The sequence below is a fragment of the Anabrus simplex genome, chromosome 1 (assembly GCF_040414725.1).
Source record: "Anabrus simplex isolate iqAnaSimp1 chromosome 1, ASM4041472v1, whole genome shotgun sequence".
NCBI classification, from domain to species: domain Eukaryota; kingdom Metazoa; phylum Arthropoda; class Insecta; order Orthoptera; family Tettigoniidae; genus Anabrus; species Anabrus simplex.
Window position 1 is genome coordinate 500164686 of NC_090265.1, and position 243793 is coordinate 500408478.

A 243793-nucleotide genomic window follows, 5' to 3' on the forward strand; every position below is an offset into this window, starting at 1 on the left:
ATGACCTGCAGTGCGTTGGATTTTGAAGTTTTACTACCTTGTAGATCCACTAACTCCTGAGGGGGGAACTTTGTTGAGGTTATCTCCAAGTCTTTGTCTAACTTAGTATCGTGTGATAACGTGTCACCTTGCATGTTGCTTGTTGTTTCAAAAGGTGTTAACGTTTCATTTTGAAAAATTGAATTATCAACAAATTCGTTCATTACTTCTCGAACTAACTCAGCACCTTCAGCAGCTCGTAATACTCCTTCATTGGATGATTCTTGAACTTTAGTAAGCCCTGATGTCCTATTAAGTGAGGTACTGCGATCGTTCTCTGATTCAGAGGAGTCCATTTTTATTAATGACTTGTCCAATGTACTTAAATTCGAAGTTAATCCGTCAATAATAGGTTCCGAGCTGGTTGGGACATCATTATTAAGCTGAAGACCATCCAAATGGGGAGCTGAAACATTTTTTGAATTAAGTGGGCTTTCTAAAATAATAAGTTTGTCACAACAGTTGGCAGTACCTCCCTCTTGACAAACAGCACTTCCACACGTCTCCACATTCCAGGTATCCGTTTCGTCTGTTATTCCAGAGGAATATATGGGATCACACAAGCGCTCGCTTCCACTGGAACACATTTCTGATTCGTTCTTTTTCACATTATCAGTTTTCTCGACGTTTCCAAAGGGGTATTCCACATTGAGTGCCATTGAACCATTGCAGCACGTTACACTGCGATTATTGATTGGATCCACTGTTTGTTCAGCTGTAGTTGTAGCCGTTTGTTCATGATATGTTGTTACCTCACTCATTCCAGTAGCTTTATCTTATGAATACCCTGACTGTTTTAAATGCCGTTTTCTGTAGAAGGTGACCTCGGAGCCATCAGGTAAACATCTGGAAAAGTTAGCGTTCATATTATTATCAGTACAAATATTCCAGAAAAGTATTAATTTTGAACTACTGTTATCGTAAATGCAATCAACATTGCTGTTTTATTTTAGTGCTTCGGGCATAACTGAGGACTACCTAACCGAGACGGTAAAGTCGTATTCGGATCACCAGTAAGGACGTAGGGTCTATTCTCTCTTAAGAAGCCGAGAAATTTAAACACGAAACTTCCACTTCTGGGGGCATATGGCCCTGGAGTAGCATGTTATTGTCTGAGACCAAAGACGGCTGGGCCGAGATCCAACAACTCAATCCCAGTTGTGTCGCGTTTACACGATGCCAATTGATGAGACAATTGTCAGAAGACAGCTGACTCGCTTTACTGGCTACGTGTGAACATATCGGTCCAGTTGTCTAGGTAATTCCCCTCACAATTGCCCAAGCATTCGATTGTCTCCAGGAGTAGACTGAGGACTACCAACTGCGCCCAGCTATGCCCCCTACCACCCGGAACTCAGTATTGCCACCACAATTGGCGCCGTGTGAACATGACAGACCAGTAGCTTATATTTATTTTGTACCAGTTCCCTTGTGTCAACTGGTCTTTATAATAAGTACTTTAATTTTCATATTATTTGTAAGCTGTTCGCGTAATTATGGCTCCAAAGTGGGTTGACGATACTATCGTAAAATTCGTTGAGCTGTATAGGGAACGACGGTGAACATCAACATCAATCAGTCAATCAATCAATCAATCAATCAATCAATCAATCAATCAATACTAATCTGCATTTAGGGCAGTCGCCCATGTGGCAGATTCCCTATCTGTTGTTTTCCTAGCCTTTTCTTAAATGATTTCAAAGAAATTGGAAATTTATTGAACATCTCCCTTGGTAAGTTATTCCAATCCCTAACTCCCCTTCCTATAAATGAATATTTGCCCCAATTTGTCCTCTTGAATTCCAACTTTATCTTCATATTGTGATCTTTCCTACTTTTAAAGACGCCACTCAAACGTATTCGTCTACTAATGTCATTCCACGCCATCTCTCCGCTGACAGCTCGGAACATACCACTTAGTCGAGCAGCTCTTCTTCTTTCTCCCAATTCTTCCCAGCCCAATCTTTGCAACATTTTTGTAACGCTACTCTTTTGTCGGAAATCACCCAGAACAAATCGAGCTGCTTTTCTTTGGATTTTTTCCACTTCTTGAATCAAGTAATCCTGGTGAGGGTGCCATACACTGGAACTATACTCTAGTTGGGGTCTTACCAGAGACTTACATGCCCTCTCCCTTACATCCTTACTACAACCCCTAAATACCCTCATAACCATGTGCAGAGATCTGTACCCATTATTTACAATCCCATTTATATTACTCCAATAGAGATCTTTCCTTATATTAATACCTAGATACTTACAATGATCCCCAAAAGGAACTTTCACCCCATCAACGCAGTAATTAAAACTGTGAGGACTTTTCCTATTTGTGAAACTCACAACCTAGCTTTTAACCCCGTTTATCATCATACCATTGCCTGCTGTCCATCTCACTACATTATCGAGGTCACGTTGCAGTTGCTCACAAACTATTACTCTATACAGACCTAGCACGACGACCTGTACAAAGTCAAAAATGCTCGTCACGCGGCACTTTCTGAGATTACCGATAAAATTAACAATCAGGGATACGGTGTGGCTGAGGTCAAAACTCTTCGGGACTCAGCAATGAATTCCCGGCACATATCATTACAAAATAAATGTAATTCCTCACGGGACATGTTATATATTGATGTTCTGTGCGGGACACTACAGACGATGCGCACTCAGCCATTTCTTATCATCTTCTGCTGTGGCAATAGCTTCGTTGTGTGAGCGGATTCTTGTTCTTGTTCAACTGGACTGGCCAGTGATTGTCCCGCAATAATATTAGAGAATAACTGTCACCAACAATTGTTTCATCAAGTGGCATTGTGTAAACGCGGCATTAGTGTCGAGGTTATGAATAGTGAACCTCTATCATCTACAGCAGGGCCTCTCAGGGTGCATGCACTGTGCACGGTGCAAAAGACGGCTTCGCTTGGTTGACCAGAGTGCAGACGCCCACTCCTCGATTTGGAGCAATAGCGCTGTCTCTCTCTTTCCCCACGCCTGTCTCGCTCGTTCCCCCTGTCTCCCTCTTCCTCACTTCTTCCGTAGCGCTCCAAATCCGAGCCGAGTTGAGCCGAATTTAGCCGAGTAGGCCAGAGACGAAGCGTTGGTCCGAGCCGAGCAGAGCCGAGCGGGACCGATGCACAGTGCACGGAGCTCTTGCGCCTCGATTTGCACGCGTGAGATTTTGGGCGTTTGAGAGACCCTGATCTGCAGCCTATGTCTCCTTTGGGGGCGAGGGGAGAACACAGTAGCTGTAAATACTGTTTTAAGAGGAAGTACAACCGAGCAACCATCTCCTCTTAACATTCATCAGAGAGAAAAAAGGAAGTGTCCCATCTACTCGAAGAATAAGTGTGTGGACAAAGCAAAGGGCGTGAAAATGAGAGACTCTCTAGGCCTCGTAAACCTTACTCCGTCGGGGTCGAAAGAGAACAGTGAAGGTCCGATAGGAAAGTTGACTGTGAGGAATTTTATTTTAAGGGGAAATCTAGGTAACCATGCTTTGTTAACACTAATCTCAGGAAGAAATGGAAGAACGAGGGCATCGGCAGAAGGAGGGGAAGGACGGACGACGAAGGATATGAAGATGGAAGACTCCCTAGGCCTCACAAACCTAATAGGAAGAGAACGAGAGATAATCAATGGAGGTTGGATAGAAACGACGAGAGCTAGGAGGCTGGCACTAGTAAGTGGAGGTAATGCTAGACTCAGCTAGGGGGCCAATGGTCACCAACCAACACTCCTATTCTCTGGACCTATTTTTGAGCAGACTAAAGCGGAAGTGAGTGTATGGACCAGGATACGGCGCGGGCGACAGGGACAGTCCCTACGGTGTTGTCACGTGGTAGGTGAGGGGTCAAGGGGGGCGCGCTGCTCATGCGAGTTTTGGCAATGGTGCCGTCAATGCGGAGCTGCCATACTTACCTACTTACTTACTTACTTACTCACTCAGTAGATGTCTTGAACACGTGGGTGCAATTCCAATCATAGCCTCTTTAACTAAGGAACTTCAAAGTTCTCTAAAACAACCATGCGGAGGCTACTTTTAGAACCATTGTTAACTGATAGAAAAGACATTGTTGCTAGGCGTCATAGGTATTTACGCAGTATTCGCGAAGTAAGGGCCAAGGGAAAAGCCGTAGTGTACACAGATGAGACATGGGCAAATGCCGGCCACACCAAGTCCAGTGTTTGTGTTTATCACTGATCTCTACACATGGATGGCTGGTAGCTTGGGTAGCAGTAAGCCGAATAGAAGATGACTGGCGTAGTAAGATGGCAGCGAGCGCACGGTGCAGTAGAGCACGAGGAGCTCGTTGCTTTGTTTATGCTTAGCTCCTTCGAGTCTACAAACAGATAGAGAGGTCGCTCCCTATGATTCTACCGGCCAAGCGTGGCACCAACATCAAGCTCTGAGCGATCAGCTGATGTAGAGCAAAACGAGGCTGTCTGCCATAAGAAGAGCATTACGGAGTGATTTTAAATCCCGATTTAAGCGTGCTCCTTATGATTAATTGATTTAAACTATTCAAGATGGTGACAAAAGCTATTGCCTTGGAATATTTCCTTTTTGTATGAAAAGTGTTAAGTATCACTATATATGTGTAATATTTGAATGTGTTTACATTTCAGTTAAGCGTTACGGTGGCGTGATTAGGCCTTACGTGGTTAACACTATCATTACCACTTTTCTATATACTAAAACGACGTACTATGAACTCTACGATATAAATCACACATTTACAAAGGAATTAAGATGAAACACATCAATGAAAAATCACTCATTTAGATATTTCACTAGCTGAATCGAAACCACATTACTTCTGCATGTTAGTAAAATATAAACAAACAAGGGAGCCATGCTTGTACTACTACGATTAACACAAATACGAATTCCTAAATGTAAATAAATAATACAAATACGGTACATAATATAATTATTTAAACTATCAAAGTATACATGTGTGGCAGATATAAATTGAGTACTATTTGGAAGAGGTACAACGTTCTCTCCGTCAGTTCCAGTTAAAATAGGTTAAGAGCGCGCAGCTGTGAGCTCGCATCCGGGAGATAGAGGGTTCGAACACCACTGTCGCAGCCCTGAAGATGGTTTTCCGTGGTTTCCCAATTTCACACCACGCAAATGCTGGGCCTGTACCTTAATTAAGGCCACGGCCGCGTCCTTCCCACTCCTAGGCCTTTCCTATCCCATCGTCGTCATGGGATATATCTGCGTCGGTTCGGAGCGAAGTGAAGGGATACATTGCGGCTAACAACAAACGTTACAAGTTCCCAGAAGTAGAACAATTAATGCGAGAGGGAATACGTAAAGTGACTTTCGAACAATAGCGAAATTATGTGGTACACGTGAAACATACGGAGAATCGCATGTGGGAAGCTGATGGCCTCATAGAAAGTATTCACGGCAAGATTGTGATCAATCTCAATGATGACAGCTCCAGCTCAAGTGATGATACCTCGTGTGCTGACCCCGACTCTGATTCCGACTTGGGTGTGCAGCCACTCAATAGGGATACAGATTAATTACTGCGGCACAAGGTAAGCTGACGCTGAAACCTCCTGCATGATAATAATAATATTAATAATAATAATAATAATAATAATAATAATAATAATAATATGTAATAATAATTTTTATAAAAATATATTTGTAATAATTAATTTATTGGAATTGTGCTGGACAAAGCGGATGTGGGACAGGTTTTTGCCTGGATCTCCAACTTCCCCTGTCAGTTTCAATTTAATTCCAGTACAAGTACATAATCATTATTTCTCTCGCTTATTCATTAATCGCCCGTGAGTAGCGTGACTGACCTCTCCGGCAGGCTCATTTCAAATACTTGAAGCTAGATAAGGCATCATTCCATTCCTGGTCCTGTCTTCGAATGGAATCAGGCCATATATTTAGATAATAATAGTGAATGATAAATAATAAAATAATGTTTTATATATAAGAACAATCCACAGCCTGTTTCCAGTAATTTGACCAGGTCAGGAATGGAATGAATGAAGCCCCCATCTAGCGGCGAGGATAGGAATTGCGCCGGATGCCGAAACCTGTCGCACTCCTCTGGGGTAATGATTAATGACTGACAGATGAAATGAAATGATATTGGAGAGTGTTACTGGACCCACGCCATCTTTCCACTGACAGTCTTCCCAGCCCAAACTTTGCAACATTTTTGTAACGCTACGCTTTTGTCGGAAATCGCCCAGAAAAAATCGAGCTGCTTTTCTTTGGATTTTTTCCAGTTCCTGAATCAAGTAATCCTGGTAAGGGTCCCATACACTGGAACCATACTCTAGTTGGGGTCTCACCAGAGACAAATATGCTCTCTCCTTTACATCCTTACTACAACCCCTAAATACTCTCATTACCATGTGCAGAGATCTGTACCCTTTATTTACAATCATATTTATGTGATTACCCCAATAAAGATCTTTCCTTATATTAATACCTAGGTATTATTTATTTATTTATCGTATGGTTTACAATTACATCACAATAAAAGTATTTTAAAATTATTTTCACGTCTGAACACATTAAGTCAAAATGTCAGATTGGTATCTCTAATATAATTAACACCGTTTTGAGTAGCCATCAGGAACTCGGCTGAATCTCCTGAGAAGGCTGATAGAGGGCATTCTTGGATAATATGCTGAACAGTTTGTCTTTCTGCACCACAACTACACTCGGGAGATGGAATTTTCTTCCATTTATAAAGGGAGTCTGCACATCTCCCACAATTAGTTCTGATTCGGTTTAGAGTACACCAAATTTTTTGGCGAGCTCAAAACCTAGTGGCTTAGATGTGATGCATGGCATAGCTTGTTGTTCTGGTGTTGCAGAGGTCTTCCATAATTGCCTCCAGCTGACAATCATGTTGAAATTACTTTCAGCAAGCTTCCTTGCAGTATTCAATGGAGGGTGGCGAGAGCGAAGTATCTTCCTGTTAATAACAGGGAGGTCAAGATGTACAGGAAAAGAAGAACTGTTGCACATATTATTGTACACCTTGATAAGTGCTTGTTCTCTTCTCACGGATGGAGGTGGTATGTGACTTAATGATGGCAGCCAGTATGTTGGAGTACATCTGATTGTCCCTGATATTAAACGCATGGTTTGGTTGAGCTGAGTATCAACAAGCTTAACATGAGCGCTGTTTATCCAGATTGGAGCACAATATTCAGCCACGGGATAAACTAGTCCAAGGGCAGAAGTCCGAAGTGTAGAAGCTGTTGACCCCCACGTAGTGCCGCACAGTTTCTGCAGGATATTATATCTGGTTCTGAGTTTGGCGGCAGTTCTGCTGTTCTTTGAAACTAAGAGTCCTATCTAGAATGACTCCCAGAAATTTTGGATACTTGGTATGTGAGAGTAATCTGCCATCAAAGTGAACTTTCAGTTCTGTATTCGCTTGTTTATTGTTGAGATGGAACGAAGCAACTACTGTCTTTGCTGCGCTTAGCTGTAACCTCCAGTCACGAAAGTATAGCCCCATAGTAGATAGGTCTCTGGTTAGAATATCCTCGGTAACTTAGAAGTCTATATGGCTAACAGCAAGGGCCCAGTCATCTGCGTACCCAAACTTCCTAGATGTAGTTTCTGGCATATATGCTATATATAAACAGAACAAAAGGGGAGCCAGCACAGAACCTTGTGGGAGACCATTATTAAGATTCCTCAGTGAGCTCATACTATTGCCAATTTGAACCCGGAAGTTTCTGTTACTGAGCATGTTGTTAAAAAGATTTCCAATGTGCAGGCATGGAATGATTCGTAGAAGTTTGAGAATCAATCCTTGTCTCCACACAGTAGCATATGCTGCTGTTAGATCAACGAAGGCAATTGAAGTTTTCTGGTGTTTCTGAAAATTAGCCTCTATGAATGTTGTCATAGAAAGGACCTGATCTGAACAGCTTCGGTGTGGGCGGAAGCCAGCTTGTTCAACAGGTAAGTTTTTGAAAATGATATGGCAAGTACGGTTATAAATAATTCTTTCCAGAAGTTTATAGATCATGCTAAGCAGAGCAATGGGTCTATAGCTTTGAGGTTCGTTGTTAGGTTTGCCAGGTTTAAGAATAGCAATGATTTCTGCCCTTTTTAATTCATGGGGTATATTGCCTGATAGATGAATGTTTGTGAAAAATTTAGCTAACCATATTTTTACCACAGTTGAGAAGGAACTCTGGATGAATAGCATCGAAACCTGGAGCCTTTCCTGCTTTCATATCTTTCAGTGCTATTGTAACTTCTTCTGGAGTGAATGGAGTGGCATATTCAGAATTCGAGGTGCATATTTTCTTGAGCTCTCTTAATTCCTTCTTAACTTTGATCGTGTGTTGTTTATTTTGAGGAGCTCTTGAAGTGTTGACTATGTTGGACGCAATTTGATTTGGTGTAACAGCTCCGTTAGTACGGTGTGATGGTTTGCCTCCACCAAGCTTCCTAAGGAGAGACCAGGCCTTTCTACTTGATTTTTGGAAGTCCATGGATTCAACGGTCTCTGTCCATTTAGCACATCTTGCAGCGTCAAGTTGGCATAGCAGTTCATCAGCTATTTCTCGGTCGTTACTTTCACAGAATTCCTCATAAAGTTTCTCACATTTCTCAGTACAGCCAGGGACATATTTCCTACGGTAGCCTCTTGGGACACATTTCTTTGCTGTACTTATGATAGCACCAATAATCACTTGTAATTGGACCTTATGGGAGGAATCCAACCGACGCATATATCAAGATTTTCCGAGAACAGAGTCCAGTTAGCTTTCTTGAAATTCCATCTAGGGTGTGGAAATGACCTTATTATTGGGATACTATGGCCCATTTCCAGAAGAACCGGTCGATGTTGGCTGTGTGGAAAGTCTGCCATAACCTGTCTCGACATTGGCAAGGGTTGGAGATTATTATCGGAAGAGACAAAACACAGGTCGGGATTATGGTCTGTCTTCCAGGCTGCGGACCGAAATGTACATAGATCTTTGGCATCAAAAACAAGGTTGAGGTTGTGTTGTTCATTCCAATCAACCAAAGCTATTCCATTATCATCATTGCGAGAATATTTCCACATTTCATGATGGCTATCGAAATCTCCCACATATGTCGTAGGATGACTGTGAGTATGGAGTACATGCGCAGGCCAAGTTATCCCCGGAGGTTGATAAATATTAACCACAGTAACTTCTCCTATCTTGGAAACAATCTCATGGATACCAAAATCAGAACTAATAGAAATAATATATGCATTTTCTATATTGGTATATGTTGCAATACCATAAACCTTGTCGTAGGTGGCACCTAATAATTCAAATCCAGGTATGGAGCCTCTTCAAAGAAGTTCGGTTACATCTCCTGCATATGTTTCCTGAATTAGGGCTATGTCAACGTTGTTATCGACTAAGATCTTGTGTAATACTTGGCATTTAGATCGACTAATACCTTCTATATTCAACTGAAAAATCGTCAGGCAATGACCTAACTTTCTAGACAGTGGGACCTCAGACTTACATTCCATCGTATGATGTGATTTATGCCAGGAGATCCAAAGGATTATCTGGCAACCAGTGTTGTTGCTCAGTTAGCACCACCCGGAGGACACGAGTAGGGAAATTTCAGCTAAAACCTACGGACGTTGAGCAACGTTGTCCCCGCAATCAGAAGAGTATACTCTTGCCCGAGTGCACCAAGCTCGGTAATTATCAGCCTTTACGAAACCGTGGTAAAACCTTTACAGTGGTATTGTCGTAAAAGCAGTGCACCATTACTACCGCCCGGTTTCGTTACCGTGGTTTCTTGACGCTTGATTTTCTCGCTATTATTCCCCTCGGAAGAAATTCGAAGTAGTATTCAGGAAGCAGTGATCATTTCGATAGTCACTTGTCTTTAGTTTATCCAGCCGGCAGTGATCATTTCGACAGTCACTTGTCCCTCGTGTTTACATTTTGTGACGGCGCAAGCAAGTTATCGACTCCTTAAAATGGAAAATAATGTTCGACATGTTTTGAATGTTACATCGAAGTCCTAAAGACATGGAAGGGGACCTCCTTTTCCACACACAATATTGTCTCTCGACAACATTCCTTGTGGCAATATGGGCTCTGTTATATCGTTGTTCTGCTGGGGAGGTAGGATTCTGAACAGGTGTAAGGAGGAAGGATTTACATGGGTAACCTCCATCACCCAAAAGATGCGCTCTCAGCCGAGAATTGTGAAATATTGTGCTATCATGAGACGACCTTGGCCATCTTGCTGCAATATCTCGTATCGTGAGGTTCGAATCGCTCACAGTTTGAACGTTTAGCGAGAAATAACCTTTCCTATTTCTAAATACCTTCCCATTTTCACCTCCGGGAGACTATTCGCACATGAGTGCAGTCCAGCGCACCCAATACACCAAGGAACCCAGCTATTGTATGAAACCCTTCCATAACCTCTCTTTGTTCCCGCTGCGTAAGTGGAAGTTGAATGAACTGTGGCAATAAGGACTCAAGTAGATCAGAAACCTTGTGTATTATGCGGCATACAGTTGTTCTGTCAACATCACAGACGTCACCGATCACTCCTTGAATATTCCAGTTGCATAGAACCACAGCGCTATTAAAAGACGATTTCTAGGCGATATAGGACAGTTTCTCCCAGTCGGGCATTCCAATTGTTCACTATTGAAATCTAAAATGTAATTCACCGTTTCCTTACGCAATCTAAATCTTCTCTGGAAGAAAACATCGCTTAATTCTTCAAATAAATCGCGTCTCTCTTCTATAATTCTCCCTTCATTTCTTTCAAACTGATTAAGATACTGGAGATATAACCTATAGTTGTTAAGCTCCATCTTGGAATATTTAATCACAGAGCACAAATACAACTACCGCGGTTTTCTTAGTTAACCGCTCGCTCACGGGCGGTAAACATTATACCGCGGTAAAATGTCGGTAAACTCGAAACCGAGCTTGGTGCAACAGAAATGCGACTTTATCCTGGTAAAACTGTGAAGTTTACCGCGGTATTCTCTTTACCGAGGTTGGTGCACTCGGGCATCTGATTCTTAAGAATATCGGGAAGGCCATACATAGCGTCTATCTTCTCCATGACTACACTGGTATTGGTGGCAAGTCAATCAAAATGGCTGACACTTAAGACAAAGAATGTAAACCTATACCGGTATATCAAGTTTCTCTCTTCGTAGTGTTATCTATGGATCGAATGCACGCAAAAACGATATGGCTGATACTTAGGGCACGACAGTAAGAAATATTTATGCCTAAAATAGGTGATAAACGATCATAAACTCTCTAAATAACACTAACACACACTAAACACTTAATGCAGTGTCCAAAATACTGCCTAAAAACCAGAAACGGAGCATAGTTCTAACGTATAGATGGAGATAATACGCACAGAAACTACACTTGATCTTAAGTCATGGCCTACGACATTGTGAATACCTACGTATTTACAATGATCCCCAAAGAAAACTTCAACCCATCAACGCAGTAATTAAAACTGAGAGGACTTTTCCTATTTGTGAAACTCACAACCTGACTTTTATCCCCGTTTATCATCATACCATTGGGGGACGAGCGTTGCTTCACGTCCGTAGGTGAAACCTTAAATTACCCTACACGTGTCCCCCGGGTGGTGCTAAGAAAGCAACGGCGAAGAGATGCGATCGAACTGTCTGAAAAGACCTCTCGGTCATAATGCACAGAGTAATAAAGAAACCGGTCCTTATCAGGACCCGGAAGTCTATAGCCGAAAAATCGGACCTTCAATTCGAATATGCCATCTTAACATCGAAGGCATCAGTAGAGCAAAATGTGAATGTCTAGCTAAAATTCTGAAAGATCAACAGATTGATGTCATTGCGCTACAAGAAACTCATACAGCCAATGAAATGCAGCTAAGAACAAGAGGCAAGATCCCAGGCTTCAAGTTAGTGGCTCACAATAATCACGAGATGTATGGCTTAGCTACCTATGTGAGAAACAATATTACCAACTACGCAGTAGTCGACTGTAGCTCAAGTGATGACATTTTCACTGTCACAATTAAAATTAATAATCTAACAATAATGAACGTATATAAGCCACCAAACACAAAGTGGCCCACTCCTCCCCTACCATCCTTACAACACCCAACCGTAATCATAGGAGACTTCAACAGTCATCACACATGTTGGGGCTATCAACAAAGTGATCTAAATGGGGAGGCAATTGTTGACTGGATGGATATGGAAAATCTTAAACTAATCTACGATGCTAAAGAAAAAGGAACCTTCTTCTCTGCCCGATGGGGTAAGGAATATACTCCAGATCTTTCCTTCATAACCCAATCCCAAAACTCTCCAAACCAGATACTTCGCTCAGTTCTCAACAATTTCCCTCATAGTCAACACCGGCCTGTCATACTCCGAATTGGCATGTATATTCCTGTCATTCGATCTTATCCGAAACCTAGATGGAACTTTAAAAAAGCTAATTGGAAAAAATTTACAGAACAAACTGATGCAAATATAAGATGGATTAAGCCAACCTTTAATAATTATGACAGATTTGTTGGAGTTATAAAAGGTGCTGCTCGGCGCTGCATTCCAAGAGGATGCCGTAAAGAATATATTCCTGGATGGACTGCAGAGAGCGAGAGCCTTCTTAAAGAATTTGAGGAAAATGGCAACAATGAAACAGCCACAAAACTTATTCAATCACTGAATGACAATAGAAAACAAATCTGGATCGACACTGTGTCATCTCTTGATTTTACCCACTCAAGTAGAAAGGCCTGGTCTCTCATTAGAAAGCTTGACTCATCAAAGCCAGCTGGTGGACAGAAGCTGAGTGTTAACATAAACGATCTAGGCAAACACATGATCTCTATCTCAAAGATCAATAGAGATAAACAAGTTGTAAGGGAAATCCGGTCAGCACTGAAACATAAAAAGCAATTAGCAAAACAACAATCATCCCAATTCTCTTGCCCTTTCTCAAGAGAGGAAACCCTAGAAGGCATAAAGAACATAAAATCCGGGAAAGCAGCCGGTATAGACGGCATCTACCCAGAATTCCTACAACATCTTGGACCTGCAACAATCTCTTGGCTCACCAAATTCTTCTCCAATATTTTGGAGACAGGTAACCTTCCTTCATTATTCAAGAAGACCAAAGTAATATCGATCTTGAAACCCAACAAGGACCCTCTGAGAGTGGAAAGCTACAGACCCATTGCACTGCTAAGTGTTACTCTAAAGCTCCTGGAAAGACTAATATACAATAGGATTTCAGAAACCATCAATAATCTCCTTCCCACAGAACAAGCTGGCTTCAGACCTGGAAGAAATTGCGATGACCAAATTTTTGCTTTGACTTCTCATATTGAAAATGGATTTGAGAATCGGAAGATTAGTATGGCTGTCTTCTTAGACTTATCAGCAGCCTATGATACTGTTTGGCGAGAAGGGCTTCTGCTAAAACTTATCTCTGCCATCCCCTGTGTCAAGCTTACAAATCTCATTGGCAATATGATTAGCAACAGAAACTTTCAGATCTTCTCGGATGATGCAGTAAGCAAAATTTACAAACTGAATGATGGACTTCCACAAGGATCTGTTCTGGCACCCTTACTTTTCAACCTCTATACTGCTGACTTACCAGCAACTAAGTCCAGGAAATTTATTTACGCAGATGATATACTACTGGTTAGTCAAACACCAAGCTTTCCAGAAGCTGAACAAATACTTACAGCAGATCTAAAAAAGCTAGACACATATTTCCAAAAATGGTGTCTTCGTCCAAACCTCCAAAAGACTGTTGTATCTGTGTTCCATCTCAGAAATAAATTTGCCAACTACAAGCCTTCAATAACAATCAGAAATCAATCCTTACAGCATTGTCCCTTCCCAAAATATTTAGGAGTCACATTAGACAGATCCCTAACATATAAGCATCATATTAACAACACAGCCGCCAAGATTAAAAGTCGGAATAATATCCTTCAAAAATTAGCCGGCACCTCTTGGGGCGCAAACAACCAAGTGTTGAGATCTACTGCTCTAGCCCTTTGCTATTCAGTTGCCGAATACTGTGCTTCAACTTGGCTGAACAGTGCTCATACTGCGAAGATAGATGCTCAACTAAATCAAGCAATGCGCATTATAACTGGTTGCATTCGCTCTACAAACGTGGCCTGGCTGCCTACACTCAGCAATATTCCACCGCCTTGCTTAAGAAGGTCTGAAGCTCTTCTAAAATTGTGGAAGAAGATCAACCAGGACTCCAACCTCCCCGTTCATCAAGATATTAATCAATTTGCCCCTCCACGACTTAAGTCTAGATCTCCATCCTGGCGTGCTGCACTTACACTGGAAGAATCTGGGTTCTCCATCACGAACGCCTGGTTACATCAATGGCAACAGTCTTCTGTTCCCAATCAACATCTTGTGACCCTACCTCATGTTCAACCTCCCGGATTCCATCTACCCAGACGTCAATGGAGGACTATAAACAGGATTAGAGTCAATCAAGGAAGATGCGGCTATACTCTTTATAAATGGGGCTGGCAGAAGTCTCCTGGGTGTGATTGTGGAGCTACCTCACAGACCATCTACCATGTAATTGTCGAGTGTCCACAGAGAGCATTTCAAGGTCCTTTGGAGGACATTCATAACGCAACTGAGGAGGCCTCAAAATGGATCAATGGACTTGATTTGGAACTATAGGCTTCTGTTTGTATACATTGTGTACTTATTTGCATACTTATTTATATAATCTTTCTGTGTACATCATACGATAAATAAATAATAAATAATCATACCATTGCCTACTGTCCATCTCACAACATTATCGAGGTCATTTAGCAGTTGCTCACAATCTTGTAACTTATTTATTACTCTATACAGAATAACATCATCTGCGAAAAGCCTTATCTCTGATTCCACTCCGTTACACATATCATTGATATATATAGGAAAACATAAAGGTCCAATAATACTGCCTTGAGGAATTCCCCTCTTGATGATGACAGGGTAAGCTAAAGCTTCGCCTACTCCAATTCTCTGAGTTCTATTTTCTAGAAATATAGCCACCGATTCAGTCACTCTTTTTTCTAGTCCAATAGCACTCATTTTTGCCAGTAGTCTCCCATGATCTACCCTATCAAAGGCCTTAGATAGGTCAATCGCAATACAGTCCATTTGGCCTCCTGAATCCAGAATATCTGCTATATCTTGCTGAAATCCTGCAAGCTGAGCTTCAGTGGAATAACCTTTCCTCAACCCAAACTGCTTTCTGTCAAAACAGTTATTAATTTCGCAAACATGTCTAATATAATCAGAAAGAATGCTTTCCCAAAGCTTACATACAATGCATGTCAAACTGACTGGCCTGTAGTTTTCAGCTTTATGTCTATCACCCTTTCCTTTATACACAGGGGCTACTGTAGCAACTCTCCATTCATTTGGTATAGCTCCTTCAACCAAACAATAATATAAGTATTTCAGATATGGTACTATATCCCAACCCATTGCCATTAGTATATCCCCAGAAATCTTATCAATTCCAGCTGCTTTTCTAGTTTTCAACTTTTGTATCTTACTGTAAATGACATTGTTATCATAGATAAATTTTAATACTTCTTTAGTAGTACTCACCTCCCATATCTGGGCATTATCTTTGTAACCAACAATCTTTACATACTGCTGACTGAATTCTTCTGCCTTTTGAAGATCCTCACATACACACTCCCCTTGTTCATGAATGATTCCTAGAATGTCCTTCTTTGAACCTGTTTCTGCCTTAATGTACCTACTGTATACATACCCTTCCATTTTTCACTAAAATTTGTATGACCACCAATTATGCTTGCCATCATGTTATCCTTAGCTGACTTCTTTGCTAGATTCAATTTTCTAGTAAGTTCATTCAATTTCTCCTTACTTCCATAACCATTTCTAACTCTATTTCGTTCCAACCTGCACCTCCTTCTTAGTCTCTTTACTTCTCTGTTATAATATAGTGGATCTTTACCATTCCTTACCACCTTTAAAGGTACAAACCTATTTTCACATTCCTCAACAATTGCTTTAAACCCATCCCAGAGTCTGTTTACATTTTTATTTACCGTACCATTTGCCAGCGATCATAGTTACTTTTTTTAAACTCCTTCATGCCTGTTTTATCAGCCATATGGTACTGCCTAATAGTCCTAATTTTAATACTTTCCTTTCTTTCACATTTATTTTTAACTACGACAAAAACAGCTTCGTGATCACTAATACCATCTATTACTTCGGTTTCTCTATAGAGCTCATCTGGTTTTATCAACACCACATCCAAAATATTCTTCCCTCTAGTTGGTTCCATCACTTTCTGAATCAGCTGCCCTTCCCATATTAACTTATTTGCCATTTGTTGTTCATGCTTCCTGTCGTTCGCATTACCTTCCCAATTGACATTTGGTAAATTGAGATCACCTGCTGCTATCACATTCATTTCCATATCATTTCCAACATAGCTGATTATCTTATCAAATAATTCTGAATCAGCGTCAGCGCTACCCTTTCCCGGTCTGTACACTCCAAAGACATCAAGTTGCCTATTATCTTTAGAGATGAGCCTTACACACAAAATTTCCAGTTTTTCATCTTTAACTTTTTCGTAGCTTACAAATTCTTCTTTCACCAGAATGAATACTCCCCCTCCTGCCATTCCTATCCTATCTCTACGATACACACTCCAGTTCCGTGAGAATATTTCGTCATACATTATATCATTTCTCAGCCATGATTCAACTCCTATTACAATATCTGGTAAGTATATATCCATTAAATTACTTAATTCGATTCCTTTGTTTACAATGCTTCTACAGTTGAGCACTAACATTTTTATGTCATCCCTACTTGATTTCTAGGTCCCTATCCGCTTAACACCGCTCCCTAGGCCACCCCGTTTCCCAGAATGTACCTGTCTATAATCGTTCTAAACAAGTTTCATAACTCATATGTATTTGGAAAATACAAATTGTTGTCAGAATATTTATTTATTTTATTTTATTTATTTATTTATTTATTTATTTATTTATTTATTTATTTATTTATTTATTTTATTTATTTATTTATTTATTTATTTATTTGTAATTATTTTTGAGGGGTAAATCATTTATGCAATAAGGATGCTTAATATCACAGTTTCTGCGTAATCCCATTATGTGAAATATGTCCGACTCGTTGGCTGAATGGTCAGCGTACTGGCCTTCGGTTCAGAGGGTCCCGGTTTCGATTCGATTAACCTTCATTGGTTAATTCCAGTGACCCGGGGGCTGGGTGTTTGGTAGGGTGGGCCGAAATAACTCTAATTCTTTTTTCCAAGTCGTATTACCGCGGAAAAGTTGCGAATTGGGGAGAATAAAACGGGGTAAAAAAAAGAAACAAAATAGGTTCATTTCTTCTGGTCGCGCACGTACTCTAAAATTTGCCGAAATTCGGAAAAATGTATATTTTTACGATAATTTTCTACCTTGCTTAAACTTGTCAATATTTAAATGTAATAGCTCTAGTCGACTCTTACTCGAACCAATAACGATTTAGAAAAAAATGGTTCAGATTGGTTAAGGTCTTCCGCTCGCGCAACAACATTCAAAAATCTGACAAATTCTCGCGCTCGTCGTAACTCGCTGCGGTCAAAGACTCTGACGATCAGCCCATCTACCACTCTCGCCACCACGCCGTGCCATTGTTGTTCAGTCTGCACTTATCCCTCGTCTTTGATGTGTGTTTCATTCGCTCTTCCAGTTACTATTGTGGCATTTGCATCTACTGCATTTCGATGTTTGTTTTGTGTTATGACATTTTTGTGTAACATTGTGACTTAACAGTGGTATACTATGGCTGTACCTCAGAAACTCATCACAAGACAGGTATTTGATTGCCCTATATTTGCTGCACCTAAAGACTTTTCATCAAACAAGCTAAAGTTAAAGTTGTTATCCTTCTAGTAAAGGTGGCGATAGCGACCAAGATATTGTTCTTCATCATCAGTTTCAACAATATTTACATTTGAATACGAGCACGAGGGTTCCAGATGAGATTCAGATTCATCATCCAGAGTTAAATGGCTGTCACGCGATCTCCTTTCCAATGATTTAATACGTTTCTTTGTTTCAGACATGTCCAACCCTCCAATATTTCCTATTCCGTGTGCTCGTAATAAGTAAACAAATCTTAGCTCAATAGCAGGTATTTTGTTTGATTTTGCACACAGTTGACAGTTATATCGCATTTACATAAATCAGGGATTCTGTTAAAATGCAATTAACAACAATGGGTCATTTGCAAGCCGCTACGTCAAAAAGCAATGAGCATTTTCGCTTAAACTCGTCAATTTTCTGCTTAAATGAATCTTTATTCTTATCCCGAGTATATGATTTTCGAATGCTGTAATATTTATCATGCATCGCTTTTATAAGTTGTACAATTCCCTTATCTGTAACCGTTGGGGTGGATGCTTTCTGATACAAACCAATTATTTTGTTAGCTACTGTACTGGCAACGTGTGAAAAACTGACGCTTTTATTATTTAAGTGCCAAGTGGTATATCTCCTGTGAACAACACCGAATCACGTCCTCACCAGTAGGAAGCTTGTTTGATGAAAAGTCTTTAGGTGCAGCAAATATAGGGCAATCAAATACCTGTCTTGTGATGAGTTTCTGAGGTACAGCCATAGTATACCATCGTTAAGTCACAATGTTACACAAAAATGTCATAACACAAAACAAACATCGAAATGCAGTAGATGCAAATGCCACAATAGTAATTGGAAGAGCGAATGAAACACACTTCAAACACGAGGGATAAGTGCAGACTGACACAACAATGGCACGGCGTGGTGGCGAGAGTAGTAGGTGGGCGGAGTGTCAGGATCTTTGACCCGAGCGAGTTACGACGAGCGCGAGAATTTGTTAGATTTTTGACGGTTGTTGCGCGAGCGGAAGACCTTAACCAATCTGAACCATTTTTTTCTAAATCGTTATTGGTTCGAGTAAGAGTCAACTAGAGCTATTACATTTAAATATTGACAAGTTTAAGCAAGGTAGAAAATTATCGTAAAAATATACAAACCAAACCAAACCCCATGGCACTACAGCCCTTGAAGGGCTTTGGCCTACCAAGCGACCGCTGCTCAGCCCGAAGGCCTGCAGATTACGAGGTGTCGTGGGGTCAGCACGACGAATCCTCTCGGCCGTTATTCTTGGTTTTCTAGACCGGGACCGCTATCTCACCGTCAGATAGCTCCTCAATTCTAATCACGTAGGCTGAGTGGACCTCGAACCAGCCCTCAGGTCCAGGTAAAAATCCCTGACCTGGCCGAGAATCGAACCCAGGGCCTCCGGGTGTGAGGCAGGCACGCTACCCCTACACCACGGGGCCGGCGTAAAAATATACATTTTTCCGAATTTCGGCAAATTTTAGAGTACGCGCGCGACCGGAAGAAATGAACCTATTTTGTTTCTTTTTTTTACCCCGTTTTATTCTCCCCAATTAGCAACTTTTTCGTGGTATTACGACTTGGAAAAAGGAATTCGAGTTTTTTCGGCCCACCCTACTGTTTGTGCTGTCCCCAACATCCCTGCAACTCGCACACCACACATAACACTATCCTCCACCGCAATTACACGCAGTTACCTACACATGACAGATGCCGCCCACCCTCATGGAGGGTCTGCCTTACAAGGGCTGCACTCGGCTAGAAATAGCCACACAAAATTTAAAAAAATAAATGTGAAATATATTTTACACAAAATGTAAATTGAATGTATAATGTATCCCAAGATTACAATCTTCCGTTTGTTCTGTAGAGACGTCTGTAAGCACAGCACACTGACCCAGGGCAGCCACTTACCATGACTGCCACGCTTGACGCAACCCTCTCGTAGTAACCAGCAACCTTGACAGGCCTGCTTTACGAGAAATGTGTGTGTGTGTATGTACCTTCCATGACGAATCCTTAAACTGCATAAAAATATTAAGTTCTTGGGTGAGAACTGGAAAGAATACCACCTCATCGCATTTCTTGTTTCAATTGCCCTTATTTTACGAATTAAACTGTTTGTCTACTACAGTGTGTTACTACTACATAATTAAATTAATTATTATGACTGACAAAGAGAATATTGTACACAGACCGAAAAGTCTAGAAACGATGAAATGGAACACTGTGCACTTCATATTTGTTTGGTGCGATGCTGGGGTGTTAGTACCCTTATGGCAATGGTCCCGTAAACAACCGTGAATCGATAGATGCACTCGGTGTTATTGCCACCATTGTGAATAGTGGATCTTATTAATTAATTAATTTCGTGTGGCTATTTCTAGCCGAGTGCAGCCCTTGTAAGGCAGACCCTCCGATGAGGGTGGGTGACATCTGCCATGTGTAGGTAACTGCGTGTTATTGTGGCGGAGGATAGTGTTATGTGTGGTGTGTGAGTTGCACCCAGTCCCCGAGCCATTGGAATTAACCAATGAAGGTTAAAATCCCCGACCCGGCCGGAAATCGAACCCGGGACTCTCTGAACCGAAGGCCAGTACGCTGTCGATTCAGCCAACGAGTCGGACTGAATAGTGGATATCGGCTAGCAAGTGACATACAGCGGCCATAAATTCGAGACAATTCAGAAGGACGTTCGTAGAGAGTCTGAGAGGCCACATCTTTTGTCTATTTAGCCATTAATTCAAGTATTATCTGGACACAGCTGATCGTCGTATACTGGATAACACACAGCATATTTGCAGACATGGTTCGCCTGGAAGGACGTGGGTTCGTATCCCCGTCAAGAAGTGGTAAAATTTAAGAAACGAGATTTTCACTTCCGGAGGTGCACATGGCCCTGAGGTTCACTCAGCCTACACCAAAAATGAGTACCAGGTTAATTCCTGGGGGCAAAGGCGGCCGGCCGTAGAGCTAACAACTCTACCCCATCAAGTGCCGAGGTTACGGATAGTGGAAGCCTTTACCTTCCACCCCTCCAAGGGCCTTCAAAGCCCTTCATGGCATGTACAGGGACGACTTTGCTTTGCTTTTTATATTTGCAGACATAAGTTACTCACCACTAGGATTTGTAGAATAATAATGTGAAGAAATAACACCTATGATTGAGGAGCGCCGGTTCACTTCATTTTTGTGTGTGTGTTTCGTCCACATGCATTGAAGTAGTTGAATACCATCGAATGCCATGACCAGAAAGATGTAATTCTTTAGAAGTAATACAATATACTCGATCTTGGGTATGTTGCATCTACCTTGTATTATAGGACTATGTTTCCTTGCGTTTTTCCACAACTTTCTTACGGTGGAAATAGCGCCTTTTGAACATGTACTCCTCAATGCCAAACCCTCACCGGTAGCCGTCCATAGGGTCATCCATGCAACAGTAGTATGCAAAGTATACGTGCAGTATTTCTGAAGCGGTCCGTATTCTAGCAAGCAAATCCTTACCGATGTATGATTTAGATTATTCACAAGTACCTCCGCACTGTTGGCTTGCTTTCTTGGGCGATTACATCTCCAAACTTTTCTTTATTCCCAAGACATTCCTGCGTGATGTTAACCTGAATTAAACTAAGGTTACATTGGCTTTTCCGCCTATATGGTCCAGTTTATGTTAATCCATTCACGCCATAAATATAGCAAATCAAAGCTATTGTTACGAATAAAACTCCATTTGTTTCATTACTCTAATTTATTTCAGTATGTCCTAATAAATGCACATACACACACACACACACACACACCACACACAATTCTAACCAGCTCTGAATGGCCACACTTACTGATTACTGTCTATGTACAAATCTCTCTTCTGTACACACATCAGGAGTCCCGGCCGGCTGGAATTACCTGGGGACGGCTAAAATCCTTACTTTTACTTTCCCAAATCCAGTTAACTCATACAGCAGCTGTGTGTAGACAGCTGGATTTGAACACAGTGCCACTGGCTACACAACACACTATGACTGTTCGTTGGTTCGATTCCACAGACAGTCCAGTAATTCACAGTCACATGCAGTGAACAACTAAACAACTCAACAGCATTCAACAGCAGGACGATACTCACAACAGCAAACATTAACACAGGTCCATTTACTTTCACACTCGCGATAGAGGCTTTGCTCGCTGGCTCACGGCGATCCTCAATCCACAGAAATACACAAGCACACTGTTCTCGCAGATAGTGCACAGCTTCCATTCTGTCATCCCCATCTACATTCTCTCCGACAGCACGACAACAGCTCCTGGTTCAGACCTCGGTGGGACACTAGCGACAGCCAACACCTCTGTCGCCCTCAGCCCAGCCACCGAACCCCAACACACTGAGTGTCACACGGACTCCATCACGGAGTCCAACTCTGACTCCGAGTCGAACACTGACTGACTGTCCGCGGCTAGCCTCCCTTTTTATAGCTCGCGTGATTTGGGCCAGAAATAACGCGATGTCACTAGAGGCAGAACATTCCCGTTGAATCTCCAACAAACTCACAGGTAAGCCGGTCGACGAGAACAATACACGGAAAGGCCGGCCCCACCCAATAAGCCGGCTGGGAGATCCCAGGTAGTCTGAGTCGCTCGCCCCTTCCTGAAAGTACCGAAAGGGGATACCACGGGGGTGGCACATAACACTATCTTTGTACCTTTATACCTTGGAGGTGTGTAAAGTTAACATTTCCATTATTTATAACTACAGCAATTGGAGTCTTTGCCGCTATACCTAGCTGTCTTGGCTCCTAGAAATTAACCTAGTACTAATTTCTGGTGTAGGATGAGTGAACCCCTGGTTCGTGTGCCTGTCCAGAAGTAGGAATCTCAATTTTAAATTTCTTGACATCCTGACAGGGAATCAAAACCTTTAAATACTTGTATGTCAGAAAAATAAATAAATAAATAAATAAATAAATAAATAAATAAATAAATAAATAAATAAATAAATAAATAAATAAATAAATAAATAAATAAATAAATAAATAAATCAGAATTGAGTTTCTAATGAATAGGCCTATCCAGTATCTTCTTCTTGGTCTTTTCTTCAGATTATTGGGATCGTTATTCGATATGGACTTGGTTCAATTTTACAGCCAGATGCTCTTCCTGACGCCAACCCTATGTGCGTGTTACTGTGATGGTTAGTAGTGTGATGTTTTGTGTGTGTATGAGGAGAAGTGTATTAAGACTAACACAAAAACACCCAGTCCCCAAACCAGAGGAATTAACCATACCCGGTGCGGCCAGTAATCGAACCCGGGGCCCTCTGAACCGAAGACCAGTACACTGATCATTCAGCCAAGGAGGCGACAGTGAATATCCAGTATAAAATTTAAATTCATTTTTCTACGGACATATAAAATAATAATAATAATAATAATAATAATAATAATAGCCGGGATGAATGGCTCAGACTATTGAGGCGCTGGCCTTCTGACCCCAACTTGGCAGGTTCGATCCTGGATCAGTCCGGTGATATCTGAAGGTGCTCAAATACGGCACCCTCGTGTCGGTAGATTTACTGGGACGTAAAATCTAATATGAAATGAAAATCCACAGCCTGTTTCCAGTCATTCGACCGGGTTAGGAATCGAATGAATGTAGCCCCCATGTAGCGGCGAGGATAGGAATTGTGCCGGCTGTTGTCGCACTCCTCTGGGGCAATGATTAATGAATGACAGATGAAATGAAATGATACTGGAGAGTGTTGCTGGAATGAAATATGACAGAGAAAACCGAAGTACCCGGAGAAAACCCTGTCCCGCCTCCGCTTTGTCCAGCACAAATCTCACATGGAGTGACTGGGATTTGAACCACTGAACCCAGCGGTGACAGGCCAGCGCGCTGCCGCCTATGCCACGGAGGCTTAAAATCGAATAACATTAGTTAATTTTATTAATTATAATGATGATGATGTTTTAAGGGAACTAACATGAATGTCATCGGCCTCAGCTGTCACCTGAAGTCAGCTGTTTCAGTTATGTAGCGCATTCCTATCTACGAAATGTCACTGTAATATGTGTCCCAAATGGAACATAATAATTCGTTTTACACAAATGGAGTGAAAAATCTGCGGTAAATTAAGAAATACCGTCCTTACTAGAGAAATAATTATGTATACGTATTATCGGCACACTTTTTCTGGATACATTTACACCCTAGTGCTGAAACGGTAGACCTCGGCAATCTTCGAGATTTGTACTGGCAACCTTTGAAACACAAACTAAGAAATGCATATGCATCGCTGTGTGACATCTGGCGTACACTTTACTTACTAGTACTGTTGTTGTTTACACAGCATAGTCAAACAATAGAATCCATGCTAGGAACAAGATTCCGATCGAGAAATGCTATATAATGTGTGTGTGACACAGTTGTTGGCTTAAGATTATAACGGTTTAGAAACTTCATATCGATCGATCAGATTATCGATTCAATTCAGGTTTCATTTCCATTCAGTTGGCAGCGCTACCGGAACCGGGAGAACTCCCTCCTTACTCCTCATCCCCCTACACAAATCTATCCAGAAAAAGTGTGCCGATGATACTTACGAGCTGCAGACAGGACTCCCTTACATTGTATTCCGCTGCTCGTGCCGTCTTTTGTTCCTTTTTTTTAGGTCCAGGGCTAGCACCGACGAATGGGAGTGCTATGTCATTGAATTCTAATTATCTTTGTCCATCTAGCGCCGGCAGTTCAAACAGCAAAGTAGCATGATCCCTGGACAAATAAACATATTACTTTTTTTTTTGTTGAAAGGAAAATAGCATGATCCGTGGACCAATAAACGTATCGTTTAATGAATGAGTTAGGGCACAAAACGAATGAGCAACATGAAGGAAACGACACCTAATTAATGCAAACAACTTCAGTGAGCAGAAACATCACACACGAAAATGTTAGACAAACAAAACACAAACGGAAGCGCTGCGACGTAATAGAACAAAAAAATAGTTGTAAGGTAGTAAAGTATGTATCCATATCATTCTCTGCAAGTAAAATATTTCGTACTATTCGTACTAGCGCTGCGACGTAGCAGAACAAAAAAATAGTTGTAAGGTAGTAAAGTATGTATCCATATCATTCTCTGCAAGTAAAATATTTCGTACTATTTCTTAATTCACCGCAGATTTTCGACTTTATTTGTGTAAAAGCAACTATTAGGTTCCATTTGGGACAAATATTACAGTGACATTTCGTAGATAGGTATGCGCTACGTAACCGCTGTTTCTATAGTCTCATTATAGTATGGGTAAGACAGGGCGGATTGATACAACGATACAACAAGCAAACTACTCAACCATGTGTCATGATTGCTACATGCCACAAAAAGGTTATGAATATACACTGCATATACTCACATTACGGAAATACTCGAACTTTGTTATAAATCCTAAATGATTTGCTTGAGAACTCCATGTCCAAATGTTTCAGTGCCGCGGTGGAGAATTTCATCGTGAAATGTTGAAATTAATTCAAAACGATCGAGTGGATGAAATATAATCAACCAAGTCAAACATGTGTTAAAATTTATTACTTCCCAACATGCTAATGTCAGTCAGAGAGTTTCTATTGTCTGCGCCAACTGTACTTTCCTAGACGATGATATTTCTCACCACTGCCTTCGTGACGTACAGGCCGTACTACAGAAAACGCGCCAAGCCCGTCAGCTGATCGATTAGGGCGGCATAAACGAATGTTATGAACTGTACTTGTGAATGTAATACATAGTAATTTAGTGAATTCTTTTGATAATTGTGGCTATTGAAGTAGACCTCTGTTTTTAAATATATTTCATTATTGTTCTCCAAATGTTTTCACATTTATCACATGGACAGCTCTTACTGAGATAATGATAAGGTACCTCATAGTTTAGGTTAGGTATGTTTTCATGTGAGTAATGTAACTTCAAGGGACATAATGCTTCTCGTGAAATTTATTCATTAAATTGTTACAGTATAGCACACAATTGTGGAAATATAACGTGTTGCGAATTTTAAATAAATTGCAGCAATATCAAAAGGTTGAACACACAACGACGAATTTCCAACTACACAAGTGGATATACACCAATATTCTCATTACCTTCGAATGAGTGCAATAGAAATTTATGGAAGACGAAAATCCTAATAGAAAGTGTAACTATTACGAAGAATACGGGAGTACCGGTGCGTTCCACTCGTTTTCCCGAGCTAACGGTGAGTTCTGATTTTGATTTTCTTCTTGTTACAGCAGTACGTTTTATAGTTCATGCAGAACAAGCCTAAAATTAACACAGATGATCAGTAAGTAGTGGTGCTGCTGATTATTGTCTTAAGAGGAACTAAGTGACCAAGTGAACCTACATTTGTGTTATTTCTTGGGTTAAGTGGCAGTGAGAACGTGCGATGTAAAAGCGAAATCCAGTCTAAAATGTAGAACTTAATGCAGTTTATAAAAGCCAACCTTCTATTAAATAATTTTGACAGTTTTATACAAACACTTTAAACAAGTTAAATTAAACTATTGCTAGTAGACCTAGCAAGACCTTGTGTTTACACTGCACTATGTCTTCTGGTGTTGGCAAGAACAAATTTGTTACTTTAATTTTTTCGTGTCTGTTTCATCCTTGGCTTTGACAGCATGAAAGTGACTGAGGAATAAGTGATGCTAGTAATGCCATTCCGTATGCAGCCAGTCCCTGTTATGAATGGTGTGAAAATGTCACTCATAGAGTCAGTTGGTGCGGGCATTTTAGTGGGTTTGGCGTCCGGCTCCATGTCTAAATGGTTAGCGTGCTGGCTTTTAGTCACAGGGGTCCTGGGTTCGATTCCTGGCAGGGTCGGGAATTTTAACCATAATTGGTTAATTTCGCTGGCACGGGGGCTGGGTATATGTGTCGTCTTCATCATCAGTTCATCCTCATAACGACGCGCAGGTCGCCTACGGGTGTCAAATCAAAAGACCTTCATCTGGCGAGCCGAACTTGTCCTCGGGCACTCCCGGCACTAAAGCCATGCGCCATTTCATTTCAGTGAGCTTGGCAGACTGAGATGTGATAGCAACTGCTAGCTCAGTGAGGAAAGCAACGGGAAACTGCCTCACTCCTCATTTCCCTAGTACGCCTCTTCAGCAAAACCTGGGCCACCTATCACTTCTGTTGACGGAGCTGTTGAGGCCCAAACCAGCCTCCGGGCTGAGCACTCAACATACATACAGTAGATCATACTTAGGTGTTACAAACAACGCAACTTAGTTCCTTGAAGGACACTTAGTGATAGAAGTTCCAAGAAAAGAAACCCACGAAAGCTGCGCTGTATTTATGATCGTCTAGAGGTGTGGTGGCAAAGTCTACTTTTTGTATGTTCGGTCTCTCCATATATTTTCATTAATACACAGTAATTATGATTTGTTGGGTACATGGACGAGTAAAACAGTCATTATAGCTGCAGTCGCTTTAAGTGCGGCCAGTATCCAGTATTCAGGAAATAGTAGGTTCGAACCCCACTGTCGGCAGCCCTGAAAATGGTTTTCCGTGGTTTCCCATTTTCACACCAGGCAAATGCTGGGGCTGTACCTTAATTAAGGACATGTCCGCTTCCTTCCCACTTCTATCCCTTCCCTGTCCCATCGTCGCCATAAGACCTATCTGTGTCGGTACGACGTAAAGCAAGTAGCAAAAAAAAAAAACAATCATTATGCTTTGATCACATTTTAAGCCTTCTTCTCCAAAAAATGTTTACCTATCTTACGAGATATCAAACGATTATATTATGTGTTAATGATCTCACCTGTTAAAACATCATTTGAGAATATTTCTTAACTACTAGGCAGAGTCATACGTGCTTGCATTGCGCGGGTCTGACGAAGGAAACTGTTCGCCCCTTTGTGTTATCAGAGCTACAGTATGGCCTGTGCAATACGAAGACAGTGTTTCTCACATTCGCAGAACTTTCTTGCAATGGCATATGGATACCAATAGATGGCACTACTACAGTTTTCTGTGGGTCTGGTATTACTGTGTAGTGGAAGTCGACTGTTTAGTGTACCTACTCTACAGGGCTTGTTCTCTGAACGTAAGTTTATCAAAACTCTACCATCTCGTTTAACAACATAAGATAAGAGAAATATCCCAGACATTTAACATGAATTCAAAGGTGAAGAAAGTTTTAAAATGCCTTAATTTTCATGTAGCTTCCAAATTGAGCTCATCACATGGGTATTGCCATATTCATGACTTCGCTCCTTACTCTTCGTGTTTGTTGCTGTCTTTCAGGAACCAGGAATTGACATGGTAAGGTTGAAAAGTACGCAAAGGAGACCCTACCAACTTGATGAATATCAGTGTGCTCTCGGTAGAAAGCCCATGTTGGTGTAATAATTAGGTTCTTATGGCAAAGGCCACGCTCACATTCAGCAGTAGACACGAGAATGCTGTTTATAAAACTCTACACTTCAGTCTCACCGAATATAACTTTCCTTTCAACGCCGTCTGGCTAGCGTTCTGGATAAAACACTTCTACTTGTCCATTCTGGAATTCGCTATATTTTGCAGGTAGAAGACGATTTTATATTCGTTGTTTCAAGAAATCATACAATTTTGTTGGATTAAAAGAGCGATTCAAATTTTTACCACGGCTTCTCCAAGGCAGTGGCGTCGTGTGCTTAAAATCTTCGGGTGTGTGCGCATAACAGAAAGTAGATTAAAAACTTCTTATGTATAAGTTGCTCCTCAGTTACTTAGTACGTTAACGAGAGTCAGTTAGAATATACTGTGTTTTCAAAAATATTATAGAATCAACCGACATGAATATACTGTGTTTTCAAAAATATTATAGAATCAACCGACATGAATACAACTATGAAGTTAACACCCGAAATTTAAAACCAGCTTACATACCGGTAATATTGCTGTATAACAAACCCTCCCCTGCACTTCAATTCAGGGAATATATACTCCCAACTTGCTGAAGAGCTGTCAACATAGTTGTTGCAATTGTAATTAATAAAATCTATTTTTTAAACAAGTAGTTAACTGAAAGTCTCTTTCGTTCATTAAACAATATTATGCTACGCCTGCGACTGACAAGAACAGCGCCATATGGTTGATCAGTTAACCAAGCCATGGTAGCAGCCCTGTGCCGTACCCACTGCCACGGACTACGCGATACATGCTGCCATTTTGGGGATTTGAGAAGAACTTCAGGACAAGGTATTGGAAGCGGGCTAGCGGACCGTGATCACACGGGACTTGTGCTCATATTCGCCATACCCACAGCATTGCCCTTCAAGCTCTAGTTATGCAATGCGCCCAACTTTGTAGTTCACAACGGGGTTGTGATCAGCTGGCGTGGCGCGTATTCAAATAAAATCGGGAAGTGAATCGGCACTTACAGCTCTGTAAATACGTTCTTAACATACAAAAATCGTGTTCTCATCACACAATTTCGTCTATATCTCGATTGGTTGGTATTAGTAGGGTGTTCACGTGCTCGCGTGATGCTTAAGACGAGACGCCCCTGTTCCAAAGTCACTCCTTCAACTGCTTGTACAGCTTCACGACAAAAGTGCCCGGCATTGACTTTCCGCTCTTCACACAGCCGAATCTGCCTTCATATACTCCTGTGAGCTCTGTAGAGTATGATATATGTTGACCGCAGACCATTAAATTCCTAAAAAGTATACCGAACTCGTTCCAGGGCGATCCTAGTAATAAAAAGCCCTGGTACTGTATATTGGGTGAGTAGTGAACATTCATCTTCTTGCAAAATATACGAACTGACTACCGAATATCGAAAAAATCTCCTGGTAAAAGAACCAAACAGAGGAAAACATGCTATCCGTACATCACAGTGTGGTTGATTGAAACCAACTAACAATATCGCATTATAGCTTAATGTAGGTATCAATGAGTCGAAATACCCCAGCAGTCACATGCCTTGGATGACCAGTACGTGATTGTAAGAATATAGTCGGTGTCACTACATGGTGATCCCTAAGAAAGATCCCATTACTACTTAAGCTAGTGATGTTTTAGTTATTTTCTAACCGTCACCCAAACAGTAGAATATTCTGTAGTTTCGGAACTGGTAAGCGTAACAAAACCATAAAAGTTTTAAAATCGAAAAAATTGTTGAAAACATGTGTGACGACAGGGTTCAATACCTCATTGCAAAGAGGGAAACCCAATGTACCTAGAAACCTGACCTCTATGACATCAGGAGATGCAATGGCGTCGCAATCTTAAGGTACTAAAATCGTCATATCACGTGGCTACAATTAGTGTAGCTCTGGACTAGGGTGGGGCAGCACGTAAGTCTTGAAGTTAAAAAAAAGGAACACTATCGTATTTCACAAAAAAAATTGAATGGGCTAACATTTTTCTTCATTTCTGTCATGAAAAACTGAAAATTACCTAAATTTCTTCCTTCTTTACACCGACGTTGAAACGCTTCTTCGTCTGCCTCGCAATTGCCGTTCATACTATTTTCGGCACTTTCTTCCTCGAGGTAAATATATATTTTATATGAAAGCTGATTGTCGAATATAGTTGTATAGGTCTAATTTAAAATGTTTCCTAGCAATGCAAATTGGTTCACTATTCTCACAGAGAAAATTATCCTTGCGCATAATAAATTTAGGATCGAAATGCTTGATGCACAGGGCAGTTTTATCATTAATTTACAGTAACATCCTCGCGGTGAGTGCACCGAATCTATTTTTCTAAGACTTTCCTTGGATGAAGGAAGAAAAACCCGAAAAAAATGTCGTAATTTTGACTTGCAGAGAGATACACAACACGGTCGGTCCTTGTTGACCTTATGTGTGCACTACATTCTAAAACAACACCAATAATAATACCACCACTACTCAAACACAGTGGTAAACAAACACTTCGCCTATACGGCACCACGTGCAATCATGAAATAATTAACATGTCCCTACAGACATTTTAAGCTTCCATGTAAAAGCAGCCAGTGACTCAAACACTTCTTTTATCGGAATTGAAAATCACGAAATGCAGTTACAAGCAGACTCGAAAATACTTATTTCACAATTTCACAATTATTACTTTAAACTCACATACGAGATCACATTAAACTCTCACGGCCATATTGCCACTCATTGCCGCTAATCGAAACCTGCATTGAGATCTGAGTATTGTAGTTGGTCTTGGACCTCGACACGGCCCCTTTCTAAGTTTTATGACATTTTTCTTTGTATGCCCATTTGGCTGCACTAGACTTCATCCAAGACCGACTACAATATCTCAGACCTTAATGCTACTATCGATCGGCGGGAAAATGGTGGAATTCGCGGTGGTCGTAAGGGATGTGTGATTCGCACGTGGTTATGTTTGTTTACATTGTGTTTAGGGGATAAGGAGCACTATTTCAATCGCGTTATTGAAGTATAAAGCATATACGAAGTCTTTAACGAGTAATTCATACTGTCCAGTGTTAAGAAGTGTTCATAATTGTGCATAATAGTCTATTGTTGCGTTGTAACGGCTGTAGCATTTTTCAAAATAGGTTTTTCGTGCTGCGTACTAGGTTATGGGGTTACGTAAATGATGTTGATCCACAAAATATCACTAATATTTGTCACAAATGGAAGATATTCAGATTTACTCAAATAAAGTCTCAAATCGGAGTTTGGTTAAGAAATAATACGAAATATCTATCTTAGATAATACATACTTTACTGCCTTACAACTACTATTTCTGCTACGTCGCAGCGCTTCCGTATGTGTTTTGTTTGTCTAACACTGTCGTGTATGATGTCTTTGCTCACTGAATATCTTTGGTGTCGTTTTATTGATTTTTCTCATTCGCTGTAATTTGAAGGGCTGTCACTTCATGAGCCCTAACTGATTCATCTATATAAATAAAATTGTATCTGTTTGTCTGTTTGTCTGTTTGTCTGTTCCACCATCACGTCGAAACGGCTGGATAGATCTCAACCAAACTTCATATTTAGAGTATACTCATCCCGGGGAAGGTTTAGATACGCATATCATTTTAAAATCTGTGAATACACGGGGGGTTTATAAGAAAACCAGAATGGTTTTTCCACCATCACGTCGAAACGGCTGGATAGATCTCAACCAAACTTCATATTTAGAGTATACTCCTCCCGGGGAAGGTTTCGATATGCATATCATTTTAAAATCTTTGAATACACGGGGGGTTTATAGGAAAACCAGAATGGTTTTTCCACCATCACGTCGAAACGGCTGGATAGATCTCAACCAAACTTCATATTTAGAGTATACTCCTCCCGGGGAAGGTTTAGATATGCATATAATTTTAAAATCTTTGAATACACGGGGGTTTCTAGGAAAACCAGAATGGTTTTTCCACCATCACGTCGAAACGGCTGGATAGATCTCAACCAATTTTCATATTTAGAGTATACTCACCCCGGGGAAGGTTTCGATATGCATATCATTTTAAAATCTTTGAATACACGGGCGGTTTGTAGGAAAACCAGAATGGTTTTTTCCACCATCACGTCGAAACGGCTGGATAGATCTCAACCAAACTATATATTTAGAGTATACTCCTCCCGAGGAAGCTTTCGATATGCATATCATTTTAAAATCTTTGAATACACGGGGGGTTTATAGGAAAACCAGAATGGTTCTTCCACCATCACGTCGAAACGGCTGGATAGATCTCAACCAAACTTCATATTTAGAGTATACTCCTCCCGGGGAAGGTTTCGATATGCATATCATTCTGGAATCTTTGAATACACCGGGGTTTATTGGAAAACCAGAATGGTTTTTCCAGCATCACGTCGAAACGGCTGGATAGATCTCAACCAAACTTCATATTTAGAGTATACTCCTCGCGGGGAAGGTTTCGATATGCATATCATTTTAAAATATTTGAATACACGGGGGGTTTATAGGAAAACCAGAATGGTTTTTCCACCATCACGTCGAAACGGCTGGATAGATCTCAACCAAACTTCATATTTAGAGTATACTCATCCCGGGGAAGGTTTCGATATGCATATCAATTTAAAATGTTTGAATGCAAGGGGGGTTTATAGGAAAACCAGAATGGTTTTTCCACCATCACGTCGAAACGGCTGGATAGATCTCAACTAAATTTCATATTTAGGAGTATACTCGTCCCGGGGAAGGTTTTGATATGCATATCATTTTAAAATCTTTGAATAGACGGGGGTTTATAGGAAGACAAGAATGGTTTTTCCACCATCACGTCGAAACGGCTCGATAGATCTCAACTAAACTTCGTATTTAGAGTATACTCCTCCCGGGGAAGGTTGTGATATGCATATCATTTTAAAATCTTTGAATACACGGGGGGGTTATAGGGAAACCAGAATGGTTTTTCCACCATCACGTCGAAACGGCTGGATAGATCTCAACCAAACTTCATATTTAGAGTATACTCCTCCCGGGGAAGGTTTCGATATGCATATAATTTTAAAATCTTTGAATACACGGGGGGTTTCTAGGAAAACCAGAATGGTTTTTCCACCATCACGTCGAAACGGCTGGATAGATCTCAACCAATTTTCATATTTAGAGTATACTCATCCCGGGGAAGGTTTCGATATGCATATCATTTTAAAATCTTTGAATACACGGGCTGTTTGTAGGGAAACCAGAATGGTTTTTTCCACCATCACGTCGAAACGGCTGGATAGATCTCAACCAAACTATATATTTAGAGTATACTCCTCCCGAGGAAGCTTTCGATATGCATATCATTTTAAAATCTTTGAATACACGGGCGGTTTGTAGGAAAACCAGAATGGTTTTTTCCACCATCACGTCGAAACGGCTGGATAGATCTCAACCAAACTATATATTTAGAGTATACTCCTCCCGAGGAAGCTTTCGATATGCATATCATTTTAAAATCTTTGAATACACGGGGGGTTTATAGGAAAACCAGAATGGTTCTTCCACCATCACGTCGAAACGGCTGGATAGATCTCAACCAAACTTCATATTTAGAGTATACTCCTCCCGGGGAAGGTTTCGATATGCATATCATTCTGGAATCTTTGAATACACCGGGGTTTATTGGAAAACCAGAATGGTTTTTCCAGCATCACGTCGAAACGGCTGGATAGATCTCAACCAAACTTCATATTTAGAGTATACTCCTCCCGGGGAAGGTTGTGATATGCATATCATTTTAAAATCTTTGAATACACGGGGGGGTTATAGGGAAACCAGAATGGTTTTTCCACCATCACGTCGAAACGGCTGGATAGATCTCAACCAAACTTCATATTTAGAGTATACTCCTCCCGGGGAAGGTTTCGATATGCATATAATTTTAAAATCTTTGAATACACGGGGGGTTTCTAGGAAAACCAGAATGGTTTTTCCACCATCACGTCGAAACGGCTGGATAGATCTCAACCAATTTTCATATTTAGAGTATACTCATCCCGGGGAAGGTTTCGATATGCATATCATTTTAAAATCTTTGAATACACGGGCTGTTTGTAGGGAAACCAGAATGGTTTTTTCCACCATCACGTCGAAACGGCTGGATAGATCTCAACCAAACTATATATTTAGAGTATACTCCTCCCGAGGAAGCTTTCGATATGCATATCATTTTAAAATCTTTGAATACACGGGGGCTTTATAGGAAAACCAGAATGGTTCTTCCACCATCACGTCGAAACGGCTGGATAGATCTCAACCAAACTTTATATTTAGAGTATACTCCTCCCGGGGAAGGTTTCGATATGCATATCATTCTGGAATCTTTGAATACACCGGGGTTTATAGGAAAACCAGAATGGTTTTTCCAGCATCACGTCGAAACGGCTGGATAGATCTCAACCAAACTTCATATTTAGAGTATACTCCTCCCGGGGAAGGTTTCGATATGCATATCATTTTAAAATATTTGAATACACGGGGGGTTTATAGGAAAACCAGAATGGTTTTTCCACCATCACGTCGAAACGGCTGGATAGATCTCAACCAAATTTCATATTTAGAGTATACTCATCCCGGGGAAGGTTTCGATATGCATATCATTTTAAAATGTTTGAATACAAGGGGGGTTTATAGGAAAACCAGAATGGTTTTTCCACCATCACGTCGAAACGGCTGGATAGATCTCAACCAAATTTCATATTTAGAGTATACTCGTCCCGGGGAAGGTTTCGATATGCATATCATTTTAAAATCTTTGAATAGACGGGGGTTTATAGGAAGACAAGAATGGTTTTTCCACTATCACGTCGAAACGGCTGGATAGATCTCAACTAAACTTCGTATTTAGAGTATACTCCTCCCGGGGAAGGTTTTGATATGCATATCATTTTAAAATCTTTGAATACACGGGGGTTATAGGGAAACCAGAATGGTTTTTCCACCATCACGTCGAAACGGCTGGATATATCTCAACCAAACTTCATATTTAGAGTATACTCCTCCCGGGGAAGGTTTCGATATGCATATCATTTTAAAATCTTTCAATACACGGGGGGTTTATAGGAAAACCGGAATGGTTTTTCCACCATCACGTCGAAACGGCTGGATAGATCACAACCAAACTTCATATTTAGAGTATACTCCTCCCGGGGAAGGTTTCGATATGCACATCATTTTAAAATCTTTGAATACACGGGGGGTTTATAGGAAAACCAGAATTGTTTTTTCCACCATCACGTCGAAACGGCTCGATAGATCACAACCAAACTTCATATTTAGAGTTTACTCCTCCCGGGGAAGGTTTCGATATGCATATCATTTTAGAAACTTTGAATACACGGGGGGTTTATAGGAAAACCAGAATGGTTTTTCCACCATCACGTCGAAACGGCTGGATACATCTCAACCAAATTTCATATTTAGAGTATACTCATCCCGGGGACGGTTTCGATATGCATATCATTTTAAAATCTTTGAATAGACGGGGGTTTATACGAAAAGCAGAATGGTTTTTCCACCATCACGTCGAAACGGCTCGATAGATCTCAACTAAACTTCATATTTAGAGTATACTCATCCCGGGGAAGGTTTCAATATGCATATCATTTTAAAATCTTTGAATAGACGGGGGTTTATAAGAACATCAGAATGGTTTTCCTCCATTTTCTCTTATGCTATTGATTTTCTGTAAACTTCGTTTACCGTACGTGAAACGTCTCTTAATTATAAACAACTTTCGTTATGTTCATAATTTACCTTACTCTTTACATGACGGAGAAATTTACAATTTTCTGCTGGTACCATGCTCTGCATTGAGTGACCGACAGACCGACAACGAACCTACAGGTTACCATGGCAACGTCTCTGACTTCATGTCAGCAGGGAAGTAACGTATTGCCATTTTCCTCATCATGCTTTTAAATTCGTGGTTGTTCCTTAGGTAGAAGGCAAGAGAGGCGTCAATCGGCCTATCTGCGGGATATTGGCGGAATATCGTTGGATGTTATAACCGCCTTCGAATAGATTAAGTAATAACACCATTAGTTATCTTCTTATTATTTGTTTACCTAGGAATCAATGGACCTAAATTTCTCCTCTGTTACCGCTTTATTATATCCATAACTCACACTAGCATAATTTATTGAGGGGCATTTGATTTTCCAATACATTAACTTGGCATTTACATATTTGTCGTTTTCCGGCTGCCCTCAATTATAATCCATTTTCTATTACTTTCAACTTTCTTAACTGTATTATTTCTTCCTTAATTACGCCGTATGTACGCGAGTGCTACAAACTACTGGATGTATTTCCACCAATACTCATATTTAGAATACACCTGTCCTTGATAGGTTTTAGGGCAAATATTGTTTCTAAATCCCTGAACTGACTGGGGGTTTATACGAAACCGAAACAGTGATTTTGCACTTCCACAAAATATACACAACCAACGTTAATTTAAATCTACCTGCCTCGGTAGAAATTAATTTCTAAACCTTTTTTCTCATGTGCATCATTTCGATACGAGGATTAATAAGGGAGATATCATTAACGGACCGTTTTTTGTACAAGTCCCATCGGACTTAACTCACGAGCGGGTGCGTGTAAAGCGTATTCCTTACAACTTGAAAACTACTGAAGATATTCGAACCAAAATTCATATTTAGCATCCACCTGTCCAAAGGTAGGTTTTAAACGTAAATAACATTTCATGTTCCGGAATGGACTGGTGGTTTATAGGGAACCGAAATGGTGATTTTACTCTTCCACAATATATAGAGAACAAGACCAACCTGACTGGAAATCGACCAAACGTGATGGAATTCCACCTCTAAACCTTTTTTTCATGTGCATTTTTTCGTCAGGAGGATTAATAAGGGAGATATCATGAATGGTCAGTTATGCAGGTTAAGTCCAGCGGACATAGCCAAAAAGGTGTTTTACATGGAGCAGATTCCTTATCTACATAAATCAAATCGTAACGACTGTGTGCCTCTACACTGACTATTTTGGCGAAATTTTCGTACAGCTTTCCGTTTAAGGGGTAATAATGACCATCTGCATAATTTTTGGTTTAGTTTCCTGAAAGTCCTAATTTTTACCCGCCTCGCCGAAAATCCAGATTGCGGCATAATCTGCCAGAAGAAAAAGAAGGTAATTGAAATTTGACAAAATTATACGTTATAGACTGTAACGAACGGAAAACATCCAAGATCATTAAATTTTTCACTTTTTATCCCCGAAGAATATCGAAATATGCAGGCAATTTTTATGATGGTGCAGACCTTCGGAAATTCCTATCACATAACAGATTGCACAATCTCCGTTCAATTTGGAATGATCTACAACCTTGGTCTTATGACTTTTTGCCGTATCTGTATCACTTTTACGTTTGATTTTTCTCTATTAATGGATGTTAAGTCAATTTGGAATTTTCACATGCATAATTCATACCTTCGATTACTTCTATGAAATACAGAATCATCAAACTCTTCACGAAAATTGGCCCACCCAGTAGCCATACATGAGCCAAATGCTATGTATGTAGCCGTCACATAATTATTCGAAAATTAATGTAATGTGAGATAATCTTACAAGAACGTTACCCTGTTCCACGTTTCTAACTCAATCTGACCCAAGAATAGATTACATATCATAGGACCAGCCATTTAGGCCACTAAATCCGGCGTGTCTTATGGTATAATCCTTTGTCGATATGACGTACGTTTAGCAGCAGTTAATCTGTAAATGAAGGTCTTCAATATTGTAAACACGCATATACTTTCGTATGTCGATCTATATATATTCACTGATGTCGATTTTTAGCGATCGAGAAAGGGTGGGTCTGCTATTGTAATCAGTACTCCCCACACCGACTTTGACTGGCAGTATGAAAGGGTTCCTTCTCCAACTCCTGTGTAACTGTCATTAGTAAGGAAGGTCTACAATTGTAATGAATAGTTCACTTCTCGATTTGACTTGCAGAAGGCAAGTGAGCATGCAGTTTTGTTTAAAACTCCCCTACCCGATTGTGTTTGGCAGTAGGCAAGGGTGCCCGCCATTATAAAGAAATGTCCTCATCTAAAATGTGACTGGCATTAGGCATAGTGGCCTGCTATTTTGATGGAAACTCACCAACTTGGTGTGACTGGCAGTAAGCTGGCTGAAAGTAGGAAAATGGGCCTGGCATTATAATGATAACTGCACAACTCAATTTCGAGTGATAGTAGGATAATTGCCTGTCATTATAATAAAAACTGTAATCTGTCTGGAAGTAGGAAAGGGGGGCTGCCATTTTAACGAAAACTCTCCAAATCGATTCTGTCCGCATAGTAGGCAATGGGGCCTGAAATTATAATGTAAACTTCCCAACTCGATTGTGAATGGCAGTAGGCCAGTGAGCCTGCCGTTATATCACAAATCCATAACAAACACTTTACATTGGAAACAACGTACGGGGACCTCCCCATGCTCTTCCTCGGATAACGCTAAGAGACATGCAATTTTAAAACAATCTTATTGACTGCATGCACACTATTTACTTCGATATTCGAATACAATGTAGAATACCGTAGCGAAGCACGGATACATTCACTAGTTAATAATAAGAATTTTATTGCAGCCAATGGCTATATACTGTAAGAAATAAATAAAATATCTTTCCACTTGTTGTCACCAAGTTTGTTTGCACTTTTAATTGTCATGTCCATTATTCATTGGCAAGCGGGTGATCGTTTGTTGCCTACGCTTGTACTGTAAGGCATGATATTTCTCGCAGAGTCTGCACACGCAATCCGGGCCTGGTTCATGGCAATTCAATGTCTGGCATACTTTATGATGAAACCCATGTATGGCAAACCTCGTAACTGTATGCCGTAAGTCATATCCTGTGCGTATCAATTTACGGTTGATCATGGCGTCTGTCCCGTAGAAATCCATCCCAATATCTACTCTTTTTTCTTTTAGTTCTTGTAAGAGTTCCCGATAACTTGTTGTGGATGGTAGCAGTAGGTCAAGTCTTACATCCTCCACTAAAAACATTTCCCTCGCCAATACATAGACTAGTCGAGATGGAGTGTATTTCGAGACGCTTAGAACTCGCTTGAGGAACCTCGCTTTCAGACTTTCCAATTCTTGCAGTTGTTTCTTCGAGAGGAGCTCCCATATTAACTCCAGACCATATGTGGCTATAGGCATAACCTCTATTACGAAAAGTCGCATGGCTGCCTCCAGGGACAGGCGTGGTAGCTGCTTGATGTCGTTGATATTCCCAACTGCTGCGGCTATTCTTTCCCTCAGATGTATCGAGAAAGACGTTCCAGTTACTTGAATTGTGATTCCGAGGTATTTGTAGGCGTTGCTATTCCTGAGCCTCTGTCCTTTGCACCGTATAAAGTCCTGTTTTGCTAATTTACCACCTTTGCTGAATACTACTAACTCAGTTTTGTTTATATATAGCGCCATTTCATTCTCATCTGCCCATTCTGTGATGAGATCCCTCGCAGTCTGCAATTCATCTCTATTCTCCGAGGCCAATGCCATGTCATCGGCATATATGTATGCGTTTACACTCTTAGTGCATCTCTTGATCTTGGCTGTCACATCATGCGTTAGGACATTGAATAGTAATAGACTCAGTGGGTCGCCCTGAAGCACTCCAATAGTTTGGCTAATCCATTTGGATGTGCAAAGGTTGTCACTTATTTGTACGAAATTTTCTGTTAATATATTTACTGCTAGTCTTGTCAGCCATGTTCTGCCAATTAAAGCTTCCAGCTTCTTCAACATCTTAGTCCTGTTTAATCTGTCAAATGCCTTGGTATAGTCAATGAAAACTACATACATCTTCCCTCGTTGTTCGGCAATTGCTCGGTGGCTGTCTTGAAGTACATTTCCAGCTGCCATCAAAGTTAATCTGCCTGATCTAAAGCCATACTGTTCTTGCGGTAAAAGCGAAGCTACTGCTGTGCCTTTGCGTTGGGTCAGCAATCTTGTAAGCAGTTTGAAACCTACTTGTTCCAGTGCAATTCCTCTGTAGGACTCAGGTCTATTCACCTCTCCTTTTTCTTTATAGAGAATCTTTATGGTTGACTTCCTCCAAGATGATGGAATCTTCCCTTTCTCTAGACATTTGTTCAGCAGCTCTGTCCATACTAGCAATAGGTATGGTGCTGAGGCTTTCAGATGTTCATTAAAAATTCCATCCGAACCTGCAGCTCTATGGTTCTTCATGGCCTCAAAAACCTTCTTTACTTCAGCTATTGAGAAGGGCGTGCACTGTTCCATTTCATCATCAGTAATGGTTGTAAGTGTTGTGTTATTGTAGCAGAGTGTTTGTTCTAAGTGTGCTTCCCAAATCTCCATCGGTATGTCCGTTGGAAAATGCGATTGTCTTGTGCGAAGTGCTTTATACGGATCTTCTTCAATTTGCTTTATTAGTTTAAGATTTTGCCTTTCCTCGTATTCAACTCTTTTTTGTGTTATTAGAAATTTATATTTCTTTCTAGCATTCTGATAGTCTGCTAGGTCAGTTATCTCCCTAGTCTGCCTTGCTTTTAGTTTCTCCAAAGTTAGCTGTCATGTTTGGTAACAGTCTCTATCAAACCATTTTTTCGCACTACCTGTGATTGTTGCATTCACTATCGCTCCTTTGATGTACTTCTCTATTAGGGATAATGCCGCATCTATTACTCCTCTGATTTCCGTATTTCTTGTATTACTCCTATATTATCCTCCCCTTGTTCTCTTAGCCCCTTTTTTGTTCATTCTGTATCATCTTTAAGTTTTTACATCTTAATTCTGTAATCACTGGTATATGTTTCCGCATTACCGAACCGTCTGTATACGTTAGTAAGTTTTGTGTCTTTGCTTCAAATCCTCGTATTAGCACTTCCACCATTGTGTCATAGGTATGTCTGCATATTTCGATCATTCACTAGGATCATACCCTCTTCATTTAGGTAGTTCAGTATTAATTCCGTTTTCCTACTCGCTCTATCAATTGGGCAGTTTAGATCTCCTGCAAGGATAATGCTTTCCCCTTGCGGGATTATGTTGAAGGCACTTTGTAGGCTGTCGAGTATGTCTATTGGACTGCAGTCATGGCGGAAATATACACATATGATTAAACCAATATTTGCACGGCCCACTAATAAGTCTTCTGATTCATTAAACGATTTATTGGTCCAGTGTTCATTCTATTTTCCTTTTAAAATATATATACATATATGTATTGGTCCAGGGATCATGCTATTTTTCTTTCAACAAAATACCCGCGCTGGACATATGGAAAAAATGAGAATTCACAGACATAGCACTCCCATTCATTGCTGCCAGCCCTGGACCTCTAGAAAGAAATAAAAGACGGCGCGAGCAGCGGAATGCAAGACATATGGACAAATATAATGAGAATTCACATACATAGCACTCCCATTCATCGTTGCCAGCCTTGGACCTCAAGAAACAAAAGACATCGCGAGCAGCGGAATGCAACACAGTCCGTAAATACGTATACATATTTCTCGCCAGTAACGACGGTATTTCTTAATCAACCTCCGATTTGAGACTTTATTTGAGTAAATCAATGATTACCTTTCATTTGTGACAAATATTACAGTGATATTTCGTGGATCAGCATCATTGGATCAACATCATTCATGTAACCGGTTATGGATTAAATTATACGGTTGCAGATACTTCAGTTTTTTAATTCCTTGAATATAAAGCTTTAAGGGAGAAATAGATAAGGAATATATCCCGGGAAAATTAAGTCAAAGGCCAAACTGTTTAACGTATCGAACCAAGATTTGTGGTTAAGGAATACCTCTTTCCAGCAGAAAGTAGTGAGTATTCTAGGAAGACGAGTTAAATTTAGCCAAGTGCTGAGAACAAGATTTGATCTATGTCTGATGATCTCAGAACAAACTCCTGGCTCCACTTAACATAATAATGAAGGATGATAGTGTTATGATTATTAAGGTATACGATGACGGTAGATTTGACAATATCTATCAAGGAATGTCTGTTTCGAGTATCGAGTGCCTTGAATGTGAAGGTGTCGTATATTAAGAAAATAGGCGTGTGGCAACCGAGACCTTCTGTATAACGCCTGGGATAAGCTGTACAGTTTGGTGAGTCGGTTTACAATAATTGAACAGGTGACGTGAACGCTACTGATCCACGAAATATCACTGTAATATTTGTCACAATGTGAAAGGTTATCATTGATTTACTCAAATAAAGTCTCAAATCCCAGGTAGATTAAGAAATACCGTCGTTACTAGCAAGAAATATGAATACGTAATTACGAGCTGTAAACAGAGAGTCCATCATGTTGCATATCGCTGCTCGCGCTGTCTTTTGTTTGTTTCTTGAGGTCCAGGGCTGGCACCGATGAATGGAAGTGCCATGTCTGTGAATTCTTATTATCTTTAGTTCAAAAAGCAAAATGGAGGTGAACAACATTAAGAATGTTATCGCTTTTTTTACGACGAAAATCACCATGTAATAAGGAAATTACAAGACCTAAATCTCGTGCCGAAGCAACCGGAAAATAGCATGATCCCTGGACCAACAGATATATTACTTTATTAAAGGAACAGCACTATTAGACAATTGACAGTTGAAGTGACGACACCAAAGCATTACCGTGAGCAAAGACATGACACACGAAAGTGTTGTGTTACACATAAACAAAACACGGAAGCCCTGCGACGCAGAAAAAATTGTATATAGCTGTAAGGCAGTAAAGTATGTATTCTGTAAAATTAAATATTTCCATAATTTCTTAATCTACCTGGGATTTTAGACTTTATTTGAGTAAAAACAAGTACTCTCTTCAATTTGTGACAAATATTACAGTGATATTTCGTGGATCAGTAGCGTTCACGTCACCAATTGAACATCTTTCCACCTCCCATAGGATTTACATCCTAGTGAATATTTTAAAAGATGCCTTGATTCCTCATAGTGATATGGATCTAGTTAGATGTAGGAAAATAACATCTTTGGTATGATATTTGAATCATTAATTTCAGCTTAGGGTACATTATCCGCCAGAGCTTCTGATAGGGGCTGCTACAATTTCTTATACATATCTAAGAGCTTATCAGTTAATACAACGAACTAACATCATGACTATACCATCATATATATCTTTGATAGAATAGGTTCGTAAGAATACTACTAAAGCTTGCTCTACATTATTGACCAGGAACTCCTTGTATCCCACAGCTATAGAGAGGCAGAAAGTTGCTTTAGCTATGAGCATTTATCATAACATTATTGTTGCATAAAACATGTTACATAATTAGTGTACCGGTACTGTTATTTCTGATATAATATCTAAATAGTGGATCAACAACGATGTACCAAGCCTATATACTCAAATTAACTCATTGAATTTTCTACCATAGAAATTCTGTCTTAATATATCTGCAACTGCTCAGTTAGGACTCCATTAATGATTATCGTCAGATCTACCACCATCGTGTACCTTAATAAAAGGAACGCTATCATCCTTTATTACTAATTATATTAAGTGGAACCTGTTGGTTGATATATAAAATTTTTGCATGTCATATTTGTTTACTTGCATGTTTCATTATTTCAGTGATGTGTTATTCATATTTTAAACTAGCTGATATACCCGTGCTTCGCTACGGGATTCTCAGAAAGACTGTCTTTGTGGTTTTTCTAACTACAGTTAACTTAGGCCATTAAAAAAGTCAGTAGGAATGTAGGGATTAAAAGCAATGTTATCATATAAAATACTCGCTCAAATCAAAAACCGCACAATTTCTCACATTTAACGAACAGTACTACGGTGTCAATCTAACAGTCCAAAGTTCCAGTGCTGGAATGACCAGCCCGCAGACAGCCGTGAGCACTCCTCAGCCATAATTTCGTTAAATATACACACTGCTCATTCCAATGAGTGCCTCAGAGTAGGGATTGAACAGCTCGAATGCTATGATGAACCAGTTTGTTGCATACCAGTAGTATCAGAAAATGAACCAGAGGAATGGCATGGTTAAGAAGAAAGTTATCTAACTCCCCAGCTACTTCCCGCCAATATTCAGGCAGGCTGTTATACTCGGTACGACCGGGCGAGTTGGCCGTCCAGTTAGGGGCGCGCAGCTGTCACCTTCCATCCAGGAGGTAGTCGGTTCGAAACCCACTGTGGACATCCCTAAAGATGCTTTTCCGTGATCTCCCATTTTCACACCAGGTAAATGCTGGGGCTGTACCGTAATTAACGCCAGGGCCGCTTCCTTTCCACTCCTAGCCCTTTCCTATCCCATCGTCGCCACAATACCTACCTGTGTCGGTGCGACGTAAAGCACATAAAAACAATACTCGGTAAACAGCAGTAATCCCATCTATCGGACATACTGGCAACAGAAGACACAAAGCACATCACAACAAACAATAGTCAATGTAATGTTATTGTTGTTGAATGTTATGAGCTTTCTGTATTGTAGGTCTTCACATTTAGTTTTCTTTCGATTCCGTGATATTAGGACGTCTTACGAAATCATTTATAGCGTACACTGTAGTCCCTTATTCCCTGACTTTACATACTGATTTTCATTAAATTCTGTTTACCTATTTTCTCGTGACTTGGCGCTGATATGAACTTAGCAACAAAAATCCAAATTCATTAATATCTCTGTTATCATAGCCAGTACGGTAAAAATGTATAATACATAAATGGCCGAAAATTTAATACTGTATAACTTTAGTAATGTAGTATTAATCGGTAGGACCACTCATAACACAAATATTTGAGAATTACATTTTAGGCGTTCCCCTAAACTACCATTCTACTCCGCGTGAATAAAATTATTTATCGCCTAGATTGTAGCGACTTATTTCCCGACTTTGTATACCGATTTCCATTAGGATAGGACCGCTAATAATATAAAAATTGTAGAATTAAAGTTTAGGCTTCCCTTATACTACTATTTCTTTTAGCGTGAATAAGATTTTATGGCCTAAATTGTAGTGACTTATTTTTCGACTTTGCATACCAATTTTCATTAAGATAGGACTGCTAATAACATAAATATTTCAGAATTAAATTTTAGGCCTTTCTCTAAACTACCATTTTTTCCAGTGTAAATAATATTAGTTATGGCCTAGATTATAGCGACTTATTCCCTGACTTTACATACCAATTTTCATTAAATTCTCTTGAGCCGTTTCCTCGTGATGCGTGTACATACAGACAGACAGACAGACAGACAGACAGACAGACAGACAGACAGACAGAAATTACGGAAAATTGAAAAGTGCATTTCTTTGCCACTATGGACACGACCGATACAGAAATACCATCCTTTTTAAATTCTGAGCAATGTACAGACAAAACTGTTATTTTAGATAGATAGATAGATAGATAGATAGATAGATAGATAGATAGATAGATAGATAGATGATGCTAAGGTAATGCATTAACCTAATTAATGCATTCGTTCGTAATCCTTTTCTTCTTTATTGTGCACCATTTCAATTATTGTCTACTGCGTACATAATTTTTTTACATTTATCTTTTGAGTTCTTGGAGGAAAGTAATCTAATACGCGAAGCTTTCGCGTGGAAATAAAATTATTTAGATGACTCCCTTATATTGAACAGTCGGCAGTTGATCCCTCTCTGATGTCCACCGTTTTGGTTTTGATATTACGGTCTTTTTTTTTTTTTTTTTGCTACTTGCTTTACGTCGCACCGACACAGATAGGTCTTATGGCGACGATGAGACAGGAAAGGGCTAGGAGTGGGAAGGAAGCGGCCGTGGCCTTAATTAAGGTACAGCCCCGGCATTTGCCTAGTGTGAAAATGGGAAACCACGGAGAACCATTTTCAGGGCTGCCGACAGTGGGGTTCGAACCTACTATCTCCCGAATACTGGATACTGGCCGCACTTAAGCGACTGCAGCTATCGAGCTCGGTGATATTACGGTCTGAGGTATTGTAGTTGGTCTTGCTTCTTCCATACAGTTGATCTTCGGTTGTCACTAGAGTGATTGATAATCATGGATAACTAACTGACTGTAAGACCATCGATGTAGGATATGTACGGTACGCAATGAACAATGTCGCCATCTGTCATAGCAATGCGTTTTTAGCATACACTTACGTTCCTCAACAACTGGTACCGGTACAAGGGAAAAATTCTAAGACGCTTTTAGTTTTTTAGGTAGAACGCGTATATCACTGAGAGTACTTAACTTACAATTATGTTTAATGTCTCAATTGACAGTTAAAAGAGGAGGCTTGCCTGTTGAAAAGAAGATTGAAAATCTGAAACGCAGTTTTCATGAAATAGCGCTTCAATATAAGGCAGAATTTTTGCTAAATATGTGACGTCAGACGCATACGTTTTTTTTGCTATTTGCTTTACGTCACACCGACACTGATAGGTCTAACGGCGACGATGGGATAGGAAAGGGTTAGGAGTGGGAAGGAAGCGACCGTGGCGTTAATTAAGGTACAGCCCCAGCATTTGCCTGGTGTGAAAATGGGAAGCCACGGAAAACCATCAGGGCTGCCGACAGTGGGGTTCGAACCCACTATCTCCCGGATACACGCTCACAGCTGCGCGACTCTAACCACACGGCCAACTTGCCCGGTCATACTCTGTTATAAGATGGCGTTGTGTTGACTCGCGTGCTCAAGGGGACGAGCTTGGCAGTCACAGCGAAAGGACGTAGGTGCTTCCCGCTGACTCATCTCTCCTCGCCAGGCGATTTGTACTTTCCAAGTACTAGTTAGGAAGCTGCACTGGTTGGTACACTTTAGAAAGAGCTTTTGTCTAAGCTGAAGCACTTCTCAGTGTTCGCTTTCTCTTTCAGGAGGACCAGGATGACTACAGCGGACAACGGGACGGAATTCGACGCCTACAGGGACGGGCGTGACCCAGCTGATGCCTTCCAGTTCCGGGGGACCGGAACGACCTCGAAAAACCAAGCTCTCCTCGTGTACTACAGGGAGAGGTACCCCGCAAACATAGAAAGGGACATAGTTCTCTATATGATGAGCAACCCCTCTACCTGGGTTTCAAGGGTATCCTCTTCTCATTACATCTGGAGCTTTCCCTCGGGAGGCCTGATCGTCCGGCACCACGGTCAGGAGCACCTGTAAAGCTTGGCGAAGAAGGTTTCCGCCCGGTACGAGGTCGTCCGACTACCAGGGAGGGACGGCGCAGCAGGGGTGAACGCCGGCGCCCCCAGGACGGAGACCAGGTCAGCTATCACCCAGACGGCCAGGAAGGGCAGATGGACGAGAAATACGGCGGTTAAGGACTTAGTCCTTCCATCCACGTCGGAGACCAGCGACGCCACCACGAAGGTGGAGCACGCCGTCCCCTGGCACCGCGATTGTGCGACCCAGGCCGAGCAGCTCGGCACTGCCAAGTGGACGCAGACCAAGGCCTACCAGGAAGGGCCTACCACCAGGGCACAATCCAGGTAGGCACTCCAGACGGCAGACGGCAGCATTGCAGTAGAGGAGGACGCCCCCTGGCGTTCGGAGGCTGCCACACAGGCCTGGCTAGCCAGCGAGTCTGTCATCCACAGGACAGGGAATGCAATCAGGTGTCGACAACGACCAACGCCGCCGCCGCCAGCCAGCAAGAGGGAGAAGCCAGTGCTGCAGCGAGGCTACCCGCAACCCCAGGGTCGCCAGACCGGGAAGAGGGCCACCAGGATGAGGCTTCTTCCCCTGCTGAGAAGAGACAGCCCCAGCCAGAAAGCAGGTGCCTCCCCCGACCAGGATGAAGGCCAGGAGAGGGCCACCAAGCCGCAGCCCGGGACTGCTCCCAGGACAGCAGTCGACCGAGGAGCCAATCAGGAGAGGACCTCCGCGGGTAGCGGCAATCAAGTGGGACAGAAACGTCTCCCTCGACAGCTCTTGCAGTGTTTCCGCTGCCTGGGGTGGGGCCACCGTCAGGAGAGGTGTGGGCTCTTAGTGAGGTGCAACCGATGTGGGGGTGATCACCACTACACGGTCTGCGCGACACGTAAACAGGTGCCGGTGTGCACCAACTACGCAGGGTGTCACCCGGCCTCTCATCGCAGTTGCCCTGCCTTCCGGGCCATGGCACGGCCATAGAGGAAGGAGGCCCGGCGTCATTACCCACCCCCATCCAGGAGGCCCCCGCCCAGGTGGGCTTGGCCTCTTTCTCTGCGATCGGAGACTGTGAACGAGGGACCCCAAGGAAGTGGCGCTGTGCGGCGGGCCCTAGTGGCACTTGACGGATGGCTCCGCAACCGGCAAGGCCCGCGCTAGTCACGGCAGTGCCCAGACGGACTGATCCCTTGATAACTGGACAGGCGAGAATATGGATCATGGCTGGTGCATGGTACCTTTTCTCTACTAACACAAACACCCGGACCTATCCAGAAACCACATCCTTGCATGTGCTATCACACTTTGTCAGGTTTTACATGTAGGCTCTTTCTTTTTCCGCCTATGTGGTTTTCCCTGACCCTTAATACCACGCCTTAACACCACATACCTAACACAAACTCTGGCCTTGGTAGCGGATCTGATTCGGAAACGGGTAGATACTCCTTGTATCACTTCCCATTATTCCCTGCTATCTCATTTCTTCTTAAAAATAATAGCATGTCGGAGGAAATGTAAATTGATTCGATTGCCACGCGGGGGGAGCGGGCTTCGGGCTTTTTGTTTTTTAATACAATTACTTTGTTTCCTGCGTGTCATGAAAACGAACTGTCATCTGTTTCTATCCGGCATCTTGCTGGGCATGTTCCCAAATATCACACCATGGGCACCAACGTATTATGAACATCTCGAAGTTAATTACTGTGTGACCAATATTTGTCCCGTTTCTCTACTGTGGTTGGGTATGAAGTGAGATGTGATTACTCTTCGTAGCATTTTTTTCCGACCGGATGCCCTTCCTGACGTCAGCCTCATCAGAGGTGTCAATGAAATGAAATGAATGCCGTGATATACGATAGCTGGAAGGGAGAGGGTGAAATCCGATACAGGTACATAGCCTACTCCTGTCGACTAGCACCAAGGGGGTCTGCTCAAGGCTTAACATCTCCATCCGACGGACGAATCACCGTGAACAGCCCTCACTCCATATAAATTTTGGAACTGATTCCGAGGTTTTGGCACACAATCTAGTGATTAGAAATTATTTACCACCACATCTTCTACCCTGCCGGCCAACTTTGTGTTGGTGAAAATTTTTCCCTCAACGGGACTCGAAGCAGCTAACTATATCAAGACTACAATATTATAGTTGGTGTCGAATATATTACACAGAGCTCGAAAATTTACAAATCATTCCATCTAGATTAATTAACAGTAGCCATATTACTGGACGTGTCTGTCACGGCTAACATGGCAGCATGTTCTGTCATGGAAGTAACACATTTAACACTATCTCCAGTACCAGGCCATTCATATGACTCACTACACTCCCTTCTTCTAAGCTCAGGAAGTTCCAGAGAAATTTCCAGGTTACCTGTGTTTCTTCAGATGCCCATATAAGCCACTAGCAATCAGTTATTTAATGTTTAACGTTGCAATTGCAAATGAATCTTCTACTCGTACAAACAGATTCCATGACATATCAAAATATTTTATAATCTGACAACTTATCAGTCACAGGTATTAATTGTACCAAGCGAATCGACAGCACGGTATGGGCCGTGTAGTTGTAAGCTTGCATTCGGAAGACGGTGTTGTTCGAAACCCTATATCGGTACTTTATACGCTGAAGTATTTGGCTTTCCCTAGAACAAACAAGAATTTTATTTCTATCTCTAATTAACTAGACATGTTCTATCGTTACATCTTTTCATGAACCAAATATCCTTCCACAATCACAGAAATAGAAATACCTCTGCTTTGTACACCATTATTTCGCAAAACATAAAAAAAATTAAAGTAGGCAGACTTAAACTTTCTTTCTTGTTTAGGTACTTTTAAATGATCAGGGAGCAGCAAAACCGAGCCCTTTATAACTTACTCTACTCCACAACGAATTTTGTAGGCGTAACTATTCGTAGAGTTTCCAACTGATCTCAATAAATAAGGTGTCAATTGAAAGTCTCAGTCGTGGTTTTTAAGCAAAAACTATTGTTTTAGTGAGCAATGACGTTACTTCTCTCCTGTGGACTGCAACAGATGACAAACAATAGTGTACGAATTGTACAAGAGAATAACCGACAATAATTAATTGGTTGGTAATTGCCTCATATGACAGGTAGAGAATTAATTTCTATCTTTTCCGGCGGTCGACGCCGTAATAACTTTACTACGTGTCGCTAGGTGACGTTACCATGACTGTCATCATTCAGTTGCTAGGCGTAAGAGCTAGTTTGGTGTGGTTTGGTGTTGTGGTTAATACTGAATGAAGAACTGGGGTTGCCATGAGAGTCGACACAGCTTGCAACGCCTCGAAAACACAGATTACCGTAAAAATCACCTAACTTCGATGAATACGGCACAGAAAGTAATGGATACACTAGATTAAAAAAGTGTACTGTTCCATCAAAAAATTGAAACTCGAAACTTTCGGCCATGTGAAGCGGAGCATAATAAACAGGATCTGACAATTAGTGACATCATCATCTATCTGCCCACACCTGATCTCAGCCTATTCAGGGACTTCGAAGTTACCCAATCCCTGTCATGACCAGGGGGGCTAAGATTCAGAAACTCGTTTCCATCCAGGAAGGAGGGAGGTCTTAGCAACCATAATTGCAACCTGGCTTTTTCAGTAGAGGATCTAACCCACCTTCGATGTTCGATGGAAACTCTTCCTTGACTCCAGTCGTTGCGGGTGCGGTTCTTGCCCCTTCAGGGGTGTGTTCCTTCCTGCTCCACTTTCTGCCTTTCCTTATTCGAGGTTGCCGGACAATTGCGGTCACTGAGATAAACTTGTGCCCACCCACAGAAATTCCCCAGTTACCACAGGACATTCGCGGTCACTGCAGCAGGGGGTGGACCTCATTAGCTTAATCTCGGGATATCCTTGCTAATCAGCCTGAGCACCTGCTCACTCCTTGCAGATCAACATTTTTCTCCCGCGGGCATTATTTAGAGATTGATAACTTCAGCCACAAACACCATTCTATACCGAAACTTCCTGTGTGAGGAATGAATTTACTATTATGTGCTGCAATGGAGTTGACAGTTACTAATCAGGGAAAACGTTGTGCACTTTACAAAGGTTATATGTACAGAAAGTATAGAAAGAGTCAACCTGGTATCGTCACCTGGGTGTGTCTGAAGGGGAAGAACAAAGTAAAGGACGGCTGAGGGCGAGAGGCGAAGAAATACTTCAAACCGTCGTTCATCAGTGTGGGCCACCTGAAGAAGTGGTCTTCACAGTGAAAAAACAGATTCAAGAGTCAAAGGAGAGAGCAAGAGAAGAAGCGACTCCACTATCACAGTTTTACGTGCAGGAGTTGGTTGATCTGTATAACACGGGCTACAACTTTGTCACTGATAAGCCAGTTCAAGAAACCTTAAAAAGAACAATGCGTCGGCAACGAAATCATGCACGCGGACTTCAAGTAGAGCCAAAAACAAGTGCTCAGATATTTCTTAATGAAGAGGCGTTAAGGATGAATAATGGCAGCCCGTTTCTTTTAGCTAACGACAGGATGGGAGAAAGAATTATAATTTTTAGTGCCGAAAAATGCAGAGAAAATCTTACGCATTGTGCGCACTTTTTTGTGGATGGCATCTTCAAGAGTTGCAGCAAACAGTTCGCCAAGATATACATCATTCACGCAGACCTCGGAGGCCGGAGTGATGAAAGCAACGTTAATCCAGTCGTCTTTGCGTTCCTGCCTAACAACAAGACAGAAACTTATATTCGTTTCTTTCACCTTATCTTGGAAGCGGTTCCCCAATGGAATCCTATGAAAAACACCGCTGACTTCGAAGCAGCTACGAAATCAGCCCTACGAGAAGTATTTCCGCCAGCAGAGTTAAGTGGCTTTTTTCTTTTTCTTTTTTTTCTTCACATGAAGCAATGTCTGTGGAGAAAAATGCAGGAAGTTCACCTGACGAGCGACTACAAAGAGAACGAAGATATACATCTCCACATCCAAATGTGCGCTGGTCTGGCATTTTTTAAGCCAGATTACGTCAGTGATTAATGGCTTGTGATACAATCTCAGGCTCCTTCTACAGAAAAACTTACTGGCTTCTTTGACTATTTTGTAGACGTGTGGCTTGAAAACAGCGAGATACCAATCACTATGTGGAACTGTTACAAAAAGCGACATCGAACGATAAATGCTGTAGAGGGATGGCATCACAAAATCAATTCTTTAGTTGGAAATTCACATCCTCGATTCGACGATTTGGTGGTTTGTTTAAAGAAGGAAGCAGAAGCGACAAACTGCATGTACCTGAAACTGGAGCTCAGTCTTGAAGGTAAGAGAAGGAAGACGAAATATGTGAAGAAAGATGACAGGACTGAAAGAACCCTTAAGAAATATGAAGAAACCAGCGACATCAGGTCCTGCTTAAAGGCAATTTCTTACATAGAAAAACTAGCGTAATCTTCTTGCTGCTTCAGGTATTTCTAATGTAAACAGGTATGTACTAAGGAACAAAATTATAACGACGCTTACCTAAAGACGACAAAAATAATTGACGAAGCTTAGTTACAGCTGATTTTAAACACGCCAAAATGATTTTAATACAATTATTACGCAAATCTAAAGCCTGTATAAAGTGTGATGAGAATCAGCATTTTAAAACATATAATTTACTGTCGACCAAATTATAGTATGTACTTGAGTTTGGATGTTGTGACCTCCAGTGGGTGGGGGACGCAGACGAAGAATACATCCACTGTATCCCCTGCCAGTCGTAAAAGGCGACTAAATGGGGCCCCGGGGGTTCACAACTTGGGAGCGTGGGTTGGCAGGATCAAACCTGCCAAGTTGGGGCCAGAAGGCCAGCGCCTCAACCGTGTGAGCCACTGAGTCCGGCATTTCTAATTCTTTCCCACCCCATTTTCTCCGAAAAATATGTTAGCGTGACGTTAGACTACTAGAAATTAATTAATTAATTAATTAATTTTTCGACTCGTTGGCTGAATGGTCGGCGTACTGGCCTTCCGTTTAGAGGGTCCCGGGTTCGATTCCCGGCTGGGTTGGGGATTTTAACTTTCATTGGTTAATTCCAATGCTCGGGGACTGGGTATTTGTGAAGTCCCTGAAACTCACACACCACACATAACACTACACTCCGCCACAATAACACGCAGTTACCTGCATGGCAGATGCCACCCACCCTCATCGGAAGGTCTGCCATAAAAGGGCTGCACTCGGCTAGAAATAGCCACACGAAATTATTATTATTATTATTATTATTATTATTATTATTATTATTATTATTATTATTATTAAATTAACGATGGATTAACTTTAGTTTTTCTAAAAATGAAGGACTGGTGCGGAATAAAACATTCTTTTACCTTGGCCTACCTTTAATTATTCCACGATAAACAAACAGGAAACTTATTTTTTGAATTAGACTCTGATGTTTGTATATGAAAATTCACTTTGTGATCTATTAAGAGTTTAAATATCAAATATACGAGCTTGTATATCTGCGTGACTATTCATATCGTTGTAGCCACGGGACCTTTTCGTGATGGTGGTGCTACTGTTTTTGTGAGAAAGTAAAACGGTGCCACCATCCTTCCTTAAAACTAACTAGAAAATAGTCGAATAGGTCCGACTCTCTTTTAGGAAAAAATAAGGGAAAGGCCACTAAGGACGTGAAAATATAAGACTGCCTGGCATTGGCAAACATCGTGCCGTGGGGGTCGGAAGGGAACAAGAGTTGACCAAGAGAGGCCGGATAGGAAATATAATAGAATATATTTGTCATCTACAGAATTGTATGTTGCCAAAAACATGACATTACATGTTCTGCTCCTTCAGACACACCCAGGTGACGATTTCATGTTGACTTACCCTATACTTTCAGTACATATAACCATTTGCCTTATTAGTAACTGTCAAATCCATTACAGCACACAACAGTAAATTTCGATATAGAACTGTGTTTGTGTCTGAAGGTATCAGTTTCTAAATAATGCCCTCGAGAGAAAAATGTTGATCTGCAAGGAGCGAGCAGGTGTTTAGGCAGGTTGGCGCAGATACCCCGAGATTAAGCTAATGAGGCCCACCCTCTGCTGCAGTGACCACAAATGTCCTGTGACAACTGGAGAATTTCTGTGAGTGGGCACAAGTTTATCTCAGTGACCACAAATGCCCGGACACCTTATTCGCAGCGATTTCTCTACGAACAGGGGGTGGTGCTATTCCTGCAAGGTGATAAAGCCATTCAACTGGAGTAGATTTCAGACAACCTGTAATAATTGCGCACGTGTCCTTTAGAGCTACATCCACCTGATTGGCATGTGTCGAATTATACCAGACAGGCCAGGCGTACTCTGCCGATACCTTCATCTACATACAACACACTATACTGCAAACCATCACAGAAACACGCAATCGTTTTGTTTTCTTTGTTTTTGTTTTTTTGTTTACGAGTTGCTTTACGTCGCACCGACACAGATAGGTCTTATGGCGACGGACACCCAATAGTAAATTTACCACTACACTAAGTGTCGGCGTCAGGAAGGGCATCTGCTCGTAAAACTAGACAAAATATACTTCGCTTGACAAACCCAATAAATTGGGAGAAAGGCCAGGAAGAAGAAGAAGAAGAAGAAGAAGAAGAAGAAGAAGAAGAAGTTCAGTTCAGGGCCATCCATGAAAGAATCGATACCATAGTCGTTAGATGACTTACACGCCCACATGACGCAGTGTAGCTAACTGGTAAGTATCTAAGTATTATCGGCACACTTTCTATCGATAGATTTGTGTACGGGGGTGAGGAGTAAGGAGGGAGCTCTCCCGGTTCCTGTAGTACTGCCAATAGAATTATCTTTAGTCAACAACTGTGTCACACACACGTTATATAACATTTCTCGATGCGAATCTTGTTCCTAGCATGAATTCTATAGTTTGGCTTTGCGTGTAAACAACAACAGTACTAGTACGTAAAGTGTACGTCAGATGTCGCACAGCGATGCATAAGCAAATCATAGTTCGTGTTTCAAAGGTTGCCAGTAGGAATCTCGAAGATTGCCGAGGTCGACCGATTCAGCACTAAGGTGTAAATCTATCCAGAAAAAGTGTGCCGATAATACAGTAACTGTTTTACATGCATTGAAACAGGTTTCTGATGGTAATTTTTTTTAAATGTTAATATACATTTAATGCCGTAAGTACGTAAATATATGAAATTCAACATAGAGCAGGCCTGTAAGATAAGATTAAGTTTACAAATACCGCTAGTAAAAAAAAATGAAATGGCGTGTGGTGTGGCTTTTAGTGCCTGGAGTGTCCGAGGACATGTTCGGCTCACCAGGTGCAGTTCTTTGGATTTGACACCCGCAGGCGACCTGCGCGTCGTGATGAGGATGAAATGATGATGAAGACGACACATACACCCAGCCCCCGTGCCAGTGAAATTAACCAATGATGGTTAAAATTTCCGACCCTGTCGGGAATCGAATAGATCTAGTGCATCTTACGGATATTATTATTATTATCATCCGAAGGTCATTTCTTAAATGTATACGTTGGTACTATAAAATAAGCCAGTTTGATCACAGAAAATTCATTTTTGGATCTTCGATCCTTAAATTGCATCACGATGTTGGTGAATAAAATAATAATAATAATAATAATAATAATAATAATAATAATAATAATAATAGAGATGGCTCGTCATTGCAAGAAAAAATTTCTTATTGATAGTCTAGAAGATCGCGTCTTAGAAGCGTTTGAAAACGCACTGACCAAATTGAAGCAGCACTACAGGCTACAGGGTGTTTTTCCTTCGTGGGACCGCTCCACGCGCAGTTGGTCGAGCTCTGCAACTCTCGTCTCGTACCCACTATTAAAAACGGCCGGAGTGGAGGTCAGTACAAGTTTAACTGTAGGAACGTACGCACGTGTTCTTGTGTGTTAATTATTTAATAGGTGACAGTGTGTTAAGTGTATTGAGAATTCATTAGGCGTAATACAGATGTCAATTTGCATATAATTCATGAAAGTTTCGACGATAGTCATCACTGACAACATACGCCCTCTGAGCGAATTTCGACAGAGAAGTAATGGTTGACAGTTTACCAACTTAAGTACGTCAATAATAGTTTCTGAGATTTTGATTCAATACTATACAATAAAACTTTCACCACAGGAACAATATTACACATGTATTACAATTAAATAGAACTACGGCGTGATTATACAATTAAAAATCATTTAATATTTGACTGCACACCAAGAAACTAACAGACACTAAAGACTGCCAGACTGACGAATGCGCGTGACAAGCGGGTCAATCATACCTCAGTGTTCATTTAACCTTGGTAAAAACTATACCAGACCGCCTCTGTGGTGTAGTGGTTAGCGTGATTAGCTGCCACCCCCGGAGGTCCGGGTTCGATTCCCGGCTCTGCCACGAAATTTGAAAAGTGGTACGAGGGCTGGAACGGGGTCCACTCAGCCTCGGGAGGTCAACTGAGTAGAGGTGGGTTCGATTCCCACCTCAGCCATCCTGGAAGTGGTTTTCCGTGGTTTCCCACTTCTCCTCCAGGCGAATGCCGGGATGGTACCTAACTTAAGGCCACGGCCGCTTCCTTCCCTCTTCCTTGCCTATCCCTTCCAATCTTCCCATCCCTCCACAAGGCCCCTGTTCAGCATAGCAGGTGAGGCCGCCTGGGCGAGGTACTGGTCATACTCCCCAGTTGTATCCCCCGACCAAGAGTCTGAAGCTCCAGGACACTGCCCCTGAGGCGGTAGAGGTGGGATCCCTCGCTAAGTCCGAGGGAAAAACCGAACCTGGAGGGTAAACAGATGATGATGATGATGATGATGAAAAACTATACCCCTCCTTCCCTTCGTCCGCTAAACATTTTGTTAGCGTAATTAAAGAAAATAAAGGAAAGAATTAGCTTAAAAGACAACAGCGCTAGTACAAATTGCTTTTTTTTTTATAATTCCTATAATTCCCAGTTTCAGCCGGCTGAAAAGGGATATAATTACTGGCAATGACGATACATCTCTATTATTATTATTATTATTATTATTACCGGGCGAGTTAGCCGTGCGCGTAGAGGCGCGCGGCTGTGAGCTTGCATCCGGGAGATAGTGGGTTCGAATCCCACTGTCGGCAGCCCTGAAAATGGTTTTCCGTGGTTTCCCATTTTCACACCTGGCAAATGCTGGGCTGTACCTTAATTAAGGCCACTGCCGCTTCCTTCCAACTCCTAGCCCATCGTCGCCATAAGACCTATCTGTGTCGGTGTGACGTAAAACCTATGCTGAACAAGGACCCTGTGGGAGGATGGCAAGGTTGGAAGGGATAGACAAGGAAGAAGGAAGGAAGCAGCCGTGGCCTTAATTTAGGGGAAACCGCGGAAAACAACTTCGAGTTTGGCTGAGATGGAAATCGAACCCCCCTCTACTCAGTTAACCTCCAGAGGCTGAGTGGACACCATTCCAGCCCTCGTACCACTTTTCAAATTTCGTGGTAGAGCCAGGAATCGAATCCGGGCCTCCGGGGGTGACAGTTAATCACACTAACCATTACACCACAGGGGCGGACATTATTATTATTACCTCTTATAATTTACTACCCCAGCTTCAGTAATACAGACAACATATGTTATTGTAACTTATATAGGCCTAATTCTAACTTCTTTGTAGAGATGTCGCCTCAGAACAAGGATAACCCGATAAAAAGTTCAAGCGGAAGCTCTGGCAAACTGTCCCAAGTATCATCGCCTGCTCCACAGATAAGAGAATGAGATTGAGAAATGCTGTATGCCTGTATGCCAATGTGTCAGTTTAGGAAAGTGAATCAGCTGGATGACGTCCGGACTAAACTCCGCCCTCTATGACCTAGCAAGACATCCTCGTCAGATCGAAAACTTCTTGGAGAGTGACATTTTAACATAGTGATATGTATGGTTTGCTTAAGAAGAAAAATATTTTCTCTCTTCTCGAGAGCTTAAATTTGGTGTATTTTTTTAACCTTCTAGTGGAAGGTATTAAAATTTGCCGAAATGAAACGATCTCGCCGTAGGATTAGCTTAGCCCGTTAACATGGTGACAAAAGCAACAATCTGGATCGTCACGTTCCTGCTGCCATTCGCTTGGTGTCTCGAGCCCGGAACATGGTGCACCACTACAACCAAGTGAGTAATGTACCCTCACAGACAGCATGTTTCACACATTTCCTTTTCTTGTCCATATTCGTTAGTCTGTTTTTAACAACTTTTGAAAAGCTTCTCCATGCCACACTCCCTTACCTCTCAGTGACATTATCGATTTGATAACAGTTTAAAATATCTCACTCCAGATATGTATCATTTGAAAATGTAGTAAACAAGATACAAGTTACATAGGACGTCGTGTGGATGACTCAGTCGAAAACACAAGAGGCAGCCGTGATACCTATCTTTAATAATTACTGTAGTGTTGTCAACATGCCAACCCAATAAACATTTTCAGCCATCATCAAATTCTGATTATCTAATTTGTTTCACTGTCCATTTATTACTTTGAAATCAAAATGAGTAACATATAGCAATTCGCATTGTCGTTTTACACATATTTTGCTTATAAAAGTAATTATAAGTAAACAGTTTATTTCTTATATTTATAAGCTTAAGCAGCAGAGTGTGCAGGTCCCTACGAGGAAGACGGGGTATGCGTCCCTGCTCACCAATTCTGCTAGTCTTCCATACAAAATAATTCAGTTTTCTTTCTTTTTTTCTTTTTCTAAAGAGTGGCTTAAAGTTTTTGTCGTTAACCATCATCAGTTTGTAAAAAAATATAAAAGTAATTCTAAAAAATCCAAAGTATATTTGAAATGTGAGTGCTAAAATTCTAAGACATGAATTCCCTGTAGAGTTCATTAATGCTCTAACTGTAGTTTAGGTTTGTACAATATTTGGTTTGCCAGTGTACTAGAAGTAAACTCGTGTCCTCATCCCGAGATAGTGCAGCTCTTTTCAGGCACCCCCCCCCCCACCCCATTGGAGGTGAGCTGCCTGTACCATTGTAACCACATACCATCCCCCCTGACATTCTTAAATTTCTGGCAGTACCAGGAATCGAACCCGGGCCCCCGAGGACAGCAGCTACTAACACTAACCGTTACGCTACGGAGGCGGACTGCCAGTGTACTTATGTAGATATAATAATTATACGAAAGAAATAATAATTCGTAATTAGCACAATGTCTGCCTTTGTGGTGTAGTGGTTAGTGTGACTTGCAGTCACCCCCGGAGGCCCGGGTTCGAATCCCAGCTCTGCCACGAAATTTGAAAAGTGGTACGAGGGCTGGAACGGAGTCCACTCAGCCTCGGGAGGTCAAATGAGTAGATTCCCACCTCAGCCATCCTGGAAGTGGTTTTCCGGGGTTTCCCACTCCTCCAGGCAAATGCCGGGATGGTACCTAACTTAAGGCCACGGCCGCTTCCTTCCCTCTTCCTTGTATATCCCTTCCAATCTTCCCATCCCCCCGCAAGGCCTCTGTTCAGCATAGCAGGTGAGGCCGCCTGGGCGAAGTACTGGCCATCTTCCCTAATTGTATCCCCCGACCCAGAGTCTGAAGCTCCAGGACACTGCCCTTGAGGCGGTAGAGGTGGGATCCTTCGCTGAGTCCGAGGGAAAAACCGAAGAAGCAGAAGAAGAAGAAGTATTTTATGACAAAATGAAGCAAGATCCATGCCAGTGACAAATATGAATGGTTTCAGTCACACTCAGACAACTAGGTTTCTGTAGTAAGTTCGTTTCTCGTGTGTCGGGCTGTGTGGCTCAGGCGCTGGCCTTCTGACCCCAACTTGGCAGGTTCGATCCTGGCTCAGTCCGGTGGTATTTGAAGGTGCGCAAGTAAGTCAGCCCCGTGTCGCTAGATTTAGTCCTAAAGGACTAAATTCCGGCACCTTGGCGTCTCCGAAAAACCGTAAAAGTAGTTAGTGAGTCGTAAAACCAATATTATTATTATTATTATTATTATTATTATTATTATTATTATTATTATTATTATTATTATTATTTGTGTAGTAAAATACACGGCAAAACAAACAGCACTGAAATCATTGCTTCTCTGCTGTCCTAGCAACGATGTATTTATTGTAGGCCTATATCACAGTTGGCCATATTTTGAATTCAGTGTCGTGTTGATTTCTGCAAGTATGGTAGCTTCACGTTAAAGAACACAGCGAGGAGCGATTAAATTTTGCTTTCTTGCTTTTTGCTATTTGTTTTACGTCACACCGACACGGATAGGTCTTATGGCGACGATGGGATAGGAAAGACCTAGGAGTTGGAAGAAAGCGGCCGTGGCCATTTGCCTGGTGTGAAAATGGGGAAACCACGGAAAACCATCTTCAGGGCTGCCGACAGTGGGATTCGAACCCACTATCTCCCGGATGCAAGCTTATAGCCGCGTAACCCTGACCGCACGGCAACTCTTTTTTGCTAGTTGCTTTACGTCGCACCGACACAGATAGGTCTTATGGCGACGATCGGACAGGAAAGGGCTATGAGTGGGAAGGAAGCGGCCGTGCCTTAATTAAGGTACAGCCCCAGCATTTGCCTGGTGTGAAAATGGGAAACCACGGAAAACCATTTTCAGGGCTGCCGACAGTGGGGTTCGAACCTACTATCTCCCGAATACTGGATACTGGCCGCACTTAAGCGACTGCAGCTATCGAGCTCGGTGCACGGCAACTTGCCCGGTGAGCGATTAAATAAGGAAGCACCTAAGAGAGTAACATTAGCTGTCGTTGACAAGGTCCATCATACGGGATTAGTCTTATATCAACGAAATGGGATAACAGGGCGCCCAAGAACCGTCACAAAAAACGAGAATCGTGGACGAGTTCTCCAACAAGTGTTACAATCCCCCCACGAGGGGAAGTCACTTACCCTTCTGCAACGACACTTTGGAGGTCGCCTGATTTACCTTTCCTGCTCCCTGGATCTCACGGCCCCAGAACCTACATATGGAGCATGTTGAAAGGATCAGTTGCGAAGACTGATGTGTCCACTGTAAATATGCAAAACTTACGCGAGAATATCACGTCATTTTTGAGTCCTTGCAAAACATCTGTTCATCAATATGTTCAATAATCTTCACACACGCTATGAACAATGTGTGGCACGTGATGGTACCCACTTTGAACACATACCGTAACACCGCAATTAAATAAGGGTACAGAGATCTGGAAGTCAAGTAGGGATGACATTAAAATGTTAGTGTTGAACTGTAGAAGTATTGTAAAGAAAGGAATAGAATTAAGTAAATTAATAGATATATACTTACCAGATATTGTAATAGGAGTTGAATCATGGCTGAGAAATGATATAATGGATGCAGAAATTTTCTCACGGAACGGGAGTATGTATCGTAGAGATAGGATAGGAATGGTCGGAGGGGGAGTATTCATTCTGGTGAAAGAAGAATTTGTAAGCTACGAAAAAGTTAAAAATGACAAATATGAACTTGTAGGTGTAAGGCTCATTTCTAAAGATAATAGGCAACTTGGTGTCTTTGGAGTGTACAGATCGGGAAAGGGTAGCGCTGACACAGATTTGATAAGATAATCAGCTATGTGGGAAACGACGTGGAAAGGAATGTGATTGTAGCGGGTGATCTCAATTTACCAGATGTCAATTGGGATGGAAATGCGAACGACAGGAAGCATGACCAACAAATGGCAAATAAGCTAATATGGGAAGGACAGCTGATTCAGAAAGTGAAGGAACCAACTAGAGAGAATATCCTGGACGTGGTGCTGGTACAACCAGATGAGCTCTATAGAGAAACCGAAGTAACAGATGGTATTAGTGATCATGAAGCTGTGTTTGTCGTAGTTAAAAATAAATGTGATAGAAAGGAAGGTCTTAAAAGTAGGACTATTAGGCAGTACCATATGGCTGATAAAGCAGGCATGAGGCAGTTCTTAAAAAGTAACTATGATCGGTGGAAAACGGCAAAAAATGACAGACTCTGGGATGCGTTTAAAGCAATTGTTGAGGAATGTGAAAACAGGTTTGTACCTTTAAAGGTGGTAAGGAATGGTACAGATCAACCTTATTATAATAGAGAAATAAAGAGACTAAGAAGGAGGTGCAGATTGGAAAGAAATGGAGTTAGAAATGGCTGTGGAAGTCAGGAGAAATTGAAGGAACTTACTAGCAAATTGAATCTAGCAAAGAAGTCAGCTATGGATAACATGATGGCAAACATAATTGGCAGTCATACACATTTTAGTGAAAAATGGAAGGGTACGTATAGGTACTTTACCCAAGACAGAAACTGGTCCCAGGAAAGACATTCCAGGAATAATTAATGAACAAGGGGAGTGTGTATGTGAGGATCTTGAAAAGGCAGAAGTATTCAGTCAGCAGTATGTAAAGATTGTTGGTTACAAGGAAAATGTCCAGATGGAGGAGGTGACTAATGCTAAAGAAGTATTAAAATTTACATATCATAACAATGACATTTACAGTAAGATACAAAAGTTGAAAGCCAGAAAGCCAGAAAGAAGCGATTGACCTGTCTAAAGCATTTGATAGCAAGATATAGCAAGATATAGTAGATATCTTAGATTCAGGAGGTCAAATGGACTGTATCGCAATTGACCTGTCTAAAGCATTTGATAGGGTGGATCATGGGAGACTACTGGCAAAAATGAGTCCAATTGGACTAGACAAAAGAGTGACTGAATGGGTGTCTATATTTCTAGAAAATAGATCTCAAAAAATTAGAGTAGGCGAAGCTTTATGTAACCCTGTAATAATTAAGAGGGGAATTCCTCAAGGCAGTATTATTGGACCTTTATGTTTTCTTATATATACATGATATGAGTAAAGAAGTGGAACCAGAAGTAAGGCCTTTTTTCGGATGATGTTATTCTATATAGAGTAATAAATAAGTTACAAAATTGTGAGCAACTGTAACATGACCTCGATAATGTTGTGAGATGGACAGCATGATAGATGGACGATGATAGACAGGTTTAAAAGTCAAGTTATGAGTTTCACAGATAGGAAAAGTCCTCTCTGTTTTAATTACTGCGTTGATGGGGTGAAAGTTCCTTTTGGGGATCATTGTATCTAGGTTTTAAAATAACGAAAGATCTTCATTGGGGGTAATCCCATAAATGGGATTGTAAATAATAGGTACAGATCTCTGCAGAGGGTTATGAGGGTGTTTAGGGGTTGTAGTGAGGATGTAAAAGAGAGGATATATAACTCTCTGGTAGGACCCCAACCAGAGTATGGTTCTAGTTTATGAGACCCCCACCAGGGTTACTAGATTCAAGAACTGGAAAAAAATCCCAAGAAAACCAGCTCGATTTGTTCTAGGTGATTCCCGACAAAAGAGTAGCGTTTCAAAAATGTTGCAAAGTTTGGGCTGGGAAGAATTGGGAGAAAGAAGACGAGCTGCTCGACTAAGTGGTATGTTCCGAGCTGTCATCGGAGAGATGGCGTGGAATGACATTAGTAGACGAATACGTTTGAGTAACGTCTTTAAAAGTAGGAAAGATCACAATATGAAGATAAAGTTGGAGTTCAAGAGGACGAATTGGAGCAAATATAAATTTATAGGAAGGGGAGTTAGGGATTGGAATAACTTACCAAGGGAGATGTTCAATAAATTTCCAATTTCTTTGAAATCATTTAAGAAAAGGCTATGAAAACAAGAGATAGTGAATCTGCCACCTGGGCGACTGCCCTAAATGCAGATCAGCATTGATTGATTGATTGATTGATTGATTGATTGATTGATTGATTGATTGATTGATTGATTGATTGATTGATTGATTGATTGATTGATTGATTGATTGAATTTACACTGAGGAGGTAGGCCAGCTCTTCAATCGAGGCTGTAAGAAGTACTGTACGTGTTTATTAATACCGGAGTATATGAAAATCGAGGCTCCGTGCAAGTGTCGCTCCATGCAAATGCCACCATCCTATTTCTCGCTCACAAAGCTGTTAGATAGAGTGAAGGGCTCCGTGCAAGTGTCACTCCGTGCAAATGTCACTCCGGGCATATGTCACACCGTGCAAGTGTTCCAACCCCTGATTTTGTCACTACGCCAGTTACAAGAGGAGTGCCAGAAACAGCAGATGCCACTTTTCATTGTTTTCATAGTAGTGACGAAGGCTTTCGTCTTTCCTGTCCGACCTCCCTTGGTCCACTTTTGTTATTTCATGACCCTGACATTATTACGTTTGTGAGGCCTAGGTAGTCATCCATTTTCACTCCCTTCACCACCACCTCTTTTTATAATTCGAGTAAGAAGAATGGTTATGCACTTATGCCCTAAGAAAACACATTGTAACTTAAACATTTAGAAACGTAACGCAATATAAATTAAATCTTGTCGGAAAATTGCTTAGAAGAGATTTCTTTTTATTCATCATTCAACGGAGAATATATCTTTTTGTAACACAGTATTAACTCCTAATGATCATAGCAGACTGTTCGCTCTATTAAATAGTATTAACTGTATTTTCTTTTTTCCGCGAAATCAAGAAAATATTCAATGCAGAGAAGTCGAAAGGATTCTGAGAAGAAAGATATCTATTGTCTGTCCTCTACACAACTAATGCTTCCAAAAGTATATTAATAGTCACTGACTGCAGCAACAATGGTTTTGGAACCAACTAACAGGAAATATTTGGGAGGGGTGAAGCGGGCGTACGCGAGGCCGACCAACTGCAAACTGGCCTAATTTCTAACTTCCTTTTGTCTTTTCTATTTTGATAACTACCTGCTCGCGAAACACTTTACCTTCAAACTTCATTTAGCCACAAATTATTTCTAAGAATAGGATATCCAAAATAATCAAACAAAAACAAAATCAATCGGCGTTATCGGCACAAAACATGTGACAGAACTTGGTTAAGGGCCAAAACAATCACAATATGACCAAAAACAAAAGCTTGTATAGCTACCTGTTCTGATCAAATGTGACTTGATGTAAAATGTAATAAATACGCTAAAATGTGTTTTATATAACAAGTTTGTGAAAGGAGACTAGGATAAAAGTGTAGCATATCATAGAAATCTGAGGCCTAGAAATAACAAAGACAGGGAACATGGGATAAAGTATATCAGAGTAAACCAGGATCCCATGGTCACCATTCACGGCTGAGATTGGACACAGAAGTGGCAGGAAGAGCCTGGCACAAACATGTTAAAGTTAAGGTCCTGTGACTGGCACTAGATTCTAACGAGATGTGAACCCCTGAGGGTATTATCGTAACTGCTACACATGCCAAATACCTATTTATACATTATCTTGGACCTACGAGACAAAGTCTTGCAAATGAAGTATTTACATCAAACTCGATATGCTGTATCCATTGCTGGAAACTAATTTATTGATGTATTAAACTTGACACCGCCTCTGTGGTATAGTGGCTAGTGTGATTAACTGCCACCCCCGGAGGCCCGGGTTCGATTCCCGGCTCTGCCACGAAATTTGAAAAGGCCACGACCGCTTCCTACCCTCTTCCTTGTCTATCCCTGCCAAACTTCCCATCCCCCCCACAAGGCTCCTATCAGCATAGCAGGTGAGGCCGCCTGGGCGAGGTACTGGTCATCCTCCCCAGTTGTATCCCCAGACCCAGAGTCTGAAGCTCCAGGACACTGCTCTTGACGCGGTAGAGGTGGGATACCTCGCTGATTCCGAGGAAAAAACCGACCCTGGAAGGTAAACAGATTACGAACGAACGACACAAATATTAAGACAAAAAATAAATAAAATAAGAATCCACACTTATCAAAAATTTCAATACACTTTTTTCTGATTTTCAGTTTACTTCTTTTTGTATCTGTTTGGAGAGTAAAATGGTTTGCATAAATAAACTTTATTTCTTGGGATGAAGAACTGTCAAGTTTAATCTTCTTCTTCTTAATTTATTTACTCTCCAGGGTCTGTTTTTTCCTCGGACTCAGCGAGGGATCCCACCTCTACCGCCTCAAGGGCAGTATCCTGGAGCTTCAGACACTGGATCGGGAAATACAACTGGGGAGGATGACCAGTACCCCGCCCAGGCGGCCTCATCTGCTATGCTGAACAGGGGCCTTGTGGGGGGATGGGAAGATTGGAGGGGATAGACTAGGAAGTGGGAAGGTAGCGACCGTGGCCTTAAGTTAGGTACCATCCCGGCATTTGCCTGGAGAAGTGGGAAAGCACGGAAAACCACTTCCAGGATGGTTGGGGAGGGAATCGAACCCCCCTCTACTCAGTTGACCTCCCGAGGCTTAGTGGACCCCGTTCCAGCCCTAGTACCACTTTTTTAATTTCGTGGCAGTGCCGGGAATCGAACCCGGACCTCTGGGGGTGGCAGCTAATCACACTAACCACTACACCACAAAGGCGGACCTTAATATTTTTGTACATGAGAAAAATGTAGAAAAAAATCTAAACGGAATCGTTTGTCTAAAATATTTTGCCATGGGTTTTATAGTTTACTAGGAAACAGACCACCATAGATCGCTGTCGCGCGCCAGCACGGATTTTTCGTTTCCATTATTAATCTGTGTTGGTTTTTTTAAAATATTGAATACCATGATGATGACGATTGTTTTTAAAGTGGATAAACAAGGAAGTCATCAGGGCAACACTCCTTCCATACAACACCACTGGAGGGACGTCAGTTCAGTAGATATTAGATCTCAGATTTCCGTTGCACAGTATTCCCATAACTTTTCTTCATCTCTTATTGAAACCTGATCATCATCATCTCTCTAGCGCTGTCCCACTCGGTGCAGGGTCTGTTCTTTAGATTATTGTTCACCACTTCCCTCCGTTCTGGGCTCTAGTCCAATGCATGCCTCAGATTCTCATATCTACTTTGATAAAAAGAAATGGCGTATGACTTTTAGTGTCGGGAGTGTCCGAGGACATGTTCATCTCGCCGTGTGCAGGTCTTGATTTGACACCCGTAGGCAACCTGCGCGTCGTGATGAGGATGACATGATGATTAAGACGACACATACACCTAGCCCCTGCGCCAGCGAAATTAAGAAATTATATTTAAAATTCCCGACCCTGCCAGGAATCGAACCCGGGACCGGGGGATAGTTCCAGGCGCTCTTCTTGAGACATGACTTCACCCTCATAACCGTCTTCGTGTTTTCTCCTGGAGGGAGGCGATACCAAATCATCTTCTCAGTGTGTCATTGCGGATATGATCTAATGGGGAGACGTCCATTGTTCAACAAACCATGCTCATTTCCGTGATGTGACATTCATGCCCGGTGGCTTTTTTTTCTTAAGCCAACATTCTGTCCCATACAAACCCCAATGTACCAATGGCAGTTCGTTAGATCTTTGATTTCAGACGTAGAGACATCTTCGCTTGTACACTGTTCCCGTAGAGTGCGATTACTATCTGATGGCACAAGCTTACGCGAACCCACGAGCTTGGTGGGGAAAGGAGGGGAGGGAAGGTAGTGGAGGGGTAATTACTGCTGTCCTACTGGGAGCGAAATGAAGCCTTGTCAGGCTGACAGCAGAAGAAGAGCGGATAAGGGCATTCAGTTACCAGGATTCGATGTAAACCCTTCCGTAGCAACTATAGCAAAATGAACATTCCTCCCTTCTCACTCATGCTGCTGCACATGGACTTGTCCGCATGAAAAACTCATTTGATGCGCAACTAAGGTTTCGTGCCATCAGATATTAACCGCGCTGTACCTTTTCTTCATCTCATCAGGGTTGCATTAACACGCGCTCGCACGTCGCCATCAATTCCGCCGTCATTCTACAGACAGGAACATACCAATTTTCGCCAGGTTTGGTTATCAACTGGATGGAGCCGTTTGTTGAGCTTGTCTCCATTGTACCTAATCTTTGCAATATTAACGTAGAGTCCAAACGCAGTAAACCGATCGCTCCAAACCTGTACTAGTAGCTCCACCTCATCCCGGGTTGTTGTCGCAAGCATGAAGTCATCAGCATAGAGTATGGCTCATAGGACACCATGTTGCAAATCATGCGTGATCGTATCTAATGAGTTCTACAGACAAGCTATAATAAGATGAGGTGAGATGATTGTTGAAAGTGATCTTCTTCTTCTTCTTCTTCTTCTTCTTCTTCTTCTTATTCTTCCTCTTATACTACTACCTAGAGTTACCCCACAACTGCAGGGTCCACTTTTCGAGTCTTCAAATGTCATTTTGCACGGTTGTGGACGTCGTTTGGCCTCAAACCAACGGCCCTCATTACCTTTTGTACAGCCTCTAGCCAGTATTTCTGTGATCGTTCAGGTGAGCGTACAACATTGACGTCAAAGTGGAAGGCGAGGTACGGAAATGTGCCAGGTGTTGCAGCTGCACGTAGAATATGGCTGTACCATCAGAGGCGCCTTCCCCACATTTTTCTCCATAGTAGACGCGATGCCCATTTGCTGATGAATTTTGTGTCATTCCTGATGGGGATTAACGAGATGCCCATCCACCAGCGTAGCATTCTCATCTGCAGTGCTTTTGTTGGTATTCAGTACTTTTGTTGGACGGTCGGCATTCAGCGTCATATAGCGCAACTGGTCGTACAATGGTTCGTTATATCGTGGACTTTCGGCAAAGAGGCATTATTTTGTCTCAAAGTACGCCAGCGCCATCCGTCCACCACATCCAAGATGAATTTATCCCAGTTTGAACTTCGTTGTTAATTTCACAGTCACTCTGCAGGCGTGATCCATGATACCGGAAATAATCTGTTTTAGCTAAGCTCTCACCCCTGACTTGGATGGCGCCATCACTTGGATTAGTTTCCAGGTATTCAGTCTTCCTGATGTTCAGACGGAGACCATATAAGGAGAAATAATTGTGTTTGGGTAGTGTTTGCAAGTGCGACGTCGTCGGCGTATAAGAGGGTCCAAGGAACGCTCCGTGGCAAGTCCCGATTGATGGTGTCCATGACGATGATTAAGAGTTGCGATAACAGTGTTGAAAAGACACCAACTTTAACGGGGAAGCTATCTAAGGTGCCGACAGCACAGCGTACCGGTATTCGACTGTTGGTGTTCGTTCATAAAATTCTGACCCAGCTGATAAGCTGTTCCGGAACGTCATGGTCGCGAAATGCATACCAGATCAACTGATGCGGAACATGATCAAAAGCCTTCTCGAGATCGAGGAAGGCAATGTGAAGTGGCAGTCATTTCTCTTGATGTCGCTCCTTGAGCGTTCGAGCGTCAGTTGTCTCAACTCATGAAACGAACCGCACTGGTTGGTACAAATGTTGGTGCGCAGGCGCTGATTGAGAATTGTCTCCGAGATTTTCATGGTGTGCAACATGAGGTGGACTGTAGGCCCAACGAATATAAGTTCCCCGTACTTAAAATCCATAAAATTAAAGGATGTAATAAAATCAATTAAGAAGGTGCCCTTTGGCAGTTACAGACATGTCTATGTCCGATAACAGACGGTAGTTCAGGTCATTGGACACATATTCAACACGAGCCCTGCACCGCACTTCTCCCCTCTCCTACTCCTGCGTTGCCATAGTCAGTTGGACAGCTAGATGCCGGGATCTGTATATTGTTCTGGTCAGTGTTGGTCAGAAACACTAGAGTTTTAGTTTTGATCCGTAATGATATTGACCCTTCAATTACAATAGCATTTCTCTTTATTGTTTTCAGGGTCGAATCCAACCAAAAGTGGGTCATAAAACGACACTGCTGTGACGGCTATGAACTCGACAGAGATACGAAGAAATGCGTTCCTTCTTGCCCTGAAGGCTGTATTAATGGGGTCTGTACAGCTCCCAACAATTGTACGTGCAACACTGGCTACATCGAACAAGGGTTAAACAGCTGCATTCCCCACTGTCCTGCGGGATGTGATAAAGGGCTGTGTACAGCGCCAAACAAATGTACATGCAACATCGGATTCACTGAAAAAGGAGCAAACAACTGCGTCCCGCATTGCCCTGCAGGATGTGAAAATGGAATCTGTACATCACCCAACAAATGTACGTGCAACAGTGGCTACATAGAGAAAGGCTTAAATAATTGTGTACCTCATTGCCCTGCAGGGTGCGAAAATGGAATCTGTACAGCGCCCAATAAATGTACATGCAACAGTGGTTACAATGAGAAGGGATTAAACAATTGTGTACCTCATTGCCCTGCAGGGTGTGGAAATGGAGTATGTACAGCTCCCAACAAATGTACATGCAACAGTGGTTACACTGAGAAGGGAGTAAACAATTGTGTACCTCATTGCCCAGCGGGGTGTGGAAATGGAGTATGTACAGCTCCCAACAAATGTACATGCAACAGTGGTTACACTGAGAAAGGATTAAATAATTGTGTACCTCATTGCCCAGGGGGATGTGAAAATGGAGTGTGCACAGCTCCCAACAAATGTACTTGCAACAATGGCTATATCGATCAAGGATTTAACGACTGCGTTCCGAATTGTCCTGGGGGATGTGATAATGGAACCTGTACAGCTCCCAACAAATGTACTTGCAACATTGGTTATATTGAAGAAGGATTAAACAACTGCATTCCCCATTGCCCAGAGGGATGTAATAATGGAGCCTGTACAGCTCCCAACATATGTACGTGCAGCAATGGTTATACTGAAGAAGGGACAAATAAATGTGTTCCCCATTGCCCTTCAAGGTGTGAGAATGGAGTCTGTATAGCTCCCAACAAATGTTTGTGCAACAGTGGTTACATTGAAGAAGGGTTAAACAATTGTGTTCCCCATTGCCCATCAGGATGTGAAAATGGAATCTGTACATCGCCGAACAAATGTATGTGCAACAGTGGCTACATAGAGAAAGGATTAAATAATTGTGTACCGCATTGCCCTGCAGGGTGTGAAAATGGAATCTGTACAGCGCCCAATAAATGTACATGCAATAGTGGTTACACTGAGAAGGGATTAAACAATTGTGTACCTCATTGCCCTGCAGGGTGTGGAAATGGAGTATGTACAGCTCCCAACAAATGTGCATGCAACAGTGGTTACACTGAAAAAGGTTTAAACAATTGTGTACCCCATTGCCCAGGGGGCTGTGAAAATGGAGTGTGTACAGCTCCCAACAAGTGTACTTGCGACAGCGGTTACATTGAGCAAGGGCCAAATACCTGTGTTCCTCACTGTCCGAGTGGATGCGAGAATGGAATCTGTACAGCACCCAACAAATGTACTTGTAACAGTGGCTACACTGAACAAGGCCCAAATATCTGTGTTCCTAACTGTCCGAGTGGATGCGAGAATGGAATCTGTACAGCACCCAACCAATGTACTTGCAACAATGGTTACATTGAAGAAGGGTTAAACAATTGTGTTCCCAATTGCCCAGGGGGGTGTGAAAATGGAATATGTATAGCACCTAACAATTGTACGTGCAGCAGTGGTTACATCAAAGAAGGGTTAATCTACTGTGTTCCTCACTGCCCTTCAGGATGTGAGCATGGAACTTGTACAGCGCCCAACAAATGCACGTGCAACAGTGGTTACATTGAAGAAGGGTTTAACAATTGTGTACCTCATTGCCCTGCGGGTTGTGAAAATGGAGCTTGTACAGCGCCCAACAATTGTACGTGCAACAATGGTTACATGAAACAAGATTCAGGTAGTTGTGTTCCTCGTTGCCCTTCAGGATGTGAAAATGGAATGTGTACAGCACCCAACAAATGTTCATGCAACATTGGCTATATAGAACAAGGTCTCAACACCTGTGTTCCTCGTTGTGTTCCAGAGTGTATCAACAGCAGTTGTACTGGTCCTAATATATGTACTTGTTTCCCTGGATATTCTAATGATGAAGAATTTCCTCATCTTTGTGTTCTCATACGCTACTCTTCTACTGGTCAAGTAAACTGCTCAGACGCAACTTGGAATAATGTAACCTGCACCCCACACCCTCTTAAACTCAAAAGGGACAGCAGGTAAGTGATTTTTACTTGCTTTTATAAGCAACATTGTAGTTCATTAATCTAAGTGTCATAAAGTAGATTGGCTATTGCAACGTCCTACCACTTTGAACTACTGAAATGCGATGCTGACTGCAAAGTGATTGGAAGAAACAAGAAATATATAACCTTATATGGTTGATGATGATGATGCTTGTTGTTTTAAGGGGCCTAACATCGAAGGTCATCGGACCCTAATTCTTATATGGGAGAGAGAGATATATTAAACTGAGAATTAAGCTTAACTTTACACCCTTATTAAGTATGTAAACAGAGAATAGAAGAAACCATCAGATTTTCAGTATGCATCATGTAACTGAAAAATGCTACGAGAGGGATAGACAGTTATGTAAATAATAATGCTATTGGCTTTGTATTCCATTAACTACTTTTACGGGTTTCGGAGACAGTTGTGTTTATGTTTCATATATCTAGAGAAGGTGTGTGACTGAGTACCAACGGGAAATACGTTAGCCGTCCTGAGGTACTATGGGATTAAGGGTAGATTATTAAAATCAATCAAAGTCATTTATGTTGGCAATTGGGCTGCAGTGATAGATGATTGTAGAATGAGTTCCTGGTTCAAGGTACTTACAGGGGTTGGACAGGGCTGTAATCTTTCACCTTTGTTGTTCATAGTTTACATGGTTCATCTACTGAAAGGTATAAATTGTCAGGGAGGGTTTCAATTGGGTGGAAAAATAGGCAGTTTGGCCTATGCCAACGACTTGGACTTAATGGCAGATTGTGCTGAAAGCCTGCAGTCTAACATTTTGGAACTCGAAAATAGGTGCAATGAGTATGATATTAAAATTAGCCTTTCCAAGTCTAAAGTGATGTCAGTAAGTAAGAAACCTAAGAGAATTGAATGGCAGGTTTGGAATACAAAACTGGAACAGATAGATCATTACAAGTATTTAGGACGTATATTCTCCCAGGAATGGAGATTTAATAAAGGTGCAGCAAAGTTAATGCGATCAACAACATATTCCGTAAGAAAGAAGTCAGCTTCAGGACGAAACTATATTTATAATACGCGGCACGTAAGGCTTTACACTAAAAAACAAATATCGCCAACCTACTGTCTTTCTTCGAATGGCTCATCACTGCTGCCAACTCGACTAGTTATATACTGAAATCACGAAATATAACCATCAACAAACTAACCTCAAAGTACAGTAAGTAACAATAATGGAGATTCCCTTACCGAAGTAAATGATAAATCTAAAAATTCATAATTAAGTCGGTTTTCTAGCTCAATGAGGAATTAAGGAAATAAACTCTCTCTCTCTCTCTCTCTCTCTCTCACTCACTTTCAAGTTATATATTTCTGCCTTTATTTGGATATACGCATTACTATGCGTTTGCCTGATGTAAATACAGTACTTCAGCTCCTTCTTGAAACTTGCTATTACTAGTCGGACTGACGTGAAACCACGCGGTAATAATACACACAAGCAAATATATTATATGTAGATATGCCGTAAGTAAATAAGAATATACAAAGGCTTATTCTCCAAACCGTACAAAATTCGTGACAAGACAAGGTTAAGTTAGGTTAAGTTGATAACGAAATTTCCTCCCATTTCAACAGAATTGATCTTTATAGAGGAGATAACGTTGCTTGCCTTTTCGGAAGAGTTCTTGCAGATTTTTGTTGCTACTTATACATCCTAATGGAATTCTATACATATGAATTGGGCGGAATAAGTCCGTAATTCGTCATTTAACACAAATTACGTTATTCGAACGTGCCACAATTCTACTTACCTGGTATTACCAAACAGATTTACAATCCTACAGAAAAAGAAAATATGTTTTACTTATACCCAGAAATGTAACACTCGTGATTTTCATAATATGGCAGTGGTAAGTCAGGAAAAAATCATGACTTCATAGTGCAAACCTGCAGGATTAACAGTAAGACGTCATGTCGGCAAGTAGGGTCCCTAAACTGTATGGTGAGTGACACTGAATCAAACCCAAAAGTTGGAAAATAACTACAAATCACTACCTTCCGTATTAAGAGGTGAGAAGGAGTAAGGTTGTACGCTTAGTGTATAAGATTACATGGCAGGGAGTATACACCGGACTGTTTACAGACTAACTTTGTTGTTCGGTAATGAAAGTTGGCTTGACTCAGGATATCTTACTCATAAGTTGGAAGTAACAGACATGACAGTATTCAGAATGATTGCTGGTAAAAAAAAAAGGTGAGAAAAATGCCAGGAGGATACTCCGAATGAGGATATAAAAAGCTAAGTTAGGATAGAAATATAGAGTCCGCCCCGCAAGGATTATAACATAGTATGTTAGTTTCAATGTTGCTATTCTTGCCTAAAAATGATTCTCGAGGAGAGATGCATTCATTACACCTGCCAGGGTCCAACCTACCCACCCCTAGAAGTATATTTACTTTTATAACCAAAAGTAATGGTCCAGGCACCATTATCCATTGATTCTGGAAAGGATCACGGGCATTGGCCGAGATATCGAAGATTAAGGCGTCATTCTTACTAATATAAGGAGATAGAGATTTCGTTACCAACCACTGCAGAAGAAAAAAGGCTAAAGAGACCCGCAAAGTTTGAAAGTGCCATGGTGTCGGACGATCTCAATTCGTTATTAGAAAGGTATTCGGAAACAACGCATACCAGGTCGGGAATATGTCCGGGACATATAAAGGAATTCGCAATGCAGCGAACATTAAATATTACTATAGAGAAGATGAAGAACACTTCCCGAGTAATGTGTGGAAAAGAAAGAATGCTCTGATACAGAACACCAAACAGATAGTGAAAATGAAACTGCTTCAAAGTAAATGAAAGAAGGAAGTTTAAAGTAATATAAATCATTTAGAAGGTCAACGTACAAGAAACGAAGTATGGAGAAAGAGATTGTGTAACATAAAGGTCCATTAGATGTGTGAATGGAAGTATAATGTAAATATATTGTGACCAATATATTTAAAAATAACTGGGAGGTGAAATGTACCATTACGTTACAGTTGAGGTGATCTTTAATATGGAGATGTAGCGGATAAAATGGCGCGGAGCAGCTTCAGACAGCGCAAACATATATGAAGTGTATCCAAGATGCAAGTTGATCGTAATTAGAAGACGGAGACTTATAAAGACCGGCGGAAAAAAAGGAGTTTCTTAGATAGAACAACTATGGTCCTTAAAAAATAATTGAATTCAATCTATTCTTAACTACCTTGAAAAAGAAGATCGCACTTGAAAAAATAGTAATTTACTGCGAACCAAGAGGAGTGTTATTAACGTATGAGAAGAAAGCCGAGAAGTAATAATATACATTCTAGCGGAGAATTTAGTCATTTACGGCTGCAAGATAAGCCGAGACGAGAGAAATACGCATACATTTCTGTTTTAAAATATTGGAGTTAAAGAAAGCTACGGGCCAGCGTAAGAATGAGGAGAAAAGGGCGAATTACAGTACAATATGTGGCTGAATACCGTCAAGAACAGCAGAAATATTACTTAGAAGCATTAGTCAACGTTCATATTTGCTAGTAGGCTTATAATGGAAGAACTAGATATACAGTATATTCTGCCCAAATAATGCTTTCTTCCTGCATGGACACCGGCGATATGATGAAACACGCTTATAACTGGTGGAGAAGGACTGCCCGAGATGCTATGACTCAAACCAGGGCTGCCGAGACCGATGCCCAGCTGTGACGTATACGGAGATGGAAGCTGATTACTCAGAGATGGCATAACACACGAGCAGGAGCCAGCAGCTGACCCAATCGAGACGAGATAAGTAATAAATTTCCAAATTACCTGTTCAAAGTTATTTGTAGTTGTTGAAATAAAATAGTAGGAGTGAAGAATTGCCTACAAATAAATTATATGTGCCAGTTTGTGAATGTCAGTGCTAGATTTTAAGTTAACCGCGAGCGTGTGCCAATTTGAGTAATAGTTACACTCGTAATATGATTTTAGGTTATTGTAAGCATATATGGAGTGTGTATATCGATGTTAATGTACCAATCTACGCGGAAAGATTATTTAGCTTTGAACTAGGCGAGATCAGGAAGAGAATCTATGAATTGCAGAGAAGAGACCAAATCGGCAGACATGGCCATTATGACTGTATTATAAGAAGAAATGGATTAAATATTGGGAATTCGCGGTTAATAAGGAGATGTCGTCGATGGACTAGAAAACCGTAACAGAGATGTTTAGAAGAAATGAATTGAGAATATATATATGCATATGAGTTTATAAGAAGAGATATATATGAGGAATATGAAGTATTGGAGTATATTATTTGTTTCGTCGTGTGAGTAAATGAAGGAAGATGATGTTACGGATTTATGTGTTATGGATATTGTATGATAAATAATACGCAGGCTGCGAGTTAGGTCATGCTCATATGAATATAGAGATACAGTCCAGGTGATTAAATGTCGATTGGTAGTATAACATGAGAGAGTATGCAAGGTTAATTGAATATCACATACTTAATGGAGTAGATGTAGGGATATTAAGGAACATCGCCTGACAGAACGAATGTTTCCCAATGAGAATGTAGATTGGTGAATTGAATTACAACGTAGTATTGGCGCATCGGTAAATGATATAAGAATTTATTTCAGTTACAGTAGCATATACATATAATCGTACGGCACGATTTTCATAGTTTGTACTGATTGGCTATTCTATGAGCGGCACTTACTGATAATATATTTGATTTCCACTGGCATGTACGAATGAATATGACAATATTTACTTAGTATTACTATAGATATAGTATTTTAAAGTGTGGTGACAGTTTGATACCACATTCAGGAAACTTATTGATTATCTCGTATCTCGAAAAGTTAATACAAAAATCTAAACTAAATATGAAGAATCCCCACATCCACCAGAAATAAAGAATCAGACCTCATAAGATTTAACCCCATGTACTATTTGAATGCAAAATGATGAACTGAAATAATTCAACGAAGTATTAATGACAAGTTATGAATGAAAGATTGTAATGAACCCAATTTCAACTCTGTCAATTGAAATAATTTATGTATTTAAGTTGAATGTGTAACATATTTTCATTTTCTTTTCTCTACAGCCTGCAATGCAATCTTATTTGATACCATATTAGCATGCTAATAAACTAGTGTTAGGATTATTTCTGTATTTTCTTTCTGAAAATAGGTAATGATATGTAGCCATAAGGTAATATATTAGTGATAACAGTAGTAATCTATGAGATGATATGATCAATATCATGGTTACTTGCTTGAATATGGGGGGTTGAATGATTGATATGCGAATATTTTTACTCTTCAACGGAACCTGCGATTATATTAACAGTTTTTATGGACGAAGTTGATATTTTACCCTGAGAAGCTGGCGGGAACATATGCCTACTACCACCATATGTGATTTATGCAATTAACCCCCGTTCTTGAAGTAGATCAAAGAGATGATGTTGGGTGGTAGGGGATAATATTGAAGCTATTAGAGGGATAGTGAGGGAGATGAAGGATGTTTGTACAATAAACCAAACAAAAGAGATATTTCAGAACCAGTCCAAGAAATTTGAAAAGTTGGAGGTATGGATAAACGAGAAAACAGGAGTGACTACTGCGAAGATGGGAAGTAATGAAGCTGAAATTTTGGAACTAAAAGAGAAAGTTAAAAATCTGGAAGAAGAGGCGACGAAATTGAAGAAAGTAGAGGCGAACTGCTTCCAGGAGCGTATGAAGAAATGTTTATTCATATATGGAGTGAAGGAAGACTTAAAAGAGGCTAAAGTAGATCTCATATATAAGTTGACCGAAGTCATACAGAATAAGATGAAGATCAACTTTAGCGAAGTGGATATTGACGATGCTGAAAAGGTCGGAAAAGTGAGAGGGAATAGGCCAATCAAAGTGAAGCTGCTATCAACTTTGATTGCGGAAATCATCGTGAGGAATGCGGGCAATCTGCAAGGCGAAAAAATATGGGTGAGAAGAGACATGGGGAGTGAAGGCAGTAAGTGCAGAAACACTATTCACTTGTTCGTTCGGTATAACTAGTTGATGATGACTAAAGCAGGCTACAGTGACTATATTAATAATGCAAAGTGTGGCCAAGTCCGTGCGGCCCCATGCTCGTCCCAACCACTCCAATAGTGTATCACGGCAAAGTTAGCGGCAAAGAAAGTGAAGAAAATATAAATTAATTAAAACGAAACACACTGAATCACATAATTATAATTTCTATTACATATTTATTACTTGAAGAAACAGGAAAATAATGACACTAGCATACACATTAATAACATCCAAGTTCTCTATTAGGTAGACAGAATGTTGTTTACACAGATTGCATGAGCTTATAACTGATTCCACTGCAGGCTACATACAATCCGTAGGCTACATACTGCATGTACATAAGTTATATGAGAAATCTATTTATTTAGAATAGAAGACAGCGCTGATTCACAAGTTTTTAAATGCCAGATAACACTGAATGGAAAGAAGCCTCTCAGACATCTGACCTCCTTAATCATGATGCGACTGAAATAGGTCAGCTTTTACTGTTATTGCACAAGCGTTTCTGGAGTTAATTCCCTCAGTATATACTGTGTAATTCAGTGAGACAGGCGACTTCTACATGCGGTGACCAAATGGATTATCTTCAAACACATTTTGCTGCTAATATAGTTAGTTATTGTGCATTTTTCTCTATCTGCCCAAATCTTCTTTGACACTCGCTTGCTGTGCAAGTGTGGAGGAATGTTTATAGTCAACAGTCAGGTGTATGATTAAAGTGAAATTTAAGATAAAAGTGATCAATGAAGTGTTCGGAGTGACAATTAGAAAGGAGTATCTCAAATTGCTACAGGTGGCAATTCCTTCCAGAAGTATTAAAAGTTATTAAATATTTGCATGTGCATACCATTTTAAGTTACGCTGTCAAAGTTAAACACGTACATTTGAAAATTCCCCAACATTCACATTGATTTACCAGATTAGTTTGTATCTTCTACATTATGTAGTATTCAAAAGAATTCTGGTCAACTTACTGTATCAAATACAATTTAAATTACAGATGCATATGCTGCCACAGAATTGCTGCCAGGTATATTATACTTTTCTTTCTTATCGAATCAGTGTTTAGGCTAAATACAATTTACCTCGTTATGAATGTTTTCAACAATTCATGACAGTCAGGCACCGGAACTGCAGAAATTTCGTTCTTCACTTTAGATACCAAAATGATTTTTAAGTCAATAGACATGCTTTATTGCTTCTATACATCATTCTACCACTCCAGCCTACAAGTTGGACGCCGACTTTTCATCTCAGGGTCGAATACGGGTAATCCCAGATGATATTTCGAAATTTAAAAACTAAATTTAAATTAATAAGCAGGAAAGGTAAAGCGTTAAAGAAAGTTATGAATGAGAACCCGTTGCAAAAACTAATTTCATTTAAAACCTTGGCAGTATGACAGAAAAAATAAAAACTATATTAAAAATATAAATAATAAAATTCACATGAAAGTCCACTAGTAATCCATTTGGATATTAAATAATTCCTTTATACCTTCAATTGAGCACTTATTGAATATGTTAAATCGGTATAGTTTAATATCATTTCCACTCATCGATCTTTTAACACAATACAACACTCCCTCAAAATCTCGAAATCCTAGAGAAAAATACTCATGGAGTGGTTTAAGGTTTGTTTACATTACTTTAAAATATATTTTCAAGGCCTTTTTACAACAGAAAAATTACCGACGTAAATCATTACAAATCATTAGAGTTTGTTTGCGCTCTTGTTGCGTTTCATTATTAAAATTATTAATATCATTATTCCAAAATGTAATTGACCTATGCTATCTTTCAAAAAATTAAATCATCATTTTGCCGAATCATTGAGAGGATTTACTAATGCGAACCGAACACGACTGAACAAGTATATCTGATTTAATTCACTGACATGAGTAGATCTAAGTAAACAATTCAAACACACAAACACAGCTAGCTGTCTAATTACTGTATTCCACCAACAAGGAAATTTGCGTTAACAAAATCACACTAATAATAAATCTGTAGCTAAGAGCCCTACGTGATATAAACAAATAAAATCCCCCAAAACGTTTAACTACACTGACTTTACTGCAGTGGAAACAGAGCCCCTGCCTCAAAGACATGCCAACCACATGAAACTAAGTCCATAATCAACAAATTACCACAATCACAAAACAGAATTTCTGTTGTCATGGGCACCCGCAACGGGGGGCAAGGGGAGCACTTGCCCCCCCCCCCTGGAATTCTAAAGATGTTGATGTTCAATTGTTTAATATCATACCAGATTATTTCATAAATTGAAATTACTGACAGTCATCTAGCATATGTTAAAATTGGAAGTTTCTGTAAACAGTTTAATGTTGCTGACGTTATATTGGTTTTTATATTCAAGAAAATTGTTAACGTGCCCCCCCCCCCGGAAAAGATCCTGCGGGCGCCCATGTCTGTTGTCAAGTACACATACAAGAAATGTAAACCACACATGTAAAGAAATAAATCCATGATGACAACCATCAATGAAAACCCAAGTCCAGTAGCCCGGTCGAGAATCGAAGCGATGTCCCTCAAGACATCCAATTACAGCAATTCAGATGGCGTTAATTAAGTAAATAAACTTGTGCTGTGATTCTACTGAATCAATTGGAACTGTTTATGAAATAACATCTTTAGTACTCTTCGATGTCTTATCTCAACATGAAATCATCTTTCACAGTCAGATACGGTCGCAAGAAGCCTCATATACTTGAGAGTAAACATTTATCTTTCAACCCTCTCTTGACGTAACACACATGTCTGCATTTTTTCGCTATCTGCATAAGATAGCAAGTACCTATTCACTCTTTCTTCAGAATACCTTCTAATTTTTGGCCTATCTCTGGCTCTTTAACAACTTCCACTGGTTCAGTATCTCATCAGGATTAACATAATACTCCTCATACCACCATAATTCGGAATACACAATTTCTTGCCTCTATTGTACGTCTCATAGTATCTTATCTCATGTCTCTCATTTATTCGTTCTCCTCTCACTACCGTTCTGTTGTTTAAAATAAGATCCTATCCCAACATGCCCCTAAAATATCACATAAATAAACGTCGATAAACATGAATTATCTCACAGCACAGATCTTTATCTCAACCAAAATCAAATAATCTATATGCCTTTTCATAAGAGTTTAATCCTAATGTAAACATGGTATGTCCACGCCTCTACCAAAGAAAGAGTTGTGATTTGCTGAGAGTGTAGTACGAACCTCCACCCCATTAACGTCTCGTGTTCGGACGTACAGGGCTGCGCATCGCATACGATAACAGTGCGAAGATCTGAACTTCTGAATAAATGACTAAATTTGGATTCTGTTCACTTAGTTTATTGAACACATTCACAATGCACTGCCTATGGTCACTTCTGAGCGGTTTTCCTCTTTTGTGCTTCACTACACGCGATGGTCCTACCTCTTGCTCCATTCCTCTCACTATGAATACTGGCTCACTGACTACTGCTGCTGCAAGATGCAACAACTTATCTCCACACTGTACAGCTTGGGACTTTCCTTTACTACGAAAAGACTTCCTGTATTACACCACGCCTTGTACCTTCATTTCTCGTTATTATTAATCACTATTTTATATTAAAAATATACAGCGGTATATATGACAACCATATTTTAATTTGATTACGTACTCTTCCAAACCCTCTAAATGTAATAATCTAATAAAATGTAATAATGTAATAAAATGCCACGTACTACTTTCCTTCGAGCTCGCATACAGTCGAGTGAGTGCGACGATTGCTTCTCCAATCAACTACGTCTATGTCCACGTGCAAAGGCAACGTGCTCCACCTATTTGTTTACATCAGGATTAAACTCTCGTGAAAAGACATATATTCACCTACGAAGACTCTAAATATAAGCTGTAATACTCGTTTATGTTTACTGGTGAGAGTCCGCAGCACAACACTGATGGGTTTTCTCGAAGAACAAAACCCCCATGCAACATGTCAATACGCTAACATGCTCACTTAAACTACTTTAAGTGTACATAATGCCATCTAATCTGTATCCCCACTACATTAGCCCTTTCCCGCCCGCATTTTCACTCCGCTTATCCCCAGGTTTTAACCTATTATTTAGCAAAAACTGAAACAGACCGTATTGTTTCAGAAAAAGTTATATACAGTAAAAACTATTGATCACAATGCATTCAAATTTTCAATAACATTAGAAAATATACCATCACATCCATTTCTCTGTTTATTGAGTCATAATGTGTCGTCGTCGTCCCCCCTCGTGATACTCGACACAGAGACAGTCTGCATTTGCCACATTCCCATGTTGCCTGAATCCCTCAAAACCAATAATCACGTGATTTTGTAAGTGGAATGATGGCCATGTATATAAGATTTTATTTCATCTGGGCGAGGGTCTTCCCATTCTGTTTTTATCTTACCGGAATGCGACTGTTTGAAGGCTGCATTGTTATATGCGCAATAGGCTATGTCACTGAATAGTTTTTCTCCTCCTAACATACGTAAAAAACAATCTCTTTCCCCTAATACTCTTTCCGAATTATGCGCAGGTTCAACATCATCCATGTAATCATTCGGAGTAACGAGACGTAATATTTGTGTTACCTGAATTGCCGTGGCATCGCCATCAGGTCCGATTTATCGATATTCGTTTTCATTCACATCACTGTTATCACTAAAATTATCTTCGTTGATACATTATTCACTCATTACAAATTCACCTGCACCCCTACTCAAGGATTCTGTGTCACTTTTTTCGCCCATATTCAGCTCAGTTTCAATATACGCGATATTCAATCCCGCCATGTTTACGGACGAAACAGCTGACCCGCGCTCGCGGAAGTTCAAGACCGTTGCCTAGGCAACGTCAAGACAGATTATCTGTCTTCCTTTATTCTCTAAGACTTGTAGATCACACTGCGTGTTCATAAAAGCTTTATAAACACTTCACTGATGAGAAAAATAAAAAACTATCGCACAGATCGCAGACGAATGCAGATAATGCAGCCGGGCGCTTTCGGGCGCTAAGGACCGGAAGGCTAAATGAACAGTCGGACGCTTTCGGGCGCTAAGGGCCGGAAAGGGTTAACACACGCTGATATTTCATTAACACAGAAGATTGTTTCGACACACGCTCAGGAACATACTTTGAGGATAAAATTAACACCATTACTCTTGAGCTATTTACATAAAAATTAACACCCCCAAGGCATTAGTACCACAAAGTAACTTAGTCTAACCTAGCCGGCACTTGCTACATAATTAACACAGATAAATTAAATTATTACATGCAATAAATGAGTATATACAAATTTACATGACAACTAGCCGTTATTATTCATAGATTAAATTCAATCAGATGTACTCATCCTTGTCCTCGTCGTTCTATGATTCAGCAATGCACCAATTTAGGCCATCAGGTCAGCTCAACGATGCCACGTTCACAGCATCATCATACTGGAAATACGACGGTCCTTAGAGTTCTTCTCCATGGTCAGTTTCTGATGTGCACTGTCCCGAAACGATACGATTCACGACACAGTATTGCAGTTCGCGTCTCTCACAAGATGAAATACCGTGAGCATAGAAAGAACAGACAGTGTAATTTATCACACAGCACAGACAAACCCACAATCAAATAATGCCTTTCACGATTCCGTCTGTTACAAGTTCACGACTTTGTTACTTATCAAATTTCACTCTACTCGCACAGCAATTGGCTCACTACTTCACATAGCTATTTACGCACCAGTTTATAAAAGCAACCATTAATATCTTCCCTACGGGAAAATCCCTGCGGATTAAGTTCGTTTCTCCAATATCACAGTCATTATCTCTGCCTACGGAAATGCTCAATGTACTGACTCCCCGTTTTCCAAACGATATTCATACAACGCGACCGACTCGTTCAATTCAAGATATCAGAGTGAGCTCCTGATTAGTGCGTGGCGTCATACGCCACTTGCGTACTTCCTAGTATACACATCAGAGTTTCCCCTTTACATTACATTATACTTCCTGTCGCTGGTTATCACATCGTTTAGCTTCACAAGCAGCCAAGATACTTTAAATTAATTTATACGTGATTTTAATTGCCCTATTTACATGTTATAATACTTTTTTCTGGACTTCAACCTTGATTCGCAATATTATTTTGGTACTACTGCTATCATTTCAATTACTAATTTGCGCGCTGATCTGTGATCCCTCTGTCCAAATTTTCCGCCGGTAAATATCTTAGCTCTGTTTCATCTCGTTCTGAAGTGTCTCTCTCTACCGAACGGAAAGTTCCAGTGACCTATATGATGCAACATGCGCCAATCCTTTACACGTGTAGCTCTTGGAGACATGATTCGGCTTGCCGGATTTCCACATACATGCTGCTTCAATACGAAATATTCTTCCCCGTGTTTATTTAATTAATGACAAAATATGTATATGTCAATGATATCGAAACCAATTGAGTTCATCGTTTTAGTTAGAAAACAATTATTCCTCTTCTAATACAAAAATAATGTAAGCTCTTTTACAAATCATAATGTGCTCTCTTTGAAATATTTAATTTGAGCTCTCATAAGGTAAGCGATCTGGATCTAAACTAGCTAAACTCTTTAAACATTTCTCACAGTGCCTGGAATTCTTCTTAATGCTCTTAATTAGATAATTCAAAAAACAATACAGAGACTTCTTTTCACTGGGGGTCAAGCTTAGGCTCGTTTTGCTGAAATGTTGAGGTATTTCGGGGTCTTGCACTTGCACTTTCTTCTTACACTCTATTTGCTCGCGCAATCAAGAAAACTTGTTAGATCCTCCCTATCACCCTCCTCATAGCTTCCTGTCTTCACATCCTTCATATATTGAGAGAGCACGATCAATTTCAAGTTCTGTTTGAACTGTAATGCTGTAGGGACAGGTTGCTTGGCTCTTATAAGACTGATCATATTCTCTAATTGATCTTGTGTGAACCTCGAAGTTTGAACAAAATGATACTGGTACTCATTCAGTAACACAGCCTACAACTCAAGTATGGATTTTGTGCAGAGAATAATTCCAGTTTGTACAGGTTTCCAAGCATCTCTCTCTCCTGTTTTAAGATTAAAAACGATGTCCACAAAACGGTTGAGAATGGATATATTTTCGTCATATGTATAAGAATGGCGTTTGCTGAATATCATGGTTATGCTACGAGAAGCCATAAGTGCAAACCATTTTTCAACCAAGTCTATGAACCAAGTAGTAGTGTAAAATTCTGAACGATTCAGTTCTTCAGCCAGGAACTTCAGAGCACTACTGACAGACTGATTTATCACCCTGGTAGAAGATGATGCCGGCATCTTATTAAAACAGGTACTGAAACAGGAACGCCCTTACTTTAGCTTAGTGGAGAACATGGATTGACGCCAGGGCGTGTACGGTCTATGCTCAGAGAATCGGAGAGAGAAGGGTAGTGCAATAAGTTCTCATTAAGTGGAACTTGAAGTTTATTCAAGAAAAATAGATAAATCATATCACCTTTACAGATGAATAGTTGAAGTTTGAGTATCCGGAAAGATGTAGAGAAGGGCGTCGTGGCTCGCCGTCGGCGTCGGTAGTCATCCCTCAGCGTCGGCGTCGTCTCACGTCGCTCAACGCCACTGAACTCCTCCCCTCGCCATAGAACTCCTCTCAGCACTGCACTGAAGGCTGTGACACGACACTGTTTCTTAAATACACGAGTTCCACTGTCAATAGTGTTGGGCGCAAAATACATCGAAGAAATTAATTCAGAATCACAGTTCCGTGATGATCAAAATTAGCACTGTTTAGTAAATGAAATATTCATTGACGAACTTGAAGTTATAGGCAACACAAAATCTGGAACCTTCTGTGACTTTGAGGTTCAACCGTGTGCAATTTCACTTAACCACAGTTCAAAGAAAAGAAATAAATCAAGTCCCTCGGACACAGTCCTTCGTAATGTTCGTAATGAATACGAAGAAGTGAATGCAATGTTTTAGCACACACAAACTTGGAAATACATTAAGGTTTCTACGAAGACAGTTTTAGTGGATCACAGTAAAATCTCGTGACTTGAAACCAAGTTTTCGTAGAGGAACAGTTTATGAATTGTAACATGCAGTCTTGTGAAAAGAAAACTAAGTTCCACTAAGACACAGTCTTTACGAAGTAAGTTGCACAGTCTCTCGAGAAGAAATGTAGGCACAGTCTTGACGAAGTAAATTAAACACAGTCTTTCAAAAGAAATTAATTTTCCACTGAGACACAACAATATTTACGAAGTAATTTAACACAGTATCTCGAAAAGAAATGTAGGCACAGTCTTTACGAGGTAAATTAAACCTTGAGGTACAACCTTTTATGAAATGAAGTTAATTCTCACTAAGGCGCAGTCTTTATACACTAAGTTAATCACACTCTTTATAAAAGCACAGTTTTCAAAAAGGTCTATGTGACAGCAATTAATGTACAGTCTCTGCAAGACGAAATTCACAAGTCAAAACAATGTTGATCAGCTAAACCGATTCTATCACTTGTATTACTATTGAACAAGTCTTCTGAGGCAACTTATTTCCTTCACGCGAAGTGTAAGTCCCACAAGTATACGTTCGACACTTAGACACTCGAACCGTCTCGCGTACCTTCTACCATCCGCCCTCAACCGGGCAGAATAACAGTCTATAATCCCACAGCTGGCCCGCAAGGCGTGGCAACTGGGACACGACGAAACACACTCTGAATTCTACGGAGCTATCGGGCTCCATTTATACCCACAGGTCGGCCAGAAAGGTTGAAAATACGAGATTATTTAACCTTCCATATCTTGTCCATCCTTCCGCTGTTTTTCTTGAAATTTTGTATAGTGATATTTGTTGTTTAGGCCTACAATATGACGTGCTTCAAATTACGATCAAACATCCCGTTATGGATATAGTGAAATCGAAGGAATGGAACGTTCGTCCGTGATGTCACTCGGCCTTGGCTGGTATACTGCAGCGAGCGATCACCAGCCTGCGTTGTCACACATGATGTCTGCGCGCTCGGCGGTCGTTTCAAATCTTCGCAGACGGGTGTTAGCGCGTTTTCCACAAGAAATACTTGGACAGCGAATGCTGACAGGGCATTCCCGTTTCAGTACACATCTTATTCAGTACCTTTCGGTGTTAACTTGAAATTGAATTTCTGTGGGTATGCAATTAGTCCTTCTACATGGGATACCTCGACTTGAACAGAGGTAGGCCAAATTCTTCAGCAATTGATTGTGGGATACACTTTGGCATTACTGAGCATGCCTTTAATATTCTTGAAAAGGTGAACTGTATCTGGAATGACATAGATTTTCTTGTTTTCATCACAAGAATGCAAGAAATAATTCACTATCGTCCTGTGACATCCTGCAGTTACATCGACACTCCTTCCAAATCATTGATTTAAGTGTACCAATACCTGACACAACTGCCAACTTCATTATAATGTCTAAAATAATATTGTATTTGCATACACAGCGCCATCTGTACTGTCTCCAGTGATAAAGAATGTAACTGTTTCCGTTCGCTTCATAATTCACCCAACATAAACACTAAAGCATGTGTGTAGCTTGCCCATTATGATCAGGCAAAGTGAATTTTCCATTGAATGCATTGCATAAGTTGACATATTCATTCCCTGGTGTAATGGACTTTTTTTCTATAAATAGGTCTCATTGTTTTTCTTCAGTGCTAAAGAGATCAGTTTTTATTTTGAGGAACTTAATAACAGCCTCTAGAGCTTTCCTACGAAGGGCTTTGGGAAGGAAACGTATCACTTCATAACCTGTATTTCCACAATACAGTTTTAATTTGAGAGTTTTTATTGTCACGTTTAACCAAAATGTATTTTTTTCGCTTAATAAACAAATCTTGCCACTATTGAACACTTTGATAAGGTTTTTCTTTACGCTGTGCAAATCATTTGTTTTGTTTTGTCTGATAATACGTTTAAATTTATATTACGTGTGTTTCAGTCTGCGATTTTGCTTCTTGGACTTTTTGTAATGGTTTTTCTACTGCTGCAACTTCTCATTCAAAGATTTTACGGTGTCTATATTTGAATGAGGCAGACTGCAACTTGCTATTGAAGGCTCGCTCGGTGAAGCAATTGCTGAGTTAAAAATTCCAGCATTCTCTTCCATATCTGGTAGATTAGAATATGTATTCTCCTCTCTTCCTGAATATTTCTTCTTTTTGGACTGCATAGTTTCCGAGTGATGAGAGGCTTCCTTCTTTTCGGGGGCTCTCGGTGAGAGAAATTTGTGGTAACAGCATTACATCTAAAAATGCTTTTGCCATCCCCTCGTACTTTTTCCCACATATGCGGCTCAAAGTGTGCCTAGTGAAACAAAATAACTTACCGGTCATTGCAGCCAACTACATTGTGGGTACTTAGAGTTCCTTTAAAAAATTAGTATCATGGACTTACTTCACATAAACGCGATACGTCAGTAAGAGACCACCCTTGTATTTTAACCATAGCTTTCTTCCATTTGGGTCCCTGGGAAATACCTTCGTTAAAAATCCTTTCTCCGGCCCGTTGGTACAGCCAAAAGCACAACAACCCGGAATTTTCATCAACTCTGTGAACTACGACCATTAAAACAACGTGTTTACAATAAAGTGTTACGGACGAATATGGCGGATCGAGTGCAACTCCAGGCACAGCCAATCAGAAATCGAACAGAGTTGGCCGCCTTTTTTTATATTGTCATAGTAAATTGATCTAATGAGTAGTATGCGCGAAAGGAATAAATTTGGAGAGAAAAAGATCGTTAGAGCTACACATTTGGCTGCTGATCTTGAAGCAGAGAACGTGTCGAAATGCGGGAAGGAAACATGGTTTAAACCAGGGCCTCTCAAACGCCCAAAATCTCACGCGTTCAAATTGAGGCGTAGAGTTCCTGTGCACAGTGCATCGGTCCCATTCCGCTCGGCTCGGACCAACGCTTCGTCTCTGGGCTACTCGGCTAAAATCGGCTCAACTCTGCTCAACTCGGTTCGGATTTGGAGCGCTATGGAGCAAGTGAGGAAGGGGGAGACAGGCGGAGCGAGCGAGGCAGGCGTGGGGAAAGAGAGAGACAGCGCTATTGCTCCAAATCGAGGAGTGGGGTCTGTACTCTGGTCAACCAAGCGAAGTCGTCTTTTGCACCGTACACAGGGCATGCACCAGTCTGAGAGGGCCTGGTTTAAACTGTAAAATCGGAATGCTACTGGATACAAATGTAAATAGCGGTAACCTAAAGGATGTCTGATACGTAACGCCAAAGTTTTGGTACAGTATGTGTTGTGCAAATCTGCATTATGCACGAAGCGGTATGTGGGAGCCACACAAGAAGTATTCGCGAAGTGCCTGGCGGATATTTTATCTCATCCACTAGATAGCAGTAATCCAGCCGCCTACACCCAAACACCTACTCTTTTATTATTTTCACCCCATCAACAAAATTTGTTCATAATTCCGGATAAACACATATAGGTAACAACCATTCCACCTGGTACAACTTCCCTTGTTCATCCTTTGTAGCATATACTTTTTTCGTTAATGGAAAAAGTTTGCCAACCGTTTTTGTGAGCAAGGTTCACTCGACAACATTGATATTGATCTCGAGAGCCGTAGCGCTATCATCAAACTTCATGCGCTTATCCATAATCAATTCAGTGCCTCCACATGAAGTGTCTAAGGGCGTAACTACCTTCTTTCTTTTTGGTATCCTTGGTTATTGTGGAAAATGATTTGTTCTCAATTTTGCTAATAATTTTATCCAAAAATTGCCTTTTGAACCCGTTGCATTTTGTTTTGCTATAAAATAAATAGTATCCAACTCAGTTTTAAGATCTACTTCTGACATGGGTATATTATTAGCTCTATAAATCATACTGTAAAATGTGGCCCTCTTATGTGCTGCCGGGTGTACGGAATTTTGTCTAATGACGTTCGCAGTTGGAGTGGGTTTCCTGAATAGTTTAAACCTACGTTTATTAGAGTCATTAATAATTGTAATGTCAAGAAAATTTAACGCTTTATTATTTCCACTTTCGAAAGAAAATTTAATCTGTGAATCCATATTGTACAATTGTTCTAATACCTCCTCTCCATTAGTAATGCTATGATCAGTTATTGTAAACGTATCATCTACGTACCTCAACCAGCTTATTATTCCTTTAATGTTGTTGATTTTATTATTTTCACCTATAGTCACAGTAAAATATACGAAATCACGAATGTTTTCAAGAAAATATGAAAGTTTCTTTTAAAACAATCAATAACAACACTCATCAATTCTTTGATCAGCACACTACCAATAACGGCAATAGCAAATTTCAGAAATTAGGTGTTCACAAATTGAAGTGTCAGCAGTGTTCCGCCAGTTATATTGGACACACAGGCCGCAATTTTAACATAAGATATAATGAACATGTTAATGCGTCAAAGTACGGCTGATTCTCAGCATTCGGTTCTAATATGGACGATACCATTCATACATTCAAGGACATACAACAAGACCTTCAAATTCTCCATTTATGTACGAAAGGAAATCTATTGAATATTTTAGAAAACATTTTTATAAATACTGATCAAAAATGTAACCCGGAGGAAATCAATATACTTTTCGAGGAATTAATCAATAATTTTTTTCACGAAGGCGCGTGAGTAATACTTTACCTTACGCTTCTCCCCTTACATCAAACTCCCCTAAACCTCCCCTCATAGTCAGTCCTCAACAACCTTCGAGGATTAGCTTTAGCACTTAAGATGGAGTGGTCGACGTAGAACGGGCAAAAAGGCGAGTGACCGGATGGGCACTTAGTTCACATTTCAATTGAATTTATTCTGTAGTTTCTTTATACTTTTCTTTTTCTTTTTAGGCCCCTATTGTCAGCACATAATCAAGTTCAACTTGCAACATCAGTGTAACTCCACCTTCTAATCAAGAAAGCTATTTTAATGTGGCATTACCACTACACTGTTTTATGTGCAATGTGCATATAATTTTATTCGGACAGCCACTCACGTTGTTTTATAATTCGAAAACTCGTCGTTTCTAACAACAACTTAATCTGTGATTTTAACTGGTCTTCATGCTTCATAAATCATGTTCATGCCGCACCATTTTAACATTGAAGATTGACAAGACGCCATTACGCCGCGTCACAGGATACAAAGACTTTTTATTAGGCTACTTATTTAAATGTGTCCTCACCTTATTTTTAATGTTTTGTATTTGTGACTGAAGATGTTCCATAAGAAGACGAAACATGTATCACGAGTATAATCGAATGTAGTCTTTTTAATAAAGACAATTACAGTATTGTAAAGGTGGAATTATAAATTCAAATTTTCACATGTTTCAGGCAGTAAAAAAGTAACAGTAAAGAACGTAACATAACTGTAGCAAGTGAAAGATTTTTAATTTATTTTTAGTATTAAACTCAACATTGGATTCCACTGCCAAAGAAGGACAAGTGCCTCATATGTGAAAAACAGAAAAATAAATCAGTAGAGGATTTGACGCAAAATGTTTGAAAGCCGGGAAGCTGAGTTCAGTTTTCTAAGGATGTACTTACATCAGCTTGACCAAGAACTAACCAAAAGGGACTTAAATACCCTATATGGTAATAATAACTTGCTGTATTTTTTCAGGAAATACTGTGTATACAATGAGACAGTGTATGAAAGAGGCTCCAGAAATGTTAACTGCTTTGTGTGGAGAGAAAAATACGGGCATTGAGGAGCAAATGAAACTTGTTCTATAAGTTACTACATTTTTATCGGCCAGTCATGGATGAAAGAGTTGACGGCCAAACTGTTGTTTTATAGTGTGATTCATGCCCAGGACAAAACAAAAAACATAACGTTTTGTCTGTTATCCTGTGGTTTCTTCAGACATCAAAGAGCATAAAAAAGATTTCAATAACTTGATTGCAGCCTGATCATAAATACATGCCAGTAGATTCTGTCCGTCCTTCAATAGAAAATAACCTCCAATACAGTTGTATGGTCTCGTTCAGAGCGGCGTACTGTAATTGTTAATTTAAAAGTCAAATCCAAGCCACATGAATTCATTAAAATATCTCACAAAAAAATTAAAAGCTTTTAAAGGCCTTCGACAGAACATTCTACCAAAGCTGACTGTGATAATGGAGAAAAGACGCCGTTATATCAATTTAAAAAGTGTCTTTTTCAAAAGATTCACCATTCATACAGCTATAAAATACTCCAATAATCCTGAAGCTGGGGAGAAAACAGTAACTCTTGGAACTGTAAGGAACATGCGCATTAAACGGAACGTACCTGTTTCACTTAAATGTGTTTATTGAAAACTATCAATACCAGTTATTACAAAATAAAATGACCCGATAAAGTTTGTGTCCAGTATCATAATGAGTATCCACAGATGTCTTCTAACATTCTCTATCAGATGAACTTCCAGAGACAGATGAAAAATGCTAAAATGTAAATGTATGGTATAAAATCATAATCATTAGGTAACCTAGCCTATTTGTCCTATAATAATAGTGTATACAATGAGATAATTTGATATTTATATCACCAACTTCTCCTTTATGCCTCATGTAAAAGAAAAGTTACATATCAGCAACTCTGCAACATGATTCTTTGCCGTAAAAAAATAGTAGTAGTAAATAATAAGAGGATGCTGAGGTATTCAGTGTATTTTTTGTCTGACATGATTCTTATTTTAGTTCAAATTTTTAACTTTTAACAACCAAACTTGTTTCTTTTCCAGTATTATTATTGTCTTATCTCTGCTAATATTCTAGTGTTCTTACCTAATTTGAATCTCACTATTTAAGGTAAAAAATGGAAATTTTCAGTTTGACTAATCTTCCTCAATCAATCAATCAATACTGATCTGCATTTAGGGCAGTCGCCCAGGTGGCAGATTCCCTATCTGTTGTTTCCCTAGCCTTTTCTTAAATGATTTCAATGACATTGGAATCTTCCTTGGTAAGCTATTTCAATCCCTAACTCCCCTTCCTATAAATTAATATTTGTCCTCTTGTATTAAAGCTGTATCTTCATATAGTGATCCTTCCCACTTTTAAAGACGCCACTCAAACTTATTCGTCTACTAATGTCATTCCACGCCATCTCTCCGCTGACAGCTCGAAACATACCACTCAATCAATCAATCAATCAATCAGTCAATCAATCAATCAATGAATACTGATCTGCATTTAGGGCAGTTGCCCAGGTGGCAGATTCCCGGTCTGTTGTTTTCCTAGCCTTTTCTTAAATGCCTTCAAAGAAATTGGAAATTTATTGAACATTTCCCTTGGTAAGTTATTCCAATCCCTAACACCCCTTCCTATAAATGAAAATTTGACCCAGTTTGTCCTCTTGAATTCCAACTTGATCTGAATATTGTGATCTTTCCTACTTTTAAAGACGCCACTCAAACTTATTCGTCTACTAATGTCATTCCACGCCATCTCTCCGCTGACAGTTCGGAACATACCACTTAGTCGAGCAGCTCGTCTTCTTTCTCCCAATTCTTCCCAGCCCAAACTTTGCAACATTTTTATAACGCTACTCTTTTGTCGGAAATCACCCAGAACAAATCGTGCTGCTTTTCTTTGGATTTTTTCCAGTTCTTGAATCAGGTAATCCTGGTGAGGGCCCCATACACTGAAACCATACTCTAGTTGGGGTCTTACCAGAGACTTATATGCCATCTCCTTTACATCTTTACTACAACCCCTAAACATCCTCAATCAATCAATGAATACTGTTCTGCATTTAGGGCAGTTGCCCAGGTGGCAGATTCCCTGTCTGTTCTTTTCCTAGCCTTTTCTTAAATGCTTTCAAAGAAATTGGAAATTTATTGAACATCTTCCTTGGTTATTCCAATCCCTAACTCCCCTTCCTATAAATGAAAATTTGCCCCAGTTTTTCCTCTTGAATTCCAACTTGATCTGCATATTGTGATCTTTCCTACTTTACTCGAATGAAGATCTTTCCTTATATTAACACCTAGATACTTACAATGATCCCCAAAAGGAACTTTCACCCCATCAACGCAGTAATTAAAACTGAGAGGACTTTTCCTATTTGTGAAACTCACAACCTGACTTTTAACCCCGTTTATCAACATACCGTTGCCTGCTGTCCATCTCACAACATTATCGAGGTCACGTTACAGTTGCGCACAATCTTGTAACTTAATTATTACTCAATAAAGAATAATATCATCTGCAAAAAGCCTTACCTCTGATTCAACTCCTTTACTCATATCATTTATATATATAAGAAAACATAAAGTTTCAATACTGCCCAGAGGAATTCCCCTCTTAATTATTACAGGGTCAGATAAAGCTTCGCCTACTGTAATTCTCTGAGATCTATTTTCTAGAAATATAGCAACCCATTCAGTCACTCTTTCGTCTAGTCCAATTGCACTCATTTTTGCCAGTAGTCTCCCATGATCCACCCTATCAAATGCTTTAGGCAGGTCAATCGCAATATAGTCCCTTTGACCTCCTGAATCCAAGATATCTGCTATATCTTGCTGGAATCCTACAAGTTGGGCTTCAGTGGAATAACCTTTCCTAAAACCGAACTGCCTTCTATCGAACCAGTTACTAATTTCACAAACATGTGAAATATAATCGGAAAGAATGCTTCCCAAAGCTTACATGCAACGCATGTCAAACTTACTGGCTTGTAATTTTCAGCTTAATGTCTATCACCCTTTCCTTTATACACAGGGGCTACTATAGCAACTCTCCACTCGTTTCGTATAGCTCCTTCAACCAAACAATAATCAAATAAATACTTCAGATATGGTACTATATCCCAACCCATTTTCTTTAGTATATCCCCAGAAATCTTATCAATTCCAGCCGTTTTTCTAGTTTTCAACTTTTGTATCTTATTGTAAATGTCATTGTTATCATATGTAAATTTTACTACTTCTTTAGCATTAGTCTCCTCCTCTGTCTGGACATTATCCTTGTAACCAACAATCTTTGCTGCTGACTGAATACTTTTGCCTTTTGAAGATCTTCACATACACACTCCCCTTGTTCATTAATTATTCCTGGAATGTCCTTCTTGGAACCTGTTTCTGCCTTAAAATACCTATACATACACTTCCATTCATCACTAAAATTTGTATGACTGCCAATTATGCTTGTCATCATGTTATTCTCAGCTGCCTTCTTTGCTAGATTCAATGTGCTAGTAAGTTCCTTCAATTTCTCCTTACTTCCCCAGCCATTTCTGACTCTATTTCTTTCCAATCTGCATCTCCTTCTTAGTCTCTTTATTTCTCGATTATAATAAGGTGGGTCTTTACCATTTCTTAGCACCCTTAAAGGTACAAACCTGTTTTCACATTCTTCAACAATTGCTCAGTCGAGCAGCTCGTCTCCTTTCTCCCAGTTCTTCCCAGCTCAAACTTTGCAACATTTTTGTAACGCTACTCTTTTGTCGGAAATCACCCAGAACAAATCGAGCTGCTCTTCTTTGGATTTTTTCCAGTTCTTGAATCAAGTAATCCTGGTGATGGTCCCATACACTGGAACCATATTCTAGTTGGGGTCTTACCAGAGACTTGTAAGGCCTCTCCTTTACATCCTTACTACAACCCCTAAACACCCTCATAACCATGTGCAGAGATCTGTATCATTTATTTACAATCCCATTTATGTGATTACCCCAATGAAGATCTTTCCTTATATTAACAACCAGATACTTACAATGATCCCCAAAAGGAACTTTCATCCCATCAACGCAGTAATTAAAACTGAGAGGACTTTTCCTATTTGTGAAACTCACAACCTAAATTTTAACCCCGTTTATCATCATACCATTGCCTACTGTCCATCTCACAACATAATCGAGGTCATTTTTCAGTTGCTCACAATCTTGTAAGGAACTTACTCTATAGAGAATAACATCATCCGCAAAAAACCTTACCTCTGATTCCACTCCTTTACTCAAATCATTTATATATAAGAAAACATAAAGGTCCAATAATACTGCCTTGAGGAATTCCCCTCTTAATTATTACTGGGTCAGATAAAACTTCGCCTAATCTAATTCTCTGAGATCTATTTTCTAGAAATATAGCAACCCATTCAGTCACTCTTTTGTCTAGTCCAATTGCACTCATTTTTGCCAGTAGTCTGCCATGATCCACCCTATCAAATGCTTTAGACAGGTCAATCACGATACAGTCCATTTGACCTCCAGAATCCAAAATATCTGCTAAATCTTGCTGGAATCCTACAAGTTCCTGTAAAGTGTATAAGAACTAAAATTTATATTAGACTACTATTTAAGAATTTTTTGATACTGTACAGGCCTTTGGGCTTATACCGTGTCAAGAAAATAAGGCAAAATTCTTAACGTTTCGCAGGGAGATTTCTCCTGAGGACGCAGGACACAGTGCCTGCGAAACGTTAAGAATTTCACCTTATTTTCTTGACACGGCATAAGCCCGAAAGCCTATGCAGTATCATGTCTTTAAGTACAGGCCGTGAAAGCATTAACGACAACATTAAGAATTTGTTGTCAGTGTCAAAGTACCACTCATTATTGTGCAGATTATTACTGTGCTCTTCAATTATTATCCAGTTTTGTTCTGCATAACGCAATGTTCCGATATCCCAATACAATGCCTAATAGCTTGTGACTTTGAGTGTTACTTCTGTAAGGCTAGTTTATTTAAATAAATCAGAATAGAAAATGCTGGTTTTATACTAGTTTTCTTGCTGCTAATTATCATTCTTTCAGCTAATAAACAGCTTACCACTGTTATTATACTGTATTCCAATTAGTGTAACCGAAAATGCACATTTTTTTTTTTTTGCTAGGGGCTGTACGTCGCACCGACACAGATAGGTCTTATGGCGACGATGGAATAGGAAAGGCCTAGGAGTTGGAAGGAAGCGGCCGTGGCCTTTATTAAGGTACAGCCCCAGCATTTGCCTGGTGTGAAAATGGGGAACCACGGAAAAACCATCTTCAGGGCTGCCGATAGTGGGATTCGAACCTACTATCTCCCGGATGCAAGCTCAGCCGCGCGCCTCTACGCGCACGGCCAACTCGCCCGGTAAATGCACATTGTTGTAACCACCACTGAAGTACTATCAGCTCCAGTCAGATGGTGTAACCCTCTAACTTCATCGTTTTGACTTCACGTTAAATTATTTTCAAGAAACTGTATGACCCCACATCATATTATATTCCAGTAGATTAAAATCTTAGACACATTATAGGAACCAAATAAACAACAATTAAGACAGATCAATGCCTGTAGTGAGGTGCATAGTTTTTTTTCTCTCCTGTAAAATTTACTCTTTGTGGCTTAGGCCAATTGGCCTGTACACCATCGAAATTAATCTTATAATAACGAGTTAGGAATGGGAAATTCTTGTGAACACAATATATATCGACTTATAAGAACCAGTACGACACACGGACGACATTTTTATTTTACACTAGACGGAAAGAAACATATAAAACTGAAAAGTAGTCCAGAAGTTTTATAATCGCTAGTAACGGATCAAATATTCATAAATCAATGTTTGTAAAACAAAGAGTTACATTTATCTTTGTGTCACATCAACAAAATACGGTAAAATACATATTAATAATACCACCAAACAAAATATGTACAATTCCATATAAAGATCTATAGGGTCTTCTCGTCTTTCATATTCATTTAAGCCTTTTGACTCAAAAGTTAAATTCTAACGAAATAGCTCAACTAATTTGTATGTGAGAGAAAAACTTTCTTTCTGTGTGTGTTTCCCTCTGTTAGGTACTGAACTGCTGCATTAAGCTTTCTGTTAGCTCCGCGGTGTTGTTTCTTAAGCGATGGTGTGCTCATACTGCAAGACCGATCCGCCATGAAATATTTGGCCTAGTACAACCGTTGTGTTACCAAGTACAGTATAACAATACAGGACACTTCCGGATTTAACCATGGGAGACAATTCGCAAGTGGCGTGACGTGGAAACATGCGCCGAATTCAAGTATCAACGGAAATGTACGGAAGTGGATAAACAAATTACGTCTACAAAGAAAGTGTTATTAATATATTGACTCCAAAGTTGCCGAAGCAATTCTAGATAAAAGAGAGAAGAATTGCTTAACAGACTGTTATTTAAAGACTGAAATTAGACATATAGTCGAGATATGGAATGCACTGCTCTGAAAGGGCTTGATCTTTCATTCCTTCAATACTTTTATTGCTTTAGCATTCGTGCCTGAACGTTCGCGGTTAGATTTGTTTATTCCCTCATTTAAGAAACACTGCACCATCACATTAAGACAATAAATACATCGGCACATTCCTGTCTTTTTCTCTTGGCAGGACTACCTCATTTGGAAGGGGCGGTAGCATTTGTTGTTTATATTTATGAGAGGGATAAAATAAAGAAAAACATGAAAAATTTATGAATAGTTACATTTCGAGGAATATTTACGTAAAATTAGAGTAAAAATATAACATACCCTTCGTAGTATAGTCGAGGATTTGTAAAGTCGCTTACCTGGAAATGATCTGTGCACCCAGTCTCGAGAAATTATGTTCAGCCGTTCTCCCACGGTGTCGTCACAAACAAACAAATAATCCAGACAGGCAAACAAAAAATTGAACTAAACCTACCGAGCGCTTGGCAGCGCGGTTTGAGTCACGTAGCTATCAGCTTGCATGTGGTGGATAGTGAGTTCGAACCCCACTGTCGACAGCCCTGAATATGATTTTCCGTGGTTTCCCATTTTCTTTTGCTATTTGCTTTACGTCGCACCGACACAGATAGATCTTCTGGCGACGATGGGATAGGAAAGGGCTAGGAGTGGGAAGGAAGCGGCCGTGGCCTTAATTAAGGTACAGCCCCAGCATTTGCCTGGTGTGAAAATGGGAAACCACGGGAAACCATCTTCAGGGCTGCCGACAGTGGGATTCCAACCCACTATCTCCCGAATACTGGATACTGGCCGCACTTAAGCGACTGCAGCTATCGAGGATAAGATCGCTTTTTTCCCATTCCTAGCCCTTTCGTATCCCGTCGTTTCCATAAGACCTATCTGTGTCGGTGCGACGTAAAGTAGTTTTAAAGAAAGAATTGAACCTATTTTCGACTTTTGTACACATAATCTGGATCAAAAACGAAGTTTGAGGAGAAACTTTCAAGCACCTATACAGACAAAATTAGATTTTTTAAGAAACTGAACATGATGCGACGCCAGTCGTCCTCTCTTCATGCCTCCCGGGCAAGGCAAACGCAGGCAGGTGTCAATGGCAACCGACGCATGCGGCAATAAGACTACAATCCGGCGGATGCGAGTCGTCGAGACACTGTGCGGGAACTCACAGTCACAGGATGTTGTAGTCTCCAGTACATGTTCGTGGAGGCGGGTGTCGAAGTTATGGGATCTCGCAATGCTTGGCGTACCGTCCCTCAGGGTGGTGTTTCTTGGTCGACTCGAACCTGCACAACGTGATTGGGTGCCCTCATGTACCCATTGAGTCCAACATCGGGCCACTGTGACATCCGAATGGCTCACATGCCTGGCAATTGCACGATACAACCAATCAGCCTTATGCGGTCCCACAATGCGTCCTTTGACATGTTGTCAGTTGGTGGATAGGCTGTCTAACGCGTCTGCAAGGCATCACGGGTGCTTCGTACTGTGCGTAGTCCTCTGCACGTCTTGCTTAACTGTCTGACTCACAGCAGCTGACTGGTAACAACAGGACGGTGCCATCACGAATGCACTCTGGTGGGCGTTCTACACATTACAGATCCTTGTAAATCTAATAATTTACTCACACGTCAATGGTATGCATGTATACCGAAATGGGATAATATTGGACCACTCTTTCTGGGTGCTTAACTATTTTCTTGTCAGGCAGTATATATAATTATGTTCGGTTATATTTTGCTATTTTAGGGTCATTTAGCTATTTTACGGGTAAGCTTGCTTACATATTTTCGATTTTTTTAGGTAATAAACTGTGTTTATAATAGTTTATTTACTGAATGAATGGATATACATGCATAAGCGTGTACTTGTTATGGGTTGCAGGGAAATAAGGGACGGTCATTGTTCTGGAGGATGCTTGGCTGTGACATGTGGAGTCCTTGGAGTCTTCGTTCTTCTTGGAGCTCTTGTTATATGGATTCGTCATCTTAGAGCTCGTGGAACAGTGAAAGGTAACTATCTAACTTGCAATTCCAGTAATAATAGGCAGTTTCTTTTTTAAAATCAAGGAAAGCAATCCTCTCTAGGAGGCTACGCCTTCTCTTAGGCCAAAGTTTCATTTCGTGTAAGATCAGAATAAATTAACAGAATATAACATAATATTTTAAAAAAAATTATAGGGTATATATCAAGGATATTTATTTCGTTGGGGGCGTAAAAACTAGGCATTCTTTATTTGCTGTGCTACCTACCTGTACTAAAAAGGTTTTTTTTTTTTAAGTTTTCATTTCCTAGTCTGATAAGATACGGTGGGCCTCCTAGAGGGTGAAGACCATTCAAAAGCCAGGAGATGTGTTGCGGTGATTTGAGGTTCGGAAAGGGTGAGAGGGGAGCGGCCATGACCTATAAAAGGAAATTTTCAAACATTTGTCAGTGAGGAGAATGGAAAACCACGGAAAACTACGGAAAACCATTCTCAGGACGAAGTTGTAATCCAACAAGCGAGTTGAACGGACGTGTGGTGCTGAGTGTCTGACTATAGTGCGTACGCGGAAGAATGGGAGTGTCGACCGAACAATACAGATGTACTATAGGGAGGTGGCATTGTATGATGAAAGTGATATCCATTCACAATGTCAACAGTCCCTGTAACTTTACTCAGTTTATATTAACAGCATGTGTTGTGATAGTACTGTTGGTGACCGGTGCTGTCGAGTTGAATCCGGGCCTGAACTGTCTTGGGAGGATATTGAAAAGCTGAAGGAAGTTATGAAAGATCTATTGATGGATCAGAACAAGGAACTGCAGGACATGAAGACTGATTTAAAAACAGAACTAACTGAGATCAAGGAGTGTCTGGTGCAAAATAACTTTGAATTGGAGGAAATTAAGAATAACGTTCTGGACTTAGAGGTAAGGGTAAGGAAGCTTGAGATGGAGGAATTGGCGCGAGAAAGGGAAGATAGGAAGAGAAATATAATTATAAGTGGACTGGCTGATTCGGAGGAGGAAAATTTTAAAGAGATGTTGGACAAAGCAATTGCCTTGAGACGCGAACAAGTTAAAGTGGAGTGGAGTTGACATTGATAATGCTTTTAGAATGGGAAAAAATAAGGGAAGAAGGCCAATTAAAGTATGTATGGTGTCAAGCCTAAGAACTCGAAAAATGTTGGAGAACGCGAAACACCTGAAAGGATCAAAAATTTGGATTAGGAAAGAACTGGATGCGAAAGAAAAGAAAAATAAGAAAGTACTACGCTTCCATTTATTTCAAGCAAGGAAGTCAGGTCTAAAAGCATTTATTACCGGAAACAGGCTTGTGGTGGTAGGCGATTCTTGGTAGAGGAAATGGTCTTCCGAGCAATTGCAGGAGAGGGTGCAACCACCAGAGACGTCATTAATGGGGTAGGTCAGTGTCACGGCTGGCGCACGCAAGAACGCTGAAGCAGCAATTGTAGCAGAAGAAGTGTTATCCGAGCTGCAGGCTCAGCCCACTGCAAGTTCGGAGAAAGAAAGTGAACTAACAGCTGTACCAGCAGAAGCCGTGGACGTTGGTCTAGCGGACTACCGGTTCGAGTCACATGCAGGATCCAGCAGAGGGACAGAAGACAGGAGGGGAGAAACAATGGCTAAAGGTAAAAGTCTAAAGGACTTGTGGTTCAAAAAGGGCAAGTCACATGAGGACACTATGGACAAGGAAATTATTAGTTCACTAGAAGGCAGAATTTTAGAAGTAGAGAAATTGAAGGCAACAAGAAACAAGGCAACCAACCTGACAGAGAGTAAAAATAAAAAAATAAGTAGAATGGAGACTAGGATGTGTGAATAGAGGGGGATTTTTGAATAATGTAGAAAACGAAGAGGTGAAACAATTAGTGACCGAAATGGAAATTATTGCCTTTGTTGAGAGTTGGATCGCATCAGGATACGATGTCCATGTGGCTGGTTTTAAAATATATAACAAGACAAGAGATAGGAGAGTTCGAATGGGCAGGTATCCTGGTGGAACACCCTGATAAGGGATGATATACAGGAGAAAAGTATGCTTGTAGAAACAGAAATGGAAGAAGTTCTTTGGATGAAAATAAAGACGAATGGGAAGGGTGAAGCGGAAAAGATCTGGCCACTCTACCGTACGTAAACTCCGGCTCAGGCACACCTCTACAGAGGTTTGGATCTGCCTTCGGGCGGAACATACCCTTACCTTATTTGGAAGGGTGAAATAGGCTTATGTCTTGGTTTTGTCTACAGCTCTCCGGAAAGTTCCCCATTTCCAAACAAAGATTCTTTTCCTTGAGTTGGGAACGCAAATAAACAGATTAAGGAATATGTATGAAGATGTAGGTATTATGCTTACAGGATACATCAATGCGAGGATTGCAGATCGGAATCCAGTATATGGTAAAGAGGTAGAGGCAAAAGTAGTTAATAGAGAACAAGTCAAAATGAAAGGTATAATAGGTACGGCGATAAATTACTAGAACTACCGTATGTGTTACAGAATAACTGTATATCCTGAATGGGTGGTGGCCACGAGATGAAGTGGGTAACTTGACATATATAAACCTAGTATTATGTTCAAAGGAGGCATTACCACTCGTCGAAAGGATAACAGTTAAAGACTGGGCAGAATCCAACCAAACTGATACGTAGGGAAGAGCATACTGTAGTGTGGCTTATTATCAAGGAAATATTAAAAAGATATTAGTGCCAAAATATAGATGGAGGGATGACCTCAGGAAAGATTTTTGAGGATTATTTTAAAGGGAGAATTTTCAAAATTACGAAGATAGGGATAGGACTTACGATCAAAAATAACCAATTAGATGCGTCAATTCAGCGTATAGAAAATACTATATTGACACCAGGTCAGAAGATGCGAGTGAAAGGAACAGGGCTGCCAAGAAATACTGGGTGGTACAACGAAAAATGCAGAAAGAAAAGGGCGGAACTAACGAAAGCTTTAAAAGCCTACAGTAAGGTAAGGTCTTGAAACAAGAATGGTATTCTGTAGCAAATGAAAAGAGTATAGAGAACTACTCGTAAACACAAAATATTCATAGCAGAGGAAACAAGCTGAAAATCTAAACAGAGATTCCAAAAGAAAGGACAGTAAGAAAGTGTGGAATAGAATAAACCAATGAGATAGAAAAAGTATAATATAATCGAATATAAGTAATGGGGAATGGATCAAGCATTTCAGACAGCTATTAGATGGGGGAGGATAACTGGAAACCCAACACAAAAATGACTTGGATCTGGAGAGGATTAGAGTGCTTTCTGCCAACCTTAGACTAGGAAATTTCAATTATTGAAGTAAAAGATTTAATAGAGAACGGGCGAAAAGGTAAAGCTGAAGCTAATTCAGGTATTAATAATGAATTCTGGAAAGAAGTAAGTAAAAACAACCTTATCCTCGAAAGTATAGTAAAAATATTTAATAAGATATTTGAAGGAGCGAGAGTACCAAAATCATGGTAGGGGAGAGTTATTTGTCCTATCTATAAGAAACGGGGTGAAAGATCGAATCCAGGTAACTATAGAGAGATAACGTTACTAGATTCTCTAAGTAAGATTTGCACAGGGATATTGGCAACAAAACGAATGAATTGGGCAGAGGGGTGCTCAGTCCTGTCAGGACCAATCAGGATTTAGGAAGGGTATGACGACTAGTGACAACATAATGGTTGTTAAAACATTAATGGATAAATACATGAAGAAGAAAATAGGCAAAGTGTACATCACGGCAATCGACTTAGACAAAGCTTTTGACCCGGTGACTGACGGGCTGTCGTCATGAAAGTTGAGCTATCTAGGAATATCAAAGAAGATGATAAGGGCAATTGAAAATACGAATGAGGAATGTAAATGCTCTATCAAAGTGAAAGATGGGGTAGTAGTGGAGGAGATTTTTCAAAACTGGTTCTCAAAGTAGGTTGCAAATTATCACCAATATTGTTTTTGTTATTTATTAATGACATTTTCCATTCCGAAGGCTTTGATAAAGGAGCATTTTCATGTCTCTAGAACCAAGATATTCCGGGACTTACCTTCCTGCTGCTCACATTAACCCCTGTCAAATTGCAAAGCAGTGTTAAATGGATAGTAAATTACTGTAAAGAATGGAAGCTAAAAATCAATCCAAAGAAAACCAGAGTTATGGTGTGTAAAAGTGGAGACAAACTCTCGAAAACTGAACAGTGGTGGATGGGTAAGACAAAATTAGAAGTTGATAGAAAAATCGAATACCTAAGGACGACCTTAAGCAGCAATGGAAGATGGTCAGAACAATACAAGGAGCTAAAATGAAGGGAGTAAGTGCTCTGGCTAGTATAAAAATATTGGACAAAAAGATGCCGAACATCGAATATAGAGTTCAGAAAAATGTATTTAATTCAGTAGTTAAAACGATATTGTATGGAGAAGAAATACTGGGAGTAGATGATGGAATTGTAACATTAGATATAGTTGTAAGTACAATTGCCAAAATAATAATGGGACTGCCAAGCTGCACTGCAAATAGTAGAATGAGAAAGATGTGTGAAGGGATGAGTATACGGGCGAATATTGTTAAACGATTAATGAAATATTGGTGGAGGCTAAAGACGGGGGCAGGGAGTGAAATTCCAACAATAGCATACCAGCACCAATTGAAACACCAAAATGAGGGTTACTGGGTGGGTGGATGGAGTGAAGAAGCTACTGGATGACATAGGAATGGGGTACTGTTGGGAAAGAAATGTATCAATAAATGACAAAGGATAGTTTAAAACGGTGGTTCAAAGAGTGAAAGACATTGAAAGACAAAGAATAAGGTCAGACTGTAACAGCAGGAGAACACTGGTTCAATTTTGTAAAATAAGTGAAAAAATGACAGTAAGGACTGAAATGATAACAAAAATGGAAATGAGAAGTATAATTAGGTGGCTAATGGGAGTATATAAAAATAAAGCTATAAGACAAAAAATGAGGAAAATATCTGCATTTGATGCAACAAGGTCATGCAAGTTGCTCACTTACTAAAAGATTGTAAAGAAACAAGAAAGGTAATAGAAGTATATACCCCTAGATGGGAAAGATATAAGTAAAATCGATAATGAACATGAATTTTACACCATTGCTAAATTAATAGATAAAGAATGGAAGGTACCAGCAAAAAACAGCAAGACTTCGTAATATTATAAGAGGAATGTGGGAAAAGAAATTGAAAGAGGATGAAAAAGAGAAAAGAAGGAAGAAGAAGATACATAAGTGCGTGTAGGTGTAAAGATATTATTTAATGTAGCAATAGATAAATTGTTGTATTGTAGGGTCGCTATTCATTTTTCTCAAATTAACTATTAAACTGCATGTGAATTAAATATAGGTACTGAGGCATTCTTCCGGTTGTTCAGTTCATTCAAAAGGTAGACAATTTAAGCACTAATACAACTTAGAGAGCAAATTACATGCATGTCCTATATTTATAACTAGGTTTACGCCTAGAACAAAATAAATAAATAATCTGAAAAGAAAAAAATACAATCTAGGAATAGATTGAAATAGTGAATAAGTTTAATTGTAAATGTTTAATGTTGTGTATGCATGTACCAAATCACATTGGAGTACAATAAATTATTACACCCTCCCCAGTTTCGGATGATCCGAGACTGGGGGAGGGGAGTATTCTATTCTATTCTATTCTATTCAGTCTCAGGACATCCGACGGTTGGGACCAGCCCCTTCGCCTCCCAAATACAGAGATGTTAAGTCACGGTTGTTAAGCCGTAGCAATACTGCTCGGTACTAGAACGTAATAAAAATGATATATACAAAATAATCTTGGCGTTCTTAGTGGTTATTGTCTGTCTGTATGTATGTATCATCTTAACTCTAATCGTTGGACGAAGTGAAAGAGATCAGAACGTTCGAAGAAAGGTATCAACAAAAGGAAATGTGATTGAATATAGGCCTAGTGATTAATGTGTTAAAGGGAAGTGTGACTGATAGCCATCACCTCACCGGAAGAAAGAAGAGATCCAATAATTAGAAAAAATCCACAAAAGTAAGAAAAAGGAAAGAAAACAAAGGATCAGGAAGGGTGTTAAAATGAAGGATTTACTAGGCATCGAAAATCTAATAGGCATAGACCTACCATTGGAGTATCCAGAGACAAAATTAGACCAAGGAATAGGAAATATACAAATGAGGAGTCTAAGTAAGAGGAAAGCAACGCAGGACTCATCTTAGGACCTCATGGTCACCATATCATCATCATTATCTTGGTGGTGGTAGTGGTGGTTGTAGTCAACCCTACCCTCACTCCTTCCCAAGCTGAGAGTCCTACAGAATTATCTATTTTAGTCGCCTTTTGCGATACGCAGAGAAACCTTGGATGTATTCTACCGCACCTATCCACAGGATGTGACCACCTCCAGACATGGAGTTTATGAGTTCCGGATCACTTCTTGGCAAATTACTGCATTACTTGCTCCACAGAGACGGTCAGCTATTCTATTGCTCGAGGTAGCTGAGGAAAGTTGTTTATTCTACATCATTTCCCACACATTTTTGATAGGGATTAGATCTGGAGATCTGGAAGGCCACTGTAAAGTTGTGATGCCATGTAGAGCTTCCCTGGAAATGCGTAACATGTGAGAATGAGAGATGGTCTTTTAAAACACCCTCTTTGTAACATTCGCCTTCAGAGGGACAATCACTGGATCGAGTAACCTGTTAACTTACTGCCACGCAGAGTTACATTCCACTTAACAATCACCAATTGCTATTTCACATTAAAATGAAGGGCTCCTCCGATGTCGATGTCTGGTATAGCTCATCTCCCCGGTGTGAAAATGAATACTCTTGTGACAATTATTACAGTCGAACAGAGGCGCGATTCAGTGGCACAAGGTTATTTTTACCGACACCAAGCCAGCCTTACACTTCGATATTGTGCGGTCAATGGAACATTTGCTGCAAGGACACAGGGTCGTAAGCCACACAGTACAAACGGTTACCTCATAAATATGGTATAGATGTTCTTAATACGTAGACTTTCACGACCACTAAATGACATTATGATAATTATTTGGGGATATTATTACACGACCTAATATCCCCAAATAATTATCATAATGGTATAGATGTTGATTCCCATAAGGAACCTTAAATATTTGTTCCGAATGAGTAAATTTATAATATAAATTTTCCAGCTAACTCATTCCTGGTTGCCAGCGTTTCGCGCCAGTGTGTTAAGTTAGGCTCTTCAGTTGCATTGGCACTGCCGGTGGCTCCAAGTAGCCTACGCAGTGGCCTTCACGGTATACACTAGCTGTTGTAATAAATTCGATCTGACTCCATAGATTTAATATATTTACTGTTTAAAGTCAATAACAACACATAATCGTGCTAGATTACAGACTTAGACAACAACACTAATTCACTTCACTGGTCCAAGAGTCGCCATGATACACAACCAAAAACAAGTGAGAGTAAAAATACTACACAATTCAAAATAGTTTAAATTCTCAACATTTCTTCCACCCTGAAATTGTGGGAATAATTTCAGTCACTTTGATATCACAAATAACTTATGCCTGCGAATATCACAGGACCCTTTCTTCAGCACAGTTTCATCGTCTATAACTTAAGCGGAGTATTTTGGATTGGGGACCATTCTGCGACCACTACGGGCTCTGTACCCATGGGGAATGTTATCAGGTCAAGAGGCTTTGGAAACTAAGGGGTCCTCACGAGTGTCTATCTCCAGAGGGTACAGTCGTTCAATAGGTCTTATCAGTGTTCCATCTTTCAGTCTTAACTTGGCTACCCGAGATACACCGTCCTTGCCAGGAAAGAGAGACACTATTCTTGCTAGTGGCCACTCCACTCTCTTTTGTTGCTCGCAACCAACCATAACCACATCACCTTCCTTCAAACTCGATGTTCCTTTTCATTTGGGACGCTGGATCAGCTGGGACAGGTATTCCTTCCTAAAGCGTTGTTTCAGTTCTTGCATCAGGTGTTGTCGGTGGCGTAGGCATGCCTGGAACTTCTCCTTCTCGAGATGATCAATATCTTGCACAAAACCCTCTTCAATATCGTTAATAAACATTGATGGTGTCAAAGGATTTAAATCCTCAGGATCCTCTGATATATAAGTCAGTGGGCGTCCATTAATAACGGCTTCTACATCACAAAGCGAAGTCAGTAATTCTTCATAAGCGAGTACAGACCTTCCGAGCATTCGTCTCAACAATTATTTAATGGAACGGACCAGACGTTCCTACCATCCTCCCCACCAACTTGCAGTAGGGGGATTGAACTTCCACTCTATTTCTTGAAACCTAGATTGTTGCTGAAGTTCTTGGAGATCTAGGTCTTTTAATGCATTGGAAGCCCCAACAAAATTAGTACCATTGTCAGAATAGATAATGGATGGACTGCCCCTTCTAGCGATAAATCTCAGTGAAAAATGAAATGTCGTATGGCTTTTAGTGCCGGGATATCCCAGGAAGGGTTCGGCTCACCAGGTGCAGGTCTTTCTATTTGACACCCGTAGGCGACCTGCGCGTCATGATGAGGATGAAATGATGATGAAGACAACACATACACCCAGCCCCCGTGTCATTGGAATTAACCAATTAAGGTTAAAATCCCCGACCCGGCCGGGAATCGAACCCGGGACCCTCTGAACCGAAGGCCAGTACGCTGACCGTTCAGCCAAAGAGTCGGACGTGAAAGAATGAAAGCTTCGGTACTTAATGACGAAACTAGTTCCAAATGGACTGCCCGGAAGACGGCACAGGTGTAGAGAACAATCCACACCTTACAATTACCTCTCAGAATTAATGGCCCTGCCATGTCAATGCCAACCACTTCAAAAACATTGGCATCCTTTACTCGATCATTAGGTAGAGGGCCAGCCTCTGTTTCAGCATTCTTTACTTTATGACGTTTACACTGCAGACAACTTGCTATCACTTTCTTTACAGTCCTCCTAGTTTGCATTATCCAATACCTTTTCCTCAAATAAGCCATTAAAAACTGCAAACCGGCATGACAATGAAGTCCATATTGCTCCATAATCAGTGTCTCAACTATTTTATGTTCCTTAGGTAGCAATAATGGGTATGTGAAGTTCATTAGATCCTCTCTCATCACAATCTTGGTCTTCACACGGATGAGACCTTCCTCGTCTCTGACAACATTTATCCCATTGACGTTATCACCTTCAGCTGGGAATGAATCTAATTGAATACCTTCGATGACAATCACCTCTGCTGCCTTTATTTCTGAAAGGTGTAGGGGACCTGCGTGGCAGTTAATCTTCCTTACATTACTACAAAATCTAAGAATCCATGCCATAACCCTAACTCGTTGAGAAAAACTCAAATTTCTCGTCATTTCTAGACTTAGCATTGTCATAGTGCAGTCCAACTTCTTCTTCTTCCTTTCTGCTAGGATTGTGGTTTCATCCTCATTGTCTTTCAGCTGATTAAATGGCCACTCTTCTTCTGGTCGTTTTAACTATTCCGGACCTTTCCACCACGACGATTCCTTCAGCTGGGTCGGATAACATCCTCTTGATATGGGATCACCCAGATTGTGTATTCCTGGAATATGTTTCCAGTCCTCTGGACTTGTTAAACTCCTGATCTCTTTTACTCTGTTGCCAACAAATGTAGCCCATGGTTCGTCTCTTCGTATCCAGGCTAATGCGGTTGAAGAATCACTCCAGAAATATTCTTTCACATTTTGTAGATGTAGAGTAGACTTAACTGTTGATACGAGTCTACTTCCAACTAGGCAGCCTAATAATTCCAGCCTGGGAATAGTGCAGGGGCGGTTATTCAATGGAATGAAGGGAATGAGTCATTCCCTTAAAAAATATTACACAAAGAAAAAAATTAAGCATGTTATTGCAACCAGTATTTATTTTAAGTTTTGTGTCGTTTGGTATAATATATAATTAACTTTATTTTAACGTGACAGTGTGCATGGACAGTTGAGAGCTGCAAACATACGTCTGTCTCCATGAGCTCGCGTGATACTCACATCACGGCCGCTCGTCAGCAAGTGGCTTGCCAGACTCGACCTTGGCTTCGCTCTGGTCCCTTCGTAATTATTCGTTTGGGTTCGGCAAGCTTCGTGGGGCGAGCCAAGGGAATGCATCTGACTACTCATTCCGTTCGAGAATATTTGTATGTGAAAACTGTGATAAAGCTTGTGAGAAAAAGATTTAATTGTGCTTGTGTTTCCAACTGAAGTGAAATATCGTACTGTGAGTTGTACCATTTAATTTACTTTGTGTTATTTGTGAAAATTACACCAAATTTACGTGCGCACATGTAAATTAAAGGAACTACTGCGATTCTGCCGGCTTAGAAGGGAATGCATTGACTGTGCTCATTCCCCAATTTGAGTCTCTGAAGCATGGCAACTGTCGACGCGAGTGAGGAGAGCGGAGGGGGATGTGGATGCGTATTAGAATCTCTCTTAATCCAGGGCATGAGTTCGAGGGCTTTTCAAGAGAAGAGTAATATAATTTCCGGTGGCAGGCCAATGCCTGATTTACCGGGTGTAAAAACTAAAACAAAACGTTGTGTTCGACACTTTAATACAGAGCAGTATGGAAAAATAGGCTGGTTATGTGGTTGTCAAAAAACATCAAAACTCTACTGTTGGCCTTGCGTTCTATTTTCAAATGAAAAGGGGGTGTGTAACAGTGTAGGCTTCGATGATATGAATAACTTGCTTAAAGCATCCCAGCGTCATCAGCAATCACAAACACATATCCGAGCTGAAATTCTGTTAACAACTTTCGGAACGACCAGAATAGATTTGCAACTCGATCAGCAGCGTAAACTGGAGACAATAAAACATAACGAGTTGGTAAAACAGAATAGAAAGGTGATCCAACGACTGATTGACGTTGTAATGTATCTTGCAAGACAAGAACTTCCTTTCAGAGCGCATGCAGAAGATAAAAGTTCCTTAAATCGTGGAAATTATATAGAACTCATAACGCTGCTGAGCAAGTATGACGACACACTGGCAAATCATTTGCAGAAAGCAACGGTGTTCACAGGTCTTTCACATCAAATACAAAATGATTTAATTGACGGAGTAGCCAGTGTGTTATTGACCGAAATAAAGAAAGAAATATCACAGTCACCATTCGTGGCGATTATTATTGATGAAACTACTGATATTTCTGTCCATTCCCAACTTTCAACTGTTGTTAGGTTCACGTCTGCTGATGGAGAAGTACAGGAGCGATTTCTTGGATTTACCGACGTAAGCGCCGATCGCAGTGCTCCTGCTCTTGCAGATCACGTGTACCACATAATGGACGAGTTCACCTGTGGTTCTAAACTAGTCGCTCAATGTTACGATGGAGCCGCAGTGATGTCAGGAGACCTCAGTGGTTTACAGAAAAGAGTGAAAAACAAATATCCCGACGCTATATTCATACATTGTTTTGCTTACAGACTGAACCTTGTCCTTGCACAGACAACTTCTAATATAAAGGAATGTAAAATATTCTTCATATGACTGAGTAGCTTGGCCTATTTCTTTTCTAATTCGACGAAGAGAACTGCTGCATTAGATAAAGAAGTCAAGAGACGATTTCCTAAAGTGTGTCCAACACGATGGAATTACAACGGAAGACTTGTTGAAACAGTTCGTGAATAAAAAGAATTAGTTCAGTTGTTCGAGAATATCCTTGATAATCCAGAGCAATGGGATAGTCAAACGTATCACGAAGCTCGAGGTTTTAACAGCGTTCTCTCAGAATTCCAGTTCAATTTCATTTTATTAGTTTTCAGCGAGATATTTTGCTTAACCGATTCTCTCTTTGAAATTCTTCAAACGAAAGCACTGGATGTAAATTTCTGTATTGCCAAAGTAGGGGAAACAAAAAGTATCATTAAGGGAAAAAGAAATGAATTTGAAAAAGTATGGAACAAATGTCAAGAGAGCTGTGAGCTGCCAAAGAAGAGGCTACGTCAAAATGAAACCTGCGACATAAATTCACACTACCGTCGCATATATTGCGAGATATATGATAATATACATACCCAACTAGAAGTTCGATTCCAAGCACTCGAGAAATTAACATTTTTACAGTTAGTTGATCAAAGGAACACGAAGAAAAGTTTTCCTGAAACAAAGTTACGGTCAGTATTTTGACTTCGCCCGTCTCAGAAGCGAGCTCAGCGTAGCTTATTCCTCCGATGAGTACTTACGATGGGAGTTCTAAAACTTTTGTTTTATTTAAAAAGTAGTGGATTGTCATCTTCTGCCTTTTCTGAACTGTTTAAGTTAAGTGCGTTGATTTCAACTATCCCAGTGTCCAGTGCTAGTGCCGAACGTTCATTTTCGGCACTTCGGAGAATCCACACCTACTGCAGAAATACACAGGGACAACAGGGACTCTCGAACTTATCTCTACTGTCGATTGAGAAGACGTTACTAAAATTGAAGTCATCAAAGAATGAAGAAGAATTCTACAGCCTTGTCATAGAAGAATTCGTCAAGAAGGAGAGGCGGATCGATTTAACATTCAAATAGCACAAGATAATGTGAGTTATTATATTTATTTTATACATCTTCCTAGCTTATGATATGTGCTTCCCTTACTGTAAAAGTCACGCGCCGCCACTGGAATAGTGATGGTTTTAAGTGGGGCTAACAGCAGCTGCACTGAAACTTCCTGGTTCGTAAAAAGATCACCGCAGCATAAGCGTGTTGGCTAGCACCTACGAAGGTATGAAGCGACCATCGATTCCTTTCCTTCACACCGCCCATGATTAATCGAGGAACTTCCACTTCCCTTAAGCAGTTTATTTCCTGATAACACTTACGAAATTCATAAGCGATACTCTCAGGTAATGGTGTGTCCCACTTCTGATTGACCTTCTGTTTGACAGCTTGAATGGGAGAAGTGCTGGAGTGAGAAACCCAATGATATAAAAAATCTTGTGTATTAAGGAAAGTAAGGTTCTCTTCGTCAATACTTCTGGGAGAGCTAAAACTCTGTATTAAATTCAACACTCAGTGTGTCCGATCTTCTGTCCACTGTAGTCCGAGAACCTTTGTGATGTATTCCTTCTCAGTTTCACCGTCCTCCATCGCTGTGATTCCTTCTATTGAATATTCCCAATTCCTAAGTTCCATTTTTGCATCATTCAGCAGTTTAACGCTCTCAGTTCGAAATGTATCAAATTCTTCCTTCGAAGCCACCGATGTCACACAGTTGTCGACATACATCGACTCCATCAATTTATGTGCTGTTGATTTGTCTTCCTTGCGTACGTTGGTAATATGGTGTCCTATTACAGCACCTAGTATAAATGGACTGCAGGTAGTTCCAAAAACCACTCGTGAGTGTCTGTAAACTTTGATTTTCTTCATATCGCAATTCTCCCACCATAGGAAATGCAGGAAATCACGATCATCTGTCACAACCTCAATCATTTGGAAGGCTTTTAGGATGTCGGAAGTAACTCCAATCACGTTCTTCCGAAGTATGAGGAGTACCTCTGGAATTCACTGAACATGATTGGGCCCTTTCTCTAGACAGTCATTCAATGAAACACCTTCTTCTGTCTTGCAGGATGCGTCGAAGACTGGACGAACAGGAGTTGTCAAGCTTGCTAATTTAATTACTGGCCGATGAGGAAAATAATGACAGTATCTTTACAATTCTTCATTTGGTACCTCTTCTATGAATCCTTCTTTCTTCCACTCAGTGAAAATCTGATCGTAACTGGTTTGCCTTCATTAGCTTGTCAGTTGTAGACTAAAGTCTCTTCTCTGCAATATGCTTATTGCAACCGATCTCGGGGTGAACTTTTCTCCATGGGAGGTTTATTATATAGCGACCACTGCCATCTCTTTTCAAAGTGCTAAGGAGAATCTGTTTGACCTCTTCAGTCGTTTTGTCTTCTACCTGATTACAGATACCAATAGTCTCCAGGTTCCAGAGCTCAGATAGGTTCGCATATCGTCACAAGCCATTGAGATGGTGAGGTTACTCAGATTAACATCAACAGATTGGTCTTGCCTCTCACCAGCCAAAGTCCATCCGAGTTTTGTTTCCACGGCTAGGAGTCCATTCTTCAATTGAACTGCCTTTCCTGTGAGAATCTCGGCGTATTCACCCATTCCTATGAGGAGCTCAATCTCGGGAAAATCATCACCCAGGTCACTGATCCATATCCTCTTCATTTTCAATTCTTGCAACAAGTCCGAAGATCTTGACACTCGTGGAATCGACTGACAAATTCTAGGATGATCTCGTAACTCTATTTCACAATTGAATTGTCCATCATTTCTTCTTATGTTGATTTTGTATCTTTTGTGATTGATGCTAGAAGTTTGATCTCCACCAAACAAAACATGGGTTACTATTTCTTCTGCACAAGGTTCTAGCCTCAACTCTTTAACTGTACTCTGAAGGAGGTAACTTCGTTGTGAGCCACAGTCTAAGAATGCTCGTACTGTTTTCTGTTTACCATTCCCTTGTAATTTGACCATCAGTGTTTGTATGACAACTTGATTTATAAAATTATGGTTAGCTAGGTCGAATGTAACTTGAGATGACTGCGTTTCCTTCTCAATCTTAGATTCACTCTTCTCAGCTCGTGATAAATCAGGACACATAACAGTAATGTGCTTATTTCCACAAAGTAAGCAGTTAACGGAAGACTTGCAGTTCTTAGCTAAGTGGTTAGGTTTTGTACACAAATAGCAACGACCTTTTCTTTCATTTTTGATTTCCGGTCTTCTATACTCATCTTCCTAGTAAAAGAACATTTATCACTTTCATGAGATTTACTACAGAAAATGCATGACACTGAAGAACTGTTGTTGTAAAGGGCGGCAACAGTAGGAACGTGTCTATCGACAGGGTCTTTATTATGTTTCTTCTCCATCCTGGTAGAACCTAACTTCTTCTCATTCTTACACTTCACAGCCAAATTACTAAATCCTGCTTGAGCTAATAGAATCTGCTGCTCGTTTTGGACTTCAGTACGTAGAAATTCCATGAGGCACTCAAGTCAAGACCCAATTTCTCCATTTGTACTTCCTTTTTGTTTCGAGAACCGACTTCTTTGCCAGGCTCGTAATGTCTCTTCTGGGAGGCTAGATTCGACTAATGGAAAGAGCCATGTACTTGGGTCTGCAGATGCTAGATTCAAACTACTGAGGGATCGAAGGTGAGACTCTACCTTGATTAACAAGGTGGGTAATGGAAGCTTGTCCTCTTGTGTCGCATTTGAAATCACTAACTTCAGTAATTCCCTGACATACACTTGTAATAGAAGATCCACTCTTCCAAACCGTTCTTGTAGAGTTTGAATGACCTTCAGGTAATTTTCTGACGTCTGTGGATAACTAAGCACAATTTCATGAGGTTCAGTTACTATTTCCATAACTTGCAATAAATACTGAAATTTGTCACTACCATGCAAACTATCATCTTCGTAAATCTTCCTAAATTGCGACCAAAAACTTAACCACTCACGTAAATCACCATTAAATTTCTTAATTTCAATCTTAGGAAGTTTATAAGTTCTCCTCCTATCCTGACTATGTCATGAGGCCTCTTCATGTGCCTCACTTAAAGAAATGTCTGATCTACGGTGCGTCAAAACATTATTCACCTGAACACGTATAACCTCAAATTCGTCGTTATACTTCTCGGAAGTTTCTTTTTCTGATACAATTACTGTAATGTCATCACTGCTATCTAAAAGTGCATCCATTATTTTGCTGTCTAATTCACGAAGCTCCGACATTAATGCCTCTAAAGGACTGAAATTTGGAAGTAAGTGCATCATTAAAATCGGGAGACGTACCTGTTGCGAGGATTCAGTTCATGTCGTTTATCTTCTTTGTGAAGCATTCTCTCACAGGTATCCTATCTTTCTTCAGTTTCTCCATATTTATTCCTTCTCGACTTGGAAGAAATTGTAACTCGGGACCACGCCCTGTTGTACTTCAAATTCCTTCTCTTCTAGGACAGGAATAAACTCACAGCATCCATCACGTCGGGGGTCACCACTATGTTGTAATAAACTCGATCTGACTCTATAGATTCAATATATTTACTGTTTAAACTCAATAACAACACATAATCGTGATAGATTATAGACTTAGACAACAACACTAATTCACTTCACTGGTCCAAGAGTCGCCGTGATACACAACCAAAAACAAATGAGAGTAAAATTACTACACAATTCAAAACAGTTTAAATTCTCAACACTAGCCATGCGTCTTGGTAGGTGTGCTATTTACCAACTGATGAGCCCAACTTAGCACACTGGGGCGAAACGCTGGCAACCAGGAATGAGTTAGCTGGAAAATATAATACCCAATGACGGACCAACTATATTGGTATCATAAAGATGGTTCCATAAAACGATATATACTGCAGATACATCTAAATCCTTTCCTTAATCTTAAACGTTCCTCTTGTACGTGGGAACGTCCAGTTCATTCGTCTGATTCGAGAACTGAGTATTTGTGTTTGCGTGGATTTGGACCTGTTTTACGACCGGATGTTTTCCCGGCACCAAACTTATGTGGAGGGATGTAATGAGATGTGTTCACTATTGCATGTTTCTCTGGTGGATAGTGGTGTGTTGAGTTTGGTGTACATAAAGGTGAATCGAGACAAACACAAATAGGCTCAGTTGCCGAGTCACGGGAATTAACTGGGCGCAGTGAAAATCCCAGAGCTGGTCGGTAATCGAACCCAGGGACCTCTGGATCAAAGGCCACTATGCTGAATTTTCAGCCAAAGAGCCAGACTCCTTTCCTTTCCTACATTTAGATGATGATCATTTCTTTCAACGACGGGACACGAAGTGGCTAACCATGGTGTCAGGCCTCAAATACTTGACGCCCATAACAATGAGGGCCACCAGGCGGGCTTTATTTAAATGATTTTCTTTGATGATTTCATTATTGTTAAAACTACGAGCAATAATACTACTTCGCGGATTCAAAATGAGACCAGCTCTGATTTATGATAGGTAGAATTGTCATCTCTGAGTAGGGTTGCCATACGTCCTGAAAAAGCGGGATTGTCCTGAATTTGAGCATGTGTCCCGACGTCCTGACTGAATTTTTAAAAATCCGTAATGTCCTAAATTTTAAAAATCGGAGCAAATTATTTAAAATTTTGCTCAAATGCTATTGAAAGGGATGGAATATTTTGGTTGGTCATTCTCAAGCAGAGTCTGACGTCAATACCGGATGTTGTCATGGTAACAGGCTTGACCTACGCTAACTCCATCTACTTCCGCTCGGGTGCAGCGTGTTTCCGCTTTGTGTCTTTTGGTAATGGGTGGGATAGTTCACATGGAATTACCCACATACACTCGTTGGAACCATAGGCGCCAAATTTTGGTCTTGAGCACGGGAGCAAAAACACAATTGTGTCCTCGTACCACTATATGTATGGGGCAAGTGCTCCCGTGGATTCGGCGCCTATGGTTGGAACTTGTCGATGTTGGTGTCCTGAATTTCATTCTGAACCTTATGGCAACCCTAATACTCTGAGCCATGTGTGTGCGTAAACTCAGGATTTTTAGCTTTCACCGCATTCTCCTGTGTCACATGATATTCCACTTATACCTGCAGGTTAGTAGCGTACTAGATATTGCACCCGAAGAATATTTACTATGGAATTTTACAGCGTCTATTTTTGGAAAACGAAGTCAGATATCCCTCTTCCTTTCTACGGCCTGCAGCTTGCAATGCGCACAGGAAACTGTTTCGTTTCCTGGGTTCTTATCACTACGATCCACTAACGCTTTATATATCCGGGAGACCCGTGGTTGTTAGATGTTCTCTTTCTTTGATGAACGAGTCGTGTTTATGAAAATATTGCGTAATCATTATTTTCTATTACTCTCTCCTCTCACACGGTTTAAGGTAGGCTTCTCAGTGAGGAGCAGGATAACCAGATCAGACGCATTGTCCCTTACTTTTCGTCATTATGGCCGCGAATCGAATCCTGATAAATATTCTTCTTCCTGATTTTTGTTCCAATATATTGAGGTAGACAATTGTTGTGGATTTGGCCCAGTTTTACGGTCGTATGCTCTTCCCGACGCGTGTTTCTGTGGTGGTGGTGGTGGTGGTGGTGGTGGTGGTGGTGGTGGTGGTGGTGGTGGTGGTGGTGGTGGTGGTGGTGGTGGTTGGTAGTGTGGTGTGTTGTATGCAAATGAAGAGAAATGAACTAAGACGAACAGAAACACCCAGCCCCCGCGCCAGAGCAACGGTACGCTATTAACATCCCCAGCCTGGAGAGGAACCGAACCCGAAGCTGTCTGAACCGAAGGCCAATACGCTGACTGTATCAATGTTCGTAAGAAATTCGAAATGCGAAATCACAGGTCTGCTGTTCAATGGCGTAGTTGTGGCAGTTAAAGCATCGAGATTTTCAGCTGCTCGTAACAATAAAAAATCAGTAAGAAGAGCAATTACGACCAATACAAGAAAATGGATTTGGGGTACTGTAAGGAGGTACGGCCTAGCCGAGATAGTAAAGGCATGCTTTGTTCACCCTGCAAGGACATGGGTTCTGTTCCCCGTCAGGAAGTTGAAAAAGAAACGAGATTTACACTTCCAGGGAGATTCGTGGCCGTGAGGTTCCCTCAGCCTACACCAAAAATGATTACCAGATTAATTCCTGAGGACAAAGGCGGTTGGGCATAGACCTAACCACTCACATCCCGCTTAGTGTCAAGGTTACGACTCCGCCTACATGACATGTACGGAGAAGGATTTGTTTCTTTTTCCTTCTTTTCTTTGAAGGGGGCGGGTGGAGAAAGAGAAGGGCCATGAAAGAAATAAAGGCTGAAAAATGATATAAAATGAAGGGTTATCACCTGGCTTGGAATATACCAAGAGCGAGGAGCCTGGAAAAAGTAAGTGATGGTGGTGATTAGTACCTTATTCTATTTTTAGGTATTTGTTTCAAAAGAGGCATTTGAGCCATGGCTCATAATGGTGCAGTACAATTAATTACATTTGATAACAGAGATGAAATTTGCGTAGTGCCACTAGGCAACTATCCCCTCTAAACTATTTTCAGAAGTGAGAAAAGTAAGAGACCCTTCGGAACCGAGTGAGGGGCTGCATGGTTTGGTCACGTAGCTGCCAGAATGACTAGGAGAGATAGTGGTTCGAACCCCACTGACAGCAACCCTGAAGATGGTTTTCTGTGGTTTCTCATTCTCACATCAGTCAAATGCTGGTGCTGTACATTAATTAAGGCCACGGTCGCTTCCTTCCCATCCTTAGCCCTTTCCTGTCACATCGTCGCCGGAAGAACTATCTGTGTCGGTGCAACGTAAAGCAAATTGAAAGAAAAACTTCCTTCCCTCTCCCAGCATTTTCCTATTCCACCGTGGCCATGATACCTAACTGTGTCGGTGTAATGTGAAGCAACTTAAAGCAAAGTAAAAAATTAAAGGCCCTTCGAAAGATAAAGATATCGCGAACGGTCACGGAAGGCGCGTAAATGGACGACTCCGTCGACCTCGCAGACTATATACCATCGGGATCGGAAGAGAATGCAAATTAAGCACAGGAGGCTGGATAGGAAAAGATGAAAGTAAGGAGGCTAACTCGAGTGCAATGCCATACTCAACTAGGAGTCTCCTTGATCGCCAACCCACGCTCCTAAACTGACAGCCTCTGAGTGACCTCGTACGATAAGCAGAGAATATCTAGGGCTGCACATTAATTAGGAACACACCTAGCTCTTTCTTATCCCATCATCGCCATAAGACCTGCATGTGTCGGTGCGACGCGACACTATTCAATGTCTCCATCCACAGTGACATCAATCAATCAATCAATCAATCAATCAATCAATCAATCAATCAACCACTACTGATCTGCATTTAGGGCAGTCGCCCAGGTGGAAGATTCCCTAATGTAGTTTTCCTAGCCTTTTCTTAAATGATTAAGAAAATTGGAAATTTATTGAATATCTCCCTTGGTAAGTTATTCCAATCCCTAATTTCCCTTCCTATAAATGAATATTTGCCCCAATTTGTCCTCTTGAATTCCAACTTTAACTTCATGTTGTGATCTTTCTTATTTTTAAAGACGACGCTCAAACTTATTCGCACTGGGCTGAGTGGCTCAGACGGTTGAGGCGCTAGCCTTCTGGCCCAACTTGGCAGGTTCGACCCTGGCTCAGTCCCGTGGTATTTGAAGGTGCTCAAATACGTCAGCCTCGTGTCGGTAGATTTACTGGCACGTAAAAGAACTCCTGCGGGACAAAATGCCGGCACCTCGGCGTCTCCGAAAACCGTAAAAGTAGTTAGTGGGACGTAAAGCAAATAGCATTATTATTATTTAACTTATTCGTCTACTGATGTCATTCCACGCCACCTCTCCGCTGACAGCTCGGAACATACCACTTAGCCGAGCAGCTCGTCTTCTTTTTCCCAATTCTTCCCACTCCAAACTTTGCAACATTTTTGTAACGCTACCCTTTTGTCGGAAATCACCCAGAACAAATCGAGCTGCAATTCTTTGGATTTTTTCCAGTTCTTGAATCAGGTAATCCTGGTGAAGGTCCCATACACTGGAACCATACTCTAGTTGGGGTCTTACCAGAGACTTATACGCCCTCTCCTTTACATCCTTACTGCAACCCCTAAACACCCTCATAACCATGTGCAGAGATCTGTACCCTTTATTTACAATCCCATTTATGTGATTATCCCAATGAAGATCCTTCCTTATATTAACACCTAGATACTTAAAATGATCCCCAAAAGGAACTTCCACCCCATCAACGCAGTAATTAAAACTGAGAGGAATTTTCCTATTTGTGAAACTCACATCCTGACTTTTAACTCCATTTATCAACATACCATTGCCTGCTGTCCATCTCACAACATTATCGAGGTCATTTTGCAGTTGCTCACAATCTTCTAAGGCCAACGGCCGTAGCCGTGTTGAAACACCGGATCTCGTGTGATCTGCGAAGTTAAGCAACATTGGGCGTGGTCAGGAGTTGGATGGGTTACCACGCGCTGTTGGTGGGGGGGAAGGGAATGGAGGAGCGGAAAGGAAATGGCCACCTTACCGCACGTAAACTCCGGCTCAGGAACACCTCTGCGGAGGTTCGGACCTGCCTTCGGGCAGAGTAAGCCTTACCTTTACAATCTTCTAAGTTATTTATTACTCTATACAGAATAACATCATCCGCAAAAAGTCTTACCTCTGATTCCACTTGTCCCTGGAAGATCTTTACTCTGCTCGACCCCACCACCTCAGAATGAAGTGTCCTACAAGAGTTGGCCAAGGGAGGTTAGATAGACAACAGCTTAGCACACATAATGCCTAGACTCAGCTTAAGACTCCGAGTTCGCTAACCCTTGCTCTCTCATGTCAGGTGCCCTTTTAGTAGCCTAGGCAGCCCTCTAGTTAGGTCTATACGAACAATATATCACCATTAGCTCCTGGTCCATCTCCTTAAAGTTAGTCTCATATAACCAACATACAGCGACCATCTTGCCTCGAGGGCCCTAACACTAGGAAGTTGCACACGGCCGCCATCTTGCGCGTTAGTCCCTAGGCCGTGTCCTTAAGTTCTATGTCTCCTCTGGACCAGCTTTCTCCATAAGAGCCTCTGTATAGCCGCTATCTTGCGCAGTAGCCCCTGGGCCAGCTCACATGAGTTAGTCCCATAAGAGCCTGTGTATAGTCGCCATCTTGCGCATTAGCCCCTGGTCCATCTCTGTTTTTTTCTACCTACTGCCTGGGTTATATTCCCGGTACGGTCAGATATTTAAGAATAACAGGAGGGCTATTATGTGGTTAAAGTGGTACATGTAGCTCACCTCCATTTGGGTTGTGCCTGAAAAAAACTGCATCACCTCGGAGCGAGGACACGAGTTTAGTCCGGCTCCATGGCTAAATGGTTAGCGTGCTGGCCTTTGGTCCAGAGGGCCCCGGGTTCGATTCTCGGTCGGGTCAGTGATTTTAATCTTCATTAGTTAATTGTGTATATGTGCCGTCTTCATCATTAGAATTCATCATAGGTAGAGCCCCAGCATCATAGACACGCAGGTCGCCCATACAGCGCTATCCCATACGCCATTAAAAATATATTATTTTTCACAAAACTGCCTTCCAATGAAGATAGCCCCACTCACTGAAAGAAATTTTATATAACAGCTATAGCAAATAGTACTCAAATATTTGGACTGAGATGGTGATTTAAGATTTGGTAAGATTTATTCACTACCGTCACAACAATCTCATCTCTAAGACAGGATGGTAAGCCAAATCTCTTTCTAAAATCTTCAAAAAACCTTAGTATGGCACCCCAAGCTACCAGTAAAGGACTGTAGATAAACCATGATTAAGTGATATTTATTCTAATAACGTGTAAAATAGATATAACATTATAGAGATCTAGTTATAATTTACAATATAGTAAGAAGGATTATTATAACATGCATGTATCAAAACCATTTGACTTATAATAAACAAATACTCTCTCCTCAATGTCTGGTGATCCGAAACGAGGGAAAGGGAGTATTCTATTCTATTCTATTCTATTCTATTCTATTCTATTCTATTCTCTCTGGGGTGATAGCAAATCAATGAACAATAGTTGTAAGCTACATTTCCGTATAATGAGGAAGGAATTGAGCTAAATTTCTGTTTTACAGAACCCAGTCATCATCCTGATGAGGTGGCATGTCTCAAGTACAATTCGCCAGACCTAGTCGCGCACTTCATACCTTAGCTCCTGCACTGGAAGAACCAACTCCGGAAGACCAATGTTCTACATATCATAGAAAAATGCTATGTATGTGGTGTGAGAAAATCAAAATCACAGATAGGTCTGAGGCGAACTTCAGTCCCATGGAAAAGCAGCTGGAAATGCCAGAAGATATGATAGCTCCACAGTTGTGAAACGGAAAGTACTGCTGTGGCCTGTAAAGACGAAGTACAAACAACATGTTTCCAGCCATTTCAATCCGGGAATAGGTATTTTTTGTCTGCAATCGTATCGTGATTCCTTTTGACGATCCTCTGTATCTGCAAATACATTAATCAGAAAGTAGGATCCTTTTACCTATTGCGGAAAAGTAAGACAAGAGATAAGATAAATTAATTGAGAACTTTATCAGCTATTCACCTCACCATTTCATCAGTAGTATGAGCACTTTGTCTTATCTTTCTCTACCATTTGAGAAACTGAAAATTCACAACCCTTTTTTTAAAGAACTTCGCTTTCGCTACATCGAGAAAAAATCGGACATGTTGATAGAATAAATTCATGTTCTCGTGTTGCGCTAAGTCGCGCAGCTCTGTCCATATTCGCATTCTAGGAAAGTAAGCTTCATGGACCTTTGCATTTCCCTTGCAAATGTTAAATCTCTGACACGGCCAGAAATCGAACCCAGGCCTCTGAGGTTAGCAGTTAACAGTGCTAACAGTTACGCTACGGAGGTGGGCACATATCGATAGACTTCATCCTCCTGTTCGCAGAAAATGAATGACACTGTGCAACCTTCCCATTGTTTCTGCAGCTAGGACCTGTTACATTGTCTATTGTTGCTGTACGCTCTTGGCCATAGTCTTATATCTAATGACTGTACATGTTGACGAGATCTATGTTCCTTCATTTCGGATCTACAGTATATAGTATAACAGAGAAACTTTCTATACGGCTTGTCTACATACTTCTCAGAATTTATCACCTAGAATTCATCTATACTAAGCTCACCGGACAAAAAATTAGTCAGTCCTGGAGAAATCATTACAAGCATCATTTAATAACGTGTGACTCCGCCTCTGGACTTGATAACCGCCTGAATTCGGTTAGAAAGTGAGTTCACAAGGTTGTGCAGGTATGTCGCATCCAGGTTAAGCCACTCGCTGAGGATTTGATCGCGCAGTTCCACCAAATTGCGGAAATGCTGATGTCGGAGATTTTCAATGGGGTTCAAGTCAGATGATGTCGCAGACCAATCGAGATGTAACAGGGTGGGGGAGTGTTCATAAAACCAGTCACATATGCGTCCAGCCCGATGAACTTTGCTGTTGTCATCTTGAAAAATCGGGGTATCAATTGCATACTCATCATGCAGATGTTGACTGAAAGGCAACAAACATGCTGGTTTATGTTAGTGGTCACATCAGTGAGCGAGCCCAATCCATGATACAAAAAGCACCCCCCCCCCCCAAAACATCACAGACCCACCTCCGACTTGAACCTGACCTTGCACACATCCAGGATAAAATGCTTCATTTGGCCTTTGGTGCACTCGACGACGTGCGTCATTGAAACACAAGCAAAAGCGTGATTCGTCAGACCACATTACATTCCGCCATTCAGCTACTGTCCACGTTCCATGATTTCTAGCCCATTGAAGAAGCGTAGCTTTATGTGCCTGTGTGAGGTGACCGACTGCAAATGTTCATTGCATTCAGTTCCCGTTGCAGTGTTCTCTCGCTAACAGTTTGGGATGGACCTTCATTCACTGACTGCAGCAATTTCTGTCGGATTTGGAAGCGATTTTGATTCACAAGCCGTGAAACGCATCTCCAGTCTCTCTCAGTCGGGATCTTTTACGACCACAATTTATTCTGACGTCGTGTTTCGTGGCCACGTGTAGTATGCCACTGATTGTAGACACGTTAAACACCAACAATCCAGCAACTTCACGCACCGTATGGCCATGGGCACGGCGAAACACGATTGCCCCTTTCTGCCACTCTGTCACATCTATCCATGTTGACGTACACTGTCCGATTGAAACATCAATGTCTCACTGATCACTGCTGTCTTATACCAAATACAGTACAGACAATACGCGACACTGAGCGAGATATCGAGGGACAGCTATTGGTGCTCACTCTAGCGGATAGACCTGAACAGTACTGATTCTCTCATAAGAGCACGTGTATTTTTGTGTGAAGTTTTTGGTGTTATTTATGCGTTTTCAGTGAGTTGACATAATTAAATAGTAGCGTGTGTCATTCCTTGATATCTCCTCTCAACATGAGAGGAAAGGTATGTGCTGTGTTTGGCTGCAGTAATTACGAAGTGCAGAAAAATACGCGATCGTTCTTCAGGTTCCCTCGTGACAAGAACATGTAAGTAATATTGTGTTTGCATATATATTCTTCCAGTGACAGATTTTTACAGTATTTCATAATCTTCTGACCTGCTCGACCCATATTTTAACTGGCTTAAAATGTAATACGCATACTTTATTCTATAGTGCAGCAGTTAACCTTCAATACCGATGTGTTGTTGTAGATGTGATCTGTGGGTTTTGAAATGTCGCAGAAGTGATTTGGATAAGGTGTACAAGAAAGAAGGGACGTTACGCTTATATAAGAATTATAAGATCTGTTCAGATCATTTCCAGGCCAGCGACTTTAAAAATCCTCGACTATACAGCCAAGGGTATGTTATATTTTTACTCTAATTGTACGTAAATATTCCTCAAAGCATCACTATCGACAACATTTTCATACTTTTCTTTCTTTAATCCCTCTTCTCAAATTAAAGCCGGAATTTTATAGATTTTCTTTCTGTTAGTAGGCTTCATGTTAAGAGGAAAATTGTCCAGTTTTTAAATGTTAATTCATTGCATCGTGTGTTAAGGAATGTGCCGATATTTTTATTGACAAGTGTCTTAATGTGATCATACAATGTTTTTAAATGAGAAAAAAAGACAAATCCAACCGTAAAAGTTCAGGCAGGAATGCTAAAGCTAAAAAAGCAATGCATAAATGAAAGATAAAGCCATTTCACAGCAGCCCATTTCGTATCTTGTTTGTGTGTCTAATTTCAGTCTTTGAATAATAACCTTTTAAATAATTCTTCATTCATTTATCCAAATTTGCTTTAGCAACTTCGAAGTTAATATCTCAATACCACTTTCTTTCTAGACGTAATTTATTTATCCACTTCCGTATATACATTTCCATTGATATTTGAATTTAGCGCGATTTGGTCAGGTCAAGTCACTAGGAGCGCCACCGTCGAATTGTCTCCCATTTTAGCAAGGCGAAATCCGTAAGTGTCGCGTATTGTCTCTACTGTATTTGCTTATACTCACGTAGAGGCAGAGCGCGTGCGATTGAGCTCGAGACTCGTTCGCTGTGCCATGTGTACAGGCTAAACGATCCATCTGTACGTGCGCACGCACTAGGGTGACTAACTTTTGTCCGGTGAGCTTATATGCCAAGTCACTATCATATTTATTTCAACAACAATAACATGAGAAGCAGAAATATTGTAGTTGGCAATATTTCTCTTGATCAAACAACTCCACATGTCTTTGTCCATCCTTTCTCATTAGACGTACATTGGTCGTACTCCATATGGCTTATTTCGAACACTGACCTTGGAAGTCCTTGTTGAATTCTTACATTCCTCTCCGTGGTTCTTTGGTCTGTATACGTACAGTCATCACTGTATCTCATACCAATGGCTTTTAGAGAGCTAAAATACGTCAGCTTCCTTCCTTTGGTTTACCTACACCAGAATTTCTTCGAAACAAAACTCTAGCATCTGTGAAGACCATTAACAACTACTGAAATGTTAAAATTCTGAATCGTTGTGATTACTTTCATTTGTTATAAATTTACCTATATCCGAGTGGCGATAACATGGTCATAAATTTCTAGTAGAGATCTGGAAGTGCAACAACTTATTTTCTATACATCATGAGTGGAATTCCCATGAACACCATTTTGTTTCTAATTTCTGACTTTCCATTAATCATGTTTACTCATGATTTTGATGATGATTATGGAACGGTATGTAGATGTCATTATCTAGAGACAACACAAAGGAGTGAGTGTGATTCTTGTTTGGAGTAAGAGATTCCAAATTTAAAGTGTCCATCAAACTTCTTCACCCTTTTGATATTAGAACTGTAAAGTACTCAGTCGCTGCTCAACGATCTTGTATGTGCACGTTTCTTCGGATACTGCTATTACTGAGGTGATGAGTGCCTTTGAAAGATTTTGCCCAATAAGCTGAATCATCAATCAGTTTTCCTTGGTTTCATTGGCTTCCGTATAGCAGCTTACAGCAGACACAATCTGCTGATCTTGTGATTTTGCTCAGGTATTTGTAATTCTGGTTCCAAATTTCTCACAGATCCTGAACATCATGATGTTGTGGTGTATTCTTATTTCTTTAAATATGAATGATTTTTACTGAATAAAAAGTATTTAATAAACTATAATAATTGATTATAATTAAGAATATATCTGACCTTGACCTACCTGTTCCCTTAATATTAACGTATTGTATTCACTGCTGTGAACTGTTGATCACCCGTAGAACTGAGTAGAATATAGCAACTCCGCAGCCAACCCATCGAATTGGAATTCATAAACGGATTGAACTAACTAAAACCTTCATAAAAGCACTTGTCTTAATACCTGAAAGGTTTCATCAGCATGTTTAGAAACTATACTTATGGGTCTTGAATAATTTTACCCAATTTTAAAGCGAGGTTTATAAATAACAGTATGTAATTTTACACATTATTTGACTGCATATATTTAGGCATTGTCGTCACGGCAACCTCCATATGTCCAGGAAAATGTTCAAACAAAAAATATAGTTACTAAGTAATATGGTATTTTACGAGAACCGAAATACCCAACGTGAGAGAGTTTCGTTGAAATGGAAGGGAAACAATTCAAAACGGTGTACAGATTAAAACATTCAGAAAGTATAGTATCAGCAACAATTTCTGTTGTTAGTGTTAGTCACTGTCGTTTTAGCGCTGAACTCCGGTTTCGACTCCTGGCACTGCCTTCGTAATGTCCAGGCCGTACTGTACCTCTGATGACGTCACACTTTGGGGGGACTTAAAGGCGATACGCATACGCTCCGCTTGAATAACACACTCGTTTAAATTACTTAAAGAACTGTTAACACCTTATAAAACCAAAACCTATCCTCAAATATTTGTTAATTCTGACACACAAGGCATATACTTCTCCGTAACGTTCTATTTCTCGCGTACATACGTTCGTTTGCGTGAGTACAGCCTAACACTTTGAGACATATTCTTGCGATTTTATCCATTTTCTGGTCAACTGGAACATTCACATCATACGCACTGACAGAAAACATGCAGCCAATTACCATTACTATTTATTACAAATATAAATTATATCTGTACCTCACTGTTTCCACTCCATGAACACTGCAGCTTTCCTGGACCTCTTACAGGAAGTTACACCAGTATGGAGTAGGTCTGCTCTCTTTGAAGCACTTTGTTGAATACACAAGTCGGTGTGAATTTTGGAAAAATTACTTAAAAATATATTCACCCAAATATATATAGGCCTACACTGTCCGGCCAGGTCTTCCAATTTCTTCCCGCAGTCAAAAATGACTAGGGAATCTGCCAACTGCATTGACTCCAAAGCCACGGATTTTGTGACACACTTAGGATCGTCTGAATTTAGAAATACCATCTTATATATATCTGGCACTAACACATAAAATACTTTGTACACCTCAATTCCAAGTTCTATTGACATGTCTGATGGATACTTTAAGCCCCTCGATTTAGGAAATTCAGATAGGGCCTATCTTACTTCTGAAGGTCATTCATAAATAAGATCTGAATCTGTCAGAAGATAAAATTTACATAAATCACACTGCTGTTTGATATTCATAATTTATTTATTTTTTAAAAGTATTTTTTTGCTATTTGCTTTTCGTCGCACCGGCACAGATAGGTCTTACGGTGACGATGGGAGAGGAAAGGTCTAGGAATAGGAAGGAAGCGGCCGTGGCCTTAATTAAGGTAGAGTCCCAGCATTTGCCTGGCGTGAAAATGGGAAACCACGGAAAACCATCTTCAGGGCTGCCAACAGTAGGGTTCGAACCCACTGTATCCCGAATACTGGATATTGGCCGCAGTTAAGCGACTGCAGCTATCGAGCTCGGTGATACTCATAAATAAGACTTGCATTTTCAAATACACCGAATTCAGATAAGCCGTAGGTCTGATTACATAAAAATATAGGGCCTACCTAATGTTACCGATGTTTATGACATAATAAAAAAAATTAACTCACCATCTGGACGGGACACTCTTATTTCTCTCAGGATGTGATTTTTAGGAAAGTGCTTAATACACACAACTGTGTTGTGATTAACTATTATATTCCCCCTGGGAATAGCCTTCTTCCATAACTTAACTCGTTCTTCATCAGAAGGAAACACTAATACCGGAGTGTACTCTCCTTGTTTATAATTGGCTTTGTAGCCAGGCACTCAGCAACTCTTAGGCATGGTGTTTTCCCTCACTGATCATCTTAATTCAAGTATATACAATTCGTGGTTAATAATAAAACACAGAATGCTCTAACTCAATTAATTTTACACTATAAATATAACTGTACACAAATAAACTACAAAATTAAAACACTGAAGAACGATCTTCTTAACCTATAGCTTCACATAAATACACACTCACACTAAGTTTCCTTCACTAATTAACGACTTTCCACTTAATAATGCAGTCGATGACGACTCATTCTCACATATATCTGAATGAACACGCGGCTATCGTTAAAAATTTCAATAAAACTGCGAAAATCTATGTTTAACTCTACTAACTCATGTGCTAAACTTCCCCCCTAACGATCAGCTGATTGCTTTCCCGCGCTCGTTACAGTACGGCCTGGACATCACGAAGGCAGTGCTCCTGGTCGGTTCATAAGCAGTGGTGAAAGGGGAAGCTTTGTAATCGAGTGACCAGAACACTGGTCTTGAGTTCGATTTCCGGAAGATCATAGCCTCGAATGGCAAATTCCTCTTGCTCGGGGAATGGATGTTAGTAGGTTATCTGTCGTACTTTATCCCTCTTCATCTGCACACATAACAATATCACAGATACACACAATAGTGAATACATACGATGGCACAATAAGCCTAAAAGCTCCAGTGATATATGTACATTTTTTAAAGTGTAGGCGATGTATGTTTCCCGGTTTCATTCTGACCTTACACTCCAATACTAGCTAGTTTCACCCAGTTCACCACTGCTCTCTAAGTAAAGGCATACTGACCTAAAACCTGTAGCCAGGCCGATGACCTTAGGTGTTAGGCCGCTTTAAACAACAAGCAAGAACATCAAACTTGTAGCCTACTATGTGAATCTCATCTCAACACTCAACTTCCGAGTTCATACCCGAAACCGGACTAAGTGGTGAAAAGAACATTATCAGCTTCTGCCCACTTATGTCAGAGCGTTCGTGTTCTGTCTGCCTGTATCAATGCACTTCGGAGACAGCGGGTTCAAACGTGACCACCGATAGAGAAGGCCACAGCATAGGAGCGTGACGTCATCACAGGTGGTTACACGAAGACCATTCTCCCGTTAGGCAACATGAAGTTGCTATATAGCTATTAATAAAAAGCGTTGCACTTGCACACGTTCTTAATTGTGTTATGTTTTAATTTAGAATGTAGCAGCTAAATAAACCTAACAAAGTTATTTTTGAAATATCGTCTGCAAAGAACATAAATAAAACATGATTTTCAGTATATATTCAAATCAAGATTTCTTACTCAAAATAATGCAGGCTAAACGTAAGCAGTATGTCCACAATAAATAAATAAATAAATAAATAAATAAATAAATGATAACTGAAAATAAAACATGTTCTCTTGAATCTCTAATACATTCATAATAGTTGTTAGATATTGTCAATCTGCCATAACTGAAGAAAGTATTGAATATGAGACTGTTTGTTGATTAATCAAACAGTATTCAGTTCACATACAAGCAATTTATGGTTTACTTACCACTACAAATCACTTAAGTAGAAGATCCATTGTGCATTCCAAAAATTTGAATCATACAGTACAATACTTATGAGAATATTCACCCTGCGAGGAATTTACGTACTGTACATAGTTTTATTTCAGAAGAATGTCAACAAAAAGAGATATTCTGTACTATTATGATAGCTATAGAATACGTTGTGTATTTAATACCGTACTCGTATAAACCGAGTATCCTAAGTACAGCATTGCGCACTTCAACAAATTCCTGCAAGACTCGCTTCTTTAAGGATTACTGAATTTGGGAAGATGGGTCTTGTAGATGGTCATAAATAAGTACAGTGAATAAAAATTACAGTTTATAATAAATACTGTCACTTTATTACAGAGAAATGATACAATTATGTCAACCAAATTGTTATTTTCTCAAAATAAATTTTACATAATGATCATAAAGAATTCAATCTAAGACTTCCAAGCGCCTGTTTCGTCAAACACACTTGTTTCCTGATAATGTCATGGGATGTGAAATGGAGCTCACAGACCTGAAAGTGGTAAAAAATAAAATAAAATGGAGATAATCTACTTACTTCTTTTCCAATAAGAATAGGTACAAATATAACATATATTATGTAACTATTTCTTGACCATTGGGACTTTTAAAGTCCCACTGTCATGAAACTGCATTCACATTTTATTGACAGAGTACAGATGGCATTTGAACATTGAGAATTGCGTTACATTTGTGATTACTGGTCAATAGGTGGCAGTTAAATCGTTATAACTAAGCTGTGGTATATAGCTGACTATGGATAAAGTGTAACCAATTCTAAATTTTTTATTAGCTTCTGTGAGAGTATAAAGAATCATGTGAAATTATAATTAGGATTTCAAACCAGAGATTGTTTCAGGGGAAAATATAATAATTTTAGCTCTTGCTACATTCATTTTCGTGAAATTTGTTGGGCAAATTATTTTCCTCGTTGGTTTCCTAATTTAAGATTTCTGAGTTTGAAGATAGTTTAAAAAAAGTCCAGTGACATATTTTGGGATCGGCCGATTCTTATGACGTAACTCGGATCAAAACTTAGGAACAGAGGCCTACTTCGATCAGCTTGAAGCCGTATCTCATGCGTAATACTTCCTCTGCATAATGTTTCGAACATTGAACATTCACTGGAAACTTGTGAAACGAAATTCCACTACCTTTAATTTATCGTGAATAAACCATGACTGGAACTGCAAATGCTTAACATCAGACAAATACATAATACATTCACAACCAACTCAGTTAATGAACATGTTTAAAGGCGCGAGCCTGGTAAACAGGGGGCAGGAAAGCGATCCTAGCGGCCCGGCATTGAACTTCAGTGTAACCACTTCCATAGCGTTTTACGGGCTCTGTTTCCAGGCCTTGTATTATAACGTAGGCAACGATTTTCCCTTTGATTTTCAAAGCTTTCAGATAGAGCAACACTAACGCTATCTGTAGGTGCTGACTGTGGAACTAGGACTTTCCTATAGTGCGATGTCTCAGCCCAGTAGACAGACTTACCAGCGTCTCTTCTTGCTCTCATTGGCTAGTATTTGGATCTCTCTTATAAAGGTGCTCTTATTGGCTACCATCTTAGACATGCTTTTAATGTTACTAATTTGAATTTACTTTATTATAAGACACGTCTAAAAATAAATTAATAATATTTAAATACGAAGTATAGTAAACTTACACCTAATAAATGAATGACAGCATCAAAACCCTTCAAGTACGTGCATTTTCTTGCCCGCCAATATTAGTTGCGGTATTATAACTCCAACAACTATTGTCTTCCAGTCTTAATAAGGTACTCCAGAGTACGCATATGGAAAAAATTGCTTAACTTGATGTTGTATACTCCGTTAAAGTCAGTTTCTAGTGAACGCGCTATGAGTGCTTTAAAACGAATTAAAACGTACCTATTTAAGGAATTGGATGACCAACCAGAGACTATCTAACTTGGGAACTCTAGCTATAGAGAAGACATTTCTGTGGAATCTTAGCCAGACGCCTGACTTCAAGACGAGAGTAATAGATATATTTGCCGAAATGAAGGGCAGGCGGATTAAACGCATTTACAAGAATATTGTTTAAGGTGACTTGTACGAAAAACTATTTATTTCTTATTTCTCTTATTAAATCTATATACTGGTAACAATGAAATATATTGCTATTTTTATTCTAAAAGTATGTTGTTATTTGACAACTCCCGCGGCCTATTTCGTCTATATTTAAAAATGAAGCAAGTGCACGTAGTGTTATAGGTTGTTATAGGGTTTGTCTTATTTTAAGAGTCATTAATATAATACTGATGTACGCGTCGAAAACAAAATTCCATATAATAATATCATTAAAATAATTTAAATAAAAGAAATCTCTGTCTACCCCCTTACTTAGTTCACGCTTCGCCACTGTATAGAATGGGTCTCGATTACGTAGGCTACGCATAATATTCGCTTTAGGAATCTTGTCATTATATTCTCTATAGTTTTGAATCGCCTAAAGATAGCTTTTGCAAATAATTTCCATAGCATAGATAACAATAGGACTGATTGTAGCTGGATTCCATAGAATTATACTATGGTGTTTACACATTAAATAACAGTCAAATCAGCAATAATGGAACTGAATTTATTTTGGATTTTGTTTATTTAAACCAAGATAAAAACAAAATATAGAACAAAAATTCAAACCGAGCGAGTTGGCCGTGCGATTAGGGTCGTGTAGTTGTGGGCTTGTATTCGGGAGATGGTGGGTTCGAACCCAACCGTCGGCAACCCTGAAGATAGTTTTCCGTGGTTTCCCATTTTCACACCGGGAAAATGCTGGGGCTGTACCTTAATTAAGGCCACGGCCGCTATCTTCCCAATCCTAGCCAAAAAACCTTCAATGTCTTAGTATGACGTTAAACCACTAACAAACAAAATCATAGTTTACAAAGAGACAATTTTATAGATAGATAGATAGATAGATAGATAGATAGATAGATAGATAGATTTTCTTATTATTCTTATTTCCTAGACTTTGTCCAGTTACTTGTGATCAGCACTACATGTGGATTTTATGCCGAGTTTTACGACTAGATGCCTTTCCCTGATATCAATTCTTGTGGGAAGATGCACAGTATTCATTCTTATGTATTTCTATGGTGGTTGGTAGTGTTGTGTGTTAGGAAGAGGAATGTTTTGGAGGAGCACAACCATTCAGTCCTCGAGTAGAGGAACTAAAGAGCCGTGGCTAATATCTTCAGCCTTGTAGCCAGTAACAGAAGGATGCTACGCTGATCTTTCGAGTAAAGAGCCGAACATATATATTGTTTCTATAATATACTTAAAAATTGATGGTTGGGATATTAACTTCATTAATCCCACCTCCGAATACGACCGTGAAATTAGATGACTGTCTGAAAAGGTGGTTTTGTGATTTAGTAAGATCGCAGGAAGGCGTCCTGTACAATCAAAATTGAAAGTACTGGTCTCGTGAGTGTCAGATTGCACAGAGGATGTGAACTTCCTTGCTAAAGTTGTATCCAATCAGCTGAGACTAAAGCACCATATCAAACTCCGTGCTCTGCCAAGGTCTCACTCCAAACTATAACGTTCATAACCGCTGAACTTCACACGTCTAGTCTAACCACAAGTAACCGCCGCCTGCTCTTCATTCGCTATCGTAAAACCGCCCACAACACAGAACTCGCGCTGTATCAAACATTCCTTCTAACTCGTAGCTTAAGGGTGTTAGCAGTGTCATCTATCGTTTTAATATATATCTTTAAACGGTATAAGATTAATATTATGCTGAAGAATTCACTGATTTTTCTTTTAACATCATGGACTATCACCGCACAGCGTGGACTACTCCAACCCATTCCAGATCAACCGGGATGGTGTAAGAACAGTAGTACATTGTAAGTATTGCAGAGAGGTATTATTATTATTTATATTATTCAATTTAAGGAACAAATTTTCAAATACAGGAACGAGGTAAATTTCTTTGAGGTAACAGATTTTTCAAAATTAAAAAAAGAATATTCAAGTATAACTACCCTTTCATATAAGATTAGGTATATTATTGCTTCTCTTATGACCATGCATAATTCTATGAACTTTCAAGTAAAAGTAATATTAGTTCAGCGCCTTCCATTACTGACGTTCCATCCATTCTTATCCAGTTATATAAACTTTAAATTTTCAGGTATGTGCTTTTTCAAGTTCATTTTACTGAGACCTCTTTAACAAAACACAGTTGGCACTGAACAATGACTTTCTAATTATTGGAAATCTTTCTGAATTAGCAAATCCTAATTCTGAGTTTCGCTTATTCGTAAACTTCCGTTAAAAGAGTTTATCAAAATCGTCAATAACAGCAACACCGTTTACAATGTTTTTCTTTTTCTTTTTTATAATTAGCATTAAAGACTTTGACACCCTCATACACATTACAATAACACACCTTTTTTTGCTAGTGGTTTTGCGTCGCGCCGACACAGACAGGTCTTATGGCGACGATGGGATACGAAAGGTCTAGGAGTTGGAAGGAAGCGGACGTGGCCTTAATTAAGATACAGCCCCGGCATTTGCCTGGTTTGAAAATGGTAAACCACGGAAAAATCTTCAGGGCTGCCGACAGTGGGATTCGAACCCACTATCTCCCGGATGCAAGCTCACAATAACACACTCGCAGGAGGTGAAAATAATTCGGTCGTGGTGGTGGTGGCGGCGGCGATTACTATTTTAAGAGGAACTACAACTTGGCAACCATCCTCTATTAATACTAATCATAAGGAAATCCCACTTCGAAGAATTAAGGTATCAGGAAAAGGAAAGGAAAGGACCACGAAGGGCGTGAAAAAGGAAGACTACCCAGGCCTCGAAAGAGAATAAGAGTTGACCAAGGAAGGTCAGATAGGAAATATGAAAGCTAGGATCCTGACACAAGTAAGTAGAAGCAATGCCAGGCTCGACTAGGGGAGCCGTGGTGGCCAATGCACGTTCCAAAATTCAGAGCCCCTGGTCCCCCTTTTAGCCACATCCTACGACAAGCAGGGGATACCGTGGATGTATTCTTTCGCCCCTACCCATAGGGGGAACAGGGTCGGAAAAGAACAGAAGTTGACTGAGGGAGGTAGGATAAGGGAAATTCAACTAGGACCTCTGTGGCCGCCAACCTACATTCCCAAGATAAGAGCTCCTCGAATCCTCTTTTTAAGTTACCTCTTACAGAATACAGGGGATACCGTAGATGTTGTCTGTACTACCACCCTACCCACATGGGATGGAACTAGTCTCCAGCCGCAAGTGAGCCTTTAGTGTAGAGCTCGGTTTGTACTGAGAATTTGAAAATATCAAAATCAATAAACAAATAGCGTGCAAGGTGCCTGGTGCCCGGAATTTATAAGGCTCTGTGTTAAGGGCATGGAAAAGAGTTAATTGCCAACCTTCTGTACTTCTGATAGCCTGACACAATGAGGCAGAAGATGGCGATGAACCAGAAGAAGATGTAATTTAGATTGCAGAATCTGGCTAATCTTCAGTGTAATTGGAACTGTGGAAAGATGTGTAGCATCTACGACACTTTGGCCTTTGCATGGAACACTCCATAGATTGAGCTAAGGGTTTTCTTAGGAGATATCTACCCATACTGTTACAACTACTGTATTATGATTATTGAAATTAGATTGGAGCTAGAATGAAGTATCTTCTGATATTAATATGCTGCAAATGGTGTTTGTTCATTCTTGGTCCAACAGAGTAAAATATATCGTTGCTGAAAGAAATTTCTTGAATTTGCTCAGTGTGGAAAGCTGATTTCGTCTGACAGTACCTAATAACTATTCGATTTGTTCCTTTTCTTCCTCCATATTCCAAATTTGCCTCCAATGGTATCAATCAATCTGCATTCAGCGCATTCACCCCGATGGCAGATTCCCTATCAGTTGTTTACCTAGTCTTTTCTTACATAATTTCAGAGAATTTAGAAATTTATCGAACATCTACCTTGGTAAATTATTCCGATCCCTACCTCCCCTTCTTATAAAAGAATACTTGCCCCAATTTGTCCACCTAAATTCCAACTTTATCTTCATATTGTGATCTTTCCCACTTTGAAAAACGCCACTCAAATTTATTCGTTTGTTAATGTTATTTCACGCCATCTCTCCACTGATAGCTCTAAACATATTGCTTGCTCGACTCCTTTCTCCCAAGTCTTCCCAACCCAAATTTTACAACATTTTGGTAACGTTACTCTTTTGTCGGAAATCACCCAGGACAAATCGAGTTGCTTTTCTTTTGATTTTTTTTTCATTTCTCGAATCAAATAATCCTAGTGAAGGTCCCATACACTGGAACCATACTCTAATATTGTGGTCTTACCAGAGACATATATGCCCTCTCCTTTACATTGTTACTACAACACCTAAATAGCATTATAACTGTATGAAGAGATATGTAACCTTTGTTTACAATTCCGTTTATGTGATTACCCCAATGAAGAAATCTCCTTATATTAACACTAAGGCACTTGCAGTGATCCCCAAGAGGAACTTTTACCCAATCAACGCAGTAATTAAAACTGAGAGGACTTACAGATAGATTTATTGACCACCAACAGGCTATTCCCAATTACACATGGCATACTACACCTATAATCTATTTCCTACCACTAACTTATTATTTGTTATGCATTTTATTGTGAACATTACGTTAGCACATTTGCGACGCAGCAGTAAATTCTCCATTTACTGCAAAAGTCATCATATAATGAAGACGTCATCTTAATTCCGAAGCCCCTGTAACTCACCCACTTCATAGATTTTACCTTCACTCCCTCTAGTGAGTCAGTTAAATATCATTGGGATGGTATCCAGATCTCTGTACCATATTCCAACCCTGACCTAATATAGAAAATATATAGCGTTTTCAGGGTTCGAACAGAAACAAAATCCCTACAATTTCTCTTAAGAAAACCCCAAAACCTAAGCGATTTCCTTGTTATAAAATCTATATGGTCCTGGAAGGAGAGGCCATTTGCATTGCTTAATATGATACCTAAATTACTGATGACCGGGCAAGTTGGCCATGCGTGTAGAGGCGCGCGGCTGTGAGCTTGCATCCGGGAGATAGTAGGTTCGAATCCCACTATCGGCAGCCCTGAAAATGGTTTTCCGTGCTTTCCCATTTTCACACCAGGCAAATGCTGGGGCTGTACCTTAATTAAGGCCACGGCTGCTTCCTTCCAACTCCTAGGCCTTTCCTATCCCATCGTCGCCATAAGACCTATCTGTGTCGGTGCGACGTAAAGCCCCTAGCAAAAAAAAAAAATTATTGATGTTATCTACACGGTTTAAATATGCGCCGTTGAAAGCATAATTTTACTCGAGTAAAGCTGATTACATTGCATTTCGAAACATTGACTTGCAACATCCACACTTCTTGCACCACTCATTCATCTGATTCCAAAAGTTTGCAGTCGTTTTCTGACTCTATTACCTTAAAGATTTTTAAATCATCTGCATGTAAGAGACACTTGCTCGACTGGAAGGTAGAAGGAAAATCATTAATCACCAAAATGAATACAATAGGGCCTGGAATTGAACCTTGTGGAACGGAAAAGATAGAAATCCTTCAGATTTTGCAAGACAAGTCCTACCGGACAGATAAGATTTCAGCCATTCTAGGATACTTCCATGAACCCCATACTCAGATAATTTAAGAATCAGGGCATTGGTTTGCTCCGTGTCGAAAGCTTTCGAGGGATCAGTTTATATGGAGTCTATCTGTTAGCTATTGTCCAAAGATTGGGGGATGTAATTACAATATAAGCGAAGGTTTGACACCGTGGGACGCTTATGAACAAAACCATGCTGTTCATTTGAAAGGTATTGGTTTAAGCAGGTGTACAGTCGCTCGCATAAGTATTCGTCCATGTGTCCTTTTCACATACTGAACTCCAAAACTGCATTACAAGGCTTCGGATACGTTCAGAAACAAATATGCTGTGAATATGCAATATATATGTACTATAATACCGGAAGAATATACCTCTAGCACGTCAGTACTCTTTAATAATAAAGAATAAGTGTGGTTGGGCTAGGAAATGGCAACGCAAAATTCGTCCGCATTGTGCATTATCTTGTGTAACGAACACAGCATTGAGGAAGGGGGACACATCACCAAGCTCAGTCCATCAGTGATACGTACAGTACGGATGGGCTGCGAACGGAGTCGCGAAGAGTCGAGACTGCTACCTCTGGAACCGACACTCTCGACTCCAGTGTCGACTTCACTGATGCACTAACGCCATCTAACAAGTATTGTGGGAACTGCTTGGAATTATAGTACCACGTTCGTCTCTTGGTAACTTGTGATACGATATAAATTTCGTGTGGCTATTTTAGCCGAGTGCAGCCATTGTAAGGCAGACCCTCCGATGAGGGTGGGCGGCATCTGCCATGTGTAGGTAACTGCGTGTTATTGTGGTGGAGGATAGTGTTATGTGTGGTGTGTGAGTTGCAGGGATGTTGGGGACAGCACAAACACCCAGCCCCCGGGCCATTGGAATTAACCAATTAAGGTTAAAATCTCCGACCCGGCCGGGAATCGAACCCGGGACCCTCTGAACCGAAGGCCAGTACGCTGACCATACAGCCAACGAGTCGGACTGTGATACGATGAATACAAGATGATTATTATCCAGCAAACATTAAATATTGTTTCGTGATCTTATCATCGTTGGTGTTAATGTTGTAGGTCTAGTTTGGTGACGATGATGATAATGATGACGATAATAGTAGTGGTAATAATAATCTCACAGTATACGTTTACATAATCGCCAATATTAACTTCAATCAGTTCATCCCCACGATGTAGGGAGCAAAGCGTCCGCCTGTCACCCGGCGGCCTCGGGTTCGATTCGCGGCCGGGTTAGATTTTTTAATTGTAAATGATTCATATCCCTGGCCTGGGGCATAAAACAGAAAAAAAAGAAGCGAGTGCTTAGAGTTTTATTGTACAACAAATATTTTAACAAACATTGTGCGTCATAACAGCCACCTTCGCAGTCTAGGGAGGCCCCGGGATCGATTCCGGCCAGGTCAGGGATTTTTTCTTGTATCTCAGATTTCGAGATGACGGTGGGGTAGAGACCGGGTCTAGAAAGCCAAGAATAACGGTCAAGAGGATTCGTCGTGCTGAACACACGTCACCTCGTAATCTACTGGCCTTCGAGCTGGGCAGGGGTCACTGGGCAGGGGACTGTCGCGAAAAGGGGCTTTTGTGTATAATAATAATAATAATAATAATAATAATAATAATAATAATAATAATAATAATAATAATAATGTCCGCCTCTGTGGTGTAGTGGTTAGCGTGATTAGCTGCCACCCCCGGAGGCCCGGGTTCGATTCCCGGCTCTGCCACGAAATTTGAAAAGTGGTACGAGGGCTGGAACGGGGTCCACTCAGCCTCGGGAGGTCAACTGAGTAGAGGTGGGTTCGATTCCCCCTCAGCCATCCTGGAAGTGGTTTTCCGTGGTTTCCCACTTCTCCTCCAGGCAAATGCCGGGATGGTACCTAACTTAAGGCCACGGCCGCCTGGGCGAGGTACTGGTCATACTCCCCAGGTGTATCCCCCGACCAAGAGTCTGAAGCTCCAGGACACTGCCCTTGAGGCGGTAGAGGTGGGATCCCTCGCTCAGTCCGAGGGAAAAACCGAACCTGGAGGGTAAACAGATGAATAATAATAATAATAATAATAATAATAATAATAATAATAATAATAATAATGCCGCCTCTGTGGTGTAGTGGTTAGCGTGATTAGCTGCCACCCCCGGAGGCCCGGGTTCGATTCCCGGCTCTGCCACGAAATTTGAAAAGTGGTACGAGGGCTGGAACGGGGTCCACTCAGCCTCGGGAGGTCAACTGAGTAGAGGTGGGTTCAATTCCCACCTCAGCCATCCTGGAAGTGGTTTTCCGTGGTTTCCCACTTCTCCTCCAGGCGAATGCCGGGATGGTACCTAACTTAAGGCCACGGCCGCTTCCTTCCCTCTTCCTTGCCTATCCCTCCCAATCTTCCCATCCTTCCACAAGGCCCCTGTTCAGCATAGCAGGTGAGGCCGCCTGGGCGAGGTACTGGTCATACTCCCCAGTTGTATCCCCCGACCAAGAGTCTGAAGCTCCAGGACACTGCCCTTGCGGCGGTAGAGGTGGGATCCCTCGCTCAGTCCGAGGGAAAAACCGAACCTGGAGGGTAAACAGATGATGATGATGATGATGATAATAATAATAATAATAATGCAACAAGACTTCACGTGGTCCTTGAATTATAATGAAAACGTACAACCCGTTTTCCTGTCAGTGACCGGGTCTGGAATGGAATGAATGAAGCCCCCATCCTGCGGCGAAGATAGGAATTGTACCGGCTGCCGAGGCCTGCTGCACTCCTCTGGGGCAATGATGAATGACTGACAGATGAAATGAAATATTGGAGAGTATTGCTAGAATGAAAGATGACAAGGGAAAACCGGAGTACCCGGAGAAAAACGAATCTCACGTGGAGTGATCGGGATTTGAACCACGGAATCCAGCGGTGAGAGGCCAACGCGCTGCCACCTGAGCCACGGAGGCTTTAGGTGGTTTAATCTATCTTCGAATTATGTTAGTGGATTTACCCATATTAGTTTTGTTTTCATCGTTCATGTGGAATTCATAATGATTTACCATCGACATCTGTTTATCGATTTCCTGATCACGACAAATAAAGACGTGAAATTAAATGTCCGTGGTCTGCTATGACGATACTTTCTGACTTGACACGTTTAGTCTTATTTCAACTACACCTTTACGCTCGTCGTCTTCGTTAACGATACCGTACTTCACTCTACAATACTCTTAAAAAACCCAATGGGCAAATGAGCAGCAACGTGCATGATATTCCATGTTATTTTCCGCGCCTCGACACGCAAGCGGCCCCGCAGTGAGAGTCAAGTTCGCTGGAGTCGTGAGGCTTCATGCGAAGCGACCGTGCGGCCCCGCAATGCGCATCAGGGTAACTTGGAGTCGAGAGGCTTCATGCGAACCGAGACCGGTGTTCGGAGTCGATGGAGTCGACGCTCTCGATTCCAGGCTTCAGTCGCGCCCATCCCTAACGTACAGTGTCGGTGAGACAACATCTAGTGCATGCCCCGAGTACGATGGGAAAGATAAGGAAACGAACTGTTGTTGAACGCCAACGAATTATCCAACTCCACATACTTGGTAATTTGTGAAGAGTAATTGCTGAAAAACAGAAATACCGCGAACTACAGTCGCAAGTATCATTCAACGATACAAGACCAGTGTAACTTAATCAATAGAGAAAGAACTGGGCGGTTGAGGAAGCTGACAACACGCAAAGAGCGAAGCGTAATACGCACCGTCCAGAAAAATCCTCATGTGTCTGGACCTGTGCTTTGAACAGAAGTACAAACCTCCACTGGGAGGAACATCAGCACCGACTCCGTACGACGTATGTAACACAGAGCTGGTTTGCAGGGGCGTACAAGTCGGAAGAAGCCCTGGATAAGTGAGGTGAACCATAAGAAAAGGCTGGCGTTCGCCAAACAGTACGTTATGAAGCCACCAGCATTATGGAAACGCTTGTTGTTTGCGGACGAGAGCAAATTCTGTTTATTCATTTGCTCTGGAAAGCGACGTGTATGGAGAAAGAAGAACGCCGGGCTCCAAAGTCAAAATCTGCAACCAACCGCAAAATATAGAGGAGGTTCCATAATGGTATGCAGGTGTATGTCGGCGGCTGGGGTAGCCAACTGCCATATAATACCTGAACGGATACATAAGATGGTTTATTTGAGTATATTAAAGCAACACTTAACACCCAGTGTGGCAAAATTAGGTCTTAGTTGTGGATACTTCTTCCAGCAAGATACCCACTGCTCGTGTTGTTAGGGAATGGCTACTCTACAATTCACCTCATGTGCTGCAGTCACCCGCCACTCCCCAGGCTTAAACCCCATACATCATTTATGGGAGGAATTAAAATGTACACTGAGCAAGCAGCGTATTCAAAATAAAAAAGCTCTGAAGCAATACTTCACGGAAGAATGGCACGAAATAGGCCCGGAAGTGACAGAAAAACTGGTGACATCCATGCCGAAACGCCTTCAAGCCGTGATTGGTTCCAAAGGACGTTCGACACACTACTGATATTTAGGAAACGACTGAACATTCCTTGACTTCTTATTGTGGGCGAATACTTTTCCAACGCGACTTTTCTGCAAGCTGTGTGATTGTTTTTTTATTTGTTCCATATGCCAGTGCTTAGGGTGCTATAAATTATGTGCCCAGATATTCAGATGGCAAATAAAACATACGATTACTTGTTTGAAATTAACTTCTTTATTATACTGGCGCTATTGACTATTGTCCTCACATGAAGAGCGCGGACGAATAATTTTGCGAGCGGCTGTATATCCTCCTATACACTATGCTCTCAGCCATCTCTGACAGTAGTGATTGCAGAACAACAGGCCTGTATTATCAAATTTATGGAACTACATAGGCTCTCTTCCACTCGAAGGAGAAATATCCAGCTTGAAAAGACGTGTTCAATAAGCTGGTTAGTGGGATAGCTAACTCCGAAACACACGCTTTTAACACAACACCAGGTATATTATCCGGTCCATTTGACTTACTGATGTCAACTGCCGAAAGAATTTTCATAACCTCACTGGCAGACGTCACCACGGTTTCCAGCGTAGAGTCGCAGAGAAATTCGAAAGTGTCTGCAAGAAATTTCAGGATGTCTTGAGTATTGCTCACTTCTCGATCGCCATTAAACACCCTAGACCAGGGATGGCGAACCTATGCCACGCGTGTCACTAGGTGACACGTGAACAGGATTTCGGTGGCACGCCACATGAACATATTAAACATTTTATATACGTCTTGTGCTACAGACTATACAATATCACACGGTTCGTATAGTCATAGTGTTTCACGTGTGAGAAATAAATATCGAAAACCTGGCTGTCAGTCGGTCAGTGAGTGAAGTTTGACGTGTGTGTGGTAGCCAGTAGCGCGTAATTACTCGTTGTGTGTTACAGTTTATTGAATGTCGTTTGTATACGGACCTCACAAACATGTTTTGGGTGCCGAAAAAACAGAAACTTAACAAAAGCAGTAACCGGATTCTTGAAGAACAGTGGACAACGGAATTCAGAGTGATAGAAATAAGCAATAACGCTTTGTGTTGCCTGTGACTGAAAACCGTCGTGTCCCGCACATTTAATGTAGGCCAAAAGCATCATTTCCGGACGGTTCGTTCCATGTCAAATGAAGAAAGAAGAGAGCTCGTTTCACAGAAAATGGAAGAATACACAAAGCAAACTATTTGTTTTGTATCATCTTTCAGGTCAAACAATAATATCAGTGGGGTTGTTTCCATCTGTCTCACTGCATGTTAGAGCATGGGAAGCCGATTTTTGACGGTGAGTTCTTGAAAGAGACTTTCTTATCGACGTCCGATACATTAATTGAAGACTTTCCTAACAAACAGCAAATAATTAACAGAATTAAAGAAATGCCAGGCAGCCGAAATACTGTCAAGGGTAGATTAATAAGAATGAGTGAACATGTTTCGGAGCATTTGAAAGCTGATTCGGATAACTCCCAGATGTATTCAGTATGTCTTGATGAAAACACGTATGTGACCTTACAAGAAAGGATTGCTATTTTGTCTGATTTACTTGTGAAAATATGATGAGGGGAGGTAGGAATTAGTAAAATTGTTAAGTTTACGAAATATGACAATAGGTAAGGATATAATGAAGGATGTGAAGCAAGAACTTGTATTAAAAATGGGCTTTGGCTTACAGAATAGTCTCAAGTATGGTGGGTATTCGCAATGGGTTTGTACAATTTCTTAAAGAAAACGTTAAACACCCTACAATGAACGTTGTGAAGTCAACTGTTAGAATCCGCCTTGGTTCAGACCTATGTGCTTCTTGAGTGTTACTGAAGACAAGAAGTTATGAACCTAATATAAATGACATGGGTACTAAATGTGAGAACGATATTTCACACGAAGTTCATTAGCAATATTAGTATTTTAATTGTTTTATCTAATAATATTTAATGACGAGGAATGTTACAATGGGAGCTTGTTATATATTTTTACAAGTAATGTTACGTATTCTCGAAATACTTAAAAATGTATATTTGATGTTTTTACAAAATACAACCACGAAACGTGCAGTCAAATGTATATACAAGATATATATTAAATTAAATAAGTAAATAAATCACTAAAAGGATAACTTATTATGAAACATAATTGGGAATTAAGAAAGGAAGTCGTGCGGTGGGGGGGGGGGGGTGAGCCATTCCTTAAAAGAAAATAACAAGTGGCACAGTAAACAGTTGAGAAAAATAAAACAGACTTAAAATGGCACACTAACTGGAAAAGGTTCGCCATCCCTGCCCTAGACGGAAGAAGAGTTGACTTTCTTTTATTGTTTATACAGTATAGGCCTATAGTTCCAGAACTGCTTGGGATTGGTATGTATGTCCTCTTCGCCTGATTTTAACATATTCTCTATATTTACATTCCTGGTTGTATTATAGAACAATCTAGAAATGCCATACTCACGATAGTCACAATTTACGAGTAGTTGTGTCCTTATTTGAATAATCATATCTCCAATAGGTGTGAAGCGTCTACGTATACTGAAGAGCGTATCGTAATATTTATGCACTCGCTTTCGAAGGTTAATTATTTAATCCATAACTGTAGAACTGTATGACAACTTTCTATTACTTTTAACATACCAGACGTATCAGCCTTGCGAAAAATGTATGTAATTTACATGTGATAACACAGACAGCAGTTAGGTAGAAATGAAAAGGTTGACACAGGATAGGGTGGCATGGGGAGCTGCATCAAACCAGTCTATGGACTGATGAACTAAATAACAACAACAACACAGCCATCATCACTTCAAAAGAAAATAGCTGCTTCGAAATGTATTCCTCGAAGTACACAGCCCAGTGTCAGTCCTATTCAACAGGATATTATTTCATGATAGTCCCTCTGTTACTCCGTTTATTGTTGCTTTTGGTCATTGCGAATTCTAGAACTGGTTCCGAGAACTCTATATACTTCAATTTGTTGAATGACTTGAATATAAGGAGCATTAAAATCGAAATTAGGTTACTATCCGGACTACCCTTATTTTCATTTCTCCTACCCAACCTTCTTCGGTCAACTATTACTGTATTCTCTTCCGACCACATCATTATTAAGTTGACGAAGCCTAGGGAAGTAGTGGGTGGTGGTGATTATTGTTTTAAGAAGAAGTACAACTGGGCCACCATCCTATATTAACATTAATCAGAAGGAAAATGGAAGAGGTCCGACACTTCGAAAAATGAAGGTAGGGAAGGGCCAGGAAGGCCGTGAAAAATTAAAGACGCCCTAGGCCTTGCAAATCTAATCACATCAGGGTCGGAAGAAAACAAGAGTTGACCGAAGGAGGTCGGATAGGAATGATAAAAGCGTGAAGACTGACACAAATAATCTCAAGCAATGACAAACCCATCTAAGGGAACCGTGGTCGCCAACGCAAGCTCCTAATTTGAGAGCCCCTGATCCCTCTTTTAGTCGCTTCTTACGACAGGCAGGGAATACCGTGGATATTATTTCACCACCCACACCGACATAAGGAGAAACCTAGGGAATTTTTCATTTTCACGCCCTTCCCTTACTCTCCAGGAAATGCTGGAATAGTACCTAATTTCAAGTCACCTTCCCAAATTCTAGCTCTAATATAATTACTCTTAATTAAAAGTACAAATTCTACTGCCAGCTTGTATTCGACAGATAGTGGGTTCCAACACCACTTTCGTGAGCCCTGAAGATGGTTTTGTGTGGTTCCCCATTTTCACACCAGGCAAATGCTGGGGCTGTACTTTCATTGAGGCCACGGCCGCTTCCTTCCCACTCCAAGCCCTTTCCTAGCCCATCGTCGCCATAAGACCTATCTGTGTCGGAGCAGCGTAAAGCAAAACTGCAAAGGAAACGTCACCACCACAAGACTGATTGTCAAGACACGTTTAGATACACTCAAATACAATTAATTACACCGATTATTGTTAACTGATGTGAGCTCTATCTCTTCAGCTGCCTCTCATCTCCACAAGATAGCATTACTGCAGCAACAGGTGGTGGTGGTAGTGGTGATTATTGTTTTAAGAGGAAATATAACTGGGCAACCATCTTCTATTAACATTAATCAGAGGGAGTAATATGGAAGGGGTCCGACACTTCGATAAATGGTATCGCCCAAAGAAATACGAGGGTCACGAAGAACGTGAAAATGAAAGAATCCCCAGGCCTCGAAAACCTCATAGAGTCGGGGTCGGAAACGGACAAGATATGACGAAAGGAGATTGGATATGGTAGATGAAAGTGAGCAGCGTGACAAAAGTAAGTGGAAGCAATGCCAGGACTCAGCTAAGGACCCCGTTGTCGCCAACCCGCACTCCCTGGGGCCAGTTTTAGTCGCCTCTTATGCCAGACAGGGGATATCGTTGATATATTCTACCGTCCCCACCTACAGGGGTAGGAGTACAACTGGGCAACCATCCTCTAACCCGAATCAGAGGGAAAATTGGGAGAAGTCAGGCACTTCGAAATACGAAGATATCAGCAAAAGAAAGAGATCGGCAACGAGGGCGTGTAAACGAAAGACTCCCTAAGACTGGCAAAACTAATACCGTTGGGTCGAAAAAGAACAAGAGTCGATAGGGAAGATGAAGGAGAGGAGCCTGCCACACGTAGGCTAAGTGGAAGCAATGCTAAACTCAGCTAGGGACCCCGTGCTCGCCAACTCTCTCTTCTGAGCTGAGAACCCTGGAGTCACTCCTTTCAGTCGCCTCTTACGAGAGGCACGGTGTACAGAGGGTACATTCTAAATACGGAGTTTGGTTGACATATGCCCAGCCATTTCCCAGTTTTAAGAGTATAAACTGTCAGACAGATACCAAAAGTTTCAAAAAATCCTTCAGATTACGTATGAAACGAATAATCATCAAGATTTTTTCCTGAAATAATAAATGTATCCTCACATGACCCTTACGATTCTCTTCTACGGATTACGTGTCAACTTCAATTCCTCAGCTTTTGACGTTTCCTCTTCTTTTCTTTCCAATATTCCTTCAGCCTTTCGCTGTGATTTCTTTTCTCTCCACAAACCACTTTGTAACAGTTTTTTTTTTTCTTTTGCCTTGGAATCCTTCCGTATTTAACATTTTATTTCTTAAAAATACCTTTATCCTTGCTTTTCTTATATGATTTCATTCCAAATCTTTCTTGACCTATTTCATCCAGGTTGCTGTTGACTTTTTCTCCGAAAGGAATTTGAATATCTTCTTTGTTAATTTGTTTTCATCCATCCTAAAGATATGCCCAAAGAGTCTCTTTTTTATTGTTTCCGTTGTTTTCTATGTTCAGATATATTTACTTATTACATCTTAATTTCCACAATTCTGTACTTTTCATTGGACCCAGGATTTGTCTAATTATTCGTCTTTCTAATATTTCAAGATGATCTAATCTCTAATTCAGTACTAGGTATTCTCTCGAGTATAGATATTTATGTTTCACTACTGTATAATAGTGCCTTATTTTAAGACTTTTAGATAATCACTTTTACTGTAAACATTCTTAGTAATACCATATGCCCTTTGCATCTTGTGTACCCCCTTCTTCTACTGTACATCAGACTTTTCTAAACCATGTTTGTATGTATTTTCTTCAGTTATATCCCCCAGATATTTGAATTTCTTCACTTTCTCGATTCGACCAATGTCCGTCAGTAAAAACTTTAGAGTAGGCCTATACTTTATGTTCGTAATAAGTTTGGTTTTCTCTACAAAGATTCTCAAACCTGTTTTGTTAGTTATGTCTTCCAGCATTTGTATAGCAGCATTTGTTAGGTTTTCCGAAAGTATGGCGAAATCGTCTGCAAATGCCAGGCAATGTATTTCAATACCTTCAACTGTTCTCCCCAAAGTTATTGGCGAAATTGTGTGTTCATTTAATTTTTTTTCTAAATTCTTACAATTTTCTCCAGTATGCAGTTGAAGAGGATGGTCGATAAACCATCACCTTGCCTTACACCTGTATTTATCTTGAAAGGTTTCCCATAAAATTGATATTTGATATTGTGAGATCGAGTCGTGACAAAGAAAAGGTCTTCATTACTCGCCAAGGTTGCTACATTAGTCAAAATCCGAAACATGCAAACAAAAGTTAAGAAAAACAAATTTTATAATTTAATGGCGTATGGTCTCCGGAGAGGCCTTGCACAGGTATTTCGAGTCGAAGCCTGGGCTACCAGCGCGTCTGTGACGATCGGGCCCTACCTAACATAAATATAATGCGAAGATGACACAAACATCCAGTCCCCGAATCATAGGAATCAACCAAACAAGGTTAAAACTCTCAACTCGGTTGGGAATCGAACTCAGGGCCCCTAGGACCAAAGGCTACCATGTTAAGCAGTTAGCCACGGAGCCGGACAAACAATGTGGAAAAGATAAACTTATTAGTATCCTGTATCCTACAAACAGTTACAATCGCCAATAAAATTAAGTTTGTCCCCCAACTTTGAGGTTTTACTTCGGTATTTTATTTCACCCAAGTCCGCCAGCAAGCCGGTTAGGAGCCAACTATCCGCCACCTGGAACGCGCCACGTCGGAGTAGGCCTATTACATCTCCGTCTGCTACGACAGCGTAATAGATGCGTGGCTTAATAATAATAATAATAATAATAATAATAATAATAATAATAATAATAATAATAATAATAATAATAATAATCGTTCGTGGCATACAGCCAGGAAACACATTTCGTTGGCTGGAGTGAAGAACGGTTAACTGTCGTCGTTTAATGTAGTTAGATCGGATTCGCCGGATTCGCTAACAATGAGCCAGTTTATGATTACTGATTATATATGATAGCTCGACAATGGACTTGTCCGTGAGTTCTTTGCGGATCTTTCATTGCTTCGGTATAGACATACAACCATCGTAAGTTACAGTATGCATAAATGTGTGGGTGTTTTAACGCCCCGTTGCATGAAGCAAAAACTGGTATTTATTTTCAGCCTTGATCAAAATCGAGATATTTAAAGGACAGCGGTGCAGATGAGTCCGGTACTGTCCGGATAATCCATAATGTACAGCAACCCTTCTGTTTCCAGAAGAATAAGTGGCGGTGGTGGTAGTGGTGGTGGTTGTGGTGATTCAGAGGGAGTACAACTGGACAACCTTCCTCTAGTAACACTCATCAAAATGAAAATCGACGAAGTTCGACATTTCGAAGATACCAGCAGAAGAAAGGGAAGGGCCACGAAGGGAGTGAAAATGAGACTCCCTGAGCCTCGCCAACCTAATACCGTTGGGGAATAATAAGAAAAAGAGTTGATCAGGGGAAGCCGGAAAAGAAGGAGCCTGCTACAACTAAGTTGAAGTAATCTCAGACTCAGCTAAGGGTGCAATGTTTGCCAACCCACGCCCACAAGATTAAGTCGTGTTTACGACAGGTAGGGGTAGCCTACTGTGATTATATTCTAGAACCCCGTCCCATAGCAGGTGTGTTAAGTTTTACTGATAACCTTTACCAATCACTACTGATCTGCATTTAGGGCAATCGCCCAGGTGGCAGATTCCCTATCTGGTTTTTTTTTTTTTTTAGCTTTTGCTTAAATGATTTCAAAGAAATTCGAAATGTATTGAACATCTCCCTTGGTAAGTGAATATTTGCCCCAATTTGGACTTTTGAATTTTAACTTTTTCTTCATATTGTGTGATCTTTCCTACTTTTAAAGACACAACTCAGACTTATTCGTCTACTAATGTCATTCCACGCCATCTCTCCACCGGCAGCCCGGAACATACTGCTTAATGGAACAGCTCGTCTTCTTTCTCCCAAGTCTTCGCAGCCCAAACTTTGCAACATTTTTGTTACGCTACTCTTATGTCGGAAATAACCCAGAACAAATCGAGCTGCTTTTCTTTGGATTTTTTCCAGTTCTTGAATCAAGTAATCCTAGTGAGGCACCCCTACAATGGAACCATACTCTATTTGAGGTCTTAACAGATACTTATATGCCCTCTCCTTTACATCCTTACTACAACATCTAAACATCCTCATAACCATGTGCAGAGATCTGTACCCTTTATTTATGCGATTACTCCAATGAAGATCTTTCTTTACATTAACACTTAGGTACTTACAGTTATCCCCATAAGGACCTTTCATCCTACCAACGCAGTAATTAAAACTAAGAGGATTTTTCCTATTTGTGAAACTCACAACCTGACTTTTAACCCCGTTTATCATCATACCATTGCCTACTGTCCATCTTACAACATTATCGAGATCATTTTGCAGTTGCTCACAATCTTGTAACTTATTTATTACTCTATACAGAATAACATTTCGCAAACAGCCTTATCTCTGATTCCAATTCTTTACTCATATCATTTAATATATATGAAAATATAGAAGTCCAATAATACTGCCTTGAGGAATTCCTCTCTTCATTATTACAGGGTCAGATAAGGCTTCGCCTAATCTAATTCTCTGAGATCTATTATCCAGAAATATAGCAACCCATTTAGTAACCTTTTTGTCTAGTCCAATTGCACTCATTTTTGCCAGTAGTCTCCCATGATCCACCCTATGACCTCCTGAATCCAAGATATCTGCTATATCTTACTGGAATCCTGTAAGTTGAGCTTCAGTGGAATAACCTTTCCTAAACCCGAACTGCCTTCTAACGAACCAGTTATTCATCTTGCAAACATATCTAATATAATCGAAAAGAATGCTTTCCCAAAGCTTACATGCAATGCACGTCAAACTGTCTGGCCTGTAAGTTTCAGCTTTATGTCTATCACCCTTTCCTTTATTCACAGAGGCTACTACAGCAACTCTGCATTCATTTGGTATAGCTCCTTCATGCAAACAATAATCAAATAAGTACTTCAAATATAGTACTATATCCCAACCCATTGTCTTTAGTACATCCCCAGAAATCTTATCAATTCCAGTCGCCGTTCTGGTTTTCAACTTTTGTATCTTATTGTAAATGTCATATTATCATAGGTAAATTTTAATACCGGTACTTCTTTATCTTTAGTCACCTCCTCTATCTGGACATTATCCTTGTAACCAACAGTCTTTACATACTGCTGACTGAATACTTCTGCCTTTTGAAGATCCTCACATACACATTCCCCATGTTCATTAATGATTCCTGGAATGTCTTTGCTGGAACCATTCCTGCCTTAAAGTACCTGTACGTACCCTTCCATTTTTCACTAAAATTTTTATGACTGCCAATTATGCTTGCCATCATGTTATCTTCAGCTGACTTATTTGCTAGATTCAATTTCCTAGTAAGTTACTTCAATTTCTCCTTACTTCCACAGCCATTTCTAACTCTACTTCTTTCTAACCTGCACCTATTTCTCTATTATAATAAAGTGGGTCTTTACCTTTCCTTACCACCTTCAAACGTACAAACCTGTTTTCACGTTCTTCTACAGTTGCTTTAAACCCATCCCAGAATCGGTTTACATTTTTATTTACCTTTTTCCATCGATCATATTTACCTTTCTTTTAAACTCCTTCATCCCTGCTTTATCAGCCATATGGTACTGCCTAATGGTCCTACTTTTAAGACCTTACTTTCTGTCACATTTATTTTTAACTACGACAAAACAGCTTCGTGATCACTAATACCATCTATTACTTCGGTTTCTCTATAGAGCTCATCTCGTCTTACCAGCACCACGTCCAGAATATTCTTCTCTCTAGCAGTCTAGCTGGTTCCATCACTTTCTGAATCAGCTGTCATTCCCATATTTACTTGCCATTTGTTGGTAATGCTTTCTGTCGTTCGCATTACCTTCCCAATTGACATTTGATAAATTGAGATCTCCCGCTACAATTACATTTCTTTCCATGTCGTTTCCCACATAGCTGATTATCTTATCAAATAATTCTGAATCTGCGACAGCGCTACTCTTTCCCGGTCTTTACACTCCAAAGACATCAAGTTGCCTATTATCTTTATAAATGAGTCTTACACCTAAAATTTCATGTTTGTCATCTTTAACTTTTTCGTAGCTTACAAATTCTTCTTTCACCAGAATGAATGCAAGTGGAAGCATTGTTAAGATTTAAACTGGAGGGTGGCTGTAGTCGTCAAATCTTGTCTCTTCTATCGTGAACTCCTTGAGAATCTCGTGTGTTTCTATTTCACCTTCCTCCTTCTAGTTGCATATATTCAAGTTATTTCAATATGGATAGAATTTTACAAATATTACACTGAAATTAATTCAAGAATTCCCAATTCATTATATCCGTGTTATATCACTGTTATTTATTAGACATGCGGTATAAGGTGTGTGAATCTAATAACATAATGTCTGCTTACAAAACTTCCGAATATGAGATCGGAACAGCTTATGATTTACTTCGTTTATCCCTTAGATGAATTTGCATACTCAACAGACGCAATAGTGGTACCGGTAAGGTAACTCTTGGATGTACTACTCCCATCACCCGAGTACTTTATCAGTAGAATTATGATAACAATGAGTATAACGCAAACTACACCAATAATAATCATTAGCTTCACGTTTTTCCACCAGTATTTCCTCTTGAGTCTCGTGGAGGTTTTCTCAAACTGAGTGGCTCCTTCCTGAAGATGTTCTGCACGTCTGTCCAATTCAGACAACCTATGTTCACGCTGGAGAACTTTTTCGACATTGACTCGCATGATTCCAACTACTTCGTCAACTTGGGATCGAGTGTCTTGAAGACGTTTCTGATCAGGATTTTGAGTTTCACTGTTAACAGTCTCCATTTCTGAAGATTCACTCGGTTTTCTTATTGACAAACTGATACAAACAATGCAAACACCAGTGACTAAATCTCACTACACTATATCAATTGACATCCAGTCACCACGAAGAGACAGTATTGTACTTATCCTTATGATTTGGTTTTAAATGGCAACAGTCGTAACAAATATTCTAATCTGAATATCTACTTTTGACTTCTATTTGTGAAATCGTCACACCAGGTACATAGACACACCATCTTTGCTATTAATTCTATCCACAAGCAATCAGAGAAAATAAATAAAGAGAACATGAAAACAGAGCTGAAACTGATTCACAGCATGGTTGAAGCTGACAGTCGCCATATTGCTTGTCGTTGCAATGTGTTCGCTGAAATCATCTCAACAATACACATTAGTCGGCCATCGGTCATGGATGCTCTTGGTCGACTTGGATAAAAATCGCTTGCATTCCATTCATACATAGCCACGCCCACATTTTTCAAATGACCTCATAGGCCGGGGCTAGGACAGCACTTTGGAAAGGATGTAAGACATTCTTTCTCCATTTAAGTAATAGCTCTTTTCAGAACGCCTCATTTTTCCGAACATACTGTATGAATGACTTCATGTGGCATTGAAGAATATTTTAAAGAAAAATGCTAACAGTGCTCGGAAGAGCAAAGATTTACAAACCTGAATAATATTGTGTTAATTTTCGACGTACCGAACTCGATAGCTGCAGTCGCTTAATTGCGGCCAGTATCCAGTATTCGGGAGATAGTGGGTTCGAACCCCACTGTCGGCAGCCCTGAAGATGGTTTTCCGTGGTTTCCCATTTTCACACCAGGCAAATGCTGGGGCTGTACCTTAATAACGGTCGCTTCCTTCCCAGTCCCAGCCCTTTCCTGTCCCATCGTCGCCATAAGACCTATCTGTGTCGGTGCGACGTAAAGCCAATAGCAAAAAAAATGTCGACGTCCTTGTCAGAAATTAAAAATTAAGATGATTTTGACTCCACCCCTCTTTGATGAAGGTTTCCATCTGAAATAACATCGGCAACTTCTAACGGGGAACGATGAGAAGGCTGAAAATTTGTTATTTCATTTCTTCGGGTAGGGACAAGTACACTGACCACCAACGGCTGAAGGGAACGCCTTGAGGTGTTGTGCAAGTTCTCATACTATCTAAGGTCATCAATATGTAGGGGCAGATTTCGCCTTTTGACACTCCTCAATAATGAAAGAAGTTTGACACAAAATATGAAATTTGATGACATGATAAATCACTTTATTTCTCGTAAAACAAAGGAGGTCTTAAAAAGAAGATACCGTAAAGTATAAATTACATAATTTATGTCGTAACGCTTTCTGATATATTACGGGCCTTATATGTGGCCATCATTTCATTAATAGTCTATTGTGGCTGCGCGTTATAAATAGTGGAAGAAGTAATTTTCAAATATTCTGTAAACCGCAAGAGGGGGCGGTAGTCTTTGTTTGGCTTATGGAAAGGTAAATCCAGCCCTGTACACAGCCAGCACCAATGTCTCCCCGTAACCAATTCACCTAGACACAAGAGTGTAACTCTGTTCATATTCATTTTCGAAAGTTAAAGTGAACAACAGTTCGTCCAGTCTGTTGCATCAGTGAGTAGGCCTACTGTATGTGCAGTAACACTATTTACCTAGACATGTGACACCAACACTGCCTAATGTAAGATGATGAATACATCAGAATAACTGGACGGATAATCAGCGTACCACCTCCCAGAAGAATTTCCTCCACAATTATCCGTTCCGAAACAAAGAATATTGTTTGATATCTGAATTGAGGGAGCTTAGTAGCAATTTCGTTTGAAGAACATCAACGAAGTAAGCAAATAAATAAATCAATATTCTTGGTAGCAAAAAAGAAAATCTCCAACGCTGTTATCACCCTGGACGGAAATCTCTTACAAGAGAGGCACGTTTCAAGTACAGTATCTAGGATTTTGGCTAACATAAGAACCATGCGAACCATGTGACCTTGCCGCGGTGGGGAGGCTTGCGTGTTCCAATGAAGCGGATAGCCGAGCCGCAGGTTCAACCATATCGGATGGGTATCTCTTGAGAGACCAGACTAAGGAATGGTTCGTCGAAAGGGGGGTAGCAGCCTTTCGGAAGTCGTAAGGGCAGCAGTCTAGATGATTGACTGATATGGTCTTGTAATAATACTCAACATGGCTAAGCTGTATTGATACTGCCACACAGCTAAAAGCAAAGGGAAACTAAAGCCGTAACTAACTCCCGAGGACATGCAGCTCTCTCTGTATGAATGATGTACTGATGATGGCTTTCTCCCGGGTAAACTATTTCGGAGGTAAACTAGTCCCCCATTCGTATCTCCGGGTGGGGACTACACGAGAGGGGGCGATCATCAGGAAGATGGATACTGACTTTCTGCGAGTCGAAGCGTGGAATGTTAAAAGTTTGGATCGTTGTGGTAGGTTAGAGAATCTGAAAAGAGAGATAAGTTAGATGTAGTTGGTATAAGTGAAGTACGTTGGCAGGAAGAACAAGATTTTTGGTCAAGCGACTACAGAATTATCAACACAAAATCAAACAGGGGAAATGCAGAAGTTGGTTTAATAATGAATAAGAAAACAGGGCAGCGAGCAAGCTACTACGACTAGCATAGTGAAAGAATTATTGTCGTCAAGATAGACACCAAACCAATGCCCAACACAACAGTGCAGGTCTGTATGCCTACTAGTCCAGCGGATCATGAGGAAATCGAAAGACTATATGAAGGGATAGAAAATTTAATACAATATGTAAAAGATGACAAGGATCTAATTGTGATGGGATACTGGAATGCAGTGGTAGGCCAAGGAAGAGAAGGTGATACAGTAGGAGAATTCGGATTGGGACAAAGGAACAAAAGAGGAAGTCGGCTGGTTGAATTCTGCACTGATCATAATTTAGTCCTTGCTAATACTTGGTTCAAACTTCACAAACGATGGCATTATACGTGGACGAGACCTGGAGACACTGGAAGGTATCAAATAGACTTTATTATGATTAGGTAGAGATTCAGAAACCAGGTGTTGGATTGCAAAACTTCCCCAGGAGCAGACGTGGACTCTGACCACAACTTGTTGGTCATGAAATGCCATCTGAAGTTGAAGAAACTGAAGAAAGGAAAGAGTGCAAAAATATGGGATCTAGACAAGTTGAAAGAAAAGAGTGTGAGGGATTGTTTCAAGGAACATGTTGCACAAGTACTAAATGAAAAGGCCGAAGGAAACACAATAGAGGAGAGTGGAGAGTCATGAAAAATGAAGTCAGTAGGGCTGCTGAAGAAATGTTAGGAAGGAAGAAAAGATCAACTAAGAATAAGTGGATAACTCAGGAGATACTAGACCTGATTGATGAACGACGAAAATACAAGAATGCTAGAAATGAAGAAGGCAGAAAAGAATACAGGCGATTAAAGAATCAAGTGGATAGAAAGTGCAAGGTAGCTAAGGAAGAATGGCTGAAGGAGAAGTGCAAGGATGTCGGAGGCTGTATGGTCCTGGGAAAGGTAGATGCTGCATACAGGAAAATCAAGGAAACCTTTGGAGAAAGGAAATCTAGCTGCATGAATATTAAGAGCTCAGATGGAAAGCCACTTCTAGGGAAAGAAGACAAAGCAGAAAGATGGCAGGAGCATATCCAACAATTGTATCAAGGTAACAAAGTAGATAATTTGGTTCTGGAACAAGAAGAGGCTGTTGATGCTGATGAAATGGGAGACCCAATTTTGAGGTCAGAGTTTGACAGAGCTGTGAGTGACCTAAATAGGAACAAGGCACCTGGAATTGATGATATTCCCTCTGAATTACTGACTGCCTTAGGAGAAACCAGCATGGTAAGGTTATTTCATTTAGTGTGCAGGATGTATGAGACAGGAGAAGTGCCATCCGATTTTCGGCAGAATGTTGTTATACCTATTCCCAAGAAAGCCGGTGCTGACAGGTGTGAAAAGTACCGCACCATTAGTTTAGTATCTCATGCCTGCAAAATTTTAACACGTATTATTTACAGAAGAATGGAAAAACAAGTTGAAGCTGAGTTGGGAGAAGATCAATTTGGCTTCAGAAGAAATGTAGGAGCACGTGAAGCAATCCTCACTATACGTCTGATCTTAGAGGATCGAATTAAGAAGGACAAGCCCACGTACATGGCGTTCGTACATCTAGAAAAGTCATTCGATAATGTTGATTGGACTAAGTTATTTAAAATTCTGAAGGTGATTGGGATCAGATACCGAGTACGAAGAATTATCTACAATCTGTATAAAAATCAGTCTGCAGTGATAAGAATCGAGGGCTTTGAAAAAGAAGCAGCAATCCAGAAAGGAGTGAGGCAAGGCTGCAGTTTGTCCCCCCTCCTTTTCAATGTTTACATAGAACAGGCAGTAAAGGAAATCAAAGAGGAATTTGGAAAGGAAATCACAATCCAAGGAGAGGAAATCAAAACCTTGAGATTTGCCGATGGTATTGTTATTTTATCTGAGACTACAGAAGCTCTCGAGAAGTTGATGAATGGTATGGACGAAGTCTTGGGTAAGGAGTACAAGATGAAAATAAATCAGTCCAAAACAAAAGTAATGGAGTGCAGTCGAACGAAGGCAGATGATGCAGGAAATATTAGATTAGGATATGAAGTCTTGGAAGTAGATGCTAAGCAGAGTCCTGGAGGGGCGTGCCATTCCAGCTGATGAGTCCAAATGGCACGTCTGGACGAAACTCTGCATTATGCACACGGCCTAACCACCCAAAAGCTGGTTCTATTCCTGTGATTATAGATGAATATTGTTACTTGGGTAGTAAAATAGCTAACGATGGCAGAAGTAAGAAGGATAAAATCCAGACTAGCACAAGCAAGGAAGAGCTTTCTTAAGAAAATAAATTTGCTCACTTCAAACATTGATATAGGAATTACAAAGATGTTTCTGAAGACTTTCATCTGGAGCGTGGCATTGTATGGAAGTGAAACATGGACGATAAATAACTCAGAAAGAAAGAGACTAGAAGCGTTTGAAATGTGGTGTTACAGAAGAATGCTGAAGGTGAGATGGATAGATCGAATCACGAATGAAGAGATACTGAATTGAATTGGTGAGAGGAGATCGATTTGGCTAAATTTGACGAGAAGAAGAGATAGAATGATAGAACACATCTTAAGACACCCAGGACTTGTTCAGTTGGTTTTTGAAGGAAGTGTAGGCGGTAAGAACGGTAGCGGTAGACCCAGGTATGAATATGACAAGCAGATTAGAGCAGATGTAAGGTGTAATAGTTACGTAGAAATGAAAAGGTTAGCTCAGGATAGGGTGGCATGGAGAGCTGCATCACACCAGTCTATGGACTGATGACTCAAACAACACAACAACAAGAATGGTATCTGGATGTAGAAATAAAAACCAGAATCGGCACTGCTAAAAGTGTGTTTCTGAAATTAAAACATCCTTTGTGCAACCATGGCCTCCGATTCGAAACTCGTTGGCGTGTCGTGAAGTGTTATGTGTTAGCGGTGCTGCTTTACGGTGTCGAAGGATGGATACTAAGACTTATAAACAATAAACTAACTGCAGGCCTAGTAACGAGGCTGAATCGTATAATGTTGAAAGCCCCATGAGTAGGCCATCGCCAACGAGGAGGTTCTCCGTCGTACCGGGAAATCTCGCGAAGTCTTAACCCTCGCAAAACACAGGAAAGCAGCCTATTTCGGTCACATCTTCCAAAATGACAAGTACAGACAGATACAACTGATCAAAGAAGGCAAGAAAGAGGAAAACGTGAACATGGGCGGAGATCCTCGACACAAGACCCTCCGACAATTGTTCGACATCCACGATACGGCAACTTAGATACGGGAAACATTTTTTTTTTCAATTTGTTTTACGTCGCACCAACACAGATAGGTCTTATGGCAGCGATGGTATAAGAAAGGGCTAGAACTCGGAAGGAATCCACCATGACCTTAATTAAGGTACAGCCCTAGCATTCACCTGGTGTCAAAATGGGAAACCATGGAAAACTATCTTCAGGGCTGCCGACAGTAGGGTTCAAACCTATCTCCCGAATGCAAGCTCACAGCTACGTGACCCAAACCGCATTACCATTTGCTCGGTGATACGAGGAAAACAGAATAGAAAAAGTTACTCTATGATGGTCGCAACATTCCTGGGGGAGAAAGAGACGGTATCAGAAGTATTATTTACATTCTTAGGTCCAGTAAAGAGAAATGAAAAGTCATCTGGTGTAGAGGGTCGGCGGTGAGGGTGAGATGGTGATTTGGTAATATTTGGATATCATGTTCAGCAATCATGCGGCTGTAGTTGACACTGACCTTGTTTCCACTCGTTGTGCAAGGCTTTATCTTATGCCAAACCTCACCTGGTCAGCTCTTGTTACTTTACAAGCCCCTCAAGATTAACAGACATGTGCACACTCCACGGTTTCAAATCTCTTCCATTTCTTCCTTTTAGTTTGACATTGAGGGTTGGTAACCTTGTAGATTTTGCTTCGATAAAGCCAGATATCACTACCATAAATTATATATCTTACATTCATATGGACATTGCTAACATAGTGGTAATTTAGTGTTGTGTGCTTAACGCCCCTTCAACCATTATTAGTCTTGAAATAAATGCCGAAATGCCGAAATGCCGTAATTTTGCCATTAAAAGGTGGTCTTACTTTTAACATACCAAGAAGTCTGCTAAAAAGAGTCTCTCATATTCAAGCTCTCCTAGATGCTGGGATTCGTTCTCATTTTCTTGAGAACAGAAGGCGAGTGTGCCACCTCCCACCTAGCCCTATGTTGTTAATCCCTAATATATTCCTCCTCTAAACCTCACCTGGAAATCCGCTAGAAATCCATAAAGATTGAAAGAAAAATTAGCACACTGGTATTTTCATTCAAAAGGTTTAAACAAATAAACGTATTTTACTCACCAAAGTTGGTTAAAACAATAAATCTGCCATATCATCATCTTCATATTTTTCTAGTTCTGCGACAGGTGCTAGGTTTCTCTGTCTTCTGTCATGGTATCAATTTTCCAGATGTCCAATCAATCAATCAATCAATCAATCAATCAATCAATCAATCAATCAACCAATCAATCAATCACTCGATCGATCAATCAATCAATCAACCAATGATCTGCGTGTAGGGCTGTCACCCAGGTGACAGATTCCCTATCAATTGTTTACCTAGTCCTTTCTTAAACATTTTCAAAGAATCTGGAAATTTATCGAATATTTCCTTTGATAATTTATTCCATTCCCTTACTCCGTATCCTATAAATGAATATTTGCCCCAATTTGTCCTCGTGAATTCTAACTTTACCTTCGTATTATTATAATCTTTCCTACTTCTAAAAGCTCCTTACTTCAACCCCTAAATACTCTCATAACCATGTGAAGAGATCTGTAATCTTTTCTCACAACGTCGTTAATAAATCATTACCCCAATGAAGTACTTACAGTGTTTCCCATGAGGTACTATCACCCCATGAACACAACACAGTAGGGTTCGAACCCACTATTATTATTATTATTATTATTATTATTATTATTATTATTATTATTATTATTATTATTATTATTATTATTATTATTATTATTATTATTATTATTAGAGTACTCATGGTAAATCCGAGATTATCAGCTCCATTAATTAGGAAGTAGAGCTACTCTTCAAAGATGAGCGTGTCAGTAAGAAATGGGAGGTGGTGATGTAATTACTGTTTTAAGAGGAAGTACAACTGAGCAAACTACCTCTATTAACATTAAACAGACCTAGAGAGTTGGCTGCGCGTTTCAGGTTGCGTAGCCGTGAGCTTTCATTCGGGAGATACTGGGTTGGAATCCTACCATCAGCAGCCCTGAAGATGGTTTTCTGTGGTTTCCCATTTTCACACTACACTGCGCCTCTACTAAGGCTACAGCCGTTACCTTCCCAATCCTAGCCGTTTCGTACCCTTGCGTTGACGAAAACATTCGATGTGTTGGTGCGACGTCAAACCACTAATCTAAAAACAATGGTGTCAAACTTCCCTTTGGGGAAATCAAATGGTCGTAAACGAAACTCACATCGATAACGATTAATTTATTTGTACCTAACGAATCGTTTTTGAGAGATATCTGTATGGAATTTGGAGTCGACAAGTGTAGGAAAGGGGGAAAACTGACTCAGGGCCTATGAAACTACCACGAATGAAATCATATCTCTCGAGTACGATGACGCGAGGCGTTGCCTGCGAGGTACAAGGCCGGAAGGCGAGCGCAAATCTGCATGAAAAAGCGGGACGATACGTTTGCAGGATTTGCCGCTAGATGTCAGTTTTACTCGACAGTGTATTTTTGTTACTAGTCCAGTGGTGGTGGTGATTATTGTTTTAACAGGAAGTACAACTAGGCAACCATCCTCTATATAACACTAATCAGAGGAGAAAATGGAAGGTATCCGATACTTCGAAAAATGAAGATATCGGCCAAAGGAAGACAAAGGCCACAAAGGGCATGAAAATGAAAGACTCCCTAGCCCTCGCAAACCTAATAGCGTCGGGGTCGGAAAAGAACAAGAGTCGACCAGGGGAGGTCGGATAGGATAGATGAAAGTGAGGAGCCTGGCACAAGTAAGTGGAAACAATGCCAGGACTCAGCTAAGGGCCCCATGGTCGCCAACCCACGCTCCAAAGTTCAGAGCTCCTGAGGCCCTTTTTAATCGCCTCTTACGACAGGCAGGGGATACCGTGGGTGTTATTCTACCGCCCACACCCACAGGGGGCACTAGTCCAGTGTTAGGTGGGATAGTGTACTGTAGACGCAAGAATCTCATGGAAATCTTTTCGTTGTCATTGCGTGTAAAGGAAGTGCTAAGTACTGTATCATTCATTTCAAAGGTCTAAAGTTGTTTTAGTATGGTGTTATTAATAATACTGCTGTAGAACTGTATTCTTCTTCGTCTTCTTCTTCTTTGTCCCATTTCATTTGGGATCGGCAATCATACTAGCCCTTTATTGTTCTTAAAAAGGTAAATTGTTGGGTTTCTTGTTGCACGTCGGATTCCACTAAAAATGAAGACTTTCTTTCATCAGTTTATGAGAGATTAAACCATGAAAGGGAAGCAGACGTTAGCCATCAGACTTTAGTCGAAGTACGGTACTGTAAAAAAGAGACACCTGATACCACATCAACAATTTTTCATGGTGATCCGTCCCATAAAAATAAAACTACACCTGAAAGAAAGAAGCATCTTCCCAGATCGTTTACCCCACCAGTTCATAATAAGAAAGTAAAGAAGACCCATGCTGATTTCGATCCTGGTAACTGGCAAACGTGTTCACTGTATCCTGAAAGTTCACCATGCATGAAGAAAATAGGAATTCAAGTTTCTTCTACGATAATTAAGCGCAGTCTTACGATATGTAGATATTTTGCAGACGAAGAAATGTAATTATTGATTAAGAAATAAAGTCAACCAATTCAAGAAGAAATTAAATATTTTCAGAGGATGAAGACGATTGAGAAGTTTAATTTAAGTTACATAATAAAATTAAGAACCACAGAAGATTATAATAATGGAACAAATTGAAGCATACGTCAAGAAATGGGTAGGAAGCTAGCGGTACAAGGAAACGACGTTAAAAGCGGAAAGCTCACTCAGGATGAGTCTCTGAATATTCTACATATTCCCCATCCAAAGACGTTGAAAAATTACACGAGTTTCACCAATAGTGAAACGGGGATTTCGACAAAGGCTTCATTACGAATTTGGTAATCTCACGCACAGGAAAAACTAGGTTTTCTAATCATTATCGATGAAATGTCTGCTAAAGCCAGAGTGACATACGCACACAATGTTCCCAGTTATACGAAAGATTAAATCAGATACCTAGGCTGAATTGGCATAATAGCAACAAGATTAAAATTAAGAACTGTAACCGATAATAATTGTTCCGTTAACGTCAGTACGATGAACGAAATACGTAACGGCATCACCTAACCGGAAAATAAGTGATGTTTTTGCATGGAACAACTGTCATCAGTAGGGCTCGGATGTTTAGGAAAAGTCATATTTTTTTTCTTTGCCTGTATTTTCTTGCCGGGTTGGATTTTGGTGCAAATCAGGTGATTAATGTCACAATTAAGTGATTTTTATTTGTCATATAAATGCATATTTTGGCTATTTTTTGTCATAAGGTCATATTTTTAGTTATTTTCGTAGGAACGTCGTATTTCGGTCATACTTCGGCGGTTTGACGACAGCTGTAACTGTACAAAGTCATCTTCGACTTACCGAGTGCGAACTAGTGTTCACAAAACTGCTTCTCGTTATCACATTTGCAGTTAATACAAGTGGAATACTCTTTGTATAGAGCAGGGGCATCCAAACAGCGCTCCCCGAGCGCTAGCGCTCTAGCCGCGCTCCAAGCCAGTGCTCCGAGCGCTTTGGGGAAGGTAGTGGTGGGAGAAGCTTGGCTGGCTGAGCGAGCGGTCTGCCCGCCGCGCCGAAGAGAGCAGTCGATCTATTAGTCGTAGTCTAGTCTACAGTGACTCTATACATATAGTGTAGTGTCACTGTAGTCTAGTCCAATGCGCTTTGTTAACAGCGTGTAACGAAATAACTAAATCAGTTTCGCAGTTGTCATGGCTGAACATCATACAAAAAAAAAAAAAAAAAAAAAAAGAGTGGTGAAGCAGCAGCCTTCAAAGCAGAATGGGAAATTTCATTTTTCTGTACAGCTTATAAAGGGCATGCCAAATTTTTAGTGTGCCACCGAGATTTAATGTGTATTAAAAAAGCACAATTTGGAACGGCACTACAGTGCCAACCACAGGGATGATTACGGTGATTTGACAGATGCCAGTCGCCAATTGGAAGAATTGAAAGAAAATGTCAAGCAGCACTGTTCTGTAAATATTATTGTTTTAATTTTTAAATACAAACGGGACTGAAGAAATGATTGAATTATCTGAAAAATACTAAAATTGTGACTTGCCGTATTTTTGTCTGACAGATGATTGAGGAGAGCGAGGTTGGTGGACCCATTTTACGAACAAGCTACAAATGTTCGCCGCGAATTGCCAAAGCTGGGAAACCCTTCACGGAAGGAAATGTAATCAAGGAGTGCCTAAAGGATGCGGCGGCATGTATTTGTCCTATGGAGCTAGTTGAGAAATTTGATAAAATCTCCCGTTCTCCACAAATTGTGGCTCGCAGAATAGACGACATGGCCGTTGATATGGAACAGCAATTAATGGAGAAGACAGCAAATTTTGTATCACTTTCCATCGCCCTCGACGAATCAACCGACATTGCGGGCAAATCTCAGCTCGTTATTTTCATTTGAGGGTTGGATGATGATCTTTGTGTTACCGAGGATTTCCTAGACTTGGTAGCTCTCAAAGACACCACAATTGGTTTCGATATTTTCCAAGCAGTGGAGGGTGTTTTTGAGTCAATAGGATTAACATGGGAGCGGTTGACGAGTGAAACGACGGATCGAGCTCCTGCTTTACGTGGTCTACGCACGGGGTTCCTCAGCTATGTAAAATTAAACATGGCTGAGAGCAGTAGTACCCTAATGGCGGCGATCCTGTGCTTTATACACCAGGAGGCAATCTGTGCAAAAGTCGCCAAGCTTAAAGACATAATGGGAACAGTTGTGCGAATGGTAAATTTTCTTCGCTCCCATGAACTCACGCACCGTCAATTCAAAGAGTACTGGGCGAGTTGGCCGTGCGGTTAAGGGCGCGCAGCTGTGAGCTCGCAATCGCGAGACAATGGGTTCGAACCCCACTGTCGGCAGCCCTGAAGATGGTTTTTGGTGGTTTCCCGTTTTCATACCAGGCAAATGCTGGGGTTGTACCGTAAGTATACCTTAATTAAGGCCACGGCCGCTTCCATCCCATTCCTGGGCCTTTCTTGTCTCATCGTCGCCATAAGACCTATCTGTGTCGGTGCGACGTAAAGCAAGTAACAAAAGAAAAAAAATCAGAGTTCTTGGATGACATCGAAGCGGAGTATCCGGATATCCCGTACCATGCAGAAGTAAGATGGCTGAGCCACGCGAAGTGCTTCATCGAGCTTTTTGCTTGCGGAGTGCAATAGATACCTTTTATGACATGAAAGGGTGGCCCGAAGTTCTTTTGCGTGATCCTAAATGGGTGGCGGACTTGGCCCCTTTAAGTGACTTTACTGCCCATCTGAATACTTTGAACACTTCGCTTCAGGACGACAAGCACATTATCTCCGATTTGGTGGGAAAAATTCAAGCGTTCGAAAGAAAATTGATTTTGTGGGAAAACCAGTTGCGTGCAAGGAACACAGGACATTTTCCATTGCTTGAAACAGTGAAATACGGTGTCGACTTTGATGAGTATTTGCAGGTAATTCGCCAATTACAAAAAGAGTTTGAAAAGAGATTTTCAGAATATAGAACTCCAAGCGGTGTTAGATGTATTTGTTCGACCATTTTCTCTTAGTGCAGACAGTGCTCCACAGCTATTTCAATTAGAGTTGCTAAAACTACAGTGCAATGTTCGTCTTAAAGACCGCTTTGAAATGTCACGAAGTTTAAAAGAATCTTGCAGCGGCTTTCCGCAAGAAGAATACTCCCTTTTGTATAAACATGCATGTAAAGTTCTGTCAATGTTCGGCTCAACGTGCATATTTGAGTGTTCATTTCGGTTCTTAAGTTTACCAAAAGTAAACATCGTGCAACGATAAGCGATAGAAACTTGCGCAATTCTTAAGAATAGCTGTGTCCAGATATATTGTAGGCCTACTCAATTTGGATATGATTGTCATCATCATCATCATCATCTGTTTACCCTCCAGGTTCGGCTTTTCCCTCGGACTCAGCGAGGGATCCCACCTCTACCGCCTCAAGGGCAGTGTCCTGGAGCTTCAGACTCTTGGTCGGGGGATACAACTGGGGAGTATGACCAGTACCTCGCCCAGGCGGCCTCACCTGCTATGGTGAACAGGGGCCTTGTAGGGGGATGGGAAGATTGGAAGGGATAGGCAGGGATGAGGGAAGGAAGTGGCCGTGGCCTTAAGGTAGGTACCATCCCGGCATTCGCCTGGAGGTGAAGTGGGAAAGCACGGAAAACCACTTCGAGGATGGCTGAGGTGGGAATCGAACCCACCTCTACTCAGTTGACCTCCCGAGGCTGAGTGGACCCCGTTCCAGCCCTCGTACCACTTTTCAAAATTCGTGGCAGAGCCGGGAATCGAACCCGGACCTCCGGGGGTGGCAGCTAATCACGCTAACCACTACACCACAGAGGCGGCGGATATGATTGTTTGCTCCAAAAGTAAAAGCTCGTGAAAACGACTGACCAAAAGTCACTCAATGTCTGTACTATCTGTTCATATCGGTAAAACGTTGTTGAATTTTCCTCTCAGATATGTTCAAATTTCAGTTTTGAATAAATCACATTACTGTATTCTTTACTTAGCACTTGATTTCGTTTCCTGCATATTCCATACATCGGAGTACCTTTCGATTTGTAGATGCGGTATATTTTTACGGCAAAATAGTCCTATCAATATGATGTCAACAAACCCACAAAAGCCGTCGGACGCAAGACTGTACGCACGTATCTGGTCAGCGCGGTCCGAACATCGTCTGTCTCAGATCTCCTCGCTGCCACAATTTAGTGGTGGTAGGGGAAGGAGCGCTAGTCTGACTGCCCAGTGCTCCCCGAGTGCGGGCGCGCTCTCGGAGCGCAATGGCTGGATGGCCCTGGTATAGAGTGAAAGTCATAGACCTCACTGCACCTTTTACCCCACCCGCTGTACGCGACAACCCAGTCCCCAGGAGAGACAGAAATAATCACTAAAAGCTCATCCCAGCAGTAAGTTAATTACCTCTGGCAATCGCTCACTTGTCTTTGTTCAGATATTAGAACCTCAGCCTCTTTTCACTTACTTCTAAACTTGTAGCATTTGTGAAATCAGGCGTTTTTGTTTTGTTTTGTTTTGTTTCAAATTAGTATATAAAACATTTTAGCCTTAGGTGCAGATTGAAATACCCATTTTTCTACCATAATCTATTGAAACACATCTGCTTAATTTGATTCGTGGGCCGATGGCCTAGATGTTAGGCCCCTTTAAAGAACAAGCATCGTCAATCATCATCAATTCGCTTCGTGGTGCTCAATTAAAATTTTAACGCATTTGAATAATATTAATGAAATCTGGGCTTAAACGTCCCAAAAATATTTAAAAGTAGATTGATTTCCATTTTTGAAATGCAGAATGCAAACATGTCTTGACTTTTAAAATGTTGTGTGATCTAATTATCTTAACGAACTTAGTACTTTATAGGTATGCATTCACAAATGTTTGATGAGTGAATCAAGGGCAATCGACTGTGAATAACTGCTAAACAGTATATTCAGAAAATTGACATGAAAGTAAGAATAAATAATTTATTTAACAAATATTCATCAAAGGCATTGCCGTTTCGATGTATAATTTATTTTAAAATTGCCAAATTTAGATTAATCATTTTCGGGTCATATTTCGTAATTTTTATGTCATATTTCGTCACTTTTGAGGTAATATTTCGTCAATTTTCAGGTCATATTTGCTTGCTTATTTGGCTTATTTTTAGGTCTTAAACATCCGAGCCCTAGTCATCAGTTATTAGCGACTTGTCTAGTAAAAGCACAGGATCTTGTAGCCGTGCGTTATCTGTCAAGAAAAATCGTTTTCTTTTTTGAAACATGTTAACATTCACAGCACATGACAAAGTATGTAGGGAAGTTCCAATCTCGCCTTTTCAATGAAATGAAATGTTGTATGTCTTTTAGTGCCGGGATATCCCAGGACGGGTTCGGCTCGCCAGGTGCAGGTCTTTCTATTTGACGCCTGTAGGCGACCTGCGCGTCGTGATGAGGATGAAATGATGATGAATACAACACATACACCCAGCCCCCGTGCCGTTGGAATTAACCAATTAAGGTTAAAATCCTCGACCCGGCCGGGAATCGAACCCGGGACCCTCTGAACCGAAGGCCAGTACGCTGACCGTTCAGCCAACGAGTCGTACGCCTTTTCAATAATTTATATTTATATAATTTCCTCGTAGCTACTAATATTATGAAAGTACTGTACATTTTCTGGCAAAGGGTCCGCTTTCAAACCATTTCTCTCTTTTTTTTTTTTTTTTTTTTTTTACTGCGATAGTAAATCAGTATTCTCTACTGAGTATTTCTGTACTTTCAACATGACATTGCCGGGATGAGTGGCTCGGACGGTTGAGGCACTCGCCTTCTGACCCCAACTTGACAGGTTCGATCCTGGCTCAATCCGGTGGTATTTGAAGGTGCTCAAATACGTCAGCCTCGTGTCGGTAGATTTACTGGCACGTAAAAGAACTCCTGCGGGACTAAATTCCTGCACCTCGGCTTCTCCGAAAACCGAAAAAGTAGCTAGTAGGCCGTCAGTCTTCGATGAGGCCTTTTTGATAAATGAGCCTCCTATAGTCTCACAGTCACGGCCGTCCATCGATACTTCACATCACAGTATGAACGATTGCTAGGTAATATCTCGTTACACGCATTTGCTATTGGCTTTACGTCGCACCGACACAGATAGGTCTTATGGGGACGATGGGATAGGAAAGGCATAGGAGTTGGAAGGAAGCGGTCGTGGCCTTAATTAAGGTGCATCCCCAGCATTTGCCTAGCGTGAAAATGGCAAACCATGGAAAACCATCTTCAGGGCTGCCGACAGTGGGATTCGAACCCGCTATCTCCCGGATGCGTTACACATTTTGTATCGCTAATTTTGTACGCAAATTTTTAGATAACCCCCAGCCATAAGACATATTTATGTCTAAAACACTAATCAGAGGAAACAATGGAAGTGTTCCACTCTGCAAAGAATGGGGTATCGGCAAAAGAAAGGAAGGGCTACGAAATGCGTAAAAATGTAAGTAATACTCTCTAGGCCTCTCAAATCGAATATGGTAGGATCGGAAGAGAACAAGAGTTGACCAAGAAAGGTCTAACAGAAACATTGAAAATGAGAATCCTGGAGTCTATAAGTGGAAACAATGCGAGGCTTAGACTAACTAGGGGTTCCATAGACACCATCCCACGCTCCTGAGTCCCTGGGGATTCCTTTCAGTCGCCTCTTACAACCGGCAGGGAATGCCGTGAATGTTTTCTGCCACCCCCACCCACAGGGGAGTAAGGAATGGGAGGGAAAAGACCATGAATAATGGGTCAGTAACATATAAGAAGAATAAGAACTTATCAGATGACAGAGATACCGGAGCTCTGTTGGGAGACTTGAGTTTTAATTTATTTTATCGGGTAAACACCCAACGTGTCACTAGAGATCGTTTACATGCTGACATCCTGCACCGAATGAACTCTTTATCTACGTTTCAAAAATCTGACTATCTCAGCCGGGTATGAAATGAATCCACGACCCTGGAAATCAGAATCTGATATTCTACCAATGATCCACAGAGGGAACTTGATCTGAACATTCGAGAGTTTCGAAGCGAAGTCACATCCTTGTTGCTCAAATTCTATGGAAAGCTTGCCAAATGATTACCGGTAATCGATTTACAGTCATATAAAAGTGTATAAATTGCTCTACCGCTTTTTTGTTCTTATCGTAAAATTATTAATTTCTCCCCTTGTTGTTAGGTTTGCAAGGAATATTCTAACTTCTGAACTTCATGTAGAAGTCACACTACCCCCACTGCTTGATAAATAATCGAGATTTGGCCTCTAGAACTTCATGGAAATATTCTTTGCTAGCTCTGGATATGTCGTCCCCTTGACGCCGGCCTTCTAGCAAAGATTGTTAAAAACTTAATCTATTTCCCTTCATAGAAACTCAGATAAGGAATTGAATACGCACGAGTTCATTTTTCATGGTCATGTTCTGCGTAAAGGAAACGAAACCTTGAAAGAATAACACAAGAAGGCGGAAGCGGAAGAGATAAAATTATCAATTTCACCACACAATAAAGAATGAAAGGGAACATATTGAGCTGGCAAGATGTCCACAGCCTCTAAATGTGACTTTCCTAGCAGTACTAGGTGGCGTTGGTAGTAGTAGTTGTTTACAATTATGGTGAAGGCATTTTGATTTGAAGCAATCTAAGCTGCCTGCGCGTCAATTTCGACGTTCCGTTTTACTGATTTTACTCTAGCAGAAGGCAGAGAAGCAGATCTCTTTAGGGCGAGCTACCGCTGAGTTTAAATTCATTTTGTACGGTGAACATCAAATGTGTCATCAGAGATATTTTGCATGCCGACATCGTACGACAGAGTGTGCCGAGCCGACTCTTCTCCGTCCTTCAAGCCGACTACGTCTGCCAGGTTTGAAGACATCGATCCACGGAGCACATGGTAGCTGAGGCCAGAGGGCTATTTTTATTCATTTATTTATTGTTTTTCACAACGTTTTGCCCAACTAAAGAGCGCGATTGAACTTATTTAGCAGATGAATTTGATTTCTTCTCTTCCCAAAACCTATTCATCCTATCGCTATGATTTTTCTTCCGTTCTTCCGTCCATGCAGTGTTGGTTCTCATCTTGGGTTTTTCAGCAAAATGATGTTTGTTTACCAGCTTTCTAAAGCTAGGCCTCTCCCATATAATTTCGTCTGTTATGCTGATTTCTTGAAGACTTTTTTCAATTTCAATTATCCAGTTGTCCTTGACCTTTAAATGAGGAGGCATAATTAAATATCATTTTAGTAAGTCTTTCATTGTCCATTCTTTAAATGTGTGTATGTTGGGTATTCAGCCCGAAGGCTGGTTGGATCCTCATAAGGTCCACCATTACCTGTCATAGATGGCCTAGGTATCACTGAAGAGGCGTACTAGGGAAGAGGATTGGGGTAGTTTCCCGTTGCTTTCCTCATTGAGTCAGACGTTGCTATTACATATCAGTCTGCCAAGCCCACTGAAATGCGTGCACCAACCGACCCTATGAGCGACATTTTCACACTTTTCATAGTAGGGATTAGCTGCATAAGGAATGGCATTACTAGCGTCACTCATACCTGAGTCACTTTCATATTGTCAAAGCCAAGGATAAGACAGAGACAGGTCAATGAAAGTAACAAATTTATTCTAGCCCATACCAGAAGACATAGTGCACTGTAAACACATCATCTTGCCAGCAAAGGCAAATTCTTTAAATATGGCCATAAAATTTCAACCATCATTTTCCTAAAAATATATTTTCTCAGAATGCTGATATAACTCAGGAGGTCTCCTTTTCATCCACAATCGTTCTATGCATATTGGGCCAAATATTTTCCTAAGGATTTTCCTTTCTTATATTTCTAAAGTTTTCGTTTGTGATCTTCCTCCAATGATCAGGGTTCCTGGTGCGTATAACGATTTAGACTTAATAACCGTGTTATAATGTTTTAATTTCGCGTTCCGAAATATTGACTTTTTGTTGTACCTGTTACATGCGATTAAGGCTTTTTGTAACTTAGAAAATCTCTCTCTGTTTGCTTCACGATTTTATTATTATTATTGTTACCGGGTTGTCCGTGGCTTACAGAAAGGAAGAAGCGTGCACGCAAAAGCACAAATGCGTTCTTATTGATATCTCAAAAAGTAACTGTCCGATTTTGAAAATACTTAGATATTTGAACTTCTATGCAGTTGAACTTTTAGGCCATCTGAATGCATTCCTGCCGTTCTATTTAAGAATATGGAGTTAGTATAAATATCTCGGTTATTAATCACCCCATGAGAATAATTAGCACGTTATTTTACAAGACCCTGGCTACCATTTAGGAATATGAAAACAGAATGCCGATATCTCTAATGGTTTAGAAGTTATTTTCGTGTAACATCTTAGGTGAATAACCCTGTATAATGAAATCCCCATGACTCAGAATAACCTTATACCAAACGAAGAGCTCAGCAACTCTGGAAGCATTACACCCAAGTACCTCGGGTGGAGGTAGTAACTCACAGGTATAAATATCCGAGGTGTCAAATACCTTGTAATTAATAGGGGTGAAGCCCCGAGCAAAAACAAGCATAGAAGCTTAGGTACAAATTACTAAGAATAATCAGCTCATCTTGACAATTACAAGACACAGTTACGATTAGGCCAGCCTGTACAGTAGTGATGGAATATTCGATTCATTTTACTGAATCGAGTCACTTGATTCCGTTCACGTTACTGAATCGATACAGTGATCCTATTCACGGCACATTAGAGTCACCGGTCATATTGCATCTGTGTAGTTGTACTGCTCAGAGAGCAGCAGCAACATTCAATGCTTGCTTGTGTCATCTGGTCTTCTTTCTATGAACTATGAGTCATCTAGCTTTCAGATTCAGGTTTATCCTGCAGCCTCCTCTTCACGTCGAGTTTTGATGTTACAAAGCTTTTTGCCACAGTGACAACTCCATTAAATAAGTATATAGAATTAGATGAAAAAATTACCGTATCTGTGTACACAATCATCAATGATCTGCATTTAGAGCTGTCGCCCAGGTGGGAGATTCCCTATCAATTGTTTCCCTAGTCTTTTCTTAAATGATTTCAAAGAACATGGAAATGTCATTGTATTCAGGGTAAGTACACAATACGAAACAAATAAGTTAAAAATGAAATGCATGTTAAACTAGGTACTTGTGCAGTACTATACATGCTTATTATATTAGAATCAAAGCTTATGTAATTAATAATAATAATAATAATAATAATAATAATAATAATGATGATGATGATAATAATAATAATAATAATAATAATAATAATAATAATAATAATAATAATAATAATAATAATAATAATAATAATAATAATAATAATAATAGACATAACTCAAATTTTATACACTAACTTCTGGTTTTCCACTCTGAAAGTCACAACTCATTTAGCTATGCTAATACACTGAAGAAAATGGAAATTGCAACACCCAGAAGGAGTGGTGCTACATTGCTGCAATTGAACGTGCAGGACGAGTGTTCGGTTGTAATTCGATGATTACACTTTCAGTTCCCTCTGACCACAAGTTTAGACAACAATCAATACAGGATGTGCCCACCACGAGCTGCAATACATTGATGAATTCGTCGAGGCATGGAGTCAATAAGGCCTTGGATCGCTTCCTGAGGAATTGTGGCCCATGCTTGCTGCACTGCACGGGTCAGTTGTTCCAGAGTTGTGGGTGGCTGAGGACGGTTGGCCAGTTGTCGATCCATCATGTCCCACACATGCTCAATAGAACTGAGGTCCGGGGATCTGGCGGGCCATTCTAAGGTTGTGATGTCGTGAAGATCTTCTCTGGAGATGCGTGCAGTGTGAACCCGGCCATTGTCCTGCTGAAACATCCCATTAGCAATGTTCGCCATCATAGGGACAACCACTGGATTGAGTACCCTATCAACGTACTGTCGAGCAGTCATAGTACCCTCAACAAGCACTAATTGTGATTTCATATTAAAGCCAATAGCTCCCCAGACCATAATGTTTGGTGTTGGCCCTGTGTGCCTCTCGACAATAAGATCTGGGCGGCCCCTCTCCCCGGTACGTCGGCGCACACGATTCCGGCGATCACTGCGGGCAAGACAGAAGCGCGATTCATCACTAAAGACGACCCTATGCCATTCGTCGACCCACGTCGATCTTTCTCTACACCAGGCCAGCCTTACACGTCGGTGTTGTGTCGTCAATGGAACACTTTCTGCAGGTATGCGGGCTCGTAAGCCATCTGCACGCAGGCGATTGCCAACTGTTTGTTGTGTAACGTGGGGTGCCACAGCTGCTCGAATTTGCGCTGCTGTTGCATGGGGTTCCATCCGCGCCATCCGAATGATGCGGCGATCCTCTCTCACAGTTGTCTGTCGCGCTGGGCCTGTGCCAGGTCTATGAGTGTGGGTACCTTCATTTGACCACTGCTGCCATACACGTTGCACCGTAGATGCCTGTCGGCCAACACGTGCAGCGACAGTCCTCACACAGCCCAATTATCCGATCCCTCTCAAACGGCGAGAGTTGTTGAAAACGTGCTCTTCTCTGTCGTCGAGGCATGTTTGACGGGGAACACTTCACTGCACAGACTGCAAGTCAACTACGCTACACCAGAGTCCGTATACTGGAGTTGATTCCTCCGCAACCAATCACGTGGGGAGACCTGTAGCAACAATCCAATGGGTCTGAAACTATGATCGTTTACATACCTACATGGCATAGTTCCATATCTTGAAAATCAACACAAACGACCAATGCCTTCATGGTGTTGCAATTTCCCTTTTCTTAAGTGTATATAAAGAGGTAACGTTTGTTTGTATGTAATGGTTAATCTCAGGAACTACTGGACCAATCCTAAAAATTATTTTACTAATGTAAATATACATTATCCCTGAGGGACATGGGCTGTGTTTTATTTTCAAAAAAATCGAGGGGGCGAAGGGAGGGAATAAACAAACAATAGGCTAATATCGAATTTGTCATACAAAAGCGAGACAAAGCTCGTTTTAAGCCCCTTGACGCAAAGAACAAAACTCGGTAAGCCCTATGGGCCCGAAAACCACGTTTTAAGGCCCTAAAACCAACCGTTATGGAGAATGATATTGGCACCACACTACCCCTGCTCTAGGAATCGGACAAAGAAATGAACTGCCGTAACCATGACAACGTCAGCTCCAGGATTCTACAGCAGCGAGATTATGCATGTACGTTTGGCCATAGCTGCCAACCAAAATTGGTACACATATGACTTACTATCTGGGAAAAATATATTGTTGAAGCCACTCATAGGACTCCTTTGGGCGGGGATGGAAAGGGGGTGAAGTATAAAAATAATAGAAAACTACCTATATTCATGTAGAATCCATAGTTTTGGGGGTCGCTGAAGGGAATGGTCACACTCTAGATATACAGTAATTTAAGTCCAAGATTAGCCCCATTGGCACGGCGGTGAGAAGGAGTGGAAAAAATATATCCAAAATGATCGATATTACGGATGAATGTTCCAGTATAGCTCTCAACCAAACTTGGTACACGTACGACTTACTATCTAAAAAAAAAAAACGACTGTGGGGGCAAGACACCCCTGGCACCCAGATATTAATGTCGAATCCATAGTTTTCAAGGTCCCCGAGAGGAACTGTGACAATCCGGATGCTGTTTAAGTCATAGTTCAGCCCCAGTCGGAATGTCGAATATGACCAAGATTATGGATATAAGCGTGTATGCCCAAGCACAACTCTCAAGTAAGCTTGGTACACATACGACTTACTCTCTGGGGATGGGATGATATGCAAAAAATAGGTATTGGTCCTGTCAAAAAGTACTGTACTATATAACAGAAGTTATATCTAATAAACTTAACATGTTTCAGACGTGAACATTGGTATTTGGAATAAAATCAACTTAAGGGGGGGGGGGTGCTGAAAATAAATGAAGGAGTTGAATTCTGTTTATGAGGATACTTACATCTCAAAAACAGGAGAAGTTTCAGACGTGAAAATTAGTATCTGTAATCTCCTTTAAAAATAAACACCTTTTTTATTTCGGAAAGACGATTAAGGGAGTGCAGTGGAAAGAAGTGAAGAAGGAAGTGAATTATTTTTATGAGGATACTTATATCTGAAAAACTGAGGATGTTATAGATATGAAAATTGGTATTTGATATTTTCTTTGAAAATAAACACATTCTTTTTGTTTTCGGAAAATTCATCTCAGGGGGTGAAAAAGTTGAAAAAGCGCGCGATTTTTTTAAAATGAATATACATATATCATCAATTTAACATTTTACAGACGTGAAGATGCTATTTGTAAAATCCTTTAAAAGTAAAGAAACGCGCATTTTTTTGTTTACGGAAAATCGACTTGGGGGGAAGAGGGTTGAAAACAAGTGAAGGAGTTTAATTTTATTTATGAGGATACTGAAGATGTTACAGACGTGGAGACTGGTATTTGGAATCTACTTTAAAAATAAAGGAACATGTTTTTTTTCTTCTCGGAAAAGCCACTTATAGGGGTGATAAGAAGTGAAAATGGAGGTAAATATTTTTTATTATGATACTTATTCAAAAACATACGTGAAAGTTGGTATTTGGAATCACCTTTAAAAGTAAAGAAATACGTAATTTTTGCATTCGGAAAATCCACGTAGGTGGAGTGGGGGAGGGGGTAAGCACTGATTAAGGACTGATAAAGGGGTTGAATTCTTTTCATGAGATTACTTTATACTCAAAACTGAAGATGTTAAGAGACGAAGAAATAGGTATTTAGAATCTCTTTTAAAAATAAAGAAACCATTTTTTTTTTCGATTTCAGAGAGGACTATTTCTCCCATGTACAGTTCTATCTCAGAGTTAGCTCTGCCATTAACTTGGTCATCTTAACTGCATAAGGCAATACCACAAACGTGGTTTAAAAAGAGGTTCTGGGGTAAATGAAACTGAATTTTTCGGTGAGTTTTTATACTTTAGATAATGTCTTGATGCGGTACCGAGGAACGATTACGGGTACTTTCATCAAATTATGAAATCCATGGCGAGCTAACCGCGGGTAACAGCTAGTACTAACATACCTAGTATAAAGAGGTAAAGTTTGATTGTATGTAGTGGCTAATCTCAGGAACTACTGGACCTATTCTAAAAATTATTTTACTAATGTGAATGTGCATTATCTCTGAGGGACACGGGCTGTATTTTATTTTCAAAACAATTCGTGGGAGGGGGGGGGGCACGAGGATGAGACAAAGCTCAATTTAAGCCCCTTGACCCAAAGAACAAAACTCGATAAGCCCTACGGGCCCGAAAACTATGTTTTAAGGCCCTAAATCTAACCGTTATGGAGATATTGGCACCACACTACCCCTGCTCTAGAAATCGGATAAAGAAATGAACTGCCGTAACCATGGCAACGTCAGCTCCAGGATTCTACAGCAGCGATGATGATGATGATGATGATGATGATGATGCTTGTTCTTTAAAGCAGCCCAGAATCGAAGGACGAAGGTCATCGGCCCCTACAGCGGCGAGATTATCTATATATATAAAATAAGAGTTTTGTCTGTACAGTACATTGCTCAGAATTTGAAAAGAATGGTATTTCTGTATCGGTCATGTCCACAGTAACAAGAAAATGCAATTTTTACTTTTCCGTAATTTCTGTCTGTCTGTCTGTCTGTCTGTCTGTCTGTCTGTCTGTCTGTCTGTCTGTCTGTCTGTATGTATGTATGTATGTATGTATGTATGTATGTATGTATGTATGTACACGCATCACGAGAAAACGGCTGGAGAGAATTTAATGAAAATCGGAATGTAAAGTCGGGTGATGAACCGCTACAATCTAGGCTATAAATTATTTTAATCACGCTGAGTGAAATGGTAGTTTAGGGGAAGGCCTGAAATGTAATTCTCAAATAAGTTATTCATGTTATTAGTGGTCGTATCGATAAATACTACATAACTAACATAACTTTAGTTATGTCGTAAGTTAGTAGTAGTTATGTAAGAAGTTATTAAATTTCCGATCACTTATGCCTTATACATTGTTACCGTACTGCATATAATCAGAGATATTCATGAATTTGGATTTTTGTTACTAAGTCCATATCAGCGCCGAGTCACGAGAAAATGGGTAAACAGAATTGAGTGAAAATCGGTATGTAAAGTCTGAGAATAAGGAACTACAGTCTACGATATAAATAATTTTGTAGGACACCCTAATATCACAGAATCGAAAGAAAACTAATGTGAAGGCCTGCAATATAGAAAGCTCATAAACTTTATCAACAATAACATTACATTGACCATTGTTTGTTGTGATGTGCTTTTTGTCTTCTGTTTCCTCTCATCCCCGATAGATAGGATTACTGCAGCATACCGAGGTTTTTTAAATTTGCTTGACGTCGCACCGACACAGGTAGGTCTTATGGCGACGATAGGATAGGAAATGAATAGTGGTGTGAAGGAAGCGGCCTTGGCTTTAAGGTACAGCCTGGTGTGACTGGTGTGAAAATGGGAAACCACGGAATACCATCTTCAGGGTTGCCGGCAGTGGTGTTCGAATCCACTATCTCCCGGAGGCAAGCTCACAGCTGCGCGCCCCTAACCACACGGGCAACTCGCCTGGTCGTACCGACTGTAACAGCCTGCCTGTATATTGGCGGGAAGTAGCTGGGGAGTAAGATAACTTTCTTCTTTAGCATGCCATTCCTCTGGTTCATACATTTTCTGATATATCTGGTACGTAACACACTGGTTTATCATAGTATTCGAGCTATTCAATCCCTACTCTGAGGCACTGATTGGAATGAGTAGTGTGCATATTTAACGGAATAATGACAGAGGAGTGTTCATGGCAGTCTGCGACCTGGTTATTCCAGCTCTGGAACTTTGGACTGTTAGATCAGCACCGTAGTAATGTTCGTTGAAAGTGAGAAAGTGTGCGGTTTTTCATTTGATCAAGTATTTTATATGGTAACATTGCTTTCAATCGCTACATTCCTACTGACGTTTTTGTAATGACCTATGTTGAATTCAGTTAGGAAAACCACCAAGTCAGTCTTTCTGAGAATCCCGTAGCGAAGCACGGGTACATCAGCTAGTCTACAATATATCACAAAAACCTAACATGTTACAGACATCAAATTTGGTATTTGGAACCTCCTTTAAAATAAATAAAACACAAATTTTTGTTTTCAGAAAATCTACTTAAGGGGTGAGGTGGTTGGGTGAAAAGAAGTGAGGAAAGAGTTGAATTCTTTATAGGATGATCTTACAGACATTAAAATTGGTAGGCTCTACTTGGAATCTCTTTTAAAAATAAATGAACACACGTTTTTTTGGAAAATCCACTTAAGGGGGTGAAAAGAATAAAAAAGGGTGAATTTTAAAATGAGTTTCTTCTTCTTCTTCTTCTTCTTCTTCTTCTACCGGTTTTCCCACACGTGTGGGGTCGCGGGTGCGAACTGTGTCGCACATGTGGATTTGACGGTGTTTTACGGCTGTATGCCCTTCCTGACGCCAACCTATGTGTAGAGATGTAATTACTATTGCGTATTCCTGTTGTGGTTGGTAATGTGGTGTGCTGAGTGAATATGAAGAGGAGAGTGTTGGGACAAACACAAACAACCTGTCCTCGAGCCAGAAGAATTAATCATACTCGATTAAAATCTCCGACCCAGTCCGGAATCGAAACCGGAACCCTGTGAACCGAAGGCCTCAACGCAGAACACTCAGTCAAGGAGTGGGCTGTGTTTAAAATGAGTATATCTACAGTATATCTCATAAAGTTAACATGTTACAGGCATGAACATTGGTATTTGAAACCTCCTGTAAAAATAAAGGAAAGCCTACTTTTTGTTTTCGGAAAATCAACTTAAGTTGGAGATCGAAAATAAGTGGAGAAAGAGTTGAATTCTCTTTATGAGGATATTTTATCTCAAAAACTAAGATGTTACAGACGTGAAAATTGGTTTTTGGAATCTCCTTTAGAAATAAAGAAACCTTTTTTTCTTTCCGACTTAAAAGAGGACTGTTTCTTACATGTAGAGCTCCAAGTCGCATGTTCCAGATTTAGCTCTGCCAGTAGCCTGGTCATCTTAGCCCCAAAAGGCAATGCCACAAACGTGGTTTACAAGAGGCTCTGGGGTAAATGAAATACAATTTTTCGGTGAGTTTTTTATACTTGAGGGGTTTTCAGATAATGTCTTGGTGCAGTACCGAGGAACAATCATTTTTTTATTAAATTACAAAATCCTCACGAGCGAAGCCATGGGTAACAGCTAGTATATATAATTAGATGTAAAAATACCTGTGTTCACAATAAGTGGTCTACAATATTAAACATAAATCAAGTAAGTTGCTTTTCGTCGCACCGAAACAGATAGGTCTTATGGTGACCATGGGATAGGAAAGGGCTAAGAAAGGGAAGGAAGAGGCCATGGCCTCAATTAAGGTAAAGTACCAGCATTTGCCTGGTGTGAAAATGGTAAACCACAGAAAACCATCTTAACACCTGCCGACGGAAAGATTCAAACCCACCATCCCCCGAACGCAACCTCATAGCTATGCAATCTCAACCTCACAGCCAACTCGCTTGGTCATCTTTGAAGATATGTCTTTTTCTATCAGTCAAGGATTTTTTAAATCGTCATATTATTTATAGTCTATCAAGATGTACAGTAGCCCTCTGGTTTTCTAATTCAACATATTTTTATTTAACCTATTGTGTCAGTCGGCTCACGTACTGTCCACGTACACCAGTGATCTCATGATTCGATTATTGAAGTCTTGAGCAATGATGCGACATACGAACTGAGAAAATACTGAGCAGCTCTTCCCAGTATATAACAGACAATTTTGAGTGGTCATGAATATAATTCATAGTCATAGTGTAGGCTAGAGAGTTGAGTTGAATTAATTGTCAAATGTCAACTAAGTTATACTACTGATTCATTAAACAATAAGTAGAATAATCTTAGCCTATCTATTTACTAGCTAGGTACTTTGGAATTAAGTTTTGACTACCTTTTTAACATTGCAAATAAATCCATCTATTATTTAAACCTCCCTGTAAGAAGAGAACAGTGAATGCAAGTGAGTATTATTTTCAAATGAGCTGAGAACGGGAGTCTGTTATAGAGTACGATTCTTTACGTATGCCATGGCTCTGTATGTCTCGCTGCCGGAGATATTCGGCTCCCAGCCAATGTCCAGTGTACCAGCAATGAGCCGTGTGTGTGTTGTGTCTCACTGATCCGTGATTGCGTACAATTCTTTCAGTGTGGCATGGCTCACTGTATGTCTCGCTGCAGCGGAAGTTTGGCTCCCCACCAATGTCCAGTGTGCCGACAATGAGCCGTGTGTGTGTGTCTGTCTCACTGATCCATGACTGCGCCACTCAGTACTGCCTTCTGCGAGTCAGCTGAATCATGTGCCATGAGCTCGGCGTTCCTGTGAATCGATTCACTCGCACACTTGAGTGAATCGATACGCTGCTTCAAATCATACACTCAGTAGCCAACACTACTATACAGTGACCAAACTATACTAGTAACATTAAGTAAGGAAGCCATAGCTACTCACATTATTACAAGGGTCGGAACACAACCCAGTTGTCCATTTGACCTTTAAGATCATACCACAATAAAGGGTTAATAACCAGATTCCTAAGAGCAAGTATACTCATTATTTCATGAAAAGATATAAGAAAAAGGATCGAGAGATCCCAGTAAACAGGAGCAAAAGGCCCATACTATATGACTAAGAAAAGGAAAAGAAAAACAAGAACAAAATGCACGGAGGCTAACACAAGCACTCCTGAGAAGTTTACATTAGATACCTAATTGGGTGAAAGCCCCATGAAGCAGTGGCTGATCCATACTACTGGGTGACCAAGATATAGGAAAGTTTATGGGCTGAAAGGAAATTTAAAGTTTTAAATGTTAACAGAAAGCTGTCACCAAATACAAAGTTGAAAAGAAGTTAACGAGGGTAGCTCACTCGCACTTCCTTATACTTCACAAAGGTCCGTTAGGGTGATTTATGGAGACCGAATGTGGAGAAGGAAATCTACATCGAATTTGAAATTACCAGAAAATTCCTGCATATTAAATTACAATTTGGACGAAACGTGAAAATTACACACTAAAAGGGGTTGAAGAAATCTTTGTTTATTACACAATCACATAGATGGTATTCTCCCTACCTTGTCAGTGCATTTCCAGACTGTCCATACCCCCACCTCATCGGTCCCCTTCTCAGTGGAACTTTCCACTCCGTAGCATCACACAAGAAATATGGTCACTCCACAAGACAAGGATAAGAGCAAAACTCACCCCTTAAATAGTCATTGGGTAGAATATTCCAGAGAGAAAAGGAAGCCAAAACGCTGATTGGTCAACAGTATACCACATGTGATGTCACTTTATTAGAAGGGGTGGCAATACACTCATCAAAATATTTCCCTTTACACAATCACATAGAGCTCCACCACATCGACGTTTCTCATTCGTAACCATCTGGATGAGGAACTGCCAGGGAAATGGATAGGACGAGGAGGCCCTGTTTCTTGGCCTGCCAGATAACTGTATATAACATATAATAAATATAATAAATATAATAAAGTCTCTGCACACAAGGCAGTGCAAGTAAAACAACATACATGCCCTCTGTTCAAAAAAGTTCAAACTTCTTCCAGGAGTAGCGACCTCTCTTTGCTTAAGTTCCAACTTTTCCACCACAGGTTCACGAATTTGAAGTATGGAACACAACAGTAGAGCTGGCGGACAAAATGAATAGCTGGAGAGGCCTAACTCATAGTTCAATTATTATGCCAATAAGGGGAGTAGAGGGGAAGAAATAGCAGGGCCTAGGATACCGGACAAATAACCACACACAAAATTTCAAATTTTGAATATATAATCTAAATATAATTTTCTTTCCTTTTCTATTTCTTTTTCAATGGCAACAACAACAATACCAATTTTAACAACAAAACAATGGAATATAGAGTGTGATTCAGCCACCCCTTCCAATGTAGTTTTATACAACCCACAATATTCATTTCGTCCTGAAAACATCTGCCCTGCCCGTATGCTCAGACAACACAACCGGATATCTTGGTATTTACCGCCTCACCATGATAGGACACCATAATGTTATACTTGCATTATACACTGGACGACATGCGTGTGCCTTGTAGATCATATGAACCTGACACGCTGGCAAAACACTAAATTGATATTGTGACCACAGTAAACCTAATACTTGCTATAAGCTGCCCAATGTGCCGTACGGAACCGTAGTGTAGTTGGTAAAGGCATGGTGAAGCGGGCTTGTATGTCAGGTGGGAGGTTCGAGTCCGAGGCGTAGATTACAAATTTTTTAAATATTTGTTTGATACGTACCACATGCAATGCAAGTTCAATACCCGCTTTCATGCAAATTGTGTGTGAATGAATGTGTTTGTGGCCCTAAGAAAAGCCGACTAGTTAGCAGGCCGGACACATACAGACCGGAAATAATATGAACACAACTGCCCTGACAATGTTTTAACACAGCAAATGCTCGATGTGATGACCGTTTTGGTTTATGCACATTCAGGCCCATTGTCCAATAGATCACCTTGCGCGCTGAAGAATTCCAGGTATAATTGCTCAGCAGGTGTCCGTGATGAGTTTCCGAGCTAGTTGGAGTTTTCCGGCGCTTGAGTGTAAACGATGTTCTTCAGATGTCCTCACAAGAAGAAGTCTAACGGCGTTAAATACAGTTATCTGGCAGGCCAAGAAACAGGGCCTCCTCGTCCTATCCATTTCCCTGGCAGTTCCTCATCCAGATGGTTACGAATGAGAAAAGTCGATGTGGTGGAGCTCTATCCTGTTGCAACCACATCGTCAAACGATCATGTAAGGGCACATCCTCCAGCAGCAGTAGGAGTTCCTGATGCAGATGTGCAGGTAGCGTGGCCCATCCAATGGCCCTCAGAGAAAAAGGTCCAATCAGGCGATTCCCCAAAATTCCACACCAAAAATTCTCTCCTCATCGTACTTAATAGGCCACCTGTCGCACCCAGTGAGGATTGTCTGGACTCCAATAGTGCATGTTGTGGTGATTGACGTTCCCATTATTGTGAAACCGTAATTCATCCGAGAACAAGATATGCAACACCAATGCTGCATCATTGTCCAGCCTGCCTAACAGCCACCTACAGAACTCCATTCGAACCTCAAATCCCGCCCATGGAGCTCTTGGTGTAGCTCAAGGTGGTATGGGTGAAATTTATGTTCATGCAGTTTTCGCCGGAGGGACAACTGGTTGGTGTTCACATGTCGTGCAATCGCCCTTCTACTGATGTGTAGATTATTACGAACTGCCTCCAGAATGGCCTCTTCTATTTCATCCAATGTAACAAGCCTACTGCGGAGTAGTGGCTGGTTGGAAATCACGCCTGTTGTCCTTGGTGTCTTTCAACACGGCAGAATGTCGTAGCAGACAGGTGTCGCCTGTAGGGATACCGTTCATGGTACAGGCATAGTGTCTTGCACATGTTTTGTCTTGCTTCCCCATAAATGAGGAGCATGTCAACATATTCCTCTGTGGAAAACATGCCGAATGACAGCAGAGATTACAGTACATTCTGGCCCTAACCAGCGGAGTATGCACAGGGCACAAGACAAATAACAGCGTCATTCTACTGTTTGAATGTGGCAAACGTTGGCCTGTAGTTTACGTATTCAAACATCATGCCGATGCAAAACAATTTGAACGATGCAGGATTCGAATTGCCGCTGGCACATTCCATCAATTGCTATGCAAGCGCCTAACCACATCTGCTACACTACACTGCTGGAAACATGCTGGTAGTACAACAAAAGCAGAGTACATACGCCATCTGGTTTGGTGTTTAAGACACAAATTACTGCATTGTTACCTAGTTTTACTCATTGATTCCCCTCTTCGTTACACCCGGTCATGAGGCACACACATTAACATAGTTACATGATAAAAGTGCGTTGCTACATGATTTCAAGGCATCATGTTTTGCGAATGGATGATATATCATTTAGCAAGGGTTCAGAATCATGTGCAAAATGTGCTCACTGAACATAGAGTACGCCTGCAGGAGAATAGCACCCCTATAACCATGTGCACGTTAGTTGGGCTGCAGCAAACGATATTGGAAGGGGCTGCTGAATCAAACTGTATACTTAGAATAGAATATAACAACATTTAACAGCTCATTCCTGTAGAGCTCAATAAATATCAGGGAGAAGAAACTCCCTTTTCACAAGACTTATTAGCCTGTACAAGTCTTTTGGTAAGAGAATCTTTGGTATTTCACACAACCACGAAGCGTGAACTTCCAAAATTTACATTTACACTCCAAAGGGATATCCAACTCCCAACTTTAACTCTCAATGGCTGAACGGGCCTAGAATTCGCATTAAGATACCTTTTAGTGCACTTATAAGCTTATCAGCTTTTATCCACTTTGACACTCGCTATCCTGTCTCAACAAGACAGCAACAACACAACATATAGATCAGAAGGATCAAGAAGAAGCAGTAAATGACATAAATTAAAGGTAAATAGAAAAGGCTGAAAACAAAAAAGACTGGAATGCTCAACCCACTGAAGCAATCCCATGACATTAGCTCCAATAAATCCTAATGGGGCAGAAGGCCAGATGACACAGAGGATAAGCTGTACTACACTGATGACAAAAATGGGAAAGAAATTTACTGACTGAAAAGCAAGAAGAAAAATTTAGAAATTTGGGAAAGCTTAGTCACCAAATTGCAAAGTGAACAAGGGAACGAGGGTCCACACTCATACATGCTTAATACATTACAAGACACCCACTTAGGTGGTTTCACTCCATACAAATAAAGCCTAGAAACCTACATTTTACAAATAAAATTAAGAAAAAACTACAGTACATTAAAATTAGGTGAACGCTGCTTGACCCTAATTGTTTAAATGCTAGAAGTGAACACTGGTAACTTCCCATCGACGCACCCAAGTAAGTTCATATGATAGAGTAAATTCTTAGCCGCCTACCTTACAAGCTGTACCAGCTCACCTGTAGTTTTGTGTGAAGAGAACCTCACTCTCCGTAGCACTGATCAAGTTAGACCCATAAGGTCGAAGATTACTCCTATTTAGACGGGTGAGCTGGCTGATGACAGGTTGATTTCATTTGAAATCACAGTAGTTGCAACTTAGAAACAGAAGACAAGTGCCATCTTGCACCTTCAAAACAAAAGTACTGACATCAGTCAAGCAACTTGTAAACTATGTGATTTTCATTAAGTTCAGACTGTATCTGCAAGACTTCATCACCCTCAGGAATTTAAGGTGTTGCCTACCACTAGTGCGAGACCTAACTGATGTTGCACACCTCACCCTCTTGAGGTTCCCAATTCTAGAAAACTGGGAAAAATATTTTAAAATGTTCTAAAATGGTGTTCATTTTTTAAAAAATAATTCTTGATGTTGAGTTTATAATGCACTGCAGACAAGTTGACTGAAGATCAATGGTTGAGGTAAACAGCCATTGAATAGTTCCAGCAGTTGTGACTAAGTTTGACAGCGAGGTAAGCTGTCGTACCCAAGGTCCAGATCCAAGGAATCAGACCTGCAAGGTACCCTAAGATACCAGCCTCCCGGTACAGTGAGAGGTTATGGTGTGCTGATATATAGGTCTCAACAAGGACTTTAGCTCCAGGTAGCATAAGGGTTGGCATGCGTAGAGTCCCCAGGCAGTAACCATTACTGCGCCAGAACACTGCACTGAGAACAGGACAGCACAAAAAGTAAGTGACATGGAAGTTATCACCAACTGAAACCAGGCTGGTGTAGAACGGCCATTAGCATGATGAAATACACCATCGATGGTGGTAGCTGGGGGACTGAAACATAGTATCACTCGGCGACAGAAAATGTTTTTATTTAACCTTTCAATATGTTGAGAATGGCTGATGTGGGTACACAGTGGGGCATGAGTTTCAGTAGAGCATTAGCAGTGCTTATCAACTGAACGCAAGGTGACTGGGACAGCTCTGCCAAACTTAAGTGGCTTTGGGGAGATTTCCAAGTTAAAGAAAAACTAAGGGAAATAAAGAAAAACTTATATATTAAGTTGGGTGCACCCTAACTACCTTACTAGAGAAAATTGTCAGATTACTGACTTAAATACAAAGTATAGGATATGAAGGTAACCCAAAATAAACAGCAGACTACAAAGGGGAAAAAGCTATTATGCCTTCATAACACATTTACATAAGGGTTCATGCTTCAGGGTTCTAGCATAGCCATAATTCCCACATATTAATATATACTAAAATACCTATAAAATGTATGTATAGAATGAAGGGAAAGGAAAGTAAAAAATTATTTGTAGGTTTTCAAGTCAAAAAGTATGTAGATGGCATCTAGAACAGATAACAAAGAGAAGTCCGTTAAGCAGGTTTAATTTGAGACAGCTGAACCCTGAAAATTTTCTGAGTCTCTGGATTATTAACAAACAGAGCGACCAGAGTGAGAAAATCCACAATAGTACAAGGGCCACGGAATCTAGGGGTAAGTTCTCCAGTTGCCACAAAATTGTTAACAAATACCTTGCCTCCACACTGCCAAGTTATCAGGTTGTCATCCACACTCGTACATTTCTTTTACTCTCCTATGAGAAGCCCTAAGATTACCCCTAGTTTTTTTCCATAGATCCCGGAATCTGGATCTATTGTCTCTGGTAATAGATCTTTGATAGACTACAAGTTGGAGAGTGGTGAGTTAAGGACAAAAGAAAATGTTAAGGACAGAGGAACAACCTTATGCATGTTGAAATGTGTTTATTTTCTCATAAAAAATATATATACACTGTTGATTTCTATTCGTTTTTACAATGTAATACTAGTCCCAGGCTAAAATTTACGATAACACCATAGCTTCTTCACATACATTTTATTATTATGATTGTCACTCAAGATCTACAATCCACACAGTTACTAGTACAGAAAAAGTGCAAGAAAAAAAAGGACTTGATTACTCCAAAGAATAATACACATGAACACTAGTTACCAACATGTAAACTTGATACAGATTTATTATAACTATAATACACAAGATGTATATATACTTTTTATGAAAAAAATTAGCACATTCCAACACTCCTCCTTTTATTCAAAACAAATTTTTAAAAACTAATCGAGATACATTTCAGTCAATTACCCCTTCATCGTAATCCAGTAAGACTACAGAAACAAATTTGTTGTTTGATAAATTCTTAGTAAACAAATCTGCAGTATTTCTCTCTGATGCTACATACACAAACTTAATCAATCTTTTCTCTACTAGTTCTCTACATACATAATATATGATGTCAAAATGTTTTGACCTTTCACTTTGCTTAACTTAATTGCTGCTGCATTGTCAGCAACAATTTTGCAAGGAGTATCTATAAACCTTTCCAGCCCTATCTTTCATCCAAGTTACTTCTCGAAAAACCTCTGCCATTACCAAGTATTCAACATCCATGGTTGAGTTTCTTACTATACCAAGACACTGACACCCCTGCCACTGTAGTTACATACCCACTCACTGATCTCCTTGATTCAATATCTCCTCCCCAATCTGCATTGCAAAATACTTGCACAGACTGTTCACAATCATTAAAAGATAACTTTAAATCTCTAGTACCGCACAGATATCTCATGATATGCTTCACTTCCTTCCTATCTGTAATCTTGTGTTTTTGACAATTTTGGCTAACTTATTGCAAACGCAAGGTGGTGGTGATAGTGATTACTGTTTTAAGAGGAAGTACAACTAGGCAACCATCCTTTATATAACACTAACCAGAGAGAAAAAATGGAAGGGATCTGACACTTCAAAACATGAAAAGAAAGACAAGGGCTATGAAGGGCATGAAAATTAAAGACTTCCCAGGCCTCGCAACCTAATACCATCAGCGTCATAAAAGAACAAGAGTTGACCAAAGGAGGTCAAATAGGATAGATGAAAGTGAGGAGCCTGGAACAAGCAAGTGGAAGCAATGCCAGGACTCAGCTAAGGGCCCCATGGTCACCAACACATGCTCCCAAGTTCAGAGCCCCTGGGGCCCCTTTTAGTTGCCTCTTACGACAGGCAGGGGATACCATGTTATTCTACTGTCCTCGCCCAGAAGGGGATCGCAGACACTAAGTCAGGTCTAGTATCACTCGACAAATATAGCAAACTTCCTACTGCACTGTGATAGATGGTACAATCAAATTCCTGCTCATCATTTTCAGCTGCTGTATAATTATCTGCTTGGCAAAACAGTCTTACTCAATTTACAGTTACTCATGGAAAAATCAGCAAGTAATTTGTCTATGTTCAGACTTTGACTCAACATAACCCTTTCTTTGGTCTGTTCTATTTTGATTGACAGTAAGTTTGTGGCTTTCCCTAGATCTTTAATCTCTAGCTCATCTGCCAACCTTATTTTCACTATCTTAACCACCTCTTTATTGCTATCACAATTATATCATCAACATACAAACTAGGGTTGGGCAGACCGGAACATTCAGTTGTTCCACAACATTAGGAGCTTGAGGCGGAGTGTTTCAGTACAGAGTTCTGGCACGGCACTGTAACTGCGTAGTAGAGAGAACTTCGAGAGGCCACATGACATGCTCCGCGTCAGCTGGAATGTGGCTGTACCAAACGTGCTGTGTCATGGCTGCAACTAGATAGACTAGTTGGCCTTGGCTGTGTGCAGTGGGCACACGGGACTGTAACTGCGCAGTAGAGAGAATTTCGAGAGGCAACATTACATGCTCCGCGCCAGCGGGAATGTGCCTGTACCGAACGTTGTGTGTGCCTGTGAGTAGTTATGGCCATGTCCAGCATAAAGCTGCACGAAACGTGAACGTTGTATTTACATACATTTCAAGATGGACCTAACATGAGAATTATAACGTGTAACATGAACGAACAGTCGGAACACTGAAATTCGCGCCCGATAATCACGTTTAAAGGCAGCTTTTAGGTTAAGATTTTTCCGGTCAATATGAAATACACATAACACGGTTACAATGGCAATACAGGTGTTTGAAAGTAACTAATTCAAGAATATTTTTACCAGTTGAATGTATCGGCCTGTATTGTGAGTAATTAGGGCCAGGTTAAAATTTCACAGCACGTGAGAAAGCAGTTGGAACTCTGAATGAAATATGCACCCAAAAAGTTATCTCTAAATTTTCTTTTTAGCATAAGAATGTTTTCATTCATTCTGAAATACACCTGTCACAATTACACTGGCAGTACATGTGTTTACAAATGTCACAATGTTATTTTCACCAATTAAAAGTATACTCTCACAGTTGAAGAAACATTCATCAGTACTCTATTCACGTACACAATATACAAGCAGAACACGAAAATAATAATTAACCCATACAAGCAAAGCATGAAGATAAAAATTAAACACTATGTACAAAGATTAAAAATAAAACTATACAAGCAGAACATGAAAATAACACTTAAACACAATATACATGCAGAACACGAAAATAAAAACTGTGGGATATTTAAGTTTGAAATGTCTTGTCACTGTGCCGGTTGAAGATCCCTTTGCAGACAAATTAGAAGAACATAAATTGCATTTCACTCTGTCTGGTTTTCTTTTAGTAAAAAAAGTCTTGAACAGGACTCCGATGTGACATTATGCAAAGTTTACCGTCTTTCGTATGGTTTAATTACTTTCGTGTTGTTATGCTCTCTGCACTTCGCCGTTCATTTCTCTCAGCTTCCATTTACCTTCTTTAATATCTCGAAAATTTCTCTCAACACTTTCTCGGGGATTGATATTAAAAATTAATTTGGACTTTAAGGAAACTTTTAAGCCCACAAAAAATATAGGTCAACGCTTTGGAATTAAAAATATAACTGGATGAAAACATTGTTACACTTTCATGGTGTTATGCTCTCTGCACTTCGCTGTTCATTTCTCTCAGCTTCCATTTACCTTCTTTAATATCTCGAAAATTTCCCTCAACACTTCCTCAGGGTTTGAAGTTAAAAATTAATTTGGACTTTCAGGGAACCTTTAAGCCCACAAAAAATATAGGTCAACGCTTTGGAATTAAAAATATAACTGGATGAAAAAATGTTTACTCTCCAGCACAGGGCGGCACACAGCCAGTATCGACAGTCAGCTAGTAGGTGAAGAAGGGCAGTGCATAGTGGCACTTCTGACGGGACAGAGAGTCAGTGTCTCCGTCTCTCTTGAGAATGTTTAGGAACAATTGACACTCAGTGTTCCGGAACAGCGGAACATAACTGTGCACCGGCACGGTGTGCCAAAATAGGGACAGAGTGCCCAACCCTAATACAAACTAATGATATAACTCTCCTTTACATACACACATGGTTCTTTGACACATCTCCTAAAATCTAGCTTTCTTATTATAGCAGCAACACACACATTCCATTCATTACTGGAATTCGGTAGTCCATAGGTACTTTTCTTCAATTTACATACATAATTCTAGTCATCATTTTCTACAAATAATTCTGGTTGTTCCATGTAAACAGTACAACTTATTTCACTATTTAAGTACGCACTAGTTACATCTAGATGTTCTACAGTCCAACTCTTTTCACGCTGCAATGCCTATCAACAGTCTCATTGTTTTCCTCTTTATAACAGGACTAATTGTCTTACCATAACTAAGGTTCATCTGTTTCTTAAAACCTTGGGCAACCAATCTGGCCCAATATTTCTGAATATTATTCTTACAGTCATATTTCAATGAAAACACCCACCTAGAACTAATTACCATGGTATTGAGTCGATGCATAAGTTTGTGTGGTTCTTATATTTTATTTTATTTTATTTTATTTTATTTTATTTTATTTTATTTTATTTTATTTTATTTTATTTTATTTTATTTTACTGTCACTGTCACACACTGTAACTCACAATCACAATCACTCAGTGATGTATGCCAATGTTCAGGTAGCAGTTGAATGCCTCACTTGTAGAACTGTTTTGGTTTTGACTGGAAGAAATCTGTTAGTCATTGGTTAAGAGAAGCTTTATTAGGAAACACTTGCCCCTGAATGTGGTTAGAAAAAGAGCAGAAAAGATGGAAATCTGAGGGTACAAGGTCAGGATAATACGGAGGATGAGGAAGAGGTTCTCAGCCAAGTTTAGCAATCACACCTTTGGTCAATTGTGCTGTGTGTGGATGAGCATTATCATGGAGCATCAAATGCAAATGGTGTACAATAGTTGACTAATCACATTCAGAAACTTGCACCATTTCCCACGTTGTTTGATGAGGATTCCCATGAAGCAACTCATTCAAGCGATTTTCATCAAAATCAGGTCTTCCAGATTGTTGTCTTTGTCTTTTGTTGTCAATAGCAACAGCAAGCCGTCTTAGCTGATCACTATACACCAAGGCCCCACACCGCTGGCTGCGCAGAAGCGTGTGACTGGGGAAGATATGTCCATGCGCGTACCGCCATCTTGCGGGCACTCCACAGCTCACCGAGGAGACCGTACTATGGAATTCATGCATTAACTTACATTTCGCACATATGAAAACACCTGCCCTGGTAAATTAATGCCAGCCTACACAGACTACCATGTACACACGCAATAAATATAAATAATATCAAGACCTTGGTAAAATTGAAAATACTTGTGTATAAAAACTGAACACATTTTGCATTGTACTGAACAATCTACACAAATCCTTTGGATAGCGTATAGATGGGGCACATAAAATAAAATTTAAAAATAAGAAAACCTTTAGCAGACTGAATAAGAAGACTGAAAACTACACTACTAACAAAAATAAATACACCATACTTCCTATTTGAAATTCACTCCCCGAAAACAGAAAAAAAACAGTATACAGGCCTAGCGGTACTTAAACGTAATCATGTCGCTCATTTTAATATAAGCGTCATGTTTGTAACTGATGTGTTTGAACATTCGGAACAGATACATGTAATTGAAACCTAGGCTCTACACTTTAGCTTTATTGAAAATACGAATACTTGTTCAAATGACAGCGACCTACAACATAAGTACGATTACATATCGCGAGAGAAAAATTGTCCGTCTCTCAGCAGACTGAAGAACACATTAGTTAAATATTTACACACTTCTGTACCGATAACGATAATCTTCAGTATCAACAAAAAGGAAACCTGTGAAATAAAATATTTCTATGAACGGTACATAGCTTATCATTCCTCTCTCATACGTCATTGCAGCAAATTTTACTCAAGTTTCTGAACAGTTTAAAAAGCACATAACTGCGAAAGTCTTTCTAAAATATCAGATACATTTATCATTTTCTGAATATGAAATACCGCCTCCGCGGTGTAGGAGTAGCGTGCCTACCACTTACCCGGAGGCCCCGGGTTCAGTCCCCGCCCAGGTTAGGGAATTTTACCTGGATCTTAGGGCTAGTTCGAGGTCCACTCAGCCTACGTGATTACAATTGTAGAGCTATCTACGGGTGAGATAGCGGCCCCGGTCTAGAAAGCCAAGAATAACGGCCGAGAGGATTCGTCGTGCTGACCACATGACACCTCGTAATCTGCATGCCTTCAGGCTGAGTAGCTCTCGCTTGGTAGGCTATGGCCTTTCGGTTTGGTTTGGTTTATCTATGACATAACGTAATGGTATGAGTATAACTTAAATGATCATGTCTGTGTGATTTGGATTTAGAAGAACTTAAGAGATAAGTTACGATACCAATAAATCATTTTTCAGATACCGGTAATTAATAATAATTTGAAGCAATACCGTACCCTAATATTAAAAGGGTTTCATTAAGCTTTATCAGTCATATCTTACGAATTCTAGGCCCAAGTTTATCAAATTTGTAATACCGGTACACAGTCTGTACGAAAAATATGTATGCTTTTTCAGAACAGCTGTTTAGTTCTAAAAACTTATCCACGATGAATTGGAAAGAGGCAAAGAGGGGAAAAAAAGAAGCCTAAAAATTCTAAATTTAATGCCCATACATTGTCTGAATCAACCACCTTGTACCCTGTTTAGTTTTCGATTATGGTCATTGAAAGTCATTTTTTAACAGTTCAATTCTCCTCACATGTGAAAAGAAATACCAGATCCCATCTGATAGCGATCTGTACAAATGAAGGTTGCACATGAATTCACCCTGGTGAATACGGTGCCTTTCCATTCCACACGTAAGGCCTAACTTACTTCCCTTTAATATTGCCGAAAATTTTTAACTAGCGTATCGTACAAGCTCTCACATTCCTTGAAGATATTTGACAATATAGTTTCACTCCGTCACATATGATACCACAACAGATCCACTAACAGACATGATTCAAATCGAAAACATGCAAGGGACTGTAAACATTACCACGTGCTAGCCATGCATTCAAAGCTGAAGCGCCCGCAATATGGCGATGCGCGAAAGTGTTCAATATCCCGCATAGCATCAGCGCGCTCTGTGAGTCTAGATAAGTAATATTAAAGTCTTTGCTATACACAGCAGAGGTAATCATTACGTTTTTTGGAAGAAGTTCATGGTGAAGAATGCCATCTTTGTTCCACCAAACACACAACATGATTTTTTGTGGATGGGAACTATCCTTGGCACGGGAAGTTGCTTTTTTTTGATGAGTTCAGCCACTCTTTCCTCTTCTTCATGTTGACATACAGGCACCATTTCTCGTCACCGGTGACAATGTTCGAAAGAAATGCTTTGTGCCTATCACAAGCCAACCGGTGCCAGGCAAGCAATGATGAACAGATGTTTACTCGTTGATTTTTGTTACTGTCACTTAGCACATGTGGTACTCATATACCCAATTTCTGTACCTTACCCATCAAATGCAAATGGTGTACAATAGTTGACTGATCACATTCAAAAACTTGCACCATTTCCCACACTGTTTGACGAGGATTCCCATGAACCAACTCATTCAAGTGATCTTCATCAAAATCAGGTCTTCCAGAACGTGGATCATCAGACAAGTCAAACAGTCCTGCTCGAAAGTGGGAAAACCAGTTTTGTGCTGTTCTTTCAGCAATTGCTTCATTCTTGTGCACTTCAAAAATTATTCTCGCAGCTCCTGCTGCACTGGATCCTTTGTTAAACTCAAAGAGTAAAATGTGTCGGAAATGCTCACTTTTCTCAACTTGACATTCCATATCCATTTGTCTGAAATATACACAAATAATATGTTACACAATCAACAAAACCTGTGTTCCACAACACACAAACTCCAAACTCAGTTAAAACAATGGAATAATGATAAGAAATCCCTTCATGCTGCGTTGTTGCTAACCCAAAAGAATACCGCTCAAACTTATACATCGACCCTATATTATCTGGTCTTTTCACAATTTCCCAAACATCCTTCTTTCTCATCCCATTTATTTCTATTTTCATGGCTTCTATCCAGTAATGGGACTCTGAACTTGATATAGCCTCCTCAACCGTTCTACCTTCCACTACACTCCCATGACATATAACTTTCATCACTGTCTTACAATCTGCAAAAGTCTTTCCTTTTCTCTGTCTTATTGACCTTCTGAGATTTTGATCTGGCTCTGTTTTGCTACAGATTCAACTCTAGTTTTTCCTCTCTGGTTGTAACTCAACAGCCGATGTTTCCTGTCTGACCTCGCCTCCATCTAATTCAGTCCCCATTTTTATTTCTGGATCTTCAATGAACAATATGTCAAAGTACGTTTCATCACCCTTTGGCTATAGTACATTTATCTTTTCTATAATACTGATTCCAGGACCTTTCTCCTTGAAGGGAAATACCACGCTTATCTTCACTTTTTTTTTTTTGTCCCTTTCAAGACTCCATAATTTATATCCATCTTTAGTACCTGTCTCATATCCTACCATAATGCATGACTCTGCTCTGGGATCTAACTTCCTGCTGTCTACTCTCACAGCCCACACTTGACATGCAAATACTTTCAATCTACCTATTTCTTCCTCATCCAACTTCCTAGTGAACCACAGTTCATAAGGTATCTGAAAATTTATTGCTGAGGATAAGCATCTATTTCTTAAATAAACTGCAGTCATTACTGCTTCTCCCCAAAATTCCTGGATCAATAGACATGTAACAGTATCAAACATCATTCTATTCTGTCTCTCTGCTAATCCATTTTGTTGTGGAGTGTACAGTACAGACCTCCTACGAGTAATACCCAAATTTTGCAATTCTGACTGAAACCCGCTACAAGTGTACTCTGTACCATTGTTGGATTGTATTACTTTAATCCCTACACCATGTAACTTTTCTACTCTTGCCTGATACATATGAAACACCTCCAACACTTCATCCTTATTTTTCACACACGCAGCCACATTATATCTCGAGTATTCATCTATCATAGATACAACATATTGAGCTTTCCCAAGTGATGGTGAACTCATTTTTCCTACTACATCAGTGTGCATAACATCAAGTGGTTTTTCTCCCTTACTCTCACAAAACTTAGGTACTCCTTTGTTATTATTTTTTCCTGAATCCATACAGAACAAGTATTAATATTAATTCTATTGAATTTCAACATAGGCAACTTAAGAGTTTCAGAATGTACATGTCCATATCTCTGATGCCACAACCTAATCTGCCCAACACATTTAAATGCTACATTATTATTATTGTACTCTTGCTTTATCATTGGGTCACACTCAATTACAGCCACAATATTATTTCTTCCCTCTGTACTACATATAGATCATTCCTCCTGTTTGCAATAAACAATGTTTTATCTCCGTTCTTATCCACAACTGCTGCTTTCTCACCTGCAAATCCTACTCTGAAACCTTTGCTGGTTAACTTACCAATAGATAACAAATTCACACCCAAGTTTGGCACATACAACACATCTGTAAATGTAATTGTCCATATTGTTGACATTTTTTACTTTCCCGTTACCTATACCTCTAATATCCAGCTTACTGTTGTTTCTTATTTCCATATACCCAGTCACATTTTTTAACACGTCTATAAACATCTCCTCTGTTGGACACACATGACGTGATGCACATGAATCAAACAACCAATCTTTAATTTTCTCTGTTCCTACAGAAACTTTCATACTCATTGCTTTATCTACTACATGTATAATTTCCGAGCTCACAACTTTTACACTGGCATTCACTAATTTATTCTCCTGTGATGATTCATCACTCTTTAGAACTTGACATACTTTAGAATAACATCCCAACTTACCACTATTGAAGCACTTTGGGTACTGTGACAATATTTGGATACATGTTCCTATTTACCACAACTGTAGCAATTGTACTGTTTTCCTTATCCCACATCTTCTTTCTTGATATATTCTGTTGCACATTCATGGGTTGAGTTTCATCCTCCTCATATTTTCCAGTATCATAAGCCTCTATTCCATTTTCCTGAAGTTTCTTTCTGCTTTCTTCAGTAAGTAATCTCGTCTTCACCTTCAAGATCATCAGTTTTGCCATGTCAGCTTCCAAGGAAGGTATATAAACTGCATATTCCTCTGTAAGATTTCCGATTATCATTCCTGCAGCTTGTCGATCTGTGAACTCATATCCAGCTTTACTCTTTCTTCTCCACAGTTGATTTATTTTTATGAAGTATTCTTGTACATTCATGTCCTTGGGCTCCACAAGATGAGTTAGATGTTTCAAGGTCATAGCACCATTCACTAACCCTCCATCATTGTACAACTCATCCAGTTTCTCCCAAGCCTTTTTCACTGATTCAGTATCTAAAATGTCACTTTCAAAATTTTCTCCCACATACTTGAAAATAACCGCTAACATGATCACATTGTTTCATGCTCGTTGTCCTGTTTCTATCTGAGGCAATTGACAACCTGGCACATCCTCATAACCTATAACTGATTCCGACACATCATTCAACAACAATTCTTGTTTCACCTTTAATGCCCAAGAAAAATAGTTCTCTGCCGTAAGCTTAGCCACGTTCCTATTTAGTGTTTCTTCCCCAGTCCACAATACCACCATTTTTCCATTATTATTTTCACAACTCGCTTCATTCATTAATTCTTGTTACTCCATTCTATCTTGTAATCTCCAGACTGCACTGTGGCACTCTGGGTCCATAACTTGTTGATTTCTATTCATTTTTATAACATAATACTAGTTCCAGGTTAAAAATTATGATAACACCATAGCTTCTTCACAGACATTTTATTGTTATGATTGTCATCCAAGATCTGCAGTGCACACAGTTACCAGTACAAAAAAAAATGCAAGAAAAAAATTGCCCTCAATTACTCCAAAGAATAATACACATGAACACTAGTTACCAACATGTAAGCTTGATACTGATTTCTTACAACTATAATACACAAGATATACTGTATATATATATTTTTTTTTTTAATGGAAAAAGCACGTTCCAACTATATCTGACAGTCCTTCCTTGCCACAAGGTCACGTTTACACCTCTGATAAAAATAGCAAGTTGGGAGGTGTCATTGATATCCATGCTGTTGTCTATCGTCGGTGAATATGCTATAAAATCCTTTGCGATGCTACATAATTGACTATGAATGTCATTAGCTAGGTCCTCTATTCATCACATAATTGTAGAAGAGGATAAGGTAATAGACTGAAAAATCATCCACTTGATCTAGACACACTATCTCAGCTGACAGAAGTATACACTCTTTCATAAACACACTGTCACTAAAGTGCCTTGAAGTACACCCTATCTGCAAAGCAATTTTGTAGTTGGCCCTAATAGCAGATTCACTGGAAGGCATATCCTCCTGTTAAAAATAATGGAGTACATACCAATACATAAACAAATCACCTCTGATGAATTATCAAATTTTATAATACATAAACAGTTGAGTAGGATAATTGAAATTTATGTACCTCCTCAAATGTGTTGTTTTTAAGTTCTTCTAGCAAAGTTATCCTTTCCAGGCCATCATAATTATCATGCTTGTTGACATGACACGAGAGTAATGGCACTGCAGATTAAATTTGTTTAATGCCATTCAATATTTTATTACATATTAAGTATTTTGCTGTGTTATTTTCTTGAACTTTTAATGCCATAGCTGTTGCTTTCCCACTCCTAGCCCTTTCCTATCCTATTTTTGCAATAAGACCTATCTGTGATGTAAAGCAACTTGTAAAAAAAAAAAAATCTTGAATTATTAAAAACTTTTCTTTTCCAATGCTGTGCTGATATCTCTTTTCCATGGTGAATGCACCATCTACCAACTAGGCTTGAACATTGTGTGGTGTGATAATAATGTGCATCCCCAATGGCCTCCAGTACATATTATGCCATGCACTTCCCTCCATGCTCGCTCAACTGCTCTCTTTCCTCATCAGTGGGGCACATACTGGGTCCGAAGTTGTTTCGCTCTCAGAGTTGACTCTAGCTGAAGTAGATTATAGGAAGAGGGCGGTGGAACAGGGTCATGAGAAGGAAGGAAAGGAGGAGGAAGTAGCATTTGTAGCCATCAGAGAAGGTAAGAGAGACCAGAACAGGAGGGGAGAGGATCTAATGACCAGAGTGGGGACTCCATTGTTAGGCACATGGAGAAAATGTGTGGAGGAAAGGGAACCAGCGTAGAGTGTTATCAGGAGTTAGGTTAAGGCAGATGCTGATGAAAGTAGGAGGAAAAGAAGAAGGTGAGGAGAAGGTGGCAGCCATAAACTTTTTGGATTTGACCAAGTTAAAGAAACCAAAGAGAAATTGTTTACGTTTTGTGGAGACTTTGCTCCACGTCTTCAGAAGAGAAATGTGTCTGTCCACAATTAAGACTTCTGCAACAATGACAATGAACTTGAAAATAGGTACAGTACTTGCAGGAATATCATAATCAATCACGTTACATTGGTCTATTCGTCACCAGATGGTTCACTGAGCATAAACCTTCCACACAGGAAGTGAGGATGCCATCTTAGCTCAAAGTAACATCTTTCCTGATCAATACGTCTTTGTGTAGCAAAATAGTCAGAAAGGTTCATCAGACTAATCAAAAACGTGAAGGGAGGTACATAAGAGAAGATGATAAATAAAATAAAGAACAACGAAAGACAGACAAGGACAAAAGAGTAGAATAGAGATGAAAAGAATAATAAGTAAAATAGAAAAAAGTGTGTGGACATCAGGTGGTGGGGAAAAGACATAGTACAACAAATCTACAAACTAAATATGAGAAGGTGGTAGGTTTTCACATTGGTATCAATAACATAAAGCAAGCAGGAATGGTAAAGATCCACTATATTAAAAGCAGGGAAATAAAGAATTTAAGAAAATGGTGCACGTCAGAATGAAATACAGTTTGAAATTGCCGTGGAAGTAACGAGAGATTGAACGAACTTATCAGGAAATATCACTCAGCAAGAAAAAAAAAAAAAGTCAGCTATGATGGCAAGCATAATTATTGGCAGTCATATGAATTTTAGTGAAAAATGGACAGATACGTATAGATACTTTAAGGCAGAAACATGTACCGGAAAGGATATTCCAGGAATTAATAATAATAATAATAATAATAATAATAATAATAATAATAATAATAATAATAATAATAATAATAATAATCCCGTGGGGGTTTTCCTGTTCTGCTATCGGGCGTGTTCCAGGTGGCGGGTCGGGGGGGGGGGGGTGCTTGCCGGACTTGTCTAGAGGGTCTGAGGGGAAATAAAATACCTCTCGCAGACCAAAAACAGGTACAGGCAGAAAACATCAGGCAACCTCTAAGGCTCAACACCTTAGTCGTACCAATGAGGTTGAAGAAAGTCCCCCCATTTTCTTCAACTTACTAGCATGATGGGAACATCAGTTCAAGACACTACTACCCCAGGCCCTAGTATTCATACTAGTCTTTCTCCGTCATCGGATTCTGGGGGACCGAGAACATCATGCGGGAATGGATTGGAGCTTCCCAAATCTCTTCGTCCAAAGCGCAAACATTTCATTGGCACCTTAAACATCAATACTCTTCTTAAGAATGGAAAGCTAAAACAACTAACAAACATACTAGATAAACTCAACATCCAAATTCTAGCACTCCAAGAAACCAGGTATGCTGATGAAAATAATTTTGATTCAGACAGTTACAGAATTTACAAAGGTAAACCAGCAATCTCCTTCTGTAACAAGCCAGGCCAGTTTGGTACTGTGTTTGCAATGAGGAGAAATCTTACAAAATCAGTACAGAACTTCACGTCTCCTTCTGAAAGAATTTCATTACTCTCAATTAAGTCAGGAAATGAAGCCTATTGCTAATCAATGCACATGCACCTACAAACAACTACAATCAAAAAGATCCACAGAAAGTAGACGACTTCTGGGAACAACTAGAGGAAGCTACAGCCAAAATTCCGAAGCATCATGTCAAAATCATTTTGGGAGATTTTAATGCCCAAATTGTTAAGGAAAAGAAGTTCCGAACCATCATGGGACTCTATCCAGCTCACTAAAGAACCAATAGAAATGGAGAAAGATTAATTGGGTTCTGCAAGAGTTTTGATTTAAAATATTAATGTCAACTCATTTCCTGGCACTACCATGAAAGAAAACGACTTGGAGATCCCCCAACTTTCATTTAGGGGAATTCCATTTAGATAATGTAGCAATTTTGAAGAAAAATCTGAGGGAAATTATGAATGTTAAAGTCATGAAAGGAGTTATTGACTCTGATCACCACTTATCTCTAGTTAAAGTCAAATTTCAACCTAACAGATCCAAAATCAGAACAAACAGGAAACTGCAAACTGACACGGAACATCTTAAAGAAAACTTGGGCTCCTTTATTGCAAATATCTCCAACCAGAATCCAGAATCCATCCAACTGGTTAGAACTCAAAGAAGCATTTGTAGAAGCTTCCAAAAGTATAGGCATCTCTAAGAGGAAACGCAAACAAAGATGACGGAATGAAACCTGTGACAAGGCAGTAAAATTTTCCTTTGTAAAGTGAAAACCGTCATTATGGAATGATTCTAATATCCTGTAAAAGCCATAGAACTTAGAGCGAGAGCCTGGAAAGATTGGAATTCCCATAAAACTGGAAAAACTTGCCAGGAATTCATTAAGATCCAGAAACAAACCTCAAAAATCATCAGATGTGAGAAACACAAATATAATCACAAAAGAATGGCAGAAATTGAACTGAAATTCACAAAAAGTAACACACAAAACTTTTACAGAACTTTCAGAGAACAAATATCAAATTACCAGGCACCTAGCCTTTGTTTCAAATGTCCGGATGGAATTCTGGGAACAAATAACCAGGAAAATTGCAAACTGTTTTAGCAAAATATTTTCAGAAACTTTTAAACTGTGAATCTCCTGGAAAAACCCACCTTTGAAAAACCCACACCAAATCCTGATTCAGAACCACCTAAGAAGAAATCAAACAAATTATCAGTGAGCTGAAAAGTAACAAAGCTCCAGGTGAGGACGGTATAATTGCCAAAATGTGGAAAATTGGTGGCGAAAGTCTTGTCTCGAAAATTCATGATATTCTCAGCAATATCTGGATCATGGAAAAGATTCCTGAGGACAGGAAATGTGCACTAATTCACCCACTGCACAAGAAAGGTGATAAAACTGATAACAATAACTATAGAGGTATCTCCTTGGTATCAGTTACGTACAAAATTTTCTCCAAAGTTCTATTGAGAAGACTTGAAAGACAAACAGATCACCTCATTGGAGAATACCAGGCAGGTTTCAGAAAGGACAGATCATGGACAGAACAAATACTCAATCTCAAAACTATCTTACAAATGCGCAAAACTTAACAAACAGTGATCAATTTCATAGACTTTAGAAAAGCATATGACTCCATAGACTGACAGACACTTTTCAAAGTACTCGAAGAATTTGAAGTAGACAGAAGAACAAGAGAATTGATCAGACAAACATTAACTGACACTACTTCCAAAGTTAAATTCTTAGGAGAAATACCTGAGCCATTTGATATCAACACAGGGGTTCGACAACGAGATGGACTGTCACCTCTTTTGTTCAATCTTGTTCTAGAAAAAGTAATCAGAACCTGGGAAAAAGAAGTTAAAGGAATAACTCTTGGTAGACAACTGAAAAACAGAATTCATGTGCGGTGTCTAGCTTTTGAAGGCGATTTGGCAATTCTTTTTAACAATAGGCAAGAAGCAATCCACTCCCTCGAAAACCTACATGAAATTACAGCTAAAACAGGACTTCAAATAACATATGATAAAACCCAGCACATGGAAGGAGCCTCTCGGTTTCTAGATGGGCAAGCTATGATGACTGAAGTTGGACAAATTTCCCAAGTAAATAAATTCTAATACCTTGGAGAAATCATTCAACCTTCTGGATTAAATCATGAAGCAAATAAGGAGAGATTTACTAAATTATAGAAAGCATATTGAATCACTTGGAATACGTATAACAAAGAAACCTTATCTTGGAAAACAAAACCAAGACATTATAATACAGTAATAAAACCTGAAGCATTATATGCATCGGAAACCTTAATCATTGGCGGTAAATCACTCATAAAAGATATAGAAAAGCAAGAAAGAAAATTTTACGAAAATTTTCAACCCAGTCTGCACAGAGGAAGTATGGATGAAAAGAAAATCTCATGAAATTTATTGCCATACTGAAAAAATCTCAGACACTATCAGGAAAAGGAGGCTGAAATTCGATGGTCACACTCTGAGAATGAACAATGATAGGCTGACCGAAAGAATTCTAAATTTTGCCTTCACAATGAAAGTCAAGAACAACTAGCTAAACGAAATAGAATCAGATTTTCAGGAAATCAACATCAACCATGAAACTGTGAAGAACTGATCTGCTTTCAGAACACTGATTAATAACCATTGTTTTGTGGAACCAAAAGCTAGAACTAATAAAACCTGGACAGAAGAACGTAAGAAGAATTTCAGTGAGAGGATGAAGAGATTTTGGGAAGAGAAGAAGGCAAAATCATCAGCTAAATAAGTTCAAGCATGCTCCTCAATTGGGCATAACGATGTGAAAAAAAAAATTAATAATAATAATAATAATAATAATAATAATAATAATAATAATAATAATAATAATAATAATAATAATAATAATGCCCAGATGAAGAGATTTTTGAATCCGAAGGCTACCGATTTTTCAAGAGCAAAGCGCAAAGAGGAATCCTCATTGGTGCTATGATGCTTGGAACCGCGTTTGCTGTTAGAACCAAGATCCTTAAATCGGTTGCAAATTTCGAACCTGTGAATGACAGATTGTCTATACTCACAATTAAATGCGTGAACAAAACCTACGCCCTAGTTAACGCACATGCTCCTACAAACGATAAGAACAAGTCTGATCCAGATGAAGTTGATAATTTCTGGGACCTACTGGATGAAAAATTAAACAAAATCCCCAAACACCATGTCAAGCTTCTTTTGGGTGACTTCAATGCCCAACTAGGTCGTGAACAGAAGTACAAGAAAGTTATAGGAAATTACCCTGCTCACAAAAGAACCAATCCCAACGGCAAAAGACTGGTGTCCATTTGCGAAAATCACAACCTGCAGGTCATGTCGACCCACTTTCGCCATCTACCCAGAAAGCAAATGACTTGGCGTTCTCCCGTCCAAGCTCTTGGAGAGTTCCAAATTGATCATGTTGCAATCTCCAGGAGAAACAGCCCTGAGATTATGAATATCAAGGTAAAGAAAGGCATCAATGTGGCCTCAGATCATTATATGTCTCTTATCAAATTCAAACCAATTCCCGCAAACACAAGGAAGACAACCAAACAGATCACACGCTTCGACAATGATAAACTTTGGCAAAGGGTCGAGGAGTTCCAGGAGAAGGCTAGACCAAATTACTGTGACTTTAACAACGCCAAAAGTCTCCTTGTTGAGGCCGCCAAAGACGTTGCAGAAATCAAGAGAAGCAAAAAGCATGCCTGGTGGAATAGTACCTGCGAATCAGTCCTCCAAGAAAGACTCAATGCGTGGAAACAGTACTACTCTACGAAATCAGAAAATGATTGGGAAACCTACAAAACCCAACGTGCCCAAGCAGCTAGGGTGTTCAGAACTGAGAAACGTAAATACGAAAAATCTCTCATTGAAAAGATAGAACAAAACTTTAGGAAGAATGAAAGCAGAGAGTGCTACAGAGCCTTTAAACGCAAACTCACTGGCTATAAACCACCATCTCTGTGCTTTGAGTGAAAGGACGGCACACTGGCAATGTCAAATGAAGAAAATTGCAGCATTCTGGCAGATTACTTCAATAATTTACTTAATTGCTCTAAACCGCAAAGCGCCATTGAGACCAAGGAACCCTTACTCAGGTACCCAGATTCCAGACCATCCGACAGAGATGAAATCAAGCACCACATTGCCCATCTCAAAAATAACAAAGCGCCGGGGGAAGACTCAGTAGTAGCAGAACTATGGAAATATGCCCCAGAGGAATCACTTGATATCTTGCAAAAGCAAATAGAAGAAATTCGGAACAAGGAGATCCTACCCGAAGTTTGGAAAATAGCTTTGATCCATCCATTACACAAAAAAGGCAGCCTGAAGAACATCAACAACTACAGAGGAATATCTTTGCTACCCATGACTTACAAAATTCTATCACTTGCCATCCTGGAGTGTTTGGAAGCACAAGTCGAACATCAAATAGGTGAATACCAAGGAGGGTTCAGAAAAGGTCGCTCAACAGCTGAACAGATCCAAAATCTCAAAATGATCATCAGATATTGTACACTAAGGTCCAAGCAGTATGTGTCTGTCTTTGTGGACTTTAAGAAAGCGTACGACTCCATTGACCGGGAAGTCCTGCTAAACATCTTAAATGAATTTGGAGTTGATTTGAAACTGCTGGCATTAATTAGAGCCACCCTGACCGATACAAAATCCAAGGTGAAATTCCATGGATGTCCCTCGCATTCCTTTGACATCAAAACAGGAGTCCGACAAGGTGATGGGCTATCCCCGATCTCTTCATCTGTGTTCTTGAAAAGATCATCAGAACCTGGCGGGTGAGATTACAGGAAACCAACTACAGTCCATTGAGAATAGGAACCAAATCCAAGGGGATCGCAACAGACTGCTTATCATTTGCTGATGATATTGCTGTTCTCTCAAATGACATAGAAACCGCTAGAGCTCAAGTTGAAATTTTAAAGGAAATTGCCGAACAAACTGGTTTGCAGATATTGTTTGAGAAAACAGAAGTAATGACTAACATCAAAGAGGCTCCACCAAAACTCTATACAAAATACGGGGACATCACTCGAGTAGACAAATTCAAATACCTGGGTGAGATCATCATGAAAAATGGACTGGACAAAGAAGCACTTCAGGAGCGAGTACGCAAACTGGAAATAGCCTACCAAACATCCCGCACAATCTACAACAAAAAATGCCTTTCCCAAAACACCAAGATACGTCACTATGAAACAGTTCTGAAACCAGTAGTTCTATATGCAGCCGAAACCCTGTCTCTAAATGCCAACAAAGGACTCCTTGAAGAACTGGAGAAAAGAGAATGCAAAATTGTGAAAGGAATCTTGGGATCAAAGTACAGAAATGGAATCCATCAAAAGAGATCCAACAAGGAAGTCTACAACAAAATAGAGAAAATTACCGACACAATCAGAAAAAGACGGGCACGATTTTATGGTCATCTGAAAAGAATGGATGGAACTAAAGAAATCTTTCATTTTTTTTATTCAAACCCCAAAACCACAATTCCCTGGTTTAGAAATACCAAAGAAGACCTGCAAATGCTACATATCTCAGCTGAAGACGCCCTTAACAGAGATCTCTGCCGCAAGAAAATATTGACGAACGGGCTAAACTGAGATGAGCAACCGAAGAGAAGACACGGTGCCCCTTGGACAGAGGAGCGTAAGCAGGCCCATTCACAAAGAATGAGGGAAATTTGGGCTCTAAAGAAGGCCAAGTTCAGTGTCAAATGCAACAAGACTTAACGTGGTCCTTGATGGCCCCAGCGAATTATATATTATAATAATAATAATAATAATAATAATAATAATAATAATAATAATAATAATAATAATAATAATAATAATAATAATATTGGCTTTATATCCCACTAACTACTTTTATGGTTACTGAGATGCCAAAGTGCCATTGTTTAGTCCCACAGAAGTTCTTTTATATGCCAGTAAATCTACTGACCTGAGATTGATATATTTGAGTACCTTCAAATACCACTGAACTGAGCCAGGATCGAACCTGCCAGGTTGGGGTCAGATGGCCAGCGCCTAACCATTTGAGCCACTCAGCCCAGTGAATCATTAATGAAACAGGCGGGGTGTATATGTGATGATTTATAGAAGACAATAGTATTTAGTCAGCAGTATATTAAGATAGTTGGACATCATGATAATATCTAGGTAGAGGAGGTGACTAATACTAATGAAGTATTGACATTTACCTATGATAATAAAGATAATTGAGCCTCCGCGGCTCAGGCGGCAGCGCGTCGGCCTCTCACCGCTGAATACCGTGGTTCAAATCCCGGTCACTCCATGTGAGATTTGTGCTGGACAAAGCGGAGGCGGGACAGGTTTTTCTCCGGGTACTCCGGTTTTCCCTGTCATATTTCATTCCAGCAACACTCTCCATTATCATTTCGTAGCATTTATCAGTCATTAATAATCACCTTGGGAGCGGCGACCCCATTGTAATAATAGCCTATATATGGTTTATGCATTACATCCCTGACCCGGTCAAAGACTGGAAAACAGGTTCTAGGTTTTCATTCATTTTCAATAAAGATAATTACAAAAAGATATAAAATTTTAAAAATAGAAAAGCAATTGGAGTTGATAAGATTTCTGTGGATTTACTGTATACAGTATGTATGGGATACAGTACCACACCTGAGGTACTTATTTAATTACTGTTTACATGAAGGAGATATACTGAATGAATGGAGAGCTGCTATAATAGACTTAGTGTACAAAGGAAAGGGTGATAAATATAAATAAAGCAGACAATTACATGCCAGTCACCTTGATATGTGTTGCATATCAGCAGTGGAAAAGTATTCTTTTCAATTATATTAGACATGTTTGCAAAATTCCTAAACTGGTTTAATAAAAGGCAGTTCAGGTTTGGGAAAGATTATTCCAGTGAGGCTCAACTTGTAGAATTACAGCAAGATATAGCAAATAGATTAAGCAGGTCACAGGACTGTATCGCTATTGATCTAGCCAAGGCTTTTGACAGGCTAGATCATGGAAGACTACAGATGAAAATGAGAGCTACTGGACTAGACAAGAGAGTGATTGAATCAGAGGTTGAATTTCTATAAAACAGATCTCAGAGAATTAGCATAGGTGAAGCATTATCTGATTCTGTAGTGGTTAAGAGGCAGTGGGGGGGGGGGGGCATTTCTACAAGGCAATATATTGGACTTTTATGTGTTTATATATATTTATATATACCAAGAGAGTTTGGCTGTACGGTTAGAGTCACACAATTGTGAGCTTGCATTCAGGAGATAGCCCTGAAATAGTTTTCCGTTATTTCCAACTTTTACACCAGGCAAATGCTTGGGCTGTTCCTTCCCACTCTTAGCACTCTCCTACCCCATTGTCACCTTAAGACCTATCTGTCTTGGTGCAGCGTAGAGCAAATTGTTTTATATATAAATAAATGATTTGAGTAAATTGCTGGAATGACAGATAAGGCTTTCTGCAGATGATGTCATATTGGAAAGTAATAAATAAGTTACAGGATTATTAACGCCTGCAAAAGTCCACACTGTTGTGAGTTGGACAGCAGACAATGGTATAATAGTAAACGGGGTGGAAAGTCAGGTTGTAAGTTTCACTCTCGGTTTTAATGACTGTGTTGATGGAGTGAAAGTAACTTATGGGCACTTTATATACCTACCTGTTAGTATAAGGAAAGATCTTCATAGGGGTAATCCCTCTATGGGTGGGGGCAGTAGAAAAACCTCCGCGGTATCTCCTGCCTGTCGTAAAAGGTGACTAAAAGGGGCCCCAGGGGCTCTGTACTTTGGAGCATGGTTAACGATCACAGGGCCCTTAGCTGAGTCCTGACATTGTTTCCACCTACTTGTGCCAGGCTCCTCACTTTCATCTATCCTATCCGACCTCCCTTGATCAACTCTTGTTCTTTTCCGACCCCGACGGTATTACGTATGGAGTCCTAGGGAGTCTTTCATTTTCATGTCCTTCGCCCTTGTCTTCCTTTGGCCGATACCTTCATTTTTTGAAGTGTCGGACTACTTCCATTTTTTCCTTCTGATTAGTGTTATATAGAGGATGGTTGCCTAGTTGTACTTCCTCTTAAAACAATGATCACCACCACCACCACCACCTCATAGGGGTAATCATATTAACAAGGTTATAAATAAAGGTTACAAATTTCTTCATATGGTTATGAAGGTATTTAGGGGTTGAAATAAGGATGTCACGGGAAGGGTGTATAAGTCACTGGTAAGTACCTACTAGAGTATAGTTTCAGTCTATGGGACCCTTACCAGGATTATGTGATTCGAAAACTGGAAAAGATCCAAAGGAATGCAGCACAATTTGTTCTTGGTGATTTCCGACAAAAGAGTAGAGTTATGGAAACATTGCAAACTTTGGGCTGGGAAGACTTGAGAATAAGAAGACGAGTTGCTCGACAATAACGAGGTACATCACAAGCCATCAGTGAAAAGATGGCATAGAATGACATTTGTAGACGAATAAGCTTGAAAGGAGTTTTAAAAGTATGAAGGATCACAACGTGAAGATAAAGTTGGAAGTCAAGAGGAATAACTGGGACAAATATTCCTTCACAGGAAGAGGAATTACGGACTGGGATAATTTACCAAGAGAGATGTTTGATAAATTTCCAACTACTTAGAAACCATTTAAGGAAAGACTAGGTAAACAACTGATACGGAATCTGCCTTAAATGCATATCAGTGGTGATTGATAATTGATTCAAACTATGGTCTGTGATAATAACACTCAGCTATTGCACCCCAACTTTTTCACAAATTTATTCATATTCAACCCAGAGAAATTCTGGGATATTACCTTATTTCAAGTTCTGAGGCATCTATATTACTCCCAGGCCAAAATACTCACTGTTATATAACACCAATATAAACATCATAATGCAACAGTTTTGTACACTCATACAGGATATTCAGAAAAAGCATACAAAAGATAAACAGGAAATAGGAGTTGCTATGCTGAACTTTCTGAGGTAGAGAACCTAGGATCTGAGGAACCTGCTTAAAGAGATATGGGCTTAAACAAGTCTAAGATATCACTATTACTGCCTCTCAGAGTTCCCACTATGGATTAGAGGTACAGTGTTGACCTTAAGATTCCAAGATCACAGATTCAAACCCAGCAGATTTAGTCAGATTTTTGAAGGGTGGAAAGAAGTCCATTTGAAACTCCATGTTGAATAATGTCAGCACATAAAAGATCTCTGGTGACACATTTGGTGTTCACCCCAAAAAAACAATTAAAAACTCAGCCATAGATTGCCCAAGAGAGATCTGGTTTACTCTACGAATAAAATGGAAAGTCAAAATTGATACATTAAATTGAAATGTTTGCATATGATGATGGTTGTTGTTGTCTTCTGGATTATCTAACTAATTGTTATATGTATTAGTTTACACTTAGTTTTTACAATATGTCCGGCTCCATGGCTAAATGGTTACCGGGCTGGCCTTTGGTCATAGCGGTCCCAGGTTCGATTCCCGGCAGGGTTAGGAATTTTAACCATCATTGGTTAATTTTGCTGACATGGGGCTGGGTGTGTGTGTGTTGTGTTGTGTTAATCATCATTTCATCCTTATCACGATGCACAGGTCACCTATGGTCATCAAATCAAAAGACCTGCAGCTGGGGAGCCGAACATGTCCTCAGACACTCCCGGCGCTAAAAGCCATACGCCATTTCCTTTTTTTTTTTTTTTTTACAGTTAATACTGTACTGTACCATATCACTGACAAATCTGAGTAAATATACCATTTTGTCCTCACAAGTTGCTCAAACTGACAGCTACCAGCCTCAGTGTAAGCACGACATCACTGTACAAGATTCTGCTATTCCTTTCAAAAACCCATGGTGTGTTTCAAATCACATCACTAGTGACTACAATCCTGGCAACTAATTCCAATTAAATAACTGTGAATAAATACATTTAAAAATTAGCTGTAAATAATCCAGAAAACAGTAACAGTGATACGTATTTTAAGTCCATATCTCCTTAGCTCGCTTCTTAGGCCATAGGTTCCTTATCTCAAAATGTCCATAGAGAACCCCAATTTCATGTTTAATTTTTCATGCTTTTCCTGAAACAACCTGTATAAATGTATATGGCACTAATGAACAAACACTAGTGTTATAAACCCCTAAATAAAACTACTACTATGGTACTACTCTGCAATTATTAATCCTTTTATGGTACTGTTGAAAGTGAAAGTCAATTTTTCCGTTATTATGTTCATTATTGATCTGTGTTCTTAACTCTCTACATCTCCTTTCAGGGAAGAAGAATGCTGTGAAGGCTTCATTCATAATCTTCCAACCAATAGCTGTGATTCACTTTGCCCTGATGGTTGTGAAAATGGGAAATGCAATGGTACAGGTCACTGTGTCTGTGCAGAAGGCTATGAGCCAATAAATAACACGACTTGTGTTCTATCTTGTCCTAAAGGGTGTACTCCAGAAACATGCTCAAAATTAAGTGATTGTGAATGTAAGAAGGGATACAAGAAAGACAAAGGCATGTGCCTTCCGATCTGCCATAAATGCATGAAGAACTCCATCTGTACTGCTCCTGAAACTTGTTCTTGTGTTGAGGGATATGAAGAGAATCGAAGCAAATGTGTTCCAGTATGTAAGAATGGCTGTCGGAATGGTAAATGTGTGGCTCCAAATGTATGTAATTGTAATAAAAAATATATGAAGGATGATTCAGAACAGTGTGTGCCTTCATGTCCAGAAGATTGTATACATGGTACTTGTATCATACCAGATGTATGTGAATGTGATGACGGTTATGCAAACAGACCTGGTTCCAATCAGTGTGATCCAGTGTGCCTTGGCGGTTGCCCAAATGGTTTGTGTACAGCTCCGGGCATTTGTACTTGCCATGAAGGTTATTTTAGAGAAGAAGATATGTGTGTCAAAGCATGTGGTGGTGGTTGTGAAAATGGGGTGTGTTCATCAATAAACAACACATGCATGTGTATCAATGGCTATGTGAACAAAGGACCATTTTACTGTGCTCCGGTATGTGCTGGTGGTTGTGAAAATGGTTACTGCATTGCTCCAGATGTATGCCGATGTATAGATGGTTACACAAATAATGGAACAAATAAATGTGTTCCTTACTGTCCTGAATGTAGCAATGGGCAGTGCATATCACCTTATGACTGTGTTTGTAATGAAGGTTATAAAAAAGACTTCAATTATGTTTGCAAACCTTCCTGTCCTGGTAACTGTGAGCACGGGATATGCATTGCCCCAGATATTTGTTCCTGTCATGATGGTTATTTACAAAGTCGTGATAATTCAAGTCTTTGTCTTCCTAACTGTGAAGGAGGCTGTGTTAATAGCATTTGCTCTGCTCCTAATGAATGCTCTTGTAATGATGGATATGTACCTGAACCTGGTAACTCCAGTATATGTCTTCCTCATTGTGAAGGAGGCTGTTTCAATGGAACTTGCTCAGCACCTGGTGTATGTTCGTGTAATGATGGCTACATCCCTGATCTCAATAACTCCAGTATCTGCGTTCCACATTGTGAAGGAGGTTGTTTCAACGGAACTTGCTCAGCACCTGGTGTATGTTCGTGTAATGATGGCTACATCCCTGATCTCAATAACTCCACTATATGTGTTCCATATTGTGAGGGAGGCTGTTTCAATGGAACTTGCTCAGAACCTGGTGTTTGTTCTTGCAATGATGGCTACATCCCTGATCTCAATAACTCTACTATATGCGTTCCACATTGTGAAGGAGGTTGTTTCAACGGAACTTGCTCAGCACCTGGTGTATGTTCGTGTAATGATGGCTACATCCCTGATCTCAATAACTCCACTATATGCGTTCCACATTGTGAAGGAGGCTGTTTCAATGGAACTTGCTCAGAACCTGGTGTTTGTTCTTGCAATGATGGCTACATCCCTGATCTCAATAACTCCAGTATCTGCCTTCCTCACTGTGAAAGAGGTTGTTATAATGGAACTTGCTCAGCACCTGGCGTATGTTCTTGCAATGATGGCTACATCCCTGATATCAATAACTCCAGTATCTGTCTTCCTTATTGTGAAGGACATTGTAACAATGGAACTTGTTCTGCACCTAATGTATGTTCTTGCAATGATGGTTTCATTCCTGACCCTCATAATTTTAATCATTGTATTCCTGCTTGCAATGGTGGTTGTAAAAATGGATTATGTTCATCGGCAAACAACACATGCATATGCAATCATGGTTTTGCAAACAATGGATCTTTCAACTGTGTACCAGTATGTGCTGGTAACTGTAAATATGGACACTGTATTCTTCCAAATGTATGTAAATGCACTGAAGGATATACAAATAATGGAACAAATCAATGTATTCCAATTTGTCTTGAGTGTAGCAATGGGCAGTGTGAATCACCTTACAACTGCTTATGCAATCCAGGTTATAAAAAAGACAATCATAATATCTGCAAGCCTTACTGTTCTGGAAACTGTCAACATGGAAAATGTATAGCACCAAATACCTGTTCATGTATCAAAGGATATGTGCTCAGCAAAGGCAACAGTAGTCTTTGTGAACCTGTCTGTGATAAGAAGTGTAAGAATGGCTTCTGTTCTGCACCAAATACTTGTTCCTGCAATATAGGATACTTTCCCAGTAGAGACAATCCAAGTGTATGTGAAAAAGGAGATCAAATAGTACTTGATGAAAAGCCAAAACCATCTTGTCCAACGGGCTGCATAAACGGAATCTGCACGTCAAAGAACACTTGTAGATGTAATGTCGGCTGGTCTGGAGACACATGCAATAAAGAGAAAGCTCAAAGCAGTGGCATACTACAGTAAGCAACTCATTTTAACATCTGTGACCCATTGTGAGGAAAAGGACCCAAAGTCGGCAATGGAAATGTTACAGTAGAGCTGAACAAAAGTGTTTGGGATGTAAAAATTGCATTTCTATGTTTTGACTTCTTATGCTACCTATGGCCTTTTTAACAAACTAAGTTATGCAGCAGGTTGAGTCTTCACCACTTGATGTCATGAAAACTTTATACAATTGATAAAAAACAATAGTGAAAGCTGTAACTGCATTTTTCTCAAAATACAGTTTCCTTAATAGCAAAAGTCAATAATAAATATCTTCTGAAGTATTGCAGCTAGAAGCATAAACTATTTTTTTTTTTTTTTTTTAATGCTCAACATCTTATGCCAATTTTAGAACCACAAAGATATGAAAAATGAAAAATCTGACTTTACGTCCCTTTCTGCATAATGGGTCATACTTAGTCTTCCTATACTCAAAGTAGCTCAAACTAGATGTTTTCTAAAGGTAGAGTGTAATAAGTAACTATAAATCAATACTTTCACAGCTGTTTACTACTAATTATAGCAGATAAAAGAAGACAAAAAATTAACTTAACTGTAAGAGCCTTGAAAAATTTACAAAATATATTGTTAGTGATGTTTATCAGGGTGAAAAGGTCCATTTAGTACTCCATGTCATATGATGTTGGCATCTAAAAGATGTCTGGTGAAACATTTGGTGTTTACCTGACAAAAGTAATTAAAATTCAACTGTAGATCACACAAGCAAGATCCAATTCTCTGGTATCTGGTAGAGTAAATAGCAGCCTAAATGGCATCAAATCAAAATCAATGGAATGCCAATAATATGTGGCCACTTATTACATGATCTGTGCAATATATATCCTTTTTCCAAGGTTTCCATAACTCTTGTGCAAGCCCATTTTAAATTAATAATAATAATAATAATAATAATAATAATAATAATAATAATAATAATAATAATAATAATAATAATAATAATAATGATAGGATATTCTAAATCACAATTTTGAAGAACACTTTGCTCCAAAGGTTACAAGATATGGCCTTCCAAAGGCACCCTTCAATATCACACAAAAATCTATTACATTACAAAAGAGCCTCTATGCTCTATAATTCAACCAAGGAGACCGCGCTCCCAAACCCTAACCGCCTACTCAAGGCAACTTTTACCTTTTACACTAGAGATTAGAGCGTCTTTGCTCAATAAAATTACACTTTCAGGCTACTCTAGGCACAATCTACAATTTACAATACCATATCATTTGCTTTTTAAATTTATACAGGGGTATCTAGTACCCATTCTACTGGGCCTTTATGGGCCTTTATGGAAAACAACAGGTTTCAATTACTGGCCCCAAAAACCAAAATGTATGGAGGCAGACACTTGCGCTCCTAGAAATCAAGAGGTTTAAAACCCTACTTGGGCTTGTGGCCCAATGATGCAGAGGCTAATCCTAAACTACTGAGGTAACTAGATGGACAAGTTAAGTTATAATTTACAAGCGAAAACGGTTACAAGATCATAGTCACCTCAAGATTAATTGAAGGGGAATTTGAGAGGGTAAAGCACTCTCTATCCCCAGATTTCAGTTAAGTACTTTTGACTTACTTGAACTTTTACATGAGAAGAAAGAGAAGTTTACATTTTAGGAAATGGACTATTACATAGTTAAAGATTGGAACCTTTCCCTCAAATCAGCTTGTGGAGATAACTACTGAGATAGAAATATGGTGGCCATTACCTTAGCTGATGTTCTGCCTGGTGGAGAATGAGGCCCTGCCTCCTCTCTTAACGCGACGATCAATAAGACCCAGTTCGCTCGAAATGGCGTCGGCTTTTATACCCGAGAGGAAGGTTCGAGAAGGCTCTGGACTAAAACCAGACACGCCCTCTCATTTTTCCTGGACAGTCGAAAAGTTACAAGAAGCCTATGATTGGCTGAAAATTAAATGCACAAAATTTGTGATTGGCCCGAATCCAAAGTTGGGGGATCAGTAAGAAGTGTTGCAAACCTTGAAGTATCAATAACACCAACTATGGCTCCAATATTCTGAATAAGAATATGTGGACGAAAACCATTAACTGCAAGGAATTCAAGAATTATGTAGGAAATTGAAGTAGCTAGCTTTCATCTTCAGTCTTTAGTGTATGGTTTTGAATTACCAGGTATAAACCCAATGACTTTCAAATTAATCAGTTAATTAATAATTAAGAATGGCAACTTTAGAGAAAATGATGGCATCTTTTGTAGAAGGAATGTTTTGCTATAAATTTCAATCACAATATCATCATGTGCTAAAATTCTGGCTATTGTCAATACGGACCATAATGAAATTCATAATTTATGAGACATAGTTTTATAAGCAGCGTGTTTTGAAGAAGGGTCAAAGAGGAGAGTATTTAATACAATTATAAATAAATAATTGTTTGGCAATAAGAACGTGGCAAAACAGGCAAAACCTTTATGAAATCTCCCCCCAAGAACAATAATTTTCCCACCAGAAGGAATGGGTTATCGTTACCTGTAATATATTTTAGAAGTCAATTCACACACATTAATGAATGACTTTTTGCCATTGGGGCTTATCTTATATTGAGCCATGCTAATCGAATATTGTCAGCTGCTTTGGAATTTAATTTTAATCCAGACACAGAACTCTGATTTAAATTTAGAGAAATTTTGAATGTAATGTGCACTGTTCAACCACTGCGCAGAAAAACAGAGGCTATTCTTGTCCGCAAAGTACAACTGACCAGGAAGATGTCTAACTGCGAATGCATGTCTACCCCTTTCCACCTCTCCTATTGTGTCACCTGCGCTGATCAGGTCACATTAATGGAGAGACCAAAATGATTGCAAGCACTCTTGAAACAACTGACTGACTGTTGCAGCTCCTCAGGTGTGAGGGCAGGTGTGACAGCACCATCTGCATACTGCAATTCCGTAACGGAAGTAGTCTTAGTGAGCTTTTGGAAGCAAAGTCTAGCCAGATTGAACAGTCCCCCATCAAAGTGATATCTAAGCTTTACACCTTGGTTGTGTGTAGATGTTCCATATAGCATGGAAGATAGGTAAGAGTGTTGGAACAAGCACACATCCTTGTTTCAATCCATGGGTGATTGTAAATGGATCAGAGATAATATTTTGATGAATGATTTACCCAGATGTGTTATCATGAAGAGCGTTGACCAGATCTACAAAATGCTCTGGACAAAGTGTTTCAGTATTGAGCACACAGCTGGTCTCGGGACTGAGTTGAAAGCCTTTTCCAAGTCACAGAACACTAGATATAAAGGAATCTGTTACTCTCTGCATTTTTCCTGGATTTGGTTTGCACAGAAGATCATATCTGTTCTGCCTCTGCAGGTTCGAAAACCACACTGCGACTTGGTAGGATTCTCTCAGAAATAATGGCTGAATAATGGGTGAATGGGTGGCTATATTTCTCGAAAATAGAACTCAGAGATTTGAGTAGGCAAAGCTTTATCTGACCCTGTAATAATTAATAGGGGAATTCCTCAAGGCAGTATTATTGGACTTTTATGTTTCCTTATATATATCAATGATATGTGTAAAGTGGAAACAGAGATAAGGCTGTTTGCAGATGATGTTATTCTGTACAGAGTAATAAATAAGTTACAAGATTGTGAGCGGCTGCAGGGTGACCTCGATAGTGTTGTGAGATGGACGGTGGGCAATGGTATGATGATAAACGGGGTAAACAGTCAGGTTGTGAGTTTCACAAATAGGAAAAGTCCTCTCACTTTTAATTACTCCATTGATGGGGTAATTAATTTTGTGTGGCTATTACTAGCCGAGTGCAGCCCTTGTAAGGCAGACCCTCTGATGAGGGTGGGCTGCATCTGCCATATGTAGGCAACTGAGTATTATTGTGGTGGGATAGTGTTATATCTGGTGTGTGTGTGAGTTGCAGGGATGTTGGGGACAGCACAAACACCCAGCCCCCGGGCCATTGGAATTAACCAATGAAGGTTAAAATCCCCGACCCAGCCGGGAATCGAACCCGGGACCCTCTGAACCGAAGGCCAGTACGCTGATCATTCAGCCAACGAGTTGGACATTGATGGGGTGAAAGTTCCTTTTGGGGATCATTGTAAGTACCTAGGTGTTAATATAAGAAAAGACCTTCATTGGAGTAATCACATAAATATGACTGGTAATAAAGGGTACAGATCTCTGCACATGGTTATGAGGGTATTTAGGGGTTGTAGTAAGGATGTAAAGGAGAGGGCATATAAGTCTCTGGTAAGACCCCAACTAGAGCATGGTTCCAGTGTATGGGACCCTCACCAGGATTACTTGATTCAAGAACTGGAAAAAATTCAAAGAAAAGCAGCTCGATTTGTTCTGGGTGATTTCCGACAAAGGAGTAGCGTTACAAAAATGTTGCAATGTTTGGGTTGGGAAGAATTGAGAGAAAGAAGAAGAGCTGCTTGACTAAGTGGTATGTGATATAGATGTTGATTCCCATAGGAAATCTGAAATATTTGTCCTGAATGAGTAAATTTATAATACCAATACAAATGGTCCGTTATTGGACATTATAAATTTTCCAACTAACTCATTCTTGGTTGACCGAGTTTCATCCTCGTGTGCTAGGGTGGGCTCATCAGTTGGTACCTAGCACACCAAACCAATACGCTGGCTAGTGCATACCGTGGAGGCCACTGCGTAGGCTAACTGGAGCCACCGGCAGTGCCAATGCACTAAAAGACTTTGTCTCATCACAAAAAACTGATGCCTGCTTGGCCATCACATGATATAGATGTTGATTCCCATAGGAAATCTGAAATATTTGTCCTGAATGAGTAAATTTATAATACCAATACAAATGGTCCATTATTGGACATTATAAATTTTCCAGCTAACTCATTCTTGGTTGCCAGCGTTTCACCCTCGTGTGCTAGGGTGGGCTCATCAGTTGGTACCTAGCACACCTAACCAATACGCTGGCTAGTGCATACCGTGGAGGCCACTGCGTAGGCTAACTGGAGCCATCGGCAGTGCCAATGCACTAAGAGACTTTGTCTCATCACAAAAACTGATGTCTGCTTGGCCATCACATGATATAGATGTTGATTCCCATAGGGAATCTGAAATATTTGTCCTGAATGAGTAAATTTATAATACCAATAAAAATGGTCCGTTATTGGACATTATAAATTTTCCAGCTAACTCATTCTTGGTTGCCAGTGTTTCACCCTCGTGTGCTAGGGTGGGCTCATCAGTTGGTAGCCTACGCAGTGGCCTCCACGGTATGCACTAGCCAGCGTATTGGTTAGGTGTGTTAGGTACCAACTGATGAGCCCACCCTAGCACACGAGGGTGAAACGCTGGCAACCAAGAATAAGTTAGCTGGAAAATTTATAATGTCCAATAACGGACCATTTGTATTGGTATTATAAATTTACTCATTCAGGACAAATATTTCAGATTCCCTATGGGAATCAACATCTATATCATGTGATGGCCAAGCAGGCATCAGTTTTTTGTGATGAGACAAAGTCTCTTAGTGCATTGGCACTGCCGGTGGCTCCAGTTAGCCTACGCAGTGGCCTCCACGGTATGCACTAGCCAGCGTATTGGTTAGGTGTGCTAGGTACCAACTGATGAGCCCACCCTAGCACACGAGGGTGAAACGCTGGCTAACCAAGAATAAGTTAGCTGGAAAATTTATAATGTCCAATAACGGACCATTTGTATTTGTATTATAAATTTACTCATTCAGGACAAATATTTCAGATTCCCTATGGGAATCAACATCTATATCATGTGATGGCCAAGCAGGCATCAGTTTTTTGTGATGAGACAAAGTCTCTTAGTGCATTGGCACTGCCTGTGGCTCCAGTTAGCCTACGCAGTGGCCTCCACGGTATGCACTAGCCAGCGTATTGGTTAGATGTGCTAGGTACCAACTGATGAGCCCACCCTAGCACACGAGAGTGAAACGCTGGCAACCAAGAATGAGTTAGCTGGAAAATTTATAATGTCCAATAACGGACCATTTGTATTGGTATTATAAATTTACTCATTCAGGACAAATATTTCAGATTCCCTATGGGAATCAACATCTATATCATGTGATGGCCAAGCAGGCATCAGTTTTTTGTGATGAGACAAAGTCTCTTAGTGCATTGGCACTGCTGGTGGCTCCAATTAACCTACGCAGTGGCCTCCACGGTATGCACTAGCCAGCGTATTGGTTAGGTCTGCTAGGTACCAACTGATGAGCCCACCCTAGCACATGAGGGTGAAACGCTGGCTAACCAAGAATAAGTTAGCTGGAAAATTTATAATGTCCAATAACGGACCATTTGTATTGGTATTATAAATTTACTCATTCAGGACAAATATTTCATATTCCCTATGGGAATCAACATCTATATCATGTGATGGCCAAGCAGGCATCAGTTTTTTGTGATGAGACAAAGTCTCTTAGTGCATTGGCACTGCCGGTGGCTCCAGTTAGCCTACGCAGTGGCCTCCACGGTATGCACTAGCCAGCGTATTGGTTAGGTGTGCTAGGTACCAACTGATGAGCCCACCCTAGCACACGAGGGTGAAACGTTGGCAACCAAGAATGAGTTAGCTGGAAAATTTATAATGTCCAATAACGGACCATTTGTATTGGTATTATAAATTTACTCATTCAGGACAAATATTTCAGATTCCCTATGGGAATCAACATCTATATCATGTGATGGCCAAGCAGGCATCAGTTTTTTGTGATGAGACAAAGTCTCTTAGTGCATTGGCACTGCCTGTGGCTCCAGTTAGCCTACGCAGTGGCCTCCACGGTATGCACTAGCCAGCGTATTGGTTAGGTGTGCTAGGTACCAACTGATGAGCCCACCCTAGCACACGAGGGTGAAACGCTGGCAACCAAGAATGAGTTAGCTGGAAAATTTATAATGTCCAATAACGGACCATTTGTATTGGTATTATAAATTTACTCATTCAGGACAAATATTTCAGATTCCCTATGGGAATCAACATCTATATCATGTGATGGCCAAGCAGGCATCAGTTTTTTGTGATGAGACAAAGTCTCTTAGTGCATTGGCACTGCCTGTGGCTCCAGTTAGCCTACGCAGTGGCCTCCACGGTATGCACTAGCCAGCGTATTGGTTAGGTGTGCTAGGTACCAACTGATGAGCCCACCCTAGCACACGAGGGTGAAACGCTGGCAACCAAGAATGAGTTAGTTGGAAAATTTATAATGTCCAATAACGGACCATTTGTATTGGTATTATAAATTTACTCATTCAGGACAAATATTTCAGATTCCCTATGGGAATCAACATCTATATCATGTGATGGCCAAGCAGGCATCAGTTTTTTGTGATGAGACAAAGTCTCTTAGTGCATTGGCACTGCTGGTGGCTCCAGTTAGCCTACGCAGTGGGCTGCACGGTATGCACTAGCCAGCATATTGGTTAGGTGTGCTAGGTACCAACTGATGAGCCCACCCTAGCACACGAGGGTGAAACGCTGGCAACCAAGAATGAGTTAGTTGGAAAATTTATAATGTCCAATAACGGACCATTTGTATTGGTATTATAAATTTACTCATTCAAGACAAATATTTCAGATTCCCTATGGGAATCAACATCTATATCATGTGATGGCCAAGCAGGCATCAGTTTTTTGTGATGAGACAAAGTCTCTTAGTGCATTAGCACTGCCGGTGGCTCCAGTTAGCATACGCAGTGGCCTCCACGGTATGCACTAGCCAGCGTATTGATTAGGTGTGCTAGGTACCAACTGATGAGCCCACCCTAGCACACGAGGGTGAAACGCTGGCAACCAAGAATGAGTTAGCTGGAAAATTTATAATGTCCAATAACGGACCATTTGTATTGGTATTTTAAGTTGTATGTTCCGAGCTGTCAGCGGAGAGATGGCGTGGAGTGACATTAGTAGACGAATAAGTTTGAATGGCGTTTATAAAAGTAGGAAAGATCACAATATGAAGATAAAGTTGCAATTCAAGAGGACAAATTGGGGCAAATATTTGTTTATAGGAAGGGGAGTTAGGGATTGGAATAACTTACCAAGGGAAATGTTCAATAATTTTCCAATTTCTTTGCAATCATTTAAGAAAAGTCTAGGAAAACAACAGATAGGGAATCTGCCACCTGGGCGATTGCCCTAAATGCAGATCAGGATTGATTGATTGATTGATTGATTGATTGATTGATTGATTGATTGATTGATTGATTGATTGATTGATTGCAGTTTTTAGAAACACAGATGTGCCAGAATTTAGTCCTGCAGGAGTTATTTTACATGCCAGTAAATCTACCGACACGAGACTGGCATATTTGAGCACCTTCAAATACCACCGGACTGAGTCGGGATCAAACCTGCCAATTTAGGGTCAAAAGGTCAGCACGTCAACCATCTGAGCCACTCAGTCCAGCCCAGAAATAATCTTCAGGCGATTGAGCAAATTTCTAGCAAGAAGAATTTTACCTGCTATAGATAGCAATGATATACCACGACAGTTGCCACAAACACTTGATCATCTTTTTTGAAAAGAGTAACGATAGTGACATTTATAAGGTCACCAGGTACTTCTCAGTTTTGCCATATTAAGAGGATAGGAATAAGAAATATGCTTTTTAGAGGTAGGCCTCCACTTTGAATCAATTCCAGAGGAATGCATCTGGGCCAGGAGCCTTGCCAGGTTTCAGTTTAATGAGAGCAGCAATGAATTCTTTGAATGCTTGGTGGGAGAGCCATCCATGGTTGTTGGAGATGTAGAGGCACATCATCAAGAAAGTCTTCACCAGCACTTAGAAGAGTGGTGAAATGTTCTTTCCAATGCTCTAGGATTTCTTGACTATCAGTAATAGTGGTAGCATTATCAGCAGGTTTTGGTGTCCTGGAAGAGGAGAGAGTTGGGCCATATAACTCTTTTATTGCTGCATAGAAGTTATGCAGTTCTCAGGCAACAGATATACTTTGCAGTTCCTGAGCTTTCTGCTGCCACCAGTTGTTCTTTATCTCTCTCATTTGCCCCTAAAATTTACACTTGAGTTTGAGAAAATGCACTTTCTTTGTGTCTGAAGGTGGATCTTGAAAAAGGGATAGATGGGCTTCTTATTTAGCATTGATGACACACATATTTCTTTGTTGTTGTCAGCAAACCAGTCTTGTCTTACCTTTTTTCTCAAAACCAATGGTTTTCTCAGCTGATTCTGTGATTACATTCTGTAATGTTGCCCATTCCTGCTATATGTTTCTTATGTTGACTGGAGCATTTGCCAGCATGTCGGAGGACATATTGTGGAAATTCATGACAGTGGATCCATCTTGAAGTTTGGACGTATCAAACTTCTGCCTCGACAGGGTTCAAAAATGCCTGGGTGGTTCATGGTGAAGATTGATCCTAAGTCAACAGAATAGTAGCTTGTGATCTGTCCAGGAATCGATATTTCTAGCTGATCTGGTGATAAGGACATCCTTCTTATCACATTGTCAAGTGATGATGTAATCAAGGATGTGCCAATGCTTGGAGTGAGGTAGCATCCATGTGGTCTTGAAGTGATTAGGTAGGCAAAACTGCGTATTAGTTATGAAAAGTTCATGATCAGTTAGGTGTAATAGACCAAGAGGCAGCAATTCGTTGCCATTGTAACTTCTGAGTCCCTGTTTGCCCATCACATTTTCCCATAGCAGATTATCCTTTCCAACTCTAGAATTGAAGTCACCTAGGAGGAAGAACTTATCTTTAATTGGTACATTGGAGATGGTTGTGGAAAGCAAGTTATAGAACTGATTCTTAGCATCTTCATCAACATCTAATGTAGGAACATAAGCAGAGATGAAAGCTGAATAACTACAATACTGGTATTAGAAAAAAGAAGGTACAGAAAAAGTTCATGTGTAATGTAAATTGTTACAGAAATGAATACATCAACATGCCTGAAATTAAAGTCTGCCTGCTAGCATTTATTTTGCTGCACGGAATAACCAATCGGAGAGTACAGACAATAAAGAAGTTGAGACAGGCTGAGTTCAAATAGATATGTGTGGTAAACACCATAATGGAAACCACAAACTATCAGAAGACACAGTACAATGTAATGACCCACATTGGTTCCCTTAAAGGCAGACAATCACATTACAGCTTACACAACGAAGGAAAATATACTTACCTGAGGAACTGTCAATAAGCAAATTGCCCAAAATGTAAAAAGAAATGTATCCATCTCTCCCTAATGAGTATGGAAGTTACACGTATATCTTTAATAGCAAATTTAATACTGCATTTGAATATCCGAGAAGTGACACGTGCAGTGTATTTGATGCACATAATGCTAAGCTGTCTTTGCTTCAAGCATGTCTCGTTTCAGCATCTGAAGTAAGAGAGAGAAATAAAATTGGAGCAGGAAATGAAATCTATGGAAGTTATCAATAGGGTTTACAACAGAAAACAGCAATCTAAAACTTCTGCAATGAGAATCCCTCTTCAGGGAGCACTGGTTTGTGATTTTCAGGAAAACCTACCATAATCATGATCATTTCCCTTTATCCAGTTCCTGCCAGGTCGGGGTATTTATGGCACTTCTCTATCTTCCTCTTTCCTTCCCCCATTCCTCTTCCACGATCTTGTCCCAGTCTAAATTTAGTCTTCTTATGGCGCTCTTCACTGATTCGATCCTTGTTCTAGGTCTTCCTCTTGCTCTCTTCACTTCCTAGGTATTACACTCTTCTCTGTTTTCTACATTAGCTAGTTCATGGAACGAAAAATTTATCATCTTTCCAGTCCGAGGCCACAATTACCTCAAATATGAAAAGAATATGGGCCTCATAAATCAGAAGACTCATACAGAATTTTTTTCCAAATGGAATGAAGTTACTAGAAGAGCAAGGGCAAAACCAACTGTATTCTCAATTGCTGAAGTCCATCACAACCTTGTACATGTTTGGACAACATATTTAAGGACTCCATATATTAAAAAATATCCGTTTCAAACCATACCTGCAACTGAGATGATGTCCTCTCGAGAGCACCCAAGAACAATAAATCTGAGGACTTCCTACAACAGGATGTGGGAGAACTATGATGTCATAGACAAGAAATTCAGGAAAATTGGCCTACAGGTCTTCCAAAAAGATCAGCATCTTTCTTTCATTTTTTTCATAGAATGCATGGAATTTGATCATCTTTCATTTGATTAAATATTTCAAACCCTCATTTCTTGAGATTCCAATAATTTTTTCATACTAAAATGTTGTTGGGAATGCTTGATGCCCTCTAATGAATTTCTGAAGAAATAAAAAAACAATGTGACCAACGGGAAGTGTTCAGACGAAACAGGGTTGGAAAATGCAAATACATTAAAATTCCTTCACTTGGGAGTTTCAGGAAACTGAAGAATATGTGTCTTGAAAACAGAAAAGTGACTGGCAAGGACATGAGCAGAAGTTTCATATGGATGCCAAATCCCAATTCCTAAGGCAAAATTCAATGATTACAAATTGTCAACAGATTCTGCAGTGAATCAGCTCAGAAATTCTATAATGAGTTACCCACGTGCAATGCTGCAGAAGATGGGGTTGATTTTTTCAACAGCAACATCTTAAAGAAATGTCATTTCAGCGTGTTGTGTACATAATAATAGTGCTATGGACATTGCTAGTTTTAGCTTTATATGAACTCATACTATAGACATTTATCATTCTTTCATCCCAGAGAATGTAGTAAGCCAAATAATGTGACTATTATAACATTATACATTAAGTGTTGCATATAACCTTAACAGAAAGTAATTTGTATAATCCTCAGAAATATGTGCGTCCAATTTCAAGATTCCGTAATGCATAGTTTTACTGTGAGGAAGTTTTCAATTTTGTTTCTTAAATAACTCAACTGCAAGAAAATGAGACTTTGCTTACTTTTCTGCTGGATCCTACAATTGGAAGAGAAGAGATATTCTCAGAGGGACATTACAAAGAGAGTTAATATCTCTCACAAATCTGTATCTGTGAGCAAATAAAAAAACAATGTGACCAATGGGAAGTGTTCAAACAAAACAGAGTTGAAAAATGCAAATGCATGAAAATTCTCTCACCTAGTACTTTCAGGAAATTGAAGAATATGTGTTCAACAGAAGGACATAAGCATGAAAGTACATAGAACGGAAGCAGTTATTTCACCCTGAAGTGTGCAGATCCTTAGAAAGTGTGGGTCTTAAAGTCTGTAGATACCATCAATGACTCAGAACTGTCTTTAATGGAACAAATGAAATCAGCATTGGAGTTTCATAGACTGGAATAAGACATCCTTATCTTTCATCATTATTTCATCATAGTTTTACTTCAGTCCATTTTAGTACAGTGTGACAGCGTAACACATCATAATTTCAATGAAATTGCTATTTTTTAAAACTTAGTTCTCCTGTACAGTGTTTCTCCATCTGTCCCAATCAAAAGCACCAAATAATGGTGGATGGCTTCCAGGTAGTCTTCAGTGATGAGTCCATCTTCTGTGTGTCAGATGAACCCAGTCAGTATGATGAAGAATTTGAACCAGTATGTTCTTTAAATCATAAAGCATCCTACCTCTGTCATGGTTTGGTGAGTAATGTCTGTGAATGGTACAGGGTCTCTTTACTTTGTAGATGACACTATGAGGCAAGACCAGTATTCATCAGTGCTCCAAAATAACTATTCCCTCACGATCAATAGTTTCAAACCATGGAATTCATCTTCATGCATCATGGGGCATTGTGTCACAAACCAAGGACTGTGTCAGTTTCTCATAGATAACGAAGTCAATGTGCTCCAACGGCCAGGTAATTCTCCAGACATGAACCCAATAGAAACCTATAAGCAATTCTGAAAAGAAAAAAAGCTGAACAGAAATACATTACAACCAAAGATCAACTGAAACGTGAACTTTTCAAAATGTGGTACAGTATAATGACACGGATGCGAAAAGCTAGGAAGGTTAAGTACAAGGGAATGCTTATCACGTTCTAAATCTCTTAATATTCCATTGAAGTGAGAGAGGTGATGGTAGTGATTATTGTTTTAAGAGGAAGTACAACAGGACAATCATCTTCTATTAACACTAATCAGAGGGAAAAATGGAATGGGCCCAACACTTCGAAAAATTAAGGTATCAACCAAAAAAAGGGGCCACGAAGGATGTGAAGATGAAAGACTTCCTAGGATTCGCATATCTAATACCATCGGGGTCGGAAAAGAACAAGAATTCACGAAGAGAAGTCAGATAGGATAGATGAAAGTGAGGAGCCTGGCACAAGTAAGTGGAAGCAAAGACAGGACTCTGTTAAGTGCTTGTGGTCGCCAACCCATGCTCCCAAGTTAAGAGCCCCGGGGCTTGAAATGTGTGATGATTGTAGGTGCCGTTCATGCAAAAGAAAAAAAAAAATCATGAGTATAATCGCTTGGCCATCTCTGTATTATACAAGTAACATGGATGGAAACTAGAGTTCACTATATTACTTGAAATGATTTCTTGCACTCATTTGCCATAGGTCAAAATACACTGACTGACAGAGCAAATGCAACACCAAGACGGAGTGGTTCGAAAGGGATGAAAGTTGGGGAAAAAACAGAGATGGCACGGACAAATAATTGATGTTTATTTCAAACCGATATGCAGGTTACACAATGCGCACGGCATCGACTCAGTAGGATGTAGGACCACCGCGAGCGGCGATGCACGCAGAAACACGTCGAGGTACAGAGTCAATAAGAGTGCAGATGGTGTCCTGAGGGATGGTTCTCCATTCTCTGTCAACCATTTGCCACAGTTGGTCGTCCGTACGAGGCTGGGGCAGAGTTTGCAAACGGCGTCCAATGAGATCCCACACGTGTTCGATTGGTGAGAGATCCGGAGAGTACGCTGGCCACGGAAGCATCTGTACACCTCGTAGAGCCTGTTGGGAGATGCGAGCAGTGTGTGGGCGGGCATTATCCTGCTGAAACAGAGCATTGGGCAGCCCCTGAAGGTACGGGAGTGCCACCGGCCGCAGGACATGCTGCACGTAGCGGTGGGCATTTAACGTGCCTTGAATACGCACTAGAGGTGACGTGGAATCATACGCAATAGCGCCCCAAACCATGATGCCGCGTTGTCTAGCAGTAGGGCGCTCCACAGTTACTGCCGGATTTGACCTTTCTCCACGCCGACGCCACACTCGTCTGCGGTGACTATCACTGACAGAACAGAAGCGTGACTCATCGGAGAACACGACGTTCCCTCATCCAAGTCGCTCTAGCCCGGCACCATGCCAGGCGTGCACGTCTATGCTGTGGAGTCAATGGTAGTCTTCTGAGCGGACGCCGGGAGTGCAGGCCTCCTTCAACCAATCGACGGGAAATTGTTCTGGTCGATATTGGAACAGCCAGGGTGTCTTGCACATGCTGAAGAATGGCGGTTGACGTGGCGTGCGGGGCTGCCACCGCTTGGCGGCGGATGCGCCGATCCTCGCGTGCTGACGTCACTCGGGCTGCGCCTGGACCCCTCGCACGTGCCACATGTCCCTGCGCCAACCATCTTCGCCACAGGCGCTGCACCGTGGACACATCCCTATGGGTATCGGCTGCGATTTGACGAAGCGACCAACCTGCCCTTCTCAGCCCGATCACCATACCCCTCGTAAAGTCGTCTGTCTGCTGGAAATGCCTCCGTTGACGGCGGCCTGGCATTCTTAGCTATACACGTGTCCTGTGGCACACGACAACACGTTCTACAATGACTGTCGGCTGAGAAATCACGGTACGAAGTGGGCCATTCGCCAACGCCGTGTCCCATTTATCGTTCGCTACGTGCGCAGCACAGCGGCGCATTTCACATCATGAGCATACCTCAGTGACGTCCATCTACCCTGCAATTGGCATAAAGTTCTGACCACTCCTTCTTGGTGTTGCATTTGCTCTGTCAGTCAGTGTAGATTCTGAGCAAGAAAAAATTAAAAAGAGTTCTCATTGTAACAACACTTCAATACCATAATCAATATTTTTAATGACTGGGACAAAGGCACGTTTGAAATCTGTGACTGTCTCAATAATCTGGATTTCCTGATCATCCTTTAAATCCATGTATACAGTATATTAACCTTAAGGACAATTGTTCCGATTGCAGGTGATTGGATGCATTATGTAGCTGATCAAGGCACTCGTTTTCTATGTACAACATTGCAGAACTATATCATTGCATAGTTGGTTGACATTTAAGAATGCTTAGACATGAAAGTCCTATGTTAGTAGAATTACCTTTTCAGAACAAAATTCTAACATTCAGGCATCACTAGAAATTTATAGCAAATGAAAGAACTTAGCAAGTAAATCATTTAACCTTTTTGCTGCTAATATTGTGAGCAACTGCCCGAACCCTCCGTGCTGATTTTTTTTTTTAATATAATGCCTCAAAATACATTAGTACATTAAATATATGTGCAAGGTATTTCATATTGACTGGAAAAATAATTCCAGAACAGCTTTCAGTTTTATTTTTTCCACAAAAATTAACAACAGAGAAAATCAGGGTTGTCCATGGGAGCCAAAAATACACTTTACTATAAAAGTTCTATATTCCTCTTTCACAAGTGCTAAATTCTCACCAAATTGCACAACGCTCTTTCAACAATTACGAATGTGAGACATTTTAGTTTATTTACAAATCAGGCTTGTCTCACTGGTTAGATTGGTTACGACTAATTATTTCCTAATAAAAAGCAATCAAAGAACATTTCATTATTTAATAATTAAATTTAAGTCAGGGTTGGCCAAAATAAGAAATGTAGTGAAAACACCAAGTTCTAAAATATCAACTCACCTAATTTACACCAAATTGTTTCATAATTTATAGCAGACACTCCAATGTGTCCGTTTCAGAACTTCATTAATGTGTGGTATATTTCGAAGCAGGGGTGAACACAGAAAGCCACGTCACATTTGACGCACATGTACCGGGTTTATCGCCTCTTCTTTTCGCCAGCTGTTGTGTTGGAGCAGACATGGCAGCATCTTGTAGGATATTTCTTCTTTGGAGTAGGTTGCAAGGGGATTGGAAATGTCTCTCCGTCAGTCTGAGTGGCTGATCACCAGATGTAGGACGTCCTCTTCTACTGGTTTGTCTAGATACGTGGTACTTCTGGATGAGTTCCCTTATAAGCTGTAGCTCGAAATCTGCTAGAGATACACTATGTGATCAAAAGTATCCGGACATCTGGCTGAACACGACGTACAAGTTCGTGCCGCCCTCCATCAGTAATGCTGGAATTCAATATGGTGTTGGCACACCCTTAGCCTTGATTACAGCTTCCACTCTCGCAGGCATACGTTCAATCAGGTGCTGGAAGGTTGCTTGGGAAATGGCAGCCCATTCTTCATGGAGCGCTGCACTGGTAGGTAGTGATGTCGGTCAGTGAGGCCTGGCACGAAATTGGCATTCCAAAACATCCCAAAGGTGACCAAAATATGGTTTCCAATTGAGATAGCTAAAAATAAAATTCAGGAAACTCAATCGTCAAAAAATTACCAGTGTTTCGCCCAGAGTGCGGCATGCAGATGCGGTATCCAACTGATGAGTCCATGCCGCACTCTGGGTGAAACACTGATAATTTTTGACGATTGAGTTTCCTGAATTTTATACATCCCAAAGGTGTTCTATAGGATTCAGGTCAGGATTCTGTGCAGGCCAGTCCATTACAGGGATGTTATTGTCATATAACCACTCCGCCACAGGCTGTGCATTATGAACAGGTGCTCGATCGTGTTGAAAGATGCAATCGCCATCCCCAAAGTGCTCTTCAACAATGGGAAGCAAGAAGGTGCCTAAAACATCAATGTAGGCCTGTGATGTGATAGTGCCACGCAAAACAACAAGGGGTGCAAGCCCCCTCCATGAAAAGCACGAACACACCATAGCACCACCGCCTCGGAATTTTACTGTTGGCACTACACACGCTGGCATATGGCGTTCAAAGGGCATTCGCCATACCCACACCCTGCCATCGGATCGCCACATTGTGTACCGTGATTCGTCACTCCACACAACGTTTTTCCACTGTTCAATCGTCCAATGTTTACGCTCCTTACACCAAGCGAGGCGTTGTTTGGCATTGACCTACGTGATGTGTGGCTTATGGGTAGCCGCTCGACCATGAAATCCAAGTTTTCTCACTTCCCGCCAAACTGTCATAGTACTTGGAGTGGATCCTGATGCAGTTGGGAATTCCTGTGTGATGGTCTGGATAGATGCCTGCCTATTACACTTGACGACCCTCTTCAACTGTCAGCGGTCTCTTGTCAGTCAACAGATGAGGTCAGCCTGTACGCTTTTGTGTTGTACGTGTCCCTTCACATTTCCACTTCACTGTCACATCAGAAACAGTGGACCTAGGGATGTTTAGGAGTGTGGAAATCTCGCATACAGACTTCTGACACAAGTGACACCCATCACCTGACCACATTCGAAGTCCGTGAGTTCTGCGGAACTCCCAATTCTACTCTCTCACGATTTTGAATGACTACTGAGGTCGCTGCTATGGAGTACCTGGCAGTAGGTGGCAGCACAATGCACCTTAGATGAAAAACGAATGTTTTGGGGGGTGTCCGGATACTTTTGATCACATAGTGTATGTTCTGTCCAGTTTTGACATTGAAGAGGCCATGAGAATTTAGAACAGTGATATCCAGTTGGTGGAAAAAGAACTTTCGGTACCATTTCATTGACTTCCGCACACACTCGAGAGAACTGATCATCATGTCTGACCGGTCAACAGGATCCATGTACTTGTTATAGTCAATAATGCAATGGGGTTTCTCTACAGGCAGTCTTGTCTGTCTGTCCGTCTTCCCTGTAGGTCTCATGTTGTCAGTATGTCGCGTGGTCAGCATACAAACTTCCCTATGATTGAACCACCTGATGGCAATCATGTTATCCGTCGCTTTTGATTCAGTTTGTCCTTTCTTCAATTTTGTAGTAAATTTCAGCATACCCCTCCTGTTTTTCCTGACGGTACCACATGTGTTGGTTTTGTTTTTGTGTAGGTGATCATACAACTGTGGACTTGAATACCAGTTATCTATCCACAATGTATGTCCTTTCTGCAAGTACCTTTCAATTAGTGTCAAGACAACTGCACCTGATACCCCAAATTCACATTCAAGAATTATTTCTGTAGTTGACCCTGTGTAAACAATAAAATCCAGCACATATCCGGTCTCACAATCACAGATAACAAATGTCTTTATTAAAAATCTGTGTCTCTTTGATGGGATAAACGGTATGAATGAAAACCTGCATTTGAAATGCGTCAAACTTTCATCAATGCAAATGTTTTCAAATGGGGTGAACGTTTCTCTGAACTTGTTTCTGAGATGGTCAATTACAGGCTTTATTTTATAGAGCCGGTCACTTTCGGGCTGACTGCTGTTGTCATTGAAAGGTAACAACCACGATAATAAGAGATACCTGTCTCTAGACATGAAATCCGAGAACTGCAGGGTCATTATTAGAGGATCAGTTAACCAGTATTCAAGAACTGTAAGTTTCTTCCTTCTTGCCATAAGCATTGTCACTGTGAAAAATATGTATAGTTCTTCAGGTATGGTTTCCCTCAATTTCTGTAGCCTTGAACTTGGAGACGGTGGTATTGTTTGCGTAACAAATACAAAATACTTGTTTGTTTCAACTACTATATGCTCCATAATTTCTCGTGAAAAGAAGCACTGAAATACATCTAAAGCTGCTGGTTCATCACGAATCACACCAAATGATATACCCAATGAACTGTCATCAAAACTGTGTATTACAAGACTAAACATATTACCCGTACGCCATTGAAATAAATCAGGTTCGGAACAAATTCTTTTCCTGGTTTGTGGAACTGGTACTTGAGGCTCAGCACTGTGACTGTTATCACTGTCACAAGGACTGTAATCACTACCCAAATCACTGATGTCTGAGTACTCATATTCCGATTCAAGGGTATTCACAGCTTCTATAAGTTCGAACTTGGATAGAACGTGCCGTCCGCTACTTGAAGCCATTTTTACAAACCCTGGACACAGGTGCTTTGCGGGACTGCCAACCTAGGTTGTGCACTGAGCTGAGTGCATTATTTCAGATATTTGACCGCAGATAGTGCTTAAATGTAGTCTCCATTTTGACTGATGGTCCATTATGCTGCTAAAGGATGTAGCTTGTTGCCACTCAAGTTTGAAAAACAAAGGAAACTCCAAAGGTATATATTTCCTTTCCAGAAATTTAGCTAAAGTTACCGACAAGATATCTTGGGCAAGCAAGGACGTGACGTATTACTGCGCCCAAGATATCTTGGGTGTAGCAGTGTAAGAGTTAATAAAAAGACTGAAGAAAATCAGTTACCATTCATTCATTACAGACTTTAAGACTTTCAGGACTGAGTCTGCAAGCCTCTGTGAATTAAAAAAGTGGCTTCAACATCCTCCTTTTGTAGCTAGCTCTGTGGTTTTGTCGAGTTCTTCACCCCTTATCATTATATCATTCAAAAGCAAGTGTATACTATGTGCAAGCATTAATGACATATAGAGGCAGTGTAACTATTCAAGAATTGCATCAACAAGATTATCTGCACGTTCTTATGTGATAGATCATGCATGTATCCTATTTACCTAGTTGGGAACACCACACTGCTCAGACACTGGCATTGGCTACTTCTCATAAGCCATCAATGCTTGCACTTAGTATAACAACTGTATGTTGTTATGCATCACTTGACAAGACCCAAAAATGCTTCTTTTTTTTTTTTTTTTCTCCATCTAGTAGCTAAAGGTGTAAACTTTATATAGTTTATTGTTTGGACTTCTGTTTGGCAGAAGACAAATTTTGACCAAACGCCAACCCCTTGATCATTAAATTAAAGTTTTGCATCAAATGACTAACCACCATTTCTGAGTCTGAATTACACTATTTTATGTTGTATGCTGTTATTATGTAGAATATTGCTTTGCAACATTGCAGATGTGCAATTTATGGTATAATTCTAATCTTTAAAGCTTCTGTTTTATTAAGTCATAAATTTTCAGGCATTTGTGAAAGAAGTCTTTAGATGAATATGATCAATATAACACACAATATGGTATTTGACAGAGTACAGTCCTGTACTGAAATGAGCAATAACATTTGTTGCACTGAATTTTTCACAAATCAAATTACTAAATGACAATTTTGTTGGTTACAAGTGAATCAAAACAAAACACTAAAGGAACTGCAATAAACCATCAAATGACCAAGCACCATTATCTCACACTATGATATTATATTAAAAATATCACTGCTTTGATACATTAACAAGGAAGTTCATGTTTTTATCTTCATTTTGATATATAATAATTTACATTTCATAGGAAATATGAATTATTACAATAGAGTTTGCATTTGTATAAATGTCTCAAAATATATTTTTTGCGCTTGGTCAACTGATGGATAACAGCATCCAATTGTTGCCTTGGTCTCCCTCAGCTTCTCTTACCCACCATGGCTGATTCAATTATTCCTCTAGGTAATATAACATACTCATTTTGCCTCACATGATCCCACCATTGATGTTGATTTATGCATTTTTTAAAATTCATACTGGCTTACACCTTTTTTTCTTTTTTCTTTTCAGGTGGCTAGATGTGACTAATTGTTCAAGAGAATGTATTACCTTTCTTGCAGTGACTTCACTGGTGGTAGCTTTGCTCATCGTACCCTGTGTATCAAAGTTAGTTACTTATCATCAGCAAAGAAAAAAGTATAACTGCAATAGTCTCCATGAGAGATTTTAGGCTAACTAACTTTGATTGTGTGTGAACTGAGAGGTGGGAAACCAAGACTGAATGTACACACATAAAGGAGAGAGAACAACATTAATTAGATTCTTAGTGACCTTTCTCCTGAGTAGTACAAAGATGAACACATCAGAAAGAAAAAAAAAATTTACACCATTGTGATGAACAAATTAGATTCAGCTGGCGATGAAGAACCATCATTCATGTCAGTAAATGCTATGAATATTATGATTCCTAACCATAATAAAAGACTAAAGGGAAAAAAGTACTAAAGATGCACTGGTTTTTATATAAGCCATAAAAACACTTTGATCAATAACTCGTAAGATAAATAAAAACTGTGACCAAGCAAGATAGCTGTGTGGTTTGGGTCATATAGCTGTGAACTTGCATTCAGGAGATGGTGGGTTTGAATCCCACAATTGGCAGCACTGAAATGGTTTTCCATGGTTTCCCACTTCCCAAACCTAGCATTTCCCCACTCTTGCATCACCAAAGACTTTCTAAGTGTTAATGCAAGCTTAAATCAACAGCAATAAATTGCAATGCATAAACAGTAGGGATCCTAAACGATACCTATCTTTGAAAAGTAGTATCTCATTTATACAGGCATGTGCCATGCACATTACCATCATTACTGGCGGTAACAGTAAAATATTAACCGAGCAAGTGGCCGTGCGGTTAGGGTCATACAGCTATGGGCTTGCATTCAGGAGATAGTGGGTTCAAACCCCACTGTCGGCAGCCTTGAAGATGGTTTTCCATGGTTTCCCATTTTCACACCAGGCAAATGCTGGGCCTGAACCTTAATTAAGGCCACGGCTGCTTCCTTCCCACTCCTAGCACTTTTCTATCCCATCGTCGCCATAAGACCTATCTGTGTTGGTTCAACATAAAGCAAATTGAAAAAACAATATATATATAAAGAACAATAGTTGCTTATATCATTTACAGTGAATTAATTATTTTAATACTCGTTAGCTATTGTTGTAAGATGAAAACTTGTATTGAGAATTACCGCATGCCATAAAGGCATGTTTGAACTCTGTGTTGCCAGATTCCAGAAGTGACCACATTTACACCGTCAATGTAAGCTAACGGTGCACCTCACATGGCTTGTCATATCACTAGTCTTGTTGCCATTACAAAAGAGTTGTTGCCAGTGCTCAGTATTAGCTCAAACTTACCCAGTAGTCTGCCTATGGAACCCCTTACTGACAGACATTGAATATGTTTCCTGTATATACAACATAGAATTTTATCACCTAATTAGACCTGTACATGTGTACATAGATAACTTACCTTTTCTAGACTTGAATAACTCAGTGTCAACTGACACTGTATAGCAGTTACAGTAGCTCAAAAAAAAAAAAAAAATAGTGTATGGTATGTTCCTTGCATTTCATACTTTATCATACTTAATTTTGGAGTATAGTATAGTGAAATCTCAGTAAAAAACTTACCAATACAACAATAATCACCTTTATAACGTGGTCCTGGTAATAACTCAACGTAAAATTCATCTCGCTTTAGCGATACCCTCAATAATGATAAATCTCTCTATTACGATTGCTTTTCCAGACCACGCTGACGTGCCTTCCTCCTGGTACTGTGATAATACGAAATGTGAAAAGAGTTGGGGAAAACATGTCGCTGTCATTTTAAGACCAAAAATCTTAATGAACAATCACTATTTCCAGCAGAAGCTACTGTTTCTTGTAAAGCATTCATACTTTTTCTTTATAGTTTTGGTTATGTTCCAGAGAATCATTTGGTGACTCTTGGAGCAAAAGATCTTTGTGCATTTCCCCATCTGTAAAGAATATGAAAACAGACTGTCATGCCCGATGTTTGTAGCAATATTGAGCAATGCTAAAAACAAGTTTTAACAAACAGAACAAAATGAGTTACCATAATAAATACCTGTGTATGGGACACTGTTGCCAATTGAACATGAGGTAAGCTATTCTAATTTTAATCTTTGTGCATTCTTTGTGTTCTGTGCTCTCAAACCTTGTCTTTTGTCAGAATTAAATCTTATGAATTGTGAGCTAATTAATGTAGTTAATTATAGGCTGTGTATCTATACACCTGTCAAAATGAGAAATCCTTGATATAAAGATAACTCAATTTACAAGAATATTCTTCACTGGTCTGCCGCATATCATAATACTGAGATTCCACTGTATATTAAAACTGTAATTGCATGGTTTTAGGTTTCATTAATTTAAGTAGACATGTACATATGCATATAAATCCCTACATAGAGTAGAGTAACACTGTTAAGTACTTTCTTCTTCTTTCTGGGTTCAGCATTTTATATAGATTTGGCCCAGATGAAAACGTGTATTGAGACAAACACCTAGTCCCTGAACTAGAAGAAATAACTATATGTAGTTAAAATCCCCAGCCCAGGGCCCTCTGAATTGAATGTCAGTACGGAAACCATTCAGCCAAGGAATCAGACAACACTGTAAATACCTAGGAGTGTAAGATATATCCACATTCCTAATTAGAAATACCAAATTAAACCCTAACCAAACATTGCATGCTCTAAGAGACTCAGATCAAGCTGGAATATAGGACTAAATCAGTTGGCAATTCTAAAATTTTCAAACATCAAGTGACATCAGTCTTACAGTGAGTACAGGTTCCAGCCCAGCCAGAGGTCTAGTGGTGCGTATTGTACAGACACGATCATTTTTTGACTCTGCGGTGCATACAAGCATGTTAGCAAAAGACTCAGGGTAATATAGAGGAATATGCTTCAGTTTCTGAAGAGAAAAATGAAAACAAAATTTTGTAATTCCATCATAGATGTGCTTCCAAAATTTTTTTAAAAAATGAATTAAACTGATGTTCAAGTAGACAGAAACTCTGAAAGTACCATTTTGTTTTTATAAAACTTGTAGCTTAATGCATCATGTTATAAATGCCTTCACCAGTAACATCTCTCGAAACTTGCCATGCCACTGCATTTACCTTATTTAGATATGTTCATTTGAAACAAGTCTCTGTTTCATATAAAATCAATCAATTGTAATAATTGTCTAACATACTACCAGTAAAATTCTAACATAGTCCTTTCCTTAAACTAACTATATAAATTAGAGATGTTATTGCAAAATGAAACCAAACCCAGAGTCTAACAAATCTGAAAGCTGGATACCAACTGTATATCAAACTCCAAAAGATGGAAGTCCAACATTAATACTGAAATTTCTAAAACAAATAAATATACAGCCACATAAGTGAAACCTGTTGCAATATTAAATGAAACTGTGCTGCTAGAAATAACTTGTGTGGTGCTCATAAACTTAATTGCAGACTCTGGCTATTGACAATATACCTGTATTTATGTACTGTGTTATTTTAATAGGCCAGCTCTGCGATGTACGGGTAGCAAGCTTGTTTCTTACACAGGGGTCCAGGGGTTTTAATTCTGGAACAGGGTTCACTCAGCCTTGTGAGACCAACTGAGGAGCTGTCTGATATGAAAGGCAGCAGACCCGGGCAAGATAGCCAAGCAATATGGCTGAGGATGTCATGCTGACCACGTGGCACTCCGATATGTCCAGGCTATCTGACTAGACAGCAGTCATCTTGGTAGGCTAAGGATGTAATGGGCTATTGTGCCATGGGTATGTTTGGTTTATTTGTTGTTTTAATATGGGCTACCAAGTTAAGTGCGTGCCTGCCTCTTATCCAGAGGCCCCAGGTTCAATTCCCAGCCAGGTCAGGGATTTTTACCTGGATCTGAGGGCTGGTTCGAGGTCCACTCAGCCTACATGATTAGAATTGAGGAGCTAAGTGATGGTGAGATAGCGGCCCCCGTCTACGAGGACGGTTTGAAAAGTTCTCGGAATCACCGCTAGATGTCAGTGCTAGAGCAACGAGGTTCCTGCGCAATAATCACACATCCTTTGTGAGTGAACACGTGGCGCGTCAGTGCTCTAGCTGCAGAAGTGTGGTAGTGACGACTCTTTGTTGTTGTTCCCGCGTAGTGATTTGTGACAATGGAAGAAACTGAGATTCAAGCAGTGATTAAATACTTTGTAAAGAAAGGTATGAAAGCAAAGGAAATTCATGCCGACTTTCAGAACACACTGGGGGACTCTGCTCCTTCATTTTCAACTGGTGCCAAGTGGACCAGCGAGTTTAAATTTGGTCGGGAGAGCTTGGATGATGATCCGCGTAGTGGACGGCCAAAAAGTGTTACGACCCCAGAATTTATCGCAAAAGTGCATAAAATGGTTATGGAGGATCATCGACTGAAAGTGCGGGAGATTACTGAAGCTGTAGGGATGTCTTCTGAATGGGTATATTATATTTTAACCGAAGAATTGGGTATGAAAAAATTATCCGCAAGATGGGTGCCGCGGCTCTTGACATTGGACAATAAACACACCAGATTGGAAATGTCCGAACAAAGTCTGGCCCGTTTTCAGTGCAACCAACAAGATTTTTTGCGCCAGTTTGTGACTACAGATGAAACTTGGGTCCACTACTATACCCCAGAGACAAAACAGCAGTCAAAGCAGTGGAAACATGCTGATTCACCATCACCAAAGAAAGCAAAGGCAGTGCGTTCGGCCAGAAAGGTCATGGCCTCAGTTTTCTGGGATGCAAAAGGCATTCTGCTGATAGATTATCTTCCTACTGGCCAAACAGTTACGGGGAAATACTATGCAAACCTCCTAGACCAACTACAGGAAAAGATACGCGAAACAAGGCCTGATTTGGCAAGGAAAAAGGTCATCTTTCATCAGGACAACGCTCCACCGCACAAAAGTGTTATTGCCATGGCAAAACTTCATGAACTGAGGTCGAATTGTTGCCACATCCACCTTATTCGGCACCATCAGACTTTCATCTATTCCCCAAGCTGAAAATTTTCCTCGGTGGACGGAGATTTTCTACAAGGGAAGAACTGACAGCTGAATTGGAGAGGTATTTTGCAGGCCTGGAGGAATCTCATTTTTGAGATGGGATCAAGGCATTGGAACATCGCTGAACCAAATGCATTAGTCTACAGGGAGACTATGTTGAAAAATAAAAGCAGTTCCACTGAGGTAAGATACTTAATTCTAGTACATTCCAAGAACTTTTCAAACCATCTACGTAGAAAGCCAAGAACAACGGCAGAGAGGATTCGTCGTGCTGACCACAGAACACTCCATAATCTGCAGGCCTTCGTGCTGAGCAGCGGTTGCCTGGTAGGCCAAGGCCCTTCAGGGCTGTAGTACCATGGGAGGATTACCAAGTTAAGTGGCAAGGAATGCTGGCTTCACCCAGAAAGTTGTAGATTCGATTCCCTATCAGGAAGTCAAAACATTCATAGACGAGATTTCCCCTTCTGGAGTGGCACATGGCCCTAAAGTTTCCTCTGCGTACACCAAAAATGAGTACCAGCATAGAGTTATTCACTCACTAAGTGGTGAGGTTACAGATGGTGGAAATGTTCACTTTCCACTCCTCCAAGGGCATTCGTGGCTGGTACAGAGATGGCTTCACTTTTGTTACTTAAATAACAATTGATTGATTGATGCCTGTTGTTTAAAGGGGCCTAACATCTAGGTCATCAGCCCCTAATGGTACAAAATGAGACGAAATGAAATGACAAATTAAAAACCCAAAATCCTCCACTGACTACAATTCAAAACATGAGGACAAAGAATGAATGGATGGATGGATATGAATTTAAAACATCAGTGGAACCAACCCACAGCGTACGAGTCCCTGTGGTGATGAACACCATAGGTTTGCGTTGCCTGTCAATGGCACCACAATGTGCGAAACACCATAGGTCTGTAATACATGTGCGAATTTCATTACCTGTGAGTAGTACCATAATGTGTGGAATACTGTGAGTCTACGCTACTCTTGATTAGTACCGCAACATGACAAATACCATGGTTCTACTTTCTAGCATTGAGTACCATTATGAGGGGCCGATGACTTGGATTTTGAACTCCTTTCGACTACAAGCATCATCGATTCAGTATCGTGCTATAGAAGCAGTCCCTTGGTCAGTAATACTATTGTTTTATGTCAGCTTTTGTTCATGTGAACCCAGCATTTCTACCAAGGTCTATTTTGACGCAGTATTACATAATTATAAAGGATATGCATTTTGGCATTGTATGCAGCGGTAAGTATACAAACGAGTAGGCTAAGTATTGAACCTGATGGCTGCTGTAGGTTTACCGGTACATCGTTATCAGACCCCACATTCAATATCCATAAAACCAGTGCTTGAGTCTACCGATATTTTGGTGATGAAGGAAATAATTCCTTACAATGTTATCGAGTATTTGCGTAATAATTAGATACTTCGGTACATGATGGGGCAATGTGCAACTGTGTCTAATTCTATGCAAAAACTTCAAGACGATGTCTGAAACACAATGTAAGTCATGGATGTATGTTATTTTTAAGAGATGCCACATAGCATAGCCTGCTGTGTCGTTTATTCAAAAGAAGTAAAATATGTCAGCAGAAATACTTCTAGGATGATCCAGCACTTAAAAACACATAATATCGCTGAAGGGGGATCGTCACAGAGAACACCTCCGGCCCAGTCTGCACCACAAGAAGCTACCCTGTCGACAATTGCGAGGTATCCAGGTAGGTGTACATCCTACCTACAGCTATTCACAAATTATGCAGGGTTATTCTGCTAAGATGTCCACCTCAAATAACTCATGAACCATTCAAGATATTGACATTCTGTTTTCACTTTCGTTAATTGGTATTAATGGTCTCACAGTTGAACATGCAGTACTTTTCCAAGCTTTTGACAAAATTTATCGACATACACATTTCCATATGAGAACTACTGAAGATATACTATCAAGCTTACGCTCGTAGTTATTGGGATGTCACACAGATCACAGCACAGGAGAATCGGTCTTGAGAGCATTGCCCATCACTACCCTGTCAAAAGAATTGGGGCAAATTCAGGCATTTTAGATTACACGTTTCACTCATACGTAATGGTGGTTGCATAAGCAGCAAGGCACATTTTGCCCCGCCTCAAGTTCGAATAATGCATCCCTCTTGTATCAACGTAGGTGTACATCCTAACTACAGTTATTCATAAATTATGCAGGATTATTCAGCTAAGATATCCACCTCCAAATAAGTCATGAACAGTTTAAGATACTGACATTCTGTTTTCACTTTTGTTAATGGTATTAAGGGATTCATAGTTGAACATGCAGTACATTCCCAGGCTTTTGAAAAAATTTATCGGCACACACATTTCCATATGAGAACATCATTTCACACAATAACTGCTTGTGATATACTATCAAGCTGTATGTCCAATAACTTTAATAAATTTACTCATTCGGGACAAATATTTCAGTTTCTCTATGGGAATCAACATCTAAATAAGCACTTTCATGTTAACACTTCAATATCTGTATAATTTTAAATTAGACTACAATATATCATGGTATGTAGATCTAGTCAGTGGTCAGTTGTGCATCTTCCCACAGATTAAACGTTAAACAACTACTTAACACTGCTGTATTAAAAAAAAAAAAATCAAATGAATTAAATAACAGTAAATAGTTTTATAAGTTTTGCAATATAAGAATTTCCGATTTGGTTTGCGTATTGACTGTACCCGTAGGGAGTTCCTCTACGGACAAGTTACATACGAGAAAGAAA

General features: G+C 40.3%; 1 protein-coding gene across 3 annotated transcripts; it reads left to right on the plus strand.

Annotated features, from left to right (window-relative positions):
* Positions 1-58517: 58517 nt before the first annotated feature.
* On the plus strand, positions 58518-238216 carry LOC136857020 (tenascin-X). Of its 3 annotated transcripts, none has more exons than XM_067135365.2 (4): positions 58518-58791; positions 70280-72547; positions 100753-100880; positions 235954-236090. In XM_067135365.2, the coding sequence occupies exons 1-4, from the start codon at positions 58700-58702 to the stop codon at positions 235959-235961; spliced, it is 2496 nt and encodes an 831-aa protein (XP_066991466.2). In that variant the 5' UTR covers positions 58518-58699; the 3' UTR covers positions 235962-236090. The 3 variants fall into 3 exon arrangements, with proteins under 3 accessions (XP_066991466.2, XP_066991465.2, XP_066991463.2); XM_067135364.2 differs by lacking the exon at positions 235954-236090 and adding an exon at positions 123579-125020; XM_067135362.2 differs by lacking the exons at positions 58518-58791; positions 70280-72547; positions 100753-100880 and adding an exon at positions 212896-215281 and having other exon boundaries at positions 235954-238216.
* The last annotated feature ends 5577 nt before the right edge of the window (positions 238217-243793 follow it).

What these genes read in the sequence shown, in the direction of transcription:
- LOC136857020 (XM_067135364.2), top strand. Translation starts at nt 58,700, where the DNA reads ATGGTGACAAAAGCAACAATCTGGATCGTCACGTTCCTGCTGCCATTC. An exon ending in TGGTGCACCACTACAACCAA is followed by an intron (nt 58,792 to 70,279) that starts GTGAGTAATGTA and finishes TATTGTTTTCAG; the next exon opens with GGTCGAATCCAACCAAAAGT. An exon ending in AGCTCGTGGAACAGTGAAAG is followed by an intron (nt 100,881 to 123,578) that starts GTAACTATCTAA and finishes TCTGTTTTACAG; the next exon opens with AACCCAGTCATCATCCTGAT.